General features: G+C 44.0%; 9 protein-coding genes across 18 annotated transcripts; 4 read left to right on the plus strand and 5 right to left on the minus strand.

The window, feature by feature from the left end:
• The first annotated feature begins 96,513 nt into the window (after positions 1 to 96,513).
• Positions 96,514 to 119,728, plus strand: LRR1 (leucine rich repeat protein 1). Of its 4 annotated transcripts, XM_065684222.1 has the most exons (6): positions 96,514 to 96,533; positions 103,677 to 103,735; positions 108,595 to 108,717; positions 110,919 to 111,017; positions 115,326 to 116,053; positions 118,727 to 119,728. In XM_065684222.1, exons 2-6 carry the CDS (start codon positions 103,679 to 103,681, stop codon positions 118,977 to 118,979), a joined length of 1,260 nt encoding a protein of 419 aa, XP_065540294.1. In that variant the 5' UTR covers positions 96,514 to 96,533; positions 103,677 to 103,678; the 3' UTR covers positions 118,980 to 119,728. The 4 variants fall into 4 exon arrangements, with proteins under 4 accessions (XP_065540294.1, XP_065540295.1, XP_065540296.1 ...); XM_065684223.1 differs by lacking the exon at positions 103,677 to 103,735; XM_065684224.1 differs by lacking the exons at positions 96,514 to 96,533; positions 103,677 to 103,735 and having other exon boundaries at positions 108,635 to 108,717; positions 115,360 to 116,053.
• On the minus strand, positions 106,479 to 107,791 carry RPS29 (ribosomal protein S29). Its single transcript, XM_065684227.1, has 3 exons — positions 107,671 to 107,791; positions 107,413 to 107,512; positions 106,479 to 106,598 (listed from the first exon to the last, which is right to left on the minus strand). The coding sequence occupies exons 1-3, from the start codon at positions 107,730 to 107,732 to the stop codon at positions 106,590 to 106,592; spliced, it is 171 nt and encodes a 56-aa protein (XP_065540299.1). The 5' UTR covers positions 107,733 to 107,791; the 3' UTR covers positions 106,479 to 106,589.
• LOC136016660 (uncharacterized) lies at positions 107,854 to 110,484 on the minus strand. 2 transcript variants are annotated; one of them, XM_065684225.1, is made up of 3 exons: positions 110,303 to 110,484; positions 108,672 to 108,834; positions 107,854 to 108,505 (listed from the first exon to the last, which is right to left on the minus strand). In XM_065684225.1, exons 2-3 carry the CDS (start codon positions 108,707 to 108,709, stop codon positions 107,854 to 107,856), a joined length of 690 nt encoding a protein of 229 aa, XP_065540297.1. In that variant the 5' UTR covers positions 108,710 to 108,834; positions 110,303 to 110,484. The 2 variants fall into 2 exon arrangements, with proteins under 2 accessions (XP_065540297.1, XP_065540298.1); XM_065684226.1 differs by lacking the exon at positions 110,303 to 110,484 and adding an exon at positions 109,766 to 109,877.
• Positions 119,729 to 123,942: 4,214 nt separating the features above from the next.
• On the plus strand, positions 123,943 to 125,449 carry MGAT2 (alpha-1,6-mannosyl-glycoprotein 2-beta-N-acetylglucosaminyltransferase). Its single transcript, XM_065686678.1, has one exon. It carries the CDS (start codon positions 123,999 to 124,001, stop codon positions 125,319 to 125,321), a length of 1,323 nt encoding a protein of 440 aa, XP_065542750.1. The 5' UTR covers positions 123,943 to 123,998; the 3' UTR covers positions 125,322 to 125,449.
• A 1,573-nt stretch (positions 125,450 to 127,022) lies between these two features.
• Positions 127,023 to 142,672, minus strand: DNAAF2 (dynein axonemal assembly factor 2). The gene is made up of 3 exons (XM_065686674.1): positions 140,963 to 142,672; positions 130,487 to 130,633; positions 127,023 to 128,362 (listed from the first exon to the last, which is right to left on the minus strand). Exons 1-3 carry the CDS (start codon positions 142,625 to 142,627, stop codon positions 127,796 to 127,798), a joined length of 2,379 nt encoding a protein of 792 aa, XP_065542746.1. The 5' UTR covers positions 142,628 to 142,672; the 3' UTR covers positions 127,023 to 127,795.
• A 1,230-nt stretch (positions 142,673 to 143,902) lies between these two features.
• Positions 143,903 to 164,997, minus strand: POLE2 (DNA polymerase epsilon 2, accessory subunit). Of its 3 annotated transcripts, none has more exons than XM_065686676.1 (19): positions 164,847 to 164,997; positions 163,760 to 163,860; positions 161,364 to 161,439; positions 159,891 to 159,968; positions 158,617 to 158,710; positions 155,684 to 155,758; positions 154,402 to 154,485; positions 153,774 to 153,830; positions 153,322 to 153,370; positions 152,247 to 152,319; positions 151,384 to 151,556; positions 149,236 to 149,325; positions 148,981 to 149,035; positions 147,723 to 147,779; positions 147,560 to 147,637; positions 147,048 to 147,156; positions 145,065 to 145,241; positions 144,880 to 144,947; positions 143,903 to 144,041 (listed from the first exon to the last, which is right to left on the minus strand). In XM_065686676.1, exons 1-19 carry the CDS (start codon positions 164,912 to 164,914, stop codon positions 144,023 to 144,025), a joined length of 1,581 nt encoding a protein of 526 aa, XP_065542748.1. In that variant the 5' UTR covers positions 164,915 to 164,997; the 3' UTR covers positions 143,903 to 144,022. The 3 variants fall into 3 exon arrangements, with proteins under 3 accessions (XP_065542748.1, XP_065542747.1, XP_065542749.1); XM_065686675.1 differs by having other exon boundaries at positions 147,723 to 147,782; positions 164,847 to 164,993; XM_065686677.1 differs by having other exon boundaries at positions 147,723 to 147,782; positions 163,760 to 163,879; positions 164,847 to 164,908.
• Positions 164,998 to 167,939: 2,942 nt separating this feature from the next.
• KLHDC1 (kelch domain containing 1) lies at positions 167,940 to 199,353 on the plus strand. 3 transcript variants are annotated; one of them, XM_065685038.1, is made up of 14 exons: positions 168,021 to 168,414; positions 172,329 to 172,399; positions 174,950 to 175,067; positions 176,015 to 176,133; positions 177,880 to 177,958; positions 178,607 to 178,690; positions 181,217 to 181,300; positions 184,758 to 184,982; positions 187,447 to 187,505; positions 193,234 to 193,346; positions 194,052 to 194,124; positions 198,312 to 198,396; positions 198,730 to 198,782; positions 199,105 to 199,353. In XM_065685038.1, exons 1-14 carry the CDS (start codon positions 168,313 to 168,315, stop codon positions 199,277 to 199,279), a joined length of 1,440 nt encoding a protein of 479 aa, XP_065541110.1. In that variant the 5' UTR covers positions 168,021 to 168,312; the 3' UTR covers positions 199,280 to 199,353. The 3 variants fall into 3 exon arrangements, with proteins under 3 accessions (XP_065541112.1, XP_065541110.1, XP_065541111.1); XM_065685039.1 differs by lacking the exon at positions 184,758 to 184,982 and having other exon boundaries at positions 168,030 to 168,414; XM_065685040.1 differs by lacking the exons at positions 193,234 to 193,346; positions 194,052 to 194,124; positions 198,312 to 198,396; positions 198,730 to 198,782; positions 199,105 to 199,353 and adding an exon at positions 190,269 to 191,700 and having other exon boundaries at positions 167,940 to 168,414.
• Positions 199,354 to 200,527: 1,174 nt separating this feature from the next.
• KLHDC2 (kelch domain containing 2) lies at positions 200,528 to 216,153 on the plus strand. Of its 2 annotated transcripts, none has more exons than XM_065685043.1 (14): positions 200,528 to 200,637; positions 202,215 to 202,382; positions 204,000 to 204,079; positions 205,062 to 205,179; positions 206,541 to 206,656; positions 207,748 to 207,829; positions 207,918 to 208,001; positions 210,733 to 210,813; positions 210,889 to 210,947; positions 211,258 to 211,367; positions 211,837 to 211,909; positions 213,045 to 213,132; positions 214,146 to 214,198; positions 214,987 to 216,153. In XM_065685043.1, exons 2-14 carry the CDS (start codon positions 202,227 to 202,229, stop codon positions 215,108 to 215,110), a joined length of 1,224 nt encoding a protein of 407 aa, XP_065541115.1. In that variant the 5' UTR covers positions 200,528 to 200,637; positions 202,215 to 202,226; the 3' UTR covers positions 215,111 to 216,153. The 2 variants fall into 2 exon arrangements, with proteins under 2 accessions (XP_065541115.1, XP_065541116.1); XM_065685044.1 differs by lacking the exon at positions 200,528 to 200,637 and adding an exon at positions 200,653 to 200,760.
• Positions 216,154 to 216,649: 496 nt separating this feature from the next.
• Positions 216,650 to 240,659, minus strand: NEMF (nuclear export mediator factor). Its single transcript, XM_065685041.1, has 33 exons — positions 240,556 to 240,659; positions 239,384 to 239,452; positions 238,609 to 238,711; positions 237,550 to 237,675; positions 237,316 to 237,464; positions 237,049 to 237,116; positions 234,270 to 234,356; positions 233,249 to 233,325; positions 232,678 to 232,748; positions 232,510 to 232,585; positions 231,358 to 231,420; positions 230,952 to 231,029; positions 230,374 to 230,582; positions 228,756 to 228,941; positions 228,020 to 228,083; positions 227,222 to 227,310; positions 226,423 to 226,526; positions 225,944 to 226,006; positions 225,055 to 225,167; positions 223,672 to 223,729; positions 223,234 to 223,292; positions 222,631 to 222,751; positions 222,219 to 222,492; positions 221,336 to 221,378; positions 221,203 to 221,252; positions 220,693 to 220,840; positions 220,302 to 220,379; positions 220,035 to 220,229; positions 219,412 to 219,444; positions 218,371 to 218,477; positions 218,246 to 218,289; positions 218,073 to 218,152; positions 216,650 to 216,969 (listed from the first exon to the last, which is right to left on the minus strand). Exons 1-33 carry the CDS (start codon positions 240,612 to 240,614, stop codon positions 216,892 to 216,894), a joined length of 3,222 nt encoding a protein of 1,073 aa, XP_065541113.1. The 5' UTR covers positions 240,615 to 240,659; the 3' UTR covers positions 216,650 to 216,891.
• Positions 240,660 to 243,793: the final 3,134 nt, after the last annotated feature.

Here is a 243,793-nt window from a genome sequence, read left to right on the forward strand (position 1 = left end):
CCTGGCAGGCTTTGAACATGTTGTCCAGAGAGAGCAGAGAAATGTCAAGCACAATGTCCCACTGCTGCGCAACACAGACATTGCCTTTCTGAGCGAGGGAAGGGCAGCAAGAAGTTTCTTTGACTTCATGGGTCTGTGTTGGACAGGGAAACCAGGCACACATGCACAGGTCTGCAGCTGGTAGGCAGGAGCTTGCTTGTGCACAGCCAGCTCAGAGCCAAGACCAAGGGGTTCAGGTCCCTCTGCCCCACACATGTTGTGACATGCCTCTTGCCCAGCCTGCCACAGTCTGTGACAAGTGAAAGATAGTGCAAGCTATGCACTTTGGAAGTATAGTCACTCCCTATTACACCAGGATTCAGTCAAAAATCAAGGGGAAAAAAAATAAATACAATGATACTCGTTTCAGAAAATGATCCTCTACTGATCTCTTTTTCTTGTCAGCCCCAAACTTTCCCATTCAGAAATAAAAACCTGATAAATCCAAAACATCATTCTGCAGTGGTAACAAAAACAAAACTGTCCCATAAACAAGATTTGCCACAGAGGACCTTTGTGAGCCTTCTCCAAGCAAAACGGGTACCTAGGTCATGGTCTGAGCTTCTGGATAGTCCCAGTTAAAGATCATGAGATACATTCCCTGCCCTTCCTTCCCACCAGAACACAGAGAAACCCATTTTAACATACTGAATTTAATACTTTACAGTACTGAAAACTTTCTACACCATCTGGCTGAAGGACCACTGAGCACATAAACACAAGATTAACAGGGTTTTCCTTGTTGTTTTCCAGGCCACAAGAAAAACAGCCTTTAAGCTAGTTATTATCCCACCTCATATACCCAGCTCAAGCAAACGCAACATTTAAGGCCGTGTTCAGCCAGTACAAGTCCTTAAATCGTCTTACTAACAAGCAGACTTCAGAGCAGCTTTACTCTCACATTTGTCCTCCCTTCACCACTATGTACACAGGAACCAAAGATGCATCTGCTGCCTTCAGCTCACTGTAGGTAGTCCAGGTTCTTTGCTTTATACAACATGCTTTTGCCAAACAGGGTTGGTTAGGCTGTTAAGTAATATATTAACATAAGGGTGGCCTTTTGATCAGAGTTCACACAAATACATCATTAAAGCTCTAGTGATCAGCAGGCTACGTTTATGATGATGTATTATTGTAATACATCATCAGGATGCAACTGGGAATGATGAATTAGTGGGATATGCCATCAAAGCTCCGTTGTCATAGGAACACATTAGTCTCCTGCAGGTCCTGGCATGTCCAAAAGAATGACAAATAATGTTTTAAAGTACTTTCTTAAAAAACATATAAATGAGATGTGCACCAATGAGAGCAAATTGCACTTAGAGTCAATAATACTGAGGATCCCACATGCCTTTTGTTCCCTATTAAGCACCAGTATCTCTCAGCTCTATTTTAATATGAGGCTGATGAGAGATGGCAAAAATTTGATCTGCTTCTGTTAATACCCAACCTGGCCTTGCTGTTGGATCTGTTGAGCATGGACTTGATTGCAAACCTCAAAAGCCATCTCTGCTTTTCAACCACCATGTCTTTGTAAAGCTCAGCTAATAATGAATCTCAGGAATGGTTTAGCATATTTGCATAATTACTCATTTTTATTTCACTGATGAAGCCCTCTCTTCCAGTGCTGTGTGGCAGCAGTGCTGGACTGTTATACTTTCATGCATCTACTGTGTTAAAGGGAAGGAGAGCAGAACAGGGAAGGAAAGCAGAACCAGGAAGGAGAGCAGCACCATCCTCCAAGCTTCTTACAACTGCACTTCCAGATGCTGAGTGAAACCAAAATAGGAAGTATGGAACAAGAGGTGGATGTCTGATGTTGTAACATATTTTTGGCCCAGATCTAAGTAGCAGGTATCAGACAAATCTGCCCCTGCTAGGATGATGCACAAATCCTCCAGACTCCTGGGTTCCCCGTAATTACCCAAGCTGTGGAGAGTTATCTGATGGGACCCAGCTCTCAATGAGGCTGTCCAGAGCCCCTCTGGAACAGCAAGAAGAGTCAAGCAGAGGAGATGCTAGCATGAGAACAGAAAGATTTTTATTATCATAGCTGTTATTCAAGTCACAGTCCCACCAACCACTCTTTTGTAGCCAACTTGGAAATCTGTCAGATCAGTCACATGATCAGGCAAACGGAAGCGATCACTCTGCAAGAGGCAGACTCATCTCCATGGGGCTGACATAGACCACCAAGAGACCAGGGAAGACCCCATAATCCACAGCCTCCCACAGCATAAGGGGGAGAAATGTGAGGGGGGGGGGGAAGAAGTGAGGTTGGAAATCAAGCAACCTGCCCATTCCTGGGATGCTTTCACATGACCAGGAGCCATTGGAGTCCAAATACAGCTGATGGGCACAATCAGCCATGGCCATATTGTGTCAGTACCCCAAATACTACCAAGATTTATATAAAAATCAGGGAAAATGTGAAAATGCAGGAAGTGCTCTGATAAAGGTATTTATGGAAAAAAAAAAAAAAAGAAGAATTTAAAAGGACAGGTACCAAAATTTCATAACAAAGCTGAGCATCCTCCCACCCACCCCCAAATCTGTTCCAGATCTCCCAGCACTGAATGTGTCACAATCTGCACCACTGGGAGGCATCATAAAAAGAAATCCCTGCCCAAACTTTTGCCAATTCTCTATTTGATGCTGCCCACCAGAAGTCAAGAAAGCTACAGAGATTTTCTTCACCCTTCATTTCAGTCTGATGCCAGTGTCCCATCATGCTTACAGGTGTAACATGAGCTATGGGGGCACTCAGTGTTCCAACTTAACTTACCAGCTCTCAAGCACTTCATTTAACTATTACTGAAGAGAAATTAGAGTGAAACCATTTTAATTTTAAAGACTCAGGTTACTCACATAGCATTTCTGTCTTAAGCCCATACCAAGCTCAGCCTCATTAACTGCATATTTGGTCATTATTATTAGGGCTGATAATCATAATCACACATTAAATGAGTTAACAAAGAGAGTGTATCGTATTATAAGCCTGCCAAGACTGAGCTTGTTTTCTAAATTTTGATCCACCCTTGCATATGAAACTGGAGTAATTTTCTAAGTTTTGGTTTTCATAATAGGTTAACATTTATGTTGCTCAATGACTTAATACACAGGCAGAGGAGAGGGAACATTGCCTGTACCACAAAGCAGCTTTCCTAATGAATCTCTTATTGTCATGTAGAAAGTGCTGGCACTTGTGAGCACAACATTCATGGCTATGTAATTAAGTTCCTTCTCCAATGGAACAAAGCAAAACACACATTTTTACAGCTGAGTATGGCAATAATTAGTGATCATCACTACAAGACTGCAGGCAAAATACTGTCTGATGCTCTAGATGTATCTATGAAAAAAGGGGAGACTTTCCACTATACACTGCAATGAGGGTACTGTGCATTCTTTAGGAATTAGGAAATCCTAAGGAACCACATAGAGACAATAATATCCCCCCCCCCCCCCCCCCAGCAGAGCAACTCACCAGAGGGGGAGCATAGGGAGCCAATTAAATAGGCAGGGGACATTTGTTCTTCTAGTTCAAGTCAATAATTCCTCATCTTTGTTAATGGAAAGTACTTCAGTTTGAGATCCAGGAACACAGCAGTCAGCACCATTGTCCTCTTACCAAGTCAGACTGAAATTAGATGCTTAATAGTGCACAGCCACAAGTGGAAGCAGACTACTATAATTTATTGCCTACTCTTCTTTCTCAGTATGCTTCTCCAATGGCAGCAGTGCAGCTCAGTCCTCCTCTTTCTAGCCATTACCAGTTCATTTCAGTATTGAAAGAGTTGAAATTGTTGATGGCATCATGTACTCAATGCCATCAACAGGGTGCTGATGTACTCAGGGAAACCTATGCCTAATTAACCTACCAACACGTGACCTACTTTTTGTTTCTCTTCAAAGCTTGCAACCTAGACTTTGCTTCTCATAAAGCTATGCTACCTCCAGCTCTGGTGGGGTTTTACCACACACCTTCCAGGCAAACTTCTTTGCAAAATAGCAGTTACAAACCAGGGATATGCAAAAAAAATTTTCCCCAAATGTTTTTCAGGGGCGAATTGATCCAAGAAGCAGACAGTCCTGAAGCAGCTCTGGGAACAGCATGAGCCAGTGTCACATACCCAGGTGTTCAGCTCAGTCTCGCTGCACTGTTAGGTGGAAGCGCATCTGGCCACAATGACATGCCCCACTGTTGTTCAGCCGGTCCTGTCAGCCTGCTTCTTCAAGGAGCAATCTGACCCTCCGATGCACTGCTGGGCAGAAAAAATTCTGCTGAAGCCATCTAGCAGAAGTGCTTTTTCTACAAAGCCAGAATCAAAAATTAACCCTCACAAATCAGCCATGTAAATCAGCTATTCACTGGTGGAAACCCTTATAGCCACTGCTATGTCTTGGATTTGGCATGAAACACCCACACCTCAGCTAACTCAAGTACAAACCCAGATATTTGTTTAGTGATGACCTTCGCTGGTAAAATCAGAATATGAAAAGGTGAGACGGGGTTGGGAGAAAGCATCTGGAAGACAGCAGAAGTATTTACAAACCCCAAAATGGTAACAAATCACCTAATTATCCCATCTTTCCTCCAAAATATATTCAGAGAAATCGTGTTGAGGTGCAAGGAAGCTGAAGTCATTTTCCTGAGCCTGAGAGCTACTCAGCTTATTAAATATGCAACCTACAATAAAGAAATAAAGCCCGCATACATCAAATCATAGCCAGATAAGGCATGCAACTGTTACAAACAAGTGTCTGATACAAGGAGGGTCCACTTGAGAAAGTGGCGAGTGACTTTATTTCACAGGGTTGAAGAGCATTGGTGAAGAGACCATGCTGTGAGCATAGGAGGATGTCAGGTATAACAGAGCAGCCTGCTGCTGATGGTGATCTGCAGAATTACCAGACCTTTGATGTGGGAAATAAAACATCATATCTCCCATGAAATACTGATGCCTTTGTAGAGAAAGCATTCATTTGAGAAGCACAGCTGATAAAACACTAGGGGTTTGTGCAGCAAGGTTGTTACTGTACATGAAATAAAGACTTACACAAATACCCATCATGGAGTGAGTGGAGTAGAAGGAGACCAGTTACAGCTGATCTCGAAAGAGGATTTGAGTAAGCTGTTGACCAGCTAGGAAATATCTCCGTGGCCAAGCAGTTTTATAATCTCATACCTGTAGCCTCAGATCTTATCCAGCCAAACAAGAAGGTAACCTCAAGTACAGGGAAAGCCACGTGATAAGGGTATTTCTGGAGCCGTACCTGTCAGAGACAGGAATCAGTACAAGAGATGTCTGCTTCAAATCTTAAACCAAGAAAAGCTATTTTCCCCAGCCCCTTTCCCAGGTGCAATGACCCAGACTTGTATCTGCAACCAAGTTGTGCAGGAGATGCCTCAAAAATGGGTTGAAATTAGGTGAAATCCTGCAGGCAGCTTTCAACCCATCACGTACACTGTTTTAGGGCTGTGGTGAGCAAGCCGTACTCTCCTCTTTGCTTGCTGTTTTGCAAATAAATGTTTTCCCTGCAGACCCAACTGCAGAAAAACTCAGTTTGTGTAGGTTCCTATAAAATTCCCTCCAGCCTTTGCTACTACCATCTCTAATTAACATTACCCTCATTATCTAGTAACATACCCAGTGTTATCCCAGCAGAACAATCCAGATCTGTGAATCATCAATTCATCTCCACAATTCAACATCGCCCAGGACTGGCCACCATCCTCCCTGGATGGCCCAGAGAGTCTTACTAGAGGGGAACCTATTCTTTACTTGCTCTTCACTTAACAAGAAATGTTACTAATGGCCATCTTTCTTTCCTGTTGTTCTGTGTAATGCATTTTCCACTGAAACCAAGGACCTGAATTTCAGAATATTTTACAAGGATTTACCTTAGATCAGAGAACAAATCCTGGTATCTTTATTCTGGCAACAAGGAAATTTTGGGGTCTACTAATGATATTCAAACACTTTGCCTAGGTCTTCCTAACTGTAAATAGGATAGCAAAGTTGATCACAGAATCAGCCCAGGATATGATTGACTTTCTGGCCTGAAAGCACACATTGCCAGTTCATTCTGGTTTTTCATCCACTGGTACACCCGAAAGTCCTTCTCCACCAGTTCAAGTGGGTCCATTTCTCAAGCCTGCCAAGGTCTGTCTGAATGGCATCCCTTCCCATATTGACTGCCTAATTTCTCCTCTCCTAACAATAAGGGACAGATCACCCACCCTAGTGAGGAAGCACACCCACCAGCTAGCAACACTTAGGCAAAGCAGCCTGGCTAGGGAAACTTATACTGCAACTCAGGCAGAGCATACTACAACCACAACAGACTCCTACCATAGAGGAAAACCCTGACACCAATTTATACTTTCCCAGTGGGCTGATTCAGAGCCATTATGCACCTGTGATTTAGGCACAAATGCCCTTTAGGATGTTTTCCCTGGTAGAACCAAGTACATGTCTATATGGGCATATTCATATGGGCGCTATTGTATCCCCTTTTCTCATGATCATCTACAGATAACCAAGAAAATGGAGTAATAGCACTTCTGGGTTTGGTTCTTTTTTTTTTGATCTTTGATCACAAGAATTTATATATCCCCCGCTGTGTCCTTTTCTCTGTGTGGTGCACTAGGTAAAAGAGTATGAATCAATAATCCAAAAAGGCATACCAGCTTCTAAAGCTAGCAGCCCACCCTTTTAGTCTGCTCAGGATATGACACTTAACTGGTTTATTCCACAAGGTTCTTCACTATCATTTTCTCTCCTTAAAGGCTGCTTTTTTCTCACTGAAGTGCTAAACATGATTTTTGCACTCTGATGATGCACTTTTCCCTGCTTTCGCATGCTTAATTCGCTATTTTACCCAAAGAGAATCTCAGAGGTGAGAAATAGTGAAGAACTATAAGCAGTCCAACCAAAAAAAGCCTTACTGCTGGATTTATTGCTTCTCAAGCAAGAAAGCTGGTAATGATACTGAAAGCTCTCTACACCTTATAACCCCTTCACTCTTACAAGCCATGTCCTCATCTATTATTTTGCTGGATTTATACTACACATTTCAGCATACGAGCAACTCTGTTGTTTAAATGCATCAGGCATTAAAATACAAAAGTCATCATCAGTGGCAAGTTGTATCACTCTGTCCCCATTCTTGACTCTCTTCTCTAACATCTAGAATCATAGAATCATGGAACAGTTAGGGTTGGAGAGGACCTTAAGATCATCTAGTTCCAACCCCTCTGCCATGGGCAGGGACACCTCACACCAAACCATGTCACCCAAGGCTCTGTCCAGCCTGGCCTTGAATACTGCCAGGAATGGAGCATTCACAACCTCCCTGGGCAACCCATTCCAGTGCCTCACCACCCTAACACTAAAGAACTTCTTCTTTACATCCAATCTAAACTTCCCCTGTTTAAGTTTTAACCCATTACCCCTTGTCCTATCACTACAGTCCCAAATGAAGAGACTCTCCCCAGCATCCCTATAGCCTCCTCTCAGATACTGGAAGGCTGCTATGAGGTCTCCATGCAGTCTTCTCTTCTCCACGCTGAACAGCCCCAACTTTCTCAGCCTATCTTCATATGGGAGGTGCTCCAGTCCCCTGATCATCCTCGTGGCCCTCCTCTGGACTTGTTCCAACAGTTCCATGTCCTTTTTATGTTGAGGACACCAGAACTGCACACAATACTCCAGGTGAGGTCTCCCAAGAGCAGAGTAGAGGGGCAGGATCACCTCCTTCGACCTGCTGGTCACACTCCTTTTGATGCAGCCCAGGATACGGTTGGCTTTCTGGGCTGCGAGCGCACACTGAAGCCGGCTCATGTTCATTTTCTCATCGACCAACACCCCTAAGTCCTTCTCCACCAGGCTGCCCTGAATCTCTTCTCTGCCCAACCTGTAGCTGTGCCTGGGATTGCTCCGACCCAGGTGTAGGACCTTGCACTTGGCATGGTTAAACTTCATAAGGTTGGCAACAGCCCACCTCACAAGCGTGTCAGGGTCCCTCTGGATGGCATCCCTTCCCTTCAGCGTATCAACCTAACCACACAGCTTGGTGTCATCAGCAAACTTGCTGAGGGCGCACTCAATCCCACTGTCCATGTCAGCGACAAAGATGTTGAACAAGACCGGTCCCAACACTGATCCCTGAGGGACACCACTCCTTACTGTTCTACAGTTGGACACTGAGCTGTTGACCACAACTCTTTGCGTGCGGCCATCCAGCCAGTTCTTTATCCACTGAGTGGTCCACATATCAAATTGATGTCTCTCCAATTTAGAGACAAGGATGTCATGTGGGTCGGTGTCAAACGCTTTGCACAAGTCCAGGTAGATGACATCAACTACTGTACCCCTGTCCATCAGTTCCGTAGCCCCATCATAGAAGGCCACCAAATTTAATAACAAATAATGAAATATAGATATTGGTCCAATAACAACTGCAATATCTCACAAGTTGCTTCCTTTAAATTTGTTAAACCACAAATCTTTTGAAGATTACTGTTCTGTTTCTATTATTTTGTCATTTATAAAGTGGTTTTCCTGCCCTTTCAGTGGCGTGCTTTAGAATAATTTTTGATATTTTAGAAAAAATACATAGAATCATAGAGTTACAGAATAGTTTGGGTTGGAAGGGACCTTTAAAGACCACCTAGTCTAACCCCCTGCAATAAGCAGGGACATCTTCAAGTAGATCAGGTTGCTCAGAGCGCCATCCAACCTGACCTTGAATGTTTCCTGTGACAGGGCATCTACACATCTCTAGATGACGTGTGCCAGTTTGTCACAACCCTCATCGTAAAAAATTTCTTCCTTTTATCTATTAGTTTAAAACCATTACCCTTTGTCCTATCACCGTAGGCACTACTAAGTCCTTTCTGATGTTTCTTATAAGCCCCCCTGAAGTACTGAAAGGCCGCAATAAGGTCTCCCCGAAGCCTTCTCTTCTCCAGGCTGAACAAGCCCAGCTCTCTCAGCCTGTCTCCATAGGAGAGGTGCTCCAGCCCTCTGAGCATCTTCATAGGCTCCTCTAGACTGATGCAAACAGTTCCACATCCTTCTAATATTGAGGGCCCCAGAGCTGGATGCAGTGCTTCAGGTGGTGTCTCACAAGAGCAGAGTAGAGGGGGAGAATCCCATTCTGGGCTGTAAGCACACACTGCTGGATTATGTCCAGCTTTGCATCCATCAGTACTCAGGACAATCCCCAAGTCCTTCTCCTCAGGGCTGCTCTCAATCTCTTTATCTCCAGATTGTATTGATACTTCACAACTGCAGGAAGATGTGCAACTAACTTCAGTATAGAAACCTGGAGCTGGGTCTAATTAAAACAGAAATGAAACTGCATTTTTTTATTATAATCTAGTTTTTGCTTTTTTTTTTTTCCCCTAGCCTTGAGAAGAATACCAACTGCAACAATCCAGAGTATTTCTGCTTCAAACTAGACTGACGCTCAAGCAGTGTTAAAAAAATGGGTTCAAATATCTAGGAAGATTGGATTAAGAAGAAATTCGAGTAGGCTGAGTACAATTTAAAGTAATTCTCTGTGCTTTGAATGCTTTAGAAAGCTCAGAAGCCAACACTGTGCTCAGCAATATCCATTTCAGCCCTTGGAGACTGACTTCACCATGTGATGAAAGAATCACTGGAACTCCTATTTTCTCCATCATTACATGGTCATTATTGTAGCAGGAAAGAGTCAAGAATTCTAAAATTCTTTACATGTCACGAACTTTGCAAACAGACTGATTTATTTGGGGAAAAGAAATAGCTTTTTTAAAGGAGAAAAGCACACAAACAACAAATCCATTGGAGAAATACGAAAAGAGCAATTTCTGATAGACATTTCAATAAAATCTTGTGAGCAATTCACTAAAGAAAATATTCCTTAACTAGCAGCTTGATTGTAATTAGAAGAGTCTGACACATTTCCAGTTTCATCCTCAAGACACTGAAATTAAAATATTCTGATTGTTAGACTGGGGAATATGCAATCTTAGACAGGAGCTTTGATTGTTGACATTATATCCATTCTCCCACGTTGCTGCTTCAACAATAAAGTCTGATAAAGGTTGAAGTAAGAAGGACAGGTGGTGTGGGAGCATGTGGTCACTGTCACACCATGCCATGGCCTTTCCTGGGGTTCTCCCTAATGGCTTCAGAGGTGACTGTGACACTGGCTGCACAAACCAGGAAAAATCTCAGAAAATCTCCCCCCAAACGGGTCTCACAAAGGGCAAAAGAGCTGCAGGTGAAAGAAGATGAGCTCCTTTGGTGCCCACATGCAAACACAGGCAAAGCTACCAGCTCAGGACAGCAAACCAGCTTTCACCTTGCTCTCCAGTTTGTACTTACACCTAGGAAGCAGGACTGGATTCACAGGGACAGACCAGTGCTCTACCCTAGAGTCCTCTGGTGGGTTATTTGTGATCAGGACCCTTCAAGTCACTTTAGACCTGCTTCCTCGACACAAGGAAAGGGTTTAGTCTTACCTCTGCTCAGCCCCTACCTCTTCACCTCCTTTCTTAGCACCCCTCTGGCGTGCAGCATGACACCCTCACCCTAGAGCAGCCCTCCAGACGTGCCAGGGGTATAGTCTGTTATCATTGAAGCTAATGAGATTTCTTCCTGGAAGAAGAAAAAGACTTGTCAGCTCAGACCTGACAATATCTGTTTAGCTCCATAGTGAATATAAGTTACTTCAGTGATATCAGCAAGAATGTCATTTTCTGACAATGCACACTAAAAGCAATCATTTCAATTACTGCAAGAAAGGCTGCTGCCACCTAAAACCAGATGTCAATCTTCCCAATACAAATTGGCTTTCTTTGACACAATAAATATAACTGGCTCAGTAATGCATCGACACAGGCTAGCAAATGGCATGTTGAGCACAGGTCAGCACTGCCTTGCTTAAGATCATCTGGCTTAGAAAACCTTGAGTGATTCATGTTGTCATCACATACAGTGCTTCAGTAAGGGAGAGATTTACATAGCAGCTTCAGAAGCTTGAAATACCTGTGACAGCAGAACAGGCACCATAGAAGGATGGTTTGGGTTTCATTCACTCTGGGACTGGCCCCCTGGATCTGGAACTGCTTTGGACAGGGCACCACCAGATAAGGCTGGGATGGTGACCCATTGTTGAAGCAGTTACAGTTTGAGGATAGGATTGATCTTATGATACCTTAGACATATGAAGGTATATGAGGAGTGCTCATTTCATGCGCTGAAGTCTCTCTCTCTTATGCTCCCTTTAAATCAGCAACACAAAGAAAGGTAGATTAAATTTGACCTTCGATTACTGTGGATGGGATACCATAAACAAATAGGCACAAAACAATGACAAATACTGCTGTGATAGATATGCTGCCGAACAAAAGACAGGGTGCTCAGGATGCAGAATTTCATCAGAAGATAAGTAAAACAGAAAAGCAAATATAAACCAGCTTTACTTGGATCCCTAGACAAGACAGACATTTAAATGTGGTCAGTTAGATGTTAATGACATTGCCATTTGGAAGCAAAACCTCAATATGATGCGATATGAATTAAAAACATCCTGTACATTGCAGGAATGACCCTTGTCTTCAAACTGGAATCCTGGCAGGAGGTCGGGAACAAGCAGCTTACACAGTATGTGAATTTGATTTAATCTACCTGTAAACCAGTATACCTCATATAACCAATATAATCAGGGTTCTGTCTTCTGTATATGCATCTAATAAGCTGGAAGGAACCACCTTTGCATGTGTCTTTTCACCATCTCTTGTTGAAGATCCCAGGTAAGCAACACAGGCAAGACAGCAAAGTATCCTCCATCTAGTCGATGAGATAAAAGCCATTCTCATGTCAATTTTTTGTTTGACATGAACTGCATCATCACTGTGTCCTCACCAGATAGGTATTTTTTAAGAATCTCAGTGGCCTCATCTACCTTTGCCTTAAATTCCAGCAGAGCTATAAATAGCATCTTGCAAAATTATAGTTAAGAAAAATTTCTTCTCCCATGCTTTCTGAGCCCATGTATTATGTACCCATGAAGGACTGACTCTTGTGTGCAAACTAAGTTGTTTGTACACATCTTTGTTTCAGACTTGAATAGATACTTAGTCCCAAAAAATGACCCACAAACCTGATGAACAAACTGTGAAGTATCTCATGCTAAGTGTAAGAGATGCTTTTACTTCTGACAAATCTATCTGCACACTTTGCACACTAGGAAAACTCTCTATCATCATGGATACGCTATTTGTAGAAACTATAAATCTACATAAAGTTAGACAGACAAATTAAAAAATCCCCTGAGAGCCACTTCTTTTCCAGACACAGGCTGATGCAGGGCTAACCCTCAGAAACCACCATTCCAGCTGTACCCACACATGGCTCATCCCACACTTGGCTTCTTCCTGTTTTCTCTTGGGATGTAGTAAATTACTATTGGTTGTAGCAGCACCAAACCACACCTTCTCATGCTGGCCACTCCTGCCAGCTAATGGTCTACAAAATTGCACTCAGCTGCCCAGGGACACCCAGGCACCGTCTCTTGGAGCCCAGGCAGGCCACATCTTGAAGAGGTGGACATGCTTTATTTGACTGCACAGGGTGCATCATTCAAATCACAATCCACCCTGAGACAAGTTTTGTATTCAAAGATTTTCTCACAATTGTATTTTTTTTAAGAGCTATTATTTGGATCAAGCTAGTCTGCAGGTTTTTAATGTTTCTCCATCATGGTCTGCTGCTGTATCTATTAGTTACATCAAGATGAAAATGTAAGTGAATGTGGTAGCAGAAATTTTATACAGTCAAATCTTTTTACATAAAGATGTTCCCCACACACAGGTGGGTTTGATCTGAAGACATTAGCCAACTCCTTTTGTGGATGTTTCTGGCCAGGAATTGCTGGTTCCTGCTATACCCTTTGAGGAAAAGGTTCTTTGTTCTTTTCCTTTTTTTTCCCCCTTGGGAAAAAAAAGAAAACAAACCACAAACTACCTACGTGTGTGTTTATATGTGTGTACCTGTGTGAAGGAACAGTTTATCTGGATGACTAAAATTCCAATATGAGTTGATAAAGCATTGACTGCTTGTGTATTTAAAACCATGACAACCATAAGTTTTTTGCTCCTGGCATAAGGTAATCTACATTACAATTTTAATATTTTGAGAAAAGAAGGCCTGGGAGGTTTTTCTGCTCAATTATTTTATTCAAAGTATCTCAGAAAATCTTGATAGGCTGTGATCATATTTCTTCATGGGCTAAAACCCAACTAGAACTCAATCTAGCTACTGTCATAAAAGGCAATAAAAAAATGTTTCTGTAAACACATTAACAACAAAAGGAGTGCTAAACAGAATCTCCATTGTTTATTGTATGTGGGAGAAACAGTGATAAAGGGCAAGGAAAAGGCTGGGATACTTACTGGTTTCTTTGCTTCAGTCTTTAATAGTTAAACCAGTTGTTTTGAGGGTACCCCACCTCCTGAGCTGGAAGACAGGCATGAGGAGCAGAATGAAGCCCCCATAATCCAAGGGGAAATAGTCAGCAACCTGCTACACCATTAGACATGCACAAGTCTATGAGGCTGGATGGAATCTATGCAATGGTGCTGAGGGAGCTGGTAGAAGTGCTTACTGAGCTACTTTCCCTCATTTATTAGCAGCCCTGGCTCACCAGGAAGGTCAAAATTGACTGAAGGTTAGCAAATGTGATGCCCATCTACAGGAAGGGATTGAAGGATCCAGGAAACTATAGGCCTGTCCACCTGATTTCCGTGCTGGGGAATTTTATGGAGCAGATAATCTTGAGTGCTGTCACACAGCATGCACAGGACAACCACGTGAAAGGCAGGTCCTGTTTGACTAACCTGATCTCCTTCTGTCACAAGGTGACCTGCTTAAGGGATGGGGGAAAGGCTGTGGATGTTGTCTACCCAGACTTTAGTGAAGCCTTTAATGTTTCCTAGAGCATTCTCCAGAAGAAGCTGGCTGCTCACGGCTTGGAGGGGTGTACAGTTCACTGGGTAAAACAACTTCTTTGGTTGTTTAATTTCATCATCCAGTTCGTTTTCAGTAACAAACAGCTTTTAAAAGGATGCATCTACAAGTTTGCTCTATCTGTCAGAAAACCTGCCATTGGCTGCTGTCGCTCTGGGTCTGTGTTGTACGCTCGTGCTGATAAGGAAGGGTGTGAAGACAATGAAAGATGCAGCACCAGGACTAAACACATATTTAGAAAATAACACTGGCTTTGTGAAGGGATATGAGAAAAACAGAGCCAACCTAACCTTTTGGAACACAGTTTTATCTGCTGCGATACTGGACGCAGAAATCTGCTGAGTGTGTAGGTTTCTGGTTACTTATTATACTATGAGAGGTCTGAATATGGCATTGAACCAAACATCAGAAAAAAGCACTGGAATAACGGATCAAAGACTTGCTGTGCAGTTTCATTTCTAATGAAAGTCAAACAAGCAGTGAGCTGTTTTGTGACATGCATTGATCTCAAGAACATCTGAAAAAGGGGGTCATTTTTCACCTGGCATTGATGAAAAGCCATGAGAGCAAAGACTGGAACAAAGCAGTTCTCTAAATTGAAGGTTCCTGGTGGATCCTGGCTAATAGAATGAGAGACTTTTCATCTTCTACACAATAAATACAACAGATTTGGACATTCCCACCCTTGACACCCTCCTGTTCAGTTCTCCTCTCCTAGGTCATCTCCAAGGGCTGTTGCTGCCCTCTGAACCAGTATCATTGGGACTTTTTGGGGATGAATCAGGCTGGAGGATGCATTTCGTACCATCCAACTGGACCAACTAAAACAAGCATCACTGAAATGAACTAACATCTTAAAAAGTAATTTGAAATCCCCAGTAATATCTGCTTCAAGCAACTAAAAGCAGATGGAAGAAAATTAAGTATTTCAAAAACACTATGACTATACAACCTAGTCAGTCCACTCCTAAGACAAGAGCTCAGTGAGAAAATTCATCACCATCACTTGGCTTTCTGCTGGAGTGAGAGCAGAAGAGCAAGTGCAACAGCAGAAGAGTGAAATCGCCCACTGAGAGCTACGCACCCTCTTTCCACAGAACCCTGTCCACAAACCCACATTGCTGCCCCAGAGCATCAAGGTAACCCAACATTAGTTACTGAGATAGGACCATGGGTCCTCCAAACCCTGGGCACAATCTTGTTGTGAAGACACAGGAAAAATTCTCTGTGGATATTGTGATTCTTAAAGTGCTTCCAGAAATATGATCCAAAACTGGAACATAGCCCAGACAATTACTGTGGCAGACACCTTGGCATGGTGACTCCTGCCTGACTAAGCCCAAGCACAAATAATCAGGAACAAAAAGTGTGTATGTGTGTGTATGTGTTGAACAGTTACAACTGGAGAGAAAAGCATAGGATGAATATTAGCATAATTGAATATTAGTAGAAATTACACCAAAGAAGGGTAAGAAAGGGGAAGTAAATGGGAAGCAGCAACAGGAAGGCTGGGCCTGTCCACAATGTGTATAAATGCTGGGAGTGGCATCTGTAGTCTTGCGGTTGCCAAACCTGCCTGAGTATCTCATCCTGGTAATTCATTTTTTCCAGCCCTGGAAGGGAAAGTTTACACAGAGTACAATAACAGCTGATTTACTGCTGTCATGGAACCAATAAATTGAAGCTAAACAAAATTTATTGTTCAAACTCAATTAAAGCTCCACCAACATCAACTACAGATCTGGGATGTCACATGCATTTGTCACTACACCGCTGATTCTTAAACTTTACGGCCAATGATCCAAGAATCGCAATCACTCACCTAATAAGGGAGGGTTCTCAACCTCGAGTTGTTCCTTTGGATGGTGTCCTGACCGAAGAAGAGGGTCCCCAATTGCAGCCCACTGCTCCAAGGAGGACCAGTTCCAAATGGCTGCCCAAGGGGCTCCATTTCTGCCCTAGTAAGATCTGAGCTGTGGTCAAACATGGTCATGTAGCCCCCCCTTGGCTCAGGACCCAAATTCCTCATCTTTGTACCTGCTGACCACCACCATGTGGCTGAGACAAGAGCAGTGCACACGGGAGCTCTCCTGGACTCTTGTCTGTGGGAGGAAGCTTTCATGGGCTTTTATCAGGGCTGTTTCTGAGCTTTGTCAGGGGTGGTGTACCTGTCACAACTGCCAATGACCTGAAGAGACGATTCAAAGATTTTGCCAACAGAGTGACTTTCAGCATCAATTGCAGATACAATTTCTGATATCAAGTCTGTTGTGAATGTCACCTGGGCTGAATGTGACCAAGCTTCTGTGCTTGAGGTCCTTTGGTGTCCTATGCAAATGCATGCCAATCTCAGCAAGACAATAAATACCACCAATACAACAAAATATTTTCTTTTACTGTCTTTCTCATGTTTCTTGATACAATGTTAGGAACACCCTGCTGTTGATAGGGAGCAGAAGCAGAGCTTAATAGTGCCTCTATTTCAGTGAGACAAAGTATGCAAATGGAAATATGCATATTCAACAAATGAACCAATTAAGGCAATGGCTTCTCTACAGGAAAGCTTCCATGTTTGTTGTTCCCTGGGAATGTTCCTGCACAGATGACAGGGATAGTGGCGTAGGAGGGACCTATAGAAAACGGCTGGTCTTGACCATGCACTATGAATAAGAAGTAAAAACCCATTGAAAAAAATAAAGGATGCAAAAATAGCAGGAATAAATAAAATGAATTAAACTGTAGCTGTGCTTTTTCATACAGTGATTATTTCTGTAGTATGATGCATTTGATCAAGTGCCATATTTCACATTTACGAGGCACCTCAGCAGGAACAAAGTACCCCAGGATTCTAGCACAGTCCCCAAAGCAGCCATATCCCATAGCAGGAAAACTCTGGAGCATTGCAAGGTTTTTAAATTTACCTCAACTCCTCCTCCATGGGAAACCCAGGTTTCTGCACGGAAGAATGTCTGGCATGAGCAATTCACACCAAACAAATGGAAAAGTCTCATAGAAAACTTATCAGTTTTCTATGTTGTCAGCTCTGCTTCTAAAGAAAGCACTGCAATGCTGTGCAAAATATGCAGTCTGGGTGTTTTGATTTTGGCCCTTCAGAGCTGTTAGTTTCCCAAGCGAGATCCTTGTGTGACAGTCAGGTTCTTGAAACATGCTTTGATTTTTTTTCCCACCTACATGTAGGAATGGATACATGTTTTCAAGAAGTGATAAGCACATTCAAGAACAAATAACCACCGTGACAGCCAGTATAGCTACTTTTGGCTGAAAAAGACAGCATAAAACCCCTTATTTTTCCCAGCATCGCATCAGTTATGAGAAAAGCAGATGGAAGGAGACCAGGATCTCCCCACATGGGTTCTGGTGGAAATTCAGGGTTAAAAGTAATAACGAAAGTTTGTTAAAGAGCTGAGAAATAATCTTTGCAGTAATGTATCAGGCTGCTGATGTCACTGAAGATCTTGTTAGCAGAGTTCCTCTGGGTTCTGTTCAAAGTCCTTTTTTATTTCCTATACAAATGAGCTAGACCTACACTTCCGGAGAGTTAATTTGCATTTTTATGGGGATGAAACCATTTTGTATGCCAGTGGGCCTTCTCCGAATAGCACTCTGGTTACTTTTTAAAAAGCATTTAACATAATGAAGGGTAAATTGCTGAATATTAAGCCACTGAGTTTAGCGAAGAATATGTCAGAGAGTACATTTCATCTAGATGCATTAGAAACAGCAAATAGTGTACCATGCAGTTCCTTATCAAACAAGATACATGCAGTTTTCCTTTCAAACACACAGAATACACAGCCAAGTTTCCAAACTTCAGCCTTTGCAGTGCCAGGGAGTATCAGCGTCCTCACCGAGTGGGAGCTCACTGGCTCCAGACACCCTTTCTATGAATAAAATGCAGTGGTATTTAAAGAGGGTCAAGAAGAAAGGAGCAGAAGATTGGGGACAGGGCAGCCTATGGGGCTGGCTGCACAGAGTAACACTCGGCAGTTTTGCAGCTGACTCTCCCACAGCCCCTGTGTCTTCAGGGAAGGTTGCCTGAACATCTTCAGTGTTGTTCCAGACCACAGGAGAAAGCAAGTCCATGTCCTCCAAGGATGTGTCTTTCAAGCACCTCTAGTGATTAACCTTGGTTTTAATACACATATATATATATGTATTGCACACAACAATGTGATGCACTATTTCAGTAAGCTAATTGACTATAAAACTGAAGAACAATTCATAGTTTTTACATTTAAATTGCTAATGCTCTTCAAACTTTTCAATTTTTAAAATAAAAGTAGTTACTAAAGCCTTTGATAAAAAATTAATAACACCCATAAAATTCCCTCAAATTTCTATAATGGGGGGGGAGAATTAAGGATTAATAATCAGTATTCTGGACAAAATGGGGCACTGACTAAGTGGGCTGACATGTAATAACAGTTTCCAAGTATTCAAATCCAAATGAGCTGATAACCAGAAAGAAGAAGAGAAAAAAGGACTCTATTCTTAAGCAGAAATGTTTTTTAAAGTGTCAAGAAAGCATCCAGAATGCAAATATTGTCAACTCCCATGATCTTGAGTGGTCTCATGATCTTGGGATCTCATGAGCAGCTCAGTGTGGCACCACTAACAGGCTGCTGGGCAGTAAGAAAGAGCCAAATACTTCCTCACCCTCCTTAGAAAGCTTAAAGAAAAGAGCCTGGTCGCAAACTTCTGCAGCACGGAGACACTGGAAGCAGAGCCAGTTCCTGCTTGGGTCCTTGGTCTGCTGCACATCCAGTTACAGCAAAGTCCTGGTGTCCCAGGTCATCACCTCTTTGGTTTTTACCTTTCTCTGTGGGAAGATACAGGAATGCATTTTCTGCATCCATCAGCTCTTGTTTCAAGTAGATAGTACAAATCAGATGATCACATCTTCCTCAGTGAACCAGTTCAGATTTACTACAGGGCAGAGGAGACAAAGACAGGTTTGCATTTCTGTCATGTAGCTCATTAGGATTTTAATCCTGGTGAGCAAAAGTGGGGACATTTTTCTCCTCTTCATCGTATCTTACTCCTATGCTGTCACCTAAGACACATAGTGCATCAGCTCTGGGATCAGCTCTGAGCAGGTGTGCATGGGTCCCAACATGGACCCCGAGGCAAAACATCATTGTGCATACACCAAGTCATACCAGCCTCTGTAGCTCCCAGGTTCAACAGCACAAATGAGAGCACTGCACTTCACACCTAGAAACAGTAACTCGGACAATGAGATTGTCAGGCTGCAAGTTCCCTGCGGATGACAGGATCGGGGAAGAATCGATGTAGAATGGCAAAGAGCAGAGAGAAGCATGAGCCAGAGCTCGGTGGTATTTGCAGCTCTCTCCGGGCACATAGCGCAGTGGAGTGGCACAACCCACTGGCAGAAGCAGGTAACAGGTACATGGCTTTCTCATCTATGGGATTGCTATGGCACGGTGCAAACACGGGCGGCTGAGGGGAGCCCCCAGGAGTACATCGCAGGGTGCTGCCTGCTAGAGATGCCGTGGACAGCAGCGGCTGAGTGTTTGGTAGTTAAATAAAGGCTGCAGAAACACCTTCTTATGGTGCAGATCAGACTGATAGAGTCAACGGGGATTTAACAGCAGCATCGATCAGTTCAGTCTTGCCTGAGCATGCCAAAATGCCCTCAAGAAACAGGCTGTAATAACTAAATAACATTTCATTCTCTCAAATTAGCATTGCGGATTATTCTATGCAGGGTTAAGCTGGTGTCACTTGTTTCAAGTAGGTGCTAGGGGAGCATTAATGCATCACTGGGAGACACTCAACCCTTGCAGTGGATGGGGAGAAGGCTGCATAACCTGTGGGGTTAACACGTACCAAATATCTTCTGCTGTGTATAGGGATTGACATCCTCCACTCAGAATAGAACGAAAACCAAATTTAGACTTCTTACAAAACTGCCAGAAAGTATTTGCAGAGCTTTTCTTGATGTTCTGGTTTGGTGTTTGTGTTGTGGTTTGATTTTTTTTTTTTTAATTAAAGAATTTAAGCTGTTGCACAAAGAAAGGTGGGATGAGACCAGAAGGACAAGCAGCTCTGTTCCTGCATGGTTTCTGCATCAGCAGCAAATGCCAGGCAGGCACCTGTCCTATGGTCAGCCTTAAAGCTGTCGCAGCCCCTCTTAAAATACATGAAGAGATCTCCAAGCAGGAAGGCAGCACATAACAAAGCTCATTAAAGAAAAGCCTAATTGGCATCATCAGCTTTGCAGTAGGCTTTGATGTATTGCAGGGGCTCAGGAAGGCTGAAGGGTGGCATGCCACGAATAGGAGATGGATGCTCCCCAGTGAAGGGTGTCTTCTCAACACTGATCCTCTTCCTGCCTTTGACAGCAGCTTATGGGTACAACAGCTGTGGTCCTATGCTCAGGGAGTACCTGGAATGCAGAAAGAGGATTGATGCACAGTGTTAATATTATACACCACCAAGCAGCAGGCAAGGGCCAGGAAATGAGCAAAGGAGACCAAGCAGAAACAGGAAGCATGGAAAAGGGGCTGAGTGTTGCCTTTCACAGTAACACCTAGCAGGATCCCACTCCCAGGGGTTTCCTTCACATGGACATCTAAGGTAAGCAAGATGGATAAAAAATATCATCCTCTTTTCAGCCAGAATTTAACCAAGCATTTAGCTTGCCTCAAAGATGGCCTCAGCCATGTATCGAAAAGCGCATGTTGCATAGCATGAAGGTGTAAGTTCCATTAAATCTGAGCAGGTTTGGGGAGCCAGGAGGCAGATGCAACCCCGTCTGTGCCAGAAATGGGGAAACCCATCTGGGACTTGGTATTCCTTTGGTATGCTTTTGGTATTAGGAGAAGCAGAAACCCAGAGGCAAAGGAAACTGTTCGTTGCAGGGTTTTGGTGAGGCAGCTCTGCACAGTACTCCCTGAACCACCAGAATGAGGGATCCCAAGAGCTAGGACCATCCCAGAGAGAGAGATGCAGGGCCAGCCCAGGGCTGCAGCCTGCCAAGAAGATGCCACCACTGACATGCTGCAGCTTTGCAAAAGCATTACAGAGCATTGCCTTTCCATGCATTTCGGCACACCGCACGTTGATTCTCCTTTCTAATGTAGATCAATGAGCACTACTTCTTCTGCTCTGAAGTGTTAATTTCTAGAAAATAGACAAAAGTCTATTTAATTTAAGCTCCAGACTTGGTGGGTAACTTCTCTGCAAGAACAGAGGAAGGAACAAGAACACAACAGGAAGCTTCTGGGGATCCAAAGGTTGTTTGTTTATCTTTGAACCTTGTGCCAAAACAATAAAACACAATTATCCTAATTTTTGCATGCAATTTCCAGCATTGTAAATCCTTTATGTAAGAATACATCAAAACCCTTCTGCCTGCCAATCCCCTCTGTTGCTAAGGAACAAGCAGGCAGAAACCCTGATCTGGGAGTCTTGAAAGGCCTCATTAAAAGGCTTTGCACATCACTATCAGTGAAATACTAATTCAGTAAGGCTGATTGATACCCTTGTGTTATCAAGTTCCAGCAATGAGGAAGCTGCTCTAGCTTACCTTTAGCCACTGTTGTTAACAGCAAAAAAAGAAACAAGGTTTCTCACTTAAGTAACTGGAAACATTTTAATCCTAAAAAGCCAGCAAAGTTTTCCGGTTCTGCATACCTCATTTCTGCCCAGTGTGCGCAAAGCTTGGGAAATTATTTACATACATTTTAAACTCACTTAGCAACTCAGGCTGCACCACTTAATTAAAACGTTTCCAGTTGTATAATCATAGGACATCCTTTTGAGCATCCTACTACACTGATCAGCACTGACTTGGAAGGAAAGCTACTGATGCGGACAGAAACTTTCTGCCAAGCCCATGTCTCTTCTTCCAGGGCTCCCAGTCTCAACATCAGTCTAAAATGAATGTTGTTCAGCCGCTATTAATTTTCACTTCAATCTCACAGATCTGTTAGCTCTCCTGGAACACACTCTGTATGCACAGACATTATTGCCGCATTCCAAGAAACAGTATTTTAGCCTCTTTGTTAAACCTCCTCCTCTGTTTTAAACCTGTACCACAGAGTTTCATTGATAAACCTTTAAAGAAAATACATGTATGTATCAAGCAAACACTATTTAAAATCTATCGTTTTGCAGCGCAGACAAGAGGTGCAGGGTCATGCTTTCCATGCACACCTGAGGAAAAGACAATTTACTCCAAGTGCTCACGTAAGAGACTCTTTCCACGACTATAAAAGTGAAGGAGCTGCAGCAAGTGGTTTCCAAGCCCAAATACTCCAACAAGTCAGATTTTATCAGATTCCACATCCTTTTCCACCTCCCTTTGAAACAGGGAATGACTGTTATCCTACCTCTCACCAAGAGTGACAGCACCAAATCATCACCAGACTGTGCAGTTGGTCATCCCCTCATTAACTTGTAAAGTTAAATTCGGAAGAAAACACATTGCAGTTTAATTAAAGCTACGACACCGTGATTAATACACTGAAAAGTTTGAAAGGATTGACCGAGAAATGAATTCCCAACAGAACAGGCATGCTTTGCTCCAAAATTAAATGGAGGGATGTGTCCAGGGGAGGAAAAAATCACATTCAAAAGAGCTCAAGAACATATTTGCACTGATGAGCTAAAGAATATCATAGCAATGTGATCACCATATTTCACTACCATGCCATGTGCAAAAGAAGCCATTTTTTGATCTAGGTTGCAAAGGAAAACAATATTTGACCCAACTGTAAGTGAAAGTGGAGCATTATAGAGCAATTTATCCGGGATTTTCTCAGGCAGTTCAGTTCAGCCAGCCAGCCTCATAGCCATCCCTGCATCCCCTCTTCGGGTGGCAAAAGCCCTGTCCTGTCACACAGAAATATGTATCAGATGCACCAGCTTTGTCAGCGAAATATCCCTTATTTAAGGAACAGCAAAGCCATGACCAAGCCACTTTTCTGCCCTGCCGAGATGTACAGCAAGTTTTCACTCTGGTTTCCATCACAGCAGTACTGTCCAAGTTCTCACCAAACCTGTCACAAGGGCTCATTACTAAACACAGCACCTGCGCACACCACATGAGGTTGAGTTGTGTTTCAATTTCTATGAGGCTTCTACTTGAGGTTTTGGTGATAGAGAATTGAACTGTGAGTTAGGCAGGTTGGAAGCGATCCTCAGATCAGCCCAGGTCACCTTATCTCTTTCTCTTCTAGGGGTCATTTCATGTGGAATTGAGTTGGGAAGGGGAATTGTCTATTGCAAACATTAGTCAGAGAGCTGAGCTAGTACCACCATACCCTAGGGTATGCTAAGGACCCACTGGACAAGGAACAGGAGAAGTGCCCCTGTGGTGAAGCTGATAGAAAACACTTCTCCTCGCTCTCAGCATCACCCTGCAAGTCTTCTCTGACCCAGTGATTGTTTTCCACTGCTTTGCATTCACCTAGTATAGGAACTTTTCAGTTCCCACTAGAGTCTGGGTATTCAGTTGTGTCAGGCTCTGGGGATGTTCGGATGATGCCCAAGCCTCCTGCCCACACACAGCTGCCTCCCATCAAAAATTCCATGGCAGCACCCAGGAGAGCTGTGTCACCCCCAGCATAAAGAGGAGAAGAAGCAGTCCTGGCACTGTGCTGCCTGCAGCCACACTGCCTCAAACTGTTAAGGTTTATTAATATTGCTATTTACCTTGGGTTTTTCAATCATCAGTTCATGCAAAAAGATTAATATTTACCTTGGTGTAAAAACCCAGAAAGCTGTTTACACAGCTCTTAATGCACAGCAATAGTTCAGCTGGGAACTCTGATTTCGGGCACTGCGCATATATATCCGGGCTGTTTTCCATACACCCGGTGATAGCAGTTTAAGAGGAACAATAAAAAAAAAATCAGAGGCAAATATTACCAGTCAACAGCTCGCTGGAGTTGTCTGCTTGGAGCTGCAGGTGCCACAGAGCAAATCACTCATTAGCAACATGCACAAAAGGAGGGTTTATTTGAGGCAATTAAATAACAACAGCAGTTGTGCAGCTCAGGGCCTTGAAATAGATTTAATTAAATGGTTTTACGTATAAAGAAAATCAGGTCAAGCAAATGCAGGCATAATTCAGAACTGTTACCAGATTTTTGAAGTTTCTCAGTGACCCACTTCTTTGCCGCTCAGACTTTTTGAACAGTTCTTGGGGTGTTTGGCTGGGAGAAAGAAGAAGAGAGAACTGGGAACTCCATTCATTATTTTTTTTCCCCTTAAACTAATATGTAATTTTGAAACAACTCTGTTTGCAAAAGTGCTGCAAAACAGCAGGAACTTGTCAGCTTTGTGACATTTTTTGTGGACTTCCAGTACACAGACACAGCAAGAGATCCATCCAGAGACTCTGCAGAGGGCAGATGCCTCACAGACATCACCCCATATCATCAAGGTATGGAAATTTCTTCCCTGAGGACACAAATACCACCAAATCCCTCAACCTGCAGTTATGCCAAACTGCATCATTCAGAGAGCCAGCATACATCCTATTTTGATTTTAAGGCTCCAGGTAATGATGCAGTTACCACTTCCATTATAAAGTGATCCATATGATTAATTAGTCTACATTTTAACTATTGCTTCCTAACACCAGGTTAAATTTTTATAACTTCAGCTTCCACCTACCAGAATGTGCCATGTCCCTCCTACTTAAATGAAGGAGTAACGGCATTAGACATGAAGTTACATTAAAATGCTATCAAGTGAATAACATCACTGATTGGCACAGCTACAGGTTGGGTGATGAAGTAATTCAGAGCAGCCCTGTGGAGAAGGAATTGGGGGTGTTGGTCAATGAGAAATTTAACATGAGCCATCAGTGTGTGCTCACAGCCCAGAAAGCCAACCACATCCTGGGCTGCCTCAAAAGGAGCATGACCTCAAAAGGTCGAAGGAGGTGATCCTGCCCCTCTACTCTGCTCTCGGGAGACCTCACCTGGAGTATTGTGTGCAGTTCTGGTGTCCTCAATGTAAGAAGGACACGGAACTGCTGGAATAAGTCCAGAGGAGGCCATGAGGATGATCAGGGGACTGGAGCACCTCCCATATGAAGACAGGCTGAGAAAGTTGGGGCTGTTCAGCCTGGAGAAGAGAAGGCTGCATGGAGACCTCATAGCAGCCTTCCAGTATCTGAAGGGGGCCTACAAGGATTCTGAGGAAGGATGCTTCATCAAGGACTGCAGTGAGAGGACAAGGTGTAATGGGTTCAGACTTAAACAGGGGAAGTTCAGGTTAGATATAAGGGAGAAGTTCTTTGCTGTGAGGGTGGCGAGGCACTGGAATGGGTTGCCCATGGAAGTGGTAAATGCTCCAACCCTGGCAGTGCTCAAGGCCAGGTTGGACAGAGCCTTGGGTGACACAGTTTAGTGTGAGGTGTCCCTGCCCATAGCAGATGGTTGGAACTAGATGATTTTAGGGTCCTTTCCAACCTTAACCATTCTATGATTTTATGATTCTATGAAGCCATTGCATTTTGCCATGCTGTTTCCCTTTACAGTGGCACCAGGAAGCCCTTTCATTCAGCAAAGAAACTCTGGTACTTCTGGAAGCTGCAGTGAGGTTCATGCCAAGACACCCCGAAAGGCTGTGACCTTGGAAGATGCACCGTGCTGCTCTGGCTCAAGTGGATTAACAGGATGTAGCATTGCATTAACCTTGTGGTGCAGTTTCAGGACTAGCTTCCTGTGTGATGCTTCTTTACACGTTCTCATTTTATCTTCTTGACCTGTTTCTTAGGATAAAGCATCCAGGACTTGCTAATGCCTGAGCTGTGGCATGGCCTTTGGTCTGGCCTTGCTGGTTTGAGTACTGAGGCCTTGCTCAGGCACACAGAAATAACATATATATATTTGTATATATATACATATATATGAGAAATACAATGTACTTCTTTTCCAAACCAGGACAATTCAGTCTAACAAAAATATAGTGATTAGTCCTTAGCATCCACAATAGAACGAAAAGTCAAGTTTGCTAACCTATGACCGTCAAGGGAGTGCCTTGTAACAGCTATAGCCCAGTTAGCTGCAAGTCCCTGCAACAACCTACCCTCAATGCCTCAGCTGAAAATAATCATATACCAAACTATAAAATTTTAATATTAGAAAGAGATTAACTTATCTAGTAACCACTTCAAAATCCCAGGAATTAAATGTCTGCCTATCCCCTAATTGCCAGTAAAACTGGCTCACACACAGGGTCCTCAAGGGACCATACCCTCTCCCATACCCCAGACTGATCAAGTCTAGCTCTCATCATTATCAGACACGTTTTCTTCCGGAATACCCTAGGGAGAAAAAAAAAATAAGGGCCCTTCAATCATAACCAGACTCAAGTATCAGATCTGAATTCCCTTTGCATTTGCAGATCTGAATTTCCCTCCCTATGTCAGCTCACAATGAACCCAAGAATTAAGAAACCCGCTTTGGAAAGAACTACAACAATACTGAAAAAGCTGAATAATTTCACCAAAATGGAATAGGAAGGAATTAAATATTCTGACCCTCATCTTTGCCTTATACCTCTTTTCTTCAGGAGCAAGGTTATGGGACTGATCCTAGATTGCACCAACAAGCTGGAACTCTGACAGAAACCCTTAAGGTCTTACCTCCTGGTGTTTTCAGAGCAGCCAGAGAAGCTTGCACAGATTAATGTCACAGAAGGATAGTTCTTCACCTCATGTGTGTATCTTGCTACAAAACCAAATTATGTATACTTTAGTCCCTGAATATGGAAATAGTGATTTTAAATCCAGGTACTGTAAAACTATGAGATGCATGGGGATGAAGTTATTTTACAGCACTGGCTGAATAGAAGTTTGAGAAAGAGCTCAGCTATCTCTCAAGCCTGCCTAACACTCTTTCTGGAGCAGAAATTATGGCAGTGACCACCAGAAGTTGTTCATTATGCATTTGATATTGAGTTAAATAGCAAATTAATATTATTGCCTCTTTTAAAAACATTTAACCTGCCAAAATCAATCTTCCTGCAACTATAAAGAAGGCTTAGGCATTCATTTTCTTTCAATACAATATATATATTTCAGTTTTCCTACTTGAACAGTTAAGTATCTCAATAATAAAACTCTAGGAATTTATGGTTTATTTTAAAAGCCCATGTAGAATAAGGCAAGAGTCCAGAGCCACAAAGCTTTATTTAGCTAGCTACAGCTTTATTTCTTAGCTATTAAGAAATCGTTCATCATACTCAGTATTACTCTAACATACAGATTTTTCACTAATCTACTTGCAAATTCACTCTGGCACTCAAATTTCAAGACAAATTCAAGCAACAAGAAAAGGGCACTCCTGCAGCATTCAAGTGACGTACCTGAGAAAGGTCTTGGGATCGCATCCCGTTTCCCAAGAAAGCTGTTTTTTTTCACCCAGCTGTGACTAGTCATGATTTAGCAAGCTGTTCAGCAAATCCTCCATGGCAGTGAATTCACCTAAAACCCCATTTCCCAGCACGGGGATGCTGCATTTGTGGCACAGCTTGCCAGGAGGAGCACTGTCCAGGTACACTGGGGGTCATTGCTGGCTGCAGCAAGACCTGGTTGCTCACTGGGTTGGTTTTATTCTTAGGAAAACAACACAAAATGAAGTCAAACCAGAGGTAGATGGTCTTCAAAGACACATTGGCAGCTTTCTGAAGTCTACAACTCTATCTTGATGCAGCAGGTTCTGCAGTGGTTACAGCTAACGTGCAGAAAAAGGCAGATACTTCGCACCTGCAAATACTTCATCTTCAGCATTATTTATTATAGATTTAAGAAGTGTCAGCTTCTTAATCTTCGTGGCATAAACGTTCCCAATTCATTAATGGGAAGCCAACACAATGCAGTTGTGAATATGCTCTGCTTGAAGCAGACAATATGTAAAAACAGTGGCACCAACCTCCAGCTGCATCAGCTCTTGAGGGGACCTACATTTCCTTTTCTCATAAATTAGAAAGACATCGGAGAATGCAGAAATGGAATAAACTGGAGGGGGTGTGTTAGCCTTGTGTCTTAGGTTTTCATTGTCAGCGTGAATATTTTTCTCAGCTTTTTTTGGTTAATTTGAAGTTTCATTCACTTCTCATCCTAAATTCTCCTATGTATATTTTCAAACTGGTGTGTCAGAAATCTCACCAGCTGTCACTAAAAAGCTTTTCTCCAACTTTAACAGTGCCAAAAGCCAACACCTATCAGCAATTGAGCCACATGCACTGCTATTGGAGTGGCTCCTATGAAAAAAAACACAATATTAATTAATTTACAAGCACTCCCAATCTTTTCTAAACCCTCTCTCAGGTACACAGGTAAGACCACAAGCCAAAAAAAACGTCACCCCAGAGAGGCCAGAGTCTCTCCCTTACAAGACACACTGAACTAACAATAGAAAAAAACATCAGAATACAGCTATAATGGTAATAACAGGGCTATAAAAGGACACTGTATGGAGCCTCAATTATAGCACCATGAGGCAAATCACTGCTTTTAATATGGGTTTAATGAACATGTCAAAAGAGTGACCACCCAAATGCAGCCTTGAGCTTATGATTGTCTTATGGTTGGGTTCAGCAGAAGCAGAGAAGAAAAGTAAATCATATTATACAAGGTGAGTATTCATCACATTAAATTTAGTAATAAAGAACTCAGTAGCATTCTCACAGGCTGACTTCCAATTTGACTAGTTAATGGATTATTAGATATTTTTTATAGACAGTGGAAGATCTCCAAAAGCATGTGGATTGATAGAGCCATACAAGATGAACAGTTAGTGTCAGTTAAACCTTCAAATAAATTATGCGAGCTTTTGGGTAACATATTAGCATAAAAAACATTGCTTCATCTGATAATAGCCATAAATTCCCAATGTTTAAAAGCACCTATCACATGTTGGGCAATGACTTCCCCCTCAGCAGATTCCCAACTGCACATTTCCCCCTTAAAGCTCTTGCGGCGAGCCCCAAAGACTGCAGATGCGCACTGAAAGCAAAGTGCTACCAGCCCAGCTGAACTAATGCATTTGTCTCCTGAAATCTGGCATGAAAATGGACCATTGAAGGAAGAGGGAGAGACAGGAAAATTACAGGTTTTCAATGACACTTTTCACAATGGCTTTCTAATCCACCATGCAGTCTTTTCAGCCTGAACGCCATAAAGTCCATTTAGCTGAAATGGGAGCATTAAATCCTTAATTTTACAGGGAAGCTGTGATCGGATCAAAATATCATGTTTGAACAGAACTTTTAAATTATGTGCTTGAACTAGTCGATTTGTTTAATAAAGGTCGCTCAGCACCAAGAACACAAGTCTGGAGATTTGACGAAGGTGAATTACTGTCAGTGGTGCAGAGTGGGCTGCTGCCATGCATCCCACAAGCCACTGGCTGCAGGAAACTCACTTTTATTAAAATGGCTGAAGTGACACATTAATTACCTGTGCAAATTTGAACTGCAAGCAAGCGTGCTGCAGCTAGCACTGGTCCCCACACCTTGCCTGCACAGTCAAGCAGCACTCAGCCCTAGAGGCAGGCTGTACCTAGCAACCACAGACCCCATAGCCACACAACATGCAAGACCACCATCCACAGCTCCAGCAGGCTCCAAAGAAAATATGCAACAATTATTACCCCATTTCAACCTCAGTTTATCCAATATTTTTGCACCCCAGTGTCAAGGTGTTCAGACCTACACAGGTCATGAGTGATGCACCCACAGTTTTCATGTGTCCAAAAGGGGCGTGAACTGTATAGTCTCAATAGCACAGAATTAAAGGGGAAATATGTTTTTTCTTTTCTTTCATTCCTCTTATCTCTAATATACTTTATATCATAATATACAGTTCATAACAGTACCATGTGTCTGATGCATTCAGTCCTGTAGCTGAAAGACTAAATTACCAGCTATGCAAAAAGAGCAGCAGGTTACCAACTAGTAGGCGGAAAATTATTCATCAAAAGTAGCTGGCAGTTACTTTCAAATAACAAATGAGCACACCAAAAATATCAAACCTATGAGGCACAGAAGAGCTTGCAGAAGTTTGCTAATCAGAGAGGACCCTGGAAAATCATTGCAATAAGTTATTCACATACATACAAATACATAAAAATACTGCTCACTATGTTATTAGATGTGTATATTACGGTAGCATAAACAGAGGTGGAACCTACATGTATTACAGTGTTCCAACATCATCACCATACTACAGGTACTTTTAATACTTTGTACAATTTCAAGCTTATTGCAAGGATTCAGAGCCCCTGCTTTTGAGCAGACTCATTCAGTGCTGTGTGATTTATTCAGCTTAGGCACTGACACATAAACTCAAGACCTCAGCCCTCAGAGGCAACAGCTTGTGCTTTGTGCAGGAATATAGGAATGCAGGCGAGGAGCAAAGGGAGGTTGCAAAGGTCAGATGTCTGCATCTGGTTTTGTATAGGATTCACTTTCAGCCATCTCAGTCCAAATTACTAGGTCCTCAGGTGCAAAAGATATTGCTTAAAAATCGCTTAGCACAAACACTGCAAGGCAGAAAGAAAGAAAACCCTTTGGGAGACTTTTTTAAAGAATATGCTCAAGATTAATCAAACCTGTTTTAAGGGAGAAAGAAAATGGATTCCCTGGATCTGAAGATTCAGCTTGGCTCGCAAGCTGTTCCCTGGGAAGCCCAGCCCAGATCTTTCTCCAGAAAGCAGCACTGGCTGAGCTACATCCCCCCTTAGAAGGTTTCGTTTCCAGGCAGTAAGAATGCGTCAGCCATTGAGAGTTATTGAGAGTTAGTGAAGAAAGTATCTAGAAATTACACATTACTAATGTGCCAAAAAATGGTCTTTCTATAGCGTGTCTCTTTTGCTCTGATGCAAAACCTGAGCTGACCTTCCTGCTGCAGCCACAGTCATGCAATGTGAGCTGCAGGACATGCCAGAAAGGCCAGGAAATGGCAACAGGGTGACTACAAGCCGCAGGTCCACAGCAATTCACTTTGTGCTCCTACCCTGCTCCTGGGGAGTCCTAACTAAAGCTTTGGATCAAAGGCAATCCTCAAGCCCAGAAACTAGCTGGGACTATTAAAATACAAAAAGAACAGGGATAACAAAGGTTTTTTTTTTTTAAAAGGGAAAAAAAAGGCAAATTACTCTGGTATGTCTGGACTTGAGTAGAGCTGCTGTCACTCTGCTTATTTATTCTCATACTTTTAGGGGAGAACAAGGTAGATTAGAGACATAAGGAGGGGCTGACTGGAGAGACTGAACAGGAGGAAAACATTTCCCTATCCACCCAAGCCATCCAAAACACAGACCTTGAGATCTCTCTTCAGCTGACATTCAGATGGATCTGATGGATGTGAAGGTTCAAAAAACAGTATCCACTGTGCACACAAATGTCTAGTGCCATTGCAGAGGACACCTATTCCTGATCAATAGCATTTGAGCAAGTGCACCTCAAAGGCAGAAAGTTGTGAGGAGAAAAAAAAGCAAACAGGTGGACTTAATGGAGACCAGTATGGATGCCATATGTACAGAAACGTTACATTGCCACTGTGTTATGCCAATGAAATGAATAGGTGCACTACTGGAAGCTGCCACCTCTGGGAGCAGCACCAACGTGTCTGGCCTCAAAAGGAAATGTTGAGCAGCTGTTCTAGGTCAGTGGTTCCTCTTCTATAGGCACAGCTCCCTTTGGGGCAACCTGGTCGTGGCAGCTGGTTGCACACCTTTCCAGTTCACTTCTCTTGTGTGTAGCTGGGGCTGCTGTAGGAGAGAACACTAGTTGCCTCCAGAGCTGGAGTTTAAACAGGGGAACAAGGAACCCCCAATCCTTGGTGAGGACTGATGTTCAGGATTGTGAATAATGGGGCTCTGGGTACAGGAGCCCTTCTAATCAAAGGCAGTGATAGAGTACCAAATCTCCTCCCTTACTGTCTGACCTTCCCACATTCAGGGCAAGAAATACTAACATGAAGCTTTTCAATGTTTCCCCTCTGTGCCCAAAGCCATATATGTCCAGCAACAGGGTAAAGGCAGCTACCCTCCTTTCTAACACATGTAGAAACAATACCTGATTTCTGCTACATTAGAGACCAGGAACTCTGGATTATCCTATAGCAGAGGAACAATTAGCTAAACCAACATGGGCAGTGGAAGGCTTGTCACATCCCAAACATGACTCCAAAAGCTAAGGAAATTATTGCAAAGGCAAAACTATATATAAAGAGCCTGAAGCAAATCAATAATGCAAGAATTTGCCCACTAAAATAGCAGAGAAAAATATAATATAAAAACATTGGAGCATACTCCCTGGGACCACTCTCAGGGGACCGATAAGTGGCCAAGACCTCCTCTAGTCCTGTTTCTGGTCTTCTTTCCTTGGCCATCAGTCAGAGAAAAGGGCACAGCCATCCAGGAAAAAAGATGTATCTGTGTTAAAAACAAAGGTTTGTCTATACAAAGAAATCATCCCAAAATAGCAAGGATGTGAATCTAAAGCACACAATTATTGCAGCTGATTTTGCCAAGCAACAGGCTAATGCCTCACTGCCAGCCCCTTTGGCCAGCTCGGCACGCAGATGTGTAATGCGTTACCTAGGATTAGTCATTGCAAGCAGTGTATGAGCTCTTAGTCTTAGAAGTGTGCTTAGATATAGTACATTACCCAAGACTGATTGAAGACAATTCCCAATCCTGAATGTGTTGATGGCCTAATATGTCACACAATCTCTCCTTTCGAGCAGCCTTATGGACTTTCCCTTATCCAAGCTGACACATCCATAATGGCACTGTTCTGCTAGAAAAGTCATCTGAGGAAGGAGATTTAGACTGGGATGTTTTACAGCCAGCAGAACATGAAACCATTGCTCAGTTATGCCAGGCATGTTGACCTATCTCTTCTCCCTGCCTCCTCTGCCCCTGCTCTTGCTAGCAAGAGCCACAAAACTGAAGGGGATAAACGCGAAACAGCAAATGTTGTGAAATCTATTTGCAACCAGAAGCACAGGAGGGAAATGATAGTGTAGCCATGTTTATATACTACCTCCTGTGGTTTAGTTAGGATTTATACACCATTAATGACTTCCTGTAATCATGACATGCAGAATCAAATATATATTTAATTTACTAAATACTGTAGACTTTGTACTGTCCCACTGTAGTGGCTCATCTACTGGCCCAATAACATGCTATTGCCAGTGATTACTGGAGTGCCTTTAGACAGAGCAACAAAAGTCTATTTTGCTGATTGATAACCAAGAAACAACAAAAAATGAAGTCCCATGAGTGGTTTCCTACTTAGGAAAGTAAGATCTCCATCCCTGAAAGTTTTCCTGAACCAGTTATACATCAGTCAGGATGAATCCACAGTCTTTTCTGGGATAAGGTGATTGCTCAGAGACTTCTTTCTGCCAGGAGTACAATGAATTTTACTGTACCATACACTGTATTTTAGGTACTTCTTCAGCACTGTCTCATCAATTCAGCTCAGGAGGTTCCTTCCCCTACAATGTGGCAATCCAGCTATTACGGCTGAGTTTTTACTCCAAACCCTTAAGATGGGCAGATTAAAAGGAATATATTTTTAGGGCTTATTATTATTACTGAATAACTGCAAAGCTCTGGTTAGCACAATGTTGAGTAGTCCCAGGGGAGGTAGGAAGTTCTAGCTGTGTGCCCTCACTAATAATACTTACCAACAGACAGACTCATTTCTAGTAAGTATCCCAGCAAGTGCTCAAGGAGAAAACTAAGGGGGAAGCTGAAACTGAGGGCAAACAGCAAGCTCAAATATATGAGGAGATTATTTGATTCATCTATAAATCCACACCCATCTCCAGAGAGGAAACTTATTCGGCTCCACTGCTGGATAATATCAGCTCCTTTGTTCAGAGACTTCTATTTCACTGTTTTGGGATATATTTGTTAAGCTGACAAAAATATCTTTTTTAATATGACTTTGGGATACATTTCCAGAAATAGTCCTTAGCAAAGAGAGTAGCAGCAGGGGAGAGCAGGATGTACAGGCAGCCACCACTGATACCCACCCCTTCTTTTTCCCCTTTTCCATTCCTGCACCCTCAAGTTTGGACAGTGGAGAGAGGAATGAGAATCAGTAATTTTCTTCTTGGTGTTATTTTCCTCACTCAGTCACAAGACATCTGTCTAACCTTTCCTTACAAAACTCCCATGCAGAGATTCTTGTCCTGGGCAAGAAAAGGGTGGAAGCCATTTTTACTTTTGGAGCGACAGGGGGATCGCAACAGCTGACTGTACCGGAGGCTAAAATCAGCCTGACTGAGATGGAGTGGGAAAAGCACCCCCCTGTGACTGGCATCCTTGGCACAGACTATATTGGGAGAGGGTACTTTAAAGACCCAAAAGGATTGTGATGGGCTTTTGGTGTTGCTGCCTTGGAGATGGAGGAAATTAAGCAGCTGTCCACCTTGCCTGGTCTCTCAGAGGACCCTTCTGTTGTGGGGGTGCTGAAGGTTGAAGAACAACAACTGCCAATCGCGACCACAACAGAGCACCAGCAGCAATATCGTGTCAACCAAGACTCCCTGATTCCCACCCGTGAGCTGATCCATCAACTGGAAAACCAAGGAGTGATCAGCAGGACCTGCTCATCCTTTAATAACTTCGTATCAGCAGTGCAAAAGTCTAATAGAGTGAAGACTAACAGTAGACTGTCAAGGCCTGAATGAAGTCACACCACCACTGAGTGCTGCCAGACGTGCTGGAACTTTAATATGAACTGCAGTCAAAGGCAGCCAAGTGGTATGACATAGTTGATATTGCCAGTGAGTTTTCCTCAATTCCTTTGGCAGCAGCTTGCAGGCCACAGCTCACTTTTACTTGGAGGGTTCTCCAGTACACATGGAATCAGCTGCCTCAGGGGTGGAAATACAGCCCTACCATCTGCCATGGACTGATCCAGACTGCACTGAACAGGGGCAAGCTGCAGCACACCTGCAGTACATTGATGACATTATCTTGTGAAGCTATACAGTGGAAGAAGTACACAGGGAAGCAAAGGATCCAAATCCTGCTGAAAGACGGTTTTGTCATTAAGAAAGAAAAAAAAAAAAAAAAAAAAAAGAAGTCAACCTGCACAGGAGATCCAGTTTTCAGGAGTAAAATGGCAAGATGGACATCATCGGATCCCAGTGGATGCAATAAACAAAACAACAGCTGTCTCTACTAACTAGCAAAAAGGAAACACAAGCTTTCTTAGGCTTTGTGGGGTACTGGAGAATGCACATACCAAATTACAGTCTGATTGTAAGCCCTCTCTATTGAGTGAGCTGGAGGAAGAACAATTTCAAATAGGGCCCCAAACCATTACTAGTCTTTGTGCAAATTAAACAGAACACAGTTCACGCAGTAGCCCTTGGGCCAGTCTGGGCAGGGTAAGATGTTAAAAATGACAGTAGGGGGAGGATGGGATGTAGGGAGGAAAGGGGAGAGTCAGCGGGGAGAAACCATGTCTGTGGAGAGCAGTAAGTATCAGTACAGGACCCCGACACATCTCCCTTGAGGAGCAGATGAAGCTCTCAGATACCTTGTTCCCAGCTAGACACCTACAGAGCTGTTGGTCTGTGATAGTGAAGGCACGAGCACAGATTTGGAGGACAGAGAGCAGCACAGCTGCAAAACAGAAATGAGCCAGTAAACTCACCCATGTAACATAAACAAATCTGAGTTCAAGGCAGCTGCATCAGTTCGCAGCAAAAGCAGTAGGAACTTGAGTTTTATGCAGTTTGCTCTTTTGACACAATCATACGATGATTCATTTACTGTGCATTACCTAATACAGATTACTGCAAAGCTTTGATTCATTGATCTAGACAAAGAAATGAAAGACCTGTGCCATGGGAAGAGATGCACGGTTATTCATCCTCTGAAGAGCAATGACATGTGAGGACCCATTAGATATGGATGTAGAAAACAGAAGTGATGAAAAGAAGAGGGTGAAGAGAGAATTCCGGGAATCACATTAATTGAAAGCCCTACCAAAATACAGGTTATTGTTAGTGCACATAAACTATCAGTCTGGAGAGGTAGGTATAAATCATTATTGTGCCATTAATTTCAGCAGTGATGTAGCAGCCCTGGACAGTTGATAGCTGACTGAGAAGAGTATAGAAAGCCTGCACCTTCTAGAGGTCTTCTTCAGTTGACAAAACAGGAAAAGAAGAGAAGATTCTAAAGTGCTTTGCCCACTTGCCAAATTCATCTCTGACCTTGCATCCCAGGAACAGCAAATATCCACTGGGGGAAGTCCTCAAGACTGGAGCAAGAGAAGACAGGGTGATCCAGAGTAGCAGAGGTGCCTAGGGCTGGGCCTCTGAAATGCCACCATCCAGACATGAAAGAAAAGCAGTGGAGATATGAAAGACACCAGAAAGTGTGTGATATTCCTTATTCTGCAGGATAGGGACTCTCTGCCTCAGCTCTGCAGAAGGTGTGGTTTGAAGGTGGTATACAGACTCTGCCTTCATGCCCTCTTCTATTTCTAAAAGTATTCTTCTGATGCAACCTCTACAAATATAGACACGGTGGAAATTTCACATTGACCATTCCAAGGGCTGCATAAACCTTAAAACTTTAACAAAGGTAGGAAAGAAGGATATCTGGTGCTGAGACCACCTAGACTACCCTGTGAAAGGGCCAAGGCAGTTTTCTCATGTTTTCTCTCAGACACATAGCTCCCAAGACCATGACCTTCTCAACAGACCAGAGATTCCCATGTCTGCAGTGCAAGTGGCAAAGCTGAAGTTGTGATGGATAAGTCATGTCACAGGTTTTAAAGCATCTTTCATTTTACTAGAGGACAGGTGTCAGACTGTTACACATCTGTAGTACACTCTGATTTCAAAGGATTTCAGATGAAGCTCACAACAAACAACTGTAAAAGAACAAACTAAATGAACTTGGAGTACCAGGTTACCCATGCACCCATGGAAGCAAAGGACCAAAATATGGTGTCACAGTGATGGAATGTGTGCAAGACAGAGATTCCATTTGCCACGAAGAAAGTCCTTCAGAAAAATCACTGAATACTCCCATGCTCACTGACATTAAGCACTTCTGTTCATCTCAGCCTTCTTTCTGTGATAGAAAATAACTATGAAGAACTACCTCAGCAAGAAGGCTAATAATTATACCATCATAGTATATTGATTCTTTGCATCCATAGGAAAAATCTCAGTAGGCTGCAGTAGCTCTCTAAGTATTCCTTAGGACAGGAGCTGGGGTTCCTAATTCCTTCTCCATGATCTCAGAAAACGATGCAGCAAATGCCACTGTTGTAAGGTAATAAAATGGTCTTCTTCCCACCCCAGAACTGTCTTGTTCCACTCAGTAGAGAAAAGCACAAGAAAGATACGGACAAAACAGCAGCTGTCAGGTGTTCCTGAGGCACTGTAATTATGAAAATATTATTTCTTGTTTTGCAATAGTGTTTTCCACAAGTGAGACACTTGCTCAGAGCTTTAAAATCTCATCATATTACAAGAATTTGTGATCATGATGCACTCCAGGAGATAGATGAATAAATAAGACTCTCAATAACTTTACATCTTAAATATCTTTCTCACTCCTCTCTTATATAACTATGCAACATTAGAAGGGGAGCATCATTACACGCAGAAAAACACCTACACAACGTAGCCATTTGTGCTCTGCCTCTTCCTTACCGTTTCTCTTTTGTGACATCTAGAGCTATCTATTAGACACAGAAAACAGTATTCTCCATTACCCAACAAATGAAAATACCCATGACTTTTAAATTACAACCACATAACAATGAAGAGTCAGAAATAGCTTATTTAGGCTAGCTGACAGCCCATTTGTCCTTTTCCAAGCCTGCCACCTTGCTGCATAGAGCGCAAGAAAGCTGATAGTAGACTAAGGACACAACATTAATGTTTTAACTGTTGCATGCAATGGACTTGATGTTCCAAGGAAGAGACCTAAAATACTGTGTGCAACAGCATCCTCAGACTCCACCTGATCCAATGGCCAGGCAGCACAGTCTGCCCACCAATACCAAGCCACAGCAGCCAAGAACCATGGGTATGCAATAGGGAAGCCTCCTCCATGCAGGGCCTGAATAAACAAACCTTTGTTCAGCCAGAGCAAGAAAGAGATTTCCAGGCTTTGGTGCTCTGCAGGAAAAACACCCCCAGCAGAGAACTGCCACACACAAAGTAGCACTACAGCTGCTTCCCAGCCCAATGAGTACTCCTCATACAAAACCCATGTTCCACAAGAAACTCTCCAGCAATGGTTTAGTATATACATCACATCACAGACTTTGTCTTCTGCTGTGAGAGGCTCCCTTAATTGTTATATTGCAAATCAAGCATGGATGGAGGAGATAAAACAGGTGCAAGCAAGAAGGGCAACTGTAGTCTGCAAATACCTCCTAGAAAGAAATATCCTGATTATTACATCCCTACCTGTTTTTTGGCAAGGTAACCACAGGGTCAGCCTAGGTAGCCAAGAACACAAGCAAGGAGCCTAGATGGGTCCCCTCCATATGGTCATGGGGGCCAAAGATGGACCCTGGGGCTAGCTGCCTGTCTTGATTGCAGCTGCAACTATGGATGGAGCCCAGGTGGAGCCTCTTCTCATCAGCTGTATCAGGCTTATTTGTGGCAAGAGGCAAAATGGCAAGATAATGAGTGACACAATTAGAAATAATTAGCTGAGTGGGAAATTTGTTCCCAGCCAATTAATTGTAAGAGGCAAGTACTGCACAACAACTTGAGACCATATTTAACTGTTCTCAGCTCATCCTGCTTCCAGTAACAATAAGGCAAAGGAACAAATTGTTTTTCCATTAAAAATAATGGGATAACAAGTACCATACCAGCCATGGTAACCTAAGAGGGGAATAGGTCTTACATTCCTCTGGACAACACAAAAAAATGCCCTGAAGTGGCTTTTTCCACAGTACACAAAAAAGGTGTTTGGAGCAGCTGCCTGCAATTACCCATGCCTACAGCTGCCTGCAGAGGAAGCACACAGATCCCACTGCAGCCCGAGTCCGGAGTAGGATTCCGACCCTACTGACTTGTATTATAAAGCTATAAAAGGATGGCTAGCCTGTTGGAAAAATACATCAGACACATCCCTAGCAACTGTGCAAGACTCCTGAAACACAGACATTTCTTCAGGCCTCTTTATGGGAGTTAACGTCCAGCTCCTCAGAGCTTAGCAAAGACTCAGTCTTCAGGCATCTGATCACAATGAACAGACTTCTGGGTCATCAGCTAAAACAAGAGCTGCCTCAGAATTGCTTGACATTGGTGTCTTCATGGCATTCATCAGCACAACTGAAAAAGGAAACATAAGTGTCAAAATATCCAAGTATCTCACTGGATAATTCATGCATGGAAAGAGAGACTAAATTCATCAAATAAATTGTCTGCAGGGACAGTTATCCCAAAGTACAGGTAGAAAAAGCTGCTGGAAACAGAGAACAGTGTCAGCATCTCACTTTGAGATGTGAAACCAGAGTTGACAATGCTGTGATTTATGGAGAACCAAGGCCTGTTTGGGGATAGAGCAGTTTACAGCAGCTCTGCCAGCAGAGGGGAAAACACAGGACTCAGCTCTGTGCATCAACCAATTGCAAGGGCTGATATTTCATAAGTGTAAGAGATAGGCAATGACCTTTCCCTTCAGAGTCTAAAATTGTTTCTGGGCTGAGCCTTTTAAAAACAAAAAGGTATGTATTTGTCTTAGTGCAGTATGTCTAAGCTCTTATCTGCAACCTAGTAATTCACTGGGAGAAGACTTGGTTGAAAAGATTTAAAAGCTTTGCTCACCTTCTATGAGCCTGCACTTACAAATACTCATTTAGGAGCTAAAGGTTCACCTTGACCTAGAATATACAACCACGATAACAAAAGATTAAATACAAGGCTGCTCCAGAGCACTATACCACATACTTCCCCCTTGGATGAGTGTGTTGAATAATGATATGTCAAATCATCCAACTTGCATGACATATTCTTAAAAATTATAGCCGGTTCCCAAATTCACTAACATCTCCTCCAAGCTACAGCTGTGCCATCAGCATTTCTCTGGTGAGATCCAACTAGAGGGATCAGACTTTTCTGATGTAGTCCTGGGGACAAGATCCCCATGAAGATGCCAGCATTGAATTGCCTCAACTTTTTTGTGCTAACCTGTTTTATTAAGCAGCTGTTGCTTCTGCCTGCATGGTTTATTCCCAGCTGGGAACACAGTGCCTTGACATCACTGAGGCAAAGCAAACCACCTTAAGCCATGATTTTATTCTGTCAGCACCAGGAGAAGACCTCAGGATGAGGAAGTCACAAATCCCACCTGAGGCTTCGTCTGGCTTTGGAGGTCCTGATTTTCATCTTGGCTGGGGTTGCTGGGACATGAGGAACATGTGGATGTCATGGACTTCACCTGAGGAAACTTATGATCCTGAGTACCTACATGGTTAGACTTCATATGCACAGGAGCATAACACAAAAATGCTGTCCTGCCTGGCTAAAGCACACTACTGCAGAAGATATATGTGCCTCCAGGCCAGCTGTTGTCCTTGTAGGAAGGAAGTAAAGGGGTACTAAACAGCCTCTTCAGTAGTGGCAGTCACAGAATCACAGAATCCCAAGGGTTGGAAGGGACCTAAAAAGATCATCTAGTCCAACCCCCCTGCAAGAGCAGGGTAACCTACAGTACATCACACAGGAACTTGTCCAGGCGGGCCTTGAATATCTCCAGTGTAGGAGACTCCACAACCCCCCTGGGCAACCTGTTCCAGTGCTCTGTCACTCTTACAGTAAAGAAGTTCTTCCTGATGTTAACGTGGAACTTCCTATGTTCCAGTTTACACCCATTGCCCCTTGTCCTATCACTGGATATCACTGAAAAAAGCCTAGCTCCATCATCCTGACACCTACCCTCCACATATTTGTAAACACTGATGAGGTCACCCCTCAGTCTCCTCTTTTGCAAGCTAAAGAGACCCAGCTCCCTCAGCCTCTCCTCATAAGGGAGATGTTCCACTCCCTTAATCATCTTTGTGGCTCTGCGCTGGACTCCTTCAAGCAATTCCCTGTCCTTCTTGAACAGAGGGGCCCAGAACTGGACGCAATATTCCAGATGCGGCCTCACCAAGGCTGAGTAGAGGGGGAGGAGAACCTCTCTTGACCTACTAACCACTCCCTTTCTAATGCACCCTAAGATGCCATTTGCCTTCTTGGCCACAAGAGCACATTGCTGGCTCATGGTCATCCTCCTATCCACCAGGACCCCCAGGTCCCTTTCCCCTTCACTACTTTCCAGCAGGTCAACCCCCAACCTGTACTGGTACATGGGGTTGTTCTTCCCCAGATGCAAGACTCTACACTTGCCCTTGTTAAATTTCATCAAGTTTCTCCCCGCCCAACTCTCCAGCCTGTCCAGGTCTCGCTGAATGGCAGCACAGTCCTCTGGTGTGTCAGCCACTCCTCCCAGTTTTGTGTCATCAGCAAACTTGCTGAGGGTGCACTCAGTTCCCTCATCCAGGTCATTGATGAAAATATTAAACAGCACCGGTCCCAGCACCGACCCCTGAGGAACTCCACTAGTCACAGACCTCCAGCTAGATTCTGCGCCATTGACCACAACTCTCTGCCTTCTTCCTTTCAACCAGTTCTCGATCCACCTCACTACTTGATCATCAAGCCCACACTTCCTTAGCTTATCTACGAGGATGCTGTGGGAGACAGTATCAAATGCCTTACTGAAATCAAGAAAAACCACATCTACCGCTCTACCATCATCCCTCCACCTAGTCACTTCCTCATAGAAGGCTATGAGGTTGGTCATACATGACTTCCCCCTCATAAAACCATGTTGGCTGTTCTTAATGACCCCCTCATCCTTGATATGCCTAGTGATGGAGTCAAGAATAAGTTGTTCCATCATCTTTCCAGGGATGGAGGTCAAAAATCCTGTTGCTGGCTCTATGTTTAGCTGCTGTTGGAGAACTCAGGGAATGATTTTAAAACCTCAAGTTATCCTCACTGTCTTCTTACTTCAGTCCAACCTCCTGCCTCCTGTTGTCTGTGGCTTAAGCTCTTGGGCAAAGAAAGCTGCCTACAAAACATCAGGGTAGAAATGGTGCAAATCTTGTTCTGCTTCTGCAGAGGCAATTTCAGTTTGACTGGGACAGGATGTATCAAGGGCTATGTCAGTGTGGATGGCAAAATACCAACACTGGTGGACTTTTTGGTGGAAAAGAGACAGAGGAATTCACATGCCATCACACACCATGTCGAGTAAGACCAGAGTGGTTCAAAATAAGCAGGGATGGAAACTCATATGTCCTGCATTCAGCAGTAACAGTCATTTTTCTCCTTCTTAGTAGCTGGCGCAGTGCTGTGGTTTTGACTTTCAGCCTGGGAACAGTGCTGATAACACCCATGTTTTTAGTTCATGCTCAGTAATGTTTACTCTGACCAAGGACTTTCTGAGTCTCATTCTCTGCCAGGGAGGAGGGGAAGCCGGGAGGAACAGGACACAGGACACCTGACCCGGACTAGCCAAAGAGGTATTCCATACCACAGCAAGTCATGCCCAGTATACGAAATGGGGGCAGTTACCTGGAAGGGCCAGATCACTGCTTGGGTCAGGCTGGGTATCGGTTGGCAGATGGTGAGCGGTTGTATTCTCTTCCCTTGTTATTTCCCTTATCATTATTATCATTGGTGGTAGCAGCAGTGGTTTGTGTTATACTGTAGTTACTGGGCTGTTCTTATCTCAACCAGGAGCAGGGGAAGGAAATGGGGGGAGTGAGCGAGTGGCTGCGTGGTTCTGTGTTGCCGGCTAGGCTTAAACCATAACATCATATATTCACAGACCATGGAAAGTATATGGAAACCAAGGGGTATCATGTTGCTCTTGTAAGATGTTGAGGATGGGCATCACCTCAAAATGTGGAGGACAGAAAATGGATCTGGCCACAGCATGTTGTGCCACCACAAAGGTAGGGTGCTGTGTGGTCCTGATGCCTGGTGACAGTCTCCCATGGTGACCTGTCCATTAGGCATTTATGGGACATGATCCAGCAAGGTAGCAGAGGGTTACTTTTATCCTGCCCAGACAGCAGCGCTTCTTCTTTAACCTCACTCTGAGAGGAGAATGGAAGATCTGGCACGTAGATATTTACAAACCTGCTAGGAAACAGTATCACTGTTTCTGGTTCCTTAATCGCTTAAGTGGTGACAAGAGTTAATGGTCCCTGAAGCTTTCCTAGCAAATGTTCCTTGACATGTCATTTTCTGCACATCTCAGTGATAGATAGGGAGTGAAAAGTCACTTTCTGACAAGCCTTCTCAATTATTTAATAAGGCAGAATCTAATCACTTGGGGAAGTCCCCTGGAGAAATGAAATAATAAATACAGTTTCCCTTTTATTCTGGGAATATCTGGAGAGTAAAATGGATTGTCCCCTCTTGGGTTTGCTGTCAGCTTTGTTTCTGGGATGGTGATTTTCTCTGTATCTGTCTCCATTTTTCTGGCTTTTTGAACTGCAAGTGAGAACAGTAAATGAATACAAGGGTTTAATTTTTTCCACAAACATTACCAAGAAATGTTGCTGTTGTATCAAAACCAGAAAAAGGATTTTGAATAAGGCAAACTGCTGGACCCTGGGGAAGGTGGGCTTACCAAGTCTGATGGACTCTTCTCTCCTTTCTGTGGCTCTGTCTTCATATTTAAACTTACTTTTGTATGAAGGTCACTGCTGAGTGCCTGTAAGGCTCTGAGCACAAGAGGACTTGCCAGGTGGAAGGTCTGCTGTCTATTGAATTATAAAGAACTATAGAACTGGATTAGCATTATAACATTCGATAGGCTTCTCATGTAAAACCATAGAGTCAAAGGATTATAAAAAGGACCGAGGGTTTTGACTTCATGCCACAGACTTGCACCAGCAGTACAGTCTGCTTTATCTCACCCGCTACCCTGCACCAAAAAATTACACTGGATATGGTACAAGTACTCGGGCACCTCTAAATCCTGCAGGACTTTATGCAACTACATAACAAGAAATATGCTCATTTGCGATGGGAGTGGTGGTCAAACTTGGGCCAGGGCAATTACACCAATAGAAAGGCATGTTTTGCTGTCCTTCATTTCTCTTCTCATTCACTTTGGAGTGGAATCCAATTTACAGCAGCAGCACATGTACAGCAGATTCACCACTTTTTGCATTGCAAACATACATGCATATGAACAGCAGAGAAAGTAGACTGTGATACTCAGTCCAACATATCTGTAACATCCCTCTATATCTTTTGATAGGTTATTTCACCAAGCTGGGCATGCCAAAAGCAGAGAACATAAATCCAAGTGTAATAGAAAGTCACTCGTATTAAGCCAAGGACACCTTCAGCCTGTTCCTGATGCTAGTCCAAAAGCCAGTTGCTGTCCAGCTTTTCCTACCTATTTAGAGAACAGGAACAGGAGTTGGGAGTGTTAAATGGATAATCCAGACTGTTTGTTGAAGATACGTCTCCACAAATGTTATACCATCTGGTGCCCTGTGAAAGCTGGAGGAGTGGGTGCTGTATTTTCATAACAATACACCCTCCTGCTTTCATTGATTAATAACATGAAGCTATTTTGTCTTTGTTCTTTGTATTTTAAAATATTTGTATGAAGACTTTTCAATGTGAAATCCAGTAATTATCTTAAGAGCTGAGTCAATAGGTTCTTCAGGCGAAGAAATTGTACATTATACTGAACACTAAAAAGCTCAATGAAAAGCATCTCTACCAGGCCCAAGATATAGAATTAACTAGGCTGAAAAGAAAGATCTTTAAGATCATCAAGTCCAACGATTCCCCCAGGACTGCCAAGTCACCATTAAACCATGGCACTAAGGCCTCATCTACACAGTTTTTGAACACTTCCAGAGATGGTGATTCCACCACTTCCCTGGGCAGCCTGTTCCAGTGCCTGACTACCCTTTCAGTGAAGAAATTGTTCCTAATACCCAGTTTAAACCTCCCACCAAAATCATTTCCTCCCCTCCTCTTTCCCCACTGGTACAATTTTCCCATAAGCCTATTACCAGATACAGTTTGGAACCAAGGTGGCTGAATTCCATCACTGAGGAGTTGATACAGAAAACTGGGTGCATAGTCAGCTCACATCCACCTGAAATCATGGGAAGTTGGCTTACACCATGCCGACACCAACACTGAGGCCAGGGCCACATCAAGCCTAGGTGAGCACGTTGCAGCCGACCAATACCTTGAACCTGCTCCAGGTATGCTGCTCCATATTTCTCCACCTCCTGTCAAAACACCCTCTTTCCCACTCCACATCTTCCCACAGCAGCTAGGGGAGCTGCTGCAAAGCCTGGGGCCATGGGGTATGAAGGGAACTGAAAACACCTACCTCCAAGACTTCTCCTTTACCTGGAGGCTGCAGAGTTGCCTCCAATGAAAGTGATGCTCTGGAAATCCCAAGGAAGGAAAAGCTGTGGAAGGAACAAGACACACATCCCCAAACCAGATGTTGATGCTCCAGCTACTGCCAGTGGTCCCCAGTGTCATGGTTTAAACAAAGTCACACAGCTCGTCCACTCACTCCCCCCTTTCTTTCCCTCCCTCTACTCCTGGAGGGACGGAGAGGAGAATCAAAAAGAATGCAACTCCCACGGGTTGAGATAAGACCAGTTTAGTAACTAAGGTATAACACAAACCACTGCTGCTACCACCAATAATAATAATGATAAAGGAAATAACAAGGGGAGAGAATACAATACCACAGCACCAGCCGACCGATAACTCCCCCAACCCCACCCGACCGAGCACCGACCGATACCTACTCCAACCCTGCAGTCCCAGCCCTTCTGAGTAACTCCCCGTCACATCCTGGGCATGACGTGCTGTGGTATGGAATACCTCTTTGGCCAGTTTGGGTCAGGTGTCCTGTCTCTGCTTCCTCCCAGCTTCCCCTCCTCCCTGGCAGAGCATGAGGCTCAGAAAGTCCTTGGTCAGACTAAAACATTTGTGTTATCAGCTCTGTTCCCAGGCCGAAAGTCAAAACAGTGCTGCACCAGCTACCAAGAAGGAGAAAAATGACTGCTACTGCTGAACCCAGGACACCCAGCTAACGAGGGAATTCAGTTATGATGAAAAGAAAAAAGAAAAAAAAGCAGAGAAGCAGAGGAAAGGAATTTGGAATATTAACAGAACTATGAGAGAACTGAGAGTCAACCTATGCAATGCCATGTGCTCGCAAGTGTGTTGAATCCCCAACCCCCACCTTTAGCTATCAATAAATGTAATGCGAGAGAGACACCGACTTAAACCTAACCACAGACACTTTGGTGTCAGACTCCTTCTTTAACATCTCATAGACCCAGCTCATCCAGGAAGAGCCTTTTTAGTTCCAGCAGATGAACAGCTCATGAACAGGGAGCACAGCTAAAAAACTGCAACTGGAATATGATTTAAATAGTGCAGTTTATAGTGGATACAATTAATGGACAATTTCTCATAAAGTTCTCTAGAAAATGTAATTCTTTTTTCCTGCAGTCAGCTTTATTTCACCAAGTGGTTCCAGTTTTACTGCTGCAAAACCAAATGAAATGTTTTCACCCTTCCAAATTTTTTCAGCAGTGCTAAAAGGTAGGCAGTTGATGTCAATGAAAGCAGAGTTTCCTGCACAATTGCCCCATGCACCAGCAGAGCCTGGGAGAATTAAAATCAACTACCGGAAAATCTGTGACAAAATTAAGAGCCAGCCCTATCAGCATAACTCAAAATATATTTTCACCCCTTCACAAACAGCATCCATTGGATTTAAAGAAGAGGGAGGAATCTGTGACAGAGAAGCACATCCACCATCAAATTTGATTAATCCTTTGCTTTCCTGTAACATATACATCCACCTGCCCCTTCAGCAGCTGCCTACCATTCCCAGCCTCAGTTTCATCTCCTTCTTCTACCTGTTGTGTCGTGACAAAGTTTCCAAGTACAAATGAAGTGACCCTTATCAAGCAATAAAGAAACAAATCCTCCAACAGCTATTTCCTATTTGACAGTTGGTATGCGAATGCTTCACTGGCTTTACTGTTTAGCCATGAAACCTTCATCATAAGTGTCATTTGGCTTTAACTTTGCAATAAGGTAATTATAGCACCGTGCTTATTAAAAACAGACTCCATCACAGCTGACGTTGACTGATGTTGGTTATAGCTGGAACTTGACAGCCAAGTAAGATGAGCAAGTGCATCAGGGTGCTAATGACATTATATTGCAAATGCTGTTCATTTTCTGTCAGCTCTAAACTATGCAGTAAATAACACATTATATAAAATAAAAAAAAAAAAAGAAAAGAGAGAGATATCCAGAAATAACAAAATAACATTAGATTAAAATGGAGCCATCAATTATTCCCCTTTCTTCAGCTTTTGGAAGATTTCTCTTTTTTTTTTTTTTTCTTCTTTTTTTTTTTTTTTTAAATCTTGAAGCATTTGTGCAGGGGTTTTTTCTTTATTCATTAATTGCTTTCTTCTGACTCCTCCGTTCTGCTTCAGTGCTCATAAATCAATGTAAAAAAGATAAAATGCTACTATTATGAAACGAGTGTAAAACCGTATTTAAATGTATTTCCTTTTACACACATTTCCTCACATCTCTGCTCCAAAAACGTCTGCTCCCACCAAGATTAAGGGGTCAAGTTTTCCTACTCCAAAGTGGACCTGGCCTGTCCTCCATTTCAAAACCCTCCCGGAGAAGTGTGCTAGAGGGCAAGCCCACAGCCCTATAAATCATTTCCTCCTAGCAGCCACAAAGGAGGCTCCAGCACCAACTTTATCCAACATTGAATATTTGTTGTATGGTGACATTCACAGCATGATCGCTTGCACGTGCAGCCAGAGACAGCCCTAAATATTCCCTCCCAAAAAAAGTGGTTATTTCCAATCAGTTCTTTCCTAGAAGGATGTTTGTTGTTGAAAACTTTAATGTGATTTTCAACACCTGTGCTTTCTGGAGGAAGAAAAAGGGCATTTTCACCAGATTGTGGCTCTCCAGGGCAGAAGCCATCAGCTACACGGTACCTGGTGGCACAGACACAGGCTCCTGCTGAGCATACTGACACACAAAACTTGCTTTTGTCTAGGAAAAGCTCCACCTTACAGCTTGCAAACCCAATATCACACCTGGGAAAAAGAGATCTGTGGATGTCAGGGCATCAGGATGTAAACTGAATAATATGTGAAAAGGCAGGAAGGATAGAAGTTGCTTTATTCATGGAGACCTGCAGTTTGGAAACGCATTTGAAGATCAACATCCACATCACAGATGGACAAGTAAAATTCTGTGGACTATTTTAATGCAAACTGAAGCACTTTATACACTCCCTCAATGGCAATTAAAGGTATGAGACACAAAACCAAATCAGGAAAAACACACTTGTCACTTGAATTAGCTCTGCCTGGAAATTTTTCAAAGAGCTGGTGTTGAACAGTGAGAACTTCCATGCAAGTCTGAAAGTTTTCAAAACCTCAGTAATGTAATTTTTTATTTAAGAAAAAGCACTTTAATAATATTGATTTCCAAAATTATTTTATTTCTCCTACAAACTTTATCTTTTCTTCTTAGAAAATCCATTTCATTTAAAAAAAAATGGAATAAAGCTGTTCAGTCCTTCTAAAGCAAATGGGTTCATTCAGACCTGAATAAAACTACAGCTTTGGTGACTGAGAGGTGAACACGCTCTTCTTCCCCTACTATGTGACCTCCAAGAAATTTATCATTTTGGTAACAAGGTGCCTTAAGGAGGTTTGCAGACACTTTGCGAAGGGAGGATTGAGGAGGGGTGGCCCAGCCCTAGCAGCTTCTCCATCCAGCTGTACCTGTTCAGGGCAAGTCTGTCCTTGTGAGGGGAGCAAAAAAAATGTACCTCACTTCCTTCGTATGTGCCAGGAAGCATCATCCTCTGAGCATCCACTTGTGGTGAGAAGATAAGGCTGTACCTGAGGCACTCCTCTTTGCCTGCACAGCTCCCCACTGATCACTTCTCTCCTCTAATTATCAAGATCAAAAGGTCAAGGATGTTAATTATTCACCACAAATCTGGCTTGTTTGCAGAAAGAGTATAGTCCAATGTGTCTTCAACAGCTTTCTTCAGAATAAAATGATCAGGGAGGGGGGAGGGAGTGGGGGAGGCAGAACTCTTTGCTGTTACCAATATGGGGCAGAAAGCTCAAAAAGAAATCCAGCTGCAAATTACCCAAGTGACCACAATCTAGGCTTTCTTTGAGTCTCCGTTCTTACAAATGGCTTGTCACCTCCCTCTCCCACTCTGTTATTCAAGATGAATCCAGGAGGAGTTAAGGTCAAGCTCTCTGACCTTGTGGGGCAGAAGATGGGGAACAGTTAGGCTGCTGTTTGACAAGCAGTCACAGCTAATCAGAATAAATTACTTCATCTTATCTGAAACATCTTTTCCCCAGCTTTTAAGGGTCAGACACTGTTTTAATTTGGCTTAATCTGCCATGAACAGAATCTGGGATGAGATATATGCCAGCCCATCTCAAAACTCAGGGGTTTCATGGGTCCAGCAGCACTGCCACAGGCACAAGGCTTGATCCCAAGAAGCGCAAAACAGTTTTTCTTTAAAACCTCTTTTAGAAAAACTGTTGTATTTTCTTGCGAAATGGTTGACTTTCAAGAATGTTTGTTATGAAAGAGCTTTGAAGCTACATTTTTCTTTATTTTAGAAACATTTCCAAGTGTTAACTGATGGAGGAAATGACTTTAAAATTAATTTTATCTCATAAAAGTAGAGAAGGCTTAGCAACCAAACACAGCTGCTCCTCAACTGTCACTGTATGGATTCCAATAAGAAATACTTCAGTACAAAATATGGGAGATATTCTAGAAGATATATTGTTTCAATGCATATCAGATAGCAGCCAGGATGCCTGAGTTGACTTTGCTTCATTCTTGATTATCACCCCTTTTATTTTCCCCCTCCTTAACTCCCTGCTCCCCCCACACCTACCCCGTCCCTCCCCACCTTTTTTTTTTGATCTCTGATAGCCACACCTTGGGTAGATCTGGAAACCAGCGCCCAGAGACGCAATCCATCACATCACCTCTTCATCCTCTTTATGCAAAGTTGCTTAGACATTTTTCTCATTTTTTCTACATAGAGAAATGATGAAATACTGAGCAATGAAAGCAGCGTGTGTGATTGTGCAATCTATTTTTCATCTTCAGGGACATTTAACTTCTCTGAATTCTTAACCAAGAGCTAACTCTTCATTCATCAAATTCAGCAACCATTTCAGTGCAAAATATCTTACACAAGTTTATTTCCTTATTTTCTGAGGTTGAATTATTTAAAAAATTTCTTTGAGGTGTCTGATGACTTTGTTGTAAGTAAGAAAATCCAAACACCTGTAAAAAAAAAAATACATCTCTTTCATGAACTGCAGGACATTGTGGACCATTTCTGTAGTTGCATTGATAGAGGGGACACAGATGAGAACAGAGGCATACTCAAAGGCACACGTGTCTACATCCTACCCATTTGGATTTCACCTCTTAAGAGTCTCCAACCACCTGGGACACTCCCTTCTACCATCCTGTTACACTCTCTTTCGAAGCTGTTGAGATAATTTCCCAGCTTGGGATAAAAATCTGTGTGAGTTCTTATGCAAACAGTTTATATCTCCTACAAATCATTAGTTTCTTTATATTTAACTTGAAAAGCATCTCTGTCATTTGGATCTCATTCAGTTCATTAAAATCTCATTTCACCTTCAAAACAGTCAAAACTTCATGCAGGGAAGACCTGGGAGTCTTTTCCTGCATCTTGCCTGTCATTGATCAGAACTGCAGAAGAGCTGCAAAGCTTTATTCTATTAGAGCTGCCAAGTAGTAATTCAGTATTTTTGCCCGACTTGCATTTACAAATATGGAGGCAATTGAGAATACTTTCAAATATTTAAAGCAGAAGTTTGAAAGCAATATTCATAGATCATCACTCTATTCTGCCATGCAACTACATTAGCACTGTCTGAGGAATGTTCTTGGTCTATCATACTTTTGATCAAGAGCTTTTCTATATAACTGTGCCTGTTTGCATTTATTCATCAAAAGAATAGATTAATTGTATAGATAAAATGCTTATATTTTCTCCTTGTTCATTCTGGCCTTAAAGAATGCATCTGAAATCCCTTTTTCTGCAAGCAATAATACCACATATCTTCCACTGTCCCTATCACCTGTATGCTCCGTAAGGTGGTTAACTCGATGATCACTATAAAAAGGTTTTATTTAGTGGATAATTGTAAGTACTGATATCTACTGTTTCCAAATCTCTTGTTTTATTATCCTTGTTCAAGAAAGTCTTAAAATTTAAATGATTTACTGATCACTTAAAATGCCAGCATAGCCATTAGGAGGTACATTTCATTATGCATTGCCTAATTTTATAGTACATTATTTCTTTATAAACAGACACATTAATCTGAAGCATTAATTAAACCTCTTTGCCCATTATGAACTCCATTTGGAAGACAACATAACCAACTGTTTGCCCTGATAGATGGCTCTGCAACTCTACTTTTGGCTCACACCAAAGAGCTTCTCAAAGAGCAGGGCTACCGGGAGCAGGGAACATTATGCCATGGAGAGCAGTGATTTGTGGAAAGAAAGCATCTAATGAATAATACAGGGCATTTGCACTTCAGCAACCCAGTTTGCTAAACCATTTTGCATCAATAACCTGGTACTAAAAAGCCTTGTTTATTTTTGCAAGCCTCTAGGCTTTTCGAAATAGAATTACATCAGCCGTATTTGTAATACTTAACGTTTGCAGCAAACTGTAGCTTGTTACATGACTGGAGAGAGTCATCTCCCAGAAATTTCTCGAACACATGCCTGGAGTGACTTTAAGGCACGTATTTCCACCACCCCCTTACTTTTTGCCAGTGTTGCTGGACTGGAATCCTTCAGGGTACAACCACTCAAGATCCAGGCAGACTACCACAAAAGCCCTGTGTAAGCAGAGGTTGTCCTCTTAGAATCATAGAATAATAGAATAGTTAGGGTTGGAAAGGACCTCAAGATCATCTAGTTCCAACCCCCCTGCCATGGACAGGGACACCTCACACTAAACCATCCCACCCAAGGCTTCATCCAACCTGGCCTTGAACACTGCCAGGGATGGAGCACTCACAACCTCCCTGGGCAACCCATTCCAGTGCCTCACCACCCTAACAGGAAAGAATTTCTTCCTTATATCCAATCTAAACTTCCCCTGTTTAAGTTTTAACCCATTATCCCTTGTCCTGTCACTACAGTCCCTGACGAAGAGTCCCTCCCCAGCATCCCTAGAGGCCCCCTTCAGATACTGGAAGGCTACTATGAGTCTCCATGCAGTCTTCTCTTCTCCACGCTGAACAGCCCCAACTTCATCAGCCTGTCTTCATACGGGAGGTGCTCCAGTCCCCTGATCATCCTCGTGGCCCTCCTCTGGACTTGTTCCAATAGTTCCATGTCCTTTTTATGTTGAGGACACCAGAACTGCACACAATACTCCAGGTGAGGTCTCACAAGAGCAGAGTAGAGGGGCAGGATCACCTCCTTTGACCTGCTGGTCACGCTCCTTTTGATGCAGCCCAGGATACGGTTGGCTTTCTGGGCTGTGAGCGCACACTGAAGCCGGCTCATGTTCATTTTCTCATCAACCAGCACCCCCAAGTACTTCTCGCAGGGCCGCTCTGAATCTCTTCTTTGCCCAATCTGTAGCTGTGCCTGGGATTGCTCCGAACCAGGTGTAGGACCTTTCATTTGGCATGGCTGAACTTCATAAGGTTGGCATCAGCCCACCTCACAAGCGTGTCAAGGTCCCTCTGGATGGCATCCCTTCCCTCCAGCATATCAACCAAACCACACAGCTTGGTGTCATTGGCAAACTTGCTGAGGCCGCACTCAATCCCACTGTCCATGTCAGCGACGAAGATGTTAAACAAGACCGGTCCCAACACCGATCCCTGAGGGACACCACTCGTTACTGGTCTCCAGCCGGACATCGAGCCATTGACCACAACTCTTTGTGTGCGGCCATCCAGCCAGTTCTTTGTCCACCGAGTGGTCCATCCATCAAATTGATATCTCTCCAATTTAGAGAGAAGGATGTCGTGTGGGACAGTGTCAAACGCTTTGCACAAGTCCAGGTAGATGACATCAACTGCTTTACCCTTGTCCATCAGTTCTGTAGCCCCATCATAGAAGGCCACCAAATTGGTCAGGCAGGATTTCCCCTTAGTGAAGCCATGCTGGCTGTCACCAAGCACCTTGTTGTTTTTCATGTGCCTTAGCATGCCTTCCAGGAGAATCTGCTCCAAGATTTTACCAGGCACAGAGGTGAGACTGACTGGTCTGTAATTCCCCGGGTCTTCCATTTTCCCCTTCTTGAAAATGGGGGTTATATTTCCCTTTTTCCAGTCATCGGGAACTTCACCTGACTGCCATGATTTTTCAAATATGATGGCCAGTGGCTTAGCAACTTCATTCACCAGCTCCTTCAGGACCCGCGGATGGATTCCATCAGGTCCCACAGACTTGTGCGCATTCAGGTTCTTAAGATGGTCTCGAACCTGATCCTCTCCTACAGTGGGCCAAAGGTCTTCATTCTCACAGTCCCTGCGTCTGCCTTCTAAGAACTGGGTGGTGCAGTCAGAGCCTTTGCCAGTGAAGACCGAGGCGAAGAAGTCATTCAGAACCTCAGCCTTCTCCAAATCCTACTCTTAGCAGGCTTTCTAGACAAGGTAGATTAATTTAGTCTTCCCATCCTCTCCTAGCACCATCACCCCCATCATTACTAATACTTCTGAAGGCTGCTTGTTTCTTGCAGCATGGAATACCCATGTTGCAAGAGTGCAGAAGAACACGGTCTCTGTACCAGGGTAACCTATCAGTTTCCAACAATTACAGACTCCAAGGGTGGAGGACACCCCAGCCTCTGTGCCTGACAAAATGGTGCAATGCAATGTTGTTCTGGAGCATATATCCTTTCTAATTTTCACTCCAAGATAGTCAAGATTTACAAGACGGCCTGAAAAGAAATAGAACTCCAGTTCTCATTACTTACTCTACTAAGTATTTTGGTCTTTACATATTTTGTTCTCAGGTGTGCAGAGCCTGAGTTACTGTCTCAGCTAGCTCTCTCCTGTACTGCTTCAGAGGCCATGACAGCCACTCCACAATTCAAGCTTTCAAGACAGCATGATGCCCTCCTGTGTCTTAACATCCCCATTAAGAAGTCAACATTTACCAACAGTAACCCTGCAGATGTATGCACAGATGTTCCCTATATTTAAGATACGAAATAACTGTGGTTTCCCAGGTACCACTGTGTAGAGCTGACAGGGAAATGATTCAATGCTGCCCATTATAACTGAAAAGCCAAAAAGCTATTAAAGATTGCGGCAAAAGTGCTGCCACAGTTGGAGGACTCTTGGCTGAGCTGAACCAAAGGCCACTTCATGGGGATTCAATTTATGATGAACACCAGGAACAGCACCACATACGCCAGCCAACAAGATCAGTGTCATACATCAGAAGCAAAACAAATCTTGACATCCACCCACTGGAAACTCTACAGCCACACAGGGCACCCTCATTGCATGCCCACAGAAAGCAGCCCAGATGGTCACCAGTTACCAGAGCTGTGCCACATCTCAGTGATACACAGAGCTCCACGCAGGCCTGGACGAAATGTAAAATGCATTTAAAAAACACAAAGGCAATGTAAGAGGGCTGGCAGCTGGTGCTGCTTTTCAGCTATCTGCATGCACCAGAAGAAACAAGCTGACCAAAAAGGATGCACTGGCAGAGCTTGATGCAGACCTTAGAGGAGGCTGAAATTTTTCCTTTCACAGCACACAGACAGCAGGCACCAAAACATGTGCATGGAGCACACAAAAGCCATCCCACCACCTTCTTCGCCATCTCCGTTTCCTTATGTCTGGGGGCAAGATCACTGGCTGAAGCATATTCATAAATTAACCCTCTCAGCACAGCAATCTCCCCAGAAGTGAAGGGAGCTCATTTGGATTCAGCAGGAGTGCTACAAAAAAGGCTGTGGAAAGTGATAGTTCAGGAAGGAGTTGGAGGCTTGGAATAGAGATAACACTGTGGGGACATTCATCTTCTGGGAGGAAAATAGAGGGGAAGAGAGCTGGACTGCCACAGAGCCAGATGGAGCTGCACCGCTGCTTGCAGTCCCTCCTGCACTCACCCCAACTGTTCAGACCCACACCAACAACTGATAATCCTACCAGCATCCCAAATCTTCCTCCTGTTCCCCTAGTATGTGTGACATACCACATCAGAACAACCTTTCGGAATAAAACTACAGTTGTTGTTTTGAGGGATTTTTTGAGGTCTGTCCTTATGAGGCAAAAAGCCTTCAAACCATAGCTTGCAATCCTGTTTCATCAGTTACATAATTATTCTGCTACCACTAATTAGCAGCTGACTGCAAACATAACTTTATCCCAGAAGACATCCCTGTTCTGAGCACAACTGAAAATGCAAGTCAGGCACCTCTCTAGTGCTCAGTCCAGCACACTTAATAATCCTCAGGACGTGTCCTGTTATATTCAAAATCCTTTATAGTGGCAAACCAAGGAAAACCTGGAGCAACATTCAGTTTAAAATTAGGAGGAAAAGCAAAGGCTTAGGGCTAAAAATACACTCAGCTGGACAAAAAGCTTACCTGGGCCAAACAGTGACAAATTGCTCCCACCACTGTCAGACCTTTTAGGAGAGGCAGAGGAATGCACTGAAGAAATGCCATGTTATACTCAGCAGAAAGATCTGAGATTGATACAATTGAATCCCCAAAGGTCTAAGGGTAAATGCAGCCACACTAGTGAAAGCAGAGAGAGTGATCTTACTCCAGGTAATTAAATATCCATTTTGATGCCAATAGAATCAGAGTCCAAAAGTGGAAACCTGGATTCCGCTTACAACCAGCGAAGAGGACAGTGGAGAATGCAGCAGGACAACAGCAGAGATGGAGCCAGCCTTACTCAAAAACAGCCTCACCCCACAAATATCCCCTTCTATGAGGCCCCACAATGAACACAGGATGGGAGGAGGTCTGCAGGGATCTCACACCATGGAGAAGGAGCAACCTATGAATGGCAGTGACAGACACCCCACAAAAGTCATGCAGCTTCATACCTCCAGCCAACACACTGAGAAGAGCTTAACTCCATGCAGTACAGTGTGAATGACTGCAGAGCAAATGGTCATCGTGGAGAAGCTATTTCATCCTGAGAGACAGAAGTTAGAGTGCTCTCATCAAGCCAAGGTAATGACCCCAGTAGCAGGGCTTGCAGTAATGCCTACAAGATGGACAGCTTAAAAAGGCGTTCAGCAGAGGTGAGGGACAGGACTGTCTCTCTAATCAGAAATTTCAATAACATATGCATAACGCCAAAGTTTCCTGCTGGAATATTCCCTGTAAAGTTCAGCATAACTGCAAAAGGTAGGCATCATTTGCTGCATAAAAAATGAAAACTATACATTAGCACCACTCTCGAGAGAAAAACAGCATAGTTAGAGTCCTGGTAGCTGGATGGTGGCATTGCCTGAAAATCCTGAATTAACCATTTCCTTAGGCCCAATCAAGCAAATTACTTAAGGATGAACCTATCTCAAAAAAACAGTATTCTTAAACTTCCCCAGCAACTTGCTGAATAGCAGCCATTGTAACCTGAGTTTCAAAATGAGCTCCAAAGCAGAGAGACTCATTTTCATCTCCATCAAAAGTTATGAAGCTTCTTCACTGTGAAAAACAGTCTATGAACAGAGCAACTGTAATTTCAAGGAAAGAACAAGTTAATCAGCATTGCTGGATTCAGTACAAGATTCCAGAAGAGGGGTTTTTTGTCATTATGAAAGGGCTCGGGCAGCTCCTGCCCGCAGCACCTGAGCCGTAAGCACGCCCTGGTATGCTTGATAGCATCTCATCCACAGACGCAAAAGTCAACCAGTTTTCAAAAACCACAGTAACCTGAATGCTCACTTCTCCTGCAGAGTCCTTATCCTGAGCTTGCCCTCCAACTTGATTTCTAAGCTAAATTTCAGAAAGATTTAAAGTAATGCTACTAAAAATTAAGATACTAATAAGAGAGGACTGCTTCCACTGCAAAAGGGCATTTTCATTGAAATAATGAAAACCAGAGGGAAAATCTCTCTCTACCTGAGTCAAAGTTCTCAGCCAAACTGCCAGCGGACTAAAGTCATTAGTGACCACTTCAAGGAAAGCAAGTCATATGAATCACTCCAAATACTGCAATCTCAAGCAAATGGGGTTTTCCCTCCCCTGCTGATAAAAATATGAGGCCAAGGAGGTGAACATGGCAGGATTTTGGAGAGGGAAGTCTGAACCCTGGGAAGACCCACAGCAGCCCCAGCCCAGACCTGCCTTTCATCAGGCTTCTCTGCAGGTGCTGCAAACCCTTGAGACACACTGAGCCTGGATCTGCAATTTATAGCACAGTTTACTCCCAAAACACCCTGCATCATCCAGCATGGGGAGTGGATCCTGCACTGAGATTCTCCACTGGTCCTCAAACACGGGCTCCTGAAGCCACAGCTCCAAGAAGAGCAGCCATTTCCATCAGGTAGCGGTTTGAATATCAAAGGTGGTCAGGAGCAGCCGAGCACAGGTCAAAGAGGGTGATTTTGTCTCTCTCTTTGTGTGTGCATTAATGAAACAACTTTGCCAACTGCTACAGCCTGCTCTCAGAAGGTACATGATCATAAGACAGATCACGTCTTCACATCAGAGCTTTTCAAGTCACCTCTGAGGTCAAAAATGAAACACCCTGAAATATCACTAAAAGCAGTTTCCTCTCCCCTTCAATAATTGAACATCTAGAAACAAGCACAGCAAAGGATTGCCTGTAGCAAGGCTCGCAACCTGTGCTTAGACTAATTATTTGCATCTTAATTACTTTGCAAACCTACACAGAGAATCAAGTTAACTATTTCCCCATCTGAGGTTTTATTGTATTGATGAAAGCTCTACCAGAAGAATGACATGTTTATTTTAATGATTCCATTCCCCTAATATACACAGTGCAGTCACTTAGGCACTGTGATCTGCCAATTAAAAAATGAACCTTGCTAGTGTGTATATGCAACTCATACATACAGGCAAAAGCATCAACTAGCTTGATTTGCTGATCAGCAGGTTTGTAAGTTAAATGACTGCACAACTCTAATTCATTAAAAAAAATACTATTTTCCCATCAACACTTTCATATAATCCTCTACAGAAACAATGGCTGTAAGGGAGCATTAAAACTCTGCCAAAAGGGAGCCACTGGATAAAGATTTCAAACTGTTGGAAAGCAGCAACCCCTGAATCACCTGTACACAGCCAGAAGCACCACCAGGCAAACACGGGCCGCTGCACACAGCTCAGCTCCACCACCATCTGCCAACATCTGCAGGAAAGCTGATCGCCTGCTTTCAAAGATGATCTCCCAGCTCATACGCTACTTTATATTCTTCTCTATGTCTTAAATGCCCTGGTCAAACCTCTTTGCAAGCTTATTCTCCTCCATCAAACTTCTAAACCTACATATCTGAAGTGCACAGCTCTCTTGAAATATACAACTTCAGATGGTAGTCTCAGCCCTCAACCGTTTACCATAGGTATATAAAGTATCTATCACTTATGTCAGGTAAGCAACGGAGAAGGGGGACACCCAGAGCCTCCCAGAACTCTATCTCATATCAAAAGGCAGAACATGATGAAAAAGATAAAAGCTCCATAAGGGAAAGCCACAGCTTCCCAAACAGGCAGTCAGCAAGTCTGCACCGAGAGCAGCAGTGCCACTTACAGCAGCTGTAATTTAAAACAATGTAAGCCCTTTGTTTTACAATCAGTCCCATTTTTAACGTAAGGGGAGAAAATGCGATGCTCTAACCCACCATGTTAGAGCAGCCTACAAGGGCTCCTCTCTGATGGGTTCTATGATCATTCCATTGAACGGGCTGGCAGACAGTCAAGCTTTGCACAAGTACAACAGCTCTGCGCATGGTGGCTCAGCAGCTCCTCTGCCATGTGCAGTAAACCAATGAAGGGGCAACATTTGGCCAAGGTCTGATTTCCAGTACCTCCATTTGGCAGATATCTGGACAAACCAGATGGATAAATACCAGTAAAGACACCTAAACCAGCCTTTGCACTAGCAGCAACGCAAACCCTTGCATGCACATAAGCTGGCTTGTTCACACCTACTCCAGCACACAGTGGCAAACTGCAAGGGAAGGAGGTCTGCATTGAGCAGGCAGGATATTGGGGGCCCAGCAAACCCATGAGCTAAACCTGAGCACCAGGTTCATGTACACCTTGGCACAAATATTCTACAACAAGATTTTAGCCAGCTATTGCAGATGGGCTGAATGCCCATTCCTCACCTGCTACTTTCCCTGCTTCATCTCTCTTACCTGAAACTATAAGGCTGCAGAGTCTTTCCCTTCCTTTTAATTTAATTTCATAACCAACTTAACCTACTGGATGACATCAACTGTCCTCCCAGACAAATCTTATCCTCTGCAAACCTTACCATAAAATTACATGAAGTCAGAATATAAAAGTTCTGCAACTCCCAAGAAGAGAAAGAACATTTGCCAACCCCCAGCCAGATCATAGAGAAAGTTCATGCACTAAAAATTCACAAAGTGATCTGATAACTACTGATGGATTCATCAGTGTAGGACATGATGTATCAGTACAGTCTGTGGTATGGGCACTGCTCAGAGATTCATTTTGCAGTTCCCTGAGAGGGCTAGCACATGCAGAGCATCACCAACATTTAGGTCTGACACGAATCACCAGCACTTGTTTTAAAACAAGTCTTTAAGTGAGCAGAAGAAATATAGCTGGTTGCACATCACTGCTGTAAAATGTATTAAGCCATTTAATTTAATAAATGATGCAATTACAGTTATACATATTAAACATGACTGCCCGGTGTACAGCAAACTACCAAACAGTGTTTCAGCAAAGCTGCTCTGTCAGCTTACACCCTGCTAGATGAATTAAACAGACACACCGAGCATTTCTAAGGGGAGCTACAGATGCGGTGCATTCAAGTGTCTATCTCTATTAATTTAGCATGTGCTTTGATTTCTGCCTTCACGCCAGGAAATGGAATTCCTGCAAGGGAACGCACAGAACACATCGGCAGGTACAGACCTCCCAGTTCATACACATCCCTCATACAAGAGGGATGCTGCTGCTAATGAAGAGCATGGAAATTCTCATGGCATCCCTCCACCATCACTTCACTACAACCTTTTTAGATACTGACATGTAAGAGATGGGGTATGGATAAACGGGGAAGAAAAAAGAGAAGTAACTGAAGACACATTTTCATTCTTTTGCACCAAATATCATATCAGATAGAAGTAAGAGCAAGTTTTTTCTTGCTCTAATACACAAGCTTCCTTCAGAATTAAAAGAAGGAGAAAAAAAGCCTTGTATTATACCTTTATACTAAACTTTGGCTACATGTTCTCTGCTGTTTGGCAAAGGAATCATGCAGTGCTTTGGTTGGAAGGGACCTTAACGATCATCTAGTTCCAACCCCCCAGAACACTAGACCAGGTTGCTCCAAGCCCCACCTCAGCTGGCCTTGAACAATTCCAAGGATGGGGCAGCCACAACTTCTCTGGGCAACCTGTGCAGACATCTCACCAGCCTCATAGGGAAGAGCTTCTTCCTAATATCTAACCTAAATCTCCCTCTGTCAGTTTAAAGCCATCCCCCTTGTCCTATCCCTACATGCCCTTGTAAAAAGTCCCTGATCAGCTTTCTTGTTGACCCCCATTTTTGTCCAGCAGTCAGAACAGATTAAACCACTTACAAACTTTTAGGATGCTCTTCTCAGCCCCAAAACAGTCCACACCCACGTATGCAATTGCTCCACAATGTTTTGCAGGCAAGTGCTTCCTGAATTTGTCAGCAGCCGTGCTCGGAGCACATCCATTCTCCTTGCGAGTGGGACTTGCATGGCTGCCAGTGCAAAGATCCCCTTAAATTTGCTTTGAAAAGCACTTGTCAGGTTTCATAGTCAGCTAAGTGAACGAACCTGATTTTAGCAGAAAAACAGAGCGATGACGACTGGCTGATTCAGGCATTTTCCTCCTCAGGGGTCCTTGATGAGAACAGTGTTCCTCAGCAATTTTGTTTGCTTTAACCTCATCTTTCCTTGATCAGGTGGTGATGGTCTGAGCCAGGCATGACCTGGCACCATAGGGATTCTTCAAACTCCCCCTCCAACATAAAAACACATTTCCCGAATAGTGCAGCTGTCTCCAAACAAGCCCCTGACACCTGGAGCACAGAGAAAGTGAGAGCTGCCACAGGGCTCATTAATCAGTGGCTCCAGGACTGCAAGGACTGTAATCAGAGAAGAAAAATACCAGAGAAGTGTTTCTTGTTGCTCGTGATAGTCAGTGGGAAATGGTCAGAAATATGCTCAGCTTTAGCAGCTTTAGTGGATTTTTTGTTCCTTTCTTCTATCAGCGATTTCTTTCTCTGGTGGGGCTGTTCCTCTTGCTTGAATCAATAATTTCATCATTTCTGTGACAGGGTCTAATAAATAAGTAGACCCTAAAGCTTGCCTCTTTCTATAGTACAGGATAACTCTACCACAGCCTCCGCTGCATCGGTGCACATGGAGACATCTCCGAAAACCAAAAAACTCTACATTAGATCATTTGCAAAGTGCAAATGGAAGAGGGCAGTTACTCTTCACCATTTCTGCCACAAAAAGTCCATGCAGCATTTGCTTCAACTGTGTGGCTGAGGTAGAGCCAGTGCAAAGCACCAAGATTCCCGCAAAACATCTGCCCTCCTGTTTCTGCAATACAGGGATCTAAAACCAGAAATTCTCTAGAAATCTGTCCTTGGACACTGTGATCCCACACACACTTCCACAAGTCCTGCGCAAAGCCAGCAGTGACATTTTGTGAGTCACCATAAGCCTCCAACAGCATGTTTCTGAGCAGCCTTAGAAATAAGTAGCAATAAAACACAAGCAGCTTTTGTTGTCCCGTTTGTTTAGGGTTTTATTTTGCCTTGTGCTCCTATCTGTGTCCCTTTCCTATTGCGCCGGTCCCAAGAGGCAGCATGTTATATTGCGGGTAGGATGAGCTGCGTCTCTGGAATTCTTTCATTTGCCATATTATTATCATCAAGAGCACCTACTTCCAGATGGAGATGCAGACTGGCAGGAACTGCGAGCGTTCGCCACTACCTTCTGTTCACTCCCACTTTGCCAGGAAAGATTACATCCCTGGAGAAGCTGGAACTTCACGCCAATGGCAGGGTCCCATTGAATTAGTCCTTCCCAGGTTCATTTTTAGCAATTTGCATTAAATTTTGCTGTTTGTTTACACAACCCATGCTCTAGGTCTGTCAGATCTGCATATGCCATCCTGCATTAAGATGTTGTAAGACGTATCTTTTTTTCAATAGAGAAATAGGATATTAGGATTCATTTTATACAAGTGCCTTGATAAAAATATCGTATTTTTTTTCCCACAAGAGACTTCTTTTGTCATTCCCTCATGCCAGCACCAGAATGAGAGTACTTTGCAAAGCGAAGTTCAGTTGAATTCAACTAAACCCACCCCTATTTCAGCCTGGTTTCCCAAATCCTAGTAATTACTGGGATTACCATCCTCCAGTGCATTGCATAAATTGAAAAATACATTTTCATCTCCAAGCTCAGAGTATCCTCACTAATAGCCAACAGCAAAAATAATCATCATAACATGACAGCAAACCAGTGCACAGGCAGCGCACCAACATCGTGTGCAAAGGAGTGGAGAATCCAACTCAATCTTAAAGTGACTGGACTAAGAAACTTGATTCTAAAAAAAGGTAAAATAGAGAAGTATAGCCGGTTGCCATGACAACGGCAAGATATAGAAGCAAGAACTGATGGAACCTTTACAGTTATTTAAATGCTTATTATAACATTATGCAAAACAGCTGAGTAAAGAAAGCAGAGAGGTTAACGTACTTACAAGAAAAACAGTCATTGCAGGATGAGCAAGGTAACAATTTGCAAGTCAGAGACTGGGCCTTGTTTAAATTGAGACATTTGGAACAATGATATAATTATGCCCTCTTAAATTAATGAGGGAAATTTGTTTTGAAGAGCAGAGAAAGGAGGGAACTCTCATTGGGTCCCGTGTTAGGTGTGAAACCATTTTTAACAGACAGCTGCATAAGTCCTCCTCCAGCACCTCCTCTTCATACCACTCAGCCCCAGCCACACCAGGCTTCGGAGAAATGGCTCAGAGGTGAAACGTGAGTCATAGCAGAGTCTCACTATGGCCCTTTGGGCTTGCAGATTCTCCACATTTGGATACTCCTGTTATCCTTCCAGTAGCTGCTCTGACTAGTGGGATGACATGAGTCGAGCATGGTCATACCCAAAAATGAAGCAAAGGCTTGGAGCCAAGAGTTCCCCTAAAACTCAGAGTTTAGTGCAGAAACTAGATAATATCACCCATGGACAAAAGCAAATCAAGGCAACTCAGAGAAATAGTGCAGCATCTGCAAAGACCTAGCACATCCCCCTGTCCCAGGATGTTCACCCACCCCCTGTACAAGCTACATGATGCTCCATCTCCACCTCTTTCATAAGGCCAACGATTTATTATCCTTCCTCCCATGAAAAAAAAAAAAACCCAAAAACAAAAATAATCCAGAAACGTACCTCTTCTTTCCCCACAGTTCACCCTGAGCCCAGAGCAGGGCTGTCTGGTGTGGACTTTTCTCTGTAGAGGCTGATGTGAGTCAAGCAGAGTAAATCCCATTACAGCTGCGGTCAGGCCTTTGGGCTCAGCTTCTTCTTATACTCATTTGTCAAGTGCTTTTCATCTGAAACATGATTCTGGGATTCAATTACTTTATAAAGTCAATATTTTAGGTCACAGCTTATGCATCAACAAAGACATCTCCAGGGATTAGAGTTTAGCATGGTGGAGCTCTAAGTAATGTTCCCTGCACTCCTCCAGCTAAAAAAGTCAATAAGCTAGGTTTGTTTCCCTCACATTTCACTCTGAGAGGCTGCAAAATTATTGTTCACTTTTGTAAATCTAAACCGTCAAGAAGGAGCAAATATTCCTGGCTTTGTCGTTTCCAGAGAGATAAAACAGGATTGCGCCACCACCGCTTCTCCACATTCTTGGCAATACTTTCCTCCCACTGAGCTAATAAACAGGTGTGGGTCAAGCAGTTTGCTCAGGATGGGTTTTGCCCATGCAAAGGACCAACACAAGGCCTGAAGCATCACTTATCCCCCCATGAAGAGAGGGATTTCTAGTACTGGAATGTCCTCCAGTCTGTTTCAAGTTTCTGAACCTCCCAACAAGGCAGTGCTCCAGCTGTGTTGTTACTACAGGCAGCTCATTTCTGAACCCAGTGAGACTGAGTCTTAATGACAGTGCCTAAACCCTCTGCAGTAGGGTGCATGTGCACCTAATTAGAAAGCAGTGCATTTTGAGGTAGACTCTGCAATTAGCTGAGGTCCCCCAGGTACCTGCCAGAGGAGCCAAAGATAACCCAAGGTCAGACAGTATGATAACCTGAAGTGTTTGCCTCAGGGGAAAGGAGTCATGCTGAAGACCAAACCTTACCTAAGAAACCAAAAGCATATGCATTAGGCAGCCCTGGTTCTCATAGCTGGACTGGTAGGGTGATTTCCAAGAGCCCTGGTGGAACAGGGCATCATATGAAACATTGATAAGAGCTGACATCGGATGCTGTGCAATCCACACCACACAGACAAAATGAAATGCACTTCACCTAGAGCACAAATGAAGGTTAGGTGTAAGGCTGGGACCCAAAGGAGAGAGTCAGGCCTTGGTTCCTCTAGCCTTGCTAAGGGCAACCAGCAAAAGAAGAGGGGAGGGTGGAAGAAGCAGCAATTTAGGCTGAAAGACAAATTTAGCAAGGGAAAATATCAGGATAAGGTGGTCAGAAACGCATTCAGGCAGGAACCTGAGAGAGTTTCTAACGATCACAAGGAGAAAGTCTAGAAGAATTATGCGGAGATGAGTAGAAGAGACAGAGCCTTGGTTTTGGGTGGCTCTCAGTAGGTTAAGGAAGGGCAAAGGATGCAGCCATGCTGCAATAGCAGAGAACTAGAGCCTCTGCTATACCACCCTATGCTCCAGTATTTCAGGCTTTTTTAGCTATCACTACAAATATAATTCTTCAGGGTTTTAATTAAAGGCTTCAGGCAATCTAAGGTAAAAAAAAAAAGTTTTACATTTCATTTGGAGCAGGGGCTTTCTGCCTCCTTTTTTTGAGCTTAGCTCAATAGTAAATAATATGTTTCAAATTCTTTTTTCCCCCCTGAAATCATCCAAACAGTAAATTTTGAGTCTTTGTTTAACAAACTATCTATTGATCTTTGGCAAGGCCATAGCAGTTCATAAATCTCCACTGAAGCCAGGAAAGCGTCTCAAAACCAAAATAAATAAACAAATAAACAACTCAGATCATTTCCCAAGAATAGCTTCCAAGCCCAGAAGTGTTTTTTCACCAAACAGACCTCGCAGGAGCCAGCCCTCTCATCAGTCACCACAGCACAGCAGGACAATGGTGTTCAAGGTGGTCCGGGAGCAGTTTTCTTGGTGCATGAACGCATCCATTGCAAACTCAGCTGCAACGCAAGGATATTCCCATTGCACTATCGGGGCATTGCAAGCACTGCAGTACCTTTCACATCAAAGCCAGCAGCTCAAACCTCTGCAATATCCACCACAAAAGACCTCTACAAGCAAACAAAGCCTTGGTATTTGCTTATGCTATATCAGGATATATCAAGATGTAATCCCAAGGTGCTGCACCACAACTTGCCCCAGGCTGCCAGTAGGTACTTTCATCCCATACCTACTGGGCCAGCAATACTAGATTTTGGGTAGCATTAACAGCCGCTTGACTCCCACCTTGCAGTTCAGTAAGGACAAAGAAAAGGGATGAAGGTACCTTTATGCCTTCAGCAAAAGAAGAAGCTACACCAACAGAACCCAACAAGTATATTTAATTTAGGCTCATTAAAAAGGAAGAGCAAGTCTGGCCAGCTAACTAAGCAGCTAATCAGGATAACACACTGTGGGCATCTTAATGTGATTGTTCCAGCTGTGGTTAGGACTAAATCACCTCCTGGATCTGGGCATAGCATTGTAGGCAGGAGTGAGGGCAGACAGTCAATTATCCAGGGCATCCACCCAGAATTACCCCAGCCTAAAACCAGCACTGGAAAGAAGATATGGAAATCTTCAGCCCCTGCTGTAGGTCTCTGTGGTTTCAGGAGTGCTTTAGCAGCTTGTTATCACGAAACACTCAGGAAAGACTGTTCAATTAACAGAAGTTAGTAAAATTAGGAGATTTAACAACAGCAGCAATGTTTAACACCAGATAGCAGAAACACCCGCCTTTGACACTCTTTACCCATTGATAAGGTTTGATAAAGCTGTAAGCTTCACAGGCGTTTTCTGGCAAATGAGGCATGAAATAGGATAGTTTAAGTATTATCTCTAAATGGTAAACCTTCCAATTATGCTTGAAGAAAAATTATTATATCCTGCTAATTATAGCATCCATGGCTTGTATTTGTTTGAAGAGAAGCTCACTTCATTTAAAATAAATACCAACTTTGAAGGCAAGATGGGGGGTGAAAAATAAAGAAGGAAAATGAGAAATGAAAGAACTGCAGCAGACAGAGCAACTGAAGGTACATGTGCAATGGATACACGCTGCAGCACATGACTGCATCCACACAGCTGTGGCAGCCCCCATCTCTAGCAGTCCCCTCCAACCAGGACCAGAGCCACCTGCCAGCAGCATGGTCCTACCTGCTTCCAGAATTACCTCCTGCAAGCACCCACGTCTCAGCCTAGCTCCATCTACATCCCAAAACATCCCCAAATCCCTAGGCTATCAGCCAGAGGGGTTAAGAGCAGCAGGCACAAGTGAGAGACCCATCACCACCAACAGAAGAATTAAAGCTGTGACCATGCCTGAGTGAACCAAGACAGAATTTTTTAATTTTCACATTGAAATATCACCTTTGTGTCCTGCATCCACTTTAGACAGGGTTGCAGGGAAGCAGAGAACATAATTCATTTAGACTCAGCTTTCTTGTCCAGAACTAGCAACACTAAGGTCTTTGACCCCTTGTTGCTGTTTTCTTGTGTATTTTACGAACAACCTGGTGTGACCTGAGGCGTCAGGTCCTGCCTGCAGGTTAGAGATAGGAAAAGTGAGCAAAACAGGGTCAGAAAAGGTTTTTTCATGAAACATGTAAAAACATAATTTTTGGCTCTATATACTGACCTTTTTGGGTTAAAAGCTGTTACGCTTTGTCAGGGAGGTCACAGGAGAAACAGTGGCAGGTTTTACACTGTGTTCCTCTTTATTCCTTCCGAGGGCACAGGGACCAGGGACACTGGGGAGAGAAAGGGCAACTGATCCAGAGAAAGACAATAAACCGAGAAAAGCAGAAATGAAACACAAGCTGAAATTTTCCCCCTTTCAGATTACTTCTAAATAAAAAACTTAAAAAGAAACTTTCAACCTTTTTCATTGTTCCACCTGAAACATAACTACAAAACTGACTCCTCTGCTTATAAGCACTGTTATTGCAGTAGTTTTGAAGGAGAGCAAAGGTACGGGACTGACAAATACAGCTCACAAGGCTAAGGGGGCCAAAGGGTCAGCGCCCATAACCACAGTCAATAGCCTCTGCTACTGCAAGGCCATTTCCACTCGTTTCCAGAAGCACAGATATCCCTACTGTCGTGGTTAAAACCCAGTCAGCCACACAGTTTCTAATCCCCACTCCTCTTTCTTTCCTCCCCCGCCCCCCACGCCCCCGGTCCTGGAGGGATGGGGAGGAGAATCGAACGAATGTAACTCCCATGGGTTGAGATAAGAACAGCCCAGTAACTGAGGTGTAACACAAATCACTGCTGCTACCGCCAATATAATAATGATAATGGAAATAACAAGGGAAGTGAATACAATAACACCCGCTAAAACGAGCCCAGCCAAGAAGAGCATGCCCTTCCAGGTAACTCCCAGTTACCCCCCCGGCCATGACGTGCCGTGGTATGGAATACCTCTTTGGCTAGTTTGGGTCAGGTGTCCTGTCTCTGCTTCCTCCTGGCCTCCCCTCCTCTCTGGCAGAGCATGAGACTCACAAAGTCCTATGGCCAGTCTAAACATCTGAGCAGTAACTAAAAACATCAGTGTTATCAGCTCTGTTCCCAGGCCGAAAGTCAAAAACGCAGCACTGCACCAGCTACTAAGAAGGAGAAAAATGACTGCTACTGCTGAACCCAGGACACCTACCCACCCGTCCCATACCCATCTCCAGTGGTGGTTCTCAGAGCAAATTTCTGGGTATTTTTATCTTGCTTATGAAAACAACAAGAAACTGTTTTCTGAAAAGGGCTCTACTTTGACTGACAATCCTGTCCACAAACTCAGTTGCCCAAAATCAGAATAAGCAAGGTGTGCAAACGCAGCCAACAAGAAATTGTTCCAAAACAGAAAGAGATGAACATTCATGGCAGTATTTCGGTTGCATCAAATCTGTCTTTGTAATAGACATTTCACTCCATGTACTGGTTTTGGCTTGCCAAAGCTGGAGCTCAAAAGAGCAACAGCAAGAAGAAACAGAATTAGCACAAGGGCTAGGATGGAAACACTGTAGAAGCTGCTTAGGAATTTCGTCAGGAAGGCGGGAGGAAACCAGTGCTCCCTGGGGAGTGGGCAACAGGCTCTGCTTGCTTGCTAAACACTGCATTGCACTGTCACACATACTACAAGTACAGACGCAGCGTTTTGCTTGGCTTGCACAAATAGAAACACAGCCCCGCAGGCATAACATGCCAGGAGATTTCATCATTCAGGGAAGGAGGGAAGCTGAATTTTGTGTTCCTGAAGCATGTTTCCTCCAAATCCAAAAGGTGAGAGTGACAGCTTCATACTGCACCAACAGGAGCTCAAACAAAGCCTTGCAATGGTACACAAGATTTCCCCCAGCTCATCTTTTCTGCAGAACTAGATATCTGGCTCAAGCCAAATGCAACATATATCCTTGTGGTACCTTAATCCTGATACGGATGCATTTTGATGGCAGCCAGCCTCTGCTGTTATCAGGTTACATGACATAGCCCAATGAAAAGCATCCAATCCCTTCAGTGATATTCAGAAGTGATTACCTAAAGAGCATGTACAAATCCCTCATTTGGATGCTTAATTAACTGGTGAGCACGTAAATGCAGAGTGTGCAAATGTGGGCTTCATCTGTGCTGTAAAGACAGTGCAGGTCCAGAAACAGGGCTCGTTATGGGAAGAAACAAGCAGAGAGTGAATGGCACATGTCAACAGAGACTTTTTAAAACAAAAGCACAAAAAAAACAACCTACCCTAAAATTCAAGGTAGCTCAGCACACTTTAGACCCAGGCAGTAGGTGAGAATGGGTTGCATTTATTGACTCTTGCAGCAAAACAGAGCAAAGAGTGAAACCAGGAGGAAAACACCTCTTGTAAAGAGGAAAAGATCTCTTGCAAAGATTTGTTCTACAGCACAAAACAGCAATATACACAGATAGCCAGAGATCACACACACTGCCAGCACCCCTAAACGCTCTGGGATCTTTCCAGTGGTCAAATCATGAAATGAATAAGACAGGGAGCAGAATTCTGCTAAAAAGGGCTCTACGTGTTTTAATATCCACTCAGTCCTCCAAGCCAAGTGACAGCCCTCCCATATAAATGCATTACCCTCATCATAGAAGTGCTTATAATTACTTCTAGGATTTTCAGAGCCCTTTTGTACCATATATGTCACACAAAGACTGGCTATTTTGAAAGCGGTGGAAGTGCAGACTGCTGATTTTTAATATGCATTGCATTTTATGGCTCAGCTACCAGGTTAATATGCAGTGTCAAGGATTTCAATGGGACTATATTTATAAGGATCATTAATTCATATGAGTTCATAATAATCTCATAATATGGAATTAGCAGCATTCTGCTTTATCCAAGGTGCCATTAAGATATGTATCATGCAAAGAGTAAAGCTATTCTACAAAGCAAAAATACAAAGGCAAAACAACTTCAATAGCACATTATTATTAGATACTGAACAGTTAGAGAAGAAAAGCTTGCTGAACAGAGGTGGAAACTGTTTTTTATCTGCTTTTCAGTATCATCAATGCTGCACAAGAAGGAATGAAAACAGCTTGTAAAAGCCAAGGGCACAGCAACATTGAGTCTCCACAGGGTGCTGGAGGTGAGCTTTTCAATGGGGATGTTGTGGCAAGCGAGGCACGGCACCTCCAGCCCCTCTGCTATTGACACCAAGCTCAGCACCCCTCACCCATCTCCATGCCATCAAGCTGCATCTCCAGACAGCACATATCAAGCAACCGGAGAACTCAGCACCTTCCCAAAAAGTTTGTTAAACTCTGAAAAATAGGCTCCAGCTCTGTTTGGGATCATATTAGCTATGCAATATTATTCATCTGGGAGCAAAAAGCCCTCCAGTATGCTTTATTTCTTAACTGCCATTACGTACTCTAAGGGGAAAGCGTTCAGGAGGAATTAGGGAAAAAGCAGATAAATGAGCAGGGAATTTAGGACTGAGCTCCTGGGACTGGAAGTGAAAAAACCCCACAGCATTCACCATAAAACCCGTCTTTCAGGCTAAATATGACAGCAATCAGCTTTGCTTTTCCAACTCTGGGAAAGGGATTTCCTCAAACTGTTTCATGGTTGTTAGGTTTGGGAAAAACTGAAGACACCCAGCACTGCTCCAATTCCTACCAATGATGCTAAGCATCATCGAGCAAGAAAATTCCCGCAAACGTCACCATTCACAAATCACTGCTACGTTTTGTTCACAACAGCGCTAAATAGAAAACAGAAAAGGGAAGAGAAATATTTCACCTAAAAAATTTCAACAAAAGGTCCATGCAGATGAACCAGCATTCATATATCTGAGATCACCGAAATGGGATGGCTACAGGAGCAATGTACCCAAATAGGCATTCAAGTTGCAGCACCTGGGGCTGCTGCCTCGGTCTGGCTAATTCACTAAATCGGACATAAGCACTGAGTTGGAGAACAAATTTACCTCCAGCTTAGTGACAAATTAGCATCATGCAGATCAAAACTGCATTCTTGCGATTCAGCTTTCAGGAAATGGATAGAAAAGTAATTTTCTTTGGTAGACATAGGGATCAATGAGCTCAGGCACAGTTTCTCCAAAGCCCTGTGCCACACCACTCGGTGCCCCAGGCAGCTCACTGTGACCCTGCTGCAGTTTAAACAAAAGCCATAAATCACGCAGTCGCTCTCTCACTCCCCCCCTTCTTGCCCTCCCCCTACTCCCAGAGGGATGGAGAAGAGAATCAAAAAGAATGCAACTCCCACGGGTTGAGATAAGAACAGTTTAGTAACTAAGGTATAACACATCACTGCTGCTACCACCAATGATAATAATGATAAAGGAAATAACAAGGGGAGAGAATACAACACCTCACCACCAGCTGACTGATAACCTCACCCAACCGAGCACCGACCGATACCTACTCCAACCCTGCAGTGCCCTAGCCGTTCCGGGTAACTCTCTGTTACATCCCGGGCATGACGTGCTGTGGTATGGAATACCTCTTTGGTCAGTTTGGGTCAGGTGTCCTGTCTCTGCTTCCTCCCAGCTTCCCCTCCTCCCTGGCAGAGCATGAGGCTCACGAAGTCCTTGGTCAGGCTAAAACATCGGTGTTATCAGCTCTGTTCCCAGGCCAAAAGTCAAAACACAGCGCTTGCACCAGCTACTAAGAAGGAGAAAAATGACTGCTACTGCTGAACCCAGGACAGACCCCAATGCTGAGCACCACCACCCACCACCCGCCCTCCCCACCCAATCCCCCCCCCCCCCATCTTGGGCACCCAGGCAACTCTCCCTTTCTAAAAACTTCCTCTCCAGCTTTTTATTTTGGCTTTGTTGTTTGTTTTTTTTTAATCCTCAAACATGTTGCTACAGCAACCCCAGCTTTTTGTCAGTGCTCAGGGGAATATTCATCTCCAATCCAGCTGCTCTATGGAAACAAGTCTCAGCAGCCCCTCTCTCCCTCTTTGCTAAAAGCAGGAGAAGCTGACCCCACCACTCCGATCCCTCTGGACCATGTATTCCACAGCAGCTGGGCAAAGACAGGGGGAGGGAGGTGCTGTGGAGGGACCCTCTCAGCTTGGAGGATCACCTAAATAAATCCTTGCAATGACCAGCATTGCACTGACAGCCTTTGCAATGCAGCTGTGATGCCCACTGGGCAAAAACACTGAGTCTGCAGGAGTGGGAGCCCCTCGCTGGCACCCAGTGCCCATAGTGGGAGGGATCCTATTGGAAATAATTCCCCAGTTTGCTGAAATTTTAATACTTGGTCCATAACCTGCTGAACAGGAGGACACTTATGGCTGGTTTATGGTGTTCATTTCCAGAGACTTCGTCCTCAACATCTGCTGTGCTTTTTTGTCATAGAATCATAGAAACACAGAATGGTTTGGGTTGGAAAGGACCTTAAAGCTCCTGCAGTTCCAACCCCCCACCACAGGCAGGGACACTCTCCACTAGACCAGGTTGCTCCAAGCCCCATCCAACCTGGCCTTGAACACTGCCAGGGATGGGGCAGCCACAGCTTCTCTGGGCACCCTCTGCCAGTGCCTCAGCACCCTCACAGGGAAGAGCTTCTTCCTAATATCTATATAGAGCAATGTTTTTGGAGACCAGTCTATCCACATGGCCATTGGAATGACACTTGCACTGATGTTATGCAGCAAAACGTCATCATTTTCCACAGGGTCTTTGAATATTTCAGTGATGGAAATGGGATGTCAGCTAGGCCATGTCACCCAGCCATGCACAAAAAGAGACTCATACATGTACACACACACCACCACAGCTACTGAAGGTGCAGCCCCACACAGCCAGCATGACGCAGCTAGCTGTATTATGGAGATGGAAATGGATGACAGAGATAAGGATGGAAAGAGGGCTGCTGAGACTTGTTTCCGTGGAGTGGCTGGATTGGAGATGAATATTCTCCTGAGCACTGATAAAATGCTAGAACAGCTAGCATGACACAGGCAAAATGGTAAAAATTGCTATTTCGAAGAAAACTAACTCATCCTTTCATGTGTATTCTGTAGTGCCCACATCTCTCCCCAGCACCACAGTCACGACACTTTCCAGCAAAAGTAAACCCTGTGGCTTTGGCTGGAAAAGACCATCCCAAAATAATCCAAACAAACCTACAAACTGGGAAAGATCTTTTGCCTTAGGGCACCATTGCCCTTTCTGACTGCAAAGGAGGTATGAGACCTGGTACCCCCATCACCAGCACATCACACCAGAGAGCCCTCTGCCTCTGATTCATTGCAGGGCAGCTGAGCCATGGGGTGTAACTAACCTATATAACGTTATACTGGATTATAACATCAAGCAGATATGTAAGGAATTAACTAATATAAAATTATTAAAGCAAAGTATGCTTTTCAGACTCTAAAGATAACTTCATAGCATTACACAAAGGTGTCTCTGTGGCAGTGCTACCCCTTGCTGACAGCATGGTACCAGCAGTCACAGGGTCATCCTTAGGTTCTGTAGTTTCTATGGCATTTTTTACTATATTTAAATTCAAGATGGTATTAAGATTTCCTTGTCCATGGCCAAAGTTCACTAATATTCCTAGCAGGATACTCAAGCACTTAAAAATAAGCAGAAATGAAGTGCTGTGCTGGCCTGCAGATAATAAAATAATGTATCAGATCATGCAAAAAGTAAAAGCAGAGTTCTTCCTCTTGATTTTGCTTAATTTTTTTTATCTAACTTTTCCCTCTTCCAGTTTCCCAACTTCCTGCTTTTTTTTCTGCTTTGAAGAAGAAATGAAATCTCTCCACAAGACCTCAATGAAGGCAGGAGGACACGAAGTATACCCCTTTCCAACCCCCCAGAATGGGTTTTCCTCTGTTGTTTCTCAACAGCGATACTCATATCTCAACATATTTCTTCTCTATGTTACTAATAAGTGGATTTTCAGCCTGTTGGAATTGAAGGTATAATTAATATATTGGCAGATATCCACAGCAGCCTCTCAGGTCTCATATTGAAAATTATTATTTTCAACAGTTCATGGCTCATTTCTTTAAAATTAAAATTAGTGTTGTGGCAGCTGGGGATAATTTCCCAGATGCCTGCACAGAGAAGAGTACAGACCTGGAAGCTGTGAGGAATGAGGCTCTGCTGTTGTCAAACATGTCCAAACTTGGGACATCTCTACCACTGAGGATGACTTTGAACGGAGGCCCCCAACCCAGACAAGCTGCAGGTTAAGTAGATGTGGGGGTGCTTTTCACTTCCTTTGGCTATCCATGTTCAGCTGCCATCACAGCAAGATGCTGGGCATCACAGAGAGATGCTGGACAAGACACATCATCTGAACTGACACCATTGGCTTCACATCTTCATGATATGCCCTTGAAGTCAAGTAGATCTCTCTTAACCACTTAAATCCCACCATCCCTTTGAACTCCAGACAAGGATTTGACCCAAAAGCTGCATTAAAACACTGGAAAGTGTTACCTGGCAGAAAACATTATAAAGGACAGGACTGAAAAGAGCACGTGTGTGGACCATCTCTCAGTAACCCATGCCAGAGAGTATTTAAGGAAAGTATGTGGGTGCATGGAACAGCACACTTCATAGAAGTGTTTGGATTTGTTCGGATGGCATACTGCTGGGTGACCTATCAGCAGGGAGTAGGATAGGCTCCATCTCTCCTAATCACTATGGGGCAATATAGAAGCAATATTTTTCTTCAATTCACTTCATCTTCATGCCACCTCCTGCCACAGTGTGGGGTCCTGCAGTCTTCAGCATGATGAAGCACCATGTACTGCACAGAGCTGTTTTGTTTTAACTGTGGTCCCGGTGGAGGCTTGATGCCACAGCCAACCCAGTGGCACATCTCTGGGATACCCAACTGCTGCATCCATTTCAAGTGTCCCCCTGGGGAAGGTCTTGCTCTTGGCCACCTGTCCAGCAGAGAACAGTGAGACCTGCAGAGGCAAATAATCTGCTTTCCTGGAAAGCTGGGCAGGGAGGTTCAGCCTCCACCCCACTCTCCTGAGAGCCCTGTGCAGCATGGTGAAACACACACAGGATGGGGACCCTTCCCAAAGGCCAGAAATGCCTGCAGCCTCCACGCAGCAATAAAGCATCCTTCTGCACTGTAAATCACTGGGAAACATTAATAAACAGCTCCATCTACTGACACACTCATTTCCAAAATCCAGACCCCCATGGCAGCTGTGATGCAGCATAGAGAGATACTGACTGTATCATGTCCCAGCAAAGCAGGCATTGGTTTTCCTCCCAACCACAGCCCAGGTACAACCCATCACAGCCCCACAGGTCGCTTCCAGGGGAGCTGTCATGGTTTAAACCCAGCTGGCAACTAAGACCCACGCAGCTGCTCACTCACTTCCCTTTGGTGGGATGGGGAGAGTGAGAAAGTGAGAAAACTTGTGGGCTCGGATAAGCCAGTTTAATAGGAGAAGCAAAAGCTGCTCATGCAAGCAAAGCAGAACAAGGAATTCATTCACCACTTCCCATTACAGGCAGGTGTTCAGCCATCTCCAGGACAGCCAGGCTTCACCACATATAACAATGACTTGGGAAGACAAACACCGTCACTCCAAATGTCCCCCTCTTCCTTCTTTCCAAAGCTTTACATGCTGAACATGATGCCATATGCCAACTTATTGAGGATCCCCAGCCTCCCCCCTCGTGGGGAGGAGTGAGGATCAGAAACAACTGTGACTCTAAGTTTGGCTCAGCAGTAATGAAAACATCCTTGTGTTACCAAAACTGCTTCCAGCACAAATCCAGAACACAGCCCCAGACCAGATACCATAAGAAAATTATCCCAGCCAAAATCAGCGTATTCTCCACCACTTATTCCATACCATTTAGATCATGCTCAGGTCCCATGCTATCCTATACAACCTCATTAACCCTTACCACCCTTTGCTTCCTTTGATATAATACACAGATATCATTCCCTTAGTCTACAGACCATCCCTATAAAACGTCTTTAAAATGTCCAAAAAATGGTAGCTCAGAGCCTCCTTCTGACCCAGCTCTACTAGATTTCCTTTTGAATTTCAATTAATCAACATTAATTAAAATAGATTTTCATCTCATTGGGTGAAACATAATATCTCTTTAATATTGCATTTCAGCCAAGGAGATGAATATACATGTGATTAAAAATTGCTAACAAGCAAAGGAGTTGAAAAGCAGCATCTGAGAATGAGCTTCCTCATTACACCTGTGTAGCACTGGGACATAAAAAGACGTAGCCAGGACTTTACCACCCAGTAGCCACCCTTTTCTTCAACACCAAGCACTGTGGTTCTTATGCAGTCCCGACTGGAGGACCAGAAATGGCACAACAAACCTCTCTCTCTTGTAGAATCTCCCTCCAGGGTCTTTTACACCTCTGAGAAATGAAGCCAAAGTCACAAAACCATAGCTGGAGGCACCCAAAGACATCGCTTCCTCCCCAAAGTTCATTCAGTAACTGCACGGAGGCAGCACTCCTCACCTCTGAAGCAACTGGCACTTCACCCCCATTTTTCCTTATGCTTTAAGGAAGAAAGGAAAAGGAAAAGGGAAGGGAAGAGCATAAAACAATGCAGACAAGGAGGACAGACAGATTCAGGTTCAGAGCATTTGATTGAATTGCAACTGTGCATTCATTTTATAGACCATTTATTTTCACATTTGTCGCCGGTCCTTGGGTTATCTTAGAAACACCCCTAAATCCCTAGGCCACTTTCCTGCCCCAGAAAGACATAAGAAGGAAGGGCACCTGGCTTCCCACATTTTCCCCTGTCTTCAAGGGACAAATTGTGCCCTCTTCTCTAGTGCCGGATTTAGCCACGCCCAATGCCCTGGAGCATCACGGCAGTCAGCTCACACAGGGCCACAGCGAGACTCCATGTCTGCTTTTCCACCATGCCCATCGCCTGTGGCTTTTTGTTTTTCATTGACTGAGCCCAACCAGTCTCTCAGCTCCCACATTTGCAGGCAGGCTCAATGCAGAGAGGAGATTTTGGTCACTAAATTCCATCGGCAACTGATTCGGAGAAAACTCCAGGAACAAGCTTGCCAACAAAGTTTTCAAGCTGACAAGCAGGTATTCTTTATTGCGGCGCCGGGAGACACGGGGGATAGCTCCTCCTAACGTGTGTCTCTCTGTTGCTCCACAAGCCGTCCTTATATAGCCCCTGGGCATACATACATTACGTCATTTTCCAGGAAGTTCCCTGCATGCGTACAGAATTGTGGTGCTGTTCTCTGAGGGTCGTTTACTTCTTCCAACAATCTTCATCACTTCTGGCAGCCTTTGGAGCATGCACAGTAGATGCCCATACCAGTTTAACTGGTTCGTTAGCATCAGACACATAATAATCCTCCTATCCTCCTACTTATCAGTTAGTTTAACTGTAGCCCATCCTGGACACCTGCCATTCCCAGATACTCCTTATCCCTCTGTCCTGTTCTTCTAGACTGTTTTTCTTAAAACTGTGTCAACTATAACAATTTATCTTGTACAAGAATGCTCAGTGTATTCTCTAGCTGCATTCTAGGTTTTTTTTCTATGTATCATGCACTTTAGTAATTTTCCATTGCTACTGTTACAAAGCCATCAAACGTAACATTACTCAAAACTGATTCTAAAGGTTTATATATTCCATTTTGTGTCCCTCTTGTCTCACAACACCCCCAGGACTCACCTCTATCTCACAAAACTCTGAGCACCCCCAGGCTCCCTGCTCTCCATCAGCTGAAATTCAACCTATGGCTTCTTTCTTCCACTTCACCGCTACCAAGCAGCAATTGCAAAGCACCCATGGGAGTAACAAGCTGCACTCTGCACTGCTCTGCCAGGGAAAAAGTGTTATTTACAGCCAACAACAGGATCAAAACTTCAAACCACTTTTAAATTTGGAAGAAGGGGCTTGCATTTGGGGAGCTCAAATATGGAAAAGATGCTTGCATGGAAGATGAAGGTGGTGACTTGGATCTGTTCAGACTGAGCATGAGGGTAGATGCAGCTACACCTTCCCTGATGATGATGCAGGGATCAGAAACACAGGGATAGGAAATCAGGATTGAAGAGAAGGATGTCAACAGGAGCAGAGGTTGCTCACTAAAGAATAACCGGTAAAATTCCATCTTTAGGGTGATAAAAGTGCACAAGTGTCTGGCCTTCCCTTCACACCTGCAAGGATATTTGGGCAGCAGCAGCCATGCAAGGACTTGCATTAATCTCTTTCAAAGGGGTGTGTTTAAAAATCTTAACCCAATATATAGCTTAATGCATTGGGTGGATCCTTATAGTGAATCCTGATTTATTTATTAAAGCATTTCTGACTTTCCGAGCAGCCCAGGGGCCCCAAACTCCATCTGCCAACAGGCATCAGTCAGGTGATGGCTGATGCAGACTGTAAACAGCTTCTGCTCAGCTGCACTTGCTCTATCTAGAATCACAGAATCATAGAATAGTTAGGGTTGGAAAGGACCTCAAGATCATCTAGTTCCAACCCCCTGCCATGGGCAGGGACATCTCACACTAAACCATCCCACCCAAGGCTCTGTCCAACCTGGCCTTGAACACTGCCAGGGATGGAGCACTCACAACCTCCCTGGGCAACCCATTCCAGTGCCTCACCACCCTAACAGGAAAGGATTTCCTCCTTATATCCAATCTAAACTTCCCCTGTTTAAGTTTTAACCCGTTACCCCTTGTCCTGTCACTACAGTCCCTGACGAAGAGTCCCTCCCCAGCATCCCTAGAGGCCCCCTTCAGGTACTGGAAGGCTGCTATGAGGTCCCCATGCAGCCTTCTCTTCTCCACGCTAAACAGCCTATCTTCAGCCTTCCTCAGCCTATCTTCATACATGAGGTGCTCCAGTGCCCTGATCATCCTCGTGGCCCTCCTCTGGACTTGTTCCAACAGTTCCATGTCCTTTTTATGTTGAGGACACCAGAACTGCACACAATACTCCAAGTTAGGTCTCCTGAGAGCAGAGTAGAGGGGCAGGATCACCTCCTTCGACCTGCTGGTCACGCTCCTTTTGATGCAGCCCAGGATACGGTTGGCTTTCTGGGCTGCGAGCGCACACTGAAGCCGGCTCATGTTCATTTTCTCATCAACCAGCACCCCCAAGTCCTTCTCCACAGGGCTGCCCTGAATCTCTTCTCTGCCCAACCTGTAGCTGTGCCTGGGATTGCTCCGACCCAGGTGTAGGACCTTGCACTTGGCATGGTTGAACTTCATAAGGTTGGCATCAGCCCACCTCACAAGCATGTCAAGGTCCCTCTGGATGGCATCCCTTCCCTCCAGCGTATCAACTGGACCACACAGCTTGGTGTCATCGGCAAACTTGCTGAGGCCGCACTCAATCCCACTGTCCATGTCAGCGACAAAGATGTTAAACAAGACCAGTCCCAACACCGACCCCTGAGGGACACCACTCATTACCGGTCTCCAGCCGGACATCGAGCCATTGACCACAACTCTTTGTGTGCGGCCATCCAGCCAGTTCTTTGTCCACCGAGTGGTCCATCCATCAAATTGATGTCTCTCCAATTTAGAGACAAGGGTGTTGTGTGGGACAGTGTCGAACGCTTTGCACAAGTCCAGGTAGATGACATCAACTGCTTTACCCTTGTCCATCAATTCTGTAGTCCCATCATAGAAGGCCCCCAAATTGGTCAGGCAGGATTTCCCCTTAGTGAAGCCATGCTGGCTGTCACCAAGCACCTTGTTGTTTTTCATGTGCCTTAGCATGCTGTCCAGGAGGATGTGCTCCAAGATTTTACCAGGCACAGAGGTGAGACTGACTGGTCTGTAATTCCCCGGGTCTTCCATTTTCCCCTTCTTGAAAATGGGGGTTATATTTCCCTTTTTCCAGTCGTCGGGAACTTCACCTGACTGCCATGATTTTTCAAATACGATGGCCAGTGGCTTAGCAACTTCATTCGCCAGCTCCTTCAGGACCCGCGGATGGATTTCATCAGGTCCCATGAACTTGTGTACGTTCAGGTTCTTAAGATGGTCTCGAACCACATCCTCTACTAGAGTGGGCCCAAGGTCTTCATTCTCACAGTCCCTGTGCCTGCCTTCCACGACTTGGGTGGTGCAGTCAGAGCCTTTGCCAGTGAAGACCGAGGCAAAGATACCATTAAGAACCTCAGCCTTTTCCAAATCCAGGGTAGCCAGTTCTCCCAATAACTTCTGGAGAGGGCCCACATTGTCCCTAGTCTTTCTTTTATTTGCAGTGTACCTATAGAATCTCTTCCTGTTATCCTTAACATCCCTAGCCAAGTTCAATTCTAACTGGGCCTTAGCTTTCCTAACCTGGTCCCTAGCTTCCCGGACAACATCCCTGTATTCTTCCTAGGCCGCCTGTCCTTGCTTCCACCTTTTATAAGCCGCTTTTTTCCTTCAAATTTTCCTCAGCAGCTCCTTATCCATCCAAGGCTTATCCTTATCCATCTAGAATGACTTTTGCCCAAAATCGTCAGCCAAACTAAGAAACGCCCGCAGAACAGAAGGCATGTACCATTGGGGGGATTTCCAGACTGCCCTTCCTCACTGTGCTGAGCAGCATCAGCTCTTCAGTAGGTCTTTTGAGGTCCGCCACGTCTCCTTCCTTCTCCAGGAACCCCTACTCCACATATCCACAGGATTAAACGAATTCAAAAACCCTTCAAAAAAAGGACCCAGATCCTTAGAAATAGACCTGACTGCAAGCTGCCATCTGAGGATATGCCCAGGATTCCCTGGCTGCAGGAGATGCCTTGTGTAGGCACAGCAGTCTCATCCTCCTTGTCACCAAGGTCATCAATAGCAGCTGCACCCAAATGCATTTCCCACTTTGGCTATTTATGGAAGAACAGAAAGAAATGTGTCAGAGCCCTTAAAACCCTGGCAGAACCATTTTGAGCTAATTATCACCTTATAATGCCTGCCAAAAGACCTGCAGGGACTGGGCTGTGTTAATTCAAGAGAGATATTAAAGTGGAGGTAAGCAGCTTGGTGTTCCCAGGTGGCATCACTACCCTCCTGGGGACCTGGGGTCCCCCCAGCTCCTGACCTATGGGCAGTCCCCACATGTGTGTCCACTTCACAAAGCTTTACCAAAATATTTGAACCCAGGGAGATAATCATATTGAGGAAACATCCATGTCCTGGAGCTTGAGAGAGAGAGAAAAAAACTGCTGGAAGAAAGGGAAAGAGGAAAGGTGGATCCCCCATTACAGCAGAAATCCTCCCAGCAGTGCTGTCACGAAAACCTGCCTTGAGCGCATTTTCTCAGCTGAGATGTCAGCCTCAGACACAGAGGCAAAAAGAAGAAGAAGAAAAAAAAAAAACCTTGAAACTGTGCAATATTCTATAATGAGCTTCAATTTGTACCCTCTCTGCTCGGAGCAGCACGGGGCTCAAGCAGCTAGTGGAGGATGCTCTTTCTCAAATGAAAATCCCCACTAAACTGGGATGCCAAGGCTGTATCAAAGCTGTTCAGGTTCCTATCCAGAGCTGAAGCGTTTAATCCCAGTTTCAGCCGCACACCAGCAATATGCAGCAGGAGCTGGGAAGCCATGCTGGGCGCACACCTGAGGACTGTAAGGACAGCTGCATCCCAGGTGCATTTTCAACTGAGAAGAGATCACAGCAAACACAGAGTAAGAAAATAATGCTGGAGAGGGTTTTTTGGTAACAGCACATAAGGACAGGACAAAGGGGAATAGCTTTAAACTGACAGAGTGAATATTTAGATCAGATATCAGGAAGAAGCTCTTCCTGAGCTGAGGCCCTGGCACAGGTTGCCCAGAGAAGCTGTGGCTGCCCCATCCGCGGCAGTGTTCAAGGCCAGGTTGGATGAGGCTTGGAGAACCTGGTCTAGTGGAAGGTGTCACTGCCTGTGGCGGGGGGTTGGAACTGGATGAGCTTTAAGGTGCTTTCCAACCCAAACCATTCTGTGATTCTATGATTGTATGGAAATGTTCCTTATGCATTTTTAACTCCATTTTACAAACTTAGTTTCATGTACTTGTTAAAGTTTAATATGTTCCTGGGAGTTGGGGGGAGGAAACTGTCAGTGCTACTTTAACTCTCTGCATGGCTCAGCTGGCATTTTATATTTCTGTTTCCCCTCTCAACAGATAAATACGCTTTTATCTCCTCCCTAGTTATCCAACAGCCTAAAAAAATTCAGAGGCAGAAGGAGGGGACAGACATCGTGTAGGAAACTCAGTGATGGCAAATTTACTGCAAGGAAACAAAATATCAGGCGATCCTGCATCTTTGCTGAGTGTGACTTGTTTATGAACACAGGTCATTAGAAATATTAATTATAGTGAACTGAAAATTAGAATTAAGAAACACTTAAAGGATTTGACCCATTCTAACACCCAAACCTGAGTTGAAGCTACCAAAAGCAAAGGAAGCCCCCAGATCCCAGGGTTGCCACAGAAAAGCCAGGCTCTAATAGCACAGCCAAGGAGCAGAAAAAGCAGGGAGAAGATGTGCAGTGAAGTGGTAATGGATCTTTTCAGCGAGGGCTGTCATGGACCACCTGAAATTCCCTTTGCCATTTCTCGCTATAAATGTCACCCTCAGGTGGATATTTTGCTATAAAGGGATCTTTTTTATTATTATTATTTACTTCTGCATAGAGTAGCTGTTTATTTGAATATATACATAGTCACAGCCTCTGTCAGGGCTCCCAAGGCAGCTCAGCTGCCAATTTCTGCTCCTTTGTGAGTGGTGTACCCTAATTTTCTCCACAACTAACCCCTTTCTATCTTCCATTCCCCTCTCCTGTCAAAGTGCAACAAGCTTCACTGCAAAAGTTTAGCTTTGACCTATGCCTATATGAGGAGTCATTGCTTCTTAGGGGTTTTTTAGTGCATTAATCATCCCCATCAGCAAAGGGGTGCTTAGTGTGCTGGTTCAGGCTTCGAAAGGCTCATCAGGATTCACCACACAGGGCTCAGGCTTTTCAGCAGGGAGGGTTTAGGAAGCCAGGGACAAAGAAAGGTAATAAACATCTCTCTAATGGGCATGTCTGCGACAGCCGCGAAGAAACGCACCGGAGGCATTTTCTTTTCCCGGAGACGGCAGCCGGAGTTTACCCTGTATGACGAGCTCCTGCAGCCGTTAATGACTGAAAGAGCCACTTCCTATAATTAGATTTTCATAGGTGAAATGAATTTAGGCAGGCTACAGTGAGTGATTACGAGACTTAATGACGGTCTCTTTCCGTGCCCGCAAGGATGCTCAGGGAAAGCTGCATCCCAGTTATCTTCACCAGAGGCAGGCACGGCATAATTTGATATATTTTACACAGCGAGGAGAATGGACTCCTGGTAGGCTTAACATACCTACAGACCCTTACGGGCACTAGCAGTGAAAAGCAGCTGCAATGGGGGAGTAAAACACGACACAGGGAAATCTCTCCTGTCCCAGAGCATTTACACGTTCCCCTCCACCACCACCTGGGTAGAAAATAGCAATTATTTACCCTCATTAACATCAGCATGCCTAGCACCAGCTTTATCCCTTGTCCACCTGGGATACAGATACCCATTCCTTACATACCATCAGCGCTCCTGCTCTTAGAAATGCCCTTTATCTGAGCAGATCTGGTGTCTTTCCTGCACACCTCATTTCCAGCAGGGCTGTAGGAACTCCCCAGGAAGCCACACCAGGACCTAAGTTTTCTTCCAAAAAAATGCAGGCTGGGTCAGGGCATTTTTCATCTGTCCATGTGAATGTGGAATTGATGATGCATCATGTTTTTACTCTCCCTCTATAAGAAGCTCTTGGGAAGAAATAAAGCAGAATTGCTCCCGCTATGACTCCTTCTGCAGCTGCAAACCCAGTGTTTTATGGATGTCACAGCTTTAATATTCCTTTCATAACAGGCTGTGGACATAAAAGGCTGGTTTGTCAATCCGTCGATTGCCTGGGGCTAAGCTGCTAATTCTGCTGCGTTGTTGTGGTTTGCATTGAACAAGCTGGCTTTCCAAGATCAAAAAATACATCAGCACAGGGTTGCAGCCACAGCCCTCCCTGATGCCAGCACTCCCCCTTCCCTGGGAGTCGGACAAGAGGTTGACAAACTCAAGGATTTAGCATCCTTAAATACCCTCATTTTCCTTATTTCTTCTGGAGCCTTTAGCCCCCTTTGTTGGCATTGTATCATCCAGTGTATCAGTACAATAGTGCTATCAGACATGCGAGAACCCATTCTGCCAAAATCCATTCTCAGGGTCCAGTAAGGGACAGGAGAATGGCTCTGTGATGTGGGTTTTGAACTGGGGGTTTCACCTCCCTCTCTGCATCCCTGTGCCCCCAGCTCCAGGCCAAGGATCTGTGCCCAGTCTGGCACCGCACTGCTTGCATTTGCTGGAGGGACCCTCTCCTGGGGACACTGTAATGTGCTGGTTGATGCCAGGATCACCATGGCTAGTAGCCTGGAGCTGTTAAACCACCCACCCTGCTCCCAGCACAGAGCTGCTTTGGGCTGTTTCTGTGCTCCCTAGTACCAGCTTCGTGCACCGCTCAGGAGATTTCCAAACTGCCAAGAAGAAAATAAGAAATAATTAGCTCTTAGACCTAGTAACCTATAAAAATAATCATTTTCCTTTCAGATCCCATTCTTGCTGCTTCTGTCCCAAGGCTGCCTCCGGCGGGATGCTCCTGAGGTGCTTCCTTGCCTTTCCTTGCTCTCCCACCACTTTGTACTTCCCATGAAATCCTATACTAGAGTAACTCTTTCAAGAGGCTGTAAAAAGCAGTTTCACATTAACTAGCTTAAATAGCTGCCCAGACTCCATCTCCCAGTGAATACGGCACCACAGGGCTCCTGCTGGAAACATAACAAGTGCTTGTAGGGAAGTTCATGTCTGGGAAAGACGGGGATTTTAAAAGAAAAAGAGAAATGAAGAAACTCTCTGCAGTGGTAGCTGAATTAGACCCCTTCAAATGCTGGCGTTGAAGCATGAAAACTGGCACTGAATAACCACAACAATCACACCTATCTGCTGACCACTGACGTTGAAGAGAGAGCTATTCAAAAGCAAATTGTTGGATATTCCTTCACTGGCAGTAGCTAGCCCACATTTAGATGAAATGGCTGCCCTCCAAGAAAATAGCACAATAATGACAGAAAAAAAGGTGGCTCTAAATACAGCAAAGCATAAGATGACAAAGTCAAGACTAAAACTGCTCTCACACTGAGGACATGGGCTAGGCTCATTGAAGTGATGTATTGCTGTTCCCACTCTTGCCCAGAGCAGCTGCTGAAGCTATAATGGGTCATGTACAAATCTTACAAGCCATGTCCTAGTAGGACATTCGTAATAACTGATCTTTTAGATACAGGAGACACATGAAATGGAGTGTCCCAGGCTCTGCAGAGAGCACAGGGCTCTGTTAATCAACAGCGATGCACAAGACTTGGAGGAGACCATACCAGGTTGTTTATCACCAAAAACTCATGAAGGCAAACAACCAGGTTCCCACTAATCCCAGGGGCGATTCTTGCAGGCATGAGCATGGGAGAGTACCAGAGCCTGGTAAGACGTGTGCATCCCCAAAAAGTCTTGAGGAGGAGAATTTTCCCAGTTTGCTGCCATTTTTTTGTTACTGTTGGCTGAACTCTAAAAAATCCTGGCATAGCTTTGTGTCCCAGAACATCAAACAAATAGTATTTTCTCTGTACCTGGTAGCCCTTGTTCTACTGAGCAGTTTCTCTGTCAAATAAGAGCCTTGCACACACTTCATCCTTTGCTTCAGAGGACTGGTATTAAAAGGTCTCTTTACTTTGCTCAGCCAGCTGTCCTCATAAAATGTAGAAATTTAATGTCTCTGATGAGCTCCAGTCTCCTGTCAAATAAGGTAGGTATCAGCCAACAAGTTAGAGAATTAAGTAAAAACTAAACAATTGCTTTTTTTTTTTCTCTTCTTAGGAATGCAAGCTAGAAAACAGAGTCCAACCTACTAAAGACAGAGCAAATGTTTGTCCTCACAGTCGGCTCCTGGACCCAGAAGGACAGACAGACACCCCAAGGTGCTGTCCCATGCACACACACACTGGCTTGCACACATTTCATGGGTGACCATGTCAAATGAGGCTGAAATGCCCAAAAGCATCATGAACCTCTGTGTGTATGTTTGCAATGAGCTTGCAGTTTTGAGCTTACGAGTTTTCATCTGAATAGTTCATTTCAGTTTTGCATGGAAATCACTGGTCTTGCAGAACCAGCATAGACCCCATGAGACTTTAATGCAAAAGCCAAAGCTCTGCCCCGACATTCACACCTTTACCCCATTTGCACTAGAAAATAAAATTATCCCTGTCCTAAATCAGTTGAAAAGAAAGGCATGGTCACTGGCAAAGACCCTCCTGGTCTCTGATGGTCAATAGCACAAGCACTAAACCAGCCAAAAGCATATCCACGTGAAATACATCACCAACTTCCTGATTTTGAGGGTTCAGATCCAAAGACAACCCCAAATCATGATAAGTTTAATGCCAGCTCACAGCCACGCTTGGAAGCACCCCCTGTACATCAGCTGTGAAAGAAAGGTGTGATTTTCCCTCTGCCAAAGAACTTTAAACAAAAATAGATGTAAATGAGTCCTTGGTGAGAGCTGAAAACAGCTTTGGTTCCAGAAGCATCCAGTTCACAGATGGACCACCTTAAAAAAAGAGCATTACCACCGAGGTATAATGAAAAACGTTGCTATTTTATTTGGTGTATCATGAGCTGCATCTCCCTGCTGTACCCGCTGTAACTGAAGTGCCGGTGGTAGCTGGTACAGCCTTATCTGCAAAATCTTCAAACGCTGCCTCCGGGCAAGCAGTTAATCTCCTTTCCTTTTGTTGATAATATTTTTTCTGTAGGTTATATCTGTTAAAATGCAATTTTCACTCCCCAAATCGGAGAACAGGCTTCATGACAAGGAGAAGCCTCATGCCAAGATGCTGATGTGTTTTTTCCGCCTCCCAGCCTGGCAATGGCAGCTGCTGGTTCCAAGTATTACAACTCTAAATACAATGAAGTTTCATTGTTCATTAGGACAGCTGCAACAAGACGTTGGCAGAGCAATCAAATAATTGTTTCTAAAAGCACAATGTCTTTACAATGCCTTAATGTGATGCTTTAAAGCACTGTTGGGAAATTAATTGATTGCAGTGGGTAGGGGATTTCAGGCTCTGTGAATAGCATTATGCTATAAATGTTGAAAAAAAACAAATATCCATAGGGCTGAAGGTGATCAAGGAATTACTGAGCTCATCCACTCCCCCAGCCACAATCAACTTCATCATGTTATTCCCATGAGATCCTTGTCTGACCTCTCTTATAAACCTTCCGTCCCAACCTACCCCAGGCTATTTTCATTTTTTTTTCTTTTCTTTTCTTTCCTTTCCTCTTTTCTTTTTTCTTTTCTTTTCTTTTCTTTTCTTTTCTTTTCTTTTCTTTTCTTTTCTTTTCTTTTCTTTTCTTTTCTTTTCTTTTCTTTTCTTTTTTCCTTTCTTTTCTTTTAATTTCTTTCCTCTTTTCTTTTCTTTTTCTTTTCTTTTCTCTTTTCATTTCTCTTTTCTCTTTTCATTTCTCTTTTCTCTTTTCTTTTCTTTTCTTTACTTTTCTTTTCTTTTCCTTTTCTTTTCTTTTCTTTTTTCTTTTTTCTTTTCTCTCCTTTCTTTTCCTTTCTCTTTTCCTTTCCTTTCTTTTCTTTTTTCTTTTCCTCTTTTTCTTTTTTCCCCTTCCCTTTCATTCCCCTTGCCTTCCATTCCCCTCCCTTGCCTTCCATTCCCCTCCCTTGCCTTCCATTCTTCTCCCTTGCCTTCCCCTGCCTTTCATTCTTCTCCCTTGCCTTCCCTTGCCTTCTGTTCCCTTCCGTTTCCTTCCCTTCCCTCCCTTTACCTTCCCTTCCCTTCCTTTTCTTTCCCAATCTGGATTCCCTTCACCTGCCAGCATGGTGGGGCCATTTTCAACCCGCATTGCTTCTGGTGTACCTGGCATTCCTCAGTTTGTATTTCAGCTTTTCAAATTTTGTTGCCATTTGTTTTGATTATTCTTTTATGCCTGTTTTTAGTAATCAGACTTATTGCCTACTTCATATACACACCTTTTTTGACTAAGATCAATGAAGATTTCTTTGGGGAGCTGCCCATACATCTTAGCACCATCCCCACAAGGTCACACCTGCCATTCCCCACAGACACTGTGCTTTGTCTCTTGGAATTACACCCTTTTTAGTTTGGGCCCTTCTTTCTTTCATTTCACAGTGACTTTCAGCCAATTGGCTTTTCATCTTCATCAAGACAACTCACCCTCCCCTTTCAGATAGGCCAAGCCTCGAGGCTTCAATTTTCCAATCACTTACTTCACCTTCTATTAAACCTATGAAAATTTAAAAAAAATAAAATCCAGCTTCTAATCACTTGGAGTTCTTGTATTTCTCAGCTGACATCCTGCAGATGGTGTGTTGCACCCACTGGGTATGACATGGTCTACTAATCGTGGTTTTCTGCCACACTAAGATACAGTGGCGCCCAAACCAGCACATGTCCACCAGCTATACAGGTTATGTATAATATGAAAAGAAGAAAACCAAAGCTACTACATATTCAGAAAGAAGGAAAAGTCTTAATGGCATGTGATTTATCACGGGTGATCCGCAATACAAGTTTATGGCCACCTCTCTAGCACAGCGCTAGTTACCTTTGACAAAAGACTACAGCAGTGGGTCTCTGGTTTAGGAAGCATCACTGTCTGTTCAAGGAGTTTGAACAGTAAACCCTCTCTCAGACACATTGTCCTGGCAGCAACTCAAAGCAGAGGTACATAAGAGGACGGGTAGATCCCAGAGCCTGTCATTCACAACCAAGCGTGGCTGTCAATACCACCTTTGTGGAAGACAGCAATTTTAAAACCAACAGCTGGGCTTTAAATCCAAGGCACGTCTTTTTGGATCATTGTCGTGCTTCAAATACTGCCAGGGAATCTGTGTGTCACATATACCCAGCTTCAACATTTAGTGTGGAAGACAGCTTCTGTTCAGCTTGCATTATTGTGGATGCTGCATCTTGTGCAATGAGCTACGCTGTGCTCTCTTTGCTTGTGATGGGGATGAGATAGCCCAGCTATGCAGCAAACGCAGACATACACTAGCATCACACAGGAGCAAACTTCGACGTCTCCCTGGAAGCTCATTGACATGAGCTCTCATTTTGGTATTCACAGGAACCAAGTGTCCATCTCAGGTCTGTGTGCGCTTCTCACAGCAGGAAACAGAAGACTTACCTTCTCCAAGAGCCTGCCGCCTGGGAGTATGGGAAAAGGAAAAAGCAGCCACTTCGAGGTCCAACAAAATAAGCAGCTAGAGAGGCAGCTAAGTGGACAAATTTAAGATGTGTAAATTATCATTGCTTGCCTCAGGATAGTTAAAAAAAAAATCAATCTTTATAGCTGGAAAATGATAGTAGCTTATTTAATTTATGACAAAAGCAAAGACAAGAGGAGAATAGCATTGGAGATTACACTTGCGGAGTGCCATGCTCTCCTGTAATGTAATGAAATGAGTTAAGAGCAAAGTGAATTAGTGCTAGAGGCTGACCTCATCCCGCTAATCGTGGAGAGCAATAAGAAATAGAAGGTTGCATTCGCCAGCTTGGTTTTCAAGGTCACTGAGGACCAAAGTGGCCAGTCTCTTTTCTCTGTGATTTTAGCATTAACTGAGCAGCTGGCTGTGATCCTCATTATTTATTCTAACAACGTGAATTACTCCAGTGCTTCTGGCAGGTGGGTAACTTCTTTGGGAGCAAGGAGAGCATGACAATGAGGGGCTGCAGGTATCAAATTAGCTCCCACACACAGGGACAGCATCGTCTCTTGTGGCACTTTGCCTAAGCAGATTGCTAGGACTGCAGGAAGGAATGGCTCACCCAAGTCCACCCTGGCTGCATCACTCTTGGACTAAGATGGTCACCATCCATTCGACTCTCAGCTCCTAAATGATTCCTATCTCCCTGTTGTGCCTTTGCTCAGAAAAATTATGGATGCCTTAAAATTAGTTTTGTTTCAAAACTGTATTTCTCATCCCTGACAAGAATTTACCCTGAGCAAACTGCCTATAAACTTCTGATGGTGGTAATTACCCACCTGCTGAGCTGGATTTTTCTGCAGGTACAATCGTCCTCCACAGGGACAGACAGCTTCAGACCCTGGTATAGGGAGAGATGGCTTCAGACCACCGGCAGCTGGAATGTTTTGCAGATTTACGCCTCTGTTCAAGAAGGACAGGGAATTGCTTGAAGGAGTCCAGCGCAGAGCCACAAAGATGATTAAGGGAGTGGAACATCTCCCTTATGAGGAGAGGCTGAGGGAGCTGGGTCTCTTTAGCTTGGAGAAGAGGAGACTGAGGGGTGACCTCATCAATGTTTACAAGTATGTAAAGGGTAGGTGTCAGGATGATGGAGCTAGGCTTTTTTCAGTGATATCCAGTGATAGGACAAAGGGCAATGGGTGTAAACTGGAACATAGGAAGTTCCACGTTAACATCAGGAAGAACTTCTTTACTGTAAGAGTGACAGAGCACTGGAACAGGTTGCCCAGGGGGGTTGTGGAGTCTCCTACACTGGAGATATTCAAGGCCCGCCTGGACAAGTTCCTGTGTGATGTACTGTAGGTTACCCTGCTCTTGCAGGGGGGTTGGACTAGATGATCTTTTTAAGTCCCTTCCAACCCTTGGGATTCTGTGATTCTGTGATTCTGTGATTTATGTACTCTGGCTACAGCTCCAGCTCTGGCTTTGGGCTGAATTTCACAGTGTGTAGGCGGCTATATGCCACTGATCTGCCGCCTGACCTGGGGACCAGAAGGCGCTGGTTGCACCTCCCGCACACAGCACCATGAGATTGCCCCGTAATCAGGAGCTGAAGGCAGACGGAAGATGTGGGTCTGGCAGGACGGTTTGTTCAGAGGAAGGTGCTGCTGGAGGATACCTGGTCTTTTGTATTATCCAACAAACAGAGGAGAAAGGTGCATGAGGATGGGCACTGCAGCTCGTTTGGGGACTGATAAATTTACTGGGTCAGACTGCCATTGGCTTTGATGGAGCTGGTGTCGGAGTAACTGTCTTGCAGAGAAAGGCTGAAGTATGCAGCATTATCCCTCTGGGAAGATGGACACCTGAGCTGGAAGCTGAGCTGCACAAAATAGAGCAAATGCAGCATTACTCTCTGTGGTGTGCACAGAGGATGCATCCTTCCCTCATTTTCATGACCATCATTATTGATCTCATTGAGTTATGCCTGAACTGTGATTGAAGAGGAATGGAAAAGGGGCAGACAATTTCAAAGTCAGTGAGAACACTGCTTTTAAGAGGCAAAATCGCCAGACCCACCAAACAGAGCCATGTCTCTGTATGCAATAGGGTGAAGCCCAAAAGGCAGGATAAATCACCAACAGATATTGTCCTCTTTACAGATGAAAGGGCTCAGGCACAGATGACTTTACATGGTGCTTTATGAGGAATAAAACCATTGCAACCAAACAGGGAAGCACCTCATATACCTGCAGGAGTTCAGTGCCTGCAAAGCAGCAAGTCTCATCAAGATGGGTTTTAAGCATCCAGGTTGTCACTTTTACTCGTAGTTCCTTAGCTTGCAAAAGCTAAGGGTAAAAAGCAGTGATGATCTACCTCAAGAAGCACCCATACTGCCTTGCACATTTGACATTGTCAGAAAAGGCAGAAAGCAAGCATTTTCAGCTGTCCTTCAACCTATTTCGAGCACTCTCCATTCATCCCATAGATTCAAATAAATGTCCATCATTTAGCTGATATCACCACAAGAGCCCAATGGGAGCAGAGACACAAGCATTCTTGCAACACAGGAGCATGTCACTCTCAGAGCCTGCATCTGAGACACTTTTACACAGGACACAGGGACAGATTTGGGCAGGAGCCTTGCCACAGCTGCCAGCACACAGCCCCAAAGAAAAGCCACCAAATGTGGCTTCAGTGCAGCCAAGATGTCTGAGCTTGCCTGGAGAAATTTGGAGGCTTCATTAGGAAGCCTCACAAGGAGCTCAACTAACCCCACACTGAGCAAAGCATGGCATGCATCCTGGCTGGAGGCAAGACAGAGAAATGCAGATGCAATTTTCCCATTAAAGAAAAGTTTTGAGCCTGATCTTCGCCCTACAACTGATTTGGAGAAAACTCCTTGTCTCACAACACAACTACTTTCTGCAAACAAGCTGGGGCAGCAGCAGCTGTATGGAAGGCAGCCCCAACAACACCACCCCTCACAGCAGTTTTAAGGCATTTTCCATCAGAATGACAATTAATGCAGGAGTAAGATGAAGAAACAGCCTGGTGGGACAGCACCACTGCGAGCATGGCTTTTATGCTCGGTGCCGGCTAGGCTGGCCCCGGAGGCACACGGCCAGGCTTTTGCCCCAAAACTACCATTTTTCAAGGGCCAATGTTTATTGTCCAAGCAGCTCCGACCTTTGGCATCATATGATTTCAGGCTGCAGCTCTATAAATGTCACTGCTGCTTCTCATTACGTGCTCCTATTAATCATTTTCTCCCTTCACATGGGTCCTAATCAATGGGGACAAGTGAACAGTCCCTCTAACCAATTCCTGTTATTCCTCATTATGCCCTTTGTTCCAACCCTCTGCTTTCCCATCTGGCATTAAACCCCGAGACCCCCCCACCCAAGCTGTCCTTTGACCATCTCTGTAGGGACAACTATGCTTTAGTTGTGTAATCAATTAGCCAGGACCCAGACCACTGGCTCAGATACCTGCTTAGATCAGCCTTAATTTTGATTAATATCTCCTCATGACTTTAAAAACCATATCGGCATGATTCCTTACCCAGCCATGCTTGTTAAAATCATAAATCAATCTATTCCATTCCCTCCAGAGGCGCCAAGACCTTTCCAGTTGCAGCCATCCAGCTACCTCCACCACAGAGCATTATTTACTGGGTTTGCTTCTTCCCTCTGCAGAAAAGAAATACACCCACCAAAGCCAAAAAAGCTGTAAATATGTGTTTATTTTAAAGTAATTAAAAGTTACCTTCTGCAGACTTTTGAACGGCTCATCCGTGCTGAAGAGGCTGGGGGCAAACACTGCTGCTTACCATGTCGCCCCAGCCACTCTTGCCTGGAGATTTTGCCGTTCATACGTCCTTGGCACCTATGTAGGGGGGAGGTAGAAGAAAAATACACACACATGCATGTGCTTACATACCTGTATGTTTAAAAAGATGTCTCAGCTTTAGACACCAGCCACTTTAGCTCCTCAAAAGCCATGTGTCACAGTCCAAGGTCCTATTGCAGAGCCCCAGACCAGCCCATTTTATGCTTTCTTGATGCTCAAAGCCCTTCCCATCCCAATTACAGCCTATCCACTCATTCGTCTGAGAGAAAACCACCAAAGAGATACTTCCTTTTACATTTTCTGTCTTTTACTCCTTTTCCCTCCTTTTTCCACCACCCTAGCCCAAGGCACAGGTTTGAGTGTCTGGTCCTTAGAGTGCAATCCAGGGAACTACCACTGGTAAAGGGGGAAAGTAAATGAGGAAGCCTGAGTGCAGCCATGCTACACAAGTGTTCTGCGAGGCTTTTCGGCCTACGGTCCCCAAGAAGGGGCAGGGACACCCTTTGAGGCAGCAAACTGCAAGTGGGAGAGACATGTCATCTTTTTGCTGGCAGGAATAAGATAAAATGATGCTGCTCTGTAATAAAAGATTCAAGGGTTATTTATCAGTTCTCAGTTCCTTACCCCAGAAACTGAGTTTTCAGTCAACACTTTGATCAGTTCTCAAGACAGAAGAGGTCATTATTTTGTGTTGCAGGAGGATGGACATCCACAGCCTGAGCTAGCCCTCCGGGTGGGGAAGCATTGCTCCATTCCTTTCACCCACCCTCCTGGTACTTTTGGGACACCTCTCTTTGGGGAAATATAAGGGGTTTAACCATCATCTGAGAACAAAGTCTGAGCCTCCCACCAGAGACAAGCTACCCAGCAGAAGGTGCCTTAAGTTTCATATGAGTAATGGTCTATTTTTGCATCATACCCACAAGGATCACACATTCCAAGTCTGCTTAAAACAAATCGCTGTGTTTTCTGCCACAGCAGAAGGGACACACAGGACCAGCTGCCCAGCAATGCAGATGGGACTTTCTGAGCCACATAAAACCCTGTGCTGATAAGACTCTGCAGTCATTTGTTTTAAATGCCAGAATATGCTTCAGGAACTCTGACATCTGGGGAATAAAAGCAAGCAGTAACCAGCTCCCCCTCTTCCTTAGCTCCTGTAATTGGCTTTACCAGCAGAAGGAAGCACAGCCATCGTGCAAGGACCAGACCCTGCAAGCACTGGATGAGACAAGGTCCATTCAGGATCAGGTCAGTTGCTGATGAGTGCAGCACCTCACCCCACTCTCCATCCCCTCCAGCAACAGCTCTTCCCCTGGGAAGTTCTGTGTCCTGGGTGCAGCAGTAGCAGTCATTTTTCTCCTTCTTAGTAGGTAGTGCAGTGCTGTGTTTTCATTTTTTGGCCTGGGAAGAGAGCTGATGTTTTCAGTTGCTGCTCAAATGTTTGGTCTGGCCAAGGACTTTCTGAGCCTCATGCTCTGCCAGGGAGGAGGGGAGGCTGGGAGGAAGCAGAGACAGGACACCTGACCCAAACTGACCAAAGAGGAATTCCATACCACAGCACGTCATGCCCAGGATGTAACGGGGAGTTACCCGGAAGGGCTGGTTCACTGCAGGGTTGGACGAGGGATTGGTCAGTGCTTGGCTGGGGGGAGTGGGGCGAGTTATCAGTCAGCTGGTGTTGAGGTGTTGTATTCTTTCCTCCTGTTATTTCCTTTATCATTATTATTATTGGTGGTAGCAGCAGTGATTTGTGTTCTACCTTAGTTACTGAACTGTTCTTATCTCAACCCGTGGGAGTTGCATTCTTTTCAATTCTCCTCTCCGTCCCTCCAGGAGCAGGGGGAGGGCAAGAAGGGGGGGAGTGAGTGGACGAGCTGGGTGGATCAGTTTAAACCATGACATTCTGCCTGAGGCACACTAACATATACATTACAAAACTCCCTGTTCAGCTCTCAGATAACAATACCTGAATGCACTTTACTGCATTCACCACTGCTTTTGAATACAGCTTTATGCCTAGTAATTGGTTAAAGGAGAGGAACCATTTGACGTTCCCCATGCCTCTCTGTGCCAGCTGGTGTCTCTGCCAGCGCCGCCTTGATGCAGAGGGATTTCATTGCAAGTGAAAGCCAAGCTTCAACCACATGTTTGCACTAATCGTCCCAGGTAGACTTCAGACCCGGCTAACTGCTAAAAGGGGAGGGACACATTTCTGATGTGCATGATCCTAAAATAGCATTTCCCTTCCTGCTACTAAATCTGCTTGTATCAGAGGAAACATTAATTAGCCTTAACTTCATGTGTCACCTTGCATAGGGGGAATGTCAGCATCTCCTCATGAGCATTCAAGTTCTACTCAAACACTCCCAAAAAAGAAGGAAATGCCGCATATCCCTACAAAATTCATTATGAGCTCTATGAGTGATGCACAGTCAGATCTGAAAATATTTGCCTGAGAATATCCAGACTTGTGGGACCCACTTTATCCCACAACGTATTCAAAAGGGTCAGCCATTGGAGCCCAAATCCCACGAGCCCAGCACAGCCCCGAGCTCCCAGCCGCAGTCCCAACACATGCTGGGATGAACACTTGGGAGAACTGCGCTAGGCATTGATTTTGTGTCACCAGCTGCTGTGACACCTTACATCAAACACTGGGAAAGAGCAAGGGAAACATAACCAAGTTTTATGGCTCGTGTGAGCACACTGGTGTTGCAAACAAGATGCCGTAAACTCGGGGCATAACTCCAGAGGATTTTCTGCTCTTCTAAGCCACAGACCATTTATTTGCCAGGGTTTGTACAGTGCTTACCCGCAGTATACGCAATCAAAGTGGTGATAAACAATGCCTGCATACACACAAAAGTATGTATGTGTGTTCCCAGATCTTCAAGAAAGCCAGCTAAAAAAAAGTGGTCCTGAGCAAAGCCAAGCCCCCAAGGATGGTCTGCTGGGTTTCTCCTGCTGCTCTGAGCAAGGTAACATTTTTCCTATCATTACAAGAGAGCTAACAGAGAAGCAAACGGTAATTAAGCCATCAGAAGGCAGTGCAGACACGTTAGGATCCCAGGTGTTTGGTTAGGAAGGAATTTCTTCAGCATATGTGAAATCCTAGTTAAAATTCTCACGTTTTCTGTTTGAAATCCCAATTTTGCAATTACTGCAGGCACAGGATAGAGAAAAGCAAGGCTGAGCACAGCAAGGAGACAGTGCTAAATAAGCAAAACCCCGCTGCAAAGCGTGAAGCTTTAACCAGAGGCAGGACTTTAGCTATACTCTTTGCCAGGTGACATCCAAGAAATCCTTAGCTTTGGCACGGACTTCCCTTTGCAGAGCTCACTGAAGAGCCCCTCCCGCATAGGGCTGGGGGAAGCATGACAACAGTGTTTGCAGAGTTGTTTTTATTCAGCCAACAGCTGTCTGTGCAGTAAAAAGGGTCCCTCACTCCCATGTCTCTTTGCTCTGATGAAATACTAACTGTAAGCCACTACCACAGCCCAACAAGCCTCTTCTGATCTGGTGCCAGAAGAAAATGGTAGAAATCCACAGGCTGCAAAGGCAGCAACAGGGCTGTGGGATAAAGCTGGGCAGCTGAAGCTGCACAGAAGGAGAGGAGGGGGCAGCCTGAGCCTTTTTTTTAATTCTCTCCTCCCAAAACACAGACCTGAGCTGGATGCAGCTCCTCTGCAAATGCAGCAGGCCCGATTTCTGTCCCTGCCACCACTTACCCCCCCTGCTGCTCAAAAAAGAAAGGAGAAACATGGTGCATCTTGCAAACCACAGCAAGTCCAGCTTCACATTCTGACAAGAGCTCACAGGAAAATCACAGGTGGGGGCACACAGATACACACACAGAAGTGCAGGATGATGCTCTGTCTCTGCGTGGTTTTCAGCCCCTGTTTGATTAATGCACAATGAGTCACAGTGGCTGGGGCTCACTTACTGACCCGGGTACTAGCTGTCCCATGGGAAGCACGCATAGAAAACATGCAGGTTTCCCTTCAAGGTGTATAAACCCATCTGCTTCACAAGCTCCAAATACAACATGCTCCCTCGGGCATAAACACATTTTCCAAACTCTCACGCTTCAGGACTCATCCTAATTAGGAGAGTCTCCTGGACTGCACTACCAACAACGAGGCAGAGACCTGGAGTTTTCTCAGCACAGTATTATTTAATACTTAATGCTGAGCATTTGGTACAATGAAGTGCTGTTGTAACCGATCTGACATTGCAAGACCAAGATATTTGAGAATGGCAGCAGCTCTGCTCCAAGTCTAGTCAGCACTCTGAGCATAGAATCATTGTTGAATGGTACAATGGTTTGGGTTGGAAGGGACCTTAAAGCTCACCCAGTTCCAACCTCTCTGCCATGGGCAGGGGCACCTTCCACTACACCAGGCTGCCCAAAGCCCCATCCAACCTGGCCTTGTACACCACCAGGGATTAGGCAGCCTCAGCTTCTTCAGGCAACCTGTGCTATTAGAAGGCATATATATACAGAGGCTATTTGAACCGAGATTATAATAAAATATCATACATCGCTCAGCAAGCTGATGTCTAGAATACAGCAGAAATCCTGCTAACGGGGAAGACATCAATTTGATTTTTAAGTTTGTTTAAAGCAGTTTTAACACTAAACAAGTAAACATTTATAACTGAATAAATAGTTTTCAGTTTAGTCAAGGAGCATTCAGTTGATGTTGGCATAAATATTCAGTTATGGAAATTATTTGATTGAAATAGATTTTACATGCCATAAATAAACATTGTATGTGATGAACACACACTCCCAACAAGCGACGCGAATTAGAGAGCCACTGATGCCTAATGCCAGTCTTTGAAAATGTTTTATTTAGAAGCACTTCTGCTCACCACACAGCCAGCCAAATCCCATCTGCCTGGGGTTTCCTAGATGCTCATCTTGCCACATTATTAAACACTTGGAGCAGAAGCGTGGCTGCACAGGCAGTGCAGTGGGTGCTGCATCTCTGTCCCTGGGAGGTTCATCCAAGTGCTGGGATGGGGCAGGGTTAGCAGGAGATTGTGCTAAAGGAGCAAACAAAATTGTAAATCAGGAGCCTGCAACACTGAGCAGTGCTGCAGAACCAGCCTCCCTGGTGTTGGCCACCTGCAGAAATCGGGCTGAGAAATCCATGTATTTTCCCAAAATCTGCTGTGGCTTTGATGCTATCAGAGCTATGGACAGATGCGGGCACAGCAGTGATGCTCTCCCACAAGCAGAGAGCATTATCCTAGCACTAAGCATGGCTTTTAACCACATGAAGTGACACATAGATGCAAGTTAGACTTTTCAATATATTTATGTATAAATGCCCTGAAGTTGAGGGCTAGTTGTGGTGCCGGCAAAGATGGGGATAGCTCGACACAACCTTGTAAAGAAGCAGATGAGCTCAGCATTAAGTTGGAGAAAGTCAGAGATGACCTGACTAGTGATAAACAGCACTTTCATGTTGTGGGTATGTCTTAAATCTTTCTCCCCAAAATAAATTACAACATGTGCAGGACCAAAGCACGAGGCTGGCAGTGAAGCTGAGCCCAAGCCTGCAGGGAGGGGTATGACCACAAAACCAGAAGGAAAGGCAAGATCTGGAATTGCAGTTGATGTAAGGGTATTTTTATTGTGAGAGTGGTGAGGCACTGGCCCAGGTTGCCCAGAGAAGCTGTGGCTGCCCCGTCCCTGGAAGTGTTCAAGACCAGGCTGGATGGGGCTTGGAGGCATCTTGAGAACTAGATGGTCTTGAAGGTCCCTTCCAACCCAAACCATTCTATGATTCTACATCACACTTGTGACACCACCACAGTCACACGGGACCCAAGCAGGAGCAAGGAGAAGGGCAGAGGCACGGACTATGCCCCAATCCTGCCATAGCAAGGATCCAAACGCAGAGATTTCTCAAAAGAAAGCAAGGACAAAACACTGATAGGACAAATTCCCTGCATGCTACAACTTACCAAGAAAGTCTTGTATTTCTGGACACAGCCGCTCCAGCACCCTCACAACAACACAAACTGCAGGCAGACTGTGCCATCTAGCTTCTACACTCAGACACAGACTGCTGCACTGAGTTTTCCTGCACACACCACTCAGCTATACAGCTGAAGCTGTATCTGTTCAGGCATGGCAGAAACCCCTGTGCCTTTGGAGCTGGAAATCCATACTCTGCCACAAACCTCTCCCTGGCACAGACCAGGGCAAGGGGCTGCACTGTCCAGGGTCACTCTTGAAGGAAGCCTGCCTGGCATTACACCTCAGCAACACAAGGTGCCATCGCCAGTGACCTGCAGAGCCGGCATGGGGTGGCCCACTGGCCTACCACAGAGGAACACAGGACCTTCACATGGGCAGTAGCTGGACCACCTCCCACACCTGGACCAGACATCCCTTGCATCTCTCCTGGTTGAGCCTTGTGCCACTTGACCGACATCTGGCAGACACAAGAACCAGAGGCACTCAAAGCTGCATTTGGAGCAGAAGCTCTCACTCTGTGCCTGCTCAAAGCAACCACAGCCAAACACTCCAGGTCCCTTCCTCTTAGCTTGGGAATGGAGTGACAAACAGCTTTAAGCTCAGTGTCCTCCTCTCCAAGCACTGCCTGCAGCTGACACATGTTGAAGCAGCCATCAAACAGCCACAAGTGGAGCTTGCTCCTTGCAGGAATTCAATAATGTCAATACTGGGAATATCCACAAGTTGCTGTCCCTGCTTCAACACATCTCATGTTGCAGGAAGTGTTACCACAGTTTCACATCTCGAGAACTGAACCCCATGGCAAAGGAGCAGCCTGAATAAGGGCAAGGAGCTGGATCCTGATCCAGGTGATGGGGATCCACCTTGCTGGGCCTGGCACTCACCTTGAGATGCTGCAAGTAGGAAAACAGCCTGAGCACCACCCCCAGCCTTGTCCCACAAGCCACGCCACTGCAATAAACTAGATCTCAGTGAGTCAAAGACCACCTCTGCATGCAGGAGGGAGGGTCATCACAAGTCACAGGCTTTCACAATACCTGTGCAGCCACAGCTTACAATTTTTTCCTATCTGAGCATGTCAAACAGCTTCATTTCTCTAGCCTAAGGATGAGTTTAAAAGCCAATGTTTTACCCATAGCCTTGCAAATTCCTCCTAGAGCCTCCAAGAACCATAGACTTTGTCTGGTGCATAATCCAATGCAATTTAGTGTTTTTTCAACAGTCAAAATCCCCTGTAAACTCTATTTCAGCAATTAGAGTTTCATCTCTTTGAATGCTAAGACATCACTATCTTTTACTTGGCTCTAAGTAGGCAATGTTATTTCCCTACAGGAAAACATGTATTAGTTGTTCACCATTAATGCGAAGTCCTTGAAGAGTATTTTGATTTTAACTGTTCTTTAGGGGAATCAACAGCTCTTTACAAATCACTTTGCTTCCAAATAAGTTAGAGCTTCACATCTGCGTACCTTCAGAGACTGTAACCATCAGCTTTAGAAAGAAACAAAATGCAATTTTAACAATGAGCTCGGGAAATTCAAGGTTTTGGCACCTAGTCTTTGTTCTATACTGGGCAATAAATACCAAGTTAAGGCAGCAATAAGGTAAAAAGACATTACAGTTTGTACTACATCACCTTCCCACTAGACTTACAAGATGGGAGCAATAGAATAAAGAAAAGCAAGAACATTTAAAGCATTTGCAAAATTACAAGGTGACAATTTAGGTATTTTAATGTGAGCAAGGTAATTCAAAAACATATTTCAGCTTTTCTTTCAAATAGGAAGCTGCATTTCAATTGCTATCCCCAGCTATCTGGTACTATTTGGGATTTTTTTATTATTACTATTTCCCATCATGTAGGTAACGCAGGTGCTCTGGCTCTTAGCTCTCAGGACCAGATCCTCAGCTACTTTAGAGCACCACAGCTCCCTGCCAGGCAACAACACGCACACAGGTTCGAGAAAGAAGGTGCCTCCAAAGCCATTTTACCATCAGAAAGGAGCTTTGCTCAAGAAAGAGAGACAGATATCCACAACTCACTACCAGACTTGAATGTGTCTTGCAGCTCCAAGAGTCCAAATAATTCTAACATTGCTGCTATTTTCAAACATCTTAGGCTGGTATCCAGCATGGCGGCATCCTCCTGTCACCAAGACATCCGTGGGGACAGGAACACAGACATTTTCTATTAGGAAGTACCACAAGGACAGTTGTGGGTAGTAGGAGGCCAAGTTGAACACAGCTCTGTGCAGATTCCAGAAGTGGGAACTTGTCGTGGTTTAAACCCAGTCAGCCATAAACCAACCACGCAGTCTCTCTCTCACTCCCCCCCACCCTTTTCTTCCCCCCGGCTCCCAGAGGGATGGGGAGGAGAATCGAAAGCATGTAACTCCCACAGGTCGAGATAAGAACAGCCCAGTAACTAAGGTATAACACAAACCACTGCTGCTACCACCAATGATAATAATGACAAAGGAGATAACAAGGGAAGAGAATACAATACCACCCGCCAACTGATAATACCCAGCCCAGCCAAGCACCGACCGATACCTCATCCAGCCCCGCAGTGAACTAGCCCTTCCGGGTAACTCTCAGTTACATCCCGGGCATGACGTGCTGTGGTATGGAATACCTCTTTGGCTAGTTTGGGTCAGGCGTCCTGTCTCTGCTTCCTCCTGACTTCCCCTCCTCCCTGGCAGAGCATGAGGCTCAGAAAGTCCTTGGTCAGACCAAACATGTGAGCAGTAACTAAAAACATCGGTGTTATCAGCGCTGTTCCCAAGCAGAAAGTCAAAACACAGCACTGCACCAGCTGCTAAGAAGGAGAAAAAATGACTGCTACTGCTGAACCCGGGACAGAACTGCAAAGAACCTCACCTCCTGTTTTACATCTTTGCTGATTCTGCATTTCAGTGAAATTTTACATTACAGTCACAAGGTATCTGAAAAGAGTGTGAGTAAAAATGAGAAGCATCTTTCACAGTAAGAGGAAGCATGACTGCTTACAAGTTCAGGTGTTGGAAACTACTACCTTTAACACTAACCCTTGGTGCAAGTCATCTAGTTTCTCCCTGCTGTCAGTATGCTGCCCCCACACAACAGCTTAACCGAGTGCTACCAGCTCCTTCACCTCTGCAGCCCCTCAGCAGCATTCATGGCCATTCACATCAGCTGCTGAGACCAGCTTTTGCACCACAGCTCTGCATTCTCTGCTGGGGATCAGGAGCAACCAGCAGCAAACCTAACAAATCTTTCTGACTGTAGCATAATTTCAGATAATACTTAATAACAAAAGACTTATGCTTCCTCAGCGAGAGTCACTCAGAACCATGCTGAAGACAAACACACCCCAAGGATTCACCTCCCTGTGTACATCAGTGGAAACTGGAGAAAAGAACTAAAAACAATTGCTAGAGGAACTGAATCTTTTTATTAGTATTTATTTAGTGTAGAAGCTCACCTTTACACTGAGGAGTTTCCAGATAGGAACCAGAGATTTAATCATTTCTTATTCAAAGAGTGAGAGGCCCAACAATGTCCTTCAGCGGCAGCACAGCTGACTCTTCCCCAGGCCAGTACCAAACCTGGACTAGTACCAGCCAGAGCTCCGCTGGCAACCCCACATCTGCATCCCTTTGAGCCACACAGGGCTGCCTTTGGTTCCAAGAGGAACTGCTTTCTTATTGTCATCCTCCCAGGCTACCGCAGGCACACCACAACAGTCTGCATGGCTTTGTGAGAACTGGTGCATTGCTAGAATGTAGAAACTCTTGCAGAAATCTGTTCAGGCTAACAGCATTGCCCAAGGCAATGGGAAGATGGAAATCCTCTGAGCAAGACATCACCATAGTTATCTTTGAATCTTTGTATCAGGCTTGAACTACGAATTGATCTTATTTGGTGTTCCAGGACTTCCTGTTCCTTCCCTGTAGTTGGCTGAGTTTAGTCCCCTTGCAATGAAGCCATGGTAGCAGCTCTTAGGATAAAAACAACACACATCTCCCCAGATCACAAATAGTTTGGGTTGGAAGAGACTTTGAAGGTCATCTAGACCAAGCCCCCTGCCCACCATCAATGAGATCAGGTTGCTCAGAGCTCTGTCCAGTCTGACCTTGAATATTTCCAGGGATGAAGCATGGATCACCTCTCTGGGCAACGTGTGCCAAGTGGTTCACCACCCTCATGGTAAAATATTTCTCCCGTACATCTAGCCTTAATCAACCCTCTTTTAAACTAAAAAACCTTACTGTTTCTGGCTGACATACTTGCAGAAGCCCTCATTATTCTGTGTATCCCTTCCCGAGATCAGTTTCAGCTGTGCCCTAGCCTTCCTGACCCCACCCCTACATAACCAGACAGAACAACTGTGCTCTTCCCAGGATCCCTGTCCTTGTTTCCAAAGCCTGTGCAGTGATGTATATATCCATGCCACTAGTTGGTTTAATAACATTCTCACATTTATTTTGTGTTACTTACCAAATGTTTTTCCATGATTCATTAAATTAGGTTTCAGACAATAGAATCATAGAATACTTAGGGTTGGAAAGGACCTCAAGATCATCTAGTTCCAACCCCCCTGCCATGGGCAGGGACACCTCACACTAAACCATGTCACCCAAGGCTCTGTCCAACCTGGCCTTGAACACTGCCAGGGATGGAGCACTCACAACCTCCCTGGGCAACCCATTCCAGTGCCTCACCACCCTAACAGGAAAGAATTTCCTCCTTATATCCAATCTAAACTTCCCCTGTTTAAGTTTTAACCCGTTACCCCTTGTCCTGTCACTACAGTCCCTGACGAAGAGTCCCTCCCCAGCATCCCTGTAGGCCCCCTTCAGATACTGGAAGGCTGCCATGAGGTCTCCATGCAGCCTTCTCTTCTCCAGGCTGAACAGCCCGAACTTATCCTTAACATCCCTAGCCAAGTTTAATTCTAACTGGGCCTTAGCCTTCCTAACCTGGCCCCTAGCTTCCCGGATGACATCCCTGTACTCTACCCAGGCTGCCTGTCCTTGCTTCCACTTTTTATAAGCCTCTTTTTTCATTTAAATTTTCCTCAGCAGCTCCTTATCGATCCAAGGAGGTCTCCTGGCCCTCCTGCCGCACTTCCTTCTGGTTGGGATGCAGCACTCCTGAGCTTGCAGCAGGTGATCCTTGAATATCAACCAACAGTCTTGGGCCCCCCTGCCCTCCAGGGCTATATCCCATGGAACATTACTAAGCAGGCTCCTGAAGAGGCCAAAGTCTGCTCTTTTGAAGTCCAGGGCAGTGAGCTTGCTACACGCTCTTCTCACTCTCCTGGGGATCTCAAATTCAACCATCTCGTGGTCACTGCATCCAAGGCTGCCCTGGAGTACCACATTCTCAACAAGCCCTTCCCTGTTGGTGAGCACAAGGTCAAGCATGGTCACAGAATGGTTTGGGTTGGAAGGGACTTTAAAGACCTTCTTGTTCCAGTCCCCCTGCCACAGGCAGGGACACCTTCCACTAGACCAGGTGGCCCCATCCAAACCTGGCCTTGGAACAGTGCCAGGGATGGGGCAGCCACAGCTTCTCTGGGCAACCTGTGCCAGCACCTCACCACCCTCACAGGGAACAACTTCTGCCTAGTATCTGATCTAAATGTACCCTCTGGCAGTTTAAAGCCATTCCCCCTTGCCCTGTCCCTACATGTCCTTGTCAAAAGTCCCTCTCCAGGGCCTCTTGTCAGCCACTTTAGTACTGGATGGCTACTAAGTCCTAAACCAGTCACCAGCTTCCATAGCAGCACAGTACTAGCCCAAGTTCATCCAGCCAGCTGGGGAAAAAGCACTCTGGGCTCCATGCTGCTGCTGCTGCCAAGCCACAGCATTATCCCCACACACCTCTAACCCCTGCCTGGCAGCTGCATGTGCCGAAGTTCCTCACAGAAAGTTTGACACTAAAGCTCACTGAAGGCCCAAAGCTGTGAGGTGAGGCCTGCCTGCCTGCTAGCTCAGTGGTGAGCTTATGCCAGCAGGAACTATTTTACCACAGAAACCACAACAGGATCCACACACTTCAGTTCATCTGGGTGCTCAACAAAGACGAGGGGATGGTGCTCTCTGCATCAGGAGGAAGACTTTACCACCTCAGAATAAATGCTCCAGGCTCTGGGCCAGTACCTGAGTTTGCCCCTATTACCTCCTCACCACCATTGTTCAGTTTAATTCAGTAACCGCTGAGACAAAAGCAAAGCAATTAGGAATTCCCAAATGAGATCCAGAGCACACAGGGTGGAAGGGACCGGCCCACTTCCCATTTCAGGCATCACTGAAACATTCATCTAGTCAGTGATCTCACACAGTGACAAGCCTCAACGGCAGGACAGCACCCTGACACTTACAGTCCCTGTGGACAGAAAAAGCAAGCCCAACTCCAGGCCTCTGGCACACTGGTGGGTTTTTTATAAACTCAACTATCTTCAGACCTATTACACCACAACTTTAAATGCCTGGACACCTCAGGAAATGAGGTCCTCTTTCCATCTGAAATGGGAGATGTGGCTCCAACCACATTAATTCCCCGTATCTGGTATCAATTGTAATTTTTCCAACACACTGAAGCAATTAATCTCCCAACAAGCAAGGCAGGCTTGTGTACAGAGCTTGAAGTACAGTTCCACACAACAAACATGCCGCAACACCTGTTTCTACATAAGCCATTCATGCCTGGCCATTTTAACAGGACCATTCTACTGCACCGCTCACAAGCCTAAAGACTCAGGGGCATCACACGAGCATCAGCACTCTTAAGACCACCCAGGTTTGTGTAGGTAACTGAGAACAGCATGGCAGGCTCCTTTAGACCTATCCCCAGAGCAGCACACCCCCGCAAAGCGCCACTGTAAGCTATTAGAAGCCCCAGAGCCATCAGAACCTTTACAAAAGGCAAACATACACACATCAGCCAGATGGAAAGACTATTTATTGATTAGAGCTGTGCCAAGATGCTGCAGACGTGTCAGGGAGGCCCAGGGAAGCCCTGGGAGCTTCTGGCCACAGCTTCATCCTCCTGGTGCTCAGTCCAGCTGCGAGACAGTAAGAAAGACAAGATGAGTCAGTGGAAAAGATACACACAACCCTCCTGCACAATCATAGAACAGTCTGGGTTGGAAGGGACCTTCAGAGGTGTCCTGATTTCAGCTATCAGTGATTTTAAACCTGACTCAAACCAGCCAAAGGGGCATTCCATACCACAGCAGGTCACTCCCAGTATATAAACTGGAGGGAGTTAGCCGGAAGGGACTGATTGCTGCTCAGGTCAGGCTGGGTATCAGTCAGCGGGTGCTAAGCAGTTGCACCATGTATCACCTGCATTTTCTGAGCTTTCATTTTTTCTCATTTCCTATTATTATTGGTATTTCCCATTATTACTACATTTTTAGTTATTAAACTGTATTAAGCTGTGCACAAGCAGCTACATCTTGCCAAGTTACTGACTGGGTCTAAACCATGACAAAAACCCATGTAGCCCAAGCCCCCTGCAATAACCAGGGATACCTTCAACTAGATCAGCTTGTCCACAAACATATCCAGCCTGGCCTTGATGGCGCATCCACAACCTCTCTGGGAAACCAGTGCCAGTATTTCAACACCCTCTTTGTAAAAGATTTATTCCTCACAGCCAGCCTGAATCTCACCTCTTTTAATCTAAAACCATTACTCTTGCCCTATCACAACAAGCCCTGCTAAAAAGTGTCTCCCCGTGTTTCTTACAGGCCCTCTTTAAGAACTAAAGGGCTCCAATAAGGGCTCCCTGAAGCCTTCTCTTCTCCAGGCTCAAACACTCCATCTCTCTCAGCCATTCCTCACAGGAGAGGTGCTCCCGCTGCCGGCGCTTACCTTGATAAAGCCGATGTCCTTGGCGTACTGGCGGAAGCACTGCCGGCACATATTCAGCCCGTACTTGCGAATGAGGCCGTGGCGGTTGGAGCACACGCGGCTGTGAGGGAAGAAGAGAGCAAGGCCGGTCGGGGGAGTAATGGCGGCGAGCGGCAGAAAGGAAATGAGAGATAAAGAGTGAGAGAACTACCGCAGGAGGCCCGGCAGGCCACGGCAGGCCAAACGACCCCCTGGAGGACCTCCGGGGTGCATACTGACCAGGAGCGGGAGCCCTGGCCGAACTTCCTGGGGTGGCTCCAGTAGAGCTGCTGGTGCCCCATGCTGCCGCCGTCCTCCTTCCGCAGAGAGAAAGATGGCGGCCCGCGCACACGCTGACCACCCCTGCCCGGCGTCCCGCCCTGCACCGCGGCGCGCCCGCTTCCCCGCCCTCCGCTCCTGACGTCAGCGCTGTGCCGGGTCTAGGGGCGGCAGCGCGGCTCCCCCAACCGCCGGGCGCGGTGGCGCGCGCCTGTAGTCCCAGCTACTCGGGAGGCTGAGCCCGCCGGATCGCTTGAGCCCAGGAGTTCTGGGCTGCAGTGCGCTATGCCGAGCGGGCGTCCGCGCTAAGGCCGGCATCAATATGGTGAGCCCCGGGGAGCTGGGGCACACCAGGTTGACTAAGGAGGGGTGAACCGGCCCAGGTCGGAGACGGAGCAGGTCAAAGCTCCCGTGCCGGTCAGTAGCGGGATCGCGCCTGTGAATAGCCACTGCAGCGTAGCCTGGGCAACACAGAGAGACGCGGGTTCCTTTTGACACCCGCACACGCACCCGCACCGCCTCCCCACGAACCGCCGACGGACCCGCGTTTTGCCCCCGAGGGGACACACGGGCCCGGCACACACCGCCTCCTGCCGGAGCAGGGGACACAAGGGTCCGGCACACACCGCCTCCTGCCGGAGCGCCGCGGCACCGCCTTTTCAACACGAGAGGACCCGACACATTACCGCCTCCTGCTGGAACACCACGGCATCTGCGCGCACCGCCCCCTGCTGGCGGCCCAGCGCAGTGGCGTTCTGGGCTCGCGTGCTCTGATGCCAGTAAAAATAGTTGGCTCCTAAAAACGACAAAGCAAGTTTAAAACCCTAAGCCTTGTCCTTAAATAAAGTACTGAAAGGACTCATGGATTTTATTTTGTTTCCCCAGTGCTGGCTACTGCAGCGAGAACTGATGCTGTTTCGCAGGGGATCAGTTGAGACCACGGTGCTGCTGTCCTCACTCACCTTGTCCTCACCTGCTGCCACCCTGCAGCAAACTCCATGCATGCAGGTTAGTTTCCACCTGGTGAGTGCCTTTGAGCCAGGAGTTCTCTCAGATTCTATGGTATTGTCCCAGTTTCTACTGTATCCCAGCCCAGAGCAAGTTTTCCCAAGTGCTGCCATTTCACTGTCAGAGATCATAGCATTACAGAATGGCTTGGGTTGGAAAGGACCTTAGAGGCCATCTAGTCTCATTCCAACTCTCCTGCCACAGGCAGGGACACCTTCCACTAGACCAGGTTGCTCCAAGCCTCATCCAACCGGGCCTTGAACACTGCCAGGGATGGGGCAGCCACAGTTTCTCTGGGCAACCTGTGCCAGCGCCTCACCACCCTCAAAGGGAAGAGTTTCTTACTAATACCTGATCTAAATCTACCTCTGTCAGTTTAAAGCCATTCCCCCTTCTTCCATTCCTACATGTCCTTGTCAAAAGCCCCTCTCCACCTTTCTGTTTGGCCCCTTTAGGTACTGGAAGGCTGCTTTGTAACAGGACATTCCCGACCTGCCCTCTACCAAACCACTTTCATATTGCAAATTCTTTTTTCAAATTTTTCATGTTATTGAATTTTCCCCTGTTGTTTTGGCAATTAGTTTTTCATAAGGCCTCACAGGGTGTCACTGGCATCTTAGTCAACCACATGGCAACCATATCTTGCAGTGGGTGACCATGGCTTTTTACCCAAGCTTGGTTTCTGAATGCCCATCACTCATTCCTAGTGGCTCTACCTAAGCCAATTCTAGCAGCAAAGCCCCCTTCAGCCACTCCATCCCAGCCATACTGGGGACAGGGGTCCAGAGGAGATGCTTTGTCACTGGCTGCCATTTCTGCTGACACTTTGCTAGGCAGAACCTCAGAGGGAACACTGGGAGAGCCGGTACCTTCACTAACACGGGATTCCTTGTAAAACTTGTATTCCTCCATTACATACAATTGTAGAAACTGCCCAAAAGATTTGGCTGTGGTGCTGGACCTGCAGCACAGAGCTGCCTGCCCCGCTAAGCAGCCATGCCCCACCACTGAGGCTGGGCCAGCGACTGCCCCGTTCCGTGTTCCTCACCCCTGGCCTGGGCTCCTCCAGCACGGGAAGCGTGCCGCGCTCACCAAGCACAGGGGCATCGGGGCCAGAGTGGCTGTTTGGGTGCTCCCCTGTGTCCCCTCACACTCGCGGTCCCCTCGGCTCCCCCGTGTCCCCTCGCACTCCCGGTCCCCCCAGCTCCCCCGTGTCCCCTCACACTCGCGGTCCCCTCAGCTCCCCGTGTCCCCTCGCACTCCCGGTCCCCCCAGCTCCCCCGTGTCCCCTCACACTCCCGGTCCCCTCGGCTCCCCCGTGTCCCCTCGCACTCCCGGTCCCCCCAGCTCCCCCGTGTCCCCTCACACTCGCGGTCCCCTCAGCTCCCCGTGTCCCCTCGCACTCCCGGTCCCCTCAGCTCCCCGTGTCCCCTCACACTCCCGGTCCCCCCAGCTCCCCCGTGTCCCCTCACACTCCCGGTCCCCTCGGCTCCCCCGTGTCCCCCCCCGTGTCCCCTCACACTCCCGGTCCCCCCGGCTCCCCCGTGTCCCCTCGCACTCCTCAACACCTCCGCGCTCCCCTCACCCCCGCCGTCCCTCGACCCTTCCCGCCGAGTCGAGCCGGCCTCCTCTAGGGGGCGCTGCCACAGAGCGCCTCCTGAGGGCCCCTCACTAGGGCTACTTGGGGTGCCCGCGCTGCCGGTACCGCCGGTAACACCGCCCTCTCTTCCCTTCCCGCCCCGCGAGCTCTTCCGCCGGGCGGCCCTGCGGCCCCTGGGCTGGCGGCGGAGGGCGGGATGGCGGGAGCCAGGCATTACGGTGGGCGCCTGTGCGCGGCAGTGCTGAAGGCCCCCGAGTGGCGCGGTGCGGCGTGCCCCGCCCGCCCCTGAGCGGGCCGTTGGTCGGCGGCGGGGCGGGCGGTGATGCGGCTGCAGTGCGAGGTGGAGGTGGTCAGCCGGCTCCTGCCCACCTGCGGGCTGCGGGGTCGTGGCCGCGGCACCAGGGCGCTGCTCTCGCTCGGCCGCCCGCCCGGACGGGCGCAGGGCGGCGGCGTTTACCTCATGGTGTGCACGGCGCGGGACCGGGTCGGTGCTCGCTACAAGGTGGGAACTGCGGCGGTGGGGGGACCGGACCGGAGGGCGGGGCGGGCCCTCTCGCCTCTCGTCCCGCCGCGGCTGCTGAACGCCCGCTGTGCCTCATAGGTGCAGGAGAACATCGAGCGGTTCTTCACCCGGTTTGTGGAGGAGGGCAAGGCCACCGTTCGCCTCCGGGAGCCCGCCGTGGACGTCTGCCTCAGCAAGGTGGGTGTGGGGCCCGGGACGCCGGCGGGGAATCGGTGCCGTGCCCGTGCGAGAAACCGTGTCGAGGTGGCTCGGGGGAGGGTCCCTTGGCTGCCTTCTGTGCCTGGGGTCCGTCTTACAGATTCTACACAGCGAGTTAGTTTCGACAGTCGTCTTTGACCTGCCGCAACTTTGGCATGGATGTAAACGAAGCAGCATGAAGGAGCCTGGCTTTCTGTGCCCTCAGTAAGGACAGCAAAAAGAGAAAATGAGTGAGCTCACTCATTTTGTGCTAGGAAGGCTGAGCCCAGCTCATTTGTTGGGTTGCTTTCTGGTTCTCCCTCCTGCACCCTTCGGGGGAAAAGTCCGTTTTCCACATTATTCTTTATTGCTTATTTAGAGAGAAACAACTCTTTTCATCTCTCTGATACAATATCTTGCTACTTAGCTGTATATTCCATTAAAAAAAAAAGTTACGGTTTACAGCCTTTCTAATGAAAAAAGAAAAAATAAGAATACTTTTGTATTAGCAGACAAGCAGTGTCAAAGCTGGAGACACACATGATATGGATCAGCAGTACATGCACCATCTCACTTAAACATTTAGCTGGTAGTGGAACTCAATGTATTTACACTTCATCATCTATTTGGAAGCTATAAAGTGTTTTTAATAATATTAAGCTCACAAAAAAATCCTATATTAACATTCATTTTTCCTGTGCCTGTTCCAGTAAACTTGTTGCCTTGTAGCAGAGGAAAGTGGGAGAGCTTTTCTAAAACCTCAGTTAGGATATGTAAATAAAAGCAAATAATATTGGTTGCTTGTTTGGAAAATCAGCTTGACTTTCTGTTGTAAACATGATTCTTTGGCCTGAAGGAGGTCCTTTAATAATTTCAGTGATGTACAGCCTGAGTAGCTGTAATCATGAGTAGTGAAGCTTACTCCTTCGCAGGCAGAATGCTTCCTAAGGAGAAATGCACAAGGTGTGCTTAAACTGCACCAGGACTAAGAACGGTCTTTCTGGAGTGAAGCAGAGCTCAGGGCAGGCTGCAAGATCTGCTTGAGCAACATAGTGAATTAATACAATTTATAATTCTCCTTTTTAGTACCATACTAGGTATTTAAAGGCTGCTGGCAATTTTCTTCTTGATTAAATAGCTGTAATGTGGGGGGTATTTAGCACTGTTTTCAGACCTGAAATTAAGATATCTGCCTACAGATATCTCAGCATGCTCTGGAGCTCTGTGAGCTCAAATTATGTTCCATGGAGGTGTAGCCATGGAGTGAAGCCTAGAGAGCTTGCTTTATGGCTGAACAAATGGGGGGGGAGAGCAAGGGAAACAAAATTTATTGATAAATGTATTAAGAAGAAATATGGTTGTTCAGCCTGGAGAAGGGAAGACTTCTGTGAGACGTTAGAGCAGCTTCCAATACCTAAAGGGGCCAACGAGAAAGCTGGAGAGGGACTTTTACGAGGGCCTGTAGGGATAGGAGAGGGGGGAATGGCTTTAAACTGTCAGAGGGGAGATTTAGGTTAGATACTGGAAGTTCTTCCTAATATGAGGATGGTGATCTAATGAAACAGGAGTTAGGGTAATGACCAGACTTGCCCCAGGCAGGCTAGATCCTTGCTCCTTATTTTAACCTGGTACTGTCAGGTTACTGACACTGTCAAGAACCTAATACTGTCAAGCTCCAAATCCACTGAATTCTTCCAAAACAAGTAAAACTGTGCATTCCCCTTAAGTGCTCCAAATTCAGAAACGCAATTAAAGATATTTGATAAGTTTTCTGTGATGTTTCTGCTAGTCTTTTATGATTTTTATGATTTTAGGCTGAGAAAGTTGGGGCTGTTCAGCCTGGAGAAGAGAAGGCTACGTGGAGACCTCATAGCAGCCTTCCAGTATCTGAAGGGGGGCTATAAGGATGCTGGGGATGGACTTTTCATTAGGAACTGTAGTGATAGGACAAGGGGTAACGGGTTAAAACTTAAACGGGGGAAGTTTAGATTGGATATAAGGAAGAAGTTCTTTACTGTAAAGGTGGTGAGGCACTGGAATGGGTTGCCCAGGGAGGTTGTGAGTGCTCCATCCCTGGCAGTGTTCAAGGCCAGGTTGGACAGAGCCTTGGGTGACATGGTTTAGTGTGAGGTGTCCCTGCCCATGGCAGGGGGGCTGGAACTAGATGATGTTAAGATCCTTTCCAACCCTAACTGTTCTATGATTTCATTACATAAAGGCTTCTCAACTCTCAAAGACAGACAAAGTCCTGGTAAGAAAGAGATTTCAGGTACAAAGGTATGACTGTCCCAATTGCGTGCAACTACTAGCATGTAAAATCCCACTTTGTGTTTTGCCAGGTGGTGCAATTTGTTGCACTTGGCCACATAAGAAATTAAGTTGAGAAATGTTGGTCTGGAGCATTCAACCCTGGAGCAAAAAAAAGCCATTGTGTTGGATTTTTTTCTCTTCAGCAGGCCTGTGCCTGCTGCATTGCACACAAGGTCCAAAATCTATGTAATCTCTTGATTGCCTTGTCATTACGCATTTAGCTCTGAAATGAGACCTGTAAGGCATCAGCTCAGCACAGATTAACTTCTTTTCCCAGCTTCTTTTCTGTGGTTGACACTTCAGACTTGTGGCAGAAAATTTCATCCTGAGCACTTCCAACTAGTTCTTTGGGTTTGAGTTGTGGTTGTTTTTTTTCTTACGTGTACCTTAGTATTTTTTCAATGTATTCAGGGTTTCTCAGCAGCATCTTTACAGATACAGTACTGTCTTTGTGAAGTATTGTGGAGAAAATTTGATAGAGGTATCTGTCATGCCTCATGCTTTGAGAGCAAAGAAATATTGCCTGTAACTTCATTTTAATGTATAGTTATTTATTTCATTTGATTTTACGGCTCTGGAGGACTTTTTCTCCAATTTCAGTTAGCTTCATATTACACTTGGAAATACGACACATTTGCCTGTAGTTAGGGCACCATTCTGAGGCTAATTTATTCAGAACGGCTGAGATAATGAATGTTGGTGGTCTTGGATACAAAGGTTTTTGATGTGCAACTTTCCCATTTCTGGAGGGTATCACATCAGGAGTTAAGAGAATAGATGTTGTCGTGGTTTAAGCCCAGCCAGTATCTCTGAACCGCGCTGCCACTCACTCACTCCCTTCCTTCTTCCCCCCGCCAAAAAGGCTTAAACCATGACAGATGTGCATGGGATGTTTCAGTTTTAGGGTACTGGTGCAGTCAAATACGTTTGACCATTATTGTCTTTATGTCACATTAGCATCCAGAAGTCTCCAAGACGATTGCTCTGTTGTGCTAGGTGCTTATAGCATATTATATAAGATAGTTGTCTACAATTTAGTATAATCAAATACACTTCAGAGTAAAATTTTCTTTCAGGTGCAGAAATGAATGTCACTAGGTTTGGGTAAGTTACAGCTAGGAACAGAGTGCAAACTTCTCAACCCTGAGCCATGCCAAAACTCCAAGTTTGTTCTTTCCTGCAATAGGAGACGACTTTTACTTGCATGGACGTATTGTGCTTTTTATTTTAGAATTCACTTTATAGCTTAGTGTCTGTCAGCTGCACAGCTTGAGAAGCGACTTGCTGGCAAATCTAGAGAGAAATATTTGGTCACCTTCCTGTTCATGAAAGTTAATTATATCAGTACAACAAATGTAGCACAGCTTTCTTGACTTTTATTTAAAATTCATCTGATACTCCATTAATTTAACTGTCTTAATTGGCATTGTATTATATCCCAGCTAAAGCAAAATTGGTCAGTTTTTGCAGAAGGGCTGCAAGTAATTATCCTTTGATTCTGGTACAACAAACCAGAGTTCTGTGTGACCAGAAGCATTTATCTAACCTGCCTTGAAGCTTTCTGTCTGTTGCATTTAACATCAGCTTCCATCCTTTTCTGTCTTCTCTTTAGATCTCAGATTTCCCCACATGTGTTCCTGTAAACTGTCCCCTTTATCATGTTACAGGTTAGGAAGATCACAGTGTGTCAGGTGTTTGTTCTGTACTTTATTTTCAGCTGTGAATTCAGTGCTTTGTTTCTTTTCTGAGTAATGCAGCAGTTTGCTTGATCTAGATTATTCAGAAAGGTCATAACTTTCCATTCAAATTGCATGCCATTTGTTCTTAAATACTGAAAACAGCACATCAGCCTAATAAGCCCGACTTGTTTCCCTTTCCCATTTCATTGCCCTGCTGAGTTAGTAGCCCCTGATCCATGTACAGAATAGTTCAGAAAGTGTTAGTTAAATGAGCACAAGAGTAAAGAACTTTTAATTCCACATTTGTGTTTTCCTGTAGGCAAATGCCAGCAATTTAAAGAATTTCCTTTCAGCTGTGAGACTGGCTCACCAAGGGACCAACACAGAAGCTCTCCCTCTGTCAACTTTGGTACCAGCAAAGAATTCGGAAGTTGAAAAACCTAAGACAAAAATGATCATAACTTCAAGAAGGGACTACCCTCTCACCAAAAACTTCCCTTATTCCCTCGAACACCTCCAAGCCTCGTACTGCAAACTGGCTCGTATCGACGTGCGTGTGCTTTGCTTGAAGAAACTCCGAAAACTAGACCTAAGTCATAATCACATTAAGCAGCTGCCAGCTACTATTGGTGACCTGACCTGTCTTCAGGAGCTTATTTTGCACGACAATCACCTGGAGTCCTTCAGTGGGGCTCTGTGCAACTCCACCCTTCAGAAATCTCTTCAGTTCTTGGACTTGAGCCAGAACAAAATCAAAGCACTTCCAATTCAGTTCTGCCAGCTGCGAGAACTTGTGAATTTGAAGCTGGATGACAATGAGTTGATTAGGCTGCCGTTCAAGATTGGCCAGTTAGATCATCTACGCTTTCTGGCAGCAGCTCGAAACAAACTTCCTTTCCTGCCCAGTGATTTTAGGAAACTCTGTCTTGAGAGCCTGGATCTCTTTGGAAATCCTTTTGAACAGCCCAGTCCGCTTGTTCCCAACATACAATTGCAAATACCATTGACTTTATTAGAGTGTGCTGCAAGAGCAACCATAAATTACAGGTAGGAGTAGCATGATGGGTACATACTGCACCTATGCTGTTTCAAACCTGTTGAGTCTAAACTTTCCTGGCTTGTTTGGGTTTTAGGGTTTTTTTGTTGTTGTCGTCCCAGTCAGTGGCTATTGCTCTTACTACTCTTCACCTATTAAAAATCATAAGGTTAAAGTTCCTTTGAATTCCACTTGTAAAATCATCCCTTTGTTATACAGGATAACACAGGAAATCGGTGATGTGGAAGCATTTAGAGAAAGTTATAGGTTGAAATGGTTTTATCCACAAAATGGAGTACTGTAACAGAATATTCTTGCCTAACTATGGTAAAAGAGAATCAGATCTACAACCCTGAACCACTTTTGGCATTTAGTATTGAGGAACTTACGTTACAGTGGATTTTGTGGCACCGATCATGTTTTGTGTTGGGCTCTAGCTTGGGAATTGCTTTCAGACATGGTTGCTTTTCATCTTGTGCTCACATTAAAGCTGCATGCTACCTGTTAGCCTGTTGCTATCTTCTCCTCTGTGAAAATCGTGTGTTGGCAAAAGGTAACCTACCTATACAGCTTCTAGTTGTAGCCACGGATTGGTCTTCCCCTGCTGGAGATGGGACCTTCCACAAGCTGAGCAGGGTTAGAAAGGTACAGTGAAGTGGCTTCACAGAGGGCAAATGTTATGGTGAAGTCAGTGTTAGCAACTGCAGGCATCTCCCTACTGTAGGTTTTCCTTAGGCTGTTAATTTCCTTTGGTGTGGGAGTGAGGGTGTTCTGTCTCAGGTAGAGAAGCCCAGTTCTGAGGTAATTTGAAAAATCTTATTTCACCAAGTAAACACTGTCCTTGCCAGGCTGCTCTTCCGTATCAGCTTTCTCACCTTCCCCCACACTGCTCACATGGCTCTGCCTGCATGCTGCCACTGATCTTTCCCATACCAGCCACTGCTACTCCCACCCTCCTCTGGGTGGAAAGGGAGCAAGAAGATGGAAAAGAGTCATGGGTACAGAAAGGGGCTGAGACACAGACCTAAGGGGTTCCTAATCTACATTCTGTGCTCATTCCTCCCTTGGGGGTGGGGAGCGCCCCATAAACCTAGGTTAATTACTCTGAAGCCTGTGCTAAAGATGTCCACAAGCATGCAGGGCACACCCAGCAAATGAGTTGAGCAACCAAATGTTCTGGTTCATATCTTTCTGACCTTGCTGATGTTATTAAAGTAATTAAACTCCACGTGTCTCCTTTCCCAACCTCATGTAAATTGCAGTGATTTCGATTGAAATATTCTATCATGTTTGTGGCATTTTGGCTTGATTTTTTTTTTTTTTCCCTAGAGAATATAATCTGTCAGCACCAGACACATTCTGGTGCTCAGTTACATTGCCAGAGTACTTAAGGCATAACCCCAGCTCCTGGCCCCCATGCAGAAGGCTTGGAAAAAAGGGCACCACACAGGACAAGAAAGGCTTTCTGCTCCAGGAGCCTCAGTGAGACAAGGGGCAACGGAAACACTCCCCTTGCCTACGGGTCTCTGATTATTATTAGGAGACAGCATTGGTCAGAGTGCTCCTTATTATCTTAAATGGAAAAGAAAATAGGTCTAACAAGTGGGCAACAGGCATTCTGTCTGACATTCACTGGCTGTGAAGAGTAACAAAGAATGTCAAACAGGAGTGATGATGGGCTATAAAAACCTTGAGAAAGGAAGAAAACAGGAGGAGGGAAGATGCAAAAGCAAATGTTGGGACATCAATCTTCCTAGTGGCATTCTGGGCAAGTATCAGCTGTGATTGTGCTTTTCCTGATTGGAAAAAAGGGTGTCCTGAAATAGAGGTGGTGAAAAAAATCCCCACAGTAGTCTTAGCTGTGTGGATGATGGTATATAGAAAGAGTTGGGAATACGTAGGTGTAGTCGGGATGTGAGTCAGTGAGACCTATGGTGTGAATCTGGAGTGACAGCTGGACACTGGTGATACCCACACTGAAGTTAACTTGATGGAGTACTTCAGGGAAAACATACAGTTTGTGTCCCAAACACAATGCCACTCTGCTGTGAATTTAAAAAGAAGCAATTCTTGTTCTTGTCTCTGGATGTTATTATTGACATGATGGACAAAAAGAGTGGTGTATCAAAAGAACCTTAATTTATTGCCTGCAAGGTAGTACTACTGCAAAGAGGCTCCTGTTTCCTCTAGAACCAGTGTTTTTATGCTACTACCACTTCCTCATGTTAGATAGTGAGGAGCAAATAACAGGTGCTTTGTCAGGCCAGGATGAAACACAGCGATCTTCCTGGCTAGCATGAGGGAAGAGCAGAGATATGCCCAGTTGTCTCATTATTCTTAATTTTTTTAATTCTCTAATTCTGTATCACTGTGATCCAGCCTGTTAAAATTTGTGTGAGCTCTCTGCTTCTTGTTGCAGCATCTTCTGGAGTTCAGGTCCTTGGTACTTAGGGGTTAGTCTGTAACATGGTTGCATGTTAAAAACAGTCACTAAAAGTGTCAGTCTTGGAAAGCGGTGTTTAATTCCTAACGAGTCCAGTATCGCAAGTGGCAGAATTTCAGACTTGCCTTATCTCTGATCTTGGAATAGGGTTTCTTCCAACTGGTGCATATGGTGTGTCACTGTGTTTAAGTGACATTGGTTAATTTTGTAGTGAATTCACACTTTTTATCTTGTTCAACAGAATCCCTTATGGTTGTCATCTCCTACCTTCTCACCTTTGTGAAGATCTGGAAGTGGCTAAAACATGCCAGTGTGGAAGTGCCTGTCTGAGCAGCTTCATTCAGATCACAGTAACCATGAATCTCCACCATGTAGCTCACACTGTGGTCCTTGTGGATAACATGGGAGGTACGGAAGCACCCATCATCTGCTACTTCTGTTCTCTAAACTGCTATTCCCAGTTCCTGGATAGGTACCTCCAGAGTAATGGGTGACCATTACTGGGCACAAAAGCTCTACCTGGCGTTCTGTCCAGTGACAGAGGAGCCTGAAACTGTTATCTGCTTGTTACCCACACGTGCTGTCATAGGATGTTTGCTGCCAGCAGCAGATGTCAGCCCTGCAGTGAGGGGACACTGTCAGTCCGGGCTGGTGGCCCGACTGTTCCTCCACTAGTAGAATCTCCCTTTGGTTGGAATAAAAAGTGATGCTTAGCCTGAATGAATCTTCCTTAGAATGTATTTTGCTTTTTTTTTTTTCTTATTTCCTATTACCTTGACTTTGTTTGGAGTATCATGACAGTTTTCTTTGTTTCGTAAATTAAGTGGTTTCTTGTTGCTAGAAGGAAGGTGAGCTTGTATCAGATTGCTTTGCTTACACTCGAGGCTCTGAATTCTGCTGACAGAAGACAACTTTATCACTGGACTGTACCTTTCCCAACTTGTTTACTGTAGAGCAACTTGGTAGGCTGCTATGAGAAGAAATTACAGTGTGAGCAGTTCAAAACTGGTCATGTAATTCCAGGTGCTTCTTTTTTAAGAGTTCTGTTACAGCATTCTCACTTCAAGCAGGGACCAGCATCGCTGGTTTTTTACCAGAGCAAACATTTTTCATTTTATCTATTTGTAATACAAGAAATGTCTTTTTCTAAATGTGTCACCTAAACTTTGTTTCTTAACTCTTACGTTTTAAAGATTGTTGAATTGTTCACTGAGTCAACTTATTAAATTTTGCAACCCTTCTATGTACACGTGAATTGTGGTTTCTCTAATGAGTTTTTCATTCAGTGTTCAGTGTATTCTATGGATTAGCTGCTGGCCTTTGTCCTGGTGAAGATACCGAAAGACATGAGAGTATCCACATACCCTTATTTCATGTCTTGTCAGTGCTCCGTGGCTTGTATATTGACACAGCATGGAACAGAACTCCCTTGAAATATCTTTAGGCATCCCATGCCCACATAACACACGATGGCTTGGAGGGAGCACGTCACACTGTTTATTTTTGAGGCAGTATTGACTGCCCAGGAGTGAATTACATTTGCATCCCTCAGGGTCATAGGTAAGTACACTGCTGTGGCAATTATTTGTAGTTTCCATGGGAAAACAAGACACCTGTTGTTACTCATTGCAGAACTGATCTAGACTTGGCTTCAAGGCACGGCTAAATGCCATGCACAGTGTGAGGAGCAGCCTGAAGGGCAGCAGCAGGCTTTGGAAGAAAGCACTGGCTTGCAGGCATCATTTAACATCTCCTGTGTGAGTACAACCTCTATCCATGTTCTAAATATCATCAGTTTCAAACTCTTTCCTAATCTAAAGACAAGGGTAACGGGTTCAAACTTAAACGAGAGGTTTAGGTTAGATACAAGGAAGAAGTTCTTTACTGAGGGTGGTGAGACACTGGCACAGGTTGCCCAAAGAAGCTGTGAAGGCTCCATCCCTGGCAGTGTTCAAGGCCCGGTTGGACGGAGTCTTGGGTGATACGGTTTATTATGTGGTGTCCCTGCCCATGGCAGGGGGGTTGACCTAGATGATCTTAAGGTCCTTTCTAACCCTAACTGTTCTATGATTCTATGATTCACAACAGAAGTAAACACTGGAGCATGCTTACTGAAGGGCTCTGCTCTGACTAGGCCAAGAGACGTGTTTTCCTGAGGAAAAGCAACCTTTATTCCAGAAATATTGAGTGTCGTTGAAGCTGTCTGCGAATGTCAAAACAACTTGACTGTGTTCTTTTTATACAGTATTTGTGAAACGGCAACTTCTAAGCAACTATGGGATGATACAGATGAATCATTCCTTATATATTGCTCCTCAACCACAGAGAACTTGTGAAGGAGGAGGCCAAGTGTTTACCTCAACACTGCTCTGAAAGCACTGCAGAGCTAACCATAGGAGGCTTTAGTCATATGCTAATGCTGTTGTAAAGGGAGAGAGATCTCGTCCTGATTGCAGCACCCTAAAGATTACTCATTTGGAAAAATACCTTTTAGGTGGGGCGCATGATTAAGAGGAGGGAAGTGGAGTAGACACAGAAATTTGGTCTCCTCTGGGACTCCTCAGGAATGGCAGCTGCAGATATGTGGATGTCGATGGTCGAGTGGCTCCCCAGGCAGCCAGCTTTGCTGGGCAGAGGAGGAATCCACACTTCACAGCTCAGGGCAGGTGAGGGGAAGGCTGCCAAGCCCTGTTCAAGCCCCGCAGTGCTGACAGGAGAATGCAGTGGGGGGTTCAAGGCCAACGTGAAGAGTGCAACCTCCCTTGGGGTGAAAAGGAAACTGAACTGTGGGAAGGGGCTTTGGGATGGGAATAGTTTGCTGCACTGATGGTTTCTTTTAAGTCTCAGGTCTGTACACTGGCTGCCATTGTCTCTGAAGCCAGTCACCCCCAGAACTGGCCTGGCTTCCCTTAGTCCTCTGAAACTACAGTGGCAGACACACCTGACTGAGCGGGTGGTGGTGCACTGGAGCCCTGTTCTGCAAAGGTTCTTACACAGCTGTGGTTGTGCTGGTACCAGAGCACCTTCTAGCAATGTGGCAACATCCCCAGCCAGCACACTGTGATCCTGCCATCTCTACCATTGGCTCCTCCGCCATTTGCAGAGTCAAAAGCTTTCTAAACTGCTGCTTTCCCACTTTCCATCAAAAAGTGAAGAAAAGGGAAGTCTTGTGCAGCCAAGCAGAGGGGTGTACAATACCCCAGGTTCCCTTGGTTCCAACCAACTTCATGTTCTGTGTCTCGCAGTCCCCATGAACAAGCTCTCTCCGGGGTGCAAAGCGTTTGTCTCAGTCGGGTGAACTCCACAGCTTCACCCCAGAGGCAGTGAGGTGCCAGGTGAATGAGTTGGGGTTTGCGGCTTGCTGGCTGCAGAGGATGTGAGCAGCCGGGGGGGCTGCTGCAGCGCTCCGTGCCTGCGCTCTGCCGGCTGTCAGCCAGCCAGGAGGTGGCGAAGGAGCCAAGAGCCGAGAGAGGAAAAGCTAAAGCAGAAATCACTCCCTCCAGGAGCATCTTCAGCAGTTTGCCCTGCCCTACAGCAAGACAACTGTGGGGTCTCTTAGATCTTCTTCAGCTCGCTTCTCATCGGTGCACTGGGAAAAGGCCAACCTGCAGGCATGGGTTTCGTCATAGATGACAAGAGACGGGCACATTTCTGTCCTCTGATACCACAAATGCAGGCATGTGCATGCCCCAATACTGTGTTTAGGGCGTCTTACAGAGCAAGTGGGTCTGTGCAAAATTGTTCTACAAAACTGTTCTACCTCATTTACCATACTTGTGGGGAGCTCTGTTGAGCCGTTTACATGGTGTGTCCTGTTTGCAGCAAAGTGACCTGATTGAATCAAACCAGCTTTGATGCAGAGCCCAGCCCCTCTCTTTCAAGGAGCTCTCAGTGCCTCGCTTGAAAACCACCAGTTGTGCTGGGTGAGGAGGAGAAACTCGCTGAGTTACGCAGAGCTCAGCTGTGGTCAACAAAGATCAAGCTGTGCAACCATCATTAAAAATGCGTGCTAAACAGAAGCGTTGCTCCACGCCCTTCTCTTATGCCCATGAAGTTTGGTTTTTGCCTTGGATGTGTCAGTGTTGAGTACTGCAGGGCTTAGTCTCATCAGATTAAAGCAAGTGGTAGCTCTTACACAGGATGCAGTCTAATGTGAGGTGCTCTTAAATGCAGTTAAAACCTCTAATTGTTCTTTAATTGGTCTGATTTTGCAGTGCTGCTGCCACTTTGCATTATCCGAGTGCTTTGTGATCTTAAATGTGTTTATCCATATGCTGCCTGTGTGATAGGGAAACTGTCATCCCAGTGGGACGGTGTTCCGGTTGCTGGAGTTTTACCCACAACTGTACAAGATGTTAAATCCAGCCCTGAGGAGCAGGAGACGGCTGCCTTCTTGAGGCAAGAAATACCTAAAATTACAGAAGCGATGATGTTCACCCATACTGAGAAATAAGCGACCACCACACAGGCAGGTTTTGGTGCCACCAGGCACAGGAGGAGGTGGCAGCAGCCTCCTGCCAACAGCTGTTTGGTGCCACAAGGAGGTACCTGACCTTCAGGGAGCACCGGCGCTGGGACATGTGGTGTGAAACGGTCACCAACCTTCAGAACTGGCCTGTGCCTGCAGAGGAGAGGGGCCAGGGCACAATGTACAGAATGGCAGGAGTAAGTCTTGCCGTTGTTTGGAGTTGTGGAAGTGTTTTATTACAGATGTTCTTGTACTTGCAGGGTTATTGTCATCTGATAGACTGTTTTTCGAATTCTAGACTGGTTGTCCTCACACATTCTGGCAATTCCAGAATGATTATGTGTTATTCTTGTAATTGTAGCATTATTATGTATTATTCTTGCAATTCTAGAATTGTTTTCTTGTGTTCTTGCAATTCTATTGCAAAGCAGGAATAAATCTGTTCCTGCTAGACTTGTCTCATCCTTGCCATTCTAGAATCATCTTACTTTATTATTCAGCTCTAAGCCCATTTTCCCTTACTCGTGCAATCCTGGAATCATTTCTCATCTTATTCTTGCGATTCCAGAGCGATTTTTTTCCGTAGTTTCCTTGCAAAGCAGGAATTACTTTATGTTATTCTTGCAAATCCCGGATTTTCCTGTCCTGCCCTTGCAATTCCACAGTTACCTGATCACATTCCTGCAAGTACAGGGGGATCTTCTTCCCACAGCCCCGACTCCGTTTCCCAAGCCCTCCAGCCACCACACGCTTTGCCTAATTACTGACCCCCAATTACGGCTGGCCAATCAGAGCGCAGCCCCGCCGGTCGCGCTCACGGCGGGGAGCGGCTGCGCGGCCCCCACGGGCGGAAGCGGCGGCGAGTGACGGCGCTGGCGACCAATAGAGCGGCAGCTGCGGCGGCACCGGCGGCCTATGGCGTGCGGCGACGTGTGCGCGTGGGGTGGCGGCAGCGCGCGCGCGCTGCCTGCGGGAGCGGCGGCGGCGGCGGCGGCGGCGGCGGCGGGAGGGCGGCGGGGAGCGGCGGCCGCCGCCGCCGGGAAGGATGCGGCTGCGGATCTACAAGCGCAAGGTGTTGCTGCTGGCGCTGGCGCTGACGGCGTGCGCGCTGGCGCTGTGGGGGACCGGCGGCGGCGGGCGGAGGCGGCAGCAGCAGCAGCAGCGGGGCGGTACCGGTACCACCGGGGAGCCGCCGCGGGTCAGCGAGCCGCCGCCGCGCCGCCCCGCCGCTAACGCCTCGGCTGCATCGCTGGCACTGCCGCTGCTCACCGAGAACGGGACGCTGAGTTACCGCTCGCTCGTTTACCGGCTGAACTTCGACCAGCCGGTGCGGAACGCCGGGCGCTTCCCGGCGCGGGCCGCCGCGGCGGACGTGGTGCTGGTGGTGCAGGTGCACGACCGAGCCGAGCACCTGCGGTTGCTGCTGGAGTCGCTGCGGCGGGCGGCGGGCGTGGAGAATGTGCTGCTGGTGCTGAGCCATGACCTGTGGGCCGAAGAGCTGAACCGGCTGGTGGCACGTGTGGACTTCTGCCCCGTCCTGCAGATCTTCTTCCCCTTCAGCATCCAGCTCTACCCCCGCGAGTTCCCTGGCCACGACCCCCGCGACTGCCCCCGCGACGTGGGCAAGGCGGCAGCCCTGCGCCTGGGCTGCATCAACGCCGAGTACCCCGACTCCTTCGGGCACTATCGTGAAGCTCGCTTCTCCCAGACCAAGCACCACTGGTGGTGGAAGCTGCACTTCGTCTGGGAGCGGGTACGGGCGCTGCGGGAGCACACTGGGCCAGTCCTCTTCCTGGAAGAGGACCACTACCTAGCACCCGACTTCTACCACGTCCTCAAAAAGCTCTGGGCCCTGCGCGAGCGGGAGTGCCCCGAGTGCCAGATCGTCTCCCTGGGCACCTACAGCCCTATCCGCGGCGGCTTCGCCGGCCGAGCCGACAAAGTGGAGATGAAGACATGGAAGTCCACCGAGCACAACATGGGCATGGCCTTCGGCAGAGACACCTACCAGAAGCTCATAGAGTGCACAGATGCCTTCTGCACCTATGATGACTACAACTGGGACTGGACTCTGCAGCACTTGACTGTCTCTTGTCTTCCAAAGTTCTGGAAAGTGCTGGTTCCTGAGATCCCCAGGATTTTTCACACGGGGGACTGTGGCATGCACCACAAGAAATCCTGCAGACCATCCACCCAGAGTGCCAAAATCGACTCTCTCTTGAACAGCAACCAGCAGTACCTGTTTCCCGAAACAATGAGTGTCAGTAAAAGGTACTCCATGGCTCCCCTTTCCCCTCACGTGAAAAACGGAGGCTGGGGAGATATTAGGGACCACGAACTCTGTAAAAGTTACCGCAGACTTCAGTGAGGATCGTTCTCACAGCCTTTCTTCTTTTTGAGTTGTTCCGTACTGTCTTTTCCAGGCACACACGTGTATAAAAAGCATTTATGAGTTGGTTTCTGCTTTAATATGAATAAACATTCTTGTAAAAGGTGTCCCAAAATAGTAATCTTTCATGTTCGACAGCCACATTTTGGAAACAGGTTACCTGCTGCCGCCAGCTGCAGCCCCCACGCACAAATGACCTCTGCCGCACTCACTGGGAGGAGGAGAAAACTTGTGTTTAGGCGCATCTTTCCTGATGCGTGCAGTGCTCTGTGATGGGGCCAGGGCAGAGCTGGGGATGGTGACCCAGCCGGCATTCCTGTGCCGGCAGTACCGGCACCTCCTGCCATCCCCTTGTGCCCGTGTCCTGGTTTGGTTGCAACGTGTTGATGAATATATGAAGGAAAAACATAATTGTTTTTACTACAATGTAGATAAATATACGATTTTTTTAGTTCTGCTGAAATAAAAGTCTGTTGTTTTGTAATACCAGAGAAATTTTTAATTCTCACAAGATGATGTCATCTTGTGTTGTTAGAACATTGGGATGGGGGGGGTTGTTTTTAATGCAGAGGGCTGAGTGCCTGCTCTAGCAGTGTGCATTTCACTTCATTAACTTTTTAATGACTCTCACTAATTGAGGCAGAATAGAGGAACAACTGTGCAGCACAGCACCTCTTTTGTTTGGCTGAAAAGAAAGTTTGTTTTCAGTCAGCTGTGTCAAGCAACTGGTAAAAAAGTAACTCCTGTGTAATGGAAATGGTGAACCAGAGCTGCCTACTGGCAGGCTTGAGCGGAGCTGCCACTAACACTGAACGCTTCCTCACCTGTTTTAAGTCTAATGATACAACTGCTTTCATGACATGCTGCTTTGAAGCGCAACTGGTAACAGTAGCACCTTTTCTGTAGAACAAAGTATATTAGAGAAAGAAAACACTATGCTAAAGTGACAGACATGCAATATTCAGAGGTAGGGGTTTGTACTGAGAGATTGGGAGGGAGAAATAAAAAGCTTCCTTTCTTTTCATTAGAGAAAATGGGGTTGTTGCTCTTAGGACTCTAGCTACAATGGCCACTTACAAATGGAAGGACATGTAGCAAGGATTTCCTTTTACCACCATTTGTCACCTACTGTATGGGCTGTGAATACATCCGTTATATGTCCATTTGAGAGAGAGCCAAGTTATGTGAAGTACTCCAAGTAGTGTGCAGATATTTATTTTGACTGCGATAAGATGCTCTTTTTTTTTTTTTTGCAGGAGTCATCTAAGTACCAGAGTTTTGTACCAGCTTTGGCACTTGCCCCTTTTTCATAGCTTCACAGAGTCAGGGCTGATGCCAAAAAAGCTGTGCCTGTGCCTCAGCCCCTCGATGACCCCCAAAAGGAACCTCATGACAGGGCTGATCAGGGCTAAGCTTAGCCCAGCAAACCACTTGTCCTCCTTCAGCTGGGCAGGAGCCGTGCTGCTGCCCAGGGTAGGGCAGAGGCTTCTGGCAGCTGTAGTCTCTGCCACACTTAGAAAAGCAAAGCTAATACCATATACCCCCACTGCAAGCACTCGCGTCTAACAGAAATGTAAGGGTAAATTCCAGAGCAGCTGTGAAACAAGTCAAATTGAACTTTCTTCTAAAGCATGTTTGTGTCCTCTACAACTCAAAAGAACACAGAAGTTATTTCAGAGGTAGTGAGAAAGGGAACTGAAAGTTTATTACTAGATCTGTTCTTCAGAGAGGTGAATCAGCAAACAGCACGCTGAAGCTCTTGGGGAACTGTTTTTAAAAAGTAATCAGGATAAAAATGCCTTTTACAATTGTAAATATTTTGTAGCAGGTGTACAACAAAAAAGGCTGCTTTTACTGTGCAGCTGAATTTGCTAGCTTGACAGGCTGGAGTAGGTCTGGATGCTGTGGATCTAAAGTAACATGCTAGGGTGGAATACACAGTATAAATGCTGGTTATTTCTCGGAGACTAGTTAGAACTTCTCTGTGTAATTTGAAATTTCAGCTCCTTGCTACAGATCACTGCAAGTCTAATCCTGAAGTTATCACAAAAAGAAAGGTTTGAAAAATTATGAATACTGCTCATTTCTAGGTGGATTAAACACAGAAAGTCCTGAGGGAGCTGTTAAAAGGAGAATATATACAAATATTCCCTGTAATGTAGCAAGAGACTAAGAAAGGTATGTAAACATTAAGATGCATTTTTCTTCCACAAGCTCAGATTCATCTTCAACTGCACCTTTCTGGTAAGTAAAACTATTTCAGCCCATACATAAGAAAACTCAGACCTACTAACTTCACAAATTATTAACAATACAGGTATTCTCTGTCGACATGTAAACAAAACAGTTTGAGTAGGAACCTGTGTTCTACTCTTGGTCCTGAAGTCATAAACCAACCTGTGGAAATCACAGTAAAGCAGTGAACAACAGAAGGAAATCCTAAAATAATTCAGCTAGTCTAATTCATACAGCAAAGAATTCTGGAAGGCGACCGGGCAGTGTGTTACGTGATCCCTGATGATCTGCACACTCCCATCCTGCGTGCTCACTTCTCGCAGAAGTGGGGAGACCCCTCTGCTGTCCGAGCTGTGCTGGTGCCCCTCCACTGACCCTGCAGGAGCAGCCGCTTCATCCCCTTCGCCTCCTGCCTGCTCCTCCCGCAGAAGGCCTGCTTGTTTTTCAGAGCTTGCAGCCACAGCCCTTTCATCTGCAATGGCAGCACTTTCTAAATCCGGTTCCTTTCTCCTAGATTCGCCAGGAATCGCTGAACTGGTGTCAGAAGGTTCATGCTGCAAACAATGGTGTGAACTACAACCTACTTTTCCTATTGTTTCAGCAAAAGATGTGGAAGTTTTGTTAGTTTCTGCAGCATGTTCTCCCTCAACTGTGTCAGCTGCAGTACAGTTTGTTTCTGCCTTTGTTTGGAGGTAGTCGCCATTTATCTTTTCAGCAAGCTCTCCTCCTGAGCTGCTAAGCATTTCTTCTTTTCCATCACATTCAGAATGGACTGTTTCCTGCGGCTGTCAAGAAAACAAATGAATTGTTTTATAGTTGAAACAGACTGGGCACACAAAATTGTTGTAAAGACAGGCTAAGACACTTGTTTCTCCAACATCTACTTCCAGAAAGCCAAGTCAGGACAGTGCTGAGGTTTTCCTGACCTTGTACTGCTCAAGGGAATGAGTGGCAGGGAGGTTGTTTGCCTCCCAAGTGTTTCCTCTGCAATAGGAAATGCTGCTGGGCAGCTGCCAAGTGACCACGGCCTCCATCGCAATTAGCAGTGGGGAAGACTAGCCAGTCACCACACCCAGGCTGTTTTCAACAGCTCAGGAGCCAGAAAATCAGCCAAGGGATCTAAACTCTCATTGCAAGAAATGGACTCTAACCTTGCAATTAGGGAAATTATCACCCTGTCCCATGTAAAAGGTGTAACTAGAAAGTCTTCTCAATTGGCCTAAGCAAGTTAATCCAGGAATTGCTGCGGTTTACCTCAGGAGAGTATGAACTGTGAGACCCGGTGCTGTCTAAGGAACAGCCAATTTCACCATTAGGTATCGACTGCTTTATTAAAAAAAAAAAAAAAAAAGCAGCTGGTAACTTATACATCCCCTTCAATGGACAGTCAGGATCAGGCAGGAATCTGTCCACGAGCAGCTGGATTCATGGATTCAAAGACTGAGTCACTTTCTCACACAGCCAACCCTTTCTGACCCCACTCTAGCAAGAAAAGAAAGAAACACTAGTAAGTAATTCTCATCAGTGGATGATTCTCCCCCAGGAAGATGTGATGATTTCAGGTAACTTAGCTTCCCTTTCTTAAGTGCCAAAACATAACACATCTGCCCTCCAACAGTTTGAATTTTTAATTTACAGTCCACACTAGCTAATGTAAGCTGGACCCACTGTCTTTAGGGTAAATTCCTTGGTCCTCCAGCTCAGTTTCAGAGGTCACATTCTTCATCTGAACTTGCTTTCCAAGAAGCCATCTACACATTAACTGTATCTGCAGTCTCCAGTTTATGGACACAGTAGTGATCTGATTGTCCCTGCATATTACCTTTACTTTAAGAAGAGTTTTAAATTTATTTCTGATGCAGTGTCTATCAAAAAATCCTAGCTGATCTGGGGGGTTTACCTCCTTACAAAAACTAATGTTTTATTTTCTTCATCTGTCCATCTGCTGTATTGCAAAGGGACATAATTTTAATCCTGTGACAGACTTCAGAAACAGACTGCCTTGCAGCCTTTACCCAGACAGGGTGATTGAGGAAGAAGGGTAGCCTGAATGAGACCTTAAACATTACAAGTAGTGAATTTGAGACCAATGATTAACATGAATAGTCCCATATTTAATTATCTACACAACAGGAAACCAAATAAAGATACCAAAACCCAGTTCTTCTCAGACAAAATCCTCAAGGTTTCCCCTGCCTGTGTGACAAGGCAGAGTGAAGCAGTGGCTGTGACTGAGCACCCTCTGTACATCCATTCTGTTTCACACTCCCAGCAGCCGGATTCTCTGCTTCTCCACTCCCTCCTGACCCCAAGTCCCTCTGGGTATGTTCATTTCTGATTACCAGACACCCACGTGGGATGCTCTAACCATGGGCTCCAGTACACGTGCTCAAACTCTTGGGTACTTGAAGGATGTGGATTATCACTTCTTCATTTCCATTTTAAGAACATTATGGCTTTTATTCTGATGACATCCTTCATGATTTGTTTGCAGCATGTTGTCATCAGCTCTGACCTGGAAGCACCTGGGGTCCCTCTGAATGAGGGATACTAGGTACTTAGTAATTTATTTTTTTTCTTTTAATACCAATGAGAGATCTAGTGTGTGCATGCCATGCTGTATTCCTGCAAGGAGAAAGCACCGTCTTTAGCGACTGTATCAGAGTTCTCCATCTTCCAAATGAAATACAAGAAGTTTCAGTCCCTTGGTCACATTAAATTGCACAAATGCGAACCTATGCTTCTAAAAGCTGACATTTATACTTGCAAATACACCCCACTGTACGGTCTTCCCTGCTGCATCAAGACAAAACAGGAGCAAAGCTGTTTTGGTCAGACTTGATATCATCTTGCTGAAGTACATAAATCAGTGAGTGAGCAATATGTACTACTGCTAGAGAGATCCTTACCGTCAACCTGATTTGAATTCTGTCCTCAGTAACATCAAGCACTTCAATTAATGGCTGGCTTTCCAGTGCTGATTGGGAGCAAAAGGAAGGGCATGAAACAGTGCCTAGAAATCCATCAATGTTTTCTTCACTGACAAACCATCTTTCCTAAAGAAAAGAGAGAGCAGGTTGTGTTCTTTTCATACTATACTTCAGCAATATTGGAGCAAGAAACTCGCTCCAGACAAAGGCAGGATACTGATTCACAATATTAATTTCACAGCACACTCATGTCTCATTAGAGAAATTCTAAATCAGACATTCAGAAGTAACAGGTTGAAATGAATTGAGGACCAGTGCTTAGCTCATTTCAATTTATAGATCTGTATCATTACAAAGATTTAAAAAACCATGTTTTTTCTCTCTTTCAGTATGTGACTAATATACAGATTTAGACTCCCTCTGAGAAACTATTTGCACCAACATTGTTCCGCTGTCCTCACCTGTCTTAACATCAGGAAGGCTTTTATGGATTTGTTTCAATGCCTTACTTTAGGAAAATGCAAACACCTCTTTGGACTGTCACCACAGAATCTTTGAACCCTCAGACTTCAAGATCAGGCCTTCTAAAGCAAAAGCTATGAAACGTGCATGGCTATACCCATTTCACATCCATCCATTGAGGCTTCTCAGATCTCCATTTTGGCAAGCGTAAACACCAGTTAGAAGAAACAGAGAAGTATCCACAGTTAAAGACAACTGTCTGGGACCTGTTTTGACACTGTTATTACGCGGTTCACAATGTGAAACATGTTGCTGCAGGTTTAAAGATTTAAATCAGTTGCAGGTAATTAAAGGTCCTAAAATATATTCTGGAGGTTCTGTTTCATAATAACTGCAGAGCTTTCCCTGTCCTCATAGTCTTCCTAAATCATCTGCTGTAGGCTGCAGGCAAGGACAGATGTCGTCACAATAAAAATGGTCTAACCCAGAGGACTGTTGTTATGTTCTGTGAATTAGCTTTCCCATTTAACAATGAACTGTTTAATTGTAAATAGCAAAGGAAAGTTGCAAACCTTCTACTTTTAGTCATACTTTTAAATTTCTCAGTCCAGTTCTACCCTCTTGTCAACTCAATGAAAGTTAAATTCAATTATCACTGGCATCTTGTGGACTAAGAAGCAAGAAGGCAATTCTGCATATTTTTCACCCCCTGTGGATGTAGCCTTATGCACAGCCAGATGCCACACTGTATCTAGGGTACAAAATTTAACTCTCATCTTGAAAACAAATTATGTGTGAGGAAAAAATAAAACAGCATCCTATTTTTTTCACTATTTAAATTAGAAGTCAGAAAATTGTAACACACCTATTGCTGGTTTTCAAAACTAGAAGACTGTATTTTTTTTCTATCCAGAAAAAATTACAATCCAGGCAAACATCCAACATCTGATGCTGAAACAGTTTGTAGAAAGATTAAACTACAGCAGGGCTGCTCTTGACAGGAAACCCTCTAGTAACATACCTACTTCTTGTATTTTTGTACCCAAAGCCTAAAGTACTTATTCCCTCATGTTGCATCTTTTCTTGCCTGCCAGAGAGGGATGCTGCCAAGCTTTAGGCTTGTAGAAATATTCTGCAGAATTCAAGAGAAGGTGTCAGAGTAAAGAAAGAAGGCAAGGGAGTACAGACACAAAACTCTGTGCAGCCCTGAAATTCCCACAGGCTCATGAACCAGACCTTGGGCAAGGCCTTGAGCAGCACAGGAGATATAGTTCCACCTCTGCCAAGAACCACTTTGCCCACGCATCACACAGAGAATAGTTCAACTTCCCTTCTGTCGTGTTTCTGGCATGCTGCCGAGTGTGATGGTGGTTCAGCCCACCCTGGTATCCTGCCTTTGCTTGGAAGGAAAGTGCAGAAAAGCACCCTCTGCTCCAGCATGGCAGCTCTCCTCACCCAGCAAAGAAACTGAAGTCACCTTTAACTGACATCACCACTCCTTCACACTCCACGTTTTCATTTGAACAGCAAGAACATTTTCCTAAAAGCTGGAGACTCTCAATTTGAGTGAGGATGAAAAAAGAAACCAGTGTTTGTCACCGTTTTCTCCTCCAAAATAACTGCTACAAGATCTCCACTTCTCAACACCCCTTTAAGAAATGGACCTCTGTAGGTTTTGGATCTCAGCAATCTTGCTCGATTCTATGCTTTCTCCCAGACTGCTATGACTGTGAGCAAGTCTCTTTGCCTCCATTTTTCTGGTATAAAATGGAAGAAAAAAAATTTTTTTCCCTCTGAACCTGCATTTGCTTTGTCTAGTGAGAGCATAAGCCTGTTGCGAAAGGACTCTTACTGTGCATTTGTGCTCTTAAAGTTGGTGCCTGACCTTGCTCATGTCCATAAGCAGACTAACTATAAAAAGAAATCACAGGTACAGGAATCAGGAGAGGAGATGCTTGAAAAGCCAACAGGTAATGGAAAGTTTTCTGTTATGTCAAAATACCACAAATCACATCCTTAGATTGTTTTGTCTGAAGCAACTTTAGCCACAGGGTCACCTCCTGTGAGATGCTGTAGAGCGGTTGCCTCCAAAGTCATTGCTATGGAGAAACAGCAGCAGATGCATAGGGAGCACACTGCCAAGGGGCTCAGCACCCAGCATTCCAGCAAACGGAGGGATAGTTTCATGGAAGCATTTCTGAAATAGCAGGCAACTTTTTATATGCACCAAAGCAGAGATACAATGAAGAAAACTGGGAGGACCCTTACCAGTGAATGTGAGGTTGAGAGCTCCATATATACCTGCTTCCCTGGTGAGGGGTGTGAAGTACCAGCACTGTCAGTGAACCATGGCTATTAGAGTGACAATAAATATGACTTTGCATTTAGGCCACGAACCAAATAAATCTTTCTGAAGGTTTACTCCCTGATTAACACCAAAATAATTTGTTTTCTTCACAGAAAATACTGTTAAAACCGAAAATTGAATGGAAAGTCTATTGATCAGTATTTTACACAGGGATGAAAAGTTAACAGCTTGTGAAAATGTTCCTATCATTTTGGCTAATTACTAATAAAACAGTCTTACCAGGTTTCATACCAGCTCAACACCATATTCCCAGAGCACTACACTTACATGTCAAGTAATTATTTAAAATTTTATCACAGCACTATCCAGTGAACTGCCATAAATCATGGTACCTTGCACTGTACACACAAGCCCAAGCAGTGCTGTTTGTTGTCAATATAATGATTATCATTAGCCTGTTCAGTCAGCCAGCAACTGTAATTCAGACTTCGCATACATGGAAAGTATACGCTAAGGCATTTATATTACTGCAGATGTTATCAAAGCACAGACCTTGAGAAGCATGATTCAGGAATTTATTTTAAAGCCTGTTTGCTCTGGCCTGAAAGAGCAGCAGAGGACAACCATCTGCAGATGATTTCAACGACCTGTAAAATAATTCTTCAGTTTAAACAGTTTATTTTCTGATATTTATGGTACTCTCTTAGCAACTCAGAATTAAATTTGGTTTTCCCTGCACATACTGTCATCTGCTGTTTGGTACACATTCATTTTTCCCTGTGACTAAACTGAGACCAAATTAACATAAATGTTAGCAGGAAAGACTTTGGTTTCTAGAACACTTCATCACTCAAAACCATCGTTGTATTGCACAGCACTGACAACGCATAGCAGCAGCAACACTGGCAGGCACAGCACAAAGCCAGTCCCCCACAGCTGCCCTTCTCAAAGACTTTGTTTGCATTACTTTATCTAAACTTGTAGCCAGTTATCATCCAGAGTTACTTCCCACACAGGCTGCAACAGTTTTAAAAGTGGGACAAATTTCAGGCTGAAATCATTTGCATGTATTCTGTAATGAGAAGCTCATGCCAATAGGAAAAGGGACCTGTATCTATGGATCTCCTGGCCTCTCAGTTCTTAGGGTCCCACTGCAACCAGCTCGACACGAAAATTGGAAGTTCAAAGTTTTGGTGAATAAAAGTACCTGTCCTGGGGGTGAAAATTTTTATAAGGTATTCATACAGATTAAACAGCTCAAAAGAAGCTTTCATGAGCTTGATCAGTAAGTTAATAATGTTTCCTTACATAACTGTTACGTGTAAGAATGTTATTCCCATAATGCATCTACAAATTAAAGGCTATTCAGAAATTAGTTTGTTTTATAGCAGAAGCGAACTAATTACATTTCTTAATGTAGTTTGGGAAAGAGATTACTTTGAAAAATACCAAACAATAAATTCGTTCTGTTCTCCTTTTCTGTCCTTCTCTGACCTCCTCAAAAACATGCCAAGATTCCTGAAACACTGAGCACAGAATAAACTGAACCAAAATAAGCTGTTGTAGGATTAAGCACTACAGTCCTAGTTTCTAGCATCATCTTCTAAGAAGTGATCCCTAACTATTATTAACTCTCTATAGTAGCTTGGGAACTGAAAATTATAACCCTGACTTTCAAAGAAAGCATGTAACACAACTCAAAATAGTTTGGAAATAAGGGCAAAGCCTAAATGCAGCAGTACAGATAGTGGGACTGCCCCAGCCAACTGAGATCCAGCACCCGTTTGGACTGTGAGCATACCGCAGCATCCATTCAGCTCTCTAGTACAGAGTTCTCCTTGAAAGCTGGCATAGGCTTAAAATGTTAGTGTGTTTCATACTTCCCAACACAGCTCTCTCAGTTTCATGCTTGGCTGACTCTCAAACCAAGAATTACATTTATTCACAAGAGCTCTAATTCTGAGATCACCAAGCAAAAGAACAGCCACAGCATGGCCCCAGGAAGTACAGAACATCTAGTCCACGGCCTTCTCCACATGCTCCCATGTGGGAGCACTAGGAGCAACACTGCTCTGCTACCTGCAGCCTCACCTAGATGATTTCTATTCCAGAGAATACGTGGCCTCTCAGCTCCCTCATGCCAAGTACATGTCCAATATAGCTGGAAAGACATGATCTGCCTGAGAGCAAATAGCTGACAGCACATACAAGACATACAAATCAGAGGGCTGGAGCACCTCTGCTGTGGAGACAGGCCGAGAGAGCTGGGCTTGTTCAGCCTGGGGAAGAGAAGGTTCTGGGGAGATCTTAAAGCAGTTTCTAGTGCCTAAAGGGGCCTACAAGAAAGCTGGACAGGGCTTTGTACAAGGACATGGAGTAACAGGACAAGGATAAATGGCTTTAAACTGACAGAAGGCAGATTTAGATTAGATATTAGGAAGAAGTTCTTCACTGCGAGGGTGGTGAGGCACTGAGGCTATCCCAGAGAAGCTGCGGCTGCCCAACACCTAGAAGTGTTCAAGGTCAGGTTGGACAGGGCTTGGGGCAACCTGGTCTAGTTGAAGGTGTCACTGCCTGTGGCAGGGGTTGGAACTGGATGATCTTTAAAGTCCCTTCCAACCCAAACCATTCTAGGATTCTATGATTCTATGAAATACCATATTCAATGAGATAACAAGATGATTAATTACAAAGCCTGACAATCTCTCTGCTGTAAATACAACTAAAAATAATACTGTTCCCATGGGGTTTTGTATAAACAGGTCATAGCAGGTGTTTGTCTCACAGGAGCAAACCTATTGCCAAAGCAGAACACAGAAGTCCACGGGTTAGAAAACAACACGTGGCAGTAGGTGTGTGCAGTGAGCAGAGGTCACAGGGAGGGCTATTTACCTCTGCTTTCTGACGGAAAAAGCAAGACCTTCAAAAAGATCTCCTTTACAAGGCACCAGTGGCTGTGCCAAGCAGAAAAATCACACCTCTTTTTTTATGCTCAGTAACATGCCCTTCTAAAACATTCACCATGAAGACATCAGCATTCACACAAAGCTTTCATATGGCTATGCAATTCCCTCCTAGATATCTCTCTTAAGCAATCCTTTAAATGGCTTAACTCATGCTTGGTTCAAACTATGAACTAATCAGGAATGTTTAGTATAATGTTTTTCATACTGTAAATGTTAAAAAAACATATCAAAGAGTGGTAAAGCAGAGGAAACACTGCTGCCTGCTGTTCTCTGGAGACCCTTGGGGGTTTATGTGAATTAAATCTTAATATTCTCCATAACAGAACATGGGCTTTTATTACAAAAGGGATGGACTAGCTGCAGCAGTTCTCTCCCCAGAAAGAGATATCCCAGGAGGGAAGCACTTATCAGGAAAACGAGTACACATCTTCTGAACAAACTCATTTCAGGCCACTGAGAAGGGCAGGAAGGGTGTGGATCAGCATGAAAGAGAATTATTCCTTTAACCAATCCTTTTCTAATGACAAGAAAATAAGCACACATCACCCCAAACTGCAGGCAGAATTCATTATCTAGCAAATGTGTTTCACATGTTAGTATAACTGAGCCTCCAAGTCTCAGTAGTTCAGATACACCCACCAGAAAACTGGATTTTATTTCCGTTAAGAATTGAACATTTAACCCCAGGAGACCAAACATTAAAAGACAGTACTTTACATAGGCATGATTTCCGTAATTGCCCAACTCCAGCTCTGGCATAACCCAGGACATTCTGGAACATGTTGTTCTCAGAAGCCTGGCCTGGCAGGCTCACAGATTTTATTAATGGTTTTTTAAATCTCAACCATTCTTTTTCATCATTTACTTGCCAGGCTCTGTTGTCTTAAAATGAAGGGGAACTCTCTGATGCAGGAGTTACCTAGTCTGAGCTCCCAGGATTTAAACAAATAAAAGCAAAAGATGTAGAAAATATTAGTGGATGAACCACAATAAGGAGTAACAGCACGATTCAGGCAGGGAGGAAGCTGGGCAGCTTCCTCAAATCATGAGTCCCTATTCCGCTGGAAAAAACAGAGCAAGCCCTGCAGAAAGATCACTGCTACATGGTCCCCGGTACAGCGATTGAGCACAAGGCCAGTGACAAGATAACTTTTAAACCCTGAAATATGTGACCCTGGTCAACAAATTTCCAAGTAGCAAAATCTTTATAAGATTTCTGCTGACCATAACAAGTGTTTGGATGTTTAGACAAGGAGTGAAACTACTCAAAGTGAAGGAGAAGCTATGGCTTCAACCACTTCTAAGAAGTTAGGGCTAAGAGTCAGCAGAGAGCTGACTATCTATTGTATGGGAAAGCAGCAAAACCAAAGCAATATCAAGACCTATCAAACATAGGACCATTTGTAATGACACAGTTAAAGTCCAGGGAGAACTGTTGCACCATAAAGACTTGCTGAAAATAAGCACTTGCTGGGGTGGGAATTCAGACTGCGCAGCATCTGTGGAAACCGAGCTCTAAATATATCATCTTTCAGCACAGGGATTCAAATGTATCTGACTACAAAAGGAAAACCACTCCTTGAAATTCTCTTTCAAGAACGGTGTCCTAAGGACAAGACCAATTCATTCTTCTATCACTATCTATCAGACCAATTTCCAACAAGAAAAGAGGCCAGTGCAATAACAGGAGCACCACAAGCATGCAAGGCAGGGCTGTGCAATTACCAGCACCGTTATCATACATGTCAATCCGGGCAGAGGCACACAGACAATCAAAATCAAGTGACAGGCGCTACAGCACAGCCCAGGGAGGAGGCTGTCAACGAGATGCTTTCTGCTTCTGCAGAGAACACTAATCCTAACACACTTTCCTGGCTCTTTGGCAAGTTAATGGGAGACAATTGCACAAGCAGCCTAACAGGGTACTGTAATAGCTACTTTGGCATGAGCTGTTGCTGAGTTGGGTGGATTTCTGAACTAACCCAGCAATGAATCTGTTCCATGAAACAACACAAAAACCCTTGGTCTCCAACTTCCCAGAACAAAGAATCACAGAATCACAGAATCCCAAGGGTTGGAAGGGACCTCAAAAGATCATCTAGTCCAACCCCCCTGCAAGAGCAGGGTAACCTACAGTACATCACACAGGAACTTGTCCAGGCGGGCCTTGAATATCTCCAGTGTAGGAGACTCCACAACCCCCCTGGGCAACCTGTTCCAGTGCTCTGTCACTCTTAAGAGTAGGATTTTCATATCTGTAAAAAACACAGGCCTCTTCTTTCACCACACACTACCCTCTGGCAATGCTGCTGTGGCAGAAGTGGTGACAAACAAGCAGAGAGCAGCATGATCACAAGGTGCAGGATAAAATTCCTCGCCTAGGCCACCAAAAGCTCCCTGAAGTGATTAAAGAGGGAGCTGTTACTTTGTGTGTTCCTAAAACACCCTCTCTATGACTGATGCAAATCCTTGCACATCTCCATGCAAAAACCCTAGCCCTGATTGAAAGAGACTCAGAGCAGAAAAGCACCAGAGATGACAGCACGCAAATTGAAGAAATCAACATAAGTACAAAAGAAGCTACCACAAGCAAACAGTTAATGGTCAGAAGACAGCACATAATGGTAGTTCTAATTAAATATTATTTCTTCTCACTTCACTCTGAGTGAATGCCGCTATCAGCGCTGGCACAGGCACTTTTGGGAAATAGCACAGTTAAAAAAAGGCAAACAGAACAAATTATTTCAGATTATTTCAGCTGCTTTAATTTGCAGGCCTGGCATCCAAAAGGACTGCATGCCAGAAAAAAATCAATCTTTTTTAGCCTGCTACATGAATGAATGGCTGGGAGGTCCATGACTAATGCCTAATCTTCTCCTCCTACTACTCCACCCAAAACATTCTGCAATATATAATAAATTCAGCGCATTCAAAGATGTGTTTAACTCACCAAATGTTAATATTGATCAAAATCTCATTACTGAATGGCCTTTTAACAACTTTCAATCAAAAGATGTTCCCCCAATCATCGTAAGAAATGCACTTACCAAATACTTCCAATCACTAGACTGAGATCAAAGGGTGCAGGAATGTCTATCAATCACAGGGCTAAAGATACTGCAGCAGAATTTCCTGTTCGCAAACTGACTTCTCAGATCCCCACACAGAGTCACAGAAAGCAACTTCTCTTAAAACCTGCATTTAAATCTGCACACCATAAAACAACAAGGAAGCGCACGGGTACGCACCGTGGCACATGATGAAAAATATGCTGACTATCTGAAAAGGTGGATAAATAGCCCATGTAGTGGATAAATACCTCACGCCTTCTTAACCTATACAAAAACCAGGCAGTAGTTTTCATGGCGGCTAATATGATGTCACATTGGCACCCAGTACTTGATCACACCATTTCACAGTAGTGCTATTTCGTGGCCCCACTTGCATGGACTTGCAGGCTCCTGCTCTGGTAAAAGCAGAGGAGATGCATGGTAAACAGCTCAGCATAGGTGGTTCTCAATAAATTCATAATCATTGACGCGAAAATTATCAGCTCCTCCTTCAAAGGAGTTGCTACTACAGAAAAAGTACGCAGCCTGGTAAATGGGAAATAAAATGTGAAGATTCAGCTGCATATACACTAATTGGATAAATATCTTCCAGTATCACATGGTACTTTCTAATTGTAGGGATGGAGCAACTGAGATAGTCCAAGGCACCATCCCAGTGTATATACTTTAAGCTGCCAGTTTTCTGTACTTGCACTCCCACAGTATGTGATCCAAACTGCAAAGGATTTTGTTGCTCTAAAATAAAGACAAACTCCAAATCACACAGCTGAAAGGTTACACAAGATTTGTGCTGTCTTAATCCTTGCTCATGATAAGATGCTTGAAACTCTGAGTTTACAGAATAATGTAGTTCTAAGCAAGACTTGTGTGAGCACTTCTTGACAGTGACAGTAGCACAAGTTGAGCACCCCTTTACTGAGACACTGCCAGTTTTCAGCAGGCAATTGGCCACATGCAGCAGATGCACTAACCTCCTCCCACTACAGGCAGCATCACTGCCCAGCAACCCATAAAATCATAAAACATCTCAATTAGAATCATATTCAGGCTGGTAAGAAGAAGGTGAAGAACTAGACCAGCAAATGGCTATCAACAGCAAGTGCTGCTGTTTGCTGTACTACTCTGGTTGAATTAAAGGGAGTTCTGTCCCACACAGAGTAAACAGCCACAGGTACACTCCACTCACACATTTGCATTTCATGACACTGTATGCATGTGTTGTGTACACCTGGTGTATTATAATTATCTCCTTGCTTCATGTGAATAGGCTGCATGAGCAATTTAGATGGCTGTAAAAGCTAACACTAAGGACATAGGGCAGGCTCCATTTTCACTCATCATCAGAAGTTCCCTTAGAGAAAAAAAAAAGCACGGGAGGTTGAAGTCAGTGCTGTCAGCTCTGTGATGTGACCTTTGTACTGTTCATACAAGACTAGCATTAATTAGGTCATTCCACTTACAGCCAATAGCAGCTCTCTGAGGGAAGCAGTTTCCCCCACTACCAACTTCTGAACTCAGACCAATAACCTAACCTCTTCCTAAGACATCATTCACAAACAAATACAAACAACAAAAGTCACACACCGCAGCAAAGCGGTGGCACTCGAGGGAATGTGACATGCCAACCCTGCCATTTTGAAGCCATTACCTGCAGAGCGGAGGCTTCAAGGCCGAAGCTGAACTTCTCCCAGAGCCCAGGGCTGCCAGGGGCCTTGGTGAGCACAAAGGCAGCGTTGTGGGCAGACACATTAACACTGGTCTCAGTGGACGCCAGCTTGTTTTCAGGTGGAAACTGTAAGAAGAGGGCATAGGAACCAGTCTCACTGGAGAAGTGGAGGCTGTAGTGGTTCGTGCCCACGTCCTCGCTGAGGCTCTGGGGCTTGATGCAGGGCACATGCACGACCAGGATAAGGGAGGTCTCATCCTGCCGGCACTGGAAGGGAGGGCACAGGGCAGCCCCAAGGCTGCCGGAGTCCCGGGGAAGCGCCATCTCGCCAGGGATGCCCTCTACGGCCGGCAGGGCCGGGCTCCCGGGAAGGCTCGGAGAGCCGTCCTCGCCAAGGCCGCAGGTCACGGCCTGCTCGGGGCTGGAGCACAGAGCAGAGGAAGCAGCGCCGGAGCGGGGCGGGGACAGGTCGCCGCCCGCGGGTGGGTCGGCGGGCTCCCCGCCGCCGCACGTGCTCCGGACTGTGCCGCCGCTGCCGCCTGGGGTAGGAGCCGCCCCGCCGGCCGCCTCAGCACTCGGTTCGGCCTTCTCCACCCGCTCCTCGCCCAGTTGTAGCGGCTCCCGTGGGCACGGCTGCGGTACCACGGGCAACGTGACCACGAGCTGCCGCTGGGCCTTGTTGAAGGCGGCGCTCCCGCCGCTCTCGTCTACGTCGTAAGGGAGGCGGAGGCGAAGGCGGTAGGCGGGACGCTGCGAGTCGAGGCGCAGCTCCCGGCCGCAGATGTTCAGGTCGGCCTGGGTGGCGGAGCGCAGCAGCGGAAGGTCCACTGTCACCACCAGCTCCCGTGGCACCGGGCTGGGCGCCGAGTCGCGGCTGTATCGGTAGTCTTGCAGGTCCACGTAGGAGCGGTGGCGGATGCTCCAGCGCGGCGTGGTGGGGCCGGGAGGCCGTGCCGGCGGCGGCGGGGCGGCGGGCGGCGGGGCGGCGGCAGCGGGCGGGAAAGGGAAGGGCGGCAGCGGAGAATAGCCGTCGTCAGGCGGTGGCGGCGCGCCGCCGGGCAGTGGGGTGCGAATGACGGGCGCTTGCGGGACGCCCTTGTATTTGGTGCCACGGAGGACGACGGCGTTGGTGCGGTCGAGCTGCACGGAGCAGTGGCGCTCCACAGCATCCAGCGCCGTGCCGCTGAGCAGGCGGCGGAAGCGGGCGTTGCGGGCGGCCAGGCGGAGCGCCGCCGGGTGGAAAACCACGTCGTAGACCAGGCGGCGCTGGCCCCCGCGGCTCAGCTCCTCGCGACCCGGCGCCAGACTGTAGGGAAGGGCCCAGCGGTGGCCGCCGTGCTCGGCTCGGGCCTGCGGCGCCCCGACGTGCGGGTTGCTGCAGACGTTGAGGTAGCAGCGGCGGGAGCCGGCCTGGCTGGTCCGCAGTACGTAGCCCGCCTCGGGGTGGATGAAGCGCACCTCCATGCCGCGCTCCCGCTCCAGGGCCGTCACCTCCTCCTCGTACAGTTTACGCTGCTCCGGGTCGGCCAGCTCTGCCGTGTACTCGGCGAACAGCGCCCGGAACTTCTCGTCGCGGAAGGCCCGCTGGAGCCGCTCCACCTCCTCGGCACTGAGCTCCAGTTCCTCCAGCTTTCCTGCACCCGCCATGGCTCCGGCCAGGCCGGGTCCGGCCCAGCAGCTCTCGTTGCTGTGGAGACACTAAACAAGATGGCGTCCCCGGCCTGGACAGGCTCGTTGCTATGGTGATAGTAAACAAGATGGCACCTCCGGACCCTGCCGGCCAGTTGCTATAGAGACGCCAAGCAACATGGCGGGCTCTCCCCTGGTGGTCTTCCTCAAGAGTTGATTCCCCTCCATGCAGAGCCCTCCATCCCAGTTTCGCTGAGCCTTTCCCGTCAGTGACTGCGTGGCGGCTCTCAGCCCTCTCCCCTGTCTTCCACAAGGATGGCTCTCTCCCATTGCCTCCTCATCCCTCTGCAAGGCTCTTGCTCTCCCCATCTCTGAGCTGGCACTGCTTTCCCCTCCTGGCAAATGGTCAGCACATATGCATCAGAAATGCCAGTGCAGCCTCTCCTGTGGTTTGGCTTAGATCTGTGGCAGTTCAGCTCCCACTTCTTGTACCTGGCTTCCATCTACACCCTGATGACCCCTACAAAGCCCATCCCCACTGTCTTCTCTTGTTCCTGCCCCCAGAGCCACACTCATGTCAATGCCAACCCAAAGGGAAGGGGTCTGCAAAACAAAACAGCTGGCACTAAGGGTCCCCCGTGTCTGTTCCACACCTGTTCTGGGCACTCTGGGGTAGCACCAGTCTGCTCTCCTGGTCTCAATGCCTAAGAGCTGCTGAAGCAGGTTTTTGCTTAGTTTTGTCAAAAAAGGGGTCCAGGTTCACATGCCAGCAGGCTGCTCTCCGTCGTAAGCCAGATCAACCGCTGATGCAGACATTTGTGCCGACAGGCCCTGACCCTTTCCCACCTTCCTGATTGCTCCTTCAGCAAGATCTCCCAACCTTCTGCAGAAGTTTCAAAGGACCATGTCCTTGGTCCCCTTATGTCTCGCCCTGTCCGCGTAACACTGTCTGCAAACAGATGATATACTGCCATCAGTAAATAATACCTCACAAATCTTCTCTAGACTTTTCCTGTCCAAAGAAAAATCCTAGTCCACAGTTCAGTATCTCCTATAGGTAACTAGCTCTCAGTTCAACTCAGCATGGTGGAAGACAAAGCTCTCCCTGTCTTTAACAACTTTTTTTGACATATCCTGTTTGTACATCCTATTTGATATACATGCATCTGGTTCCTCCAGTTGCCTTCTTCTATTGTGCTTCTGTTCTTCTAACTGATCTTCACTGTGTGTCTACACTTCATCTAAACCAGCACAAGTATCTTTTCTGTAAAAGTCTGTGTACAAAATACACCATTTTTGGCCTTAACATTTATTAAGAACAGTCTGTAATACATCATAAAATCAATCCACCTGAAATGAGTGCTACAGTTGGCTTTACAAACACTTGCTCCCTTTTTGCAGTCTTGCAGAAATTCAGAGACCCTGAAGCTTGCTGAAAATATGAAACAAAAAAAACAGAATTTAGGTTTTTTTTTTTTGAAAGATAATTCACAATACTATCCTATTTTTCTGATCTATGAAAGACTTGATAATGTTTTCATTTATTTAAGGACCAAAAGCATTTGACAGTATAGTATCTTCTGTATTTTCTATATTCGGGTAAAGGTTCCATGAAGTCCCTTGGGAGGGTTGGGGCTGTTACAGACTCCGGTTTGACAAAAACACCGTTTCTGCAGCAAGGCATGAAACAATCAGACAAGGTAAGTTTGAATTTTTCCCACTGGATTATACCATCGTTACTTCACACAGGCGAATTTTCATCACAGTTTTAAGCCCTCTAATATTTTTAATAATTTCTGGCGTTGCAGTTGGCCTTTTTTTCCAATCATTGGAAAACCGCAGTTGAAATAAATAAGTACAGGTTTAAAATATACAAAAGCAAAGCATGAAAATGGCTTCTGGGCTTGACGATGGTCACAAAATGAACCAAGAATTGTTCCGAAGTGTAATTAACTTATGTAACAAGCATCATCTCCAGAAATGTCTGTTTCCCAATGGGGACTCAATTACTGAAAGTCATACAGTACAGTCAATCTTTCCTTTTACTTCTGGATCATGCTTTTCATCACTGTTATTTGACTGCATTTCCTAAATTTATTCTAGTTCTAGGCATTTGGATTTCTTACACTAAGTATGAAGCACAAGTCTACGTTAAACTGCTAGAACATTCACTCTCTTTATACAGTTGATGTTCTGTGTTCCTCCTGATAACTAAAAAGTCAGCAAATAAGAAGATACTTCCTTTTAAATGAGAAAGTGAACATATTTACCTGTCTTCAACTGTCTTGTTGGAGGGGTAGAATACCTTGAATGAAAATCCACTTCTTGGAAATGAACCCTGAAAGAAAAATGTATATACAAAACTTGCATTAAGTAATGTACTGTACAAAGAGTAAGAGACACACTTGAATGTGACTGCACCTCCTTGTTTTGGTAAAGCATAAGGAAATCTTACGGGATTTATGCAAACACAGTCAGTGTTGGTGACAGTGAAGGGGTCGTATTTATCTGCAATCACGAGCACGTCTGGCACAGGGTATACCCTCAGGGAGTAGTCATAGGCCCAATACACTGGGCTAACGTACAGTGGAAGTGGCGTCAGATGTCCCTGCGATAATATGGTCTTTACAAACTGTAAGATAAACATAAATAGTTAGTTTGAACCATTTTCTGTAAGTCTGATGTGCAGGAATATATTAGGGATATATATATGCAGGGGTATTCTTAATAAAGAAACTTAGAACTTGGAAACAGGTTTTTTATGTCTCTCACTCCCTCTGATTATTGATTTCTGGCGTAAAGCAGTAGCTGTTTTGTTTGTTGTGTTATGTTTTGGGTTTCTTTTAATACACAAACTCCTTTCTTAATATTGGTATAGCAGCCAATATTTGAAGATGTCAAAGTTATGTCATTGATACAACTCTTCAACAGAGAATCTGCTGACCTGTTCCTCCAACACAGGAAGTACCAACATTGCCATAACTTTCGTGTCACGTTTTTTTGGAGGGGAGGAGGGTTGGTTAGTTTGTTTCTCATGGCTTTCCTCACAGTACTAGTTAACCGTAAGACCCACCACTTAGACCACATTTTTTACCTTGAACTGAGGAAATAAGTTGATTCCCAAATGATTTTGATTCTTTTGTCTATTCTGGGAGTTGCCCAGTTCCAGACACTTATCTGCCGCATGAAACTCTCTTTTTCATCTGCCAAATTCTAGCCAGGGTTTTGGTTCCTGAAACTCTCCTCAAGCCCCTTGAAAGTTTTTATTATCTTTAACTAATCATGTAGCTACTCTTAAGCTCCATTTTCCCCAAAGGGGCGAAATTACTACAACAACCTGGTGGAAGGGTCTGCTGCTGAAAGAAAATGATGTACCAAGCACAGGCCCAGTTATTCCGCTTAATACTGTACAAGGCCTAAAGACACTAATAATTCAATGTAAAGGCAGTAACAAAATTTCCTTATTCTATTCATCTTCTTACACTGATGGCTGAACTAAAGAAACAAGTGTCAGGCAGAAAAACGCAGAGAAAAACTGAAGCATGCTAAAGCCACCCAATTCTCTTATCTGCAAAGTGTTGCAATACACAATTCTACATTTCCTTCATGATTCCTTCCTTTCCAAGCATGGGGAAGCCATGCGTGGATACAGGGAAGTGATGGCTTGCAGCATACACATACATGGATGCAAACGTACACACCAAAACCAAGGTACTTCATTGTCCATAGCGGATTCTCTGTGTTCACAAAGGAACTGAACATTGTCATGATGGAGTGAAGGAAGAAAGGGCTAAATGAAGTTTCTGCGTCAAACAAACAAAAGTATCCCTATAAAATAAATAGAAAGAGACTCCACCCATCACTGCAATGAGCCAGTACTGCCTGGATCTCTCTCATTCAATTATATCAGGCAGTCCCATCAACTACTGCTGTGCATTCATTAACTAGAATTTAATTCAGTGTGCTGTGGTGATATATCAAAAGCAGGATTAAGACTTCAAGTGAGAAGGCAAAGGAAGCAGATGACCTTTTGGAAAAAGTGACATGCTGCTTTACTGCAAATGTCACTGGATAATACATCAAATCTCTTTTTTTTTTTTTTTAAAAGGTGTTAAACCTTGCCTTTAGGAATCAATGTACCTTGGTATGACATTCCTTGCTGGTGCACATATAGCAGCTGTCAGCTGCTATGATGTTCTGCACTTAAGAGCATCTGCAGAGGGACAGTCAGAATGACTCAATGCCATCACTGGTATCATGGTTTCAGTTATTTTACTGTCAAGATGGAAAGGAAGGAAATAGTACTAAATGTATAGATCCTTTTTACAATCCCTCTTGGCTACTCCAGCAATGTGTGGTAACTGCAGATCAGAGCACCCTAAATGCTGACCTGCTGATCAAAACAAATAGCGAGAAGGGCTGAACACAACTAACTCACATGGCTGGGAATGTCCATGTTGCTGCTGGGGAAGCGGACACAGTTTCTGCACATTTTGTTCACCAAATCTTCACGAAAGATAATTATTTCCTGGGTGCAATACTGAATCCTACGTGGAAAGCATTAACAAAATTAAATAAATTAAGATGAAACTAAAAGATAGGGACCTGCATTATGAAGTTGATCACCCTCTATTAGAGCAAAACAAAAAAGCACATTTGAACTAAAATAATACTTTTCTTCCCTTCAATAAACACAATATTTTTTAGCAGGATTTTCATACTTGCTATCAAACTTTTAGCACTACTTCCTTTCATCAATAATTGATTTACATACTAATGTATTTAAAACTAGTTACAATTAATGAAACCAAAGAATTCTATTCATTTGAGAATATTCAAGACCAATGTTTCCAAAATTTGGTATTTTAAAAAAGTACATATGCACGTATGTCAGTCATTCAGTTAAAAAACAACCAACATGAAAAACAGCAGTAAGTTGCACTTTGTTACCTGCAAGGATTTGTGGTGAAAACTGAAAATGGCACCAGCTGTCTGAATTCCTCAGTAATATTTTCAGCCAGGGGAGGTCTAAAATAAATAGAAACAGATCTATCAACAAAGACACTTTCTTTAACTCAAAATTACAAAATTTGAGAAAGTGAAGCAAACTGACCTTGGTAAAACAGAACCAGGACCAGGGTCTTCAGGGCCAGGAACAAACACAAATCGACTACTGTAAAAAGTTCAATAAATCACATTCATAGAAAATGATCCTAAAAGTATCTAAACATTGGTTACATACTGCCATTTCTCCACAGATGCATGCAAATAACTTATTCTGGGGCAGAGATAACAGCTCTTCCTGGCCTTAAGAACCACATAAATCACAGCTAAGGCATAAGATACATATCCATTCCTCACTAAAGTGGAAGAAACCTTAAAAACTGTTCACTGTGCAAGGGGGACTGACTGTGGGAAGGGAGACAGACCAGGTTGTGGTAGCCTGGCTCTGAACTTGCTGGTAATGGGCTCCACTATCCCATACAAGAACCCCAGATAATCCGGCAGTGGCACACAAAAGCCCCACCAAGACACAGGACGGAGGATCAGCACAGGAGATACACTTCCTTACACCTCACATGAGCTCACCAGTTGTGGGCTGTGGCCATTTCTGCTTTTGGGTCTCATTCTAGAAAGTAGATCTACTTAGGGGCTTCTGTTATGAATTCAAAGATCAGAAGCCAGAAAGGATAAGCCTGGCTGCCCTCTTATTTTACTTTCCTTTGTATATTCAAATCTCTGCAGAAGGGGTTTTGTTCTTCAGGCCTAAAATGGGGTTCCCACAGAGCAGGGACACAAGAAGGGATAAACAGATTCCTTTGCAAGATTGTGTTACTTTGATTAGTTCTTAAACTAGCAGCCATGGAGAACCATGTATGCAAGAATGGAAAAGATAGAAATGTCTCTGTATAGACAGCAGTCAAGTGTTTCAGAGGATATTTTCTCTGGCTGGTACAGAAAGCCTGTAGGTGCTCATAGCAGCATCAAGACTTCAACACCAGTTTACAAAGCAACACTGTTCAGACAGAACCCTATTGATTTCAAGAGAATACCAAGGAAAAGGGCTCACACAAATAGCACTTTTGGGGAATCACAGGCCATGCTTAATCCATGTGGAATATGTTCCAGGAAGAGGCAGTTTACCTTTGCTCACTCAATAGCAGCTTCCATGACCAAGCTATTTTAGATAAAATCAAAAGCTTACACAGCTCCCAAAACAAAATTAGAGTCCTGTTACAAAACCAGGCGGCTATCTGATCACAGCTGGCTCACAATAATGAGAAAATATAGTATCTGTTAGTCTCAAAGTAATTAAAGCAAAGGCTCACAAAATAAACAAATTTCCCTCTTCATTGCGCTTTGCTATGTACCTTTTATGAATGCTGGGATATTCACATATAATCTCCGCAAAAGCCTTCAAAGAACCTACAGTCAGGAAAAAAAGCCATCTGGTTAGACAATATAACACCTGGTTAGACAATGAAAACACATTATATGAATCACCCCTAAACTTCAGTACATTAAAATATGTGTCACTTAGAAAATAAGTGTTTCTTCTCTCTTAAATTTGTCATCATTATTTTAACTTAATATACTCCTCTGACTGTTCACAAAGACTTCCCTACCTTTCAGTGACCGAATTTGATTTTTTCCGTATGGTGCAGATGAAAAATTCCCACAAAAGAAAAAGCAGGTTGGAGGCGCAGCTGAATAACCTGGTGAAAGAGAGTATCTGTTAGTACATCCATTCCCTTCATCATCTTTCAGCATTCAGCCTCCAGACCATTCCACGAAAGGCAGAAATTGAAACAGCAGTTCAAGCTCTGCTGCTATTAATACACCTGAACTATTTTCTTGATACCAGCTTTTGTTAGCTTAAAAAGGGTGTCACATTTAGCTTAAAAATGTCACTAAAAAGAGCGCTCTGTTATTTAAAGACCCAGTTTCAACAATATTCATTGTGTGTATCCAACTAACTACTGACCCAGTCATTATAATTGTGCTTTGTGTCACTATATAAATAATACACTTTAAAAATGCGCTATTTCCTTTAAGAGAAAAATAGCAAGTAGTAGCAATGGGCTACTATTAACCTCCATGCATCATTTTAGTTGAAGGGCTATGCCAACATTAAATGCACTCTATGACATTATAAAGCAACAGGACTGGAACTGCCTTAGCATTTTAAGAATCTGAGGAATCCTCACAATATCACTAATCACCCAGAAACACACATTTTATAGCAAAAAGAAATCTGATTCCCATCCCTAAAATAAAAATATCTACTCATTCATGCATCTCACATTCCAGGTTACTCTCCATTTTCCTAACACACAGTACCAGACCTGGATTTACTTCACTATTCTTCAATCTATTTGGTAAATAGGACAGAACTGTTTATGCCAGAGAAATGGCTCATCGATGTTTTTGCCTTGATATTCCACTTAGCTATTATTTTCTAGTTTATAATTATGAAATTTATTGCTTGCCTCTTTAAAAAAGTCTCGAAACAGTAAATGCAATGTATGCACCTTTGCCAACAGTGTTTAGCATATTAACCTCAGTGACTAAAGTCCCTTTATTACTTCAGCACACACAAAGTGAGGCCAAATTCAGTTTGCTCGAAGAATCTTGACAACTTTGATCAAGACAGTGAACTGGTTTTGTAACTTTTGGGTGAGTGTGGTAATTTGTATCCTATTTTCTTCATGTGAGTAGCAATTTCCCACCCTTAATTTTATGTTGTTTATTTTTAAAGCAGCCACCCTCTACCACTTCTAATCTACCTAGAACTGAAAGGACAACCTGTTCCACAACTGCCCTGGAATAACAAAGAAGCAATTCAACAGGCCTTGCAGATGCTTGCTATCCAAATGTTGTCAACATTACAAATGTAATGATACATGGAAGAAACAGTTCATATTCTAAGAGTAACTGACATTTTTTCTCTGGTAGAAACAGAAAGCATTTGAGGGACTGCTGGGCTCCAATGAAGTAAGAAGTTTTTAAACTAAGCCTCAGTCTTAGTTAAACTAAGCCTAAGAAGAACTTTCACTAGCAAGGGAAACACTCTTGTCAGAGTACATAAAATGGCTACTGTCCAAAACAATATTAAGTGATTTATGAAAAGGAAGTGTCACCTTGCAAAAACAGGATACAATCCAGTTTTTAAAAACTAGTAGAGAAAGATCCAAAAGAAATAAAATACCAACCATGAAATGCAAATAGCTGTCACTAAAATTAGAGTGAGACTTCACTGGCTTTGGGCTGGGGTTCAGTGGGATCCTACAAAAACCTGCAACAGTTGGGCTTACTCTAGCTTTCTCAAAATGGGAGTTCATAAAAAATGCACAATACAGCAAAAACTGAACTCTTGAAAATTGTTGCCTGACTTTAAAAGTATACTTTTGAGAAAAGGCACATAACCCACTGTCTTGCTGTACACTGTCCAGCTTGCCCTGCCTGACAGGGATGCTCATGTGAATGACCACAAGACGAAGAGTTCACAAAGCTAAACCAGCATAAAACTAATTCTCCAACAAAGGCAATTAGCTTTCTGCTGAGGTATTCCCTGAATTAGTTCACCATGGGGTCAGACTTCCCAGCCCACGCCAAAGAGGGGACATGGGACACAGCCACAGCTGGGGATCAAGGACCAGCCAGGCATAAGACTGCCTTGCTGCATTCATCCACCCACCAAGGCTGCTAAGGGCTAAGGAAAATGGTAAAAATTCACTTAAACAAGGCTCAGAGTCAAAGCAGTTCTCACCTACCTGAAAACATTGTGTGAAGCTTTTCCAGCACTTCTGCTTGGTCCAGCCATACATCAGAAAGAAATACAAACATGGCATTTTCATTTTCCTCCTCCAGCTGCTTTAGTTTTGCAGAAGCTTTTACTGAAGTTGATGAAGGTCCACCAAAAAAGTTTATATTCCCATAAAAGGCTCTACATCATTAAAACATTCAAGTTAGTTCTTTTTTTTCCTTCCCAAATCATTAGCAGTTTTGATTATGATTCTCTTCAACAATTTTAATTATGATAGTTAGCTCAGACAGTATCAATAATCATTTAGTACTTCATGGAGAAACCAAGGAAGAGAAATGGCAGTCACCTAGACATAAAGCAAGGGTGCTGCCCTGCCATAAATTAAAAGATCATAGAATGGCTTGGGTTGAAAGGACCTTAAAGCTCATACAGTTCCATCCCGCATGCCACAGGCAGGGACACCTTCCACTAGATCAGGTTGCTCAAAGCCTCATCCAACCTGGCTCATATCAGGGTAATGTTTATCCTGGGTTCTTTCCCACATTAATTCTTTGAGCTACAAGGAATTTCTTATTCCCTTGTAGCAATTATCTGATTTTACATCTGAGAAGGGCTTAGATCCCGACTGCTGTTAATATGCAGAACCCAAGGGTTCTTGAGAGGGTTTTTCTGCTAACACCACAAGCTTTAGTGCTGGTCCAAGTAGACTAACAAGTCCCAGAACCTCTTCCTTAAAATTGTATTTATTTTGAAGCATTTTGGAAGGGAGAAGAACAGCATACTTTAATGTCACAGAAATTATAAAATAATGTGCTTATTAGAAACTCAAAACAAAACACAGAGTGAGTCTGACAAAAGTCACTTTTATACCTAGTGTTTGCAGAAGGCTCAGTAGGCGGAAATCCAAAAGCATTCACATGAAAAACTTCATCTTCATACCAACCTAAGAGGTTTTTGAACAACAAAATAGCCCTTAGTTTTTCTAACAACGTCATGTCCTAGACATTAGTCAGACAACCAGCAGCTGTGCTGCATAGCTAGTCCCAGCCTCCATCAATCCCCTTCTGTGATTGCACCAGTCCTAGTGCTGTTTAGTGGTGAACCAGACCAGGGAACTACCCGGCTGAAAAACAGGCTGAGCAAGAAACGAACTATTTTTATTTACCCCAGACACTTCTTTGAATGGATTTGCTGCAAAGCCACATAAACAACCTTCTCAACCCAGCTAAGTAAGAATGTAGGTGAACAGAAATAATTTTTGCTGGCCCTGCCCCAGAAAAGTCTCCATCAAAATGCACCCTTTCTCAAGAACTGTCTCACCTGTTAGAGGAACAGAAGCAACAGGGTGATACTTATCCCTGCTAGCATTTGTGCTCCTAAATTCTATTTCCTTTACAAATGCTAAACATAAAACACATTATTTGAAAATAGATTGGGATTATGTACATTACACAGAGCAATACTGCACAAACATAAATGTGCACCATTTTGTTAAAACAAGGCTCCAGACCTAGAAGCCCTTACATAATTTTAATGAAGACTCATTAAAGCCTCCGAAGGACCAAAGCTTTCGCAACAGAAAGCAGCATTTTCAGATTGTTAAATCACACTGATTATTCTAGTCTGTCATCCTAATCTAGTCATATCTCCTCTAAACATGTTGGAGCTAGGCTAACTAGGGCCAATCCACAAAGCTGCTACAGATGCTCACATCCCCCCAAAATCGCTGAAAATCACAATTTTCAGAGTTCTGTTCTCTGCCTTCAGCGCCCACATGGTAATAGGCAAGGCTTCTGGCCAAAAATCTCAGGCACAAAATCAGCTTCTGGTCAAGCCTCATCAACATGAGACTTGTCTGTTCAGCCACATCTGGCAGACATGTAACTGCAGCAACAGCCATTAACAGAATAAATTACTACAAGCTAAGAAAAATAGTCTGCTTTACCTTCTGCCAAAACAAAGCATGATTCAGTATATAAGCCACTGTGGAACTGGTGCAGAAATGTTAAGAAATATGTTTTTCTTAGATCAGGTCTCTTAAACTAGTTCTTCAGCCAAAGTTTGCTTCTAGCTGGAGTAATGCATTTGGACACTACTGAAAGTTCATAGGCTGCCTTTAAGAGCCACGCAATTACCTGGTAACTGAGCAGGTTAAGTTCATAAACAGCCCACAAACAGGAACATGCTCTACTTCCACTAGGAGGAATACTAACCTAGTCATAACACTCTATGAAAGGGCACTGAGCTGCAGCAACCAAGTGATTTGAAAAGAAGGAAAAAGAGCTGCAGTTCTCAATACATAATTTTCAATGGTCAGTACTGATTTACTATTCAATTTAAAATTCTTCAGACCTATAAGAAATTTTTTTCAACTCTTACATCACAAAAAAAGGATATTGCTTTACTAAGGTCTAGTTGGACGACTCCCGTAGGGTCTTCTAGGAAAAATTTCCCCTAAAAAACAGTATTCATTAAAAAAGAAAAGTACACCCAAAGACATAAATGATTTAATCAGAAGCATCTATCAGTCAGCATTTAGAAATAATTTGGCCATTTTTAATATTGCAAGCTTAGCACATACTAGCAGAACTGAAAACAATGTAGTTTATAGTAAATGTATCTTGGCACCTTCCCTTTGAGCTGCTGCAGTTTGGATTGCTGGTGCACCCGTCCCCTACTAAGACAGTCCTATGCAGTGCCAAGTCCAAACACAGTCATTGGAAGCTCCAGCATTTCAAGAAGGGGCACTCCTAAAAAGTGTATCTGGTTCTGGTTGCTGACACCAAGTATTACAAAATTCTGCAGTGAGAAGACAAAAGACATTTTCCCTCACACACTAGCACCGACTGCTTGTGGAAGTCTCTGCTTAGGGAACGGCTCTTGCACTGCTGATGTTGATGGAAGTTCTGTCACTAACTTATATGACAGGATAAAGTGGCAAGATACTGAAGTCTTATCATTTTCTAATATATTATAACACTGAATGAATGGTGATCTGGACAATCCACAATAAAAAGCAACCTACCTCCTTAAGCTGAGTTATCATCCCAAGCACAATCAGTTCTCTGACTTTAGCTGTACTGCCCAATAGAGCTTCTATTGTTTTAAGCTGGAACCAAAGACAAAGAATCAAATAAAATTAAATCAAACTCCCCACATACCTATTCACAAGCAGGCAAGACAAGGCACCTTACAGCATATGTTTTTACATAATACACAAATGAGCTATGAGAGAATACAGGCTCATTAGAAAAATCAGTGGCAAATTTCTGAATGTCAAATGTAGCAAAGTTTTGGAAAAGATTTCCAATGATTGCTGCTAGCATAAAGAACTGCTTAGCAAGTAAATATTTATTGTGATTATTTTGTTTACAACTGGATTAAAACTGAAAAGAATAAATGGCAATTTCTTCTCTTGCTTATGAATGTCAGTCATAGGAACTGGATCCCCAGCAGGGTCACAGGGCCAGTCTACTCCCACAGGGCAACACTAATTACTTTTATCAAGGAACCTTTAATGAATGAGAGAGAACACTGCGGAGTAAGACAGGCAGCACCACAGAACATGCTGTCTGCAGTTTCTAGACAAACATATTTTGATCCGGTCAAACTGCAGTTAAGAGAAACAATCCTACACCACCAGCAGAAGCAATGCATTTGCCACTGCTGACAGGGAGGACAGAAAGCAGTCAAGGGAGAAAGATGTCTACAAAGCCTGGATGGGGACGAAGTCTCAACTCATCTAAGGTCAGTTGCTTTTTTCTGTGTGATGGCACGCTCTGAACAGGGAGAAGTAGGGAAGTTGAGCAAAGTTGTTATTTGGTATCCAGTGACACACATATTCATCTCTTTTTAAAAATATGTAATAACTAGATAATGTAGTGAGAGCGTTTAATGAGAAAGTTGAGATGGGAACAGAACAGACTGAAGTTATTACCTTATTCAATTGTAGGTTTGTGAATTTAGTGCTTACGAAAGAAAAAAAACAGGGAAGATACTCCCAAGCAGAGGGAAGCAAAGTGTAATAAGCTGAATAGCTAATGCTCTTCCATGTCAGGAAGCCACATTTCTCTTGCACTTCACAGCTGCTTTTCAGTGCTTTGGTCATGCTGATCTGAGCCAAATAACTGCATTTTTGACACACAGGCTAGAAATGACCAAAATTAACTCATTTCCACTGATTACTCATATTGGATGCCAAGCTAAGATGTCAATAAAGAACTATTACTACAGTAAAGCATAACACAAGTACAGTTCCTTTGTGAGGAAAAAAAAGAAAAGAAAAAAAAGAAAAACAGATATTTTACCTGGAATTTGCTCCTGCTCTCATCAGGATGAGAAACGACTGCTGGAGGAGTAAACAGCTCATGTCTATGAGTCCTCTGCAGAAACCAAAATTGAAGTAATCCAGTTTAAAGATAAATAAGAACTGTCAAAAGGCCAGTTCATTCCAACCACTATACAAAATACTTTTAAAAGCTCTCTTACTCCATTTCGTTCAGCAATGTTTGTTTCTCACTCTGTTTTATCCAGCAACACTTGATTTGTTGAGCACAATCAGTTCTTTTGACAAGAATTTCCTTCTAGGAAATTGATGATACTGGACAATAAAACTAAGCTCAAAAATGTAACATCAAAGCAACTGTAATGCTTCTAAAAAGTCATTCCTGCTACCTAGGAGGAAGGATTGAGAGCAAGGGAACATAAACTGTATAAAATGCCAACTGTGGAAATGAGCAGGTTTCTCTTCAGGGTGGGGCCTTATTAAAACTAACGAATTTTTATTTTTTAGTTACTTTTTAGACCAGTAACGAGTGGTGTCCCTCAGGGATCGGTGCTGGGACCGGTCTTGTTTAACATCTTCATCCCTGACATGGACAGTGGGATAGAGCGCGCCCTCAGCAAGTTTGCCGATGACACCAAGCTGTGTGGTTCAGTTGATATGCTGGAGGGAAGGGATGCCATCCAGAGGGACCTCGACAACGCTTGTGAGGTGGGCTGATGCCAACCTTATGAAGTTCAACCATGACAAGTGCAAGGTCCTACACCTGGGTCGGAGCAATCCCAGGCACAGCTACAGGTTGGGCAAAGAAGAGATTCAGAGCAGCCCTGCAGAGAAGGACTTGGGGGTGCTGGTCGATGAGAAAATGAACATGAGCCGGCTTCAGTGTGCGCTCGCAGCCCAGAAAGCCAACCGTATCCTGGGCTGCATCAAAAGGAGTGTGACCAGCAGGTCGAAGGAGGTGATCCTGCCCCTCTACTCTGCTCTTGGGAGACCTCACCTGGAGTATTGTGTGTAATTCTGGTGTCCTCAACATAAAAAGGACATGAAACTGTTGGAACAAGTCCAGAGGAGGGCCACGAGGATGATCAGGGGACTGGAGCACCTCCCGTATGAAGACAGGCTGAGAAAGTTGGGGCTGTTCAGCCTGGAGAAGAGAAGGCTGCGTGGAGACCTCATAGCAGCCTTCCAGTATCTGAAGGGGGCCTCTAGACATGCTGAGGAGGGACTCTTCATCAGGGACTGTAGTGACAGGACAAGGGGTAATGGGTTCAAACTTAAACAAGGGAAGTTTAGATTGGATATAAAGAGGAAATTCTTTCCTGTTAGGGTGGTGAGGCACTGGAATGGGTTGCCCAGGGAGGTTGTGAGTGCTCCATCCCTGGCAGTATTCAAGGCCAGGTTGGATGAAGCCTTGGGTGGGTTTTAGCGTGAGGTGTCCCTGTCCATGGCAGGGGGGCTGGAACTAGATGATCTTGAGGTCCTTTCCAACCCTAATTATTCTATGATTCTATGTAATAGCAGCAAGCTAAACTAAGAGATAAACTGCAGAGAGCATAAAGAAAATGCATTGTAGGCATTTTCACTTCTTTCATTGTTTTTCATGCAGTCTAACAGCCTCCCCTTAGAACAAACCTATTGCTACCAGCCCATGTAATACACACACTAATTCCTACCCAGCCACCCTCACTCACACAGTGACCTGAACTGCCACTTTCCCAGTTGGAAAGGAGTACCTATGACAACCAAACACAAAACTTGTACAACAGAGAATATGTGTGAAACTATCACGGTGTTACAGCACAATGCAGCTAGGAAAAGAAGGTTTCAGGATATGTACATACTATCGACACTTCCAGCTGTTGTTCACAGAAGCCATGTTTTGTGTTAGTGTGCCCACGGCAGCAGGTTTCACTAATCCTAATCACTGTTTGTATGAACTAAAACTTCTTCAGCTACTGGTTAACTGGTGTTCTAGGGGAGAGGTTCCCAAATTGCAGCATACCTACTCCTAGTGGCAGCAAATTCCCTGGTGGACAGAGTTGTTACTGCTCTGGGATATCTGACCCTGTGCATGCAACTACCATGTGGTCCAAAGGACGAGCAGTTCACACAGGTAGCCAGGTGCCTCCCTGCTGCCTACAGGGTGGTACAGACAGAAACTTGTGCTCACTGTCTGTGTGATCAGCAGCTCGCTCCCCATCCCATTACTGCTCCCACTGGGCTGCATGACAGAGAGAAGCAGAATGAGCAAGCAGGTGACGGGGAGCTAAATCCCAGCTGTGGGGCGAGTGGAAAAAAGGAAAGCACAGGTTTGTTCCGTTATGAGGGATAATCAGACAGTGAGTGCTGAGGGACTGACTCCTTCTGGCTGTGTGCACTGGTCCAGAGCCACTACCTACAGCTGCCATCAAACCTACAGCTGTGGTCACAGTGGTGCAGAGCAGGCCACACTGGAGAATCCTGTTCTGAAGCTGCTCAAAAGACAAGATGCATGCTCCATCAGGAGATGACATGGGGTGGCTGGCTCTCACTGAGCATTTTGGAAACTGGAAAATGAAAAACTTAACTAAACCAGAAGTGAATTTCAATGCTCCAATGCTCGTCTGAATGAGAACTTCAGGTTTGCAGTATCTCAAAAACCACTACATACGATGACATGCTAATCAAACGTAGTGCAGAGCCAGACTACAGAAGGAAAAAGAGCAAGACACATAAAAATACAAAATTCTCTCTTATGACATGATGCTAACATGTAGAAACACATGAATCCATCATGCTTTATTGTGACAGTTGAGACTGATAAACCCTAGTACAGATCCTGTTCCTACTCAGATTTAAACTGTAGCTCACAAAAGCACCTCAACACAAAGCACTGTTGTACATCTAAGAATAAAAAAAAAAAACCCAGCATTTTGTTTATGTATTTTGTTAAATAAAGGAAAACTTTTTTCTGACCTGTTGTAAGATGGAGTAGCGTTCACGAAACAACTCCGCTTTATCTCTGGCAGTTCCAAATAAATTTGGTACAGGAAAGTTGGTCATTGACAGACTGCAAGAAGTTTAACACAAGATTAAAATAGGTACATTCCATACACAGAAATGACTTATTGATCTGAAAGCTGTAGGAGGCTGCAAAAGCTATAACACTGCTGCATAATTTATTTACTCAATGAGGAAGATTTCTGCTAGGAATCCTGTGTTTCTGCACCTTTAAGGCTACATCCATTTAATTTCCCTTTAACTCACAGGCCTTGAGATTTATCTTTCCTCAATGGGACTCTGCAGAGATCAGTTTTTAAAAAAGCAGGTACACCTTTTAAGTGGCATGAAGAGTATTTTCTTCCTCTTGGTTAGCAGATTGCCTTCATGGAGCTCTCTGTTCCAATAGACTGGAAAGCTAGAATGGGGCACTGGAATAAAACTCCCACTACAAACACAGATTGCTTTTGCTGGACTGTCAGAATCAGAGGCCATGGCTAGAATATGAAGTGCACATTACAGGAAGGTTGCTGCAAGCCCTTGCAATGAACACCACTACCCATCCCTCAGCTAACACCACTCAAGGTTTTTAAAACCACAGCTTCTTTTTGGCTCAGCAGTCTGGGCTGCTTGCTGTTAAAGGTAAATTCTTCAGTTAGCAAACTATTTACAATCAATTCCTCCAATTACTTCTTTCTTTCTCCAACCCTGAGATACCAGTTGCTTCTAATTTTTCTTTTTTTAGCTTTTGTAGCTCTCCTTAGAAATGCCCCAGGGCATGCAACAGAAAAAAAAAAAAAAAAAAAATTAAACAGCCAAATTGGGGCAGGGAGGGGAATGGGGGACAGGACCCACCAAAAACCAATCCACTCCTTAGTTTTACTGTCTCTTTTATTAATCAGATAGTATAAACATGGTTGCACATCCTACTACCTGATAAACACTGAAGTTTCAGAGCCAGTAACATCACAGCAGCACAGAATACCCTGCTATGAGAGATACAGGTCCCCATTTCAGTTTCATCCTACTGGACTAGGAAAACCCAATGGCACATTTATTTATGAGCCAGCATTCATCATGGACTAGCTCTTCAGAGACTAAGAAACAAAACTGTCTCACATTCTCACTCAGGTTTGAGATGAGTACACCCAAGAGGAAAAGACTATAAACCAGAACTTTTAACCATATAGAAACAGAGGCTTTTTTCTTAAAACAAGAAATGGTTGACACTTAAAATATGCAAGACTTACGGCAGAAACTTCTTTCTTTCTGAATTATAAATATAATGTGGAATATCAAAGGCTCCAATAATGTTGAAAACATTTTCTCTGAAATAAGAATACATTTACAACATTACCTAAAGTGGATGAAAGGGTAACAAAACATGTTGAATAAAACTATATTTGTTTTGCTCACGATCACTCTGTGTTATCACCATTTCTCTCACATCACTCTACTTACTGGATACTACTGCATTTTCTAATTCAAAACACGAAACTTCAGTAGTTCATTTAGACATGAGAGTAAGATACATCTCCTCCCCTTACCATCCTCTGCTATCTTTTTTTACAACAGAGCAGCCTTGGCATGGTTTACGTGAACAGGTTTAAACAATGGACATGTCCAACTCTTCAGATAATTAAAAGCTGATACACCCCGTTATATTTACTGGTTCAGCTCTCTCCTCTGATGCCTCTCATTTCCCTCTTACTGTGAGTGGACCAAATTCATCAGAGTAGATAATACTATCCCATGAACCTTCAGTAAGGTTCATGGACAACCATCACTGCCCATCAAACATTGATGTCTTAGGCTTCAGAGTGCATTTCTTATAAAACTTTGCCTTCAAGCTTTCTGCATCATAATTCCAAAGAGTTGTACAGGCTGGCCCTGTGATCATAGAGCTTTTCCCTTCAGATCTCTGTATTAAGAATCTATGCATACAGAGCCCTCTTCAATTCTGAAGTGAAAAATACATTAACTATATAAAATGACACAAAGAAAAGTCACTCTCAAACTGTCTGCATCATAAAGGTTCCAACAACAAAGAGAAAAGTAGAAACCAAATTTGCTTCATATTGAGAAACTGCGGGTATCTAATTTGCATGCCTACCAAGCCACTTATTCTCATGCTTTGCATTATGATGTCAATACACAACATAAACACTAAACGAAACACATTCATCACAATCACAAATTAAGTTCTCAGAAACTTATGTAACTGCTCTCTGCTTTGTTATCGGAGAGTGGAAATCAATCAGCCCTGCCATACAAAAAAAGCAGAACCAAGCAGCATCGAGGAAAATTTCCAAGTGTTTCAGAAAAGAAGTATAATATGAAAGGCAAAAAAAAATAACCTTAGAGAATTTTTACCTAGAGAAAAGCAAATAAAGACATGAATGGAAATAACAAAATTTCTCTCTACATTGGTTTATTTTATTGGTTAATATTCAACCTGTGTCACATGTAACACATAACCACAGCATTTTAATTCCAGAAAGTCAGCATTATATTTAGAATTCCCTGAAGGCCTATCCATGAGAATGAATTGTCTAAGAAGGAACATTACTAACCTTCAAAGACAGTACCAGGAAGACAAAAGCACAAAGCAATTACTGCATGTGTAGCACAGCAGAAAACGCCTGACATTTATTTCCTGAGAAGAACTAAGAGAACGCATACCAACTCCCATAAACCTCAAACGAAAAAGAATGTTACTGTACATAGTTTCATCTGATGCCTGGCTACATTCTTGGACAGCTGCTTCCACTGTGGATTGTTCAACCATATTAGATGACACTGAAAAGAAAATTTCAAAGGATTAAAACTGCAGCCTGTGGAAAGCAGTGAGTAAGAAAGTAAATAGGTCTCAAATATCTTGCAAAAAATGGTTTAATCTTCTCAGAGGAATTTATTACACAAATAAGCGTATTTTCAGTAAGCTAATGAAACACACTATTTTCTCTTTAGAAAATGATCACTTAATATTCTTACCAGGATACATCTCTAGTGAAAAAATAACCCCCACCCATACTGCGCCCACCATTAATTCACTAAACATGGAGAACAAGACAATTATAGTTTATGCAAAGCTGCCAAATATACTACAAATGTGTCAGATCTGAGCTTTCGCATTCTAGAGGTTAATTTTATTCCAGAACATTATCACACAGATTGCTGTCATAAATTTTAAGTATTCCAACAGTTTTACACAATTTTGGAGATAGGCACATTGTTGTCTTCATGGATTTATATTGATAATTAAAATTAAAAATATTTCTAAACACGATGTTTTGCTGAACTTGAAGGAAAGACCAATCAATGCAGATTGACAAAAGGACTTGGTCTACATTACCAAGCCTAACTGCTGGGCTCCCAGAATAGAAATCAGTAAGTGAAAACTTGCCCTTGAGTTCCCTATTCAGAGCATGGGACTTAAAACCACAATTCCTGTAAGACGGGGATGAACAGCAGAGCAAAACGGCACTAAGGGTGCTTAGCAGGACTCACAGGAGAGACCAGCATTCTGGTCTACAAACCTCTACCCCTAACCTCCAACGACTCACAGACATGAGCTGGACAACATGGGAATTTATAGCACAAAATTATGCCCTAGACAAAGACATGTTGAGAATGCACCAACTGCATGTTCTACATTGGACCTACAGCTTTTTGTACTGATAGAAATTTGTTCAAAAATGTGGATGCATTAATTTGTACCAGCAGGCTTTATGCTGGTACATAACCAGGTACATAACCATGACCAGGACCAGTTCTTCAAACTACTTTTACTCCCTGTTTGATCAATTATGATCTGTTATTCCATGAATAGTGGAAGAACATCAAGTCATAACTTCTGTAGTCTATTCTCTACTAAAACTCTGGAACAAGCATGTGCCCACTCTTGATTTAATTAGGTTTGAACAGGCTACACTGGGAGTTTCCTGAACTCACCTAAGGCCTAGTATTTATTTGAGATCACATTTATCTGGATTTCAATCTTTCAAATTTCAAACCAAGTTTCCTAGTTCTCATGAGCTCTGATCAATAAACGCATATATGTCAGGAACATATGACACAAGTATGTCAGGTGTCACACCTCTGTCAGTCAATCACATTCTTTAACTGAACGTGCTACAACTCCTGTTTTGTGCTGTCAGACTGTATCAAGTGTATTTTGACCTACTATCCCATGCCTTTCATGCACAGGAGCACTGGATCTGTGTACCTTAGGACATACTGTCCCAGTTAAGAAGGTAGTCTCCAGACAAAATTCCTGCCAAGATGAGGAGTTTTGGGCAAGTTCAAATTCAAATGCACTATGAGAACTTTACCAGAAAAAGCTTAACTCTCCAAGCCTCATGTTTTTATGGGATTTTCCAGGAGTTTTCTGGATTGCAATTTTGGACTTAGTAATTTATAGAATCTAATGTACTTTCACAGGCCACACTGGTATAGCTGCTACAGTGCCCCAGCTGTTATCAACACCTTCTGCCCAATGTTACTATCCTGAGATTAGGTTTGCATAACGTCAGCATCTGCCTTGCTGCTTTGGAGAACAGCCAGGTGATGGTAAAACTCCAGCCACAGTAGGTATAAGTTAGTATGCTGGACCATTACACTGTGACACTTGTATCTCCTACTCCACTTGGATGTGAGGGCAGTTATATCTCATGAAGGAAGGCAACTGTTTTCTTCTTGCAGTCACAGCTAGGCTCCTCAGATTAGAGCTGCCAACAACCCTTTTCCGTACCTGGCCTACTGAATAACAAGTTAATTAAATTTTTCATTATTTCTTTGGTTTATTTTAATATTTAAAATCACAGTTTTAGATGCAAAGATGTCCACACAAACTCAGCTAAGTGCTTTTAGTAACTGGCGTTAAAAAATTTCACCACTCTTGGAAAAGTCAGGAGGTACCATGCTGCCAACTTTTTTAATGGCATAAATATCTTGCTGCAATTACAAACTTCAGTATTTAACAAAACAAAATGCCAACAAATACATTTATCTTGATCAACCCAGTGCATATGCTGCCAGTATCTCCATCTTTGTCTCAATAACATTCAAAGCACAAGACAAACTTTGCAAGCTTAAGAAAAATAAATTGTTTACTTACAAGGCTGTTTTTCGACGGCATCAATGACTTTTTCAATTACATCATCAAGTTCTACTTCACTGACGGACTGAAGAGCTTCAGTAAGGTACTTTAGAGCATCCCTAATTCCAGTGAAGAAAGCTCAAAAAGTAATTAATATTCAACACCGTTTATACAAACTATGCCAATTTTGGCAGATGTGCACATAATCACTAAACGGCTTATAACAAAAAAAAATAGAAATAATCAGTACTGTGTAACACTGCACTAGTTAACAAAGAAAAAACTCATCAGTATTGAAAACACTGAGGATAAGCAGATACAGAGAACCTCATTTTCATACAATCATAGAAAGATTCATGTCAGAAGGGACTGCTAAGGTCCAGCTTTCTGGTCTAACAGCACAGGCTGGTCTTGTTGCTCACAGCACTGTCCAGTCAAATTCTGACCATCTCCAAGGATGGAGCTCTCACCCCTCTCTTGGCCTTGTCCTGCTGCTTCACGACTTTCCTTGTGAATTATTTATTCATAGGACTGTGGAAGAGCCCACACTGGAAGGGACCTCTGCAGACCATCTGGTCCGACTTTCTACTGCAATCCAGGATCCCCACTGAGCCAAGTCTTGAGTATTTCCAGTGAGGGAGATTCCACCACTTCTCTAGTCTACTACTGCAAATTAGTCTAATACTGCAAAGTTTATTTGTTCTTACAGTGAATATTTTAACATTGTGCCCATTGCCTCTTGCCCTGTCACTGTGTATCCTTCAGAAGAAAGTACCTGTGTTTTCTCTATAGCCACCTTTTAGGAAGGCTGGGATTAACCAGATCATAGAATCACAGAATCACTGAACAGGTTGGGTTAGAAAGGACCTTAAAGATCATCTAGTTTCAACCCTCTGCCACTGGCAGGGACACCTCACACTAGACCGAATTGCTCTAAGCCCCGTCCAGCCTGGCCCACAACACAACGCGAGACCTGGGGCGCTCCCGGCAAGCGGGAGCTGGGCTTGAGGAAGCAATGAGAAGACCCTCCCCGAGCGAGCGGAGCGAGTCCCGGCGAGACGCTGGGTCTCTCCGCGCCCGCCGCCCCAGTCCCGGCGCTACTCACGCCCGCAGCAGGAGCCCGCGCAGCCGAAACGCGGAGCTCAAACGGCGCCGCAGCCGCTCCGGCTCCATCGCGAGCCGTTGGCGCCAAATCGGCGGCTCCGCCCCCGCCGGCCTGGGCCTGCCCCGCGGCGGGCGGGGCTCTACGGCCGCCCCGCGATGACGGCTCCCGGCGCTGGGCTTTCAGTGTAAGAGGGACTCGGACCTGTGGAAGCAAGTCCAGAGGAGGCCACGTAGATGATCAGAGGGCTGGAGCAGCTCTGCTACAGAGGCAGGCTGAGTGAACTGGGCTTGTTCAGCCTGGAGAAGGCTTGATTTCTGTTAGGTATTAGTTAGAAGTTCTTCCCTGTGAGGGTGGTGAGCCCCTGGCACAGGGTGCCCAGAGAAGCTGTGGCTGCCCCATCCCTGGCAGTGTTCAAGGCCCGGTTGGATCGGGCTTGGAGCAACCTGGTCTAGTGGAAGGTGTCCCTGCCTGTGGCAAGGGGTTGGAACTAAAAGGTTTTTAAGGTTCCTTCCAACCCAAAACACTGTATTTACAACTCCTTTCCCTGTAGGCTCTGGTGCAGGCTGCACTGCGTCTCCAGTAGTGCAGTCTCTCTCCAGTTTCACTTTTACCTGCCATAAAACATCCATCATATTACAACTGGCTGTGAATAGGTCTTGCTTGTACCCCTGTGCCTGAGCACTGTTTTCACCTGTCAATGCCTTCAATGTTGGATGGCATGGGATATTTCTTCCCCTATTCTTCCTTTCTTCTCATGAGGTTCACAAGCCCTGGATGGGGGCTGTTACAACCTGCTGTTTGTTGGTTGCTTGCTTGTACAATTCCATTTGTAATTCTGCCTTGCCTTTAACTACTGTTCTGTAGGGCTCTTTCTGGTTAGAAGTGTGCACTCTTAGGCTCTTAACACAACAGTAATTGTCACACCTAGGTGCTAAGCTTCCTAGGACATTTTTCAGTTGACCAAGAATTAAGTTTATCACTACTCACTGTCCAATAGAGACCCCCTTCAGTAGGTATAGAGCACAATAAATAACCCTGTGACTCACAGTTTCTCTCTTGTGGAGCAGCTCCTTTCTCTCCAGACAAAAAATGAAAGGTATTTACTTCAAACACTCCGAGCCTTGTCTCTCAAAATACAGCTTCATTGCACAGAAGGCCCACAAAACAACTCTGAAACTTCCTGAATCAAAAGACTGCAGGGATACAAAGATGGATAAAACAATGTCAAACTATTTTCTATAGTCCATTCTTGACTACATAATTTATAATCACTCCTCGTCTGGGAGCAAGCTCATGGGTGAAGCTGTCTCTACTCTCTTTAGACAAAAAAGCTACCATCTGACAAGTCTCAGCAATTTTGGCAGGAAATATGATCCATTTTTCTTCTCAGGCATGCAGCTAGGTGCAAATTAGGAACCCCCACCTTACGTAAGTTCTTATATTTGCTAAGATTACCACTTTTTTCTTTCAAGAAAATCTGATTTTCACATTTAACTCATGTCTCACCTGAAGAAGGAAGGTGCACCCGGAGAAGCAATGTACCTCACCTAAAAGCAACTAATTTTAAGATATGACCAGATCGGGAACATAAAGCATACTCCTACCACATCCTGCTGTATTTGGGGTTCTGCTAGGTTGCCTGGAGCCTCCCACCAGAGATATAAAAGTATTCCTGCATAAGCTGTAGACTTCTGTTCCACTGGGCTATCTGTCTGGAGCTCTGGAAGCTGTGCCCAGCTCTTCATCTCCGACGCTGGACATCACAGCACTCCACTCATACCACATGTGGCTTGAGTGCAGAAAGCCAGCCCAGACAGCCTCATGGCTTACAGACAGCACATCTACCTCATGCCAAAGGTGAATCAATAAATTGTTTTGTTACACAAAGCACAAAAATTATCTTTTTCATGTCCAACACTGCTTTACTGGCAAAAACATGGGCTGCTGACTTTGCATATCTAAGCTGCTTTCCAAGACATCACACTGTAGCTCTACCTGACTTGTAGATTTACAGATAGTTTGCCTGTTACCCACATTTTTCTTAACACTTCCATATGCTTATTTCGGTGTTTTAACCATCATCCCAATGCATCATCATTACATTTCTTCATTCTAATATGACAGGAATAATCAATGTCTTCCCTCCTAGATCCAGCAGAGGAAGTATATGTCCCACTTTCACAAGAAAATCTTTACAGTAACTTTTCAGTGTCTTTTTACAAGATGCTAAAGTGCTCATTTCTCACATGCTCTACTGCTCTGAAGCAGAGCTGCTCCAGCCCTCTGATCATCTATGTGGCCTCCTCTGGACTTGCTTCCACTCTGAAGAGCAGTACCTGATTTTTTTGACATTCATTCATTCCAGCTGGTTCCAGCTGAGCTGGAACTCATTGGGTTGTTGATCTAACAGTATAAGAGCTGGAATGGCAGTGTAAGAGGCTCTTGCTTTTTCCAGCTTGCTGTTTAAGAGCAGGGTAATCTATAGGGAAGACTATATAGTGGTGGGAATAACAGGGAGTGGAGATCCCTCAGATAATGGAAAATTCGTGGCTTGGGATATGATGGGAAATGACTCATGGAGATCCCAACATCAGCTTTATCCTGTTAGTTACCTCCAGCTCAGCACTGGCCCCAGTACATAGGTCCTGCACAGCACCTTTGGTATTCTCAAGTATTCCGCCATGCCACAGCATGCAGCTTCTTACTTAGTCTGCTTCCAGGCTGCAGGTTAGAGGACAGCCCTCACAGCATCAACTCTCTAGGGTGAACAGTTTGAACTCCTATACAGCTGTAATTAACAGCAGCTGCTACTTTATAGTTGCTGTTTCTGGCAGGAGTATAACTTGCCTCACCTTTGGAGAGATGGTGTTTTGCTGTGGCAGTCTTGAACTACCTCCCATGATGAGACCCAACACTTCTTTCCATTCTTGCACTGGATTTGTGTTTACGATTGTATTCTTGGTGCTCCTTCCCTCTTCTCATACTTTGTTCACAGGCTTCTGCATGGTTTATTAAGCCTTCACGCAGTCGTCCTGCACGCCTCACTGGGCAGATGGCGGCAGCCTGTACCCACACTGCTAGGGCCTCTTCCAGGAGCTGTGCAAGGGCAAACCTAGTGAAGTACATCTACACATATGCGTGTGCAGCCCGTCCCGGCTGCAGCGCCACGAGAGCAGGGAGCACGGGGCAGAGGGAAGGCCGCGGCCCGCGCGCACCGCTGGGAGGCACGGCGCCCGCCTCCAGTCCCCGCCTGGCAGCTCCGCAGGCGGCCGTTGCCGGCACTGAGGGAAGGCCGCCATAACCCCTGCGCTGAGGGGAGGGTGACGCCCCACACTTTGAACCCTCCTCGCTTCCAGTCCGCCTGAGGGGAGCGACCGGCGAAGAGCTGCAGCCTCTCCCCGAGGACGTGGTGGTGGTGGGACGCGAACGCGAGCTGCTGCTTCTTCTTCCTCCTCCTCCTCCCAAGATGGCGGCAGACTCCGCGGAACAGTTCCGCGTGGCCGAGGAGCGGAGCGGCCACTGCGCCGTGGTGGACGGGAACTTTCTCTATGTGTGGGGGGGATACGTGGTAAGGCGGGAGGCGGCGGCCGGAGGGCGCTGGGGGCGAGGATGAATGGCGGAGGGAAGTTGAGGGGGAGAAGCGAGAAGCCGCCCGGTGGGAGCTGGCCGGAGGAGACCCGGGAGGGTGGCTGAGCGGAGGGAGCTCCTCACCAGCACCCTAACCTTGCCCCGAGTCGCCCCTTCAGCCGATGTGACCCCTCGCTGAGCTGGGAGCGGAGCACTGTTTACCTCAGCGCGGGCGCTGATTAGTTGTAGGGGCAGCGCGCCCCGCAGGGGCGGGCGTTTTAAATGGTGGCTGGGGGGCGTGAGGCGCCAGTGGTTGCTCTGAGGAGAAGGGTGCGAGGGAAGGGGGTTCCTCTGTGTGCTCCACCCCACCATTTTCTCGTTCCCTTTCTTTGAGTCCTCATAGCTGTCTCCTCCGTTTTCAACTGCCTCCGTCATGGAGCATGTATTGGGGAATGGCTGGTGGAGCCGGTTTGTTTCGTATTTCGCACAAACGTGCGGTTCCTTTGTACTCCGGGAGCGCTTCTCTCATCTCCTTCCTCTCTGGGGTGACGGTTATAATTTGCGGCTTTTTTTCCAGTGTGTAATTCCTGTTCTTGTTCCGGAACCCCTGCATTTTTTACCTATTAGTAGCTGTATGTTACATACAGTGTGTTTTCCTCCTTCGGAAAGCAGTTCTGTCACTTCAAAAATAAGCCTGTGGCAGACTAAAAACACATTGGGGTTTTTTTCCCATTGAAAGATCAGTTCTAGTTCTGGCATGAGTAAATCCTTGTAAATCTTACCTCTGGATGAATTCAGACCAAAAGAGAGCTGTGCATGATACTACATTAACCACAGCCAGTTCGTTTTACCCAATGTCTGTGCATATTGGCCCTAAAATGTGAAAGTACTGTGCTTAGTACTACTGGTTTTGGTCAGCGTAATGTGTTTCTATTAACATATTCTGTATTCTTCTATCTGTATTTTTCATGGGTTAAGGTAAACTTTCCAATGTGCAAAGTTTGTCCTTTTGTACTCAAGCAAAGAATTCTGTTTGGGGACTCCTGGATTTAGATTTGAAAATACATTATGTGTTATGAGTGTGTGCCGTAGCAAAGGGAAGGATGTTTCTAGGGCTGTCAGGTATTAGTTGTCATTTCCTGAAGCATATTATAGTTTGCTTCCTGGAAGCTGGAATTTTGTTGTTGGTTTTGTTTTGTTTTGTGGGTTGTTTTTTATTTGGTTTTGGTTTGTTGTGGAGTTTTTTGGTTGTTTCTTTTTTCTTTTCTTTTTTTTTTTTTTTTGTGGTTGGTTAATTTTGTTTGTTAATTTTTATCTATCTAATTAAAAAGTTAGACTTCAAAGGCGGGGGAGAGGTGGACAGCTCATGGAATTTGAGTTGCTCTGCTCCTAAATTCTATGCATTTGACCTTTAAAGGATTGTGCTGACAGTGACTACTGAAATACTGAAAATACAAGCAGACGCTGAATATGGAAATATAAGCCCTCAGCAGTGGGGGGAAGCTGGACGGTAGGGATTTGCAGGCTGGGTTACCCTGGCATGCTTTCTTCTGCCTATTGGATGGCCAGGCTTGCCCAATACCAAACTGTAAGAAAATTAAGGAACCTTCAGGAGTCCATAAACTGTTCTCACAGCTTTTCTTCCTTTGGGGGTCTTTGGTAGGTAGTGTTTCTTGTGACTGCTAGTCATGTAAGAATTTGAATACATGTTTTGTAAGGTCAATAAGTTAACCACCTTTAGAATACAAATATATTTAAATAATGTGTGTTGTTGTGATGTACAGGAAGATTCAGTGTCCTTTTCTGGCCTTAAACTCCATGCTACTCTCTATAACTATACAGCCTAAATCACTGGTAATAGTTGGTATTTGCCTGTGCTTTGGTCTTTAGAAACTGAGGTTGGACTGGCTAGCATAGTGTTTTCAAAGGTTTCCTAATAAAGGATCCTGGATTCATGGCACAGTCAAAACAATGTGTGTTAAGTTTAGCAGATAAACTTTGCAAATGTTTTTAGTAGCTTCACATATTATTTGTGGAGAGTATTATGAAAATCATTGTTACTCTTTAAGCCGCACTTTACACAAGTAAATAATTTTACATTTTACGTGTTGATGGTGGACTGCTGCTCAGCTAACTTATTTTTGGCATCAGTGTATTTGCTCAGGGCTGGTTCTGTAGCAAATGCTTGACCTCAGACCACTCACGTGTCTAAAATTACATAAACCTCTGCACTTTGTAAAAGCTGCAGGCTGCTTGTGACAGCAGAGCGTACCTTATGAAAGGTACTACGCAGGATGAACTGTATCAAACATAGTGTGTATGTACCTAGCTGGCACCTTTCAAACTGAGATGGTAATAATAAAGTATTATTTAAAGGCAAGTAATCAATATCAGTAACAAAATTGTTAATGATTAAATTTCAGTTTTGTATTTAACTTACTTTCCTCACATTCATTTAATTTTGCTGTGGGCTTTTTTGGTTTGGTTTATTGGTTTTTGTTTTTTTGGTTTTTTTTATTTACTGACTCTGGCTTCTTATTGCCTCCCAGTCTTCCATTTCTTTCTAATGCTAAGACAATAATTAATGGTGTCATTGTTACTCAGCCTGAGTTCTGCCACTCCTTTCTTTTGGGCTTCATTCTCCTGTTTATAATTCTTCCTCATCGTTACTTCCCAAATTATTTTTCTTTCTTATATGGCTTTTGTTTGGGAGTCTTCATCTATCTTTTTTCCACAGAGGAATTAATTTGCTCTTTCGTGTTATGGCATAGGTTAAACTCTTTTTAGATTTGTCATTTTGTTCTTTCAAGTTCCTTCCTTCAGTCGCTGCAAGTAACTGAAGGAAGTGTGTTTCAGTTATACTTTTCTCTATATATTTCCATTATACCAAGAATTGCCTCCTAATTAAAAGTGTCTTGCTAAAGAAAAGATAACGTGTTTTCATTTCAGAAGCTTTACATCTGGTCCAATTTATGTTGTTGCACATCTTTCTTGGCAAAACCTTAAGTTTGTAAATCTGTGCCTTTAATGAGTAGGCCTGAGATACTAAGTTCCTTATTTCTAAAATGCATACATTTTTTCTAACGTTCTATTTAGTTATTGGGTTCTTTACCCATTTTCAAACCAGAGCAGTCTCAGTTTCTGTAAAAGATAGAGGGGTTGTGGAATAAGGAAAAAAAGAATCCTTCATGTGAAGAACAGCATTAATACTTTGATGCTTGTCTTTGGTGTTCTTGCATTTTGAGGTTCAAAGGCTAAGAGTACAAAAAAATTTGCTCAGAATGATCACATCAGTGACTGAAAAAATGCTTCCTTTAGAAACAGAATTTTAATAGAGTAGGGAAGTATCTTGGACACTCTCTCAAGGTTTGGGGTTTTTGTTTGTTTGTTTTAAAATTTACGATCATGTTACAGTACTGTTGTGCTACTTTTTAGTAGCACTTTTATGTTTTATAATGACTTAATTGTTCACCTGTGCTAGTTTCTTATTTATACAAATTGGTTACTTGATTCCTATTGCTTTTTGAAATGCTTCTCTCACTACCTCTGAAACATGAAACTCACAATTTTTTATAATCTTTACACCATAAACTGAGTGACTAAAGATACTATTAACAATCTGCAAAGCTCAGTGACACCAGGAAATGTCTCATGCAGTATTTTTGTTAGCTTCAAAAAGTGAAAAGCAATTTTTTTTAACTTCTAGCATGAAATTAAAGTATTAGCATTGTTGAGCTGCCTGTTTAAAATTGTAATGATCAGAGCAATAATGCTGGGTTATCACTTATGCTCTGGTAGATTATCTCCTTAAGATTATTCTGTGTTACTAAGTAGCGTGATTTGGTATTTAATTTTAAAACTTATGGTGTATAATGCATAATATATTTAACATTTGCAATTTTTTTTCTGTTTTAGTCAATTGAAGAAAATGAAGTTTATTTGCCTAATGATGAGCTCTGGATCTATGAAATAGATAGTGGGTTATGGTGAGTTGAATCCTATGTGTTTAAATAAAATATAAGGTTAATCTTTGCATAGATTACAATTAGCTGCAGTGAAGAGATTTCAGGTACGTGAATTATTTGTCCTGTTCCCTGGAGCTTAAACAGAAGATGTTTAATGTAAAGACTGAAGAACAGATGTATGTACTTGTAAATGAACTCTAGGAAACACATTAATTTATTAAGTATAATTGTTCAGAGTTGGGGTGGTTTTTTTTCAACAGAGCATTTGAAATTGTCGGCTCAAGGCTCTGATATTAAAACAGATGCATTTTATTCAGGCATTTATTTTGGCCATGCATTAACCTTTATGTTAAAAGGAGTATTTAAATACTGGATATTTGGGTTCTCGATCTATTTACAATTACATATTTTTTATTTCTTGTGTTCTGAGTGTATTTGCATAAATAACTTACAACTAACCAGACCTTGCACATCATGAGCCATTTATCCTCACATTTCATTTTATGTTTACTTTTTATTTATTTTATGTTTATATATCATATGTAGGGAAAGAGAACAATACCTCCTTTTAAAGTTTTCCAGTGTTTTCTATTATAATAATTGCATTCAGTCTGGCAAAGTAGTATCCATCTGTGCTTAAATGTGTTTTCTGCCAGCTGTATTTCTGGTCTCCCACTGTTTATGTATTTCTTGCATACCCATATTCAAAGCAACAATTTGGAGGAAAGCAGGGAGGATGGCTAGATCAGGAGGGTGTCTCACAGTATGTAGGAAGTTCTGCATCTGTGTGGTGAAGTCACTGATTTTGAAAACAACTGTTTGCACATGGTTAACTGTGAAGTTCTAGCAAGTCTTTTTCATTTTTAAGATTGTACCCTCACTGAGACTGCAGTTTGCAGCCTGTTTCTTTTGGTGAAAGGGTTGGCAAAAGCAACCTCGTACTCTCTTGGTTTTCACCCGTGGTGTCCTTGGACCCATGGTACTGGTGGTACACCTCTTTTATATGGTCACACAGGAAATTGGATCAGGAAAGTGATCTGAGTTAAATTTAACTTTTGTTATTCCAGAGTTATTTTTAACTGGGATGTGTTCTTGATCTCGTTCTGTTTGCAGCACAAACAGTTGTACACATACAGTTGAGTGCACAGTATGACATGGAAAGAAGCAGGAATGAGACAGAGCAGAGAAGGGCAGGGACAGCCAGCCTGTAGCAATGCTGGTGCCAGAACAAAGGTACTGGGAACAGTGTCCTGAGCAGCCGCTAGTGATCGCAGTTTTCGGTAGGGAGAGGTTACATGTGCATTGTTCACAGCTAGTCATTTAGTGCATAAGAAGGTTTTCCTTTTGATAGTTGCCTCCAGTTCTTTTAGGTTGGGGTGAGGTCAAGCATCGGAACTCAAAGTTGTAGGAATCCTTTTCTTCTGTTTAGCTACCAGTAACAGATAATGGAGGCATCTGATCTAGGCACAGATGTACTGGAAGGAGGGAATGAATGGATTTGACTGAGTCAACAGATGTGGTAGTAACAGAGCTAGCAGTGAGAAGGAAAAGTGGAATCAGGCTTTGAGGATGGGAGACAGTGACTGAGGAGGGAGACTGGGTCAAGGACCGGACCTGGGTGGAGGACACAGAATCGTATCAGGTGGAGAGCTGAGAAAAATGCATGGGAATGGCAGGGAAAGGAAGCTTCAACCAAAACCCATGGTGCAAAAGCTGGGGCAAGGAATTAGAGTGCCAGCACAGAGACTGGGATTTGGCTGCTAAATCTACAGAGGCTGAAGGTGTGGCAACAAAGTGGAAATCTGAAATAAATCATGTCTTCTGTGCATGTAGGTGTGAGAGGGCAGTGCAGGTCCCTGTTTTCTGCAGAAATTTGAGATCCTGGGAAAACTGTTTTCAGTGTGGAGTGATGTTTCTAAGTGCAGTCTTGGCCTGATGCTCAGCTTCATGAGTCCAGGAGAAATCGAGTTTAATTAGATAGTTGCATAGTGCTTGAGATGTGTGATGTTACAATTTACATCATAGGAAGTTACTGGTTTATAACTTCAAACTAGCAAGGAAAAGGTTAGGAACTGCTGTTGCTACTGCAGAACAGAGAATGTATTACTAAAACTGGCATTATTGAAGATTTTACAGTGCAGTGGAAAATGCAGGTTTACAAGGAGGGCACAAAAATTAGGGAGTATTTCTGACCTTTATTTCTACTTCTGCCTGTTTTTCACTTGTAAAATAACAGCATTACCATGTTATCATTTCAGGAATTTTTGGAGTTAATAGTAATTCCAGGTTTTGAATAATTCATATTTCAGCTCTATGAATGCGCTTTTTAAGATGGGCTTCAGCTTCAGAAAAATTGAGATACTTCATAAACGTATGCACAGTATTCACATGGAAGTCTTCCTAAACTACAGGAGGCTGACTTTATGTATTTGCTATAGTTTCTACTGCTAGTTATGCTCAAAACTTTCAGCTTTAAAGTCTAAAAATCGTTAATACACCTGGTTTAGGTTTGTTAACTGTAACAGATGTGAAAGCAGCACTGTAAGGCTTAATGTGTGTGCTAAATTGCAGGACAATGCACCTAATGGAAGGAGAGTTACCCACTTCCATGTCAGGAAGCTGTGGGGCAAGCATTAATGGGAAGCTGTACATATTTGGTGGATTTGATGATAAAGGATACAGTAATCGGGTATTGTATTATTTTCTTTCCATTTCATACTGTATTTGAATGAATAATGGTGCTAACTTCACTGGTGTTTTTGTCTGGTGTACTTTACATTTGAATTAAGGAGAAATTTAAGGAAAAAACTTTATTTTTGTAGAAAAAAGATACTTCTAAACTGACAAAAATCCTTTAGTTTTTGTATTAAGGTTCAACTCCTTGTATTTTTTCACTGAATCATAGCTTCAGGGTAAGACCCATTATGGGAAACTTTATATATTTATTTCTGAAAACTGCCATTGCTTTCCCAATTTAATTTTGTTTTTTTCAATATGTTGGCAGTCGAAACTGATCTCAGAATATCACTTTTCTTTTTGCTGTTTGATAGTGATTACCTTTCTTATCTATTCAGGTAATAAAGTTAAAATATTGCTACCAGTTTTCCTGGTAACTGAAGACTGGTGTAACAAAGTAGATGAAATGAGCTGTTTTGTTATTTAGTGTAAATGAAGTCAGAGTTCAGTCTTGACTAGAAAATAACTAAAATGGAGCCTGTAACCAGATCTCAGTTCAGTACCTGGTTCACAGGCTTTGTTGATTTTTGCACAGTTGCCTGGTTAGGTTAGGTGGAACTACTAATAGTTCTGCCAGTAGAATTGATTTGGGAGCTGTTTGTCTTGCAGAAGTATTTTGCAAGGCTTCAGCTGACTCTGGAAGGAGCAGGATATTACTGGCTGAGTGAAGGCAAGGAAACTTGCTGCTGATTTTGACATGTTAAATGTATTCTTGTGATGTATTGGACTCTTCCTGTATGTTGCTAAACGCTGTAAACTTCACTGTCAGTTACTTTTGGTTTTTGTTTTCAAAGGAATGAGTGTATTCTGTGGGTATTGGGTTGTTCTTTTTGTTGGTGATTTGTGCTGGATTCTTCAAAACCATTTATACTGAAAATATTGTAATTTTTTTCTTTTAAGCTTTATTATGTTAATTTGCGAACAAAAAATGGAACCTATAGGTGGAAAAAAATTACAAATTTTAAAGGTCAACCTCCTACACCACGTGACAAGCTTTCCTGCTGGGTGTATAAGGACAGGTAACACATTAAGAATATTTAATATGTGTTAATTGCAGAGAGGAAGTACTATAAAGTGAAGGGCACGCAGGTTTGGGATTCATGAAACTCTTAATTCTTAGCGTGACTTGTTGTGGGATTTTATGTAACTCTCCTAACAACTTTCTACCAGAGTTTTCTCACTTGTGAGCTGAATTAATGGTAAGTATAAACTACTTCAGGAGAGGGTTAGGAAATTAAGTAAAAGTTTGTGTGATGCTTTGAGACGATAAAAACCAGTATGTATCTATTACTTCTGGGTTTAATTTTAACATGTTAAAAAGTCATTGTAAAAAGGATGTTGGTTTTTGTTCCATTATGTAAGCATTATATTATTACCTGCAATAATACATTTAGTACATTTTCAAAGGTTTTAATAGCCTACAGATGCTGACAGCTGCAAAGCCATTTCAGTGATTATTTTATAAGAACCAAGTCAGCTTAGATATTTGTGTTGTAAAAGTTACGGAGTGTATTGAGGAAAAATACTTAGATGAAAATAAATATTCAGATTGTGTTTATTAAGTGTCTGGATATGTGGTGTATGTGGTTACAAGTGACACGTCAGTGACTTATTATAAAAGCCATTGTAAACAAGAGTATGATACACAGTGAACACTATAAAATGTAAATTATTTATCTGTTTCTGGAATCCACATCTAAAGAGGTTTTGCATAAACTGTATAATGCCTCTCAGTACTCTGTCTTGGGTTTGTAATTCAAATTTAACTGCACGATGTATGAAATTATATATGTTTGAACAACTTCTTAGCTGTTAATATGAGATTATTCAAAATACAATTAATCTATTCAGAGTATCATGTAATCTGCATACTAAGAAAATCGCCTGGTTTAGGTGGCAGAGTGTGACCTTTTCATTTAACAACAGTATTTGGGGACAAGCTATGCACCTTTGCAGAAGTATACATTAAAATTTCACAAGATGTGAGTTTGCAGATCAGGATGTCTTGGTGTATTGCACAATGCTTTCAGTAACTCTGTTTCCCCAGGAATGTCAGTCTGGAATGACCTTCACCACCCCAGCATTTCCTAAATTGCCTTCTCCCAAGATCACTAGCAACTATACCAAATATCCTCAAATGTTGAAGTTAAAACTTTAGGAACCATTACTTATGGATGGCCATTTCATGGGTGGAATATTAGGCTGGGAGGTGTGTAACAGTACTTGCAATATGTTCAGTAGTGCTTAGTTGAAAGAATCTCTTTTTAAGTTATAGAAAGACTTTGTGGGTCATAGGCAGTCTGTGGGCAGAACCTTGGGAACATTTGTTGTGAAAAGATGTATACAGAAGGCTAACAAAGGCAGCAGGAGCACAGGAATTTCAACAGAAAAGGGCAGGAATTCTAGCAAAAGCTTAGGCATTTCACAGTCTTGTGTGTTATGTGTCAGCTGGAGACTTGTGACTGAAAATGTGACTGTAATAAGATTGTCAATGAAGGAACAGAGAATAGGGACTCAGGTATCTTAAGTCTCCTTCGTAGCTTATGTGGATTTTTGTCAGGCTTGTTGAGGAGTGTAGCTGTTATCTTCATCTCAGTAAGGATTGCTAGGTAATTAGGTGCAATATGAAATATTTTAAGTTGTTTATATTATTAATATACAGTACAATAGGTAATAAAAATTTGAAATAAATTATTACAGTTTATTCATTCTAATATTATTTACAAAGCAGCCAGCTGAACATACTTTTATTGTTGTTCTTTTAGGCTAATATATTTTGGTGGCTATGGCTGTAGGAAGCATAATGAACTGAGTGATTGTTTTGATGTCCATGATGCTTTTTGGGTAAGAGAGTTGTCACAATTCAGAGTGCTTTGTGCTTTCTGATTGTAAGTATGAAAATCTGACTGATTTTTTTTGATTTGTAGCAGAAACACGAATTAAGAAGCTTCTTCTTCAGATGTGAAATGTTGTCTCTGCCATCTTGGGAGCAGTGGCTGTTCGATGTATTCCAAGTAGCCAGTGCTAAGCTCTGAGTTCAGTGAAACAAAAAGCTCTCAAAGCAGAATCAAAGGCAGTATTTTAATTCTGAAGATATATTTTAAATACAGAACTCCCAGAAAATGTTAGAATTCATTTCCTTGAAGTAACAGTAGGGAATGTACAGGTTCACAAGTCTAACTGATGAATACTTTCAGTCAAGTTCTTTTAATTTGTTATCCAGAGTAAATGCCAATACTTTGAGATGTCTGAATTAGCTAGTTTCCTAAAAAGATTTCTTACAGTTAATAGAAAGGAGACTGAATACAGTATTTAGTGACAGGAGTTAATAAGAAAAAGATATGCATTCAGGGAATATTAACATCTTTCTTTTAATAAAATTGTGCATTTTCTGTTTGATGGATCACTACTGGGTCTGTATCCAATAAGCACAAAGATATTAAAATAAAATACACTTATTTTTAATTTTTTAACATTTTTTTTTTTTTTTAGGAAGGACAGATATTCTGGGGATGGCACAATGATGTTCATGTTTTTGATACGGCCACACAAACTTGGTCTCAACCAGCAATTAGAGTGAGTATATTTATCTGGTCTTTTGACACAGTTGTGATTTTACTGCATTTTCAATAGTTACTGTGCTCTAGAAGTTGATGTTGGGGAAAAGCAGCCAGAAAGCCAACCGTATCCTGGGCTGTATCAAAAGGAGCATGACTAGCAGGTCGAAGGAGGTGATCCTGCCCCTCTGTGCTGCTCTCATGTGCAGTTCTGGTGTCCTCAACATAAAAAGAATATGGAACTGTTGGAACAAGTCCAGAGAGGGCCACGAGGATGATCAGGGGACTGGAGCACCTCCCGTATGAAGATAGGCTGAGAAAGTTGGGGCTGTTCAGCCTGGAGAAGAGAAGGCTGCGTGCATACCTCATAGCAGCCTTCCAGTACCTGAACAGGTCCTTTAGGGATGCTGGGGAGGGACTCTTCATCAGGGACTGTAGTGACAGGACAAGGGGTAATGGGTTATAACTTAAACGGGGCAAGTTTGGATTGGATATAAGGAAGAAGTTCTTTACTGTAAGGGTGGTGAGGCACTGGAATGGGTTGCCCAGGGAAGTTGTGAATGCTCCATCCCTGGTGGTGTTCAAAGCCAGGTTGCACAGAGCCTTGGGTGACATGGTTTAGTGGGAGGTGTCCCTGCCCATGGCAGGGGGTGTTGGAACGAGATGATCTTAAGGTCCTTTCTAACCCTAACTATTCTATGATTCTATGAAAAGTAATTTGAATATGCTTAGTATTGATCAGGCTTATAACATGAAACGGGGACACTCAATGCCTCTGCAAGGTGAAAAATTCAGAACTAGTATGAATTTCTTTTTTCCCCACAGAGTGTTATTAGATGTGTTTTTTTTCTATAAAGTGGTTCTACTGCAAAAAAACTAGTTGTAAGCTTCAGAAAAGGTATTAGAAATCTGGACATTAGAGGATGATACAGTATTCTGTATCTAGGGGATAATTTTGAGATAATGCTTTGCATTTAAGCTTTAAGACAACTGTTGGGAATATAAAATTACTGTCAGCAGCCCATTATTGGAAAGACAAGGAACTGGAATACTCCAGGAAAACATTGAGTACGAATACTGGAGTGGAGCTGAGAACAGGGTGTGGAGATGGTGTAGCTCCTCACAAAGCAAGCTCAGGTCCTGCAGAAATGGATTATGATTATACCAACTGCAGGTATCTTTATAGGCTCTGAATTCATCCTGCCTCACATCTAGCCAAGGCTTCTGGAATGAAGCAAAGGTCTATGGGGAGCTTGTGGTAGAAACGAATGTTTTTAACAGTGCCAAACTGAGGTTAACAAACCCCATCTGTCTGAATTGTTTTCATATAAAGCCATTTGGATGCCTGTATCTGTGTATAATTAATCTGCAACATGGATAAACTATCACAGATAACAGACAGTTGACCACATGAGAGGTTAAAGTCTGCCAGGGGATTTCTTCCATTCTGCTGCTTCCCCCTTTTCATAAATCTGCAAGGTCAGTGTGAAGGATAGTATTTTGGGCTGAAAGAACAATAGTGGTCTTGAAATCTAGTTTCCCTTGGCTCACTATTTGATTTTCACAGGCTTACAGAAGGCAAGGGGTGAGAGATAGTAAACTTGCTGTATTGCTAGTTAGACCTTCAGTTTTTCCTTTTGGCATAAAGATACATGTTTAGTATGCTCATTATTTTGAACTTTGTATATAAGGAGTTGTTGTATTCCATTCAGGAGGTAATGCTGAAAAGTCTTTTGAGCAAATTTTCCTCAGTCATGCTGCACTGTTAGAAGAAACAGATCAGATATTCTCCAGCAAATACATTATTTTTAATAATCTTCCAAAAGACCATGGAGACTCACTTTCCCAGTAAAATAGTAACGCACACGTTGGTATTAATATGATAGTATACAATAAGGGCTCATAAATTTCTGGTCAATTTATGTAAGAACTCAGTAGAGGTATATTATAATGAGTGTCTGACACTATTTTATAGACTTTATAGGATGTTCTAAAATTCCTATAAAACTAAATGCAAAAAAAGAAATAAATTACCATTGAAAAGTAAAAGCCAATTTTGCTGTCTTTATTTCTGATTTACACAGGGAAGGCTTTTTGGCATGTGGATAATGGATGTAGCATCAAATTTTAAGCTCTGATTTCTGAAGATTTTAGTGCCAGTTCATGATGATTTGCACTTTGGAAAAATAAAACTGCAAGGGAGATATCAACAATAACTGATGTGTTAACTGTAATTTCATGCTTAGGAATTAAAGATAAATTAACTGAATTTCACTTAAGCCATGATAAATCAGACCAAGAGGGAACATACTAAACATTAGCAACCGAGGGAACTCAGTTAAAGCTGTCCTTGGCAATTATACATATCTTCTAGTGTCTGTGGAGTCTTGGACATGACTACAAATGATTTAATGTTAAACTGCAGTTCTGTCAGTGTGTTGATGCATGTTGGCATTACATTTGCAGTCTCTGTGTTACTGACTTACCACTCTCCTTGGCTGTGACTTTGATGATGTTCTAAAGGATCTTATTTTGGTTCTTTCAGGGTGGAGATCCACCTCAGCCTCGAGCAGCTCATACGTGTGCTGTGCTGGGAAATAAAGGTTACATCTTCGGAGGAAGAGTGCTGGTTAGTGTTTAATTAAAACATTACATTAGCAGTAATACTATTTTCTTGGCAGGCTGGTTTTTGTTGGTTTTGTTTGTTTGTTTTTTTCAATGGCAAATTACTTTGTAGTAGAAAAAAAAAATCCAAAGTGTCTTTGGCCTAACCCATATGTTAGGGGTGTTGAATCCAGGATGCTTCTTTTCATCCCCCTCTAGCTTACAAAAAGAAGAGTCTGTCTTTCTGTCGTAGTGTTAATGATGAACCATACATTGTCCCCAGAAAGTGAAAAAACAGATGACTCTATGGTAAATGCCAGTGTTTATAAAACAACAAAAGGGGTTGACATGTGTCACCTCTGTAGGAGTCAGTTCTTTGAGAGTGGAGCAAAGCAAGCCTGCTGATAGAGCAGGTTTAAATAAACGATGAGACACTGGCATTCCGGGCTTGCTACATTGTAGCAGATTTATACATCAAACCTTCTGGCTTTTCTTTTCCCATTTCACATAATGAAATGCTAGCAAGCAGTAAGTACAACTGGGATTTTAGCTTGTGTTCCTGTTTCCCCCCACACCCAGCTAAAGAAAGAGGAAATGTGTAAGAACAGTCAATTATATATACATCTCTCATACTTTGATGCTTTTACCTTCTGGGAAAGCAAAGTCCAGAATAGCTGTTGGGATACAGTATTTTATCTTTACAATTGCAAGATGTTGTGTTGAAAGGTAGGGTTTGAAAAATAACGGATTTCAGTTGGCTTTATAATTTAAACTTTTCCCATTTTTTGCACATAAGCAACTGAAATACAGATGTTTGGAAGAGCAGCATATGATTATGATGTCTGGTTACAGAGCTATTAGTCTCTGTATATTCAAGCTGGTACAGGATGCTGCAGCATGTTACCTAATAGCACAGGCTACTGCAAGCATAGGTCTTTCCAATCCTTTTAAGCTTCTTCTCTGCTCTCCGAATGTCAATTTTTCAGTCTCAGTCTTTACTTTTAGCATGCTCTGTGCCCTTGATACAGAATGTGTGCAGCATACCATAGAGACTGCTGTTAACAGCTTTATTCTGTGGATCCAATATAAGCTCTTTACAGCAGAGTAAGGCTTGTATTTGCTTTCTTGATAGTTAATCCAAGACTGTACCATTTAATACACTGTGGGAGTACCTTAAGTCTGTTGTCCCTTAAAGCAGTGCAAGAGCTGTCTGTATAGGATGCAATCAGTGCATATTTAAATCAAAGCTAGATTCTTCCTCTATAATAACTTTTCCCAGCTCTTTTTAGTAAAAGAAAAAAAAGGTCTGCACCAAACAAACTTCAAGCCACCACTGGTAAGCAAGGATACTAAAAGCTCTCAGCAACACACTTAATTTTTCTAGTGCTTTTCTAGTAGACTTTTCTCTTGAGTTCTTCTTTGTTGAAGCATCAGTATAAGAATTTAAGCCCGAGACAACAATCCATTACAAAAAAACTTATTCCTGTCTTATGTCTGAAAATAGGGATGGTGGTAGGTAGTCTGAACTAATGCAGGCTCCCCTATCATTTGTACATTTTTTTGCAAGGATAGTTTCTTTGTGGGCTGGAAAGTGTACCAGCTCTATGCAAAAGCACAGAGAAAATAGTATTTTTAAGGGACTCTGTATGAGCTGGAGTTTAATTGGAAATGTGAGAAACAGATTATGTAAGGCAAGTAAAAAAACTAATTTAAGGTAATGTGTACTCTTCTGTATTCTTTTTTTTTTTTATTTAAGTTTTTAGCTCTTTTTACCTACAGCTAATTTAGAGCCTTTAATCATATTCAGCTCGAGGATGAGACTTCATGCTTTTTATCTCTACTGTTATGAAAAGTAACAGTGAAGAAGCTTTTGAAAGCCCTCAGTGCTGTGTTTCCACAATTTTGTTACCTGAAGGAGAAGGAATTAACTGTTGGTTGAAAATGCCCTACAATGAACGTATGCCAACTTCATCTTGGAAAGCTGCCATAACCTAAACCCTGCATTCTTAAGTACTTGCAAATAAAAGTGTAAAATTGCACTTTGTTCCCTATCCCCTGTTCTTTATGCTATAAAAGCTGTACTTGAATGCAATGTTCTTTTTAGGGAAAGACTACAGTTGTGTTACAAAAAGGCTTACTCCTGCTTGCTCAGACAGAAACCAGACATACAGGTTGAGGCATATTCAGAATGGCCATGCAACATCCAGCCAGTTTTTCAGTCTCAATTGCTTCTCACAGCTGCAGGAAAATTTTTACCTAACTACCTTTTCAGAGCAATCAGAAAAGAAAGTAACCAAAATTGATTCTGTTTATTCTTATCATTATTCATTATATGTTATGTGGCCTTTCATACAGGCTAACAATCTCTAGAATTGTTAAAATCCCACCTCTGACTGCAAGAGAACTGCACACTGTAGATTCCAGAACTGTAGATTTGGACAAACTTGATTTGCAAATAACTAAGGAAATAGTGGGGTATTAGGCGAGATTGAGAAAGTATCTAGACTTACTTGAATCTTTATGTGTCAGGGTTAGCCAGACTAAACGAGCCCTGTGCTTCTGCTATGGACTTGCTCTTTCCTGTCTGCTGTATAAATGAACTCTTGCTAAGCACAGCTGAACCAAAACCTGCTCCTCATTTAGCAAGCCTGCAGTTGTGAGAGGGAAGGAACCCTAGATGTGAAGAAGTACACATGCAGCTCAGGACCTTCTTGCCTACCATTTATTTCTGAACACTTCCTCAGCCTTCAAAGCCTTGCTCCTTCTGGCTTTTTCTTAGCACGGGCTATTTCTGTGTGGTGCAGGGGTCTTCACCTCAGAAACAGGATAGCATTGATTGTTGTGTACAGACTAGGGGTTGCTGCACTGTGCCTGCTGCAACTGAATGGCTTTGTAACTCAACCTAGGGTTCTCATGCAGCCTGTGCAAGTGAAATTATTAGTAAACTAGAGCTTGCCTGTCATTTCTCCACTGTGCTGTTGCATGATTAGAATATGCCCCAAGAGGACATGCCCTCTGGCTTCTATTTAACTCTGACTATTGACTGTAGGATTCAGAAATGCAAGAAGGCTTTGATCTGTAAAGGTTTTTATTTTCTTCAGGTAGCATCAGCTCCTTAATAACCATTTGCTAAATTTCAGTGAAACCACTTGGGAACAATGTCAGAAAATGTGTGAAATTTTGGAAAGCTATATTAATTTTGTAGGGGAGCAGCAAATGTAATTTTCATCTTTGTGAGTATTATTGATTTACTTTCTATTCTAGAAATAAATGGAAGAAAACTTACAAAGGGTAGGGAACATTCAGTGGGTCTTGAGGAATTAATGTTAAATCATGAAACAGGAAAGGAAAGCTAAAGACATCAGAAAAACACTACACTTCCTGACAGCAGGAGTAACTCCTCCCCAAAGGATGAAGTCTTGCTTTTCTCCATAAAGTAAGGAGCAAATACAGGGTTGCTCTGCTCCTCCTTCTCCTTCTAGTTCACCATAATACAAATCTTCCCAGGGAAAAGGCTCTACAAGGAACCAGAAAGGGCCAGGAAGTGTCATGAGGCTTCTCCTATTCATCTTTCTGGGAGGAAAGGGCACCTTTTTCCAAACTTGGAGCTAGAACTGGTTAAAGAAGATGATGATGATCAAAATCAATTGTACCAGGAATCATTTGAAAACAGGCTCAGAAGTATTATGTGGACTCTGTTCCTCCAGGTAAGCCCCTGAAAAAGCAGAAATGGGAGAAAGTGGGAAGGAAGGAGAGTTAGTCCAAAAGTTGATGCAAGTCTCATGTTTGATTTAAGTGGAAAGTTTTCATGTAAAGAATGATGAAGTAATAAGTCTTTCCAGCAGCTCTTCACACATCTGAAGCCTTAATGTATGCATGTTTATATTTCCTGTTATCCTTTCTGCCACTGAAGATCAGAAGATATGTTGAACTGCAGTCCTTCTCTTACAAAGATTTTGAGCTGCTTGATTGTAAATCTCAGAATGGGGAGCTGCAGAGTTTACTGTAACAGCAGTGAGCAGTAAATACATCACCCTTAATGCCTTTCATTATGCTAGAAAGCTAATCCTGAGACAAAGCAGATCCTGGTTAACGTTTACTGGGATGCAAATAAATGAGCATGCCATAGATAAGTAGGATGTCTAAGGAGTCCTTGTATCTCAAAGGGAAAGGCGAACCCTCTTACGAGGCTTGATGCTTTTAAGCCAATTAAGACTCATTTTAGGATTATCACATAAATGATTAAATATAGTAGGTAGCATTTAGAAATACATGAGAAACTACAAGAAAACTTTGCATGTGGCAAGTGACTATAATGTGACTGTGTGCTTTACAATAGTTTGCAAATTAAGGGTTGGGTAGAAAGGCATTTTCATTTGTTAAAGCTATGTTAAAGGACTGAATATTAAGACATAAATGTCCAACTGATGCTGTGTGTTGAATTCAAAATGAGATTGATGTAATTATGCATCTGTCAGCCTGTTGAATCATGAGAATGTAAAGATTGTAATACATTGATTTCCCAGGGGCCAAGAAACTGAAAGCTACTTCGTCTTCTGCCTAATGCCTAGGAAAGGAAAGTCAGCGAGGAGGTCTTGAACAGGATCTTCTTGAAACCATAATTTCCAGCATAACAGCAATTTTCTTTCTTCCTTCTCTTTTAATAGATGTCCTCCATATCGAACTGTGTTGTTCTGAAATGATTAAAAGTTTTTTAGTTCTAGAGGCTAGGATGTTGCTTTTTACCACCCTACCCCCAAGTGTCTAGGTGTGTACAGGTACAGTAGAAGATACTCAGTAACTGCATTTTGCTTTCTGCTTGTATAATTTGTTCCACATCTCTTTCAAAGCCACCTGAGAGCAGGAAACTGAATAGACTTGTCATGGAAGACAGATCTGTTCCACTAGCTGTCAGCTGGACTGTGCTTTACTGTTACATCCACCCTCTTATATGGGTAAAGTCTCTCAGGCAATGCATAAAGGCCCTCACATTCTACTTTTCTTCAGCCTACTGGCCTGTCTGAAGGCATTCCAAAATGCTAGTTAACATTCTCTTCCCTAGGACAGAAAAGGGCTAGAATGTACTTGATCAGAAGAGGCCATAGCTATCCTGAAAACCTTGCTGTTTCCTGAAATACTCCGAGAGACTTTCCATAGCTCTGATGTACAGCTTTGGAAGTCTCTCAAGATCAATAACTGGCTGAGTCCTCAGGGGTAAAACTACTTCTATTCTGACTTAAATGACAAGTCTAGTTTCTGCCTCAAAGGATCTGCAAGCTGGAGAAAGACTTATTCTAATAGATCTATATACTACCCTAGGAGAAAAGAAATTGTAAGGTAAGGCAAAATATATTTCCCTACTTCTCAGATATTGTTTTGTGGTATCTAGGGGAATCACAAATATCCGTCAAGGGTACTGAGAGCCATTGAAGATATTGTCACAACCTAAAGCAAAGAAATTCTTATATTCTCCCCCCTCATTTTATGTTTCTAAGGCACTTCCTTCCTTCATCCTAAAACACAGGCAGATATACAAGTGTATTGACCTCCCATTGTTCTTATTGATACATTTTATTATGGCAAATGCTAAAGGGTCATAGAACCTTGTTGTTGCTAGTAGTAACTCTGAGAAAAGGCTTGCCTTCTGAAAAAGAGAAAACACACAGATGTGACAAACTTTTTGTGGGATGTCATGTACACAGTACAGTACCTATTAGAATATTTCAAGGAATAAGTGACCAGGCAGGAGGATGCATAGTTCTGGTCGGAATGCAAAGAAAAATAATGAGAGGAAACTACCTGCGTGTTTATACCCTCTGCAATTATGAAAATTGGAATACATTTGCAGGAACTGAATATCACATAGTTCTTAACTATTAAACTACTATTAAAAGCTAAAATTGGCCGCATCATGCCATTGCATGACTGTAAATATTCCTGTCAGGTACTTTTCTGAGAGTTGCATGGTTTTTTTGAGGAGAAATGTTTTTTCATCTGCCACAAAATACAGTGTTGTTTAAGGCACATGGGTACAGTTTTCTTCAAAATACTATTACTTTTCTGTAATATTCTGTCTTGGGAAGGCCTTGCTGAAATACTTTGCTCATTGTTTGCTTAATATAACACAACTGGGATTTTATTTTTTATTTTCTTTTTTTTTTTTTTTTTTAGCAAACCAGGATGAATGATTTGCACTGCCTGAATTTAGACACTTGGACTTGGTCTGGAAGGTAGGTTTCTCTCTATAGCATTTAAAGTTGAATGTAACAGATTGAAACATATTGTTAAATAGTTCCACTGCTAATTTTGCAGCTTTTCCAAGAGGAGAATGGGAGTCTGGGGACTATTTTAACAGCTGTTATATTGTGATTTCAATTTAATTTAATTTTATAGTGGTTACTAAGCTTTTTCTGTTCCACACCAAAGCGTTGATACTGTTTTAAGCACAGCATGTAGAGATTTAACATCCTAATTTTCAAGACTGGTACACTTATCCATTTGGAATTTTGATGTCTTTTTGAATACTGTTTTTAGTGTCTATATTTGGCTGGTTATGGTACAGACTGGGGAAAGATCTCACCCCATCCAAGATAAGCATCTTAACCATTTCTTAAAAAAATCAAGAAAAAGTGTGACCATACTTCAATTTTAAACTAAATAGGTATTAGGATACTTCTAAGATTCATTTGCTTGCATAGAGCATATATGATGGCACCTACTATGTGTGTAGAATCAATGCATATATTGCTAGGTGATAAACCAGGAGATAAATGGATGAATGATAATCACTGTTCTGTTCCTATTCTCAAGATAACCTAACAGTAATTTCATAAAAGACCATGAAATACACCTTTCCTGAGTACTGGTCCTGCTCCAGGGCTTTATGTACTTCATATACCTGTGATGGACAACATTAATCACCTGTGACTGCTGATCTGATCCCACACCAAGTGGGTTCTCCGACCTGAGAGCAAAGCAAAGGAGTAGACATAATCATAGAATGGTTTGGGTTGGAAGGGACCTTAAAGATCATCTAGTTCCAAGCCCCTCGCCATGGGCAGGAACACCTTCCACTAGACCAGGTTGTTCAAAGTCCTGTCCAACCTGGCTTTGAACACTGCCAAGGATGGGGCAGCCACAGCATCTCTGGGCAACCACTTCCAGTGCCTCACCACCCTCACAGGGGAGAACTTCTTCCTGGTATCTAATCTAAGTCTCCCTTCTGCCAGTTAAAGACATTCCCCCTTGTCCTGTCCCTAGAGGCCCTTGAAGAAAGCCCCTCTCCAGCTTTCTTGTCAGCCCCTTTAGGTACTGGAAAGCTTCTCTAAGGTCTCCCAGAGCCTTCTCTTCTCCAGGCTCAACAAGCCCAGCTCTCTCAGCCTGTCTCCAAATGAGAGGTGCTCCAGCCCTCTGAGCATCTTTGTGGCCTCCTCTGGACTTGCTCCAACAGGTGCACATCCTCCTATGTTGGGGGCCGAGAGCTGGATGCAGTACTCTAGGTGGTGGTCTCACAAAAGTGGAGTAGAGGGGGAGAATCCCCTTCCTCGACCTGTTCTTCACACTTCTTTTGGTGCAGCCCAGGATATAGTTGGCTTTCTGGGCTGCAAGTGTACAATCCTTCATCTATTCCTTTGTGCTGCTGATGGGAGCACCACAAAGAAGTCCTACAGTGTCCTTTCAAAGATCTCTTCAGTTAATACTTATGGGTAACTAATCAGTTTAATTTCTCCTTTTCATTGCTGGTTGTTTTAAAATTAACAGTGCTCTTCGTAAATGATAGCACTGTCTCAGACTGTGAACTATACCTCTGAGTGGATTGATTATTTAGATAATTGCTTTAGATGCTTACTTTTTGTTGTCGCATGAGCAGTTGCTGTTTGCTTGTTCTTTATTGCTTTTCAAAAGGAAACCTGGGACAGTTGAGTGAGAAGTCAGAGGAATTTCAAGCCCTGAAGGAGGGATGTCCAATCTCTGAGTTTTCAGCCAGTGTTCCCTTTTGTTTGGCATTTGAAAACTAATACTGAAGTTTTTAAAAAGCGTTTTCTGATCTTGACCTGAACACCAGGCTGATTTTTCATACGTATACACACACATTCTTAGACTAAAGATGGTAATGCTAAATGCAGCCTAAATTCCTAAAAACTAAGATTGTTCCAGTATCTATATTGTGATCCAAGAATAGCTCACAAGACTTATCCATGATTCAGTATAGACTTTAATCAGTATAAATTTAGGAGAGTACTATCCAGCCATTCTATAGCACCTCTGCAAAGAGTCCTTGAGACACTGAAAAAATATAGCAAAGAAGTGCTTGCTGAGACCAATATAGTTGCGTATTGAGAGTGTAAAATAAAGAAAAATCACTCTACGTCCTTTGAGTACCAGCAATAGTTTTGAATAGTTCTACTCAGACAATCCATTTGCAGCTGAAAACTGTCTCTAAAAAGCCCTAGTGTCATTCTGGTATTTTACAGATAGGGAAATTCCTTCAGACTTGTTTGCTGTTAGGGTAAGCATTTTCTCCTTCAGGTGTTTCTTTCAAGGAAACTTTCCTTTCTTATGCTATGGCTTTAGACTCCTTTCTACTGAAAATTCTGATCCAATAATGAATTAAAAATTAGGCAGGATGCAGCCTTTCTTATCTTGATATCAGAATTATCTCAGCCATGCTGTAGCTGCAGAGAGATTGTCTTTGCCCACAAGAATTATCACTAAACAAGACCTGAGGATTTAATGCAGATTAAAAACTTTGCCTTCTGAATGCTGCTGACCATGGCAAACTAACTGCAGTTGTTTGAAGTTCTTCTGTAAAATACAGGTATTCCAGCAAGGAGGACTTGGTCTGTACAGTCCTACATTCAAATTCATTTACCAGACATCTGAGAGAAAAATTGCAACTGCAATAATGATTTTATTTAAAGCCCCATGGCTTCTCATTGACCAGTTACGTCAAGGTTTTGTTCTGTTTCATTTTTTTTTCTTACTCTATGCAGGTTTCTTGAGACATTGCATCATATTAACCTACTAATCCAGGAATACCTTCGAGCATGACACTGCAATATTTATTTGCCACTACCCAGAAGTTACTTTGCCTTCCCTGAGCTCTACTGATTTGTTATTCAAAACATTCAATATCATATTTGTTACCATGATCATTTTTTGTATCAGTAGTGTGAAAGACTGAAATGTTATCACCCATCCATATCTGGTAGATATTTTTCTAAACATCACAGCTGGTTGTATCTCAGCACAGTCTGCCCCTTTACCAATTTTAGAAGCATCTTATACAAGACTTGTGCAAAGCAGGCACTCAAACACTGCGGCTTGGCTTCAACTTCAGAGCCAAATTTAGGGCAGTTTTGCAATCACAGTTTAATTAGCTATGACTTTTCAGTCTTTGCTTCCAGATGGAGAACTGCTTAGCAGTCACCAACAGTGAAATTCCTCTAACTGAACTGCAGATGCCTGTATTACTCACTCTAGGCTTCCTCTGTGTTCAGTTAAGAGAAACAGTTACTTCTTTAGCACAAAGACAACTACTGCTAAGTCAGAGATCTAAAATAAATCAAGAGTTGTGCTTTTGAAGGACCTGTTTCTCTTCAGTAATTATAAAGGAAATACAGATGACTGTCTGCACTGTCCATATTGTAGATTGAGTACACATCTGTGTGTATTACATTGACCTCACTTTAGCAAAGAGGAGGTATAAAAAAAGTAACTGGTTCTTTGAGATACAGTCCACCTGGTTTAAACATTCCTTTCTTACCTGCTCTGGACAGTCTCCCACTAAAATTCTGACACTGCAAGACAGCTTACAGGTATTTGTACCTGTTTTTTCCACCAGCTTTCCCAAATGAGGACATACTGGGTATGCAGTGGCCTAGATTTTTTGTGTGTAACTTCAGGTATTTTACAATAGGAGTTGCCTTTTTGCATAGTATCGAGATAACTATGTGAACTGATGCCCTCTGGAGGTTCTTCTTATATGCTGGCTCTGTTTGGATCTTCCTGAGACAGATGTACACTTAAGTGTTTAAACTTAGGTGTACAGCTGAATGGTGCGAATTTAGGCCACCCATTATACATAATCCATTATGTTCAGGTTCTTTTCTGCTCAGATTCTCATCTTGAGCATACTTAACTGTGTAGCTAAAATGAAACAAAAATCAAATCTATGTTTTTGTAAGATGAGCAAATTTCTTGAATAATAAACCTACATCTGTTTTGTACTTATGAATTCCACTTTTTACTAAAATTTATCTCAAAGTTTGGGTGACTCACTATTGTGTTAAAAAGCACAATGTTTGAAGAGGTAGTAGCTTTTGGGTAGAAGGTAAAGACACAGTCCTTATATCATTTAAGATGATATTCCTCAGAGAAGAGAGACAGTAGCCATCAGGACTCATTAAATTTTATCTCAAATAACTGAGTCTGTTTACCTTCAATACTGTGCAGTTTATTTGAATATGTAGTTCATCCTTTGCTGTCCTAAGTGGTTTCAGTTGTACATTAAGTAGTGGCTTTAGTGATCTTAAGAAAATAAGCAAAATAACAATGCTTTCGTCCTTGCATTGGTATGTACATAACTGATGGTTCAGGGAACAGTTATTACAGAAAATTGCTGTGTTTAGATTTGAACATCGCTCTTCTCAAGAGTAAATTCAGATTGCTTAAGTGCAGTTTTTTCACCAGGAAAATATCCAGGCTTGTTCTATGACAAACTAAATTTACCTGGACTTGTGCAAAGCGTTTGACACTGTTCCACACGACATCCTTCTCTCTAAATTGGAGAGAGATCAATTTGATGGATGGACCACTCGGTGGATAAAGAACTGGCTGGACGGACGCACACAGAGTTGTGGTCAATGGCTCGATGTCCGGCTGGAGACCAGTAACGAGTGGTGTCCCTCAGGCATAGGTGTTGGGACCGGTCTTGTTTAACATCTTCATCGCTGACATGGACAGTGGGATTGAGTGCGCCCTCAGCAAGTTTGCCGATGACACCAAGCTGTGTGGTCCGGTTGATACGCTGGAGGGAAGGGATGCCATCCAGAGGGACCTTGACACGCTTGTGAGGTGGGCTGATGCCAACCTTATAAAGTTCAACCATGCCAAGTGCAAGGTCCTACACCTGGGTCAGAGCAATCCCAGACACAGCTACAGACTGGGCAAAGAAGAGATTCAGAGCGGCCCTACGGAGAAGGACTTGGGGGTGCTGGTCGATGAGAAAATGAACATGAGCCGGCTTCAGTGTGCGCTCGCAGCCCAGAAAGCCAACCGTATCCTGGGCTGCATCAAAAGGAGTGTGACCAGCAGGTCGAAGGAGGTGATCCTGCCCCTCTACTCTGTTCTTGTGAGACCTCACCTGGAGTATTGTGTGCAGTTCTGGTGTCCTCAACATAAAAAGGACATGGAACTGCTGGAAGAAGTCAGAGGAGGGCCACGAGGATGATCAGGGAACTGGAGCACCTCCCGTATGAAGATAGGCTGAGAAAGTTGGGGCTGTTCAGCCTGGAGAAGGGAAGGCTGCGTGCATACCTCATAGCAGCCTTCCAGCACCTGAAGGGGGCCTATAGGAATGCTGGGGAGGGACTCTTCGTCAGGGACTGTAGTGACAGGACAAGGGGTAACGGGTTAAAACTTAAACAGGGGAAGCTTAAATTGGATATAAGGAGGAAATTCTTTTCTGTTAGTGTGGTGAGACACTGGAATGGGTTGCCCAGGGAGGTTGTGAGAGCTCCATCCCTGGCAGTGTTCAAGCCCAAGTTGGATGAAGCCTTGTGTGGGATGGTTTAGTGTGAGGTGTCCCTGCCCATGGCAGGGGGGTTGGAACTAGATGATCTTGAGGTCCTTTCCAACCCTAACTATTCTATGATTCTATTCTAACTGTTCAATTTTCTGGCAGGTTAATTTTCAGCATTCTTTGAACATTTGTTTTTGTTTATTTATTTCACCAAGAATTAGTATCAGCGGAGAGAAACCAAAAGATCGGTCCTGGCACACGCTGACTGCTATAGGAGATGACAGACTTTTTCTTTTTGGTGGACTAAGTTCTGATGATGTTCCTTTAAGTAAGTAATATAGAGATTATGATTCTATGGTACTCTTAAGTACTAACCTTGTGTAGTGTGCGCATTTGGTCTCTTTTTCAAACTACTTCAACCTAAATCTTGTTACAGGATTTTCATGGTGCTGAGTATTTCTCTAGCTGTTTTATTATTTTTATAGACATACATTGTGTAGTACAATGAGAACATAAGATAATAAATCCTCAAACTGTCTTGTCATCTAAAAGAATAAAGGCAAGATACGGACAAGGGGTAACGATATCAATAGCAGTTACAGGGAGAAGACACAATAATGTCAACATAATGTAGATTTTTGGATGAGTAACAAATCACAGCTACAGAATGTTAAATAGGAAGTAGAACAGTCTTATACTGAATTGCTTTTCTAGAAAAGGCTTCTTTTTATGAAAAATGTGAAATTGGTGAAAATAGTTTTAGTGTCACAGATATATTCCACTGAGAGGGGGTGATTTTCTCAATATATCAAGAAAAAAAAAAGTTAAGTATACTTTAGTTCCAGATTTCCATGCTTTCTGTGGTTGAGTGGTCAAGTTAAATTACACGCTGAAAAGATGCTAGTTAATGTAGTGATGATGTTACTGTTATCTTAATATAATGTGCTCTTAGAACACAGAGCTTTTTTTATAAATACAAAAGATAATACTTTGTCCCAGGAAAAGAATGCTAATGTATGTTTTTAAATTGCAGGTGATGGCTGGATTCACAGCATTACAACAAATGGATGGAAACAACTTACCCATTTGCCTAAGAGTAGGCCTAGGTACACAAAAATAGATGTTTGCTGAAATATAAGCATTTTAAAAAATGAAGTAATTTTAAATTATCAAACAGTATTTTTCAGCTATATTATAAAAATATTTTAGAAAATCAGTGCAGTTTGCTTTACTAACTTATGTTCCTTCCTACCTGATACAATGTTATTATTTTCTGTATTTGTTATAGTTGATGTTTACTGGAACTAAAAGATTATTTATTTTTTTTTATGATGAGGGATCTGGGTGTCCAACTAACCTGATGTTCTATAGCCAAATTATTTTTATACAAGAATATGTAATCACATAACTTTGAAGAATTAATAACCTATGTGAATAATAGAGGCTGGTTAATGTTGATAAATTATTAGAAACATGGTGGAGACAACCACGAAAATGTTGATGCGCCTTTCAGGGTTCAAAAGTATTATAAAATAACTAGTTTGTTTGTTTGTGCTTGGTTGGTTGGTTTTTTGCCCTGAGCAGGAGCACCTAATTATGATTACAGCTTTGCAAAACTGAATTTAGTACTAAACAGCACATTAAGTGACTACGGAGTTTTATAATTTTTCAAGGTCTTAACTGCCAACCAGAATGAGCAAGTCCTAGAATGTATGTTGCCAGTATGAACCATAATACTGTCTCTTCCAGACTCTGTGCCTCTTCCCTCTCTAGTTTAAGACTACTATTAATTCTTTTTGACTAAAGAAAGCAAATTTCATGTTGAAGCTGCCACTGAAAACAGATGCTTGCTGTCAGAGCACAGACTATTTTGTAACACAGTGTTTAAAACATTCTCTGTATTTATAACATAAATACTATTAAATTTATTTGCTGTAGATAGTAAATACTCAGTTTTTCATGGAGTTCATTCTACACATTCACCAGGTACTCTCAGCACAATTTTATAAAAACTTTTTTTAACATAGTGTACAGTTGTGGCTTGGCATTTGCATGCTGCTTGCCTTACATTCTGTTTTTATATTACTGAAATACCTTTACCTCAATTATTTTTTTCCCTGTTTTATCTTTTTCTAGGATGTCTTTTAAATATAACAGCACTGTTAAACCAAGTTTTCTGCTTTCTTATATTTCAGACTCTTTCAACCCCAAATAAACATATACCTTAGCTTCACTGAATATTTTCTTTTTACAATTAGGGAAGTGATAAATGAAGGGACTAATGACTGCCTTAAATAAGAAAGTGCATCATTAGCACTCAAGGATCATACCTTTCCTTGTGTTCAGTTTTTTATATAGATGGTCTTGTAAAAGTTAACTGCTGAAGTGGATTTGTGTGATTATTTTTACTAGTGCATCATGAAAAAGGATCAGGAAGGGCCTGAATGTGCTTTTTCTGCAGGCAGCAGCTCAGGGAGCTGCAGCTGAGCTTTTGCTCTGCAATTAAGCTGGAATAACCTCTGGCATTAGGGCTGGATGTTGGGAACCTGTGACTCCTGAACCCCAGGTGGTTTTCAGGCAATTCAATGGCAGATCCCATGCGATGCTGCAAAGTGGAACTGTCACTTGGCTGTGCTGGCAGAGAGGCTATTGAACAAGCCACCTTCCTTGCTGCAGCAGAAGCACCAAAGAGGGTTCCTGAGGTTGACACCACTGTATTTGCTGGGACTGTACTGCACATGCAGCCTATACTCTCCAAAGGGAAGAGACCTTTTGGATGACATGCTGACTAGAGTCTCAGAACTCCCTCAAGTCCAAACGTGCCCTGTGGTTCTCCACCACCTCAGGGTTTTGGTATGCACTTCATAGTAGGTTGAGGAGAGTTGCCTTTCATTGACTTAATTGTTTATTGAAGTAAATAACCTCCCTCTCCTTTTTGAAAAAATAAAAATTTAAAAAGTACTTAAAACATTTCTCAGGAAGTCCTGGAAACATGGATAAAAGAGGCCATACCAAAAGCCTCTCTCTCTATTGAACTAGTTTGAGTGTGAAGTACTTACTTGTACCATAATGGTATCCCTATACTTACACGGGATTTCTGTGGCTGAAAAAGGCTTAGGTCAGTTCTATTGCTCATATGACTTTACAACAGGATGTAAAATGCACTGGCAATTATATGTGTACTTCTTTTGTATATTTCTATTGTTTTATAGCAATGCACAGTATGTCATATATGCATTAGTGTATTTTCCTGATGCTTATTCAAAATTGAGTCCCTCCTCAAATTCTGTGAAGGTTAATTTCCTTCAACTTTAATTTTTAGTAACTTCTAAAAAATTGTCTTCCAGGTTATAGCTCTGTGATTCTGTATTGGTAGAAAATATTTTCCTTTCCGTCCATTAATTGTACTTCAGCTAACATTTTGCATGCCAGGTTAAAATACAGAGCAAATTGTATGTTTAACTTAGATTCACAGTGATTTCATTACAATGTAATTCTGCTATTATAGTTAGAAGAGCTGTGTAAAAAGGTTACATCAGTTCAGCATCTGTGTAATTAACATGTTTTGTTAGAATGTTTAGGTGCTAAGTTAGAGTAGCTGTGAGAGGACAGATGTCAGTCTGTAGAAAAAGCCACAGGTTGCAAGCTAGGATGTCAACAGAGTCAAGGCAGGAAAAGCCTTCCCAGTGTTCTTCGGTGACGAAATCCAGGCCAGAGTTTTTGTAATGCAGATAAGGTAGAGACAGATCTATCTACAGGTATGAGGAAGAGAAAAGGTGGGATACAGTTTAGCCTAAGGAAGATGGTGAGTAATTACTGATATGAATGGAGTAGAAAATGAGAATGTTTACTTTTGTGTGAAAGTTCTACTGGTGTGTATTATTGTGGTTAAGTAGATTTAAAGGGCGAGAGCTCTGTGGTGATAATCATCTTGTGATTAAGTAGTAAGTAGTGATACGCCAGTAGAAAAATTATAGATTTTGATTTGCTAATAATAAAAAGTAAAGGTGTAGCTGCTGAAGTAGCAGAATCTTTGTTAAAGCAAGATTATTTCAAGTCAGGTGTGGGTTTGGTTTTGTTTGGTTTTTTTTTTTTTTTTATACTATGTGCTTTTATATGCACAACACGATTTACATGTGGGCATGATGTAAGTAATTGACACAGTAAATGATCCCCAGGAAACATTGGGGGAATCTTAAAACCTGAAACAGGATAACCTGGGTTCTGAAGTTCTCATCCTAATGTTTGGGTTAAGAGTCAGTACTGAAACCCCCCCAGTCTTATAGCCATTAACAACTGTAGTTATGAAATAACGAAATAGTGGAAAATCTTAACAGCAAAAGGAAAACAAAAGCTGTTCTTGGGAAAAGCTTGTTTTGTATAGTTATTTTCTTTTCTAAAAATTTTCCACTGTAACATTTTCTTGAAGGTAGTGATAAATAACACAAAGCATATATAACTGTATGCATCAGAAGAGTCAAATAAAGACAAAATATATTGGTCTGTAAGAAATGTAATAAAATTCCTCAAAAATCTCATGAGATGGATAGCCATATTGCTCTCTCCTTTTATATTCCTAAAAAAATTAGTAACATTATACTGTGCAGTATTATTTTTTACCTCTGAAAAGGTAAATACTGTGCAATACAGGGTTTGTCTTGGTTCCCTAAGAAGGTAGAATTCCACTGTGCTCAGCACATGCGTGACTGCCTCTTCTGCCCATATATATTTTGAATCAATTTACCCTTTCCGTGCTATTTGACAAAGGAGTGGGAACCCCAGAGATACTAAATCCCACCACATTCAGTGAAAATAAATGGCCAAACAGAAGAGAGTGACTCTCATAATCGCTTACACTACTTAGCACTCAGCACTGACTCCCCATTCTTCCATAAGAAGAATGAAGGCCAATAAAGAACAGGTTTTGTTTCTGCAGGCTCACAGAGCAGCTTGTAAAATCCATTACTTAAGCACTCAGACAGAAGAATCTTAAAATTTTAAGTAATGGAATCATAGCATTTAAAAAAAGTGACCTTTCCATTTTAGTTAAAAGGAACCTTCATCCTTATTGCAAAAAAGGAACCTATATCATTATAGCAGTAGTTTTTTCAAAAGCAACTTAAATGTTAAGAATGGAGGACAGTCTATGTGAGGTGAAGAGGTTAACATACAAGTAAACTTAATGCTTCCCCAAAACCCTTAAAAGCATTTAGTTTTAACATTTGTTTTGCTGACAACACACAACTGCTTGTTGTCACTTGGTCATTAATTCTATTTCTAATTTTATTTCTAGATTGTGGCATACAGCCTGCCTTGGAAAAGAAGGAGAAGTGATGGTGTTTGGTGGAAGCAAAGATGACTTGCATTTCATGGACACAGTCAGTAAAACAAATAATGAAATCCTATCACTATAATAATAAAAATGTATATAAAACAACAATACTGGTGATGATATGGGGTTCATTGATATGTGATGGTGAGAGATACGACCTCAGGTGTTCTTGGAAAGTAATTTAGGAGGGTTGTTGGTTTTTTTGCTCTTGTTAGGCTCATAAAAAGGAATTTATTATTCAGATTATTTATAAATAATTATTTATATATTACCCATTTTAAATTATGCATGTGGTCATAAATGTTACATTAATGTAGGCAACAGCAATGTTTTAGATAAGCCATTCCTCATTTTAATGGTTCTTTTTTCCCTTGCTCAGGGTCACTGCAGTGACTTGTTGATATTTCAGACTCAACCTTACTCGCTTCTCAGGTGAGTTGAGGCCATTGGCACATGGAATTGTGTAAATCGTTATGGCATGGTGCTTCTACAGGTGGGTTTTAACTGTAATCTTACATAGGTAAAATATGAAATTAGCTTAGTAATGTTTGAAACGTGCCACATAAAGTGATCCATAGCAGATTAAATACTGGTGCATTATACTCTCCTGTGCACATGCAGGCACAACACATGTAGCAAACATGATAAGCTTTTATTATATGTTACTTTTTTGTCTTTAGGCTGTAGAAAATTTACTTAAATCTAATTATTTTTCCTCCTTTTTTTTTTTTTTTTCTTCTTTTTCCTTCTTCAGGTTGTGTCTTGACTGCATTGGTAAAAACGCAACTCTCCTAAAGAACCAAATACCATACTTGCCATCCAAACTTCTGCAGCAAGTGCTGAAAAAAATAACCTTCTGGGCTGCAGTTAACCACCGGCAAGAGAAAAAAGCTGAAACTGAGAGACAGAGTCAACTCAGCACCACATGAACACTGGCAACAAAACTGTTGAACACTTGGGTTTATTTATGGCATACAGCAAGGTCTTTTGTTGGTGAACTTTACTAAAGCTACAGAACAACTGTATGTTAAACTGAGTTTCTAAGTGAAGTTTGAGAACAAAGCAATCCTTTTTATGGAAATCTCGTTCATTTTCTGCATTATAGGAACCTGATAAAACTTCGTTTATATATATTGTTAACTTCTGCTGTCATGGTCTTAATGAGACAGTCCATACAACTTGTTCTTTTTGAAGGAGACATGACACAAAATGTTTTCAGTTTGATAAAATAAGGCTTAAGTCTAAAACTTTATGACAGCCTTACTGCATCAGCCTTTCTGAAGAGATAAAGTTTGTTGAACACAGTACCTTTGGAAGATTCAGTTGTCAGGCTTGAAAAAGGTAACTAATTTCCTAACACCACCGAATCGTATTGTTCGATTTCACCCAACTCTGTTATATGACCATCTAGACAAATGGTGGAGCCAGATGTCTTGCTCTAAGTAGAAAATCAGTAAGTTTAACTGTGGAACTTGAAGGAAAAGCTGCAACATGCAGAATCGCCTGTCACATAGGAAAGCTTACGTGCAGTTTGTAACATGGTTTTACTCTTTCTGTAATTGAGTCATTTTTTAAATAGGTTGTATATTGTATTTTGGATGTGTAAAGTTTCTATTTCATTCTTGTTTAAAAAAATGCTTATTTATTGTTTAAAAAGAGCGTATGTAGTACTTGCTATTTTTGTTTCAACTATTTACTTAACAGGAGCACAATCATTAAAATTTTATAGGGAGTTGAACCAGGACCAATTTTGGTTAGTGTTTGACATTTTTACAAGCTGTAGTGAGCACAGGGGGTTTTTGAAACAAATTTTTAAAGGGGACTGTTGTGACTGGGTATTGTAGCACAGCTCTAATTTTATATGTGCTGAACTTTGGTATTCGTTCGACAGCTTATTTTAACAGAGGATTTATCGCTCGGTTAATGTCTCTTGACAAAGCACTACGCCGCTCGCTGTTGGTCCCGCGGGGCAGGCGCGGTGGACGGGCCGCACCCCTGCCATCTTTCGCCGCGAGCTGGCGGATACCGTGCCGCTGACGGGCCGCGCACCCCCGCGGTGCCTCGAGTCCCGGCTGGAGACGTGCTTGAGCTCCTCCGGTGAGCGACAGGCGCAGACAGCCGCACGGCACAGGCCCCGCGGCCGGACCGCGACGGCGCCTGCGTGGCGTTGCCGGAAGCGGCCGGCAGCGGCGGATGTTGACGCTGCGCCGCCCCGCTGAGGTGAAGAGGGAGAGGAGGAGCGGGTGGTCGCGTCGCCCAGCCTGCAGGCAGCCCCTGTCCCGCCGCGGTAGGGCCCGGGATCGGGATCTGAGGGGAGGCGGCTCGGCAAGGCGCCGGCGGGCTGTGGGACTTGGGGGGGCTCAAACCTTGGCAGTAAGCGACAAGGGCCGGGAGGCTGTTAACGGGTCTGGTAAGTGCGGTGGTGGCGCATTGCCGGGCGCAGCGCGGCTGCTGATCGGGTCGGGTCGGGTCCTGTGTTACGGCTGTGTCCCGACACGCAGCATGTATCGGGGCTGCCGCACGAAACCGCGTCTGGCCTGTCGGGCTGCCGTGGGTAGCCAGGGTGTAACTGCAGTGGCTTGTGAGAAGCGTTTCAAGTACGGGACTAAAAACATCGTTAAAAGCGGGCAGTTGTCCCGTGTGTCTTAGGTTGTTTAAAGGCAAATAAGTGAAAAATAGGCAGTGCTGATCGCTGGGGAGGATTCAGCAAAAATCCGGTTAACTTGAAGCAGACGGATTTCATTGAGGTGTGGCTAAGGCTTTCTAATTTAAACCGTAATTAAAGCTCAAAAATAAACTGCCGAGGGTGGTGCAGTGTCTCCATCTTCAGAGCAGTTCAAATTAAATGAAAATCTGTGGGGAGCAGTGTAGGTGTCAAGGATTTTGTGCGAGTGCGCGGCTTGATAGTCTCATTAAAGGCCTTTCCGCTTCTCTTGCTTTGCCTGGTTGTACAAAACCATCACTTTGGGCTGTCCAGCTTCCCCGACCTTTTGATCTCTGTCTGAAAATCTTTGTGTGGTGATGGTTTCAGCTCACAGGTGCAGGAAAGCTAAAACAGACAGGCACTTGAGAGTGGCTCGTAAGTGGAAGATGACTGGCTTTTCAGGGATCCCCCTGCTCCATTGCAGGCTGAGCGTGCAGGCAGCTCCCAGGATGATCTGGCAGGGATGACCAGCATCTCCTGGCTTGATTCCTCCCACAGCTGGGGCTTTGAATTACCAGCAGCCTGATGACAGTGTGGCCCTGGGGCTCCTCGAGTGCCAGAGCCCTGGCGTGGCTGCTGCTTTTGCCCCTAAGCTGCACAGTGCTTAGCAGCCACAGGCTGAGTGCACATAGCTATTGTCTTTCCAGGACGCTCTGTGTTTGGTCTTCTGCATGCTGGCATGATTTCAACCAGGGGCCTTTGTTTTGTGTTGGGGTTTTTTTCAGCGTAGGTAATGTGTCCTGCATTCAACAGCTATGGGAAGGCTTGTGTGTGGGACATTTGGCTTAAGCAGCCCAAAAGGACTTTGCCTGAAAAGCTGCAGGAGTTTTTATTTTTGTGAAAACCATATTGTCTGCAAAGTTCTCAAGTTTATTCGGGTGTCGGTTGGTGGTTTTTTTTTGTTATTGACTAATGAATTTATAGATAAGTGTGTTTTTAGAAACCAGATAGAGACCTTGGCTCAAATTGGCAACTGAAACTATTATAAATTACACACAGCTGAGGAATCCCCATCTGAAACTTTCTTGACTGGTGGGATAACTTCTTCCACCAAAACATCACTGTGAAATAAACAGCAGTGTGTAGTTTACCTTTTTCCTCTAGTAGTTTCCCCTGATAACTTTTAGACCCCCATATTATGTCTTATTCTGTGCCCATAGCACTGTACCGAGATGGCTGATGATAACGAAGACCTGCAGGCAGATGAAGAGCTTCCAGCTCCAGCTGAGGACACCTTTGAGCAGCTGGAGAACGACAGTCCTGCTGAGCGCAGTGGGCACGTGGCAGTCACTGATGGGCGCTGCATGTATGTCTGGGGAGGCTATAAGGTATGCTGTAAGTCACCTACCACCCACGGTGCTGGTCATTATCTTCCATTAGTTTGGGAGTGACTGTAAAATTATCCCTCCCCTGGAAAAGAAAAGCTCCAGTTAACAAATTAGAATATGACATTTAAGAGTTTGAAATATTGAAATAAATCATGTTAAATGTAGATCTTGGCAAATGGTTAACTTAGGTGGAATGAAGGGTGTTGTTTGCCTTTGTCAACTCACATGTCTGTTGGAAGAATCATGGAATCAACTTGGTTGGAAAAGACCTTTAAGATCATTAGGTCCAACCATTGCCCCAGGACTTCCAAGACTACCACTAAGTCGTGTCACTGAGTACCTCATCTACACAGTTTTTAAACTCTTCTAGGGACGGTGATTGCACCACTGCCCTGAGCAGCCTGTTCCAGTGCCTGGTTATGCTCTCTGTGAAGAAATGTTTCCTATTATCCAATTTAAACCTCCCCTGGCGCAGATTGAGGCTGTTACCTCTTGTCCTATTGCTTGTTACTTGGGAGAATAAACCAACCCCACCTCACTACAACCTCCTTTCAGGTAGTTCTAGAGAGCAGTAAGGTCCCCTCTGAGCCTTCTTCTCCCTAAGACTAAACAACCCTAGTTCCCTCAGCCATTCTTCATCAGACTTGTGCTCTAGACCCTTCACCAGCTTTGTTACCCTTTTCTGGACATGCTCCAGCACCTCAATGTCTGTCTTGTAGTGAGGGGCCAAGAGCTGAACACAGTGCTTGAAGTGCAGCCTCACCAGTGCCGAGTACAGAGAGACAATCACTTCCCTGGCCCTGCTGACCACACTGTTTGATACAGGCCAGGATGCTGTTGGGGCCTTCTTGGCCACCTGGGCAGAAGCTGGATCATGTTCAGTGGCCATCAGTGAGGACCTCCAGGTCCTTTTCCACCAAGCAGCTTTCCAGCCACTCTTCTCCCAGCCTGTAGTGAGGCATGGGGTTGTTGTGGCCCAAATGCAGGACCCAGCACTTTGCCTTGCTGAACCTCGAGAAGGGAATGAAGAGAAGGGAATGCTGTCTGATTTGAAATGCACACCATGCAAAGTGGTGCTTTTATTTACAGCATTGTCTGCACCAACTGTATATTGCATGTCAGTGCTCACAGGTCGGTTGTTTATCATGATGGGTGTGCATGTACTGCAAGCAGAATTAAGTCATTTTATGATTTTGACACAAATGAAGATGAATTATCAATTTGGCAAATAAATTGGTAGCTCAAGACAAAGCTTTGGTGTATTGTTCTGGTGGTGTCATACAGGGGGTGGGAGAATTAAAAAGGAAATTGTAGCTCATTTATACACCTTAGTTACCCTGTTTGGGCTATGAAAAGGAGATTTAACTTCCATTTACCTTAGTCTTTGGCTCTGGTGGGAGCTTATCTGTGCCCCAGCAGAAGCTAAAACATACTAATACCTGCTCTCCAAGGGCTGCTGTGCAGGTGAGAGGTACAGAAGTGCGGTAGGCACCGCTCCTGTTGCTTTCTGTTCTGTGATTAGATCTCTGAGAGGGTGTAAACATTCACAGGAATCTGTAATTCAGTATGTCAAGCATTCTTCTGATGTTGCTTTTCCTTTTCTGGTGTGTTCTGCAGAATGCCCAAGTTAGGGGATTTTATGACTTCTATCTGCCTAGAGATGAAATATGGATCTACAACATGGAAACTGGAAGATGGTACAGTAAATAATTCATTTAATTGTTGATTATATGGGGGGGGGGGGGAAGATGAATTCTTAAATCTATATAGAAAGCATGCTGAGGGCCTGAACAGGGAGAATTCCCTGATCAATTTGTTCCAACCTGTCAAATAGTTGTATAAATGTGTAAAGCAACAAGTTGTCATGCGGTGAAGTAGGAGAGGCAGCTTGGACAGGATGATAAACAGTGTAAAGTGTTTTGGGGTGCCTGGGATAGCACCTGAAAGTGGTATTTGTACCACTTTTGATTACAGTGGTACATTGGTGAGGGAGTCCATATTGAGTTATTTATTTGTTGACTTTTTAAGGAGGAAAAAAACCCCAAAACCTTAGATTTTAGTACATGTTTTCAAATGTTGATGCAGCCAAAAAAACTACTGTGTCATCTTAGATTGTTAGGAGCCTGAAAGTTGTGTGAAACTTGCATGCCTGATAGAGTGAGAAAAGGGAATCCAGTGCTCCATAGCTAACCGGGGCCTTGATCTGTAAAGCCAAGTCCCCTCTGTGCTTTGCAGCACGTGATTTCAGCTGTGCTTCCAGTTCTCATTGTGGTTAGGAAGAGCCTTGGATAGGGGCTGGAAGTTTATCTTTGTGGTTACCATGTTTACAAACATTAAACATCCAGTGGCAAAATAGAAACCTTCAGTTTGGACAGGGGCATCCTCTTTGCCTGAGGATCTTTTGGGGGATTTGGAATGTGCAAGGCATACCAAAGCCTTGAACAGGGCAGTTGGAGCTCCTCCCCCACCAAACATGTAGTAATTACATTGCCTTTTCTCACCTCCTCCATCGTACCAGGTCAGTGTTGGGAATTGTTGTCTGCGACTAACTCAGAACTGAGTGGTCTGCAGTGTCCTACTGTAACTAAAAACATACTGGTAGTGTCATAAAAGTTCCCCCCAGATGAAATGATTGCTGTTTGTTTTTATCAGGTAAAATATTTTAAACTGTGCTTCTAGGAAGAAGAGTAAAACAGAGGGAGATGTTCCTCCTTCCATGTCTGGAAGTTGTGCCGTGTGTGTAGACAGAGTGGTGTACCTCTTTGGAGGACATCATGCACGTGGCAATACAAACAAGGTGAGTTATTTAAAGATAAACCCTGCTCACAAGTAAGTTCCTCCTTATTAGCTTTTGTTCCCTTTTTTTTTCCGAACAGAGGTGGCCTTTTCAGTTAGTTAAAATCCATCCAAAGCAAGAAATTTATGATCTTACCAAATGACTGGACAGTTGGGTCTTGTTGCAGAGCTTATGTGTTAATACCAGGGCATGCTGAGCATATATCCATTCACTGTGTCCTCCCTGGCTTCTGCAGCATAATAGCATAATACCATCTACTGGTGGTATCTCTAGTTCTTGGGAGGCAGATAACAAGCCTTCTCATCCTGTCAGTAGCTTCCCCAGATGTAAACTAATAGAAGCTGTATTCTTCTCGTGCTTGCCTAGGAGGTTTTGATTGAAAAAAACCCACAGTGCTAACTGCTTGGCTTTATTTTGTTTTCCATGCAGGTGATTACTGGCTGACTTTTATCATTTCAGTGTATTAACTTCTCTGGTCAGATAATATGACGTTTGTATAACAGGTCAGCCTTCAGCTGTGCATCATTTCATATGAGGATTGTTACTCTGGTAGCTTTACACTGCTGAAGAAATACCATGACCTACTACTTATTTTGATTGCAGTTGTTCTTGTGCAATTCACCCTATAAACTGTATTCCATTGACACTTTTGAGTTTACTTCTTTTGAAAGATGGGAATTTCCAGAGCTCACCGAAATAGTATCAGGAAGTGATTTGTAACTGGTCTGTAGTTTAAAATGCTATTCTCTGGAGTCTCTGATAATATTTTCTGATGTTCTAGAAGTGTGGTTTAAATTAAATAGTTCTGGCCTTGCTCTTAAATAGAAACTGAAAGTAGCTTGATGCAGTGCCTGCAAACAGTCTGAAATGAACTACATTTAGAAAGTGTGACTAGCTTCCTTCCTGCTGTCTTATTCTTACCTTTAAGTTATTTTATATATGTATTTTATATCAGCTGTTTTGCTCCATGTAAAATGATGTAACATGCAGAGATGATACAATTAAAACCACTTTTTTTAACCAGATTTTTTAATTGTAAGACAAGTGCTACTTCGTACACATGTTCATTGTATCCCATGTCAGGTTTTGGATGGCAAAACTCAATGTCGGTAGCCCTGTTACTTCTATAAAGTGTTGGGGGCTTGAGTCTGTGAAAAGATAAGGGTCTTTGGATCCATATTTTGTTCCAAATGTTGTCAGTGCTCTGTGCAGCTAGGAAAAGAACTTTTAATTTATATAGTTATATACCAGTACATGCTAATTAAAAGTTAGTATTTTAACATCAGTCAGATTAAAGCTTTAAGTTAACTGTGTGTGTAAAAAAAAAAAAAAAAAAAAAAAATTCTTTCTATTTTCCACAGTTCTACATGTTAAATTCCAGATCCACAGACAAAGTGCTGCAGTGGGTCAGAGTAGAGTGTCAGGGGGTACCGCCTTCTTCAAAGGACAAACTTGGCGTTTGGGTTTACAAAAACAAGTAAGGCTCCACTAGCAAAGTCATCACAGCTGTACTTGCATGCGTGGTTGCTTTTAATTGTTCTTAATTTTGTCACTGTCATGTCTTTGTGTGAACAAGAGCTGCAGAAGGACTTGTTTACAGCACATGCTTCCGGAAGATGCTGGATTTCTCCCTCAACCAGCCTCATTAAACTGTTGCATTCTTTACTGGTTAATACACAAAAAACCTCACTCCCAATTTGGGTATGTGTAAGCTGCAGGGTCTCTGTGTGAGTCACAGTCCAAACTGTAGGCTTTTCCCAGTAAATCTTCCACAGCACATTCTCAGTACATTGCTTTAAAGTCACTGTCTTGTATAAGCATCATTCCTCTTGGTGACTGCATCTGGAATTGCTCTTCACAGAATCCTGTTCTAGGATTTCCCGTGTCACACATGGTGCAGTCTTTTGGTCACGTCTTACGGGACAGCTTGCATTTCTCTGATTGAAGAGCAGGAAGCCATCTTTATTTCAAAATTGCATGTGGCTCTTTCAGCAATGCACATGCTTAATTCAGTGCGTTTTGTGCTGGTTGCACAAAACAAGGAATGTGTTAGATGAGCTGCTGTGGATGTTACCTATTCCAGCCCTGCCCTGCCAAGCACACATCTCCACAGTGACCATGCCTAAGCGTAATGCTTTCCCTTTGCTTCTTACGAGGGGTGTCTGTGAACACTTTGGGTTTAGGGTATATGGGCAGAGGGCTTGGAAAGGGTGGAGTTGGGAAATGACAGTAATAAACCCCTGTAGTTGCTGTGTGGGAGCCTTGGCTGAAGATCAGAAACCAGCCAGCAGGCCTGATAGCTTCACACATTTGGAACCAGAGCAAAGCTTGGAAGCCTGAGGCCTGGGAAACTGCTGTAAAGGGATTTAGTGTGGGTGGTAGGGTTGATTAGGCAAGAAACAGGGCCCCACACTTGGAAAACCTATGTGGCAGACATATTGGAAGTAATGAAGCTAAAGGAGCCTCCCTGGTTTTCCTGTCTTCTCTTAGAGCACAACCTTTACAGAACTTTTAACTTGTAGCAACAGATGTAGTAGCATTTCTAATTGGATTCATGTTTTGTTGCAGGCTAATATTTTTTGGAGGCTATGGTTATTTTCCTGAAGGGAAACAACGGGGAACTTTTGAATTTGATGAAACCTCTTTTTGGGTAGGTAAACCTGGAAATAATTTCTATTTAAACTTTAATATTTAATTAGTGCTTATTAAAACTTGTTGCTTATTTAATATTTTTAAAGAATTCAGGTCTTCCTAGAGGGTGGAACGACCATGTGCATGTTCTGGACACTGAAACTTTTACTTGGAGCCAGCCTATAACTACGGTAATTATTAATCTTGTGTCAGTTAATTAAGTCTTACAGCTTGTAAGAGCATTCTGTGCCTTCTCTCTTGTAGCATCCTGTGAAAATAAGCACAGCTCTGCTAGGCCTAGGTTCACTGCTTTAATTTGTGTCAAGTGAGAACAGCATGCTGATAAAATGGCCTCTGCATGTAGCTGTGCAGGGTTTGTAGTGGCCTGTCCCAGCCACAGTGGCTTTGGGCTACAAATGCAGTGTGAAGCTGTCTTAACCTGTTGTATCTCATTGTGGGGGTGCTGTCTCTAGTCTGTATCTCCCTGGCATTATTTGGAAGATGTGATTACCTGTTTGCAAGCAAGCAGCACAGAAATCATCTCAAAATATTTTTTTCCTGCTTTCCTCTTCCACCCTGCAGCTGTGTTGAGAGGTCACCTGTGTGTTAACTGCTGAATATTTACTTGTCAGGTGCTCTGTGATCCTGCCTTCTTTGGAATATAAACTAGTCACTAAATGCCAGAAGCTGGTGAGGCACTGGAACAGGTTGCCCAAAAAAGTGGTGAATGCCCCATCCCTGGCAGTGTTGAAGGCCAGGCTGGACAGAGCCTTGGGCGACATAGTCTAGTGTGAAGCATCCCTGCTGATGGCACGGGGTTTAGAACTAGATGGTCCTTTCCAACCCTAACTATCTATGATTCTATGGAAGAGCTCTCTGAAATACATAGTGTTAGCTAGCAGGAGAATGTGAGAAATGCCTTGCAGGTCATAGAATCCTAGAATCAACTAGATTAGAAAAGACCTTTAAGATCATAAAGTCCAGCCTTTACCCCAGGACAGCCAAGTCCACCTCATTATGGTCATGAGACTGACACTCCACAAGCAGGCCATGTGGAGCTGATCTTGTCTCAGTGACACTTGCTCAGTGTGTTTTTTCCATGGGATGAATCACAGGCCACTCGCCATGGCTGGCAGGAAGCAGCACTGCTGGCTCATACGGCACTGGCTTGCCTCCTGAGACCTGCAGTCTGATCCAAACAGGAGAGGAAACCTGGGCAGGAGATGAAGCTTAGGACTGTGTGACTAGGGCTCTCTTACCTTCTCACACTTCCCAAGCAAGTTACCTTAATTCTGTAATTAAGGGAATTATTTTTTTACATATATAATTATATATATAATATATATATACCTTGCTATCTGGTCAGCACTGTGGGACTGTTCATTTCTCTCCTGAATATGGACTGGGTGAGGTGTCATCAGCTGGTGTTTGCAATGTTACATGTAACATGCTTGTAGGGGAAGGGCTGTTAAGAAAGGGGTTTGAAACACTGTTGGTAGAACTAGCATTGGGAACATCCTCTCAAAAATCACCTGCTGCCTATTCAGTATTCCTGAACATGCTCGGAAGGCTGGAGCACCTCTCCTGGGGAGACAGGCTGAGGGAGCTGGGATTGTTCAGCCTGGAGAAGAGAAACAGCCTTCCATTACCTAGAAGGGCCAGCTAGAAATCTGGAGAGGGACTTTTGAGATTAAGGGATACGACAGGGGGGAATGGCTTTAAATTGACAGAGGGGAGATTTAGGTTAGATATTAGGAAGAAGTTCTCTGTGAGGGTGGTGAGGTGCTGGCAAAGGTTGCCCAGAGAAGCTGTGGCTGCCCCATCCCTGGCAGTGTTCAGGGCCAGGTTGGACAGGGCTTGGAGAAAACAGGTCTAGTGGAAGGTGTCCCTGCTTGTGGAAGGGGTTGGAACTAGATGAGCTTTAAGGTGCTTTCCAACCCAAACCATTCTGTGAATCTATGATTCTTGAGGCCATTTAGACTTAATTTAAACCATTCTTTTACCTAGATCTTCTCTCCAAACTTGCCTTTTATTTTAATATGTCTGTCTTTATCTTTTTTCCTGTTGACTTGCTTGCTTTCATGCTTCAGTGGTATTGTGCTTGCAGGGAGCTCAGGAAAATTAAGTGTGTGGTTTCCTGACATCCTCATTGTAATGTGATGGTTTGGTACATTTCACTTGGGAGCTGAATTGTGGTCAAAACAAAACACCCTGTAATTGCAAATACACACCATTTGAAGTGTCCCAGAAGCGTTCAGGAACAGGCAAATGGAGTGACATTGCCATAGAATTGGAGGAAGTTAAATTCGAGATAAGTTACTCCTTATTCAGATTACCAAAGAATTCTTTTGTCTGGCTACATACAGATCTCACATATTTTAGAAGTAACTCAAGAAAAATACTGTGTAGTGATTTATTGTGTCACTTTCTCACTGTCTGTTACTGTGACTGTCTGAACCCTGTTCTGACAGTAAAATTTATACCTTAACAGTTAACGAGGAAAAACAAAATCCCATTTCCCATGAGTTTTCTGATCTTCCATCCATCAAAAAAAAGCAAGTTTCTGCCCCCAGAACGACTTACTAGATGTTTTTCACTCTCTTCCTGGCCTTATGTCTGACTTTAGTTCAGCCTTTCATCTCTCTGGTGACTGGTTGTGGAGCTCTGAGACCTTCCTTTGCCTTGTATGCCATGGCCAGGTGATCTCTCCAGGGAGTCTGAGAGGAGCCTGAGCCTCCTGAGCTGTGTCTGCTGCTGTCTGCTGCTGTCCACTGTCTCCCAGGGTGCCTGGCATGGCACGTGGTGGGCATCTTCAGCCCAGCTCCTCTTGACTCCATCTGCTGCAGGTTTCTGGTGAAATGGCATCTTCTTTCTTCTGTATCAAATAAATGTACCTTTGTATTTCATGTTTTGTTTTCCCAGGGTAAAACTCCATCACCACGAGCAGCTCACGCCTGTGCTACAGTTGGGAACAGAGGCTATGTGTTTGGTGGCAGATACAGGGTAAGCCCCAACCCAGTTTACTGATGTGTTACTGAAACATAAGCAGTGTTTCAGCTGTGGTCTGCTTTATTGTAGGAATCCAGAATGAACGATCTTTACTATCTGAATTTGGATACGTGGGAGTGGAATGAAATGTAGGTACTAAAACTTGAGTTCATTTGTTTGTAAAGCAACATGAAGGTGCCATTTTTATTCACTTCTAATCAATCCAGTTAAATGTGATACACTTAGGTAGAACTGATCCTGCTGATGAGGCTGTCAGGCTTTTTTAAGTATTAATAGGGGTAAAATTCTTTTACTGTATCTAAAGACATTAAACTCATAAAACATGAGCATGGTATGAAGCTGCATCCTTGAAATATCTGAAACATAATCAGAGCAGAAAGGAGCAGCAGTATTTCATTGTAGCACGTATGTAATTTATGGTGCTTTTATTAAATGCAGAATCACACAAGGCATTTGCCCAGTTGGCCGATCATGGCATTCTTTAACACCAATTTCCTCGGATCACCTCTTTCTCTTTGGAGGATTCACCACTGACAAGCAGCCATTAAGTAAGTTGTTCCAAAAGGATTTTGTGTTGTCTTTGTGTACATGAGCAGTTGTGCACAGTAGCTGAATTACTGCCTTGTCACCTTCAATTCTTGTTGAATCCCTCACATCCACTTGTGATCCAGCTCCTTACTGTCAACAGTTCATTTCACGGAGCAGGAGTCACTGAGTGTGCTGAGACATTATTATTTATAGGAATTCATCTGCTCTAAAATTGTATCTAATGCAAATTACTATTAGTAAGAGCTTTACAATTCTCCATTTTCCGTTCTGACTTCACTCCATAAACCACTATTAAGCACCTGTTTTCAGACTGGTAGCCCACTATTTTGTATGGTTTTTCCTAGAATACTTTCTTTTGTTCTTTAAGAACAAAAATGGACTATGTTGCACCAGAGTACATGTTACTTGGCGCAAACATGAAAGAGCTAACAGAATGCTGTTTATGTTTGGGGTTTTGCTTGTTTTCAGGTGATGCTTGGATTTATTGCATCAGCAAGAATGAGTGGGTACAGTTTGAGCATAACTACTCTGAAAAACCAAGGTACAGTAGATACTCCCCTGGAAATTTACTGAAAGAGACTGAGGAAGCATGTAATGTTGGCTGCCAAAGAGAGGACACACGTTCCTTTTTAAAGCACTCATTGTTCTTAACAATAGAATACTAATGCTCTTATCTGCCCCAGAAGTGCAGGTATGTTGGTTGTATGCAGGTTGTATTTTGTGCACATAAAATACAAGATGAATACTGCTATAGGGCTGGTGCTGGCAGTAGTGTAGCTCACTGTGCAGTAGCAGGAAACAAAGGGATTTAGGGGCTAATCTCTGCTGCCAAGGCCTCTGAGTTGTAGACGCCAGCTAACTGGAACTCGTGTGTTCTTGCTCTATCTGCAAACTGGACATGGGCAGGTGTCATTATTTTTAGCATCCTTGTTAGAGGCTAATCCTGTGCATGCCCAGGATGCTTTTGTCTTCCTGCTGAGTAAATGAGAGATGATGACCTGCAGTTTAAAAGCATCAAACTTACTGTGATGCATGTATGTGGCATGGAAAACACTCACATAATGTGAGTTACTGTGATGGTTTGAGGAAGTGTTCTGATCAAGGTTAACTGGGTTAAAGCACTGACGCTTCCTGGTCTGCCTGCTTTGGCCTTGCTGTGCCTGCTGGCAGGGATGAGGAGGGGTCTGTTTTCCTGGACAGTAACAAGGTTGAGCTGCTGCCCCCACACCTGCCCTTACCCTCTTTGGAACAGTGGGATAGTGCCGTGTTGTTACTGAGCACATGTATGAAATTATTTCTTTCCCCAAGTCTTAGGAGAGCAATACAAAATCTGACTGATCCTGCTCACTCTGTCTTTTGGCTCAAGTGGGACATGAAGTTTGCACCAGCAGCACATCGCAGCCATCCTGTAGAAGCCACAGGACCATTACTGTCATGCATGCTTGCACTGGCAAGCATGTGCTGCTGAGCCTCACATCCCAGCTCAAACTGGAACACGTTATACAACCAGTGTTTTGCTGACCAGTGTTCTTTCTCCAAACGTGTTGAATTAGTCACATCTCCAGGTCACTGGTGGAAGGGCAACCTCACATGTGTTAACTTTAACTACAAATCCTACGCAGGCAGTTGGGTGGGGTGGATTTTTGCTTTAATGCAGTCCTGACCTCTGTTTCTAGGTTGTGGCATACTGCTTGTGCAAGCGAAGAGGGAGAGGTGATCATCTTTGGGGGCTGTGCCAACAACTTACTTGCCCATTCAAAAGCTGTAAGTTTATTTTAAGCTTTCCCTTCCTGTGCAGCCTGGTCGTGCCTGCAGGAGCTGCAGTCTTACCACTGCAGCAAGTGTAAAAGGATTGTAGTCAGCTGCATGATCTTGTGAGGACTGACAAAGGTGCATAAACAAAGCTTGAAAGGAAAATGTTTTTCTGCTTTTCTACCAACCACATTATTATTTAAACAAGCCATGACTTAACTTTCCCTCCTACCTCTCAACTACATCTTCAGCTTTGCCCTGTGCTTCTCATGTGAGTGTTTTCAGGGACCCCCTCCCAAGGTAATTTCTTCAGTGCACTGCATGCAGAAAGGCCTGGTGGAGGAGAAACAGCCTGAAGAGAAAGGGACTCTTCAGCCAGGCTGGGACTGTCCTGAGGTCCTGGAAAAACCAGCTGGCTAGAGAGGGAGGCTGGGAATGAGCGTGCCAGCACCTTACAGTGTATGCAACAGTGTGTGTCAGCTGGAATAGGCAGGTGGCAAACAGCAGTGGTGCAACACCTCCTTCTGTGCTGGCAGCACTGCTCTGGCAGGTGATAGGCTTATGTGCATTCAAGGAGCAGGCACAACCATTTAAAAATGCCAAAACCATTGACTTCTGAGCCGATACAGTCCCCCTCCCTAAAGTCCTTCTGTGCAATTCCATGAAGACTTGGAAACTGCCCACAGTGTTCCCATTCTCTCCCAGCACAAGTTGATGCTGCACAGGGAGTGTCTGACTCTGGCCCTTTTTTGCATCCACTCTCCTCCCGCTGTCTGTATGAGGCAGCCTAGATACGGTTTTTTATTCACCTGTAGTTCCCCTACTGCCTTTATCTTCCCATATAGCAGTGAGCAGTTCTGCATTCAGCTTGTCTGCTGCCTTTGTGATCTCTGTGAAGCCCGCTACATGCCCCATTGCCTCCCTTTCCAGGGTCCATTTGTGTGAGCCTCGTCTGGTTTGGCTCCTGCTGTAGTGATGTGAATCCACATAACCAAACTGTTTCTCTCTCTCCCCCCTACCCCCAGGCTCACAGTAATGAAATACTTGTGTTTTCCCTACAACCAAGATCTCTCGTAAGGTAAGTGTCATGGTTTAAACCTAGCCAGCAACTCAGTACCATGCAGCTGTTTGCTCACACCCTCCCCTTTACCCCCCTGTCCTGGGTGGGATGGGAGGAGAATTGGAAGAATGTAAAACCCACAGGTTGTGTCAGGTGTGCTGTCTCTGCTCCCTCCCAGCTTCCCATGTTCCGCCCTCACTGGCAGAGCATGAGAAACTGAAAAGTCCACGATCAGGGTAAGCATTATTTATCAACAACTAAAACCTTGGTGTGTTATCATAGAATCATAGAATAGTTAGGGCTGGAAAGGACCTTAAGATCATCTAGTTTCAACCCCCCTGCCATGGGCAGAGACACCTCCCACTAAACCATGCCATCCAAGGCTTCATCCAACCTGGCCTTGAACACCGCCAGAGATGGGAGCATTATCCAGCATTATTCTCAAACTAAAGCCGAAACACAGCACTGCACCAGCTACTAGGAAGAAAATTAACTCTATTCCAGCTGAGACCAGGACAGTAAGAAAGCAAGACTTCAACATTAAACTGTCCTGTCTCCATCCAAGCCAGGTAGCGCAGGGTTACTGCCTGTTTCTTGCATTCCTACAACACTTAAAAAAGATTTCTTCCTCTAAAGCATGCTGAAAGGACAGCAGCCAGTTAGGAGCAGGCAGAGCAGGATGTCTTTCAGGAGCACACATTTGGCACTAATGACAAGAACAAGCCCTCATTAAACAGCCATAAAGAATGAGCTTACCTTACAGCCCTTGGTCATGCTAACTGTGGCTGTGTCTTCCCTCTCCCAAGGCTGTGCCTCGAAGCAGTCATTTGTTTTAAGGAGATGCTGGCCAGTTCCTGGAATTGCCTCCCCAAGCACTTACTGCACAGCGTCAACCAGCGGTTTGGCAGCAACAACACCTCGGGCTCCTGAGCCCTCTGCAGACGTTGCTGACCAAGCTGTGTGTGGATGAGCAGCTCGAAGATGTAATAATTCTACCAAGTGTGGCAAACGTTAAACTTGTATAGGTTAAGTATCTTGACGTGTGTTGTGTATTTTCATAGATAGTTGCTTCCTACCTTTTAAGTTGCATGTGAATGGCCTAGAGAGAACCTATTTTTGTGTAAAGATGTTTGCAATAAATGTATTTAATGCAAGTGGAGATGTACCCTGTGCTTAAGCTAAAACTAGTTCTGGGTTTGTCCACTTGAAGTATGTTTGAGGGGCAGGCGCAAGCAAGAAGATGGGCTGTGCACATGTGGAACTTGTTATAGGGTCCCTAGTTAGGGACCCAAGGACACCACTGGTTGTGCAGGAAGTTCTGAGGCATGACTGGTGAAGAGGAGTTTTGCTTTAGTCTAGGCTGAAGACTGCAGTCCTGGCTTAGTCTTCAGTGTTAGGAAACTGCTTAATATTTTTGCCGCAAATGCTTAAAGTCAGAGAAACAGAATTTGGAAATTGTATGTTGTCAGAGTTGATAAAACTGTCATAAACCTTGAGATGCTGGAACTAGATGATCTTAAGGTCCTTTCCAATCCTAACTATTCTATGATTCTGTGTTAAAGCACCACTACTATGCTTGGTTGTAGTTTGGTATTTTTGGAACTCTCTTGTGGAACTTCAATTGTGAACCTTGGGTAGCAGATATTCTGCCCTGAGAAGTGTAAAGCTTGAGGTGAAAGCGCCTGAACCTGTTATTGGCTGCGGCCATGACCTGTGGAGCTCACCTGCAACTGGGCCAGCCCGACAGACTTCAGTTGTGTAGAGGGACGGACACTGGAAGCGGCTGTGGAGCGGGGTCAGCGCCTGCATTTGCCAGTGCGGTTCTGTCTGTCAGGAGCTCCAGGAGGTGACAGGGGAACAAGGAACGGGCTGTGCGCTGCTGTGGGGAAGGAGAAGGATTGCAATCAATCATGTTTAAACTGTCCTCAAAAAAAAAATAATTATTAAAACCTTTGACTTGTAGAAGAAAGTAATTCCTGTCCTGTAATTCCTGCGCTCGGTTCTTGTGTAGGCTTGAGCTGTTTTAAGTGTTCAGGGTGGTGCAGATTGTCAGACAAGCTGCAGCACCCTGCACAACTCTGTTTCACACCTTACAGGGGGGTGCTGATAACAGCACACAGGCTTTATGCTGACCTTCCAGCTCCAGCTCTTCTTCCCCACCTCTTCCCTATTTCCCATGGGATGGTAATGGCACAGCACAGTCGGGCTGTGCCAGTGGGAGCAGGGGCTCTGGGACTGCTCCTGGCAGCCACCATGTCTCAGCAGCCAGTGGCGTGTTTTGGGTAAAATAAACAGCATGTCACGCTGAAACTGTCCTACTCCCACTAGAACCTCCAGTCCCCCCCTAGAGGAAAGTAGTGGGTATGAGGAAGAAACTGAACAGCACCGAACTTCGCTGCAGCAAACTGGGGGACTCCTTGAGATGGAGTGCTCAGCTCCAGCACTCAATACGTCAGAGAACCAACAGCATGAGATCCCATCACTGACCAAACGCCAGCAATTTATTTGCATGTTTTTATGCTACTTGTATCGAGAGTCCATCTGCTGCAATGCAGGAACTGGTCCTCATCTGCCTGCTACACCACAGGAGCTAAACTCAGTCCAGTCAATGGCAGTCGGGGTAGGTCTGTGTCCATCTGTCCCACCTGCAGGTGCTGAGATTCTGACTGCACAGCAGGGGCAGTTTAGTAGTGAGAAACCCAAGTAAGGAATCACTTCTTCTTCTTGTTCAGGAGATGCGGTGCAGACACTTTCACTTTACCAGGAATATTCCTTGACAAATCGGTATCCTACAAAACATTAAACATGAGAAACTGCACACAGCAGCAAAGCATTTATGGACGTCTCCCTCAGCCCCAATGTATTTCCAAGCTGGCTTGTGGGAGCTGATGGGCCTGTTCCTGTCAGCCTTCCCCCAATGAAAATACAGCTGATGTCAGGCTGCTGCTTTCTCATCACATTTTAGTGATGAAAGACTTAACAGTTTTATGTGCAGCTTCCATCCATCAGTTCCACTGGGAGAGGCTGGCTGGGTTGGCAGTTCCCTGGGCAGGACCTGTTCACGTCAAGGTCATTAAACATTAATTGTGTTTTTTTAGCAAAGCACCATGAAAAATCGACATGAAGTCTTGCTGCTGTTCAAGGTTTCCAATCAGTGAACGGTCACAGGGCAGCAAGCAGCTGTAAAGAGAGTGCTCTAGGCTGCCTGATCCACAGGGATTGCTGATGTGAAATGAGAAATAAACACCCAAGGATCGTGGTGCAAGCGACCGACCAAGCCCTAGGAGGAGAGCATGGCCAGGCGCCAGCCCTCTCTCCAATGGCAGGCATGGGAGCACTGCACACAGATGGCGCAAGTTTGAGAAGGAACTGGAGTAGGAGAGAACCTCACTGGGGGAGTGAAGATCTGCCTGAGCAGAGCAATGCCGTGTTAACTTGGTCCATGGTAAGCACCTTCTGGGGGAGAGGGGCAGGCAAAAGCCCATGGTGAGTGGCACAGCCAGACACTGCTTCCAACTGTGCCCAGCTGAACTCCCAGCACAAGCATCTGCCCCTCCAACACACTACTGCAGGAGTGGGAATTTCCCCTCCCAGAACTAGAGGCCTTCATGGAAGATGATGCTGTTACCAGTTGTGTTATTTTAGATTAAGAGCAACACAATAAAGAAACTTAATGCCCAGTGATAGAGGTGAGGCTCAACTTCTACTGATCCTTTCCAGCCAAAGCAGTGCATCTTCCCCCGCAGTACTGAGAAACACAACACTGCTAAAAAAACCCCCAAAACAATAGAACACTTGGGTTTGGAAGTATTTGCCCCCAGAACAGCACTAATTGACATTTTGCTGCTGCTGTTGTATTTGTATAGAAAAACTATGTAGAATAACTTGTCACCTTTACACTGCGGAACAGGTCTTTTTCTCTTGCAGTAGCTTCTTTGGACTGCATAAAATTATGCAAGGCAATCTTTGCAGCTGTAAAAGCACAGGAAAGGTTTAAACAGTATGTTAAAACATGCTGGCTTCACTAGGTGAAGCACTGAGGATTCCAGTGCTTTAATACAGTACCTTTTCCCTTCTTTTGGGTGCCTGGAGTGAGCTTGACTTTATACCTTTCAAAAGAAAAGGTTTCTCTCAGTAGCATGTTGGCTCCCCTCAGCTGAACCCTTGCCCCAGGAAGTGCCAGGACTTACTTGTAGTTCGTCATCGCCGTGTAGGGAGCACAGATGGGAACAGCGAAGAGCAGGATATCCTCAGGGTGCGGCTGGCCAGTGAGCGAGTCCAGCAGCGCCTCACCCTCCTGCACGGGCAGAGCTCTGCTGTGAGACCAGACAGCACCTCTCCAGCCCCTCACTCCCGTAATGACAATGAGCAGAGGCTGGGGGGTCTCCCCTCCCAGCTGAACCACAGCAGCAGCTGCCCTCCTACAGGTACCACATGTCAGTTCTCATGATAGCATTACCGACAGGCACTATTAATTACTCACTTTGCTGGCCTTGAGCTACCAAGCCACAATTCGTTATTGACCACCTTTGATTACTTTGATACGGTAAAACTGTATCATTTGAAACAGGATGGATCTCGGTTTTAAACGATCCAAGGACCCCCAAGTGTTGTTACATCTTCACAGTGTCACCAAGAACTTCCCCCTACAGAATCACAGGATGGGTTGGAAGAGACCTTAAAAATCGTCTAGTTTCAACCCCCTACCATGGACAGGGACAACTTCCACTAGACCAGGTTGCCCAAACCCCATCCAACCATTATCTTCCTTCATTAATTAATTTAAAGAAACAGACTTATTTCCATCCTCGGGCTCCACCCACAGCCTGTAATTATAGAAATAGCTGGAGCAATTCTGAATGTAAATCAGCTTCTAAAGAACAACTTGCATGGCATTGTGCTGTGCCATCCTTCAGCCTAGAGCAAATACCTCCTGAGGCAAAGACAAGGGACAAACTTCAATTTAACCAGCCCCTAGTTTCTAAAGGGAAGGTAGGTGGTAAGCAGGGTAGACAGACAAAAAAGGTTACTTTTTACTTTTTTTAAATACAAGGAAGCTGCGTTCAGAGCATCATGGGCACAAAGAGGACTTCAAACAGCAGAGCTGTGCCCCTCTGAAAGGCTCACATGAGCCAGCCCCAGCCTGCACCCTCTGCTCTGGTCTTCCTCCACCTTCAGACAAGAATAAACCCTTTTCAGCACTTATCAGAGCTTCGAAGACAAGCATTTACCTCAACTCCTGGCTGATCCTGGTCTTGCTCCTCCTGTACAGAAACAAAGGAGAGATCAGAGCTGAAATGAGCATGACTGCTTTTCTCCCAGCCCCTGAAGAAAGTGAATTCTTTTATCAGCACTACACAGAAAGCCACATTCTCACTCCAAAGAGAATTTAACATTCTTTAAACCAAAGGCAAGAAGAGCATTTTTATGTTTCTTTTGAAACCCTGATTTGCTTGGCACACATCAAGCTGGGAGGAGAGAGATGGGCTGTGATTCAGATAGCGACTCAGAAGGACAGGCCTGCGGAGTGCTCGGTTACATTTTAGCTGCACCGAGGAGGAAGTACTGACTTAACTGGACCCTTGGCAGCCTGGCGAGGCTCAGTCCTCCTCCAAGCCCTCGTTCTGGCTGTGCTGGGAGCACTGCGTGCACCTAGACTGCTGCAGGGCACTTTTTTTTTTGCTGCTTTTTGAAATGAATGGGCTCCCAGAGTCGTGGCACGAGGCACAGTGCTCTCCACAGTGTCCCAAAACCAACAAGAGCTGCTCAGCCTCCCTGCAGAAGAGTGCCAGTCCCAGTGCCAGGAGAGCTGCAGCAGAGAGTGAGAAGGACAGCTGAGCGTGCTGCTGCTCACCTTCTCATCCTGCTGCTCCTCCAGGGCTGGGTCCTGTGACTCGTGCAGCACAACTCCTGCTGGGACTGTCTCCTTGCCCCCTCCAGCACCATGACGAATGGCTTTGGGTTTCTGCTGTTGCTTCTTTGCTGGCTCTTCTTTTGTCTTCCCCTTTTTCCCTTTTTTCCCCTTCTCCTCCTTGTTTGACCCTGCAGACTGTGGTTACACACAGAGGTGGTCAGAGGCAGCAACCACACCACAGGGGAAGACAAAACTCCTCTCACTCACCCCCAGCAGCTTCATGATGAGTTCCCGGTCCTCCTCATCCTGGTCTTTATATTTCTCCTTCATCTTCTTTATTTTACTCTGCAGAAGAAAACACAATGACAGCTTTAGAAACAATTACATTTGCAGTTTTGCATCCATAGGCAAACACACAGACTCTGGTCTCCTGAAACTCTTTCAGAGCTGCTCACCAGTAACCAAGAGACTGCGGTTTCCATGAGGGAATCAGTGTGTTCAATGCTAACAGACCTGCACCATCATCCTGAATCCACCAAGAGCACCACCAAGAGTCTGAAACTATCAGGCAGCCATGGACATCTAACAGAAATCAAACTTCTGTCCATACTTCACATGGCAAAGCCTGAACCCGTGGATAAGCCAGGTCCCTGCCTACCTTCTGGCCCCTCTTGACGGGCTGAGGGGCTGGCACACCCTTATTGGTGTTGGGAACAGGGGCAGGCTGTGCTTCCATCTCTTTCTGCTTCTCTTCAGGTGGCTCCAGGTTCTCAGAGTTGTTTTGCTGCTTCTTTTTCTTCATTTCTCTAAGAAAAACAATCACTTGACACACTGCCTCTTGTGACAAGAGAGACCGTTGCTATCCTGCCAGCATTACCACCCCCTGCTTCCCACCACAGGGGAACCTGAGGCACACACACTGGAAATAACCCCTCCTCAGCAAAAACTCAAGCCCACGAGTACACAAGAAACTGTGCTTGCAAACAGCACTCCTGAAGGACAGGAGCAGGCACCATCCCACCAGCAGGACCCCCACTGGAAAAGCAGGACAGATAAAAGGCATGGAGCAGCCCAGATGGGAAGGTGCAAGACATGCCCTGCACTCAGGTCCTGAAGAGGAAATGGGGAGGAGGCATTCATCTCACCACAGACACGAAGAGGCTCTCACCTCCGCTCCTTGGCAGACAGATGCCTTCGCCCCTGGGACTTGCTGTCACTCTAAGAAGTGAAATGCAGTTAGAATACGCAGCGTCCAGCAGCAGTTCGCACTGCTCTGCCGAACATCTGAGCTGGGACCTTACCAAACTGGGTTCTTCCTCTCTGGGGATGATTTTCTGCAGGGATCTGCGGGGAGACAGAAACAGAGCTCACCAACAGATGCAGAGTGGCTCAACCACGGACATATTTACCACAGTCCAGACATTGGCTAACTTGGTTGTACCATTTTCGGCTTTCTAGTTCTTGAAAATCCCAGCTTTGGTGCATGGGAAAGGGCAGAAACATCACCCTTCAGTTTACAGAGCAAGTCTCCAGATCTCTGCCAGCTTGTCTCATGTACACACATGTACACATTGTCCTGTACTAAAGGACTCCCTAACATTCAGCTTCCTATGCTCACAGCCTCACTCAGCTGGGCTATTCCCTGCAGAGCTGTCCATTTTCACCCACTCAATCCCATCTCCTTACACCCTCTAAAGCAGTGTTACTGCCAGGCACAACACGGAAATGAGCTCATCTCGCAGCCACATGCAGAGCAGTAACTGAGCACTGGCTTGACAGAGCAGAAACAACCCCTGACTCTGCTTCTCAGGTCTGAACAGCTCTGAAAAGAAAACAGGGGCAGCCATCTCCTGAGTAGCAAAACCAGTGTATGGTGGTTATGGGAGGCTTTGGCCAAAATGGGGAACAGCAGCAATGAAGGAGCCAGGTACTTCTGTGTGTGTGTACATCAGGCGGGGTCCAAAGCAAACAGCCCACAAAGATCTGTGCAGGAAAACAGCAGGGAATGGCACAGTGTGGTAGAATTCCCACAGAAAAGGCATGCTGCCCTGCACTCTGGCAGCCTGCTGTCACAAAACATGTGACAACAACTTATCTCAGCCCCTGTCCTGGCAGCATTTTAACAGTACAGGGATCCTAAGAAGTGCCCACATTGCTGATACGCACAACTGCTTCTTCACTTACCTTTGAGACTGAAGATGCGACAGGTCGATTGTTGTATCTGGGTAATTTACCTCTTCCTCCTTCACTTCGCTCTTTGACTCCGGATGTTCCACTTCATCTTCAGATTCTCCCTCATCCTCTTCAGAGTCAGCCTCTGGTGCAGGAGGTGTGTCTGCTCTTCCCTGGTCAAGGTCAGCAACGCCCTCGTCACAATTACTCTCAGACACAGCTTCCACATGCTCTGGTGCTTCCTGACACTCTGCTTTTTCCTCGTCGTTGCTGCTGTCTCCTCCATCTGGGGCACACAGGTGAGGAAAACACAGTTCACATGAGAAATGCCAAACTGACCCATAACAGTGCAGGGAACTAAATGCCAAACTCTGAACGGTCCCATCTGTCAGCAGTACACAGCACCCCCATACAGCCACCATACCTAATAGTTCCACATCTTCAGACACCAGTTCACTAGCACTGCTGGAAACCGTTTCCAGATCCTCATCCTGCACTTTGATCTTCCTTTCTTCCCTGTGTCTCCAAACACAGCTTTCATCCACCTAACAACAGAGGTGCCTTTACATTAATAAAGCAATGTTCACTAGTCCATTCAGAGAACACCTGGCTCAGCTTTATTCTTCCCCTTTGAACACTTTTTGATATTCAAAAGGCAAGAAAACTAAGCCAGCACATTTAAACCCAAATCTGACAATCTAGAAAGTACTGCTAGTGAGGAGAGAGACGGAGCTGCACAACCAGCAGATGCCCTAAATGTACACATGCTTCAAACAGAGCTGGTATAAAAACCTAGCAGAGGCAGTAATGTTCACAGGGTCTGTTTGTTTTAAATGAAGACAGTGCAAACTGGGGAAAAATGGAAACGAAAGCAGAGTAATTCTCAGTGAGTGGCACTTTATGGGATTTGTCCCAGTGGGAAAGAAGTAATTGGAAATATACTGATAAGCAAGAACCAGAAAAAAAGCCTCCTATAGCTCAAACCAAATTACAAAAGCCAGCAGGAGCTGCACAGAGAAAGCAGTACCTTAAACAAGAAACTAAAGCCCATCATCAGATATGAAGGTGGAAGAAAATTCTTTTTCCCTGAAAAACAAAGGCAGATTCTCATGAGGAGGTTTCACAGCTATGTTACATGATGCATTTTCAACATTCATTTTTATTAGAGGCTTTACACTGCAAAAAAAACTTCACTGGTTTTTTTTTTCTATCTCTTAAATGCCAACAGAACAGGAGAAACTCAGAAGCAATTTAGCCAACAATCTCTGTCCAGGGCTCAGCTGGAAATGCTGCTGCTGCTGTCTGCTGACAGTCTAAACCTCTCAGAACAGATTGTCAGAAGAGCAGGCTATGGTGGCTGCCACAGTGATGGATCAGGGGCTCAGGCGGCCACCACTGCTGGACAAGCACAGCACCTACAGGCAAAATGCCTGATACCAAATTCACACTGTTCTCTGTGTCTCACCTCGGATCATGAAGCTTCCAGTAGTGAGGTATTCTCCTGTAGGTGCGGTTTTAGAAACCTAAAAAAAATCATTATATACTTACTATAAAGAGCATTTGTCACAGCAGGCCAGCAATGTGTAATACTAGCACTGACAAAAGGTTCAAGCAAGCTGCATTTTTAACTTCTGGGAACAGCTCTGCAGGACTCTGTATCTGAGGGGTTCTTCCTGTCCTTTGTAGAGTATTTCCTACGACATGTTTCAAGAGTAGGGACTCTTCATTAGGGATTGTAGAGATAGGACAAGGGGTAATGGGCTCAAACTTAAACAGGGGAAGTTTACGTTAGATATAATGAAGTTCTTTACTGTGAGGGTGCTGAGGCACTGGCAGGTTGCACAGAGAAGTTGTGTGAATGCTTCATCCCGGGCAATGTTCAAGGCCAGGTTGGATGGAGTCTTGGGTGACATGGTTTAGTGTGTGGTGTCCCTGCCCACTGCAGGGGGGTTGGAACTCAATGATCTTAAGGTCCTTTCCAACCCTAACTATTCTATGATTCTATGGATCACACACTACTGGCAGTATGATTTAGAAGCTCTGCATGAGTAACTGGATCACTCGGGAAACAACACTAAAGGCACTGCAAATTTCAGTTTAATGTAATCTTTACAGCCTTACACTCGAGTTCATTGGGAGCACAGCAAGACTGCACTTAACACACAAGAATCATAGAATTACAGAATGGTTTCGGTTGGAAGGCACCTTAAGGCTCATCCAATTCCAACCCTGCCACAGGCAGGGAGGGACACCTTCCACTAGACCAGGTTGCTCCGAGCTCCGTCCAACCTGGCCTTGAACACTGCCAGGGATGGGGCAGCCACAGCTTCTCTGGGCAACCAGTGCCTCACCACCTTCACAGTGAAGGACTTACTCCTAACAGGTAATCTAAATCTATCCTATTTCAGTTTAAAGCCATTCCCACCTTGTCCTATCCCTACATGCCTTGTAAAAAGCCCCTCTCCAGCTTTCTTGTTGGCCCTTTTAGGTACTTAAAGGTACTAAGGTCTCCCTGGAGCCTTCTCTTCTCCAAGCTAGAAGCCCAACTGAAAAAAAAAGAAAATCCCACCAAAAAAAACCCTTCATTTTCAATAGAAGTCATTCCCTTTCAATAGAAGTTAGTAACAAGCCAAGCCTCCAGCATTTCCTCTGTCATATGCATATCTCACCTGAGGTTACCTCTTCACCCCTGTCCCTAAGTGTGGCAGAGCCAGGGAGAGCCCACAAGGAACAGTATCAGAAGTTTCAAATGCCTCCACATGTTCCCACCCAGAGACACTTTGTCTGCAGTCACACACCAAATCCTTCAGATGTTCTGCTGGCAAAGCTCATTCACAAGTGTCTTTACCTGGTTGTGGGAGACCCACCAAGCACTAGTGACAACACGGGCGTCCCAGGCAGCACTGTAACACAAGGCCATCGTGCCTGCCTCCGTCAAGGTTCGTGGAGGGATCGGTTCACCTACAAAGTAACACCCAACACATCAGTGAATCTGATCCATGCAAAACAGATGAATTCTCAAACTTCCATCTGTGCCCCAGTCCTCTGTGAGCTTTGCAGATGCTCTGGGTAGAGACACCATTGCCTGGTTAAACTTGAAGACAGTATGGACAGAGCAGAAGCAGTATCAGCAGCTGCTATTCTCAGCAGTCCAAGAGGCTGAAGCCAGCTATGCTACTGCTCCTTCTTCCACTCAGCTCTACAAGGAGCAGTACCTGTGCTCCTCACAACATAAGGCCAGCTTCCACTGCCTCCCAGGAACAGGGCACACAGGCAGGGTCTGCACAGCTTGTCTCCACTGAAATCCATCACACTGCCTTAAAACTTCTCTGCTGAGATCAGCATCCTCTGTCAGCAGCTAGATTGCTTATACCACCAGTGAAAGTCTCAGCAGGACTCCACTCCCTGCAGCCAGCAAAATATATTTGCCCCACTGCCTCTGCCAGTGACCAATGCTTATCTCTGTGAGCACACCTCCACTGCTTCTTCCCAGCAGGAGCTCAACTGAGCAACTGCAAGCAGCCAATTGCAGCTGGGAAATGGCAACAGTCAGTGACACCTGATCTTGGAAGGACTGATGCCTCTCACATCCCAAGGGAAACATCTGCTGGAGCTGAGTACCAGTGCAAGGGGGAAGGCTCACCGGGCTGGCTCACACAGGCAATACAGAGACTGCCACATCACACACAGTGCCTCCAGGCTTCTGCAAGTCCCTGCATCAGCCCCAAACAAGGTACCTGATGGGTTCTTGATCACACAGCTCGTAGCTCCATGGAGATCAGCATGCACATATATGTCCCCTGGAACAGAAGCGACTCGGATCAGTCATACACGTGGCAAATACACAGATCCCCTGAGCCAAGGTGAAAGTTTCCAACATCAGTTGGAAACAGCTGTTTTGGCTGCAAGGAGCAGGATGGGAAGAGGACACAGAAGTTTTTTACTCCATCCTAGCTGCCTCAGGAAGAATCAGCTCCTTTGCTCCTCACAGGCATCTGTCCAACCTACTCTTACCCTAGTGTTGGAGGGTCCAGCCTCCCACAGCAGACCTCAGCCCTCCATGGACACACACACAGTCTCCAGGACTTACCATCACCAAAGTCCCCTTTTACCTAAGACACAGCTTAAGAACAAAGCAGACAGACCTGCCCTGTCATTCCTGTACATTTACAAAACTGGAAAGTACAACCAATATACTGTACTTAATCTGACTCACCTGGTTTAAGATACCGCTTTACAATCAGCTCATTCTGCTGTTGATCTCTTCCAGCAATGATGAGGTAATTCTCAGAACTAATGAACCACAGGAACTTCTCAAACCTGCAAAATTACATCAATTCATAGTGTGAAAAACACCTGGAAGTAACAGAACATTACAGAGGTATTTTTTATACCAAACTCGGAGAAACTCCATCATAGCATCTACAGCTTATAAAAGACCACTACTTATAAGCTACAAATAGTTTCTCATCCGTCCATATGGCTGGGGCATAAAAACAAGGCATTGTACATATACAACATCACTGCCAATGATATTTTGAGATTAAACAAGTACAAGCACTACAAGGTCCTCCTGTTTACTTTTATTTTAATAGTTCCATTATTAGACTAAAAAAAGCTTTGGGATATAAGTTTGGGGGTTTGGGTTTTGTTTTGGGTTGGGTTTTTTGTTTTGGGGTCTTTTTTAACCTATTTTTAGTATTTCAGGTATTGAGCTGTCAGAAAGTAACAGCTGAGTTCCCTATTTCCACTAAGCCCATATTCCTAGCTGTGTTAAAAGCAAAACACTCAGCTAAACTATAAGTCCACTGAAAGGAAGTTTCCCAGGCAAAGGTACTAAGAGGCTCAGGGCAGCACCTTCAGGAAGCAGCTTTAAGTCGATTCATGCAAAGCATAATGCTTAAAAATCACAATTAGCTGCACTGCTAAGCAAGCAAAAACTCAGCCTGTCACTGCTATTCTCAATTAGTGCATGTTCACACTACATTAGATAACAACAATGAAACTGTACTCACCAATAGACCTTCCTCGCTTTCTGAATGGTGGTAACTGTCTGAACTTCCCTCAATGTCTGCTTCGTCTTCTTCTCAGCCGATTTAAATGCCTGTTTAGACAGAAGGCAGGATCACAGTTTCCCAGCACAGGAATCCCAAAATTCCTAACTGAACAGTAGAAAATGCCTCTGAATATTTTCAGAGTGCAGGCTTCACAAACTGCTCTTCATTCCCTTCATGCACATTTAAGATAGCTGCCCTAAAATCTTCATAAATCTCTGCCCTTGATAGCTGCACCCTGAGATTATCAGCTCTTTGGCAGTAAGGATTTCTACTGATTTTCCACTCCTGCCTTCATAAGTACTGGTCTGTCAATATCTCCACAAGCAGCTGTCTTCAGTGCAATGCTACTGACAGAAACCAGATAATAAGACAGGGATCTGCAATCCTCTGTTCCATCAGCCTAAAAACTCCAGAATAAAACAAAGCTGGTTGGTCTCATTAGGGCTACTGAGTCCAGGTCAGGATTTTCCACTTATCAGTGATACGGAGTTTGCTTTTAAATATCTTATCATAGAATCATAGAATCAACCAGGTTGGAAAAGACCTTTAAGATCAAGTCCAACCCTTAACCCAGCACTGCTAAGGCCACCACTAACCCATGGCACTGAGGGCCTTGTCTACACAGTGTGTGAACACTTCCAGGGACGGTGACTCCAGCACTGCCCTGGGCAGACTGTTCCAATGCCTGAGTACCCTTTGGGGAAGGAATTGCTCCCCATCTCCCCCTAAACCTTCTAAAAACAAAACAAAAAATACCTTTTCTGCAGCTTCTACTGTCTTCTGAGTTTTCTTAGCTGCATGTCTTTTGTGATCATAGTACCTGCAAAACACAAGTTTGTTTGTATCTGAAATCCCAGCAGATTCACTCATCTTTATAACGTACTTCTCACCAACCTCCACATTTGCCATTAGCATTCAGTTTTGCAAAGATTTTTTGCTTTAGCCCAAATCTTTGGCTCTGTCTTCACCTGAGAAAAGCAACCAGATGAAGTATGTCCCCTCTCAGACAAAGCACTGTGTTTCTGTGGCAGAAGCAGCCATTTAGTTCCATGTGTCATTGTGCAGAACTGTACCCAAAATTAATTTGATGTGATGTTGAGGGTGATGAGACACTGGAACATGTTGCCCAGAGAAGCCGTGGCTGTCCCATCCCTGGCAGTGTTCAAGGCCAGGCTGGAGAGGACTTTGAGCAACATGGTCTAGAGGAAGGAGTCCCTGCCCATAGCAGGAGGGAAGATCTTTGAGGTCCCTTCCAACTCAAACCATTCTGTGATTCTATGATAGCTAGGGACTAGCTGCAATACAAGAGCAAGACACTGGGCTTGGACCAAGAAAATGCATGTCCTAGAGCTCAGGATAAGCTACCCATTTTCATTTCTAACTTTTATTTTTAACAACATATACACAGAGCCCTTCCAATGATGTTATCACTAACAACTGCAAGCATAGAGAGACTTCTATTACCAAAGCACACATTTACTTAAAACCTTACTTTTTGGCATTGGCATATGCAGACAAACTGAGATCAACATCAACTAATGAGGGCTTGTTTTTCTGAGGTTTCTTCAACTGCTTGTTTTTATTCTTTTTCTTTTTTCCCTTTGGTTCTTCTGTTTCTTCTTTCTCTAAATCAGCATCTTCCTCATCCTCTTCCTCTTCAGATAACATGTATGGGTTCCTAAGAACACATTACATCATATTATTAAGAAAACTGGTTATTTGCTACCCTTAGTGCAGTGTACTTTTCTATTCCCTCATGAAGACTGGAAATGGCCTAAGGAACCCTTAAACCGTTTCCACTGTGTGGCCCCAGGCAGGCCCGTTTACATGCAAGCCTGTTTATGTGCTGGAGACAGCCAAAGCTTGGAGGAAAAAAGAAAAGAAAAACAGAAGAGCACAGATTTTCCAATTCAAAGGAGTTACATTTTCCAAGGCAATTTCTTCTACCAAAAGACACACATTCATGCTATCAACCTAGAGAAAAATTTAGACTTAAAATGAAGAACAGTTCTGAAGATCTACTTTCATAAAGTAAAAGAAACACAAGATATTCTACGAGTGATCACCACATGGGAAGAGAACAGTTACATTAGCATATCAATTCACTGACCAGGACAAGAATGTGTCGGTTTAGAATCTTAAAAAGTATCTGATCCACTGTTTTCAGAAAGATATGCTGAGCTAGCTGGATCTGTATTTGCTTCTTGCCAGGACATTAAATCCTGCTCAATACAGCTGTACTAAGTCTGTGTAGAAAAAAGTGGTGGAGTATCATAAAATAATGTTCTTCATAAAGGAAGACGTATCTCCATAGTCCTCTGTACTAAGGATGCATGATTCAACACTTGCTGGACTGAGCGGTTTGATAAGTGATCCCTCCTTGCTACTAAAACAGATGAAGAAGACTGATGACACAGTTGCCAACACAGAACTAACACCTGAAAACAGGTTTATTCTGTACACTACCATCCCTGAAAATAATGTAACTAAAACTTTATAAATTAACTTTTCCACATTACAGCTTTCATACCAAAAATTCTAGCGATAAGAAATCTTCACTTTTTTATCTTTAACATCCTGATACAGCATCAGATCAGGTTTTTAAAGCCACTCCAGATACTGCCTCACTGCCAGCTCTTTCATCAGGAGTTCTATAAGAACCAACATCAAAACTTGCAGCTCACAATCAAATGCATCCTGAACTATCAGCCTTTTGCCAGACTGCCATTAGCAGTCAACAGCATTGAAAGGGGTGGGCTCTCACAGGAATTTTTAGATCAAAGAAGAGTAGCTCAGAGAGAGTTGACTGCTGACTGATAGACTGTAGCTTTGGAGCTATACTTTTTTAGGACCCCTTCCAGTGTTTTAGAATACAGTCGGACAGACTCTAAAAATACAAAAAAAAAAAAAAGCTATTAAAGTAACCAAATTACTACTATTTTTTAAAGCAAACCGCAGCATTCCTCTCTGCTCACAGAACTACGCTCCCTTCATGCTGCTGTAAGAAAACCTGAATGATGTAAATACCAATGCACAAGCTAAATGGATACTGGTCTCCTATGCAGCTCACACTACTGGCATTTGGTACAGGTGACCTGCAAAGTACTTACCTCAGCAGCATTGTGATATGATTTGTCTGAAGCTTTAATTCTTTGATTGCACTTGCAACGGGGTCTCCCTGGGCTTGAGCTTCTTTAACAATTGCTCCAATCTCTGTCCAGTCTATCTGGTTAGCTAATGCACTGCGGACCACCTGGATGGCTCGGTCAACGATCTCCAAGTTCATTTCTATAAGTTCTCCTTTCATCTTATCAGCTTCCTTAAGGAAAAAGTTTATAGGCCTCAAAGGTAAAAATACACTCAGCAGTGGTTAAAAAAAAAAAATAGAAGTAGTAATTAATATAGAGATGATAGCCAAGAATGGCACTGAAGCAATTGCATAGGACAACAGCCAACTTGACTCTTGCTCGCAGAGTAGCACAAGCATATTTTGGCAAGAGAGGTACAAAGCACTCATTAGGAAGCAGAGCACTGCTGGGCAGGCCTAGGTTCTCTGAGGGGCTACAGGGTGCTCTCCAGCAATGGAAGGCTGCACTTTGGGTCTAAGGCTGACTGTAGCAATGCAGACCAGCAGGTACAACTCTTCAAGAAACACTACAGATCTTAGTTTGAAAAAAGTCTATCTTACCTGAGCTTGCTGAAGAGCTTCTAGCCTGTGCTCATGATCTCTACGGACATTTTCAAGTTTTTTCAATGCTTGCTTTTCCTTTCAAAAAGAAGTAAGATGGAAAAATATAAATACAAATGGCATTTTATTGCCTGATCACTGCAAGACACCTGATGGAGCATTCTAGCACAGAATACAACATTGTAAGAGATACAGAGTCTCCAAAATATTGCTGTTAATGTTATTACTTACATTCCAAGCAGAACCAACTGCTATATTACACATACTAAAATCCACTCCTTGACCACCACTAACTCAGCATTTCCACAGCTCAAATAAGGAATGAAACCTCCCTCACCCTGGGCTACATGAAACAAGCGAAGCTCAGAACACCACTTCAGCTGCCCATTCTTGGATGAGAACATACCTGCTGCAATGCTTTCAGATCAATTTTCTGTCCCTCTAGCTTGGAGTAGAACTCATCTGCTGCCTGCAAGAGAAAATCAGTTTTAAGAATCTCCAAGTAGCACTAACTCATACCAGCAACAAGCAGGCAGAGGAGATTCCGCTAAGAGAGGTGGCTGCAAAACACTAGAAGAAGAGACAGATGCTAAAACGGGTTTCAGTAACTTCCCCCATTTTACCTTTGCATGAGGTAAGTTCAGCAAGACACTCAAGGGTACATCTCACTGCAAGCCAAGGGCTATGTACAAGTGGCCAAATTATGGCCCACATTCTTTGCTAGGAAAAGATGAAAACTGCTGTTTGACACAGCATCTCTTGAGATTATATGATTGTAATGATAGACCTGTATGCCCTGAATTCCTGCTGCTTCAATAGGTCAGTAAAAAGAAACCCAAAAAAAACCCCAACAACCAACCAAAAAAAAAAAAACCAACAAAAAAAGCCCACAGAAAACTAAAAAGTATGCTTAAGAACTCCTGGTGCTTCAGCTACCAGACACTGTGCTTAAAACAAAAGAAGAGGAAGATTTTAGGCTGCTTAGATCATCAGTGCTGTGAAAGAGATGACAGAAATTCAGCCAAGAAGCAGGGTAGGAATGTGAAATGCGAATTCTGGAGATGAAGGTCAAGAACAACACAAAGTTAATGATTTCAGATATTAACAAGTCAAGGACCAGGAAGGACAACATGCAAGGAAATATTAAACGAGGTACCTGAAGCGTTCGAAGTAGCAACCAGAAAATTATAAATGTGATGACTATGACAACTGTTTGCCTCCAGCAACAACTCAGCATCTGAATTCTCCATTAACAAAATGCCTGACCAGGTCTGATAGCAGACACCTTCCCTACAGATTCAGCACACACCTCCATTCAGTGCCTTACACAATATTTCAGCTACAGGACCTACCTGAGTTAAGACAGACAACACTGCTCAGCAGTAGCCTAAAGGCCCTGGTTTAGTTTGCTTTTTCAGCATAAAACATTTATCCATAAAATTAGTCATCTCTTCCAAGGCTTGTGTTTTCATTAACAACTTCTGCACTATATCTTAAGTACTCTTTTAGCATAAGTCAATTAAAGCACTTAAGTACAGTATCAGCAAAAGCACTGTACCTTATTGAATGAGTCAAATTCCAAGTACGGACATTTTGAATGTTGAGAAAACAAGAAAGGATGAAATTCCTCATATCTGTAAAATACACATTTGATATTATCACCTGAAAACTAATTTATGTTATGCAGGCTAGTAGAAAAAGAAAAATAAATACTTCAAATATTTACGTGTAGATATCTTCCGCTGGTTTATCTGGTTCCAGACTTGGCTTTTTCTCCCTCTTCTGGATAATGTAACCCTAAAAAGACATAAATATGTCATCAGTATTTGTCTTTGAAAAGGATCCCCCTTATCTTGGCAAGGCAGCAAGTTTTAGGTGCTAACCTACTGATCAGCATGAGACAGTAAAGCATTCTAGCAAGGAGACCTTGTGGCAGAAGTAGTGTCATTGAGTAAAGCCATGACCACTTGCTTGTCTTGACTTCAACTTCTTCCAGAAAAAAAGGTGAATTTCTCTTACAAAACCTCAGGACTATCCTACAAATTATTACACAAATACCCAGCTTATGCGCATAACAGTGTTACCTGCTATGAAAGCACAATTCTTATAGAACCTACATAATCCATATCCAGTGCACGGAAGTAATTTTTATTCCCCATCACTACCTGGAGCCGAAGCTTACAGAATAAAACCTGTCACTGATAACACCAGGAACAAGCATGTGCTGAACATCTGCCTACCAGTTTAATTCCGCAATTCCTCCACAACCAGTAACCAAGTTGCCCACTGACACCCACCTTTCCACTGAAGTTGCCAGTTAGTATCATGTATTCTTCTGCTTTCTCTAAAGCAGTAAGCACTTTTTCAACATTTTCTAAAGAAAGAGGGGGGAGGAGAGGAATATTTTAAAACACCTGGAACAGAAAGATATTTTTATATAAACATAGCACAACAGCAAACCAGCAACAGGCCAAGGCAACTGCTCTTCCAATTCTGTGCCTGAATCAACCTGTCCAGCCTAAACAAGTAGGATTCTAGCACATCTCAAAATTGAAATAGCAGATATCCTTTACCCCTAGTGCCTCACTACAGAAATTACCATTAAACAGGAGCCTCAGTATACATTTAATATCGGGAGAAATTTTAGTTTAAAAAACATCTACATAGGTACTCCTAAGACATAATTATTCAAGTTTCAGGAAAAGAAAAAAAAACACACAAATGCTAGCACTTTACAGAAGTAAAACTGCAGAGGCAAAGCATAAACCAGTAGCTGTGAGAAGTTCTTTCGTTACCTAGCTGTTACAGCAACATAATGCAGTAGAAAGTAAAAATCCTTTTGATTAATGGCAAATATAAAGCATATTTATATAAATATTATTTATATATCTATAAAAAATAAGACTATAGAAAAATCTATTCCAACTTTACTATCCAAATCCATAATTTCCCAATAAACGTAAAGCTACTATTTCAACTCCTAATATGTTCACTACAGATAAAGGAAGACTCTGATGCTAACTCTTCCAGACAGGATTCTTGTACATAACCAGAGTTCACCTGATCTGTAAGGTGGTATCTAACTATAGAACCGTTTAGACTATATGAGGAGTCTGATGTTTTATTTCCAATATATGCACAATTCAAGAGTTTTAATGTGAACAAGGTTTGTCCCCAACCTAAAAACATTAAAACATAAAAGCATATGGTCAGAACTAGAGGTTTAAGGATTATTCATCTCTTCAGAAAGAAATACTACATAGATATAAAAATTACCATATATGTAGTACAGCCTTTAGAACATTATTTCCTACATACCTTTACTTTCCATATGCTGATCTATTTTGACATAACCAGAAAATCCAGTTTCTATAAGGCAATGCTCAATAAGAGTGGCTCCATAAGCTGTTAAAAAAAGAAAATGAAAAAAATAAAAAAAAAATAAATCAGGAGGCAGAGTCATAGAATCACAGAATGGTTTGGGTTGGAAGGCACTTTAAAGCTCATCCAGTCCCAGGCCCCCTGCCACAGGCAGGGACACCTTCTACTAGACCAGGTTGCTCCAAGCCCTGTCCAGCCTGGCCTTGAACACTGCCAGGGATGGGGCAGCCACAGCTTCTCTGGGCAACCTCTGCCAGTGCCTCACCATCCTCACAGTAAAGAACTTCTTCCTAACATCTGGTCTAAATCTCCCCTCTGTCAGTTTAAAGCCATTCCCACCCTGTCCTATCCCTACAGGACCTTGTAAAAAGTCCCTCTCCAACTTTCTTGTCAGCAGCTTCAGGTACTGGAAGCTGCTCTAAGGTCTCTTCCCCAGGCTAAACAAGCCCAGCTCTCTGAGCCTGTCTCCATATGAGAGGTGCTCCATCTCCCTGAGCAGCTTCATGGCCTCCTCTGGACTTGCTCCAACAGGTCCAGAGAGAGCAGATGATCAGGACTTCTGCCCACCCAGAAACACTCGCTGGCTGGCCAGAGCAGCTGTGTCTCCTCTCACAGCCGATGACTTCTTACAAACTTAAGGATGCTTAGGTTCATCTGAAACCCTGGGAAAGGTCTAGGATAGAGTGAAGATATACAGGAAGGACAGGCTTCATGCTGGCCAAAAGTGAATTAAACCCTCGTATTTAAAAGGGAGAACAAAGAGTTTGAACTGAAGAGCTTAGAAATGCAAACAAGACTGTCAAACTGCCTGGCTTGGAGTAAGGTATTACAAAACGTGAAGTCATTCAAACTCTGTAGCTTCAAAAAAGCTAGGAAAAAGCTAGCAAAGCCAAATGTGAAGTTAGTGACAACAGAAACAGATGCAGCCCTATTTGAAGACAGTGCAGAGCAGCAGCAAATGAAAACCGATATAAGCTCCTACAAAGATCCTTAAAAACAAAGAAACAAGAAAGGGCCACGGAAAACCAAGCTTAACTAAGAACAATGAGAACAAGCAAAGCAGAAATATGCAGGAAGGAAGACAACCACTGGGAAAGTGCTGCATCAAGCTTAGAATGATGTAGATGACCTTAGAGTAGACACACAGTATCTTAAGAGTCCAAATAAATTAACAAGACAACCACTTGAGGGGGAAAAAAAAAAACAACAAACAAACAAAAAACAACAACAACAAAAAACCCAAAACAGCACAATCCCATGGGAATTAAAACCCAGGCCTACATCTGGGACACACAGTATTAGGGCTACAGTATTAGCCTACAGTATTAACTGCCTAAGCAGAGCTGCTGGTCACCCTGATATGTAGAGGGACAGCCAAGAAACAGGGAGGAGGCATAAACTATCAGCTTGCATCCTCAAGAGAGAGGAGGCAAGCTGAGCTCTGCAGGACCTGTTCTAGAGCCTGCACTGATCAACATGCACCTGACTGACCCAGGAAGGGGGGAATGAAGGGCAGGGGGCAAAGCCTACTTATGAAACACAACTCATCTAAGCAACAAAGAAAACAGCCAACTGTGAAGAACTGGAGAAGACTGAGAAACAGTGAGTGATTAGATAAAAAACTGGCACACAAACTCACTGTAAAGCAATATAAAATGATCCACATGAGGAAGAACTATTCTACTAACACATACACCCAACTGATAGTTTCTTTTTGGGAGCAAGACATAATAACAGATGGCTCTGTGGAAACATAAGCTCAATTTTCAATTAATACAAAAGAGTTCAGCTGTGTGTTGGGAATTATTAAGAAAGGAATGGTGAACAGAACAAGGGAAATCATGCCACAGTAAAAATCCATCGTGGAATTCCACTGTGAATGCTATGTACACTTTTACGTACCCCATTTCAAAACAGAGCTAGAAAAGGCACAGAGAAGGGCAACAAGGATCACTATATGCTCGGAACAGATTCTGTATATGGGAAGACTATGTAGGTGACGTAATAGGCTGGTCAGCCTAGAAATTACTAACAAAATGAGTTGTGTGGAGTTGGTAAATAGGCAGTAACTGTTCACTTTCTCTTCAAATCCAATACTAGGGCACCAAATAAAACTGGTGAATTTCAGAACAAAAAAAAAGAGATGACTTTTCATGTGACATGCAAGCAAATGGAACTCTTTACCACAAAAAACACTGCGGATACCAGAAGTTCATACATGTCCAAAAAGAGATTTGGTAAATACATGGAAGGAAAATCCAACCCAAGCTATTAAATACAAAGATGCATGCTTTGCCTGGCTAACAGAGAACACCCAGATGGACATATCAAGCATCCTGGATTTACCACATCAACTGTCGTTCCAGGGACTGGTGGCACTGGCATCCTCCAATCACTTCCTAACAACATCTTTATCCTTATTTATTCTATTTGGTATCACTAAAGACAAGATGCTGGGCAAAATGCATCAAGTCAGAGTTCTAATGGGGCTGCTGCACTCATCAGTGCAAGGCTCATCTCTTTGTGCAGTTGGCTTGGAATAAAAAAAAAACCCTACTCTGCTTTCAAAGGCTTAATTTTTTGTTGTTTTTCAAACATACATAAAAGCAGACTGTCATGAACAACATAAGACTGTTTGAAATTCAAATTTTCAGCACCATCTAAACATAATGCCTATTGATCCCATTTCATTTTCTAATAAAATGCAATTACTTACGAAGATGCGGGTTAAGAACCCTCTTCAGTTGCTCCCCTTTAGATGCATTTGTTATTATTTCAGTTAACCTGTGAAAGATAATGCAGAGTTGCAACTTCAAATAACAATGAGTTTTAAGACTACGCTGTATTGCTTAGAAACTACACTTTCAGTTTTAAAAAAAGAAATGTAAAAAGGCTAGTAGTATGTGAAAAAACTCCCCAAAGACATGCTCCCTTTTACAGTTCCCAGTTTATCCCAATACATACACCATTTAAAAGCAACTACCTTTCCAAGGTTGGCAGAGGTGCAGGGGCTTTTGCACTGTCCACTGGGTATCGTTCCCGAACTGCAAATCTGACATCATCTGCTTCATCTGTCCGAAATCTCAGAATGTTTAAAATTGTGTATTCATGGTCTGTCAGGACAATGTTACCCTGCAAGCACAGCATAGGGGACCATCAGCAAGGGCCACACTCACATGCTTGCTTACAAAGGACATGCCTGGAGCTCTGCACTCACCCTGTCATACAACTCAACGATGAGGTGATAAGCAGCTTCATCACTCCCAAACTGGAAGTCCACAATTCTGTCTATACCCAGCTGGTTGACACTGACAAGTCTTCTGGTCTTTAAATGCTTACGGCACTGCAAATAATGGAGAAAAAGTCTGTGAGATGATGCAAACCTGTTTGTGTCCCCTGCTTATGACATTTTATACTGAAATACATTCTTAGCTATAGATCCCTCCTGTGACACTGACCACTTCTTACTTAATACAAATACCATAAGGGTAAAAGTGCTGATCCTGATAATAAGAGACAAGACAGCTCTTAGCAAAATAATACCCTGACATTTACAGCTGTTCCAGATTCTTAATGTTAAGCCATTTTTGCCATTAAAACCAGCTATTTGTTTAGCTCAACAAGTGAGCAGGTAGTTAGAATTCAAAGGTTTATTTTACAAAGAGAACTGGGATTATCCCTGCATCCATTCATGATGTGGAAAGCCACCCTGCAGAATCTTTGCTGAGTCACTTCAACCAGGCTGCATTCAGAGACAGTGGGCTAAGCAGACCCACGGCAGTCAGCACCCAGGCTGTATTGCATCCCTGCAGATCTACCTGCAATATCACAGCCTAACAGCCTGCAACAGGACCTGAACCCATTAAATCCAAGCAGACCAAACAGCAGAATTCTACTAACACAGGGTGCTGATAATAATTTGGATAATACAACTGGAATGACAAGAAATTTGCTGGAGTAAAATTTCAAAAGGTCTGGGTCCAGCAGATTAATATTAATCTTCACACACAAATTTAAATTTTCATTGCTTCAGTCACTGCATGTCTGAATGTGACCCCCATGTCCACATTTGCTCTTCTCTTGTCTTCAGTCGTTCGCTTGATTAGGATCCACCAGGCAAATCCTTCCACTATTTTCTTCTGTCTCCAGGGACAGAACATGATTTGGTTTAAAAGGTCTTTTCCAACCTAGTTGATTCTATGATTATATCATACTATGAACATTGCTTTCTGATATCCAGCTATCTTATTAAAAAGAAACTATTTGGTTAGTTTACCTTCATTGCAAAGCTAGATGGCATCATGTTCTTTGGCCACTCAAACTCCGTCGTGTGAATACGTATACCAGATTCAAGCAGCAGTGTGGCCTTGCAGTCTGGTCTGTTAACAAAATCAAGATTCACCAACAACCTGGCACATGAGCAGCCAGCCCTCATCACCTGCTGGGTTGCAGCAGGCTGAGACCAAAGCACCACAAACCGGGGGCACACTATCTACAGAAAACATTGCTACCAAACCCAGTAATGCCCATCAGTGCCACTGACAGGGAAAGGACGTGAACTTTAAATTTACAGGTAACCTGGCCAAGCAAAATGCTTGACAAGCAATTGACTTAAGAACTCTCCAATATAAGTGGAGGCAAGCAGGTGAGCAAGCGTCCACCTTAGACATCGCTGGAGTCGGCAGGTTAGTGAGGTAACACAAGCCCTACCTCCTGCTGGACCTGGACACAAGTATCACCTAATAAGTGCTGCTCTTCCTTTCTCCAACTCCTCTCTTCCCTCCCCATGAAAAGAAACAGTGACAGTTGTGTGGTTTTATACCAACATCTTTGGCCTTCTATATATCTTCTGCAGTATTTCACACTTCAGATGCTACTTTCCAAGAACTTCCTGGGTAAAAATTACTGCATTTTATCAAAGAACAATAGAATTTCACTGAAAGCTAGTCACGAAAGCCACATACCTGTAAGCACGAATTACATACACATAAAAAAGCCCCCACTTCTCATCTGTACAGTAACAGCATGAAGAAATTTAAGTAAGTTCTTACTTTTGAAGGCGAATAAGATACGTCTTACTGTCCACATCGTAAACATTGTTTACTCTCATTCCCAATAAGCTGTCAAAAAGAAGATACATGCTTTGGAGAGTACAATAACCACACAAGTCAGTGAAAATGTCCCAGAGATAATTAAAATCTACAGAAGTGTGAGTTACGACAAATTACCAAGATGCAGCAAAGGTAGGTTAATGGAACGAGCTGGAAGCCAAGCAACCAAAAGATGAAGAAATTGCTATTAACTGATACAGCACAAAAAGCTAATCAAGTAAAAAACAGAACAGCCATTGCGGCCACCCCAGCTGCAATCAGACAGCTACTGGAACTCCATCACAGGATGGAGGCCAGGCTGCAGGCTCCTGCAAGAAACCCTCTGTGGCAGGGATGCAATATGTACTGGTTATACTGGAGCACTTTGCTCCTGTGGGCCAACTTGTGCATCCCCTGGGGAGCCATTTGCTAGCACAGAGCATCTGTATTGCCAGCACAGGCACAGAAATGGCTGGGGCGAGCGCGGAGCCAGTCCCATCTTCATTTTGTTCAGAGTGGGGCCGAATATGCACATTGCCCTGGATACCAGAAGGGGATCATAGCTCCCTGGGGTATGGATGTAAGGAGCAATACAGCTTCTTAGCTGCAGAGTAGATGACAGACCATAGCACCTTGCCCATGCAAACAGAGAAGGAAGGAACACTCCACTGCCCCCCAGGAAGACGCCGGGGGGCAGGAGCAGGGCAATGAGGCAGGGGGGTGGGTCAGACGAGCACCAGGCCTGATGGTGTCACAGGCAAGACAGAGGGACTCGGTGCTCTGCAGCAGGAAGGTGTGCTAGCGGCCTCTCAGCAGCATCAATAAGGCCCTGCGCTACCCCGTGGTGCAACAGCACATGACAGAGAGGGGCAGCCCACCATCCAGCCGAGCTCCGCAAAGAAGCCATGCCGGCTACATGCGCTGGCGGTGCAGGACACCGCGGAGGAGCAGAGCACGGATGTGAGCGGAGCCGGGCTGCTGGCGTGGAGCAGAGCCGCGGTGCCACGGCGGAGGCAGCCGGGCCACGGCCAGGGCCAGGGCCAGGGCCAGGGCCAGGCTGAGGGGAGAGAGGCGCTAGCGGACGCGAGCGGCCCTGTCACCACGGGGCAGCCGGGGACGGGTGCAACCAGTACCTCTGCCGGAGCTCGGCGAGCACCGCACGGATATCGACGGTGCTGAAACGGGACTTCATGGCGGCGGCGACAGCAGCAACAGCCCCCGCCTACCGCGCGCATGCGCCAAGTCTGGCTACGGGTCGCGCCCCGCACCAAAACTATCCGCTTCCCGTGCGTGCGCCGAGCGGCGGAGGCGGGAGGGAGGGGGCAGCGGGCTGCGGCCGCAGTGTTCCAGCAGGAGGCGCTGTGTAGCGGGTCTGTGCGTCCTGCCGGGGCTAAAGGCGGTGCCGCGGCGCTCCGGCAGGAGGCGGTGTGTGCGGGGCCCTTGTGTGCCCTGCTCCGGCAGGAGGCGCTGTGTGCCGGGCCCTTGTGTCCCCTCGGGGGCAAAACGCGGGTCCGTCGGCGGTTCCTGGGGAGGCGGTGCGGGTGCGTGTGCGGGTGTCAAAAGGAACCCGCGTCTCTCTGTGTTGCCCAGGCTACGCTGCAGTGGCTATTCACAGGCGCGATCCCGCTACTGACCGGCACGGGAGCTTTGACCTGCTCCGTCTCCGACCTGGGCCGGTTCACCCCTCCTTAGTCAACCTGGTGTGCCCCAGCTCCCCGGGGCTCACCATATTGATGCCGGCCTTAGCGCGGACGCCCGCTCGGCATAGCGCACTGCAGCCCAGAACTCCTGGGCTCAAGCGATCCGGCGGGCTCAGCCTCCCGAGTAGCTGGGACTACAGGCGCGCGCCACCGCGCCCGGCGGTTGGGGGAGCCGCGCTGCCGCCCCTAGACCCGGCACAGCCGCGGGGCAGCTCGGACCCTCTTTAGTCCCCTCTCAGTCCCCTTCTCCTTCCCCCAGCGCACCCTCAGGCTGTACCTGCCGAGGGGGCAGCCAGGCTCTGAGCTGGCTGAGCAAGGGGAGCTCGCCCTGGGGCTGCTGGCACCTCCTCAGCACAACCCCTAAACATTCGTTTGTTGTCTCTCACAGAATTTTGGGGTTGTCACTGGTGCCTCCCAGCGGGATGTAGCTGGGGGCCAGCAGAGGACCGGGGGCATCTTTTTGCTGAAGGAATTCCTAAAAGAGTGTTTCTGGCTCCCTTCATCCCCTCTTTAGCAACACCAAATTTGTTTCCTCTGTTCTCTTCCCCTGAAGATACCCACTGTGAGATGTGATATCTGTTCCCCTGTCCTGGATGGGATTCCCTGGTGTGTTAGTGCTGCTCATGCCTCAGTGTTAACCAGTCATGACACCTGGCTGCCCTGTTCCCCATGCAAAGGAAACTGGGTCCCACTCTCTCATGAGGTGTGATCTCTCAGGCATGATCCTGCCTCTGATCCGCACAGGAGTTTTGACCCGCGTCCGCCAGCCCCAGCCTCCTGGCACTAGGATTACAGGCACAAGCCACCCTGCCCGGCTCCTTTCCAGGGTTTTGCAGATTCCTTGACATCCGTGTTCTGTGGGCTCTGCCTGGCCATGCAGTGGCAGTGGGGAACTGAAAGAATGTCCTTGGGCTCCTTGTATTTTATGTTTAAATATGGGTGGATGGATAGCCTGGAAAGATGCCTGGGCTCAAGCAAGTTTAAGCAGCCAAGAAAGCCCAAACTTCTCATTTTGAACCAGAAGAGGCACATCAGGATGCCCTGTTTTCATTCTGAGCCACAGGCCTTGAGCAACCCTAACCATTCTGTAATTCTATGATTCTAACAGGGAGCTCTGTCTCCAGGACAGCTCAATATGTTTAATAAGAGATGTCCCACTCCCTGCTTTGAAATACTTCTCATAGCAAAAGGCTTCTTGATTCACCAGTGTTTTCCTAAGAGTTTAAGGCTCATAGCCAAGGACACACATCAGCTGTGACAATAAATACCTGATGGAGCAGACTAATGGGACGCTCCTGGGAGCTGGAGCCCTGCCTCACTCTGGAGTCAGTTGCCTAAGTTGGCAGTGTTTAACAGATGCCTACTGACTTACAGGTGTGCAGGGTCTCTGAGACAGAAATGCAATGGGAAATTCTGCTGCCTGTAATTTCCCACTTTCACATAGTGACATCTGCAGGGATCCCAAAGGTCTCGCTGGGTCCTGCACTGTGGCCTTTCACTGCTGGAAGAAATCACAACACACACAACCAAAACGTGAGATCACCTGAGTGAGCAAGGCTGGGGCGGCATCTTCAGGTCAAACACCTGTGGGAATGCCTTTGCCGTTCAGCAGCACTCCTGGGCTGTTTTGTGACTGCTCCACAGCACTGACAGCTGACAAGCACACGGTTGTGCAGGGGAAAGATGTCAAAAGAGGCTGGGTCCCACTGTCTTGCCCAGGCTGTGCTGCAGAGACTGTTCACAGGCGCGATCCCGCTACTGAGCGGCACGGGAGTTTTGACCTGCTCCGTCTCCGACCTGGGCCGGTTCACCCCTCCTTAGGCGACCTGGTGGCCCCCGGCTCCCCCAGGACCACCATATCGATGCCGGCCTTAGCATGGACGCCCACTCAGCACAGCTCTCTGCAGCCCAGAACCCCCGGGCTCAAGCTGTCCGCCAGCCTCAGCCTCCCTGACGCTTGGATTACAGGCACAAGCCACTGTGCCCAGCTGCCTGCAGCTCCTGCTGCCTCTGCTCTCCAGCTCCTACTCTGCTCTTCCATTTCCCCCAGCCTCACTTTGGCAGTGCACTGCATTAACACAGTGGAAACATAAGGCAGAAGCAGCATATAATGCAGGAAGCAACATTTAGCTCTTCAGGTGAAGATTCAACACAACACTTTGCTTTAGAAAAGCCAAGTTAAGCTGTTGTTAGCCCCATAAATTAAGTCTGTGGCCCTGCTCTAGAGATGTGTCCAGTGAGAGTTTAGGATTTCCTAAAGATTCTAAGAGACAACCTACTCACTGCAGTGAATACCTGCAGATGTAATGAAGTGGTTTGATCCTCAGAGAAAGGTACAAAAGTAACAAAACTGTAATGCAAGGAATAAAATGCTGTAGTTTTTTGCCTTTACTGCTGCAATAGACAGCTGTCTAGAAATACTTCCACAGAATATTTCTTCTGTGTGTTTTGCCTGTCTCAGAGGCCTGTCCAAGAAACCTCCTCCAGACATCCCATGAAAGTAACTGTGCAGCTGTCCAGGGCTGGGGATGCTGCAGGTCCCTCACCTCTCTCTGGCTTCATGGAGACCTGTGCATGCAAGGAAGACAGCCTTTAGTCTAATCCAGAAGTGCAGACTGCACTGCTCCTATTCTAGCAGAGCAATCCATAACTGATTCCAAATCACACACCA

Source organism: Lathamus discolor, chromosome 6 (assembly GCF_037157495.1).
Source record: "Lathamus discolor isolate bLatDis1 chromosome 6, bLatDis1.hap1, whole genome shotgun sequence".
NCBI lineage: Eukaryota > Metazoa > Chordata > Aves > Psittaciformes > Psittacidae > Lathamus > Lathamus discolor.

Excerpts from the sequence above, each read along its gene's own strand:
- KLHDC1 (XM_065685038.1), top strand. The coding sequence starts at position 168,313 with ATGGCGGCAGACTCCGCGGAACAGTTCCGCGTGGCCGAGGAGCGGAGC. Across the intron at positions 178,691-181,216 it reads GGTCTCAACCAGCAATTAGA|GGTGGAGATCCACCTCAGCC; the intron begins GTGAGTATATTT and ends TGGTTCTTTCAG. Across the intron at positions 194,125-198,311 it reads TTGCCTAAGAGTAGGCCTAG|ATTGTGGCATACAGCCTGCC; the intron begins GTACACAAAAAT and ends TTTTATTTCTAG.
- RPS29 (XM_065684227.1), bottom strand. The coding sequence starts at position 107,732 with ATGGGGCACCAGCAGCTCTACTGGAGCCACCCCAGGAAGTTCGGCCAG. Across the intron at positions 107,513-107,670 it reads GGCCAGGGCTCCCGCTCCTG|CCGCGTGTGCTCCAACCGCC; the intron begins GTCAGTATGCAC and ends CTTCCCTCACAG.
- LOC136016660 (XM_065684225.1), bottom strand. The coding sequence starts at position 108,709 with ATGGAGTTTGCTGCAGGGTGGCAGCAGGTGAGGACAAG. Across the intron at positions 108,506-108,671 it reads TGGCAGCAGGTGAGGACAAG|GAGCCAACTATTTTTACTGG; the intron begins GTGAGTGAGGAC and ends TGTCGTTTTTAG.
- NEMF (XM_065685041.1), bottom strand. The coding sequence starts at position 240,614 with ATGAAGTCCCGTTTCAGCACCGTCGATATCCGTGCGGTGCTCGCCGAG. Across the intron at positions 231,030-231,357 it reads ATCTGAAAGCATTGCAGCAG|GAAAAGCAAGCATTGAAAAA; the intron begins GTATGTTCTCAT and ends TCTTTTTGAAAG. Across the intron at positions 216,970-218,072 it reads ACCTGTTCCGCAGTGTAAAG|GATACCGATTTGTCAAGGAA; the intron begins GTGACAAGTTAT and ends AATGTTTTGTAG.
- POLE2 (XM_065686675.1), bottom strand. The coding sequence starts at position 164,914 with ATGGAGCCGGAGCGGCTGCGGCGCCGTTTGAGCTCCGCGTTTCGGCTG. Across the intron at positions 151,557-152,246 it reads GAGCCTTCTGCAAACACTAG|AGCCTTTTATGGGAATATAA; the intron begins GTATAAAAGTGA and ends TTAATGATGTAG. Across the intron at positions 147,157-147,559 it reads TTCACCACAAATCCTTGCAG|GATTCAGTATTGCACCCAGG; the intron begins GTAACAAAGTGC and ends CTTTCCACGTAG.
- MGAT2 (XM_065686678.1), top strand. The coding sequence starts at position 123,999 with ATGCGGCTGCGGATCTACAAGCGCAAGGTGTTGCTGCTGGCGCTGGCG.
- KLHDC2 (XM_065685043.1), top strand. The coding sequence starts at position 202,227 with ATGGCTGATGATAACGAAGACCTGCAGGCAGATGAAGAGCTTCCAGCT. Across the intron at positions 202,383-203,999 it reads ATGTCTGGGGAGGCTATAAG|AATGCCCAAGTTAGGGGATT; the intron begins GTATGCTGTAAG and ends TGTGTTCTGCAG. Across the intron at positions 207,830-207,917 it reads TTGATGAAACCTCTTTTTGG|AATTCAGGTCTTCCTAGAGG; the intron begins GTAGGTAAACCT and ends ATATTTTTAAAG.
- LRR1 (XM_065684222.1), top strand. The coding sequence starts at position 103,679 with ATGAAGCATGGATCACCTCTCTGGGCAACGTGTGCCAAGTGGTTCACC. Across the intron at positions 103,736-108,594 it reads AGTGGTTCACCACCCTCATG|TGCTGGCTACTGCAGCGAGA; the intron begins GTAAAATATTTC and ends TTGTTTCCCCAG. Across the intron at positions 116,054-118,726 it reads AGAGCAACCATAAATTACAG|AATCCCTTATGGTTGTCATC; the intron begins GTAGGAGTAGCA and ends CTTGTTCAACAG.
- DNAAF2 (XM_065686674.1), bottom strand. The coding sequence starts at position 142,627 with ATGGCGGGTGCAGGAAAGCTGGAGGAACTGGAGCTCAGTGCCGAGGAG. Across the intron at positions 130,634-140,962 it reads TTGAAGCCTCCGCTCTGCAG|GAAAGATGGTTTGTCAGTGA; the intron begins GTAATGGCTTCA and ends TCTTTTCTTTAG. Across the intron at positions 128,363-130,486 it reads GAATTCAAATCAGGTTGACG|CCGCAGGAAACAGTCCATTC; the intron begins GTAAGGATCTCT and ends TTTTCTTGACAG.